Source organism: Bufo bufo, chromosome 4 (assembly GCF_905171765.1).
Source record: "Bufo bufo chromosome 4, aBufBuf1.1, whole genome shotgun sequence".
NCBI classification, from domain to species: Eukaryota; Metazoa; Chordata; class Amphibia; order Anura; family Bufonidae; genus Bufo; species Bufo bufo.
This window is the reverse complement of record NC_053392.1, coordinates 267,100,134-267,388,491: the sequence shown is the minus strand read 5'-3', so window position 1 is coordinate 267,388,491 and position 288,358 is coordinate 267,100,134. Positions and strand designations below refer to the sequence as shown.

Below are 288,358 nucleotides of genomic sequence, written 5' to 3'. Positions count from 1 at the left end.
ACATTTCCCTGTCTTAACTGTGTTCACTGCTCTAACGTGATCAAAGGCTCCAACATAGCACACCCTCAGACAGGACAACAAATCCCCATTCGGGGTCATTTCACATGTGACAGCAGTTTTGTGATCTATTTACTTAAATGTCCCTGTGGGTTGTGCTATGTTGGAGAGACGACGATGCGTATGAAGGACCGGGTAGCAAAACATAAGTCCACAATTAGGAAAGAAAACATCTTGTTACCTATTCCCCAACATTTTAAAGAAAAAAATCACCGCATCTCACAATTGCGTTTTCAAATTTTAGAAGAAGTGACCCTACCTCGACGTGGAGGAAATCGGATCCAGATGCTCCACCAGCGTGAAGCATATTGGATCCATCGACTTGAGACGCTTGATCCCAAAGGCCTCAATAAGGAATATTCACTGAGTAGTTTCCTCTGATTCAATGAGTGCAGTAAATAATTGTGGATTGTTATTGTGTATTTATGTATGCTGTTGTTTTGTAATGAAATATGGATACGTCAGTTCTCTGGAATATATTTGAACCTGACATGAATTTTCAATACGCAGCGCAATCTATCTTCTATGAGACTTGATATTTTTTGTAATACTTTTTGGATCTGAGACGTAGCAGTGCTATGTCATGTGACATGTCATGTGACGGGCATTGCTGCTTCCGTGACCATATGATTTTTTTTACATGAGGAGGAGACGGTCTAATCCTAACGTATTGCTACTCATGAATTGTGTAAACCAGATGTAAAAAGGATCAAAGATCGCTCTGATAGATAATAATATATGGGTCAGATACATGTCTTACCGTACTCCACTCATGGTTAGTCTGTTTGGATGGGTTGCTTAGCAGTATGACGCCCTGACCCCGTCACTGATCACATGGCTGTGGGCGGTTCAGTCCGCCCCTTGCCATGTGACCACTGACGTGGCTAGGAGGCGGGTTATTTGAATTGTATTTAATGGTGCCATTTGTATATTACTTTGAGCTGTTATCACCTGTACTTTGACAAAGACACAGACTAGTGTCAAAACGCGCGTCACATATGGGTGACGAATAAAGAAACCTTTCTTTCATCACTGGAATTACGGAGTGCTGGTCTTTCTATTACATGAACACGATCTAGTGAGATGAGAATGGAGAACCTCGCTATAACCATTGTACGTGTATATATAAAAATTATTATTATTATTTTTTTTTTCGTAAACATACTGTATATATATTTTGCAAACATATAAATGAGTATATATATATATTTTTTTTTTCTCAAACATAAAATTTGTATGTATACATTTTTATTTTTTTATTTTACAAGCACATGAAATGAGTATATATATATATATATTTTTTTTTTTCTTGTGCAATAGCAGGAGTGAAACACCAGGGGGCACCAGTATCCTAACCTGCAACAATGCTGGCTTGCGAACCCCGGGCCTGCATACCCAGCTATGGCCACCAAGGGCGCAAGAACCAAGACAGGATCGGGGAGCATGACTGCCAAAGACACCGCACGGGAGACCGGGAGCAAGCAAGCCAGCTGATACAGGAGAAGGGACAAAACGTGAGTAAAAGAAAAAACCCTGCCTCACTAATGGCACAGCGGCCCATGCTAAACATTAACCGAGTGACGAAACTCGGGATCACGCTGACCCCTGCATCCTACCTACACTGCCGCGTGGGAGTCGGGGCTGCCAGGCAAATCGCTCCGATGCAGCGTGACTCCCCCTTACCTGGGGAGCCGCCACCGCCGACCAGACTGAACCAACGGGGCCGCTGACTGAGGCAGCTACTTACCTGGTTTGTGGGGAGCAGTCCGGAGACACACGAGGGGCAGTGTGGGAATGTTGTAGCGCTGCAGTCTGCTGTAGCCACGTTCACCTGGTAACGTGTGCTGAAACCGACGTACAAAGTGGAGGGGGGAGAGTGACCCTAAAATAGTGGGGCAGAGCCCCTCCCACAAATACAGGCCAATAAATCGGCCTTATTACAAAGCAGCTAGATTGGCCCAAATGTTCCTAACTCACCTGGACCCACAAACACACCCTCTATGGATTGCATTAGAGCACTCCAATATTACCCCCTATACATGGAAAGCCCTGATTTGGAATACTGATCCTATTCCTCACACCATACGCACTAATTCCCTCCTGTCATACTACTCACTGATACTTTGGAGATCGGTCAGATTCAAATTTGCACTACAATCCAAACCCTCTCCTTTAGTATATCTTTTAGGAAACCTTGCATTCCCCCTGGGCCTTCAGCACTCCAATCTTACTTGGTGGCTAACTAACCATCTCTGTATATTACACAGATTCCTAATTAGAGGTAAATTGATCTCCTTTGCTGATTTTAAAGAAAAATACTCACTGTCACGGGTGAAGTTGCAGATAGCTGGAATTTATAAATAAATGACCGACTGGCTTGATCTAAAACTAAGGAGCATAAAGGTGAGCCCTTTAAAACCCTAAGAGCTCTCCCTGACTGCTATGCACATGCAAGGGTCTCAATGGTAGACGATTGCATGCCCACGTACCTAAGACTGTGTGACACCTGAAAACCCTATAATAGTGAGGGGACACGACCACCGGCTCCCTGCACTTAATACGGACGGAGTCAGGGTCACCTAGAATCAAGCCAGCAAGAAAAAACAATAAAGGAAAAGACTTATCTGAGCAAACAGCAGCAGCAGCCTCTAGCAGTGAACACTTCATCCAGAAAGTAGTATAAACCGCAAGGTGAGGCAGTATGGGAGGGAATATAAAGGAAGATGATTAGTCTAAATAAGCGACACCTGGCAGAAGGAAAGGAGATGACAAAGTGAAACCAAAACAAAGAACGTCATACAAAAGGTAGAGAAGAACGTCTGTCAGACCTTCTCACAGAACTGGCGGTGACACTCACCTCCTGTCAGGGAATACTTCAATATGAACCAAGTGTTTTCTTTCTTAAATGCCATACAAACACCTGATCGAATTGTAGAATTTACCCCATTTGAACGTTTTACTTACTCACTATATAGACAAGGATTGTTATCAAGGATATATGGGGCACTCAACACTATCCCTGAAGGAAATAAGTTGCCCTATATGAGAGATTTGGAGGAGGACTTACAACAGGAATACTCATCCTCCAGATGGTATCAACGTTCCCAGACCCTTACGAAGGGTTCGTGGCAAGTTACACTAGCGGAGACCTCAATTAAGATTCTCCACAGAACGTATATGCCCTGCCCGACTTCATCGTATATACCCAGAGGTATCTCCTAAGTGCTTCAGGGGTTGTAATGAAGAGGGGTCGATGCTACACATTTGGTGGTCTTGCCCTGTTGTTAAACGCTATTGGGCTCAAACAAAAAACTTGCTATCATCAGTACTAGACTGTAACTATCCACTGACATTACCTTTATGCCTTCTAAGTGATAAACCCCAGTGGTTGACCTATGCCAGATTCATGCTATCCCAATTCATACTACTGGCAGCTAGAATCCACATTGCTTTTAAGTGGCGCTCTAACTCGCTCAGCTTCCATGCAGTTTTTGATAGGATTAATAAAATTCTACTATGCGAAAAGATGTCAGCTATTCGCACTGACACATTCTCCACCTTTGGAAGGGTGTGTGAACCTTGGCTGTCTTCCTCCCATTCCTCAGATCTACGTTATAGTATTTCTTTATAAGTCCTGTATCAATATCATGATCTAATACAGCTCTGATGGATTAATGTATTTATTCCTCATGTTTGGAAGTAGACCACTGCTATTTTGGTATATGGAAAATAGTGATCAATTATATGTATACCTCCAAGAAATGTAATTGTTTCAGGTAACATTCTATGTTAATTATCACTGTAAGTTTTTGCTTACTTATACAAAAAATCCAATAAATGTTCTTTGAAACAAAAAAATGTGTTCTAATACTACATATTATAGGTTGTTTGCATTCTTTGATACATAAGAAATTCCATTATTCCTTGATTCTGTTATTGGGGTGAAACTGCGGTCTGATACTACAGCATTTGGTGCATTCACGGTGTTTTATATATAATTCAATCCGTTAATCCTTGATTGTCTAATTCGAGTGAAATTGTGGCTTGATACTACAGATTTTAGGGTGCTCGTGTTCTTTTATATATAATTGAATCCGTTAATCATTAATTGTCTAATTGGGGTGAAATTGTGGCTTGATACTACACATTTTAGGGTGCTCAAGTTCTATTATACATAAGTATATCCGTTAATTCCTAATTGAGTCATTGGGGTGAAATTGGGTGTGTTTAATTTTTTTCTTTTTTATATATATACAGTCCTGATCAAAAGTTTAAGACCACTTGAAAAATGGCAAAAAATCATATTTTACATTGTTGGATCTTAACAAGGTTCCAAGTAGAGCTTCAACATGCAACAAGAAGAAATGAGAGTGAGACAAAACATTTTTTGAGCATTCAATTAATTGAAAATAACGATTAATCTGAAACAGGCTGTTTTTCAGCTGATCCAAATTTTAGGACCACATGCCTTTAAAAGGCCAAATCTGTGCAAAGATGTGGATTCATTGTCATTTTCTGTCAGGTAGTCACACGTTGTGATGGCAAAGGCAAAAATACTCTCCCTTTTTGAACGTGGTTGGGTTGTTGAACTGCATAAGCAGGGTCTCTCACAGCACTCCATCGCTGCGGAGGTGGGACGCAGTAAGACAGTCATTTGGAATTTCTTAAATGATCCTGAGGGTTATGGAACAAAAAAGTCAAGTGGAAGACCCAAAAAAATTTCATCAGCACTGAGCCGGAGGATCCTCGACCCAAATTAAGGCCCTTACTGGTGCTGACTGCAGCCCCATAACCATCAGACGGCATCTGAGACTGAAGGGCTTCAAAAACAAAAAACGTCTTCAAAGACCTCGTCTCCTTGAACGCCACAGAACTGCTCGTTTGGACTTTGCAAGAGAGCACCAAACATGGGACATTCAAAGGTGGAAAAAAGTTTTATTCTCTGATGAGAAAAAATTTAACCTTGATAATCCTGAAGGTTTCCAACGTTACTGGCTTGACAAGAAGATCCCACCTGAGATGTTTTCTACGCGCCACAGTGGAGGGGGCGCCATAATGGTCTGGGGTGCTTTTTCCTTCAGTGGAACAATGGAGCTTCAGGAAGTGCAGGGGCGTCAAACGGCCGCTGGCTATGTCTAGATGTTGCAGAGAGCATGCCTCATGACTAAGGGCCCTCGTCTGTGTGGTAACGACTGGGTTTTTCAACAGGACAACGCTACAGTACACAATGCCCGTAGGACCAGGGACTTCTTCCAGGAGAATAACATCACTCTTTTGGCCCATCCTGTGTGTTCCCCTGATCTAAATCCAATTGAGAACCTTTGGGGATGGATGGCCAGGGAAGTTTACAAAAATGGACAAAAGTTCCAGACAGTAGATGGCCTTCGTGCGGCCGTCTTCACCACTTGGAGAAATGTTCCCACTCACCTCATGGAAACGCTTGCATCAAGCATGCCGAAACAAATTTTTAAAGTGATAAACAATAACGGCAGAGCTACTCATTACTGAGTTCATGTTTGGAAGTTGTATTTCTGTTTTGGGGGGGGTTCGTTTTTTTTTGGAGGTGTGGTCCTAAACTTTTGATCAGCTGAAAAACAGCCTGTTTCAGTTTATTTGTTGTTTTCATTAAATTGAATGCTCAAAAAATGTTTTGTCTCACTACCATTTCTTCTTGTTGCATGTTGAAGCTCTACTTGGAACCTTGTTATGATCCAGCCATGCTAAATATGATTTTTTTGTCATTTTTCAAGCGGTCTTAAACTTTTGATCAGGACTGTATAAGTACATTCACACTGATTCTGGGGTGAAATTGCAGCCTGATACTACATATTTTAGGGTGCTTGCATTCTCATATAAGTACATACATTCATTATTGTTTTGTGGGTGAAATTGCGGCCTGACACTACTGCTCTTTTACCCTTACAGTTACAGTACAGTATGTCCGACAGACAGGTAACAGGCCCTTCTAAGGGAACGGGCAGTGGCCAAAATGTTTCTGGAGGTGGCAGAAGTAGCAGTAGAAGGGGGGAAGGGGAGGTGGTAGCAGCAGTCGCAGCAATAGGCCAGAGCTGCCAGTGTTATCCAGCGGTCCTATTTTGGCCAGTAACCCAGCTGTCCTTGACTGGTTGACTCGGTCTTCTATCTCATCTCAAGTGACATCAGACATTCGCAGCCAGGAGTCATTGCTGTGCAGATGGCGCTGCGTGACCCCCACCCCCACCTCTTCCTCCGAACTGCACACGTCACTCTGATGACATTAATGCCATGTGAGGTCTAATACCTCATCACCCTCCATATCATCTTCCCCACGTTCCTCACCTGTGCCTTCCTTGCTGGTCTGAAAAGGGCAGGAAGCCGTAACAGTTGACACCTGTGTTTCATAAATATTAGGCCACGGGGGTCTTGGTTATGGTGTATCTTGAAATGTTTGGAGAGTGAATGGTTCATGTAGCCTGTTCTGATCTTATTGATGTGTTCTGAGATTCTCTTCTTTAGTGCTCTTTTAGTTCTTCCTATATATTGTTTCCCACATGGGCATTGTATCAGATATATAACGCCTGTACTGCTGCAGGTCAAGAAGTCTTTGATTTTATGAGAGTATGAATTGGTTGTGGATTGGATGTTTTCTTTTGGAAAGTGGTGGTTTTACAATTACCGCAGTGGTTGCATCTGTAGAAACCCCTCAGGTGCAGCCAATTGTGGATTGTTTTGGTTTGTTTTTTGTGTGGTTTTATGGTAGGGGCGATTTTTAACCCTAAATTTGGGGCCTTTGTGTATGTTATCTGTGGGTGCTCAGGAATAAATGAATTTAAGAGCTTATCATCACGGATCAAGTGTCAGTGTTTACGCAGTATTTGTGCAGTATTTGTTTGATTTTCTTGTGTTGTGTGTTGAATGGTAAGATAATTCTAATGTCTATTTTTGTATCTTCTTTAGAGTCAGTGTTTTCTGTGTTAAAAAAAGGAATTTCTTTTGAGGTGCCTGACTTTGGTGAGTGCATATCCATCTCTGTGTTGGGGTACTTTTTCTCTAGGAATTGTGTTTTCATTTCTTCTGCATCAAGTTCAGATTTTTCATTGTCGGTGCAATTTCTTTTCACTCGTCTGAATTGGTCGGCTGGTATATTGAGAAGCCAGTTTGGTAGGTGACAACTATGGACGCAGTGGCGTAGGGATCGCCATAGCAACCATAGCAGTGGCTATGGGGCCCTACGCCACTGGGGGCCCGTCCGACCGCATTCAGTTTTTAAAAAAAAATTTTATTAACACACACAGACACTACACACAGGCAGCCAGGAGGTGGCATAACTACCGGGGAAGCAGCTGCTTCTGGGCCCGACAGTTTATTTTCAAGTTAGTTAAATATCGATGTCTTAATGTTCAGGGCCCCCTTCACAGCAGCGGTCTTAATGTTCAGGCCCCCTCGCTAATGTGATCTAATCTTACTGTATTCTAAAGTCTCCTGATGGGTCTGGGATTCGAACCCACAACCTCCAATGTATCAGTGGCAAAGCATTTACCCTCACAACCATAAAGGAGGCATTGCAACTGATTGAACAAATTTGACACTTCTACTGTTATAGCTGGCTAAGTGTACATCTATACACATGACAGCTGCCCCAACACATCCAGCACTGCTATATCTCTATATGACAGCTATCCCAGCACACTCAGCTCTGCTATATCTCTATATATGAGCAGCTGTCATGTGTATAGATGTACACTTTGCCAGCTATAACAGTAGAAGTCTCTTATGGTCTTGTGTTTAGATGCTTTGCCTCTGATACAGAAGGTCGTGGGTTCGAATCCCAGCAGAAACCTTTTCTGAAATACAAGCACTGACTCCATATATGGACATACAGGGCGGGACACAGGAAGAGGCTGCATCGCATCGCTGACATGTAAGTAGAAGTGTTTATTTTTATTTTTTTAATACCCGACTGTTACTGCCATGGGGGGAGCGGGGGGCACTTGATACTGGCACATGGGGGGGGGGGGGGTTGGTACCTGACCTGATACTGGCACCTGGGGGGGGGGTTTGCACCTGATACTGGCACATGGGGGGGGAGAGGCACCTGATACTGTGGATGGCACTGTTTAGGGGAGGGGGATCTGTGTATGGCACTATTTAGGGGAGGGGGGATCTGTTGATGGCACAATTTAGGGGAGGGGGATCTGTTGATGGCACTATTTAGGGGAGGGGGATCTGTGGATGGCACTGTTTAGGGGAGGGGGGATCTGTTGATGGCACTATTTAGGGGAGGGGGATCTGTTGATGGCACTATTTAGGGGAGGGGGATCTGTGGATGGCACTATTTAGGGGAGGGGGATCTGTTGATGGCACTATTTAGGGGAGGGGGATCTGTGGATGGCACTATTTAGGGGAGGGGGATCTGTGGATGGCACTATTTAGGGAAGGGGGATCTGTGGATGGCACTATTTAGGGGAGGGGATCTGTGGATGGCACTATTTAGGGGAGGGGGATCTGTGGATGGCACTATTTATGGGAGGGGGATCTGTTGATGGCACTATTTAGGGGAGGGGGATCTGTGGATGGCACTATTTAGGGGAGGGGGATCTGTGGATGGCACAGGGGGGGCCCATAATTTTTTTTTGCTATGGGGCCCATGCATTTCTAGCTACGCCCCTGGTAGAAGAGGCAGGCCTGCATGCAATCCATGGCGGTAACACAAAATCCACATGGGTGCCATGGGTTGCATGCTTGACGTCCGTCAGAAGGTTCACCCAGTGGGCAGTAAAAGTTATGTTCCTTCCCTGCCCGTGTTTGCTAGACCACGTGTCTGTGGTCAGATGTATCTTGTCACCGACACTGTGTGCCTTAGATACATTTACTTGACGCTGAAAGTGGCCATATAGTTCAGGGATGCCCTTCTGGGAGAAATATATCCTTCCATTACGGTGTGCCAATGGCCACAAATTTTCTAAAGGCCTTCGAGTCCACCAGTTTATATGGCAGAAGTTGGCGGGCTAGCAGTTCCGACAAGCCAGCGGTCAGCCGTAGGGCAAGAGGGTTATTCGGTGTCATCAACTTTTTACTTTCGAACATTTGGGCCACAGAAGCCTGCCTTTTGCCAGATGAACCAAACGATGGCACGGTGGAAGGTGGAGTGGAGGACAAATGGGAGGAGAGAGGAAAAGGAGAAGAGGCAGGACGTGGAGCGCCGGGAGTGTGACTTTGTGGGTTCTGACGTTGTTGCTCCCACTGGGCTCAGTGATGGGAGGCCAGGTGCCTTCTTAAGGTCATCCCTAGGTGAGTGTTGGGCTTACCGCGACATATGTGTTGACAGCACAGGCTGCAGATTGCAACCCTATTGTCAGCAGCGGACATGTTAAAAAAAAAGCCCACACTGTGGAGCCATGTGCCGGCGTCCTGGAAGCGCCAGATGTGACCGTGCATGGTGGATGGCTCATTCCAGATACATTAGCAGTCAGATTTTTGCCTCCTGTGCACTGTAAGTTTTGCCTGCTTTTCCTCCTACTCCTCCCTATCCCCTACCAACCCTGCGGAATGGCCTGCCTCTTCCTCTGCCTGTCATTTTCAAAATGACCCTGTGACAAAAGTCCCTATAGAAGAGCAGTAATTGTGGAAGAAGGTATATCACATACCTGCCTCAATCACTTTTTTGTGGGGGCAACTGGTAAATCACACCAGTAGAAATTATTTGTTCCAATAGCGTTTGTCACTCTGTGTAGATGAGGTAACGCAGCAAAACCGCAAACAAGTTCTGCACTACCCAAATGCACTATATAGAAAGTATATTATTGGTATTGTGGGAGATTAGCTGGTGGGGATCACCTTTTCTGAAAACAGACAGTCCGTATGCAGGCAGTTTCTTTGAAAGTCTGGCTGGTTGCCAGGTTTATTTAGCCCAAAAGGTTTGCACAGCAGAAAACAAACAAAACAGAAAGTAAATCCTTGCCGTCCGGCGCTAAGCTATACAGTTATGTCCTGACTATACGGTGTGGGGCTGCTCCCCGACACCGCCAACACAAATGGTAAAGCAAACCATTAGTTTCTCTTGCATCCAAACATAGCTCTCCCTTCAGCCACACAGGTTACAATCCTGAGACTCCGCACATGAGAGACCTGTTGTGCTCTCTTCCTGTTTATTTAAAGTCCACCTGGAGGTGAACTCCAGTGGACCACAATCTCTGGACCGGAACCAAGCCTGCCTTAGAGGCTGGAAAAACCCGGGTCGGATTCCGGTTCAGTCCCTCACAACAGAGCGCATGCGAGGTGAAACATACCTATCATCCACCACCTCGCCTCGCATACCGTCACATATCCCCCCCCCTCTGCTCTACCCCCCGCGGCTGAGCAACTGTCCCCTGCATACAATGCATGCGGGAGAGGGCATCCGCATTGTTTTGGAGCTTGCCCGGCCTATGCTCTACTGAAAACTTAAAGGGCTGTAAGGCCAGAAACCACCTTGTCACGCAGCTATTTTTTTCCCTGTTGTCACACATCCACTTTAGGGGTGCATGGTCGGTGACGAGCTTAAACGACCTTCCCAGTAAGTAATATTTCAGCGAGTCTAGGGCCCATTTAATAGCGAGACATTCCTTCTCGACAATGGCATAGTTCTTTTCATGCTTGTTCAGCTTTCGGCTCAGGTATACCACTGGGTGCTCCTCACCGTCTCTGGTTTGGGATAGGACAGCCCCTAGGCCCACCTCAGAGGCGTCCGTCTGTACCACAAACTCCTTTGAGAAGTCCGGGGTTACCAACACCGGTAGTACACAAAGGGCCCGCTTTAACTTCTGGAAGGCCTCCTCGGCTTCAGGATTCCATTTAACCATGGCCGACCCACTGCCCTTTGTCAGGTCGGTCAGAGGGGCGGCAATGGTGGCAAAGTCGGGTATAAACCGCCGGTAATACCCCGTAATGCCAATAAAGGCCCGAACTTGTTTTTTGTTTATCAGTTGGGGCCATTTTTGAATGGCCTCAACTTTATTGGTCTGGGGCTTGACCAGTCCCCGGCCAATAACGTAGCCAAGGTATTTGGCTTCCTCCAGGCCTATGGCACACTTTTTTGGGTTGGCCGTGAGACCTGCTTCCTTAAGTGAATCTACCACTGCTTGTACCCGAAGCAGGTGCGATTCCCAATCTGGGCTGTGGATGACCACATCGTCCAAGTAAGCAGCTGCATACGGGCGATGTGGGCTCAAAGTTTTATCCATCATTCGCTGGAATGATGCAGGATCTCCATGCAGACCAAAAGGCATCCGCTTATACTGAAACGAGCCTTCAGGAGTGGAAAAGGCAGTTTTCTCCTTGGCCGATTCAGTTAGGGGTATCTGCCAGTAGCCTTTCGTCAGGTCTAGGGTCGTTATGTAGCGGGCTTGTCCCAACCTGTCCACGAGTTCGTCGACCCGAGGCATCGGGTAGGCATCGAACTTGGAGACACTGTTGAGTTTCCTAAAGTCGTTACAAAACCTAACAGTGCCATCAGGTTTTGGGACCAGCACTATGGGGCTCGACCAATCACTGTGGGACTCTTCTATCACGTCCAATTCTAGCATCATTTTTATTTCCTTTGCGACTGCCTCTCGCCTGGCCTCCGGTATTCTATATGCCTTTACATTTACGCGAACCCCAGGTTCTGTCACTATGTCATGCCGAATCACGTTGGTTCGTCCGGATAAGGGGGAGAAAAAGTCTCTATTTTTGTACAAAAACGCCCTAACGTCACTTTGTTGCACCAGGGATAGGGATTCCGTTATGGGGACGTCAGGGATCACCGGTCGCCGGACTGTTGCAGCCGGAGATGTGGCCAATAAAGTCTCTCTGTCCTTCCAGGGTTTTAAGAGATTTACATGATAAATCTGTTGTGGCTTCCGTTTCCCAGGTTGGTAGACTTTGTAGTTGACCTCTCCTACTTTTTCAACCACCTCAAAGGGACCCTGCCACTTAGCCAGGAACTTGCTTTCAACCGTGGGAACCAGTACCAACACTCGGTCCCCGGGGCTGAAAGTACGGACCTTGGCACCCCGATTATAGACCCTCCTCTGGGCCTCCTGGGCTCGCTCCATATGTTCACGAACCAGGGGCAAGACAGCTGCGATTCGATCCTGCATCAAGGAGACATGCTCTATGACGCTTCGATACGGGGTGGCCTCTCCTTCCCACGTTTCTTTGGCGACATCTAGCAGCCCCCTGGGATGTCTACCATACAAGAGCTCAAAGGGGGAATACCCTGTGGACCCCTGCGGAACCTCGCGTATGGCAAACATGAGATATGGTAGCAAAAAATCCCAATTTTTCCCATCTCTGTCAACCACCTTTTTCAGCATACTTTTCAGCGTTTTATTAAATCGCTCCACAAGTCCATCCGTTTGGGGGTGGTAGACCGAGGTGCGGAGATGGGAAATTTTATATACTTTACACAGTTCCTTGGTGACCCTGGACATAAATGGGGTGCCTTGATCGGTTAAGATCTCCTTTGGGATCCCCACTCGACTAAACACCTGGACCAACTCCTTGGCGATAGTCTTAGCGGAGGTGTTACGCAAGGGGATGGCCTCAGGGTAGCGTGTTGCGTAGTCCAGGATTACCAGAATATGCTGGTGACCCCGGGCAGACTTCACCACTGGCCCCACCAGGTCCATGCCAATCCGTTCAAAAGGGACCTCAATTATTGGTAGAGCGACCAGGGGACTGCGAAAGTGGGGCGCCGGTGCTGACAATTGGCACTCGGGGCACGACTCACAGTACTGCCTGACATCTGCATGCAACCCAGGCCAGAAAAATCTCTGGGCGATTCTCTTCCTGGTCTTTTAAACACCGAGATGTCCCCCCATCACGTGACTATGTGCCAGGTCTAGTACGACCCTGCGGAAGGGTTTGGGAACCAGTAGCTGTTCGACCTCGTCTTCTCCACGTTTTATCACCTGATACAGTAAATTGTTGTTGAGGGCCATGTAGGGGAAGGACACCCCCCAGTTAGGGACCACCGGTTCCCCATCCACCATCTTAACATTTTCCCTAGCTCTAATGAGGGTGACATCTCGCAGTTGTTCGGTACAGAAATCCTCTCTCCTGACTTCTAAATCTGGCATAACATTTGGACTACTCTCACTGTCAGGGTCAGAGACATTCTCCTGTTCATTACCCTCGAACTGAGGGCTAGCTTCCCGGTCCTCCGGCTACCCAGCCAAGACAGGGAAAGGAAGAGGATCTCCCGCTTCCTCAACAACGTCCCCTTCCCTTTGGAAAAAAGGATCTGGCGAGAGCTCCCGTGCCTCCCCAGCAGGGGGAGCTCTAACTACCAGTCTCCCCTTGCCTTCCCATAAGCTCCAAAAATGGGGAAAATCTCTCCCCACTAACGCTTCGTGAAGCAGTGACGGCACCACCCCGACTGAATGTGTCACACTGCCCCAAGGGGTATCAACCTCAACCACTGCTGTCTGGTAGTCCCGTGTGTCCCCATGAATACAAATGACCCCGATAGTACTGGGGTGTAGTTTGGAGGGGTTTACACAATCCTTCCTGATTAGTGTCACCACACTACCCGAGTCTAGCAGGGCTGTGAGTGGTTTTCCATCCACAGAGATAGCACACATTTGTCTCTCGTTGTGACTCGAACATGCTGCAGTACACGCGACCTGTGCAAAAAGAGAAATGTGTCTTTTCCTGTAAGCATAGTCACACTGCATAAGCTCATCGCTTAACGGACAGTTTGCAGCAATATGCCCAAATGCATGGCACCGATAACACTGTATGTGCTCTACCCCCAGTCCTTTTAAGGGTCCCAAAGACCTTCCTGGCTTCTTTGGCCAGTCTCCAGGTCTAGGACCCACAGTCTCATTAGCTGCAAAATCAGTCTTAACATTACCCCTGCTTTTGAACCCTGGAACAGTCTTACCAGATCCTGGGAGTGATCTTGCGTCCCAAGACGCTCCACGGTGGGGCATAGACGGATTCAGCAAGTCCTCAGAAGCAAGGTACCTCTCCACTAGGTCCACCAACTGGGTTGCAGTGTTGGGGTCCCCCTGTCCGACCCACTTCTTCAATGTCGCAGGGAGCGCACGCAGGTACCGGTCCATTACTACACGCTCCACGATCTGAGGGCCGGTCAAGGTCTCTGGCTGCAACCACTTCCGGGTGAGATGGATCAGGTCAAACATTTGAGAACGGGGTGGCTTGCCGCTGGAGTAAGTCCACTGATGCACACGCTGGGCTCGGACTGCCATGGTGACACCCAAGCGTGCAAGTATCTCCGTCTTCAGTGTCTCATAGTCCTGGGCCTTTTCCGGTTCGAGATCAAAGTACGCCTTTTGAGGTTCCCCGGTCAAAAACGGGGCCACTAGACCCGCCCACTGTTCTTTTGGCCACTCCTCGCGGACAGCAACTCTCTCAAAAGTCGCAAGGTAGGCCTCAACATCATCAGTAGGTGTCATCTTCTGTAGGTGATACGAGGCACGTACCAATTTTGGTTCCCCTGGCGCAGGAGGTGCGAACCCTTTTTTCAGCTCCACAAGAGCCTCTGCGAACTGCCGGTTCATCTCCTGTTGGGCCGCCTGTTGTGCTGCAGCGGCCTCTGCGACTTGGCGGTTGGATTCCCGCTGAGCTGCATTGGCCTGTAGCAGGGCCTTTAACATTTCCTCCATTTTCAGAAAATGCCCGCATTCTCCACCACGTGTGGGAGATTAGCTGGTGGGGATCACCTTTTCTGAAAACAGACAGTCCGTATGCAGGCAGTTTCTTTGAAAGTCTGGCTGGTTGCCAGGTTTATTTAGCCCAAAAGGTTTGCACAGCAGAAAACAAACAAAACAGAAAGTAAATCCTTGCGGTCCGGCGCTAAGCTATACAGTTATGTCCTGACTATACGGTGTGGGGCTGCTCCCCGACACCGCCAACACAAATGGTAAAGCAAACCTTTAGTTTCTCTTGCATCCAAACATAGCTCTCCCTTCAGCCACACAGGTTACAATCCTGAGACTCCGCACATGAGAGACCTGTTGTGCTCTCTTCCTGTTTATTTAAAGTCCACCTGGAGGTGAACTCCAGTGGACCACAATCTCTGGACCGGAACCAAGCCTGCCTTAGAGGCTGGAAAAACCCGGGTCGGATTCCGGTTCAGTCCCTCACAACAGAGCGCATGCGAGGTGAAACATACCTATCATCCACCACCTCGCCTCGCATACCGTTACAGTATATAACACCTCTGCTACAATCAGTTTTTTGGGGGGCAACTGGTAAATCACACAAGTAGAAATGATTTGCTCCAATAGCGTTTGTCACTCTGTATAACTCCAGTATCGCAGTAGAACCGCACACAACTGCTGCACAATACAAATGCACTATAATATACTTTCTATATTAGAAAGTATATTATAAGTATATTACACCCCTCAGTAAGTCACACCTATTGATAGCACACCTATACCAGTCCTTAAATGGACTTTTGTTGCCCTATTAGCTAGCGTTTGGTGTCCCTGATGTCCCTGCTCCACAGAGCAACCTCTCCCTACTCTGGCAAAAGACTTAATGTAAAATGGCGGCCAGATCGGGTTTATTTATAAGGTAGGGGGTGTGTCCATGTGCTGAAACGTCTCAATTGGCTGTCCTGTACCACCTGATGGATGTGTCATGGGTCAAAGTTCTTCACAATGTAAAAGAATATGGCGCCGGTGGACATTGCCAAATGTTCGCCCCGTTCGGCAAACCACGAACGAGCAAATTTCGCCGCAAAAACGACCGCCAGGTGAACCCCAAGGCCATCTCTATTGGCCATGTACCTCTTCATTCATCTAATAAATTATCGCCACACAGGAACATTATTCATGTGTTTGTGTGACAATAAAATAGGACATGATTAGGAAGTGTGCATTGCTTTTTAGATGATCGATCAACCTAAAATTTGTACATGAAATGCAGTGATTTTTCTTCAGAGAACTAGATAGATTAGAGGAAACGAGGAAATGTAATTATTTCATGACACAGAAAATTATCTTTATTTTGTTACAGGTCTTCCAACAGGGCAAGGTCAAGGGTTTAAATTGCAGCATAGATATAATTATCATAAATTCAGACATTCAGATATGGCATTACTAATCAAATTACTGCTCCACAGAATGTCTCGAGTATATAGTGATAATTCACTAATTAACAGACAGAACCATACTGGATATGTCTCCTTATTTAGTGAAGCTATGAGCAAATATTCATTTGTATAACAGCCAAATATTGCTTTAATAAATTCAGTTTCCAACAATGCAAAAACCCTAAAGGACAATAAGAACTTTATTGAGTTACATAGGTTATGGTCTGGATAGTCTAAGATAATAACAAGCAAAATGAATGTACTTTCCTGCTCTCTAATGATAAGTAAAATGTGGTGTTGTAAAAGAACTAAAATACTTAGATTTTAATGCTATTTCCATACTGCATTAAAATAAAATAGTGGCCCATAACAGAGTGGGTATGGGGGCCAAGAGTGGCAGTAACAGGGACAGTAGTGGCCCAATGACAGAGTGGGGAGGGGAGGCAACAGCAAAGACATACAGCACAGGATGGTGGCAGATAACAGTAGTAGCAGAACCCAACAACAGCAGTGTAATAGCAAGGCCCAGTGGCATGCATATAATTTAAAAAATGTAACATGTACATATCAGTAGGCCAAGAAGCCCCTTTGTAGGGATGGCCGTAGAGGCTGCAGGTGGGTGGCAGCATCAGAATGGTGGAAGCTGCACGTGGCCAGAAGTATCAGCACGATCTGCATAATATTCAGTTGTGGCAGCACACTACAGTATGATCAATAGTGGCAGAATAATCTATTCTGTTGCATCAGACACCGGTGTCTGGAAATCCTGGTTGATCCACGCCTGATTCATCTATATGAAGGTGATTGTCTCAAGATTTTGGGAGGAAAGACAAGCTCTCTTAGGGGTGACTATGCCCCCTGCCATAATGAACACCCACTACTGACCAGGCAGGAAAGCATGCCCATTACAAACTCGGCCAGTTACGGCCACAATACAAGTTTGCATGCCCAGCAGTCCAGGAGATCTTGGATCATGGGTGACAGGGTGCAGTTCAAGTATGCTACCACCTGCTGGTTGAGGTTCTGCTGGACGTCCTGCTGCTGTGGGGTGGTTTCTTCAGTAGGCAGCTGAAGAAAACTGCTCATCAGAGCCTCCAGACTGTAGTGGCTGCATATGGAACTGGTGCTGCTCCCCCTTCCCTAGTCATAAAAGTGGAGCATGAGCCTACACGGTCCCCCCCAGTCAGACCTGTGTGAGGACAGTGGATGGTGCTCATAGGCAGTGACCAACCAAATGCAAGTTTCTGTAGTAATCCAGAATTTTTCCATTCCTCTCAGAAAGTGCAAAAAATTCCCCTATTTTTGACCGGTAGCATCTCTCTGCCGACTCCTGACAATGCTGCTTTCACTACACAAACATGACAGCATGCATCTGGCCATTTGTGCAAAGGACTCGGAGGGCTTCCCTGCCTTCATCTCTACAGCATACTGCCACAGTCTGTCAGGGTCATCTGTGTTGTCTTAGTCTTTGCCACATGTTTTTTTTTTCTGGCTTTCTCTTTCCTATAGTGAAAGAAATGTAAATATGCCTAAACAAAAGCCAGAGCTACAATGTACTGCATCTGAAAAAAAGAATACAGAAAGACAAAAAAATAAAATAAAAGACCTCCACCTAATGAAAATGCTTATGATTTCTGTATTCAATTGTTCCCAAAGACCTTCAACTAATATCTGGAGCTGGTGTTTTTAATGCGGGGAAACTCTGCAAAAAACACAGTTGCAAAAAGCACCACTAAAAATACAAAAGTTTAAGAACACAACCACAAAAACTATATGCATTAATTAAAAAAAAGCATAATGTTGTAGCTGTAGCAGATGTTCAGTAGTGTTGAGCGCAAATATTCATATTACAATTTTTTTTCGCGAATATCGCCACTTCGAGAATTTGCAAATATTTAGAATCCAGTGCTTTACATTCGTAATGACGAATATTCGTTTTTTTTGTTTGGTTTTAACACAGTACACATCAGTTGATCATCCCTCCCTTCTTCTAGCTTGTGGACCAATGAGAAGGCTTTGTCACAGCTTAGCAACATCCCTGGCAACCAATAGATAAATTGCCTACCCCTTAACTATATAAATTATGACACTCCCCAGCAGCCATTTTGTGGAGTTTCATGTGAGAGAGAGAGGATCTTGAATACTGTGCTCTGCTTTTTCAAACTACATTCCAAATCTCATATAAATAATCCATATAGTTCATATTAGATAGTGTAGGTTAGTTAGTGTATAGTGTAGCAGATAGATTCCAGTGCAGGGTGTAGTGTAGGTTATAGAGATAGTCAGCTGAAATATATAATCCATATAGTTCATATTAGATAGTGTAGGATAGTTAGGGCATAGTGTAGCAGATAGATTCCAGTGTAGGGTGTAGTGTAGGTTATAGAGATAGTCATCTGAAATATATAATCCATATAGTAGGTGTTAGATAGTGTAGGTTAGTTAGGGCATAGTGTAGCAGATAGATTCCAGTGTAGGGTGTAGTGTAGGTTATAGAGATAGTCAGCTAAAATATATAATCCATATAGTAGGTGTTAGATAGTGTAGGTTAGTTAGGGCATAGTGTAGCAGATAGATTCCAGTGTAGGGTGTAGTGTAGGTTATAGAGATAGTCAGCTGAAATATATAATCCATATAGTAGGTGTTAGATAGTATAGATTAGTTAGGGCATAGTGTTGCAGATAGATTCCAGTGTAGGGTGTAGTGTAGGTTATAGAGATAGTCAGCTGAAATATATAATCCATATAGTAGGTGTTACATAGTGTAGGTTAGTTAGGGCATAGTGTAGCAGATAGATTCCAGTGGAGGGTGTAGTGTAGGTTATAGAGATAGTCAGCTGAAATATATAATCCATATAGTAGGTGTTAGATAGTGTAGGTTAGTTAGGGCATAGTGTAGCAGATAGATTCCAGTGTAGGGTGTAGTGTAGGTTATAGAGATAGTTAGCTGAAATATATAATCCATATAGTTAGTGTTAGATAGTATAGATTAGTTAGGGCATAGTGTTGCAGATAGATTCCAGTGTAGGGTGTAGTGTAGGTTATAGAGATAGTCAGCTGAAATATATAATCCATATAGTAGGTGTTACATAGTGTAGGTTAGTTAGGGCATAGTGTAGCAGATAGATTCCAGTGGAGGGTGTAGTGTAGGTTATAGAGATAGTCAGCTGAAATATATAATCCATATAGTAGGTGTTAGATAGTGTAGGTTAGTTAGGGCATAGTGTAGCAGATAGATTCCAGTGTAGGGTGTAGTGTAGGTTATAGATATAGTTAGCTGAAATATATAATCCATATAGTTCATGTTACATAGTGTAGGTTAGTTAGGGCATAGTGTAGCAGATAGATTCCAGTGCAGGGTGTAGTGTAGGTAATAGAGATAGTCAGCTGAAATATATAATCCATATAGTAGGTGTTAGATAGTATAGATTAGTTAGGGCAAAGTGTAGCATATAGATTCCAGTGCAGGGTGTAGTGTAGGTTATAGAGATAGTCAGCTGAAATATATAATCCAGATAGTAGGTGTTAGATAGTATAGGTTAGTTAGGGCATAGTGTAGCAGATAGATTCCAGTGGAGGGTGTAGTGTAGGTAATAGAGATAGTCAGCTGAAATATATAATCCATATAGTAGGTGTTAGATAGTATAGATTAGTTAGGGCATAGTGTTGCAGATAGATTCCAGTGTAGGGTGTAGTGTAGGTTATAGAGATAGTCAGCTGAAATATATAATCCATATAGTAGGTGTTAGATAGTGTAGGTTAGTTAGGGCATAGTGTAGCAGATAGATTCCAGTGTAGGGTGTAGTGTAGGTTATAGAGATAGTCAGCTGAAATATATAATCCATATAGTAGGTGTTAGATAGTATAGGTTAGTTAGGGCATAGTGTAGCAGATAGATTCCAGTGCAGGGTGTAGTGTAGGTTATAGAGATAGTCAGCTGAAATATATAATCCATATAGTAGGTGTTAGATAGTATAGGTTAGTTAGGGCATAGTGTAGCAGATAGATTCCAGTGGAGGGTGTAGTGTAGGTTATAGAGATAGTCAGCTGAAATATATAATCCATATAGTTCATGTTAGATAGTGTAGGTTAGTTAGGGCATAGTGTAGCAGATAGATTCCAGTGTAGGGTGTAGTGTAGGTTATAGATATAGTTAGCTGAAATATATAATCCATATAGTAGGTGTTAGATAGTGTAGGTTAGTTAGTGTATAGTGTAGCAGATAGATTCCAGTGCAGGGTGTAGTGTAGGTTATAGAGATAGTCAGCTGAAATATATAATCCATATAGTAGGTGTTAGATAGTATAGGTTAGTTAGGGCATAGTGTAGCAGATAGATTCCAGTGCAGGGTGTAGTGTAGGTTATAGAGATAGTTAGCTGAAATATATAATCTATATAGTTCATGTTAGATAGTGTAGGTTAGTTAGGGCATAGTGTAGCAGATAGATTCCAGTGTAGGGTGTAGTGTAGGTTATAGAGATAGTTAGCTGAAATATATAATCCATATAGTTAGTGTTAGATAGTATAGGTTAGTTAGGGCATAGTGTAGCAGATAGATTCCAGTGCAGGGTGTAGTGTAGGTTATAGAGATAGTCAGCTGAAATATATAATCCATATAGTAGGTGTTAGATAGTATAGATTAGTTAGGGCATAGTGTAGCAGATAGATTCCAGTGTAGGGTGTAGTGTAGGTTATAGATATAGTTAGCTGAAATATATAATCCATATAGTTCATGTTACATAGTGTAGGTTAGTTAGGGCATAGTGTAGCAGATAGATTCCAGTGCAGGGTGTAGTGTAGGTAATAGAGATAGTCAGCTGAAATATATAATCCATATAGTAGGTGTTAGATAGTATAGATTAGTTAGGGCATAGTGTAGCAGATAGATTCCAGTGCAGGGTGTAGTGTAGGTTATAGAGATAGTCAGCTGAAATATATAATCCAGATAGTAGGTGTTAGATAGTATAGGTTAGTTAGGGCATAGTGTTGCAGATAGATTCCAGTGTAGGGTGTAGTGTAGGTTATAGAGATAGTCAGCTGAAATATATAATCCATATAGTAGGTGTTAGATAGTGTAGGTTAGTTAGGGCATAGTGTAGCAGATAGATTCCAGTGCAGGGTGTAGTGTAGGTTATAGAGATAGTCAGCTGAAATATATAATCCATATAGTAGGTGTTAGATAGTATAGGTTAGTTAGGGCAAAGTGTAGCATATAGATTCCAGTGCAGGGTGTAGTGTAGGTTATAGAGATAGTCAGCTGAAATATATAATCCAGATAGTAGGTGTTAGATAGTATAGGTTAGTTAGGGCATAGTGTTGCAGATAGATTCCAGTGCAGGGTGTAGTGTAGGTAATAGAGATAGTCAGCTGAAATATATAATCCATATAGTAGGTGTTAGATAGTATAGATTAGTTAGGGCATAGTGTAGCAGATAGATTCCAGTGCAGGGTGTAGTGTAGGTTATAGAGATAGTCAGCTGAAATATATAATCCAGATAGTAGGTGTTAGATAGTATAGGTTAGTTAGGGCATAGTGTTGCAGATAGATTCCAGTGTAGGGTGTAGTGTAGGTTATAGAGATAGTCAGCTGAAATATATAATCCATATAGTAGGTGTTAGATAGTGTAGGTTAGTTAGGGCATAGTGTAGCAGATAGATTCCAGTGCAGGGTGTAGTGTAGGTTATAGAGATAGTCAGCTGAAATATATAATCCATATAGTAGGTGTTAGATAGTATAGGTTAGTTAGGGCATAGTGTAGCAGATAGATTCCAGTGGAGGGTGTAGTGTAGGTTATAGAGATAGTCAGCTGAAATATATAATCCATATAGTTCATGTTAGATAGTGTAGGTTAGTTAGGGCATAGTGTAGCAGATAGATTCCAGTGTAGGGTGTAGTGTAGGTTATAGAGATAGTTAGCTGAAATATATAATCCATATAGTAGGTGTTACATAGTGTAGGTTAGTTAGGGCATAGTGTAGCAGATAGATTCCAGTGGAGGGTGTAGTGTAGGTTATAGAGATAGTCAGCTGAAATATATAATCCATATAGTTCATGTTAGATAGTGTAGGTTAGTTAGGGCATAGTGTAGCAGATAGATTCCAGTGCAGGGTGTAGTGTAGGTTATAGAGATAGTCAGCTGAAATATATAATCCATATAGTAGGTGTTAGATAGTATAGATTAGTTAGGGCATAGTGTAGCAGATAGATTCCAGTGTAGGGTGTAGTGTAGGTTATAGATATAGTTAGCTGAAATATATAATCCATATAGTTCATGTTACATAGTGTAGGTTAGTTAGGGCATAGTGTAGCAGATAGATTCCAGTGCAGGGTGTAGTGTAGGTAATAGAGATAGTCAGCTGAAATATATAATCCATATAGTAGGTGTTAGATAGTATAGATTAGTTAGGGCAAAGTGTAGCATATAGATTCCAGTGCAGGGTGTAGTGTAGGTTATAGAGATAGTCAGCTGAAATATATAATCCAGATAGTAGGTGTTAGATAGTATAGGTTAGTTAGGGCATAGTGTAGCAGATAGATTCCAGTGGAGGGTGTAGTGTAGGTAATAGAGATAGTCAGCTGAAATATATAATCCATATAGTAGGTGTTAGATAGTATAGATTAGTTAGGGCATAGTGTTGCAGATAGATTCCAGTGTAGGGTGTAGTGTAGGTTATAGAGATAGTCAGCTGAAATATATAATCCATATAGTAGGTGTTAGATAGTGTAGGTTAGTTAGGGCATAGTGTAGCAGATAGATTCCAGTGTAGGGTGTAGTGTAGGTTATAGAGATAGTCAGCTGAAATATATAATCAATATAGTAGGTGTTAGATAGTGTAGGTTAGTTAGGGCATAGTGTAGCAGATAGATTCCAGTGTAGGGTGTAGTGTAGGTTATAGAGATAGTCAGCTAAAATATATAATCCATATAGTAGGTGTTAGATAGTGTAGGTTAGTTAGGGCATAGTGTAGCAGATAGATTCCAGTGTAGGGTGTAGTGTAGGTTATAGAGATAGTCAGCTGAAATATATAATCCATATAGTAGGTGTTAGATAGTATAGATTAGTTAGGGCATAGTGTTGCAGATAGATTCCAGTGTAGGGTGTAGTGTAGGTTATAGAGATAGTCAGCTGAAATATATAATCCATATAGTAGGTGTTACATAGTGTAGGTTAGTTAGGGCATAGTGTAGCAGATAGATTCCAGTGGAGGGTGTAGTGTAGGTTATAGAGATAGTCAGCTGAAATATATAATCCATATAGTACATGTTAGATAGTGTAGGTTAGTTAGGGCATAGTGTAGCAGATAGATTCCAGTGTAGGGTGTAGTGTAGGTTATAGAGATAGTTAGCTGAAATATATAATCCATATAGTTAGTGTTAGATAGTATAGGTTAGTTAGGGCATAGTGTAGCAGATAGATTCCAGTGGAGGGTGTAGTGTAGGTTATAGAGATAGTCAGCTGAAATATATAATCCATATAGTAGGTGTTAGATAGTATAGATTAGTTAGGGCATAGTGTAGCAGATAGATTCCAGTGTAGGGTGTAGTGTAGGTTATAGATATAGTTAGCTGAAATATATAATCCATATAGTTCATGTTACATAGTGTAGGTTAGTTAGGGCATAGTGTAGCAGATAGATTCCAGTGCAGGGTGTAGTGTAGGTAATAGAGATAGTCAGCTGAAATATATAATCCATATAGTAGGTGTTAGATAGTATAGATTAGTTAGGGCAAAGTGTAGCATATAGATTCCAGTGCAGGGTGTAGTGTAGGTTATAGAGATAGTCAGCTGAAATATATAATCCAGATAGTAGGTGTTAGATAGTATAGGTTAGTTAGGGCATAGTGTAGCAGATAGATTCCAGTGGAGGGTGTAGTGTAGGTAATAGAGATAGTCAGCTGAAATATATAATCCATATAGTAGGTGTTAGATAGTATAGATTAGTTAGGGCATAGTGTTGCAGATAGATTCCAGTGTAGGGTGTAGTGTAGGTTATAGAGATAGTCAGCTGAAATATATAATCCATATAGTAGGTGTTAGATAGTGTAGGTTAGTTAGGGCATAGTGTAGCAGATAGATTCCAGTGTAGGGTGTAGTGTAGGTTATAGAGATAGTCAGCTGAAATATATAATCCATATAGTAGGTGTTAGATAGTATAGGTTAGTTAGGGCATAGTGTAGCAGATAGATTCCAGTGCAGGGTGTAGTGTAGGTTATAGAGATAGTCAGCTGAAATATATATTCCATATAGTAGGTGTTAGATAGTATAGGTTAGTTAGGGCATAGTGTAGCAGATAGATTCCAGTGGAGGGTGTAGTGTAGGTTATAGAGATAGTCAGCTGAAATATATAATCCATATAGTTCATGTTAGATAGTGTAGGTTAGTTAGGGCATAGTGTAGCAGATAGATTCCAGTGTAGGGTGTAGTGTAGGTTATAGATATAGTTAGCTGAAATATATAATCCATATAGTTCATGTTACATAGTGTAGGTTAGTTAGGGCATAGTGTAGCAGATAGATTCCAGTGGAGGGTGTAGTGTAGGTTATAGAGATAGTCAGCTGAAATATATAATCCATATAGTAGGTGTTAGATAGTATAGATTAGTTAGGGCATAGTGTAGCAGATAGATTCCAGTGTAGGGTGTAGTGTAGGTTATAGATATAGTTAGCTGAAATATATAATCCATATAGTTCATGTTACATAGTGTAGGTTAGTTAGGGCATAGTGTAGCAGATAGATTCCAGTGCAGGGTGTAGTGTAGGTAATAGAGATAGTCAGCTGAAATATATAATCCATATAGTAGGTGTTAGATAGTATAGATTAGTTAGGGCAAAGTGTAGCATATAGATTCCAGTGCAGGGTGTAGTGTAGGTTATAGAGATAGTCAGCTGAAATATATAATCCAGATAGTAGGTGTTAGATAGTATAGGTTAGTTAGGGCATAGTGTAGCAGATAGATTCCAGTGGAGGGTGTAGTGTAGGTAATAGAGATAGTCAGCTGAAATATATAATCCATATAGTAGGTGTTAGATAGTATAGATTAGTTAGGGCATAGTGTTGCAGATAGATTCCAGTGTAGGGTGTAGTGTAGGTTATAGAGATAGTCAGCTGAAATATATAATCCATATAGTAGGTGTTAGATAGTGTAGGTTAGTTAGGGCATAGTGTAGCAGATAGATTCCAGTGTAGGGTGTAGTGTAGGTTATAGAGATAGTCAGCTGAAATATATAATCCATATAGTAGGTGTTAGATAGTATAGGTTAGTTAGGGCATAGTGTAGCAGATAGATTCCAGTGCAGGGTGTAGTGTAGGTTATAGAGATAGTCAGCTGAAATATATATTCCATATAGTAGGTGTTAGATAGTATAGGTTAGTTAGGGCATAGTGTAGCAGATAGATTCCAGTGGAGGGTGTAGTGTAGGTTATAGAGATAGTCAGCTGAAATATATAATCCATATAGTTCATGTTAGATAGTGTAGGTTAGTTAGGGCATAGTGTAGCAGATAGATTCCAGTGTAGGGTGTAGTGTAGGTTATAGATATAGTTAGCTGAAATATATAATCCATATAGTAGGTGTTAGATAGTGTAGGTTAGTTAGTGTATAGTGTAGCAGATAGATTCCAGTGCAGGGTGTAGTGTAGGTTATAGATATAGTTAGCTGAAATATATAATCCATATAGTAGGTGTTAGATAGTATAGGTTAGTTAGGGCATAGTGTAGCAGATAGATTCCAGTGCAGGGTGTAGTGTAGGTTATAGAGATAGTTAGCTGAAATATATAATCTATATAGTTCATGTTAGATAGTGTAGGTTAGTTAGGGCATAGTGTAGCAGATAGATTCCAGTGTAGGGTGTAGTGTAGGTTATAGAGATAGTCAGCTGAAATATATAATCCATATAGTAGGTGTTACATAGTGTAGGTTAGTTAGGGCATAGTGTAGCAGATAGATTCCAGTGGAGGGTGTAGTGTAGGTTATAGAGATAGTCAGCTGAAATATATAATCCATATAGTTCATGTTAGATAGTGTAGGTTAGTTAGGGCATAGTGTAGCAGATAGATTCCAGTGTAGGGTGTAGTGTAGGTTATAGAGATAGTTAGCTGAAATATATAATCCATATAGTTAGTGTTAGATAGTATAGGTTAGTTAGGGCATAGTGTAGCAGATAGATTCCAGTGCAGGGTGTAGTGTAGGTTATAGAGATAGTCAGCTGAAATATATAATCCATATAGTAGGTGTTAGATAGTATAGGTTAGTTAGGGCATAGTGTAGCAGATAGATTCCAGTGTAGGGTGTAGTGTAGGTTATAGATATAGTTAGCTGAAATATATAATCCATATAGTTCATGTTACATAGTGTAGGTTAGTTAGGGCATAGTGTAGCAGATAGATTCCAGTGCAGGGTGTAGTGTAGGTAATAGAGATAGTCAGCTGAAATATATAATCCATATAGTAGGTGTTAGATAGTATAGATTAGTTAGGGCAAAGTGTAGCATATAGATTCCAGTGCAGGGTGTAGTGTAGGTTATAGAGATAGTCAGCTGAAATATATAATCCATATAGTAGGTGTTAGATAGTATAGGTTAGTTAGGGCATAGTGTAGCAGATAGATTCCAGTGGAGGGTGTAGTGTAGGTAATAGAGATAGTCAGCTGAAATATATAATCCATATAGTAGGTGTTAGATAGTATAGATTAGTTAGGGCATAGTGTTGCAGATAGATTCCAGTGTAGGGTGTAGTGTAGGTTATAGAGATAGTCAGCTGAAATATATAATCCATATAGTAGGTGTTAGATAGTGTAGGTTAGTTAGGGCATAGTGTAGCAGATAGATTCCAGTGCAGGGTGTAGTGTAGGTTATAGAGATAGTCAGCTGAAATATATAATCCATATAGTAGGTGTTAGATAGTATAGGTTAGTTAGGGCATAGTGTAGCAGATAGATTCCAGTGGAGGGTGTAGTGTAGGTTATAGAGATAGTCAGCTGAAATATATAATCCATATAGTTCATGTTAGATAGTGTAGGTTAGTTAGGGCATAGTGTAGCAGATAGATTCCAGTGCAGGGTGTAGTGTAGGTTATAGATATAGTTAGCTGAAATACATAATCCATATAGTAGGTGTTAGATAGTGTAGGTTAGTTAGTGTATAGTGTAGCAGATAGATTCCAGTGCAGGGTGTAGTGTAGGTTATAGATATAGTTAGCTGAAATATATAATCCATATAGTAGGTGTTAGATAGTATAGGTTAGTTAGGGCATAGTGTAGCAGATAGATTCCAGTGCAGGGTGTAGTGTAGGTTATAGAGATAGTTAGCTGAAATATATAATCTATATAGTTCATGTTAGATAGTGTAGGTTAGTTAGGGCATAGTGTAGCAGATAGATTCCAGTGTAGGGTGTAGTGTAGGTTATAGAGATAGTTAGCTGAAATATATAATCCATATAGTTAGTGTTAGATAGTATAGGTTAGTTAGGGCATAGTGTAGCAGATAGATTCCAGTGCAGGGTGTAGTGTAGGTTATAGAGATAGTCAGCTGAAATATATAATCCATATAGTAGGTGTTAGATAGTATAGATTAGTTAGGGCATAGTGTAGCAGATAGATTCCAGTGTAGGGTGTAGTGTAGGTTATAGATATAGTTAGCTGAAATATATAATCCATATAGTTCATGTTACATAGTGTAGGTTAGTTAGGGCATAGTGTAGCAGATAGATTCCAGTGCAGGGTGTAGTGTAGGTAATAGAGATAGTCAGCTGAAATATATAATCCATATAGTAGGTGTTAGATAGTATAGATTAGTTAGGGCATAGTGTAGCAGATAGATTCCAGTGCAGGGTGTAGTGTAGGTTATAGAGATAGTCAGCTGAAATATATAATCCAGATAGTAGGTGTTAGATAGTATAGGTTAGTTAGGGCATAGTGTTGCAGATAGATTCCAGTGTAGGGTGTAGTGTAGGTTATAGAGATAGTCAGCTGAAATATATAATCCATATAGTAGGTGTTAGATAGTGTAGGTTAGTTAGGGCATAGTGTAGCAGATAGATTCCAGTGCAGGGTGTAGTGTAGGTTATAGAGATAGTCAGCTGAAATATATAATCCATATAGTAGGTGTTAGATAGTATAGGTTAGTTAGGGCATAGTGTAGCAGATAGATTCCAGTGGAGGGTGTAGTGTAGGTTATAGAGATAGTCAGCTGAAATATATAATCCATATAGTTCATGTTAGATAGTGTAGGTTAGTTAGGGCATAGTGTAGCAGATAGATTCCAGTGTAGGGTGTAGTGTAGGTTATAGAGATAGTTAGCTGAAATATATAATCCATATAGTAGGTGTTACATAGTGTAGGTTAGTTAGGGCATAGTGTAGCAGATAGATTCCAGTGGAGGGTGTAGTGTAGGTTATAGAGATAGTCAGCTGAAATATATAATCCATATAGTTCATGTTAGATAGTGTAGGTTAGTTAGGGCATAGTGTAGCAGATAGATTCCAGTGTAGGGTGTAGTGTAGGTTATAGAGATAGTTAGCTGAAATATATAATCCATATAGTTAGTGTTAGATAGTATAGGTTAGTTAGGGCATAGTGTAGCAGATAGATTCAAGTGCAGGGTGTAGTGTAGGTTATAGAGATAGTCAGCTGAAATATATAATCCATATAGTAGGTGTTAGATAGTATAGATTAGTTAGGGCATAGTGTAGCAGATAGATTCCAGTGTAGGGTGTAGTGTAGGTTATAGATATAGTTAGCTGAAATATATAATCCATATAGTTCATGTTACATAGTGTAGGTTAGTTAGGGCATAGTGTAGCAGATAGATTCCAGTGCAGGGTGTAGTGTAGGTAATAGAGATAGTCAGCTGAAATATATAATCCATATAGTAGGTGTTAGATAGTATAGATTAGTTAGGGCAAAGTGTAGCATATAGATTCCAGTGCAGGGTGTAGTGTAGGTTATAGAGATAGTCAGCTGAAATATATAATCCAGATAGTAGGTGTTAGATAGTATAGGTTAGTTAGGGCATAGTGTAGCAGATAGATTCCAGTGGAGGGTGTAGTGTAGGTAATAGAGATAGTCAGCTGAAATATATAATCCATATAGTAGGTGTTAGATAGTATAGATTAGTTAGGGCATAGTGTTGCAGATAGATTCCAGTGTAGGGTGTAGTGTAGGTTATAGAGATAGTCAGCTGAAATATATAATCCATATAGTAGGTGTTAGATAGTGTAGGTTAGTTAGGGCATAGTGTAGCAGATAGATTCCAGTGTAGGGTGTAGTGTAGGTTATAGAGATAGTCAGCTGAAATATATAATCCATATAGTAGGTGTTAGATAGTGTAGGTTAGTTAGGGCATAGTGTAGCAGATAGATTCCAGTGGAGGGTGTAGTGTAGGTTATAGAGATAGTCAGCTGAAATATATAATCCATATAGTAGGTGTTAGATAGTGTAGGTTAGTTAGGGCATAGTGTAGCAGATAGATTCCAGTGCAGGGTGTAGTGTAGGTTATAGATATAGTTAGCTGAAATACATAATCCATATAGTAGGTGTTAGATAGTGTAGGTTAGTTAGGGCATAGTGTAGCAGATAGATTCCAGTGGAGGGTGTAGTGTAGGTTATAGAGATAGTCAGCTGAAATATATAATCCATATAGTTCATGTTAGATAGTGTAGGTTAGTTAGGGCATAGTGTAGCAGATAGATTCCAGTGCAGGGTGTAGTGTAGGTTATAGATATAGTTAGCTGAAATACATAATCCATATAGTAGGTGTTAGATAGTGTAGGTTAGTTAGTGTATAGTGTAGCAGATAGATTCCAGTGCAGGGTGTAGTGTAGGTTATAGATATAGTTAGCTGAAATATATAATCCATATAGTAGGTGTTAGATAGTATAGGTTAGTTAGGGCATAGTGTAGCAGATAGATTCCAGTGCAGGGTGTAGTGTAGGTTATAGAGATAGTTAGCTGAAATATATAATCTATATAGTTCATGTTAGATAGTGTAGGTTAGTTAGGGCATAGTGTAGCAGATAGATTCCAGTGTAGGGTGTAGTGTAGGTTATAGAGATAGTTAGCTGAAATATATAATCCATATAGTTAGTGTTAGATAGTATAGGTTAGTTAGGGCATAGTGTAGCAGATAGATTCCAGTGCAGGGTGTAGTGTAGGTTATAGAGATAGTCAGCTGAAATATATAATCCATATAGTAGGTGTTAGATAGTATAGATTAGTTAGGGCATAGTGTAGCAGATAGATTCCAGTGTAGGGTGTAGTGTAGGTTATAGATATAGTTAGCTGAAATATATAATCCATATAGTTCATGTTACATAGTGTAGGTTAGTTAGGGCATAGTGTAGCAGATAGATTCCAGTGCAGGGTGTAGTGTAGGTAATAGAGATAGTCAGCTGAAATATATAATCCATATAGTAGGTGTTAGATAGTATAGATTAGTTAGGGCATAGTGTAGCAGATAGATTCCAGTGCAGGGTGTAGTGTAGGTTATAGAGATAGTCAGCTGAAATATATAATCCAGATAGTAGGTGTTAGATAGTATAGGTTAGTTAGGGCATAGTGTTGCAGATAGATTCCAGTGTAGGGTGTAGTGTAGGTTATAGAGATAGTCAGCTGAAATATATAATCCATATAGTAGGTGTTAGATAGTGTAGGTTAGTTAGGGCATAGTGTAGCAGATAGATTCCAGTGCAGGGTGTAGTGTAGGTTATAGAGATAGTCAGCTGAAATATATAATCCATATAGTAGGTGTTAGATAGTATAGGTTAGTTAGGGCATAGTGTAGCAGATAGATTCCAGTGGAGGGTGTAGTGTAGGTTATAGAGATAGTTAGCTGAAATATATAATCCATATAGTAGGTGTTACATAGTGTAGGTTAGTTAGGGCATAGTGTAGCAGATAGATTCCAGTGGAGGGTGTAGTGTAGGTTATAGAGATAGTCAGCTGAAATATATAATCCATATAGTTCATGTTAGATAGTGTAGGTTAGTTAGGGCATAGTGTAGCAGATAGATTCCAGTGTAGGGTGTAGTGTAGGTTATAGAGATAGTTAGCTGAAATATATAATCCATATAGTTAGTGTTAGATAGTATAGGTTAGTTAGGGCATAGTGTAGCAGATAGATTCCAGTGCAGGGTGTAGTGTAGGTTATAGAGATAGTCAGCTGAAATATATAATCCATATAGTAGGTGTTAGATAGTATAGATTAGTTAGGGCATAGTGTAGCAGATAGATTCCAGTGTAGGGTGTAGTGTAGGTTATAGATATAGTTAGCTGAAATATATAATCCATATAGTTCATGTTACATAGTGTAGGTTAGTTAGGGCATAGTGTAGCAGATAGATTCCAGTGCAGGGTGTAGTGTAGGTAATAGAGATAGTCAGCTGAAATATATAATCCATATAGTAGGTGTTAGATAGTATAGATTAGTTAGGGCAAAGTGTAGCATATAGATTCCAGTGCAGGGTGTAGTGTAGGTTATAGAGATAGTCAGCTGAAATATATAATCCATATAGTAGGTGTTAGATAGTGTAGGTTAGTTAGGGCATAGTGTAGCAGATAGATTCCAGTGGAGGGTGTAGTGTAGGTTATAGAGATAGTCAGCTGAAATATATAATCCATATAGTTCATGTTAGATAGTGTAGGTTAGTTAGGGCATAGTGTAGCAGATAGATTCCAGTGTAGGGTGTAGTGTAGGTTATAGAGATAGTTAGCTGAAATATATAATCCATATAGTTAGTGTTAGATAGTATAGGTTAGTTAGGGCATAGTGTAGCAGATAGATTCCAGTGGAGGGTGTAGTGTAGGTTATAGAGATAGTCAGCTGAAATATATAATCCATATAGTAGGTGTTAGATAGTATAGATTAGTTAGGGCATAGTGTAGCAGATAGATTCCAGTGTAGGGTGTAGTGTAGGTTATAGATATAGTTAGCTGAAATATATAATCCATATAGTTCATGTTACATAGTGTAGGTTAGTTAGGGCATAGTGTAGCAGATAGATTCCAGTGCAGGGTGTAGTGTAGGTAATAGAGATAGTCAGCTGAAATATATAATCCATATAGTAGGTGTTAGATAGTATAGATTAGTTAGGGCAAAGTGTAGCATATAGATTCCAGTGCAGGGTGTAGTGTAGGTTATAGAGATAGTCAGCTGAAATATATAATCCAGATAGTAGGTGTTAGATAGTATAGGTTAGTTAGGGCATAGTGTAGCAGATAGATTCCAGTGGAGGGTGTAGTGTAGGTAATAGAGATAGTCAGCTGAAATATATAATCCATATAGTAGGTGTTAGATAGTATAGATTAGTTAGGGCATAGTGTTGCAGATAGATTCCAGTGTAGGGTGTAGTGTAGGTTATAGAGATAGTCAGCTGAAATATATAATCCATATAGTAGGTGTTAGATAGTGTAGGTTAGTTAGGGCATAGTGTAGCAGATAGATTCCAGTGTAGGGTGTAGTGTAGGTTATAGAGATAGTCAGCTGAAATATATAATCCATATAGTAGGTGTTAGATAGTATAGGTTAGTTAGGGCATAGTGTAGCAGATAGATTCCAGTGCAGGGTGTAGTGTAGGTTATAGAGATAGTCAGCTGAAATATATATTCCATATAGTAGGTGTTAGATAGTATAGGTTAGTTAGGGCATAGTGTAGCAGATAGATTCCAGTGGAGGGTGTAGTGTAGGTTATAGAGATAGTCAGCTGAAATATATAATCCATATAGTTCATGTTAGATAGTGTAGGTTAGTTAGGGCATAGTGTAGCAGATAGATTCCAGTGTAGGGTGTAGTGTAGGTTATAGAGATAGTTAGCTGAAATATATAATCCATATAGTAGGTGTTACATAGTGTAGGTTAGTTAGGGCATAGTGTAGCAGATAGATTCCAGTGGAGGGTGTAGTGTAGGTTATAGAGATAGTCAGCTGAAATATATAATCCATATAGTTCATGTTAGATAGTGTAGGTTAGTTAGGGCATAGTGTAGCAGATAGATTCCAGTGTAGGGTGTAGTGTAGGTTATAGAGATAGTTAGCTGAAATATATAATCCATATAGTTAGTGTTAGATAGTATAGGTTAGTTAGGGCATAGTGTAGCAGATAGATTCCAGTGCAGGGTGTAGTGTAGGTTATAGAGATAGTCAGCTGAAATATATAATCCATATAGTAGGTGTTAGATAGTATAGATTAGTTAGGGCATAGTGTAGCAGATAGATTCCAGTGTAGGGTGTAGTGTAGGTTATAGATATAGTTAGCTGAAATATATAATCCATATAGTTCATGTTACATAGTGTAGGTTAGTTAGGGCATAGTGTAGCAGATAGATTCCAGTGCAGGGTGTAGTGTAGGTAATAGAGATAGTCAGCTGAAATATATAATCCATATAGTAGGTGTTAGATAGTGTAGGTTAGTTAGGGCAAAGTGTAGCATATAGATTCCAGTGCAGGGTGTAGTGTAGGTTATAGAGATAGTCAGCTGAAATATATAATCCAGATAGTAGGTGTTAGATAGTATAGGTTAGTTAGGGCATAGTGTAGCAGATAGATTCCAGTGGAGGGTGTAGTGTAGGTTATAGAGATAGTCAGCTGAAATATATAATCCATATAGTAGGTGTTAGATAGTATAGATTAGTTAGGGCATAGTGTTGCAGATAGATTCCAGTGTAGGGTGTAGTGTAGGTTATAGAGATAGTCAGCTGAAATATATAATCCATATAGTAGGTGTTAGATAGTGTAGGTTAGTTAGGGCATAGTGTAGCAGATAGATTCCAGTGTAGGGTGTAGTGTAGGTTATAGAGATAGTCAGCTGAAATATATAATCCATATAGTAGGTGTTAGATAGTGTAGGTTAGTTAGGGCATAGTGTAGCAGATAGATTCCAGTGGAGGGTGTAGTGTAGGTTATAGAGATAGTCAGCTGAAATATATAATCCATATAGTTCATGTTAGATAGTGTAGGTTAGTTAGGGCATAGTGTAGCAGATAGATTCCAGTGCAGGGTGTAGTGTAGGTTATAGATATAGTTAGCTGAAATACATAATCCATATAGTAGGTGTTAGATAGTGTAGGTTAGTTAGGGCATAGTGTAGCAGATAGATTCCAGTGGAGGGTGTAGTGTAGGTTATAGAGATAGTCAGCTGAAATATATAATCCATATAGTTCATGTTAGATAGTGTAGGTTAGTTAGGGCATAGTGTAGCAGATAGATTCCAGTGCAGGGTGTAGTGTAGGTTATAGATATAGTTAGCTGAAATACATAATCCATATAGTAGGTGTTAGATAGTGTAGGTTAGTTAGTGTATAGTGTAGCAGATAGATTCCAGTGCAGGGTGTAGTGTAGGTTATAGATATAGTTAGCTGAAATATATAATCCATATAGTAGGTGTTAGATAGTATAGGTTAGTTAGGGCATAGTGTAGCAGATAGATTCCAGTGCAGGGTGTAGTGTAGGTTATAGAGATAGTTAGCTGAAATATATAATCTATATAGTTCATGTTAGATAGTGTAGGTTAGTTAGGGCATAGTGTAGCAGATAGATTCCAGTGTAGGGTGTAGTGTAGGTTATAGAGATAGTTAGCTGAAATATATAATCCATATAGTTAGTGTTAGATAGTATAGGTTAGTTAGGGCATAGTGTAGCAGATAGATTCCAGTGCAGGGTGTAGTGTAGGTTATAGAGATAGTCAGCTGAAATATATAATCCATATAGTAGGTGTTAGATAGTGTAGGTTAGTTAGGGCATAGTGTAGCAGATAGATTCCAGTGTAGGGTGTAGTGTAGGTTATAGATATAGTTAGCTGAAATATATAATCCATATAGTTCATGTTACATAGTGTAGGTTAGTTAGGGCATAGTGTAGCAGATAGATTCCAGTGCAGGGTGTAGTGTAGGTAATAGAGATAGTCAGCTGAAATATATAATCCATATAGTAGGTGTTAGATAGTATAGATTAGTTAGGGCATAGTGTAGCAGATAGATTCCAGTGCAGGGTGTAGTGTAGGTTATAGAGATAGTCAGCTGAAATATATAATCCATATAGTAGGTGTTAGATAGTATAGGTTAGTTAGGGCATAGTGTTGCAGATAGATTCCAGTGTAGGGTGTAGTGTAGGTTATAGAGATAGTCAGCTGAAATATATAATCCATATAGTAGGTGTTAGATAGTGTAGGTTAGTTAGGGCATAGTGTAGCAGATAGATTCCAGTGCAGGGTGTAGTGTAGGTTATAGAGATAGTCAGCTGAAATATATAATCCATATAGTAGGTGTTAGATAGTATAGGTTAGTTAGGGCATAGTGTAGCAGATAGATTCCAGTGGAGGGTGTAGTGTAGGTTATAGAGATAGTCAGCTGAAATATATAATCCATATAGTTCATGTTAGATAGTGTAGGTTAGTTAGGGCATAGTGTAGCAGATAGATTCCAGTGTAGGGTGTAGTGTAGGTTATAGAGATAGTTAGCTGAAATATATAATCCATATAGTAGGTGTTACATAGTGTAGGTTAGTTAGGGCATAGTGTAGCAGATAGATTCCAGTGGAGGGTGTAGTGTAGGTTATAGAGATAGTCAGCTGAAATATATAATCCATATAGTTCATGTTAGATAGTGTAGGTTAGTTAGGGCATAGTGTAGCAGATAGATTCCAGTGTAGGGTGTAGTGTAGGTTATAGAGATAGTTAGCTGAAATATATAATCCATATAGTTAGTGTTAGATAGTATAGGTTAGTTAGGGCATAGTGTAGCAGATAGATTCCAGTGCAGGGTGTAGTGTAGGTTATAGAGATAGTCAGCTGAAATATATAATCCATATAGTAGGTGTTAGATAGTATAGATTAGTTAGGGCATAGTGTAGCAGATAGATTCCAGTGTAGGGTGTAGTGTAGGTTATAGATATAGTTAGCTGAAATATATAATCCATATAGTTCATGTTACATAGTGTAGGTTAGTTAGGGCATAGTGTAGCAGATAGATTCCAGTGCAGGGTGTAGTGTAGGTAATAGAGATAGTCAGCTGAAATATATAATCCATATAGTAGGTGTTAGATAGTATAGATTAGTTAGGGCAAAGTGTAGCATATAGATTCCAGTGCAGGGTGTAGTGTAGGTTATAGAGATAGTCAGCTGAAATATATAATCCATATAGTAGGTGTTAGATAGTGTAGGTTAGTTAGGGCATAGTGTAGCAGATAGATTCCAGTGTAGGGTGTAGTGTAGGTTATAGAGATAGTCAGCTGAAATATATAATCCATATAGTAGGTGTTAGATAGTATAGATTAGTTAGGGCATAGTGTTGCAGATAGATTCCAGTGTAGGGTGTAGTGTAGGTTATAGAGATAGTCAGCTGAAATATATAATCCATATAGTAGGTGTTACATAGTGTAGGTTAGTTAGGGCATAGTGTAGCAGATAGATTCCAGTGGAGGGTGTAGTGTAGGTTATAGAGATAGTCAGCTGAAATATATAATCCATATAGTTCATGTTAGATAGTGTAGGTTAGTTAGGGCATAGTGTAGCAGATAGATTCCAGTGTAGGGTGTAGTGTAGGTTATAGAGATAGTTAGCTGAAATATATAATCCATATAGTTAGTGTTAGATAGTATAGGTTAGTTAGGGCATAGTGTAGCAGATAGATTCCAGTGGAGGGTGTAGTGTAGGTTATAGAGATAGTCAGCTGAAATATATAATCCATATAGTAGGTGTTAGATAGTATAGATTAGTTAGGGCATAGTGTAGCAGATAGATTCCAGTGTAGGGTGTAGTGTAGGTTATAGATATAGTTAGCTGAAATATATAATCCATATAGTTCATGTTACATAGTGTAGGTTAGTTAGGGCATAGTGTAGCAGATAGATTCCAGTGCAGGGTGTAGTGTAGGTAATAGAGATAGTCAGCTGAAATATATAATCCATATAGTAGGTGTTAGATAGTATAGATTAGTTAGGGCAAAGTGTAGCATATAGATTCCAGTGCAGGGTGTAGTGTAGGTTATAGAGATAGTCAGCTGAAATATATAATCCAGATAGTAGGTGTTAGATAGTATAGGTTAGTTAGGGCATAGTGTAGCAGATAGATTCCAGTGGAGGGTGTAGTGTAGGTAATAGAGATAGTCAGCTGAAATATATAATCCATATAGTAGGTGTTAGATAGTATAGATTAGTTAGGGCATAGTGTTGCAGATAGATTCCAGTGTAGGGTGTAGTGTAGGTTATAGAGATAGTCAGCTGAAATATATAATCCATATAGTAGGTGTTAGATAGTGTAGGTTAGTTAGGGCATAGTGTAGCAGATAGATTCCAGTGTAGGGTGTAGTGTAGGTTATAGAGATAGTCAGCTGAAATATATAATCCATATAGTAGGTGTTAGATAGTATAGGTTAGTTAGGGCATAGTGTAGCAGATAGATTCCAGTGCAGGGTGTAGTGTAGGTTATAGAGATAGTCAGCTGAAATATATATTCCATATAGTAGGTGTTAGATAGTATAGGTTAGTTAGGGCATAGTGTAGCAGATAGATTCCAGTGGAGGGTGTAGTGTAGGTTATAGAGATAGTCAGCTGAAATATATAATCCATATAGTAGGTGTTAGATAGTGTAGGTTAGTTAGGGCATAGTGTAGCAGATAGATTCCAGTGTAGGGTGTAGTGTAGGTTATAGAGATAGTCAGCTGAAATATATAATCCATATAGTAGGTGTTAGATAGTGTAGGTTAGTTAGGGCATAGTGTAGCAGATAGATTCCAGTGCAGGGTGTAGTGTAGGTTATAGAGATAGTCAGCTGAAATATATAATCCATATAGTAGGTGTTAGATAGTATAGGTTAGTTAGGGCATAGTGTAGCAGATAGATTCCAGTGGAGGGTGTAGTGTAGGTTATAGAGATAGTCAGCTGAAATATATAATCCATATAGTTCATGTTAGATAGTGTAGGTTAGTTAGGGCATAGTGTAGCAGATAGATTCCAGTGTAGGGTGTAGTGTAGGTTATAGAGATAGTTAGCTGAAATATATAATCCATATAGTAGGTGTTAGATAGTGTAGGTTAGTTAGGGTATAGTGTAGCAGATAGATTCCAGTGCAGGGTGTAGTGTAGGTTATAGATATAGTTAGCTGAAATATATAATCCATATAGTAGGTGTTAGATAGTATAGGTTAGTTAGGGCATAGTGTAGCAGATAGATTCCAGTGCAGGGTGTAGTGTAGGTTATAGAGATAGTTAGCTGAAATATATAATCTATATAGTTAGTGTTAGATAGTGTAGGTTAGTTAGGGCATAGTGTAGCAGATAGATTCCAGTGTAGGGTGTAGTGTAGGTTATAGAGATAGTCAGCTGAAATATATAATCCATATAGTAGGTGTTACATAGTGTAGGTTAGTTAGGGCATAGTGTAGCAGATAGATTCCAGTGGAGGGTGTAGTGTAGGTTATAGAGATAGTCAGCTGAAATATATAATCCATATAGTTAGTGTTAGATAGTGTAGGTTAGTTAGGGCATAGTGTAGCAGATAGATTCCAGTGTAGGGTGTAGTGTAGGTTATAGAGATAGTTAGCTGAAATATATAATCCATATAGTAGGTGTTAGATAGTATAGGTTAGTTAGGGCATAGTGTAGCAGATAGATTCCAGTGTAGGGTGTAGTGTAGGTTATAGAGATAGTCAGCTGAAATATATAATCCATATAGTAGGTGTTAGATAGTGTAGGTTAGTTAGGGCATAGTGTAGCAGATAGATTCCAGTGTAGGGTGTAGTGTAGGTTATAGAGATAGTCAGCTGAAATATATAATCCATATAGTAGGTGTTAGATAGTATAGATTAGTTAGGGCATAGTGTTGCAGATAGATTCCAGTGTAGGGTGTAGTGTAGGTTATAGAGATAGTCAGCTGAAATATATAATCCATATAGTAGGTGTTACATAGTGTAGGTTAGTTAGGGCATAGTGTAGCAGATAGATTCCAGTGGAGGGTGTAGTGTAGGTTATAGAGATAGTCAGCTGAAATATATAATCCATATAGTTAGTGTTAGATAGTGTAGGTTAGTTAGGGCATAGTGTAGCAGATAGATTCCAGTGTAGGGTGTAGTGTAGGTTATAGAGATAGTTAGCTGAAATATATAATCCATATAGTTAGTGTTAGATAGTATAGGTTAGTTAGGGCATAGTGTAGCAGATAGATTCCAGTGCAGGGTGTAGTGTAGGTTATAGAGATAGTCAGCTGAAATATATAATCCATATAGTAGGTGTTAGATAGTATAGATTAGTTAGGGCATAGTGTAGCAGATAGATTCCAGTGTAGGGTGTAGTGTAGGTTATAGATATAGTTAGCTGAAATATATAATCCATATAGTTCATGTTACATAGTGTAGGTTAGTTAGGGCATAGTGTAGCAGATAGATTCCAGTGCAGGGTGTAGTGTAGGTAATAGAGATAGTCAGCTGAAATATATAATCCATATAGTAGGTGTTAGATAGTATAGATTAGTTAGGGCAAAGTGTAGCAGATAGATTCCAGTGTAGGGTGTAGTGTAGGTTATAGAGATAGTCAGCTGAAATATATAATCCAGATAGTAGGTGTTAGATAGTATAGGTTAGTTAGGGCATAGTGTAGCAGATAGATTCCAGTGGAGGGTGTAGTGTAGGTAATAGAGATAGTCAGCTGAAATATATAATCCATATAGTAGGTGTTAGATAGTATAGATTAGTTAGGGCATAGTGTTGCAGATAGATTCCAGTGTAGGGTGTAGTGTAGGTTATAGAGATAGTCAGCTGAAATATATAATCCATATAGTAGGTGTTAGATAGTGTAGGTTAGTTAGGGCATAGTGTAGCAGATAGATTCCAGTGTAGGGTGTAGTGTAGGTTATAGAGATAGTCAGCTGAAATATATAATCCATATAGTAGGTGTTAGATAGTATAGGTTAGTTAGGGCATAGTGTAGCAGATAGATTCCAGTGCAGGGTGTAGTGTAGGTTATAGAGATAGTCAGCTGAAATATATATTCCATATAGTAGGTGTTAGATAGTATAGGTTAGTTAGGGCATAGTGTAGCAGATAGATTCCAGTGGAGGGTGTAGTGTAGGTTATAGAGATAGTCAGCTGAAATATATAATCCATATAGTTCATGTTAGATAGTGTAGGTTAGTTAGGGCATAGTGTAGCAGATAGATTCCAGTGTAGGGTGTAGTGTAGGTTATAGATATAGTTAGCTGAAATATATAATCCATATAGTAGGTGTTAGATAGTGTAGGTTAGTTAGTGTATAGTGTAGCAGATAGATTCCAGTGCAGGGTGTAGTGTAGGTTATAGATATAGTTAGCTGAAATATATAATCCATATAGTAGGTGTTAGATAGTATAGGTTAGTTAGGGCATAGTGTAGCAGATAGATTCCAGTGCAGGGTGTAGTGTAGGTTATAGAGATAGTTAGCTGAAATATATAATCTATATAGTTCATGTTAGATAGTGTAGGTTAGTTAGGGCATAGTGTAGCAGATAGATTCCAGTGTAGGGTGTAGTGTAGGTTATAGAGATAGTCAGCTGAAATATATAATCCATATAGTAGGTGTTACATAGTGTAGGTTAGTTAGGGCATAGTGTAGCAGATAGATTCCAGTGGAGGGTGTAGTGTAGGTTATAGAGATAGTCAGCTGAAATATATAATCCATATAGTTCATGTTAGATAGTGTAGGTTAGTTAGGGCATAGTGTAGCAGATAGATTCCAGTGTAGGGTGTAGTGTAGGTTATAGAGATAGTTAGCTGAAATATATAATCCATATAGTTAGTGTTAGATAGTATAGGTTAGTTAGGGCATAGTGTAGCAGATAGATTCCAGTGTAGGGTGTAGTGTAGGTTATAGAGATAGTCAGCTGAAATATATAATCCATATAGTAGGTGTTAGATAGTATAGATTAGTTAGGGCATAGTGTAGCAGATAGATTCCAGTGTAGGGTGTAGTGTAGGTTATAGATATAGTTAGCTGAAATATATAATCCATATAGTTCATGTTACATAGTGTAGGTTAGTTAGGGCATAGTGTAGCAGATAGATTCCAGTGCAGGGTGTAGTGTAGGTAATAGAGATAGTCAGCTGAAATATATAATCCATATAGTAGGTGTTAGATAGTATAGATTAGTTAGGGCAAAGTGTAGCATATAGATTCCAGTGCAGGGTGTAGTGTAGGTTATAGAGATAGTCAGCTGAAATATATAATCCAGATAGTAGGTGTTAGATAGTATAGGTTAGTTAGGGCATAGTGTAGCAGATAGATTCCAGTGGAGGGTGTAGTGTAGGTAATAGAGATAGTCAGCTGAAATATATAATCCATATAGTAGGTGTTAGATAGTATAGATTAGTTAGGGCATAGTGTTGCAGATAGATTCCAGTGAAGGGTGTAGTGTAGGTTATAGAGATAGTCAGCTGAAATATATAATCCATATAGTAGGTGTTAGATAGTGTAGGTTAGTTAGGGCATAGTGTAGCAGATAGATTCCAGTGCAGGGTGTAGTGTAGGTTATAGAGATAGTCAGCTGAAATATATAATCCATATAGTAGGTGTTAGATAGTATAGGTTAGTTAGGGCATAGTGTAGCAGATAGATTCCAGTGGAGGGTGTAGTGTAGGTTATAGAGATAGTCAGCTGAAATATATAATCCATATAGTTCATGTTAGATAGTGTAGGTTAGTTAGGGCATAGTGTAGCAGATAGATTCCAGTGTAGGGTGTAGTGTAGGTTATAGATATAGTTAGCTGAAATATATAATCCATATAGTAGGTGTTAGATAGTGTAGGTTAGTTAGTGTATAGTGTAGCAGATAGATTCCAGTGCAGGGTGTAGTGTAGGTTATAGATATAGTTAGCTGAAATATATAATCCATATAGTAGGTGTTAGATAGTATAGGTTAGTTAGGGCATAGTGTAGCAGATAGATTCCAGTGCAGGGTGTAGTGTAGGTTATAGAGATAGTTAGCTGAAATATATAATCTATATAGTTCATGTTAGATAGTGTAGGTTAGTTAGGGCATAGTGTAGCAGATAGATTCCAGTGTAGGGTGTAGTGTAGGTTATAGAGATAGTTAGCTGAAATATATAATCCATATAGTTAGTGTTAGATAGTATAGGTTAGTTAGGGCATAGTGTAGCAGATAGATTCCAGTGCAGGGTGTAGTGTAGGTTATAGAGATAGTCAGCTGAAATATATAATCCATATAGTAGGTGTTAGATAGTATAGATTAGTTAGGGCATAGTGTAGCAGATAGATTCCAGTGTAGGGTGTAGTGTAGGTTATAGATATAGTTAGCTGAAATATATAATCCATATAGTTCATGTTACATAGTGTAGGTTAGTTAGGGCATAGTGTAGCAGATAGATTCCAGTGCAGGGTGTAGTGTAGGTAATAGAGATAGTCAGCTGAAATATATAATCCATATAGTAGGTGTTAGATAGTATAGATTAGTTAGGGCATAGTGTAGCAGATAGATTCCAGTGCAGGGTGTAGTGTAGGTTATAGAGATAGTCAGCTGAAATATATAATCCAGATAGTAGGTGTTAGATAGTATAGGTTAGTTAGGGCATAGTGTTGCAGATAGATTCCAGTGTAGGGTGTAGTGTAGGTTATAGAGATAGTCAGCTGAAATATATAATCCATATAGTAGGTGTTAGATAGTGTAGGTTAGTTAGGGCATAGTGTAGCAGATAGATTCCAGTGCAGGGTGTAGTGTAGGTTATAGAGATAGTCAGCTGAAATATATAATCCATATAGTAGGTGTTAGATAGTATAGGTTAGTTAGGGCATAGTGTAGCAGATAGATTCCAGTGGAGGGTGTAGTGTAGGTTATAGAGATAGTCAGCTGAAATATATAATCCATATAGTTCATGTTAGATAGTGTAGGTTAGTTAGGGCATAGTGTAGCAGATAGATTCCAGTGTAGGGTGTAGTGTAGGTTATAGAGATAGTTAGCTGAAATATATAATCCATATAGTAGGTGTTAGATAGTGTAGGTTAGTTAGGGCATAGTGTAGCAGATAGATTCCAGTGGAGGGTGTAGTGTAGGTTATAGAGATAGTCAGCTGAAATATATAATCCATATAGTTCATGTTAGATAGTGTAGGTTAGTTAGGGCATAGTGTAGCAGATAGATTCCAGTGTAGGGTGTAGTGTAGGTTATAGAGATAGTTAGCTGAAATATATAATCCATATAGTTAGTGTTAGATAGTATAGGTTAGTTAGGGCATAGTGTAGCAGATAGATTCCAGTGCAGGGTGTAGTGTAGGTTATAGAGATAGTCAGCTGAAATATATAATCCATATAGTAGGTGTTAGATAGTATAGATTAGTTAGGGCATAGTGTAGCAGATAGATTCCAGTGTAGGGTGTAGTGTAGGTTATAGATATAGTTAGCTGAAATATATAATCCATATAGTTCATGTTACATAGTGTAGGTTAGTTAGGGCATAGTGTAGCAGATAGATTCCAGTGCAGGGTGTAGTGTAGGTAATAGAGATAGTCAGCTGAAATATATAATCCATATAGTAGGTGTTAGATAGTATAGATTAGTTAGGGCAAAGTGTAGCATATAGATTCCAGTGCAGGGTGTAGTGTAGGTTATAGAGATAGTCAGCTGAAATATATAATCCAGATAGTAGGTGTTAGATAGTATAGGTTAGTTAGGGCATAGTGTAGCAGATAGATTCCAGTGGAGGGTGTAGTGTAGGTAATAGAGATAGTCAGCTGAAATATATAATCCATATAGTAGGTGTTAGATAGTATAGATTAGTTAGGGCATAGTGTTGCAGATAGATTCCAGTGTAGGGTGTAGTGTAGGTTATAGAGATAGTCAGCTGAAATATATAATCCATATAGTAGGTGTTAGATAGTGTAGGTTAGTTAGGGCATAGTGTAGCAGATAGATTCCAGTGTAGGGTGTAGTGTAGGTTATAGAGATAGTCAGCTGAAATATATAATCCATATAGTAGGTGTTAGATAGTGTAGGTTAGTTAGGGCATAGTGTAGCAGATAGATTCCAGTGGAGGGTGTAGTGTAGGTTATAGAGATAGTCAGCTGAAATATATAATCCATATAGTAGGTGTTAGATAGTGTAGGTTAGTTAGGGCATAGTGTAGCAGATAGATTCCAGTGGAGGGTGTAGTGTAGGTTATAGAGATAGTCAGCTGAAATATATAATCCATATAGTTCATGTTAGATAGTGTAGGTTAGTTAGGGCATAGTGTAGCAGATAGATTCCAGTGTAGGGTGTAGTGTAGGTTATAGAGATAGTTAGCTGAAATATATAATCCATATAGTAGGTGTTACATAGTGTAGGTTAGTTAGTGTATAGTGTAGCAGATAGATTCCAGTGCAGGGTGTAGTGTAGGTTATAGATATAGTTAGCTGAAATATATAATCCATATAGTAGGTGTTAGATAGTATAGGTTAGTTAGGGCATAGTGTAGCAGATAGATTCCAGTGCAGGGTGTAGTGTAGGTTATAGAGATAGTTAGCTGAAATATATAATCTATATAGTTCATGTTAGATAGTGTAGGTTAGTTAGGGCATAGTGTAGCAGATAGATTCCAGTGTAGGGTGTAGTGTAGGTTATAGAGATAGTTAGCTGAAATATATAATCCATATAGTTAGTGTTAGATAGTATAGGTTAGTTAGGGCATAGTGTAGCAGATAGATTCCAGTGCAGGGTGTAGTGTAGGTTATAGAGATAGTCAGCTGAAATATATAATCCATATAGTAGGTGTTAGATAGTATAGATTAGTTAGGGCATAGTGTAGCAGATAGATTCCAGTGTAGGGTGTAGTGTAGGTTATAGATATAGTTAGCTGAAATATATAATCCATATAGTTCATGTTACATAGTGTAGGTCAGTTAGGGCATAGTGTAGCAGATAGATTCCAGTGCAGGGTGTAGTGTAGGTAATAGAGATAGTCAGCTGAAATATATAATCCATATAGTAGGTGTTAGATAGTATAGATTAGTTAGGGCAAAGTGTAGCATATAGATTCCAGTGCAGGGTGTAGTGTAGGTTATAGAGATAGTCAGCTGAAATATATAATCCAGATAGTAGGTGTTAGATAGTATAGGTTAGTTAGGGCATAGTGTTGCAGATAGATTCCAGTGCAGGGTGTAGTGTAGGTAATAGAGATAGTCAGCTGAAATATATAATCCATATAGTAGGTGTTAGATAGTATAGATTAGTTAGGGCATAGTGTAGCAGATAGATTCCAGTGTAGGGTGTAGTGTAGGTTATAGAGATAGTCAGCTGAAATATATAATCCATATAGTAGGTGTTAGATAGTGTAGGTTAGTTAGGGCATAGTGTAGCAGATAGATTCCAGTGTAGGGTGTAGTGTAGGTTATAGAGATAGTCAGCTGAAATATATAATCCATATAGTAGGTGTTAGATAGTATAGGTTAGTTAGGGCATAGTGTAGCAGATAGATTCCAGTGCAGGGTGTAGTGTAGGTTATAGAGATAGTCAGCTGAAATATATAATCCATATAGTAGGTGTTAGATAGTATAGGTTAGTTAGGGCATAGTGTAGCAGATAGATTCCAGTGGAGGGTGTAGTGTAGGTTATAGAGATAGTCAGCTGAAATATATAATCCATATAGTAGGTGTTACATAGTGTAGGTTAGTTAGTGTATAGTGTAGCAGATAGATTCCAGTGGAGGGTGTAGTGTAGGTTATAGAGATAGTTAGCTGAAATATATAATCCATATAGTAGGTGTTAGATAGTGTAGGTTAGTTAGGGTATAGTGTAGCAGATAGATTCCAGTGTAGGGTGTAGTGTAGGTTATAGATATAGTTAGCTGAAATATATAATCCATATAGTTCATGTTAGATAGTGTAGGTTAGTTAGGGCATAGTGTAGCAGATAGATTCCAGTGGAGGGTGTAGTGTAGGTTATAGAGATAGTCAGCTGAAATATATAATCCATATAGTTCATGTTAGATAGTGTAGGTTAGTTAGGGCATAGTGTAGCAGATAGATTCCAGTGTAGGGTGTAGTGTAGGTTATAGAGATAGTCAGCTGAAATATATAATCCATATAGTAGGTGTTACATAGTGTAGGTTAGTTAGTGTATAGTGTAGCAGATAGATTCCAGTGCAGGGTGTAGTGTAGGTTATAGAGATAGTCAGCTGAAATATATAATCCATATAGTAGGTGTTACATAGTGTAGGTTAGTTAGGGTATAGTGTAGCAGATAGATTCCAGTGTAGGGTGTAGTGTAGGTTATAGAGATAGTCAGCTGAAATATATAATCCATATAGTAGGTGTTAGATAGTATAGATTAGTTAGGGCATAGTGTAGCAGATAGATTCCAGTGTAGGGTGTAGTGTAGGTTATAGATATAGTTAGCTGAAATATATAATCCATATAGTTCATGTTACATAGTGTAGGTTAGTTAGGGCATAGTGTAGCAGATAGATTCCAGTGCAGGGTGTAGTGTAGGTTATAGAGATAGTCAGCTGAAATATATAATCCATATAGTTAGTGTTAGATAGTATAGATTAGTTAGGGCATAGTGTAGCATATAGATTCCAGTGCAGGGTGTAGTGTAGGTTACAGAGATAGTCAGCTGAAATATATAATCCATATAGTTAGTGTTAGATAGTATAGGTTAGTTAGGGCATAGTGTAGCAGATAGATTCCAGTGCAGGGTGTAGTGTAGGTAATAGAGATAGTCAGCTGAAATATATAATCCATATAGTTAGTGTTAGATAGTATAGGTCAGGGATGGCCAACCTGCGGCTCTCCAGCTGTTGCAAAACTACAACTCCCATCATGCCCAGTATGCCTACAGCTATTAGGCTACCAGCAGGGATTGGTGGGAGTTGTAGTTTTACAACAGCTGGAGAGCCGCAGGTTGGCCAGCCCTGATATTGGTTATAGTGTGTGGCAGGAAAATAAATGTGCAATGTGCATGTGAGAGAGATTTCTCTGCTGTCCATACATACATGCTACAGAAATAGTGCTGTGATGTCACAACAATACTAAGTTAAACAATCAGTATTAGGTTGTCAGACCTGATTAAAGGTGAACTTGTATGTATTGCGCTAAAATATTCGAATCAATAGTGGCGATTTGCACGATCTCGAATACTTTGATAAATTCTATCTGCATATAGAGCTATTGTTATGACATGCATGGAATTTTAATCTAAAACAGTGCTGTAATGTGCAATTACTTACCGTGTTCAGGAGTTCTTCCTCACTATCTCGAAAGTTGCTGCCAACCATTTTCATCACTTATGCAGCTAATAGTGCGTACGTGCGCGTGCGCGCATAATTGAGCAATCAAAAAGAATATCACGAATATCACGAAATCATGAATATTTGGCGAATATTCACCTAAATATTTGTGTTATATCGCAAATTTTAATATTGCGCCTGCTTCTTATTACTAATGTTCAGACATTTTTACCTTTCTTTCATTATAGGGAAAAAAGCCAGAAAAATTCCTTCACATACTTTGTTACAAAATGCTTGGTGAAGAAGGTCAAACAGGGTCGAAATCTTGCTGTTTAATATAGTTGTTTCATTTTAGAAGTAGGTACTGATAGAAGCCTATGCAGTCAGTGTGCTGTATAATGACCACAACTAGTGTTGGTACTTACAGTATATGCTAATGGTTATGAAGAAACAGCAAGTACCATTTTATAAAATTAGTCATGTCTTCATTATAAAAATTAGTTGACATGTTTCTCATTACTTTGTGCCTTCTGTTAAAGGTCTAGTTAATAAATGTTATTGTGTATTCATCATTATCTTATTTGTGATCAGTTCGGCTATCAGATAGTGACACCTAACACTAGCATTGGAGGTGTGGCGGAACTGCTTACGTAAGGATAGCCTAAAGGGGGCCACCTTAGGATGGAGGAGATGAGAGCTGAGGGCTATGGGTGGGAGGGTGCGTCGCCCTCGATGACCGCGTCGCTAGGGAGAGCGCAGCCCCCACCTTATATACCCACAGCCGGAGCCTCCCCTCACACAAATGCGGCGTTTGCTGCGCCTATACTTGGGATCAGTTCGGCTATCAGATAGTGACACCTAACACTAGCAGAGGTGTGGCGGAACTGCTTATGTAAGGATAGCCTAAAGGGACCAAAAAGGAAACACTAGACACGGAGGGATCAAAGAACTCATGTTACCGAATTACAGCAATAGTTTCTGGAAAGCAGCGGACATTTCTGAGCAAGGGTTTGGAATGTACCTGGTATAACAGGAGGACTGCCATCGACCTAGTTTCTGGGATGATGTGCGTCGGAGTATAATTTTTCGATGCCGCTGATGCAGCGCCTATCCTGAATGAATGCCCAGTGATTGATCGTGGATTTACCTTAAGGTTGGACAGCAGGATCCGTACGTGTTTCAAGAAAACTTGAATGCTGAGGGGAACGGAACCATGTGCTAATAGGGAAGAGTGATCTGGGGCCTGTTTGATAGTGTCTGACCAACCCTGCAGGACCGCTACCGGGCACCAGGCATTCCCTGTGGGAAAATATCTCACTTTTACGGTTTCCCTCGGCTGCGCTGTTTTGGAATGATGTAAAGAGAGTGAGAACAGGGAACCAACCTGCACGAGATGTTCCTTCTGAAGGAAATCGGGGGAGGAACCTGCGCATGTGAATTCCCCTGGCCGTAGGAAACCGTAGAAGCTGAGATACATCGGCGTCTTGATGAGTAGACTGGTATGGTGCCCAAATGGCTCGTTGTCTAACATGTGAGACAGGGATTTGAATATCTCCCCTGTGACCGGTTCCCGTGATGTCTTAGGTCTCAGCGTTGTACATAGTATCCCCTTCAAGATGGCTTTAATGGGGTGTGCCAAAAATAACGATGGTCTATCGGGGTATAGAATGTACCAGAAATGCTGGATGCCGGTTAAATATAATTTAATCGTGCTATAGGATAGTTTCAGAGTCTTGTGGCAGTATGCTATGAATGCTAAGATGTATGAAACATGGTCTAAGTCGGATTGCGGAAATAAGCGTTGGAAAGTGATAAAGTGTCTCCAGGCAGTACTGTAATTCCTCCGTGTATTTTTAGAGAGTGACTGATTAATGAGGGACCTAGCCACTTCCAAGTGCTGCCTCAATCCATGTAGAGGAGGTTGTGAGCTGGTGTTGGAGTCGAGAATGGATCTGCGTCTGGAGAAACCTGGAAGAAAGACTGCATGTTAAGTCTGGACAAGGCATCTGCGGCCAAATTTGCCTTCCCGGCAATGTGCGCAACTTCATAGTGAAAGTGATGCTGTAACGCCAACCACACGAAGCGTCTTAAAAATGCCATGATCTCCCCGGATGCTGATCTCCCTTTGTTGACCAGATCCACCACGACCATGTTGTCTGAAATGAATAGTACCGTCTTGTTTGCCCAAAAACTACCCCATGCCTGTGCAGCTGCGACTATGGGGTAAATCTCAAAAAGCGGTGATGATCTGGAAAACCCTGGGATGCTGGATACTTCTGCCGGCCAAGCACCAGCCATCCAGTGTTCACCATATATCGCCGCGAACCCCACTGATGACGAGGCGTCTGTATGTATGACGGGGGAGTTACTGGAGACCGCTGGTATAAATAACGAGACTCCGTTCCAGTGCATCAAAAACTGGTCCCACATAATAAGATCCGCCATGGCCTGGTGATCAAGATAAATGAGAGAGTCTTGATCTGTCGCATCGGGCAACAATCGAAGGAGCCTAGAGATGAACGATCTACCCTGGGGGATGATTCTCATGGCAAAGTTGAGCATCCCTAAGAGGCTCTGTAGTTCAACTTTGGACGTGACCCCCCCCTGAACCAGGCTGTGTACCGAATCTCTGATTCTCAACAACTTATCCTCAGGTAGACTGGCCTGAAAAGTAGCTGTATCTAATTGGATGCCTAAAAAGGTTATCCTGGTACCGGGCCCCTCTGTTTTGTTGTCTGCAACAGGTACGTGGAGATCCCTAAAAACCTGCATCAATGTGTTAAGGTCACCTGGAGACTGGGAAGGGGGTTCAATTAACAAAAAGTCGTCCAGATAATGTATGACATGGTATGCGTTGAATCTGTACTCCAAGATCCAGTGCAGGCACTTGGCGAATTGATCAAATAGCCATGGACTAGATCTGGACCCAAACGTTAACTTGTTAGCGAAGTAATAACAATCCTCCCATTTGATCCCATGCCACTGCCATAACTGAGGTAAAATAGGGAGGAGTTTAAAGGCATCAGTGATGTCAGCTTTGGAGAGCCATGCCTGTTTACCTAAGGACAGAATGACCTGAATGGCTTTGTCTATGGAAGAATATTTCATTGTGAATTCCTCGGTTGGAATGAGTGAGTTGAGACTGGGTGTGGATGAAGAATGTGGAGCTGACAAATCATAAATCAGTCTTTTTTTATTTGAGAATTTCCCGGAGACCACCCCTATGGGGTTGATCCTAAAGGATTCAAACAGGGGTTTGACAAATGGTCCAATGAGGTAAGCCTTCCCTAATTCGGCTTGGATCAATTGAGATACTACTTCTGGGTTGCTTAAGGCAGATTGTAAATTCCTACATTCAAAGGGAGCCTGGGGTATGGCAACCTGTCCTGTGTGGAAACCTGATGAACATCCGGAAATTACAAAATCAACCCTTGCTGCGTCTGGATGACCCAACATGTAAACAGCAAGAGTATCGATATTCACCACGCTTAGTCATGAGGGATTGTGCCCTTTTTGTGGGCAAGCGACGCGGGGGTGTGCCCTGAAGCAATTTGAGCAAAGATGCAATAGGCGGCACTGATTGTAAAAGCAGCCCCCTGCGTTGAAATTATTACAGATTTGCGACTTCCCTAAGTATCTAATGGGCCGACCTAACTTATCCACCCCAGAGACTGTTTTAGACTGAAATGAATCCGGGGAGTTTTTAGGGATGGGAATGTCTACCCGCGCGCTGGCGTTTGAACACCATTCTGGCGAAAGGGATTAGGACCCGCAGTTGAAGCATGCAGGTGCTTTGAGCCCGGCGAAGTGTCGACAGAATAACTCAGTATCCATTACTGCCCAATCAACAGAATGCTGGAATTGGGCTAATAATGCTGCAGCTTTGGCGGAGAAAGAGCGGTGGTATTCGTAAAACGCCTAGGTCCACCACCTTGTAAAGGTAGAGGTCCAACTCTTCTCTGCGAGTCGGGGATACTGAGCAGATCACGTCTCTGTACAAGCTAAAAGCCAATACAAATTCTGTGATGCTGAGCTTTCTGTTTAAGAAAAGAGGTTCTGCGTCGGCGCGAAATCACTAGTGGAAAGCGGTCTTATAGATGTAATCTTCTTTTAATCAGAAACAACGCGTTTCGGGGATCAAAGACTCCCCTTCATCAGGTTTCACAAACATATAACAGGTATTGTTGCAAGATAACATTTATAGGTAAATTCTTTCAAAAAAACCGCCAAAGGATGCACCTGGGTGACGCCCCTTGTGGGAGGAGCCATCCCCAGGTGTCATCCACCATATGAAGGTCTTCCTAACATACATAGCATTAGATGGAAGTGATTAGCTGTGTACAGAATTGTGACTAGAATCGCTTCTTTATTTGGTTAAAATTTGCAGCCGATTGTGACATTAGTTAAAACATATAGTTCCCGGTCATGTGATCGCTAGTACAGGCGTCACATGACTCAGGAATCCGGAAGTGTTTGCTGCCTCAGCGCCGCTCTCATCTAGCCGGGCGGAAGCAGCAATGCTAGGATCACCCTGGCAACGCATGCTCACATAAACAGACTGAGCCGGCGGCTGGAGTCCATAGCAGGGGGTATCACATGATCGCAGTTGTGTGGTCATGTGACCTGTCATCCTCCAGCACAGCACTGTGGATCTGTATGTTTTGTTTTCCATCGACACAGGGTTAGTTTTATGACATATTTGGAATGATCCTTATTATCTATATATATGGAGCTCATATAGAAAAGAAAGGACAAGTATATATAGGGCAACCTCTTACATAGGTCATACCATGTTTTCTATAGTTATAGGGCTGGTTACCAGCCTATTTTAAGCGCTATGTATTTAATATATAGGGAAATACATAGCAAAGGGAAGAGTGCATGTAGCATCCAATGGATCATAAAATATCATAAAAATGACTCATATAAAATTATAATAGTAAAAAAGACCCATTCGGTAGACATATAGGGAAAGAAAAAAAATAAAAAAAAAAATAAATAAATAAAATAAATAAATAAATATAAAAAAATAATAATAATAACGCGTTGTTTCTGATTAAAAGAAGATTACATCTATAAGACCGCTTTCCACTAGTGATTTCGCGCCGACGCAGAACCTCTTTTCTTCACCACGAATTTCTTTTGGGGGACTGGACATCCCATCCAAGAGACTACAAAACCTGCGGCTGCAGTCCTGGTCTAAAAGGTCTTATTTCCATTAAAATTTACAGTAGAGTTGTGCCTGCCGGAGCACAACTCCATGAGGTGAGTTTAGATATTTCTCACTTTGATACCCTTATCCGGTTGAACATATTACACTATTGTGCGCTCTCTCTCTCTTTTTCTGTTTCCCTGTTCTCGAGGGGAAATTAGATACGTCCGTGACCTACATTTCCGAGCTTTCTGTTTAGTCTGATGTCCCTGGATTTTAGTATGACTGACACTTCGCCACATGCAATTGTTTTGTTGTCTGGCACCTCGTGAGGGGCTATCAATAATGAGGCTAGGTTAATGTCCTTACCCTGTAAGATATCTTTCCTCAGGTTAGCGGGAATGAAGTGAGACGGGGATATGTTGGGAAAATTGGGCGGGCCATTGATGCCCGTGCCGGCGGACGTGGATGGAACCACCGGACCCTGACTGTCACCAGTGGAAGTGGATGCCCTGCTTTCAATTACCTCAAGTCTGGCCTGGAAGTTGGACATGGAAGAAGACATGTTGTTGATTGCTGCATGCAGCTGAGAGATAGAAGTATGTATGGTATTCATAGAGACTGTCTCTTGACTGGGGCCCGAATCCGACTGAAGAAGACGATACAATTCGGCCTTCCTGGCAGATGCGGGGAAAGGGATACCTCTCCTCAGGAGTTCCGCTGCCAATTTGGGAATGGTCCAGGATCTCAAGGAATGGGTGTGATCCCTATCAGACAGTAGATAAAGACTTCTTGGGGAATCGACCGTAACCTGGCTCCCTTGATCCTGTGATGGTTCCATCTAAAATAGTATGAGACATGAAGGCCATATTTCCAGAATGTACCCCTGAATGCGCAAGCACTAGTGCACCCTGGACTTAATCACCCGTAACGTAGTACCTTAACCGTGCGCCCGTACCTGGTGATGACATGAAATACAATATGTGCGAATGTCCCCCAGAACAAAGTGAGTAGTGTGACCCTTGCTGTTAGAAGGAAATGTGTGCGACATGACAATAGTTGGAGCATGAACTGAGGGTTGGGATGTAAATTTAGTGAGCTGTACTTAAAAATGTTTTTTTTTTTTTTTTGGATTAAATGCCTGTAGTAGTGACAGGACTTAAATCGGGTTCAGCACTCACGAGGGATTTTCGTTCTGCCTGTAGTCGTGACAGGACTTAAATCGAGTCCTTAAATCGTGAAGGACCAGCGTTTGCCTGTAGACATGACAGGACTTAAATCGTGTCCTGAAATCTTGATGGACTAGCGTTTGCCTGAAGTCGTGACAGGGCTTAAAACATGTCCTGACAGCGTGACGGACCTACGGTTTGCCTGAAGTCGTGACAGGACTTAAATTGTATCCGAAGACGTGACGGACTTGCGTGCGTGCGTGAAACGTACATGCGCTCCCTGTGGGGTCCGAATGGATTACAGACTACTGGGTATGGTGATGGCGCTATTATAAAACAAAAAAGGGGAATACAAAAGATTATGCGTGGTGATCATGGGATTCGTGCTACCCCCCCTGTGCGGTATCATGGGCTGAAAATTCCTAGGAGCAGGAGTTCTCATCATGCAACAGAATGATTATCAAGATCGCAGGCATTTGCCCCAGCAGGCAGCTAACCAGTAAAAAGATATATATATATATATATATATATATAGAAGACAAAAAATCGGACTGCACTCCAAGCATTTCTTCAAAGAAGTTAGTTTTTATTCACCCATAAGGTGGCAAAGCGACGTTTCGGCTCAAGCATGAGCCTTTCTCAAGCATTGGTGAACAGTGAATAGCCAGTATATAAAGGTGTGCCAATACATATAATCAAACCACATAATTGGTACTTTAAAAATAATACATGTATACAATGTACAAATATGTGCAGAAACCGTATAATGGTCATAATTGTTAAAGTGACTAGTGCATTCCATACAGTAAATCTCCAAAATACAATAAATTACATATAAAAACACCATAGGACATATAATTAGTTACATCTGTAACTCATCAATACATCATTCATGCATCAACTGTAATAGTGCACATGTGCAGATAAGGAAGACTAATGAATTGCTACCTGGAGGAGTGATGGCGCCCACATATACAGTAGCGCTACTCAGCGCGTCCTCAGGAGACCAGCGCGCATGTCCCAATCGTTTGACGTCATCTAGGGAGACCGACCGGTGCATAGCAGTGCCGCCTACTGATGACATCAGCGGCGCACCAAATAGCATGTCACCGCCTTCTCCCATCAATGCCTCCACATAGCGGCGCATGCGCAATAGTTCCGGCAAGCTGTTTTCCTCCATATTGGGTAAGGGAATCAGAGCAAATAAATGACCATACAATCCGTCGCTTACCGTCCTATTCGTTCTGCATATACAGTTGTTGTGGTTGAATGCCACCATGCTGCAGGGTGGATGAGTGACCATCTTTTCCAAAATGGTACACTCAAATCCACTCGTCACCCCAATACCAGCGGCACGTCAGTGTCGTCAGTATTGTAGGATCATGTCCTGCTCCAATATACAACTGTGAGGGTACTCCTCATTATAACAGAACGATTAAAGACAAGCGACAGTATGCACTAGAAAAAAGATATAAGTTACTCAATATAAATTACAGCAAGGGAAAATATAAATCGCTCATTCCCAATTTTTTATAAACTCGTCATGGCGGGGACATACGCATGGAATCCAGAGAAAAAAATATATCTCAACACAATTGTTTTTTCGTGGGCTCATCATCCACCAATCAGGTTCATCAGTTTTCTGAGGTGCCGTCTGTGCAGGTGTATCTGGAAAGATAATGCAAAAGTATCAGTGTCATAAATTAGTGAGATTACCCATTACATTTATATTAAAATCAATTTATTACTCAAAGTTATGTGTTTACATTTTCTGTTTTTTCTTTTTCTTTTTTTTAAAAACCAATGAATCTGTCAACCACAGGAGGTATTGTGGAGCCCATACCAATGCAACACAGGGGCAAAACAACCTCCTCACAGACCTCCACCATATCTATAGTCTATATTTAAACCTTTGGGGTGCAGACTTTGTAGTGTCTGGATCCAATGCATTTCTCTTTTTTTGAGTAAAGATACTCGATCTCCACCCCTCCGTGGCATTGGAACCTGATCCAGGATCCAACATCTGAGATCTTTTTCTTTATGTCCCAGTAACCCAAAGTGTCTGGGCACTGGCAAATCTTTGCGTCCCTTTCTGATTGTATAACGGTGATTATTCAGCCTAGTCTTAAAATCTGTGGAAGTTTCGCCTACATACAGAAGGTGGCATGGACAGGATAAGACATAGACCACAAATGAGGAATCACACGTAAGGTGAAACTTAATGGGGTAAATTTGTCCCGTGTCAGGATGTGTGAATGTCCTAGATCTACAAATCAGGCTACAGTTGACACAATGCAGGCACGGGAAACAACCCGTGCCAGATGGTGCCAACGTTGTCTGCCTGACAATGGACCCAGGCCCCACATCCGCTCTCACCAGTTGATCTCTTATATTTTTACACCTACGGTAGGCACATAGGGGAGATGTTCTGAATTCTGGTACCGTTTTTAAGCAGCTACCAAGTATTGGCCAGTGTCTTTTCAGGATCTTATTGATAGCGCCGCTGTGTTCTGAATAGGTGGATACAAACGTAATTCTTTTTTGCGTCTTCCTATTATCCTTACCCTGCAATAGGGAATCCCTGTCCACAGCCAGCGCTTTTTGTCTCTGCTCCATGAGCAGTTTCTTCGGATATCCCCGTTGTTTAAACTTAACAACCATGTTGTCAACCGTTTTTTCTAGGGCTTCATTGTCAGCTACAATTCGCCTAGCTCTTAGAAATTGTGAATATGGCAGATGCTTTACCATGCTGCGTGGATGGCAGCTCTCAAACCTCAGCATCACATTCCTGTCAGTGGGTTTAGTGTATAATGATGTAGATAGCATTCCATTCGTAACCATGACATTAATATCAAGGAACTGAACTGAGGTATCCGAGTAAGTCACCGTGAACTGTAGCTCACTGTCCGCACCATTAAGGTAACCGTGAAACTCCAACAACCGTTGTTCAGTTCCTGTCCAGATTAGGAAGATGTCGTCTATGTATCGCCACCATCCCAAAATATATTGGGCATGGCGGGACACATAGACGACATCCTCCTCGAACCTGCGCATAAAAATATTGGCGTACGTTGGGGCCACATTGGACCCCATCGCCACGCCGCGTTTCTGGACATAGTATGTATCTTGGAAAAGGAAATAGTTGTATTCCAATACAATGGTAAGATGCGAGATAACAAAGGCGCTAGCCTCAGGTGTCATTGATGACATGTCCAACATACCTTGTACAGCAGCTATACCCTTTTTATGATCAATAGAGGTATATAAGGATATGACATCGAACGAAACCAATGTGATCTTGCCCACATCCTCAAAATTGACCTTACTTAATTTTGTCAAGAAATCTGACGTATCTTTGATGTAAGATAATCCCCCTGTAGAAAAATCCCGTAACACTTTGTCCAAAAAAATGGAAATGTGACAAAACACTGAGTCGGTGCCAGAGACAATGGGGCGCCCTGGTGGGTCCACCATTGTCTTGTGCACCTTTGGCAACACATAAATTACTGGGGTAATGGGGTGAGAAACAATCAGATATTCCTTAAGCCCCTCATCTATAATACCTGCTTGTACAGCCCTAGTCACACATTGTTCAATGATACGTATGATATTGAATTTGGGGTCATTTGATAACCGGTTATATACTTTCACGTCATCTAGTTGTCTTGTGATCTCTTTGATGTATTTTATGGTATCCATAACAACAACAGCACCGCCTTTATCGGCGGGCTTTATCGTTAGGTCATTATCCTTCTTTAGTTCAACTAATGCATACACCTCGGCCGCAGTGAGGTTGGGATACCTGAAGCCCTCCGAACAAGGGAGAGACCTCAGGGCACCAATCTCATTCTTGACCGCCGAGATGTATGCATCAATGGCTGGCTCATTTACCACTGGGTTAAAATAGCTCTTGTTAGACAGATTAAACATTTTGCATGTAAACTCGCTACTTCTTGTTACCTGCTCCCCACTCTTTCCCTGGAACCACGCCTTCAACCTAATAGAGCGGAAAAAAATACTCAGATCAGATTCAACATCCAGCCAATTTACCGGACTATCATTTTGCCCTAATGCTCAGGTAAATTGGCTGGATGTTGAATCTGATCTGAGTAATTTTTTCCGCTCTATTAGGTTGAAGGCGTGGTTCCAGGGAAAGAGTGGGGAGCAGGTAACAAGAAGTAGCGAGTTTACATGCAAAATGTTTAATCTGTCTAACAAGAGCTATTTTAACCCAGTGGTAAATGAGCCAGCCATTGATGCATACATCTCGGCGGTCAAGAATGAGATTGGTGCCCTGAGGTCTCTCCCTTGTTCGGAGGGCTTCAGGTATCCCAACCTCACTGCGGCCGAGGTGTATGCATTAGTTGAACTAAAGAAGGATAATGACCTAACGATAAAGCCCGCCGATAAAGGCGGTGCTGTTGTTGTTATGGATACCATAAAATACATCAAAGAGATCACAAGACAACTAGATGACGTGAAAGTATATAACCGGTTATCAAATGACCCCAAATTCAATATCATACGTATCATTGAACAATGTGTGACTAGGGCTGTACAAGCAGGTATTATAGATGAGGGGCTTAAGGAATATCTGATTGTTTCTCACCCCATTACCCCAGTAATTTATGTGTTGCCAAAGGTGCACAAGACAATGGTGGACCCACCAGGGCGCCCCATTGTCTCTGGCACCGACTCAGTGTTTTGTCACATTTCCATTTTTTTGGACAAAGTGTTACGGGATTTTTCTACAGGGGGATTATCTTACATCAAAGATACGTCAGATTTCTTGACAAAATTAAGTAAGGTCAATTTTGAGGATGTGGGCAAGATCACATTGGTTTCGTTCGATGTCATATCCTTATATACCTCTATTGATCATAAAAAGGGTATAGCTGCTGTACAAGGTATGTTGGACATGTCATCAATGACACCTGAGGCTAGCGCCTTTGTTATCTCGCATCTTACCATTGTATTGGAATACAACTATTTCCTTTTCCAAGATACATACTATGTCCAGAAACGCGGCGTGGCGATGGGGTCCAATGTGGCCCCAACGTACGCCAATATTTTTATGCGCAGGTTCGAGGAGGATGTCGTCTATGTGTCCCGCCATGCCCAATATATTTTGGGATGGTGGCGATACATAGACGACATCTTCCTCATCTGGACAGGAACTGAACAACGGTTGTTGGAGTTTCACGGTTACCTTAATGGTGCGGACAGTGAGCTACAGTTCACGGTGACTTACTCGGATACCTCAGTTCAGTTCCTTGATACTAATGTCATGGTTACGAATGGAATGCTATCTACATCATTATACACTAAACCCACTGACAGGAATGTGATGCTGAGGTTTGAGAGCTGCCATCCACGCAGCATGGTAAAGCATCTGCCATATTCACAATTTCTAAGAGCTAGGCGAATTGTAGCTGACAATGAAGCCCTAGAAAAAACGGTTGACAACATGGTTGTTAAGTTTAAACAACGGGGATATCCGAAGAAACTGCTCATGGAGCAGAGACAAAAAGCGCTGGCTGTGGACAGGGATTCCCTATTGCAGGGTAAGGATAATAGGAAGACGCAAAAAAGAATTACGTTTGTATCCACCTATTCAGAACACAGCGGCGCTATCAATAAGATCCTGAAAAGACACTGGCCAATACTTGGTAGCTGCTTAAAAACGGTACCAGAATTCAGAACATCTCCCCTATGTGCCTACCGTAGGTGTAAAAATATAAGAGATCAACTGGTGAGAGCGGATGTGGGGCCTGGGTCCATTGTCAGGCAGACAACGTTGGCACCATCTGGCACGGGTTGTTTCCCGTGCCTGCATTGTGTCAACTGTAGCCTGATTTGTAGATCTAGGACATTCACACATCCTGACACGGGACAAATTTACCCCATTAGGTTTCACCTTACGTGTGATTCCTCATTTGTGGTCTATGTCTTATCCTGTCCATGCCACCTTCTGTATGTAGGCGAAACTTCCACAGATTTTAAGACTAGGCTGAATAATCACAGTTATACAATCAGAAAGGGACGCAAAGATTTGCCAGTGCCCAGACACTTTGGGTTACTGGGACATAAAGAAAAAGATCTCAGATGTTGGATCCTGGATCAGGTTCCAATGCCACGGAGGGGTGGAGATCGAGTATCTTTACTCAAAAAAAGAGAAATGCATTGGATCCAGACACTACAAAGTCTGCACCCCAAAGGTTTAAATATAGACTATAGATATGGTGGAGGTCTGTGAGGAGGTTGTTTTGCCCCTGTGTTGCATTGGTATGGGCTCCACAATACCTCCTGTGGTTGACAGATTCATTGGTTTTTAAAAAAAAGAAAAAGAAAAAACAGAAAATGTAAACACATAACTTTGAGTAATAAATTGATTTTAATATAAATGTAATGGGTAATCTCACTAATTTATGACACTGATACTTTTGCATTATCTTTCCAGATACACCTGCACAGACGGCACCTCAGAAAACTGATGAACCTGATTGGTGGATGATGAGCCCACGAAAAAACAATTGTGTTGAGATATATTTTTTTCTCTGGATTCCATGCGTATGTCCCCGCCATGACGAGTTTATAAAAAATTGGGAATGAGCGATTTATACTTTCCCTTGCTGTAATTTATATTGAGTAACTTATATCTTTTTTCTAGTGCATACTGTCGCTTGTCTTTAATCGTTCTGTTATAATGAGGAGTACCCTCACAGTTGTATATTGGAGCAGGACATGATCCTACAATACTGACGACACTGACGTGCCGCTGGTATTGGGGTGACGAGTGGATTTGAGTGTACCATTTTGGAAAAGATGGTCACTCATCCACCCTGCAGCATGGTGGCATTCAACCACAACAACTGTATATGCAGAACGAATAGGACGGTAAGCGACGGATTGTATGGTCATTAATTTGCTCTGATTCCCTTACCCAATATGGCGGAAAACAGCTTGCCGGAACTATTGCGCATGCGCCGCTATGTGGAGGCATTGATGGGAGAAGGCGGTGACATGCTATTGGGTGCGCCGCTGATGTCATCAGTAGGCGGCACTGCTATGCACCGGTCGGTCTCCCTAGATGACGTCAAACGATTGGGACATGCGCGCTGGTCTCCTGAGGACGCGCTGAGTAGCGCTACTGTATATGTGGGCGCCATCACTCCTCCAGGTAGCAATTCATTAGTCTTCCTTATCTGCACATGTGCACTATTACAGTTGATGCATGAATGATGTATTGATGAGTTACAGATGTAACTAATTATATGTCCTATGGTGTTTTTATATGTAATTTATTGTATTTTGGAGATTTACTGTATGGAATGCACTAGTCACTTTAACAATTATGACCATTATACGGTTTCTGCACATATTTGTACATTGTATACATGTATTATTTTTAAAGTACCAATTATGTGGTTTGATTATATGTATTGGCACACCTTTATATACTGGCTATTCACTGTTCACCAATGCTTGAGAAAGGCTCATGCTTGAGCCGAAACGTCGCTTTGCCACCTTATGGGTGAATAAAAACTAACTTCTTTGAAGAAATGCTTGGAGTGCAGTCCGATTTTTTGTCTTCTAAAGTGGGTAAGCACCTTTTTACCGTACTTGGACATTGCACCCGTCTATTTTTCCATACTATCCAGGGTGGTGCTGCCAGTGGTTTTTTCTGCGCTATATATATATATATATATATATATTTTTTTTTTTTAATGTACCTTGCCGAGTTAGCAATTAAACCTGCCGCCCCGTAGAAAAAGTACAAACATAGAAATTAGTGCATCCCCGCCTGCATACTGGACCCATAAACCCTGCAGTCACCTGCCAATTCCTTTGTATGATAATGAAAAAGCCTATGTGATAGTAGAAGTTTGCTGGCAACGTGCCCCCACCTGAAAAGAAATACATGACAGGAAAACAAGATGAAAACATTGGGTCAGACCAGCAGACATGTGGAGGGCTGCTTGTGCCTGCCATGATACATGCCGCCCGGTAATGAGACAGGCCGCTGCTATGCACTGCCGGCGCCTGTGGCTGTTATTGCCCCCCGCTTACCCTACGTGTGCTGCGCTGCCGTGCCACCGATGTATCGTGTAATGCCCCCAGCCGAAGGCCTCTACTTACCTGACCAAACGCTCGCAGGAGGATGTTTGAAAACGCGCTCGACGCCAACGCATGCTCAGAAGAACAACCGGAAGCATCGCCCTCGATGACCTCGTCGCTAGCCCCCACCTTATATACCCGCAGCCAGAGCCTCCCCTCACACAAATGCGGCGTCTGCCGCGCCTATACAAGTATTACTCAAAGACGGGCCTCAAAAAATTATAGCAAACTAGCGGAGTTACCCTGGTGGACATTTATATAAATACTTTCTTTCCTAAAAATACCAAATTATAGAGGTAAAGAAAACACCCATTTTAAATAATGCATTTTTTTTATTTATGGGTCCCCATACATATCGGTGTATTTCTGGCTGAAATTGCTATTTTCGGTGGATTCAGCCAACAGTTTAATTTGTATGGAGAGCTCCCAACTTCGCTAACAGATGATGTTGGGGGAAAGAAGGATGGGATGAAATTAATATATATCACTCTTTTTTCCCCTGGAGATAAGCCATCGCCAGAAGTCTCTGTCAGCTGCTTTTTCGCCCATCTCACCACCTCCCCCACATTAAATACACCTACACGTTTAGCAAAGCCAATGTATATAGGGGGCTGGGAGGGAATTGTGAGAGATAGCTGATTGTTCAGCCAACAGCTATTGAATGTGTATGGCTGCCCTAATACTTTAGTTATGACTGCAACCTTTCCAAAACATACAACTTTCTTAGGTCCCCATTCAGAGAGGAAGCATATTTGCACCTGTTTTGGAAGTGCCACTTTGTGTATTATCTTTTGACGATGGCAAGTACAGTGTATATTCAACCACAAATATAGGTAGGTCACACTGAGCCAATTAACCGGCTGAATAACTGTTATATATTCCCTTTTGACCATGGCAAGAACAGTGTATATTGAACAACAAATATAGGTAGGTCACATTGACCCAATTAACCGGCTGAATAACTGTTATATATTCCCTTTTGACAATGGCAAGTACATTGTATATTCAACTACAAATTTAGGCAGGTCACACCGACTCAAATAACCAACTGAATAACTGTTATATATTCCCTTTTGACGATGGCAAGTACAGTGTATATTCAACCACAAATATAGGTAGGTCACACTGACCCAATTAACCGGCTGAATAACTGTTATATATTCCCTTTTGACGATGGCAAGAACAGTGTATATTCAACCACAAATATAGGTAGGTCACACTGACCCAATTAACCGTCTGAATAACTGTTATATATTCCCTTTGAAGTTGGCAAGTACTGTGTATTTTAAAACAAAAAATATATAGGAAGGCTCTCACGGACCAAATTAACCGGCTAAAAAACTGTTATATATTCCCTTTGAAGTTGGCAAGTACAGAGTACAGGGTGGGCCATTTATATGGATACATCTTAATAAAATGGGAATGGTTGGCGATATTAACTTCCTGTTTGTGGCACATTAGTATATGTGAGGGGGGAAACTTTTCAAGATGGGTGGTGACCATGGCGGTCATTTTGAAGTCGGCCATTTTGAATCCAACTTTTGTTTTTTTCAATAGGAAGAGGGTCATGTGACACATCAAACTTATTGGGAATTTCACACGAAAAACAATGGTGTGCTTGGTTTTAACGTAACTTTATTCTTTTATGAGTTATTTACAAGTTTCTCTTTGTTTACAGCATGTCGCCGAGGTTAACACGTGAGGAGCGAATAAAAATTGTGTTGATGTCTGGTGAACACAGTAACCGGGTCATTGCAGCAGATTTCAATGCAAGACACCCTACGAGACTACCCATCTCCCATGCTACAGTTAGAAAACTGCTTGCTAAGTTTCGTGAAACTGGTTCAGTGTTGGATTTGCCAAAATGTGGACGCATGAAATCTGTCTCTAATAAAGAAACATCAGTGGCTGTCCTAGCTTCATTCAGCAAGAGCCCACAGCGTAGCACTCGCCGCATGTCACTGGAGAGTGGCATTAGTCGAACATCCCTTCGGCGGATATTAGCTACTCACAAATGGCACCCTTACAAACTCCAGCTACTGCAGCATCTCAACGAGGATGACCCAGATCGGCGCACTGAATTTGCAGAATGGGCAAAGCAAAAATTGGAACAGGACCCTCAGTTTACGCAGAAGATTTTGTTCAGCGATGAGGCAAACTTTTATGTGAATGGTGAAGTTAACAAACAAAAACACCGCTATTGGTCTGACACTAACCCACATTGGATAGATCCCTCCAAGACTGTTGGAACAAAAAAAATTATGGTGTGGTGTGGTATATGGGGTACAAAGATAGTGGGGCCATTCTTCATCAATAAAAACCTCAAGGCCACTGGATATGCGAAATTGCTACATGATAATGTGTTTCCCTCTTTATGCACTGAAGCTGGCACGTTCCCTGAGTTTTTCTAGCAAGATGGTGCACCACCACATTATGGGTGTCAGGTCCAAGCATTCCTAGATGAACAGTTTCCTGGAAAGTGGATTGGTCATTGTGGGCCAGTTGAATGGCCCCCAAGGTCTCCCGATCTGACGACCTTTGACTTTTATCTTTGGGGTCATCTGAAGGCAATTGTCTATGCTGTGAAGATACGAGATGTGCAGCACCTGAAACTACGGATACTGGAAGCCTGTGCTAGCATTTCTCCTTCGGTGTTGCTATCAGTGTGTGAAGAGTGGGAGAAGAGGGTTGCATTGACAATCCAACATAATGGGCAGCACATTGAACACATTTTATAAGTGGTCAGAAACTTGTAAATAACTCATGAAAGAATAAAGTTACGTTAAAACCAAGCACACCATTGTTTTTCTTGTGAAATTCCCAATACGTTTGATGTGTCACATGACCCTCTTCCTATTGCTAAAACAAAAGTTGGATTCAAAATGGCCGACTTCAAAATGGCCGCCATGGTCACCACCCATCTTGAAAAGTTTTCCCCCTCACATATACTAATGTGCCACAAATAGGAAGTTAATATCACCAACCATTCCCATTTTATTAAGGTGTATCCATATAAATGGCCCACCCTGTATTTTAAACAAAAAAATTATATAGGTACATCACACCGACCCAATAAAACGGCTAAATAACTGTTATATATTCCCTTTGACGTTGGCAAGTACAGTGTATATTCAACCACAAATATTGGAAGGTCACACCGACCCAATTAACCGGCTGAATCAATGGTATATATTCCCTTTGACAATGGCAATTACAATGTATTTTCCACCAAAAATAAAGGTAAGTTACACCGACCCAATTAACCTGCTAAGTAGCTTTTATATATTCCTTTTTGACGATGGCAAGTACAGTGTATATTCAACCACAGATATAGGTAGGTCACACTGACCCAATTAACTGACTGAATAACTGTTATGTATTCCTTTTGAGGATGGCAAGTACAATGTATATTCAACCACAGATATAGATAGGTCACACTGACCCAATTAACCGACTGAATAACTGTTGTATATTCCCTTTGACAATGACAAGTACAGTGTATATTCAACCACATATATAGGTAGGTCACATTGACCCAATTAACCAACTGAATGACTTTTATATATTCCCTTTGACGATGGCAAGTACAGTGTATATTTATCATCAAATATAGTTAGGTCACACTGACCCAATTAACCGGCTAAATAACTGTTATATATTTCTTTTGACAGTGGCAAGTACAGTGTATTTAAAAAAAAAAATTATATATATATATATATATATATATATATATATATATATATGTCACAACGACCCAATTAACCGCTGACTAACTGGTATATATTGCCTTTGACAATGGCAAATAGTGTATTTTAAAAAAAAAAAAAAGGTAGGACATACCGACTCAATTGACAGGTTGAATAACTGTTATATATTACTTTTGACGGTGGCAAGAACATTGTATTTTAATACAAAAAAAATATGGTAGGACACCGACCCAATTAACAGGCTGAATAACTGTTATATATTCCCTTTGACGATGGCAAGTATAGTGTATTTTCAACCACAAATATAGGTAGGTCACACTGACCCAAATAACCGATTCAATAACTCTTATATATTTCCTTTGACGTTGGCAAGTAATTGTATTTCCAACCACAAATATAGGTAGGTCACACCGATCCAATTAATCGTCTAAATAACTGTTATATATTCCTTTTGACGTTGGCAAGTACAGTGTATATTAAAGAAAAAAAAAAATATGGGTAGGTCACAAAGACCCAATTAACCGGCTGAATAACTGTTATATATATTCCCTTTGAATTTGACAAGTACAGTGTATTTTAAAACAAAAAATATATATAGGTAATTCACACTAACCCAATTACCCAACTGAATAACTGTTATATATTTTCTTTGATGGTGGCAAGTACAGTGTATTTTAAAACAAAAAAATAATATATAGGTAGGTCACACCGACTTAATTAACTGGCTGAATAACTTTTATATATTCCCTATGACGATGGCAAGTACAGTGTATTTCTAACCACAAATATAGGTAGATCACACAGATCCAATTAACTGGCTAAATAACTGTTATATATTTCCTTTGAGTTTGGGAAGTACAGTGTATTTTAAGCAATATATATATATATATATATATATATATATAGGTAGGTCACAACACCTTAATTAACTGGCTGAATAACTGTTATATATTTCCTTTGACGATGGAAAGTACAGTGTATTTAAAAAAAAAAAAAAGGCAGGACACACCGACCCTATTAACTGGCTGAATAACTATTATATATCCTTTTTGACAGTGGCAAGAAAAGTTTTTTTCAACAAAAAAGTAGGTATGTCTCACCCACATATTTAACAGACTGATTAATTGTTATATCTCCCTTTCACTGGTGCAAAAGAGTAGGATTGCACCAAAAAAAAAATCCAAACACGTCACCCTGAGTATTGTATTTTTGTCTCACTGGTGCAAAGGAGCTGTATTGCACCGCTCAATAATGCCTACAGTCAGTAGCTATCAGGGAATCAGGGGAAGCGGCTGCTTCGAGGCCCGAGCTTAGAAGGGGCCCCGAAGCAGTACTAAATGGTTTTATTAGATATACAGACTCCCTTTACGTACTACTATGCTGTAATTTATAAAAGCAGGTACTAAATATAGCAGCAGCGCTGGAGCTCCTCCCACCGAAGGTCCTTGCTCAGTGAGGAGCAGACACACTACACTTCCTCCATGCTGTCTCCTCCTCCTATGGCTGTTCTCACTCTGGGATCCACAGTGCTGGCACAACACTTGCCAGTACTGCTTTTTGTTTTCTATTGGCTGGCAGCTTACTATGACATCTGCTGCCAGCCAACAGTAGAATGTCATGGAATTAGCCCCTCCCACCCCTAAGCATGAAGCTAATGTAGAGCAGGCTGGCTGCTCCTGCACGCAGAACTCTATGGATGCCTGACCCATCTCCATGTGTCCTGTTCTGTGAACCCCCCCCATTGCAGGTTACTGATTAACCCCTCCACTGCTGTCCCTGGATGGCACAGAGGGGTTCTTCTCCAGGCTGCTTGTGAGGACCAGACTTCAGCTATCTGCAGGAAAGGTAAGTGTCTGTGTGCAGAAATAGGTGTATAACTATGTTCATGTGTGTGTGTATATGAATATATATATATATATATATATATATATATATATAGTGAGCTCTTGTATAAGTGCATCCATGTGTGTGGTGACTGTGTATAAATGCGTCCACATTAGTGTTAATCGAGCACCAAAGTGCTTGTGTACTCGAGTAGAAGACTTTGCGATGCTCAATAGAAGTCAATGGGAGAACCTGAGCATTAAACCAGGCACCCCCTGCTTTGAACAGGGGAGGGTGTCGGGACTCTAGTTTGGCTTAGGAGTCCCTGCTCTGACTCCATATATAGCTATGCCCATATATGGAGTCAGTGCTTGGGGACACCTCATTGTATTTAAATCAAATTTAGCCTATATTTCAGAAAAGTTTCTGCCGGGATTCAAACTCACAACCTTCTGTATTAAGGCAAGGCACTTAACCACTCAGCTATAATAGCTGCAAAACCAGTTACTTTAAAAAAAATATATAATAATTCTACTGTACTGTACTTCTACTGAGACCTATACAGTTGAAGTCTCTTTTTTTATTTTTTATGACTGGCTATGCAGCTAAATAGTGTAGTGGGTAAAGTTCTGGGCTGTGATGCAGAAGCTGTGAGTCAAAATCCTGTCACAAACTTTTTCAGAAATAGAGGATAAACTTATATATGTTTAAATTAAGTTTAGCCTCTATTTCTGAAAAGTTTTTAGCCATAATATATTTACACATATAATATATTATATATTATAAATATATAATAATATGTAAATATTTTATAGCTAAAACATCAGTAGTAGTTTCCCACATAATATGCATTCATATATATCAGAAGTATGATTATACCGTATATATATATATATATATATATATATATATATATAAAATCATTTATTTTTTTCTAGTAATTACACATTTATTTTTTGCCATACAATTTTTACAATTACAAAAATATATATATATAAAATCTAAACGGAAAATGCAAATGTGATCGCACACTACATCCAGCACTCTGCCCTCCATGCTGGATGAGACATTGGTTTATATTTTGGCCAAAGCATAGTAAGCCACTCACCGCGTCAAGGCCGTCTCATGAGTGGTCCCTAACTCTTGTTCCTACCTGTTCATGGGCCATGACAGCCACACAAAATCCAGGGAATGCAGGTCAGCATGCAAGCCAAGTACACTTTGCTTGTAACCCCGTCCGGTGCCATTACAGCTTTCATCGGATCCAGGGATGCAAGTACCAACATGCATGCTGAACCCACCATATACTTCTCCTGGAGCCAAATGGCTAATGGTAGGTTCTATACAAGCAGACTCAGTTTTATACTGACTTTAAAACCAGCCTCAAGGACAGATTAACTGGTCAGGTGTGCAATGACTCCAAGGAGATCGCCACGCCTCCAATATATACTACAAAGAAAAAAATAAGGGGTTGGGTCAGCACAACCTGCCTGTAGGTGCAGATCGCTATGGCGAAATACATATACAAACGGAAAATGCAAATGTGATTGCACACTACATCCAGCACTCTGCCCTCCATGCTGGATGAGACATTGGTTTATATTTTGGCCAAAGCATAGTAAGCCACTCACCGCGTCAAGGCCGTCTCATGAGTGGTCCCTAACTCTTGTTCCTACCTGTTCATGGGCCATGACAGCCACACAAAATCCAGGGAATGCAGGTCAGCATGCAAGCCAAGTACACTTTGCTTGTAACCCCGTCCGGTGCCATTACAGCTTTCATCGGATCCAGGGATGCAAGTACCAACATGCATGCTGAACCCACCATATACTTCTCCTGGAGCCAAATGGCTAATGGTAGGTTCTATACAAGCAGACTCAGTTTTATACTGACTTTAAAACCAGCCTCAAGGACAGATTAACTGGTCAGGTGTGCAATGACTCCAAGGAGATCGCCACGCCTCCAATATATACTACAAAGAAAAAAATAAGGGGTTGGGTCAGCACAACCTGCCTGTAGGTGCAGATCGCTATGGCGAAATACATATACAAACGGAAAATGCAAATGTGATCGCACACTACATCCAGCACTCTGCCCTCCATGCTGGATGAGACATTGGTTTATATTTTGGCCAAAGCATAGTAAGCCACTCACCGCGTCAAGGCCGTCTCATGAGTGGTCCCTAACTCTTGTTCCTACCTGTTCATGGGCCATGACAGCCACACAAAATCCAGGGAATGCAGGTCAGCATGCAAGCCAAGTACTTTGCTTGTAACCCCGTCCGGTGCCATTACAGCTTTCATCGGATCCAGGGATGCAAGTACCAACATGCATGCTGAACCCACCATATACTTCTCCTGGAGCCAAATGGCTAATGGTAGGTTCTATACAAGCAGACTCAGTTTTATACTGACTTTAAAACCAGCCTCAAGGACAGATTAACTGGTCAGGTGTGCAATGACTCCAAGGAGATCGCCACGCCTCCAATATATACTACAAAGAAAAAAAGAAAAAAATAAGGGGTTGGGTCAGCACAACCTGCCTGTAGGTGCAGATCGCTATGGCGAAATACATATACAAACGGAAAATGCAAATGTGATCGCACACTACATCCAGCACTCTGCCCTCCATGCTGGATGAGACATTGGTTTATATTTTGGCCAAAGCATAGTAAGCCACTCACCGCGTCAAGGCCGTCTCATGAGTGGTCCCTAACTCTTGTTCCTACCTGTTCATGGGCCATGACAGCCACACAAAATCCAGGGAATGCAGGTCAGCATGCAAGCCAAGTACACTTTGCTTGTAACCCCGTCCGGATGTAGTGTGCGATAACATTTGCATTTTCCGTTTGTATATGTATTTCGCCATAGCGATCTGCACCTACAGGCAGGTTGTGCTGACCCAACCCCTTATTTTTTTCTTTGTAGTATATATTGGAGGCGTGGCGATCTCCTTGGAGTCATTGCACACCTGACCAGTTAATCTGTCCTTGAGGCTGGTTTTAAAGTCAGTATAAAACTGAGTCTGCTTGTATAGAACCTACCATTAGCCATTTGGCTCCAGGAGAAGTATATGGTGGGTTCAGCATGCATGTTGGTACTTGCATCCCTGGATCCGATGAAAGCTGTAATGGCACCGGACGGGGTTACAAGCAAAGTGTACTTGGCTTGCATGCTGACCTGCATTCCCTGGATTTTGTGTGGCTGTCATGGCCCATGAACAGGTAGGAACAAGAGTTAGGGACCACTCATGAGACGGCCTTGACGCGGTGAGTGGCTTACTATGCTTTGGCCAAAATATAAACCAATGTCTCATCCAGCATGGAGGGCAGAGTGCTGGATGTAGTGTGCGATCACATTTGCATTTTCCGTTTGTATATGTATTTCGCCATAGCGATCTGCACCTACAGGCAGGTTGTGCTGACCCAACCCCTTATTTTTTTCTTTGTAGTATATATTGGAGGCGTGGCGATCTCCTTGGAGTCATTGCACACCTGACCAGTTAATCTGTCCTTGAGGCTGGTTTTAAAGTCAGTATAAAACTGAGTCTGCTTGTATAGAACCTACCATTAGCCATTTGGCTCCAGGAGAAGTATATGGTGGGTTCAGCATGCATGTTGGTACTTGCATCCCTGGATCCGATGAAAGCTGTAATGGCACCGGACGGGGTTACAAGCAAAGTGTACTTGGCTTGCATGCTGACCTGCATTCCCTGGATTTTGTGTGGCTGTCATGGCCCATGAACAGGTAGGAACAAGAGTTAGGGACCACTCATGAGACGGCCTTGACGCGGTGAGTGGCTTACTATGCTTTGGCCAAAATATAAACCAATGTCTCATCCAGCATGGAGGGCAGAGTGCTGGATGTAGTGTGCGATCACATTTGCATTTTCCGTTTGTATATGTATTTCGCCATAGCGATCTGCACCTACAGGCAGGTTGTGCTGACCCAACCCCTTATATATAAAATCTAATTTAATCTCTATTTCAGATAAAGTTTGTGATGGGATTTGAACTCATAGCTTCTGCATCAAAGCCCAGAACTTTAACCACTACACTATACAGCTGCATAGCAAGTCACAAAAAAAAATTATAAGACTTCTACTGCATAGGTCTCAGTAGAAGTTCAGTACAGTACAAGTCTCATTTTATTTAATTTTTTTCAAGTAACTGGTTATGCAGCTATTATAGCTGAGTGGTTAGGTGCCTTGCCTATAATGCAGAAGGTCATGAGTTTGAATCCCAGCAGAAACTTTTCTGAAATACAGGCTAAATTAGATTTAAATACACTTGAGTGTCCCCAAGCACTGACTCCATATATGGACATAGCTATATATGGAGTCAGAGCAGGGACTCCTAAGCCGCGGACTCACACTGAGGGATTCCCTCACTGTACAGCGATCTTCTGCATAGAAATAGAGGCTAAATTAGATTTAAATACTCTGACTTGATTCGGGGCGTGGCCGGAAGCTGATGTGAGCAGACGCATGTAGAAGAGCTCCGGACCCAAATCCCTAACTTCTACCTTATCCTGACACATACCTGCCGCAAAAATTACCTCCAAAACCAGCAGGAGGTCGGGGAAGACCCGCAACATAAAAATGTCCAGAAACAAGACGCAGTCTGCTGTGGATCGTCTCCGAGAGTTTGCCCGCGAAAATGACCAAGATGGCGCGGACGCACGCACCCCGTCAGCAGCGGTAGTATCGGAAGACCCTGCGCAAGCTGCAATGGAGCAAGCGACCACCGAACCATCCCTAAAGCAAGTTACGGAACAACTATTGAGCGCATTAGCTACCTGCCGCACATCGATGGTGGGGAAACTAGAGGAGGTGAAGGTGGACATAGGGTTACTCTGCCATGACATGCAAGCTATCCGGGATCGGGTAAAAGAGGCTGAGACCAGAATATCTGATGTAGAGGATCGCCTACAACCGATACCCACGAAAATGCAAGAGCTGGAGCAGAAGGTCAACTTCTGGCAACAAAAGTGTGACGACTATGAGAATCGTACATGCCGTAATAACTTACGGATCATTGGAATGCCCGAAAAAGCGGAGGGTAACAATCCTTGTGAGTTTGTCACTACCTGGCTGCGCAGCTCATTTCCAGAGGCGACCTTCTCGGCAGCGTTCATTATAGAACGGGCACACCGCGTACCTGCTAAACCTCTTCCACCGGGGGCCCCACCGAGACCCCTGCTTGCAAGGCTTCTAAACTCAATGGACAGAGACCATGTGTTGCAGATGGCATGTACCAAGCGGGAACTCAAGTACGAAAACAGCAGTATCATGGTATTCCCGATCTTTTCATCCGAACTGCAGAAAAGAAGGGCGACGTTCAGCTCAGTGAAGAGGAGGCTAAGAGAGAAAAACCTGCCCTATTCTATGGTATACTCGGCCCGACTAAGAGTGGTAGATGGGGAGGTGAGCCGGTTTTTCAACAACCCTGAAGAGGCCACTGACTGGCTGGATGGAAGGGGAAGGCATGCAAGAGATCCCAGATGAAGCTATGGACACTTAAGATATGTTGTCGGCATGGCAAGAAGAGCCGGGGACTTAAACATACTGTCAGTGGTAAAGTTATAAGCTCATATATGTTCTCAGCTCAGGGAACGATAGTGTACTTTTATTTGATGTTATAATTTTCTAGTCTTTCCTTCCTTTATCTCTTATATTTCTTATATATCTGTTCATACTCAGATAGGGTCAGAGAGGGAGAAAGAAAATGTACAGAGAACAGGTTTATTATCCGCCATATATAGGAAAGTGATTAATCGAGTTGTGAGACCCTGACAGGAATATAGTTCCTCATTGAATAAGATAATCTTGTATGTACTGGCTCCCGTTAGAAGTTAGGGAACGAGCTCCGGATCTAGATACGGATCTCACTCATATCAGTTGTCAGATCTATAGTGCTACTGGGAAGTTACCAAATGCACATCCCGTTCACTTATAGAGCCACTTAATAAGCTTGATAAAGACCTGCTTGCTATATACCTGGAGTGCAGTGTGTGCCTCGAGGATATATCATGTGGGCACGCATAGTTCAGGTCAGGAGAAGACTGACAGTTTGCTTGTTATTTGTTATGTGCTGTGTTGACCATGAGGCTGTGGAGGAAGAGAAGTATGAGGTAAATGAGGTCCTTAGAATCAATTCATCATGTCAGAGTTGCAGGTAATGTCCTGGAACGTAAGAGGATTGGGGACAGCGAGAAAACGTACTATGGTATTCTCGGCTATCAGGAATTTTAATCCTCACATCCTATGTTTACAGGAGACTCACCTGACGGCCGAGAATACAGGGCGAATGCAGAAACCCTGGATACAATGGGCGCAACATTCGTGCCATACGACCTTGTCCAGGGGAGTGTCATTGATGGTGCATAAATCCCTTAGATGGGAACTGGAACAGTGTCAGATTGACCCAGCCGGGAGATATGTGTTTGCAGCTGCATATATTAATTGTACGCTATATGTAATCCTTGGTGTATATGTCCCTCCACCCTTCTCCTTGCAAGTGGTACAACAGGCTGTAAGTTTTGCAGCCTCTTACCCATCAGCACGCATAGTAGGCCTAGGAGACTTTAATATGATTCTGGATAGGGAACTTGATAGATACCAGCAGGCAGGAACTGCAGATACTCGACACCATAATAAGACATCCCTTGCTGCATTATTGGAGGAGGTGGGATGGTTGGATATGTGGCGCCTTAAATATCCAGGTGTAAGGCAATATTCTTGTCACTCATCCAGTCATAACACATTGTCACGTATAGATTATGCCCTAGGTAACTCACATACGTGCGTCCTAACATATAACATTGAATATGGATCAAGGGGTATATCCGACCATGCACCAATACTGCTGAAATTGATGCTGGGTGGGGGTGCGATCAGACACTCAACACGGATCAATCCTTTTTGGCTGACCTTGTTTGGACCGTCTGATCGCATTCCCGATCAATTGGCGGTGTTTTTGGAGGGACATGGAGAAGAAACAGATAATATGTTACTATGGGAAACCATGAAGGCATACCTCAGAGGATGCCTGCAGTCCACTATATCATATATTAAAAAAGCGACGGCTAGGCAGGAGGAAAGTTTAGCAAAAGATTGCACAAGATTAGAAACAACATACATAGCAGACCCAAGCGATGCGAATAGGGAAGTATGGCTGGCAATGGGGAGACAATACTTAACCCTAATCAAAGAAAAAGCTCAAAGGAAAATGTTTTTTACAAAACAAACATACTTTGAATTGGGTAACCAATCAAGTAAACTACTGGCACACATTGTTAAACAAAATCAGAACTCCCCTGCGGTATTACGAATCAAGGCACAAGATGGACAGATACTATCTAAGCCGGAAGCTATATCGAGTAGATTTCAGGAATATTACAGGGATTTATATGAATCTAAGGTACAATATGAGATAGAAGATGTCACACGATATCTTGAGGACCTGGAATTCCCTGCTCTGACACAAGAAGCAGTAGAGATCTTGGAAGCACCGATAAATGCCCTAAAAATACAAGAATCCATAAAACAGTTAGCAAGGGGGAAAGCTTCTGGCCCTGATGGACTTCCACTGGAAGTATATATTAAATATGCCTCCCATATCAATCCGGTATTGTTAAAAATGTATACAGACGCATTTAATAACAGATGTTTCCCACCGTCACTATATGACGCAACTATAGTTGTATTGTTGAAACCGGGGAAGGATGAGGATGAATGCGGATCTTATCGTCCGATATCTTTATTAAATATTGATTATAAGATCATTGCAAAGATTTTAGCTATACGACTCGGCAGGGTAGCCTGTACCTTAGTTCATCCTGTTCAGTCCGGGTTTTTACCAGGGAGATCCACCACTGATAACATTAGGAGAGTGCAAGTGGTGACGCAGATAGGGATCCAAAAGCAAGAAAAATGGGCCTTGGCGTCTTTGGATACAGCAAAGGCGTTCGATTCTGTTGAATGGCCTTATTTATTTCTGGTTCTCAAGATATTTGGTTTTGGCCCTAAATTTATACAATGGGTGGAAATGCTGTACAAACACCCTAGAGCGGACATACTGGTAAATGGAATGCTGTCTGAAAGTTTTAGGTTAGGACGAGGCACCAGGCAAGGTTGTCCCCTCTCGCCATTGCTGTTCGCCTTAGCTATAGAACCGTTAGCCATGCGGATTAGGGCAGACTCGCAGTTTCATGGCACCAGAATAGGGGAACAGGAAGATAGAGTGGGTTTGTACGCCGACGACATGGTACTATTCATGTCACAGACGGAAACCACACTTCCTAGGGCGATAGCTATAATTGAACAGTTCAGCCAATTCTCCGGATTGCGGATTAACTGGTCCAAATCTACTCTGTGCCCATTATATCAGATGGGGGAGGCTGTAGGCCGACAGGATCTACCTATTGTAGATAGTTATAAATATCTAGGGATATACATAACAAAGGATGTTGCATCCTATCACGCCTTAAATATACAACCACTTATAACATATTGCAAAGATAAATGTAGGGTGTGGCAGGGATTGCCTTTGTCAGTGTCAGGGAGAATAAACTTGATTAAACTAATAATATTGCCAAAATGTTTGTATATCCTACAACATGCTCCCTACTTAATTCCAAAAGTAGTTTTTCAGAGACTTACCTCTCTGATATCACCTTTCACCTGGGGTGCAAATAGACCCAAGTTGTCAGTGCTAAACTTGACTCGCTTTAAAAAAGAAGGGGGAATGTCTCTACCAGACATTCATATGTATTACCTTGCAGGGCAATTAAGGAATATCAAGTCATGGTTGAATCCGATAGGTTCTCTTCATAGACAGGAAAAACAACTTGCTGACTATCTGGGGCTCGTTAATCTATGGCCGGTTCTGGAAAGTCCAAAGTTATTCCCACGTAGACTTTTGCTAATCCACAGAGTGGCAGTTCAGGTATGGACAGCTTGTAAACGGCTGCATGGCGTGGAGACGGAACTGCTGGAAACCCCGATTTGGGATAACCCCATGTTCCCAGATCTGATGACATTGCCAGGAAGGACATTCTGGAAGGAACATGGGGTCGTCACAATGGGAAATATCTATGATAATAAGGTTTTCGGTGATTTCGAATCCATGAGTCGTAAATATGCACTTCCGAGGCAAGCATTTTATAGATTCTTACAATTGAGACACGCTATGCAAACGCACTATAGAGACACCCCGATTCTCTTGTCCTCATTTCCAATGATTGGTGTAATACGTTCCCAGGGACCTCGTGGTTTCATATCAGCACTATATACTCACCTATTAGATGCCAAGTTGAAAAGCTCCCGATGCTAGTATTAGATAAATGGAAAGCTCTGATTCCCGATTTGTCCAATGAAGATCTGGAGGGCGTGTTGGAATCCCCTACACTTGTGTCTCCAGCCATAAATAACAAATTTATACAAGTATGTATGATACATCAGAGTTACCTAACTCCATCTAGGCTATTTAAGATGGGTAGACGTAACCATTCCGAGTGCCACAGATGCACATCAGAGGGTGCTGATTTCTGGCACCTCATATGGCCATGTCCAGTTATAAAATCATTCTGGGAAGAAGTAACGAAATTGCTTTCCGATCTACTAGACAGCACAATATCACTACACCCGAAAATTTGTCTTTTCGGAATATTAGATGAAACTACATACTCGTACCATACTAGGATATTTTTGAGGGAGACTCTGTTCATGGCACGGAAGGCAATAGCCCTGAGATGGATGGGGGATAGGGCGCCTACCTTGACGCAATGGAAACAACTGGTTAATACTATCATACCATACGAAAACATAGTATACAAAAATAGAGGTTGCACCACCAAATTTCAGAAAGTGTGGGGGACATGGTGCGCATCTCCTAGGACAGCGTATTCTGTTCAAAGGTTGACAGGAGCTCTGAATGCAGAATAAATTAAATAGATATCCATTTTACAAGGTGTAATAGGGAAAATAGGTGAAAGAAATAGCTAAAGTAGATGAAACCATATCTGGATTGTTTTGCTCAAATTAGTCAACTACCTCATCTCTGGGCAGGAAGATGGCAAGTGGGAAGACACAGCACATGGTTTATTGTATTGTATGTTATACAAAGTCATGTAATCTTTATATAAATATTGGACTATAATGATGTACATCATGAAGTGAAATATGTATAATGATTGTCATTATTCTTGACTTTGTGTGTTCAATAAAGCGAATAAAAAAAAAAAATACTCTAACTTGAGCATCGCGCTCAAGCACACGCGGTGTTCGGTCGAGCATGCTTGCTCAACACTAGTCCATATATGTGGTGAGTGCATTTATGAGCGCATCTATGTGTGTGGATGAGTGTGTCCATATATGTGGTCAGAGTGTGTCCATGTATATGGTGAGCACATGTATGAGTGTGTCCATTAAGTTGGGGGGGGGCGTACAAAAATTTGCTTGGTGACCTATATGCTTGCTTGTGCACTTATAGGCATATCATTAACATCAAACAGTCTGATGATTACTGAATAGCCATGCTCTTTCACCCTCACTATCAAGGCAAAAATGGGGGAATGTTTCCCTCCCCTGCTTTGCATTTGCCCCAACTGCCACAGTCGCTGCTACCACTACCAATACCATGGCTACGGGTGCCAATATTACCACCTCCAACACAACTATGTATCGCTTTCCCCACGTCCTCCTGAAACTCCTCCTCAGGGCAGTCCAAATGCTAATTGCTCTCACACAAGACATAAACAGGGAGACTCTCTTGACTATCTGCTATAGAGAGTGGTAAGGTTTTGTTGCCTCTTAGGAAAAAGGAAGGTGCACCACTAGGAAGGGGCAGTGAATACAGAGAGGACTCCACTGAAAGGCTCTGGGGCTACAAGGAGGAGGGACAGTAGTAATGCTGCAACTACTGTCACCACGTTTTTGAAGTGAGGGAGAACTGCAGCCTACTACAGCTATTACTACTATTGGCGGGATAGCTTGTGCTTTTACTACCCACATTCCATCTCTGGGAGGACAAGGTCTGATTCTGGGTCTTCATTTGAAACCCTTCCATATTCCTAACAATTTTTTGGCCTAATGTATGCAGTCACTTAAAATATGGAATAGTTTGCCAGTCTGTTTTTTGGAACTTAAGGACAGAGAGGCGCAATAAAATGTCCTTCCCTTTATACAAGCACAATGAAGACACTGCTACTGACAAATAGTGATAGACGAACATCTGCTGGGATGGTTCGTGAACGTGATCGCGATCAAATGTACGCGAAACGCAAGTTTGCGGCGGGTCCCATTCATTTTAATGGCAGGCGAACCTAAAAAACCTTCAGCTCATATTTGCAGCCAAGAAATAATTACTAGAAGTGCACAAATAGTCGGACAACATGGACAGTGATGAAGTGAAGAAGAGTTGTCCAGCCTTTCTTTGAGAAGTTCCAATTGCACTTTATTCAATATCAAAATTTTAAAAAACATCCAGGTACAGGTTGCATCGGTGTACGCGTTTCAGGCAGCAAAACAATTTCAGCCCTTACTCATGACCATTAAACATACACTCAGTCCTCACCTTTATAGGAGGAGGAAACCACACCTGGACCAATCAAGGGGTCATGTGGCTACTCCCTCCTGCAAAGGTGCATGACAATAAAACAAACTTAAAATATCATCATGAATAACTTAAAGATACAGGGAATCCAATATTCAGTATTGTAGAATCAATTCTAATCTTTTATTTAACCCTTGGGGTTGGCGACTTTCCAATCTGAAAATCCAAAAGGATTCTCTGTTTAGAAGTTTCCTTTTACGGTCGCCTCCCCTTGCTGGTTTATTGACCCTTTCAATACCTTGCACAAGCATATCTGAGGTATCGCCACCATGAACTATCATGAAATGGAGACTGGCCGCTGAAACATTGCGGCTTTCATGGTGCGGCACATCAGAGATATGCTTTCTTATCTGGGTTTTTATAGCATTCGTTGTGCAGCCCACATACTGTAGCAAGCATTTAGTACATGTGATCAGATAAATAGCATATGTTGTATTGCAGTTTAAGAATGATTTTATCACAAAACTTTGGCCATTAACACAGGATTCAAAAGATCTGGAAATTTTCATATATCTGCAGCAAGTACACACAGAGTGCCCACATTTATAGTTGCCTTTGGTAGATAACCATGTACTTTGTGGTGGCATTATTCCTCTGTTTTTCTGAAAAAGACTCGGGCTAACTGTACTTGCAACCATGGGGGCATTTCGTGCCGCACATTTTATGCCATTAAATGCCACTTCACTCCAGTTTTTATCACAAGCTAGCACTGGAAAGTGTTTTTTAATAATGTTGCAGATCTGTATGTATTCACTGCTGAATTGTGTAACAAAAACATAATTTTTTGTGTAATTTGTGTCACAATTCATTTCCATTCTCTTTACATCCGTATTTTTCGGGTAAGCTGAAATCAGTCTATCCCTATTCATACCGAGAACTTCTTTGTTATATTTTATCATCATCTAGAGTATGCTCTGCATAATAATCTATTGATAATATATCTTGAGCCACCGTTTCATAGATTTCTTGTTGGCTACAGTTTCTTCTAGCTCTGATGAGTTCCCCTTTGGGTATATTTTGAACTGTATGAATGGGGTGACACGTTAGCGTGTAGTAATGTATTGCCTGACGTCAGCTTCCTGTATGTACTTGTGTATATGGAGGCTGCGGTGGAGTCCCCCCTCAAGCGGAGATCCAAAAACACTATATTGGTGGTATCATAGTGAACAGTAAACTGGATACTGTTCACACATGTGTTTAAATATTTAGAGAAAGGGGGTATGGCCGCCACATCGCCAGACAATATGAAGATCAGGTCATTGATGTAACGGCCATACCACCTAATGTTCTCTACAAAGGAGTTGGTGTCGATGAGGAGAAAATTTCTCTCCAACCATGCTTCGGTATGTATAGGGATAGACTGATTTCAGCTTACCCAAAAAATACAGATGTAAAGAGAATGGAAATGAATTGTGACACAAATTACACAAAAAAGTTTCATTTCCATTGCTCCCAGTCCGGGTGAGGGAGCGGTCCGTGTCCTTATAGTTGGAGTTTCCAGACAGGTGAGAGCTGCTCTAACTACCTTTGAATAAACATGGACAGTGACATACCTGATGTATTATTCGAATTTGCGATCTCCATTAGTGCGCAAATGCACTATACAGTACCCAAATGCACTATAAAGAAAGTATATTGGTATATAACACCCCGCTTCAATCAGTTTTTTTTTTTTGGGGGGGACTGGTATATCACACCAGTAGAAATTATTTGTTCAAATAACGCTTGTCCCTCTATATACCTGCAGTATCGCTGCAGAACCGCACACAACTGCCGCACAATACAAATGCACTATAATATACTTTCTAACATAGAAAGTATATTATAACATTGTACAAGGAAGGCAATCCATTAGAATATACATAAAGATAAAACGTAACCTTTAATAATGTTACTATGAGGGTCCATTCACACGTCCGTAAGTGTTTTGCTGATCCGCAAAACACGGACACCGGCAATGTGCATTCCGCAATTTGCGGACCGCACATCGCCGGCACTATAATAGAAAATGCCTAATCTTGTCTGCAATTGCGGACAAGAATAGGACATGTTCTATTTTTTTGCGGAAACGGAAGCACGGATGCAAATGCGGATGCGGACAGCACATTCCGGACCAATTGAAAATGAATAGGTCTGCACCCGTTTCCGCAAAATTGCGGAACGCATGCGGACCCATTTTGCGGACGTGTGAATGGAAAAGATATCCCTCAAAATGAAAATAAATTAAATTATTAAAGTTAAGCAAAAAGCATAGATGTGGTAGGCAATAACAAGTGCTCGGCGGCACTAAATCAGGTGCTCGGCGGCACCAAATGAGAAACCATATGTCCTACCACAATCCAGGGAGTTCCAGTGCACATCCATGAGGGAAAGCAAAAAACATCTATCCCTGGGCTAGATGATGATGTGGTATTGAAGGACAGGGTGGGCAAAGAACTGTCCCTGATATTGCCCTACAGGGGGTGCTATTCTGGCCCTGATAGCCTAACCACAGACCACCCGCCCTGATAAGAGCGACCCCGTCCGGAACCTTACCCTATATAAAAAATGGCCCTAGTAAGCCCCTAGCCCCTAGGCCCTGGACTTCCAGGTGATCACTATATAGATCTATGTGTTTTTGACTCATTATAAAAGTATATTATAAGTATATTGCACCCCTCTGTGTATCACACCTATCGATATCACACCTATACCAGTCCTTAAAAAGACTTTTGTGGCCCTATTAGCTAGAATTTGGTGTCCCTAACAGCCTGTCCCTGCTCCACACAGCAATCTCTCCCTACACTGGCAAAACACTGAATGTAAAATGGCGGCCAGATCAGGTTTATTTATAAGGTAGGGGGTATGTCCATGTGCTGAAACGTCTCAATTGGCTGTCCTGTACCACCTGATGGATGTGTCATGGGTCAAAGTTCTTCATAATGTAAAAGAATATGGCGGGAGTGAATATCTCCATATATTCGCATGTTTGGCAAATCACAAACACGCAAGGTTCGCCGCGAAACGACCACCGGGTGAACCGCAAGGCCATCTGTCAAAGATTTCAGCCTACTGTTTACAATGTTTTTACTCAGAGATTTAAAACCCTACCTTCTGGATTGTAAAACAGGCATTGCACACTTATATTGATATTTTTATTTAAAAAAATAAATAAAAATTTAGCTGTCTAGATATGCTTTGTAAAATAGTCACATATTTTGGCCTACTGTTTACTGTGTTTTCACTCGGAGATTTAAAATGCTGTCCTCTGTATCGTACTACATGTGATGCATACTTATATTGCTATTTTTGCAAAAAAACAATGGAAATGTGTTGAGATGTCAGACTACTATTTACAATGTTGTCACATAGATTTTAGAAAACCTACAGTCTAGATTAAAAAACATGCATTGTGCTCTTGTATTGCTATTTAAAAAATTTTTTTAATTGAATTGTATGGAGATGCTTTGTCCCAGATTTCAGACTATTGTTCCACGTGTTAAAAAGCTACCCTCTGTATTGTAAAACGTTGGACACTTTTATTGCTAGTTTCTGAAAACAAACAAAAAACAACCTTGAACTGTCTGGAGATGCCCTTTTGCAGATTTTGGACTATTTTTTCTAGTGTTTCCACTCATAGATTTAAAGTGCTACCCTGTCGATTGAATAACACATGTTGTACACATAAATTTCTATTTTTGCAACAACAACAAAAAAAAAACTTGAACTATGTGGACTTGCCCTATAAAATACTTTGGCCTACTATTTACGCTGTTTTCACTTAGAAATTAAAAATGCTATCCTCTATATTGTAAAACATGCACACTTGTATTACTATTTTTGCAAAAAAAATTATTAAAAAACCACTGGAAATGTGTGGAGATGCCCATTCACAGATTTCAGACAACTATTTATGGTGTTTTCACTGAGATTTGAAACACTACCCTCAGGAATATAAAACACATATTGCTCATGTATATTGGTATTTTATGCAAGAGAAAAAAACACTTGAATTCTCTGGAGATACCCTGTCCCAGAGTTCGGGTTACTATCTCACGGTTTTACAGAGATTTACACGTAAAACGCTATCTGATGGATTTTAAAACACAAATTGTGCACTGGCATTGCTATTCCCACCCTTGCCCCCCGGAAAAAAACAAAAAAAACACAAACCCTTTATCTGTCTGGAGATGCTCTGTCCCAAATTTCGGACTAATATTTCAGGTGTTTTTTTTTTACTGATATTTAAAACACTAGCCTCTGAATTGTAAAATAAGTGTTGTATAGTTGCATTGAGATTATTCCCCACATACTAACAAAGCTGTATTTCTGTTCAAATGGGAAAAAATAAATGTTCTAGCAGGTAGCTGCTTTTGAGATTCTGCAGCAGCTGCTATGCTAAAAGGCACTGCCTAGTACACCCAGCCCCAGCTCCTCACTCCTAACTCCCTCGCTGAAAGCTTTCTCTGCCTTTTACTATTCTACACAATTATTCTTCTTTCTAGCCTTTCCCTGGCTCTGGAATAGAAGCTTCAGCTCATTCTGCAAGGTGTCGGGAAGTAATAATTCAATTAAGAATTATTAATTATGGTCATAAAAATAATTAACCATAAAAAAATAAAATGTATAAAATTTGTCATAAATTCTTAAAATCATGACCTGGTGAATTGTAGACAACCTAATTGATACAATTCACATCTGAGTTCGACTATTTCCTCGGATAAATAAGTTCTTTTTGACGTGAGATGACGTTAATGATAAACATGTAGTTCTACATTATACAATAATACACAGGTATAATAAAAATATGCAGATTTATTGGTTACATGGTTATAAACAAATATAAGTAAATAAACACAATGATACATGCAAATGAATATATATAGCGTTAATATAAAGCATTACAAGCTTAGCAATACATGTGAGTGGAAATAACTTGTCACATTATAACCAAGCTATCATTAGGTTAGGACAGTGGTCGGCAAGCCGCGGCTCGCGAGCCACATGCGGCTCTTTACACACTTTAATGCGGCTCTTCTGCAGGGCTCCAGATGCCATTTGCGACTGGACCCGCCGCCGCAGCTCTGCTCAATACAGCGGCGGGCACAGGAGATGATCGTTCTCAGCAGCGCAGGAGGAGTCTCTCCCTCCCCCCTGTGCTGCTGCCCCCGCCGCTGCCAATAAGAAGAGACGGGAGGAGGAGGGGAGGGGCTGTGGCCACTGCGCCACCAATGAAGAAAACTGACCTGTTAATACAAATACAGGAGGCGGGTGCCGGAATCAAATAGCCGGCACCCAACCTCTGTGACAGGGAGCTGCGATCAGCTGCAGTTGAGTTAACCCTTCAGGTGCGGTACCTGAGGGGTTAACTGCCGCTGACCGCAGCTCCCTGTCACAAAGGTCGGGTGCCGGCTATTTGATTCCGGCACCCGCCTCCTGTATTTGTATAAGAAACGTTGGTGGCACAGTGCGCCCCCCCCCCAGTATAATAAACGTTGGTGGCACAGTGCGCCCCCCCCCCCAGTATAATAAGTGCGCCCCCCCCCAGTATAATAAACGTTGGTGGCACAGTGCGCCCCCCCCAGTATAATAAGTGCGCCCCCCCCCCAGTTTAATAAACGTTGGTGGCACAGTGCGCCCCCCCAGTATAATAAACGTTGGTGGCACAGTGCGGTTCCCCCCCCCCCAGTATAATAAACGTTGGTGGCACAGTGCGCCCCCCCCCCCCAGTATAATAAACGTTGGTGGCACAGTGCGCCCCCCCCCCAGTATAATAAGTGCGCCCCCCCCCCAGTATAATAAACGTTGGTGGCACAGTGCGCCCCCCCCCCAGTATAATAAACGTTGGTGGCACAGTGCGGTTCCCCCCCCCCAGTATAATAAACGTTGGTGGCACAGTGGGAAGTGCCAATGAGGGTTAAAAATAATAAAAGAAAATTAACTCACCTCCTCCAGTTGATCAGGTAGCTGCCGGTCTCCTGTTCTTACTTCTTTCTAGTTTCTTCAGGACCTGTGGTGACGTCACTGAGCTCATCACATGGCCCATTACCATGGTGATGGATCATGTGATGAGCACAGTGATGTCACCACAGGTCCTGCGTCCTGAAGAAACTAGAAAGAAGTAAGAACAGGAGACGATCAATTGGAGGAGGTGAGTTAATTATTTTTTTATTTTTTAACCCTCATTGGCACTGCCCACTGCGCCACCAATGTTTATTATATTGAGGGTGGGCCGCACTGCGCCACCAATGTTTATTATATTGGGGTGATGGGGGGGCGCACTGCGCCACCAATGTTTATTATATTGAGGGGGGGCACACTGCGCCACCAATGTTTATTATATTGGGGTGATGGGGGGGGCGCACTGCGCCACCAATGTTTATTATATTGGGGTGATGGGGGGGCGCACTGCGCCACCAATGTTTATTATATTGAGGGGGGGCACACTGCGCCACCAATGTTTATTATATTGGGGTGATGGGGGGGGCGCACTGCGCCACCAATGTTTATTATATTGGGGTGATGGGGGGGCGCACTGCGCCACCAATGTTTATTATATTGACCTTCTACTGTGCATTCTGTATTCAGAATGCTATTATTTTCCCTTATAACCATGTTATAAGGGAAAATAATACAGTGAATAGACTTTCATCCTAGGAACCATGCGTGAAAATCGCACTTGCTTGCGATTTTCACACAGCCCCATTAACTTCTATGGGGCCTGCGTTGCGCGAAAAACGCACAACAGAGCATGCTGCGATTTTCACGCAACGCACAAGTGATGTGTGAAAATCACCGCTCATGTGCACAGCCCCATAGAAGTGAATGGGTCCGGATTTAGTGCGGGTGCATTCCAGTATTTTGAATGCCGGATCCAGCACTAATACATTCCTATGGGGAAAAATGCCGGAGCCGGCATTCAGGCAAATCTTCATTTTTTTTCGCCGGAGATAAAACCGTAGCATGCTACGGTTTTATCTTTTGCCTGATCAGTCAAAATGACTGAACTGAAGACATCCTGATGCATCCTGAACGGATTACTCTCCATTCAGAATGCATGGGGATAAAACTGATCAGTTATTTTCCGGTATAGAGCCCCTGTGACGGAACTCAGTGCCGGAAATGAAAAACGCTAATGTGAAAGTACTTTAAAATATTAAGTTTAAATCCCCCCTTTCCCAATTTTACATATAAAATATATAAACAATAAATAAATAAACATATTACATAGCCTTTTTAGTCACCTTGTCACCCCAAAAAATAGGATAGGACTGTTCTATTATGGGCCGAATGTTTCATAAAATGCGAAATGCACGCAGCTTTTTTTGGTGTTTTTTTTTTTTTGCACGGTATTGAGTATCACAATACTTTTTTATGGTGACGAAAGCGAATCAAAATTTTGGTTTCAAAACAACCCTACGCCGATCTGATCGGCGTAGCGTTGTCACGATACCAAAATTTTGATTCAGTTTCGATTTGGCGACTAAAAATTTGATTTGGCTCCTAAATTTTTCAGTTCAGGAGCCAATGGCTACTAGGAATTTTTTTTAGTCTGGAGCACTGTTCTGTGTGCCGGGCGCCCGCTCCTCTCCCTCCTCTCAGGGGCGGCAGCCTGCGGCTGTCCTGCCTACATGTGTGCCGTGCGGCGCTCAGGCCAAAGGAGGCGTCACTGACTGTATTTTCGGTTTTAAAAATGTGGCTCTCAAAATAAATTTCAATCGTGGTTTTGGCGAGATTTGGCTCAGTTGAAAAAAAAGGTTGCCCACCACTGGGTTAGGATATCAAAATAGGAACATAAGTTTTATATATATATATATATATATATATATATTACTTCTGTTCAGAGGAAACCTCATGATATCAAGATGGGCATGTCTAATCCTAGACATCAATATGGAATGCTAAATACATTCCGCCACCTTCTAACCAACTGCACATCACATGACTTCAGGCATGGGCAAATCCATCCAAGGATGTAACTTAGAAAAAATAACTGTATATTTCTGCCCCATTCTGGACTATTTTCACACATATGACTTTGGTAAGGCTATTAAGACAAATAACAGGGATCTAGAATCTTTGCTAGACCATATCTTAAATGGGAAGGACTTGAAATAAGTATTTCCTGTAGGAACTCATCATTTAGCTTGGCGAAGAATGTTCTATCAATATATATATCTAAGCAATTATTTAATGCTTTGCTAGATTATGAGTCTTGCTTCTTCTGCAGGTAGAATAAAGCCTCACAATATCCTAAGACTACATCTCAATATGGAGATGATCAATTAATTAATTTATTTATTTATTCGCCAATCTAGATGGTATAAATTCACCCACACTATCAAATTAGTCTTAATAAAATGAAATATCATTCTCTGTGTCTCTTACCAAGTCCTAGTAGGAATCTCACTTCTGCTCCTAGGAAAGCTAGGTGGTCCATCATAGTGCATCTCACCATGGCTTTCATCTTGATAGACCCCTCCAGAGAGCTTCCCTCTTCCTCCTTCTTTTTTTTTCTTCTCTCTCTGTGTGTGTTTTATGATCCCAAACGTATCAGCTAGACACACCTTTCTAGTTTGGAGCCTTCCAATCATTGTCAGATGGGCATGACCATTGATAAAAAATATGACATCATAACCTAACCCAGAATGCACTTTTGCTACAATTGTAATGTCACCTACTCATACCTAGGTGGTACTGCTGTGTAAGCTATTTTCATCATAGTATAAAGGGTTAACTTATGTACAGTACAGACCAAAAGTTTGGACACACCTTCTCATTCAAAGAGTTTTCTTTATTTTCATGACTATGAAGGCATCAAAACTATGAATTAACACATGTGGAATTATATACATAACAAACAAGTGTGAAACAACTGAAAATATGTCATATTCTAGGTTCTTCAAAGTAGCCACCTTTTGCTTTGATTACTGCTTTGCACACTCTTGGCATTCTCTTAATGAGCTTCAAGAGGTAGTCCCCTGAAATGGTCTTCACTTCACAGGTGTGCCCTGTCAGGTTTAATAAGTGGGATTTCTTGCCTTATAAATGGGGTTGGGACCATCAGTTGCATTGAGGAGAAGTCAGGTGGATACACAGCTGATAGTCCTACTGAATAGACTGTTAGAATTTGTATTATGGCAAGAAAAAAGCAGCTAAGTAAAGAAAAACAAGTGGCCATCATTACTTTAAGAAATGAAGGTCAGTCAGTCAGCCGAAAAATTGGGAAAACTTTGAAAGTAAGGGCTATTTGACCATGAAGGAGAGTGATGGGGTGCTGCGCCAGATGACCTGGCCTCCACAGTCACCGGACCTGAACCCAATCGAGATGGTTTGGGGTGAGCTGGACCGCAGAGTGAAGGCAAAAGGGCCAACAAGTGCTAAGCATCTCTGGGAACTCCTTCAAGACTGTTGGAAGACCATTTCAGGGGACTACCTCTTGAAGCTCATCAAGAGAATGCCAAGAGTGTGCAAAGCAGTAATCAAAGCAAAAGGTGGCTACTTTGAAGAACCTAGAATATGATATATTTTCAGTTGTTTCACACTTGTTTGTTATGTATATAATTCCACATGTGTTAATTCATAGTTTTGATGCCTTCATAGTCATGAAAATAATGAAAACTCTTTGAATTGAGAAGGTGTGTCCAAACTTTTGGTCTGTACTGTAAGTCTGAATAAAATATATTCTATACATTTGACCTTAAAAGCTTTAATTCAAAGCTATAGGGATTAATTCTGACACTTGAAGCAATTAGAGACAGACTTCTAGACGTCTCTCTGAATGTTTCTCACACTGTTGATTTATGGACCTTAATGATATGAATGGCCCTGTTTTCTCACAGAAATATCAGTAACTGCTGTCATACCAAAGATGTGATTAATTGTTACAAAATACACATCTTTACAGACACTTTTTTAGAGACAAATATTCTCCTAATGAGAAATATATATAATATACTGGATACATGTTGTCTTCATAACATATAACAATATAATATAAAGTTGCAAGAAAAAGTATGTGAACCTTTTTGAATGATATGGATTACTACACAAATTGATCTAATCTACATCTAAGTCACAACAATAGACAATCACAGTCTGCCTAAACTGATAACACACAAAGAATTAAATGTTACCATGTTTTTATTGAACACACCATGTAAACATTCATAGTGTAGGTGGAAAAAGTATGTGACCCCCTAGACTAATGACATCTCCAAGAGTTAATTGGAGTGAGGTGTCAGCCTACTGGAGTCCAATCAATGAGATGAGATTCGAGGTGTTGGTTACAGCTGCCCTGCCTATAAAAAACACACACCAGTTCTGGGTTTGCTTTTCACAAGAAGCATTGCCTGATGTGAATGATGCCTCGCACAATTGAGCTCTCGGAAGACCTACGATTAAGAATTGTTGACTTGCATAAAGCTGGAAAGGGTTATAAAAGTATCTCCAAAAGCCTTGCTGTTCATCAGTCCACAGTAAGAAAAACTGTCTATAAATGGAGAAAGTTCAGCACTGCTGCTACTCTCCCTAGGAGTGGCCATCCTGTAAAGATGACTGCAAGAGCACAGCACAGACTGCTTAATGAGGCAAAGAAGAATCCTAGAGTGTCAGCTAAAGACTTACAAAAGTCTCTGGCAAATGCTAACATCCCTGTTAGCGAATCTACGATACGTAAAACACTAAACAAGAATGGATTTCATGGGAGGATGCCACAGAGGAAGCCACTGCTGTCCAAAAAAAACATTATTCTGAGGACAGATGAAACCAAAGTTGAGTTGTTTGGAAGAAACACACAACACTATGTTGGAGAAAAAGAGGCACAGCCCCCCAACATCAAAACCTCATCCCAACTGTGAAGTATGGTGGTGGGGGCATCATGGTTTAGGGCTGCTTTGCTGCGTCAGGGCCTGGACGGATTGCTATCATCGAAGGAAAAATGAATTCCCAAGTTTATCAAGACATTTTGCAGGAGAACTTAAGGCCATCTGTCCACCAGCTGAAGCTCAACAGAAGATGGGTGTTGCAACATGACAACGATCCAAAGCATAGAAGTAAATCAACAACAGAATGGCTAAAAACAGAAGAAAATACGCCTTTTGGAGTGGCCCAGTCAGAGTCCTGACCTCAACCAGATTGAGATGTTGTGGCATGACCTCAAGAAAGTGATTCACACCAGACATCCTAAGAATATTGCTGAACTGAAACAGTTTTGTAAAGAGGAATGGTCAAGAATTACTCCTGACCGTTGTGCACGTCTGATTTGCAACTACAGGAAACGTTTGGTTGAAGTTATTGCTGCCAAAGGAGGTTCAACCAGTTATTAAATCCAAGGGTTCACATACTTTTTCCACTTGCACTGTGAATGTTTACATGGTGTGTTCAATAAAAACTTGGTAACATTTAATTCTTTGTGTGATATTAGTTTAAGCAGACTGTGATTGTCTATTGTTGTGACTTAGATGAAGATCAGATCACATTTTATGACCAATTTGTGCAGTAATCCATATCATTCCAAAGGGTTCACATACTTTTTCTTGCAACTGTATGTCCTACTGATTGTCTTATGCTAAGGACTAAGGCTCATTAAATGAATACGTGAATATTATATATTTTGCTTCATTAATAAATATCTAATTGTATAGGTAATTATCACCAGCTGCGTAGAGCTTATCTTTATCTCCCGTCATAAATTTATAAGTAGACAAGGAGGTCTCTTCTCAGACTGGTACATTAATGAGAAGAATAACACTGAAGAGTAGAAACCTTTTTACACAGAAACCTTTGTGCGACCTTACTTCGGCCTACTAAAGACATACAAAATTGTAAATATAGTCGAGCATGGCTCTTAAAGGCAATGAACATCCAGACTAGAATAAATTGGATATCAATGCATTTACCTATGAAAAGGCACAACAAAGGGCACCGCCCTGCCTGCTGCAGTACTGATTGTCTTATCCAGGCCTTTGAACTAGTGTCAGCCTTAGAACTAATCAGGACAAACTTACCCCCCCACACATACACACACTTTCTCTCAGAGTCATGTGTGCATCCTTCTTCTTCACCCCTCATGCTTTTTCCAGCTGACATGTGCAGTAAAATAGTGCTGTGCGCTGTTTTACTGGTTTCATCCAAAGTGAACCCGAAAAGCTTAAATTTAATCTGTCTGATGAATGTTAGGGAAATTCACAACAAACCCAGTTCCTTATGAACTACACAAGATATACATAGGTTTCAGTTTATTGAACTGTATCATTTATTTCAAAATGCATTGGTTATTCCAGCATGAATGAGAAATACCTAATCAAGAATGTCCTGAATTTTTAGCTTTAGTTAACATAAATTACCCAGATAGATTTAATTGACTCAGCTAATGCCTCTTGTGGAATATGACCTTCTATAGTTGGCTGACACTCAATTAAAACCCATACAAGATGTAAACATTGAATGATATACCATGAATGAAAAGGACTCATGGGATGCCAGCTTTAATAGACTACCTGGAAAATGCCTTTCAGATTTTCCAATTATACCAGTTCCAATTTACTTGTTTGATCTTACTTTAACAGACAGACCATCAACATCAATAGCATGTAATTAACCATAATAGCATGCTTACATCATTTTTGTAAGATGGCATATAAAATAACTTGCAGCATCTACCAAACTGGTGAGGTACTAATTTTACTCACTGTTCAGTTGTACCGGGTTTCAAACGATATGTGTAGTGCCACCTTAAAGTTTGAATCAGGAACTAGATTTGCCCCTAAAGCTAACTCTACCGCTAACCCTGCCTAAAAGCAGAGCATCCTCCCTGAAAGGGGTGGATATCCTTGTCATTCTGGTTGGTGTTAATTAGTGATGAGCGAGCATGCTCAGCCAAATACTTGTTCGGCTCGAGCATCGATATGCTCGGCACATGGCGGGACTCAGCCGAGTACTCCTCGAGTCTCCTCCCCGCACGTTTTGCGGCTTCTAAGCAGCCAATAAACGTGCAGGTAAGTACTGCCATCACTGTAATGCCAGTAGCCATGTTGGCTACTGGGATTACAGTGACTGGCTAGCCAGAAAGCGCCATCGGGTGCTATATAGCACCCGATGACACGTGCTCGGATCAGTCATTGTAGGGAGCGAAATTAACAGTTATTATTCGAAGAAAGCTTTTCAAAGACCCAAAAGTCCTCTTCACCACTTAAAGACCACAGGTTTATACCCCCTAGTGACCAGGCCTATTTTTTACAAATCGGCAGTTCACAAATTTAACGGTTTATTGCTCGGTCATGCAACTTGGCACCCAAATGAATTTTACCTCCTTTTCTTCTCACAAATACAGATTTCTTTTGGTGGTATGTGATTGCTGCTGAGATTTTTCGTTTTTCTGATATTAATCAAAATAGACCGCAATTTTCTCAAAAAAGTGTATTTTTAACTTTGGTTAAATTGTTCAAATATACACTGCTCAAAAAAATAAAGGGAACACAAAAATAACACATCCTAGATCTGAATTAATTAAATATTCTTCTGAAATACTTTGTTCTTTACATAGTTGAATGTGCTGACAACAAAATCACACAAAAATTTAAAAATGGAAATCAAATTTTTCAACCCATGGAGGTCTGGATTTGGAGTCACCCTCAAAATCAAAGTGGAAAAACACACTACAGGCTGATCCAACTTTGATGTAATGTCCTTAAAACAAGTCAAAATGAGGCTCAGTAGTGTGTGTGGCCTCCACGTGTCTGTATGACCTCCCTACAACGCCTGTGCATGCTCCTGATGAGGTGGAGGACGGTCTCCTGAGGGATCTCCTCCCAGACCTGGACTCAAGCATCTGCCAACTCCTGGACAGTCTGTGGTGCAACGTGACGTTGGTAGATAGAGCGAGACATGATGTCCCAGATGTGCTCAATTGGATTCAGGTCTGGGGAACGGGCGGGCCAGTCCATAGCATCAATGCCTTCGTCTTGCAGGAACTGCTGACACACTCCAGCCACATGAGGTCTAGCATTGTCTTGCATTAGGAGGAACCCAGGGCCAACCGCAACAGCATATGGTCTCACAAGGGGTCTAAGGATCTCATCTCGGTACCTAATGGCAGTCAGGCTACCTCTGGCGAGCACATGGAGGGCTGTGCGGCCCTCCAAAGAAATGCCACCCCACACCATTACTGACCCAATGCCAAACCGGTCATGCTGGAGGATGTTGCAGGCAGCAGAACGTTCTCCACGGCGTCTCAAGACTCTGTCACGTCTGTCACATGTGCTCAGTGTGAACCTGCTTTCATCTGTGAAGAGCACAGGGCGCCAGTGGCGATTTTGCCAATATTGGTGTTCTCTGGAAAATGCCAAACGTCCTGCACGGTGTTGGGCTGTAAGCACAACCCCCACCTGTGGACGTCGGGCCCTCATATCACCCTCATGGAGTCTGTTTCTGACCGTTTGAGCAGACACATGCACATTTGTGGCCTGCTGGAGGTCATTTTGCAGGGCTCGGGCAGTGCTCCTCCTGTTCCTCCTTGCACAAAGGCGGAGGTAGCGGTCCTGCTGCTGGGTTGTTGCCCTCCTACGGCCTCCTCCACGTCTCCTGATGTACTGGCCTGTCTCCTGGTAGCGCCTCCATGCTCTGGACACTACGCTGACAGACACAGCAAACCTTCTTGCCACAGCTCGCATTGATGTGCCATCCTGGATAAGCTGCACTACCTGAGCCACTTGTGTCGGTTGTAGACTCCGTCTCATGCTACCACTAGAGTGAAAGCACCGCCAGCATTCAAAAGTGACCAAAACATCAGCCAGGAAGCATAGGAACTGAGAAGTGGTCTGTGGTGACCACCTGCAGAACCACTCCTTTATTGGGGGTGTCTTTCTAATTGCCTATAATTTCCACCTGTTGTCTATCCCATTTGCACAACAGCATGTGAAATTGATTGTCACTCAGTGTTGCTTCCTAAGTGGACAGTTTGATTTCACAGAAGTGTGCTTGACTTGGAGTTACATTGTGTTGTTTAAGTGTTCCCTTTATTTTTTTGAGCAGTGTAATTACATTTCTATACAAGTTTGTGTCAGAATTTATTGTGCTACATGTCTTTGATAAAAAATATCCAATAAGTGTATATTTATTTGTTTGCGCAAAAGTTATAGCGTTTACAAACTATGGTACAAATATTAGAATTTCCGCATTTTGAAGCAGCTCTGACTTTCTGAGCACCTGTCATGTTTCTTGAGGTGCTAGAATGCCAGGATAGTATAAATCCCCCCAAATTACCCCATTTTAGAAAGAAGGCACCCCAAAGTATTCGCGGAGGGGCATGGTAAGTTTATGTATGATTAAAAAAAAATTCACAAGTTAGCGGAAAATGACACTTTCTGAGGAAAAAAATATATATAAAGTTTCAATTTCTGCTAACTTCTGGCAAAAAAAATAAAAATCTCCCACAGACTCACTATGCCCCTCAGTGAATACCTTGGGGTGTCTACTTTCCGAAATGGGGTCATTTGTGGGGTGTGTTTACTGTTCTGGCATTTTGGGCGGAGCTAAATTGTGAGCAACCCTGTAAAGCCTAAGGCTGGGTTCACACTTGAGCGCATTTTATATGCGCGTTTAACGCGCGTTTTTTGCGCGTTTTTTGCAATAGTAAACGCGCGTTTGACGCGCGTTCGTGTGATTGACTGCAGTGTCCTATGGCCACAAACACGCGTCAAAACGCCCCAAAGAAGCTCAAGAACTTGTTTGAGCATAGGGCGTTTTTCAGCGCGTTCAAACGCGCTGTAAAACGCTCAAGTGAGAACCAGGGCCATAGGGAAGCATTGGTTTTCATGTGTTGAGTGGCATAGTGGCATTTAATACACATCCGTGACATATACAGTACTCCATCTGAAAACTGTTTCTTTAGGGCAAATTCCAATAATTTGGGCCTAATCTAGTGTCCATAGTGTGTGGCTTTCTGTGACATATACAGTACGCCATCCGAAAAAACTGTTTTTTTTAGCGTAAATTAAAATAATCAGGGGCCAGTCCTCATCTACTGTCTCTGTAGTGTGTGCGTGTAATACACATCCGTGATATATACAGTACTCCATCCGAAAACTGTTTTTTTAGGGCAAATTTAACTAATCTGGGCCTAATATAGTGTCCATATTCTGTGGGTTTCTGTGACATATACTGTCCTGCATCCTAAAGCTGAGTTTGTATTCCAAATTCCAATAATCTGGGCCTAATCTAGTGTCCATAGTGTGTTGTTTTCTGTTACATATACAGTATGCCATCTGAAAACAGTTTCTTTAGGGCAAATTTAACTAATCTGAGCCTAATATAGTGTCCATATTCTGTGGGTTTCTGTGACATATACTGTCCTGCACCCGAAAACTGTGTCTATTTTTTGGACTGTAAAACAATCTGCGCCATATCTAGTGACAAAACCATTAATGTAAAGACGGCGAACACTAAGGGACAGGGAAGTGGGCATGATGCTGATGGTGCACGCAGAGGCCATGGCCCTGGGCGCAACGAAACTGTGCCTGCTGCCAGTGCACCAGAAAAAAATAAACATCCACCGTACCCAACTTCATGTCCAACTTAGCTAGTTGGCGCAGGACAACACTGTCCAAGTCGGACCAGTGCGAACAGTTGGTTGGTTGAATTGCTGAAGATAATGCTTCCAGTCAGTTAAGCACCACCCTCTTTTCCACCAAGTCCAGTCTCTGTAGCCAAAACTGTCCTGTATTTGAAGATTTTAACCACATGAATAAAGTTTTCCTGCTATGACGTGGAGCTGGATTTTTCTTCCATTATTTGTCTTAATGGCATCCAGGTGCTGTATCCTTGCTCGTCTAGCAGAGGAATAGGTGAGAGCTGCCTTTACTATTACTGTGATTCTAAATGGCAATCATTCATTCACGAGGTGGATGATGATAAGACACAGTTGTAAATCACTGAGGTTGTGGTTAGGTCAAGTTAGGATGATGAGCAGAGTGAGGAAGTGGAAGAAGACGCGGTTGACGATGAGCTCACTGACCCAACATGGGAAGGTGAAAAGCCGAGCGAGGACAGCAGTACAGAGGGGGAGGGATTCACAGCACCACAACAGGCTGTAAGAGGCAGTGGGGTTGCAAAAGGAAGAATTCGGCCCACACCAAACAGGCCCGCAACCGTTACACCGAGCACCCCTATGCGCAAATCTACCTTGCCAAGGGGTAGATGTTTCGCAGTATGGCGCTTTTTGGAGGAAAGTGCAGAGGACAAAAGAATGGTAATTTGCAACCTGTGCCGTTCCAAAATGGGCGTGAACACTAGCAACCTCACCACCACCAGCATGATTTGCCACATGGCATCCAAGTACCCTAATAAGTGGGCCGAACGCCTGGGTCCACAATCTGGGTCTGCGGGTCACACCACTGCCTCCTCTTCTCCTGTGTTACGCCCTGCTGGCCATTCCCCTGTTGTAGGCACAGGCCCGGATGTCCCTCGCCCTGCACCTAGACCTTCGCATGAACCATCAGCAACAACATCCACTTCCCTGTCCCAGTGCAGCGTTCAAATGTCCATAACACAGTCATTTGAACGCAAGCACAAATACCCACCCACCCACAGGCCATAGCACTAAATGCGCAACTTTCAAAATTACTGGCCCTTGAAATGTTGCCATTTAGGCTTGTGGACACTGAGGCCTTCCACAGCCTGATGTCGGCAGCCGTCCCTCGGTATGCAGTCCCCAGCCGCCACTATTTTTCACGGTGTGCCATGCCCGCCTTCCACCAGCATGTGTCCCAGAACATCACCCGTGCCCTGGCCAACGCACTTACTGGGAAGCTTCACTTAACCACGAACACATGGACAAGTGCTAGTGGCCAGGGACACTACATTTACCTGACGGCTCACTGGGTGAATGTTGTAGAGTCCGGGAGTGAGTCGTAACCTGGGATGGCACAGGTGCTACCCATGCCCAGGATTGTGGGCCCTACGTCCATCAGGGTCTCCGCCAGCAGCTATGTTACTGGCTCCCACCCCCGCTTCTCCTCCTCCGCCACCTCCTCCTCCACTTCCACCTCTAGCAGCAGTCAGCCATCAGTCGCTAGCTGGAAGCAGTGTAGCACTGCTGTGGGTAAGCGTCAACAGGCTGTGCTGAAGTTGATCTGCTTAGGGGACAAACAGCACACCGCCGCAGAGCTGTGGCAGAGTATAAGGGACCAGACCAAGGTGTGGCTCTCGCCACTCAACCTACAACCATGCATGGTTGTGTCTGACAATGGCCGTAACTTGGTGGCGGCTTTGGAGCTCGGCAACCTGACACACATCCCATGCCTAGCCCACGTCTTAAACTTAGTGGTTCAGCGGTTTATCAAAACCCACCCCAATTTGCCAGAGCTACTAGTGAAGGCGCGCCGCGTGTGTGCCAATTTCTGCAAGTCATCAACAGCTTCAGCTGGTCTGTCAACGCTGCAGCAGCGCTTGCGCTTCCAGCTCACCGACTGTTGTGCGACGTGAGCACGCGCTGGAACTCTACGTTCCACATGTTGGCCAGGCTTTGTGAGCAGCAGAGGGCAGTTGTGGAATATCAGCTACAACATGGTCGTCGCCTTTCGAGTCAACTGCACTATTCACAATCGAGGAGTGGGCATTGATGTCAGACCTCTGTGAGGTTTTATAAAACTTTAATGAATCCACACAGATGGTTAGTGGCGATAACGGTATTATTAGCGTAACCATCCCACTGCTGTGCCTACTCAAATGATCGCTGCTCACAATTAAGGACGACGCTCTGAATGTGGCAGAAGAGGAAATGGGGGAGGACATTACACAGGGTGATAACCAGACCACCCACAGTTCGTCTTCTCAGCGCAAATTGGACCATGAATAGGAGGAGTAGCTGGAGACAGTTGACTCTGCTACAGAGGGTAGTACACATGAACCTTTAATTCCATCTGTTCAGTGTGGATGGGCAGAAGAGGAGGAGGAGGATGAGGAGATGGAGAGTCATCCTGATGTCGACATCGACGTCTTGCCTGTTGGTACTCTGGCACACATGGCTGACTTCATGTTAGGCTGCCTTTCCCGCGACCCTTATGTTATACGCATTTTAGATAACACGGATTACTGGGTGTTCACCCTTCTCGACCCCCGCTACAAAGAGAACTTCTCATCTCTCATTCCTGTCGTGGAGAGGACGAGTAAAACGGTGCAATACACAAAAGTACTTGTTGAGAGATTGCTCCAAAATTTTCCATCTGGCAACGAGGTCGTCAGAGTCCGCACTTCCTTAGGCAACCGAGGAATGGAGACAAGGGGAACACATAGCAGTTCCAACGAAGGCAGGGCAACACTCTCCAAGGCATGGGACACTTTGTTGACACCCCGCAAGCAACCTCACCCTGAAGCGCGGTCTACTGGTACAAGGAGGGAAAAGTTTTGGAAGATGGTGAAGAAATACATTGCAGACCGTGTCAGCATCCTAATTGATCCCTCAGTGCCTTACAACTACTGGGTGTCCAAGCTGGACACGTGGCAAGAACTTGGGCGTTATGCCTTGAAGGTGCTGGCCTGCCCTACCGCCAGCGTTTTGTCTGAGCGTGTATTTAGTGCTGCTGGTGGCATTATAACAGATAAGCGTATCCGCTTGTCCACTGGCAATGCTGACAGGTTGACTCAGATAAAAATAAACAAGGCCTGGATTCGCCCTGACTTCTCAACTCCACCAGAGGACAGCTGAGCTGATGATGAACATAAAGGCAATTTCAATCTATCATTTATAATGTACTCAATCTACTGTAGTGTATTCCCATGTACCTTTTCCACCACAAAAAAAGAGTATATGGTTGAATCTTGTTTTCTCATCCTCCTCCTCCTCATCCAGATTGTATATATTCCCTCCACTCAAATTTTTTAAATAAGGTCAGCTCAACTGCAGGCCCTCAACTCAAATTTTTTTTATATGGTCAGCTCAACTGCAGGCCCTCAAGTCAAATTTTTATAGGGTCAGCTGAACAGCATGCACTCGCATATAATGTTTTATATCATCAGCTGTACAGCATGCACTTGCATATAATGTTTTATATCATCAGCTGTACAGCATGCACTTGCATATAATGTTTTAGAGCATCATTTGAACAGCATGCATTCGCATATAATGTTTTAGAGCGTCAGCTCATCAGCAGGCACTCGCATATAATGTTTTAGAGCGTCAGCTTAACAGCATGCACTCACATATAATGTTTTAGAGCATCATTTGAACAGCATGCACTTGCATATAATGTTTTAAAGCATCAGCTCACCTGAAGGCACTCGCAAATAATGTTTTAGAGCGTCAGCTGAACAACATGCACTCGCATATAATGTTTTAGGGCATCATTTGAACAGCATGCACACACATACAATGTTTTAGAGTGTCAGTTCACCTGCAGGCATTCGCATATAATGTTTTAGTGCATCAGCTGAACAGTATGCACTTGCATATAATGTTTTAGAGCATTAGCTCACCTGCAGGCACTTGCATAAAATGTTTTAGAGCATTAGCTCACCTGCAGGCACTAGCATATAATGTTTTCGAGCGTCAGCTCACCAGCAGGCACTCACATATAATGTTTTAGAGCGTCAGCTCATTAGCAGGCCCTTGCCCATAATGTTTTAGAGGGTCAGCTCAGCAGCAGGCCCTCGCCCCTCATGTTTTGGATGGTCAGATCAGCAAGCCCAATGTTTTTGAGGGTCACCAGCAGGCCACCATTCATAATTTTTCAAGGGTGTGTATGATGCCCTCCTTTATGTGTAATAAAGGGTGTATTCTAGTGCCGGTTCCTTGTAATTTTTGGCAGCCCTTTCACTTAGTGCATAGGCTTTATGAGTGTAGGAGTCCCACTACCTGAACAATTGTATCACAATGTGAATGAGGCCCTCCTTTATGTGATATACAGGCTGTTTTGGAGTGCCTCTAACTTGAAATTTTTGCAGCACTTGCACTTTATATACAATTGAATATACAATTTTTCCTGTAAAATAGATTTTTTTTTTGGGGGGGGGGGGTATTGTGCGTATTTTTGTCAGTCTGTAAAAGTGCCATACAGCTCGGACAACATGGTTCCCAGCAGCGACCTGGGAGTCAAATATGCATTCAGACATCATCCCCATGCTGTTCCCGATCCATTTTGGTGGTGTTTCTGTCACTTTCTGACCTTTTCCAATGGACCAGGCACCCTCCCCTCTTCAGAGCAGGTGCCTGGTTGTCTCCCATTGACTTCCATTATACTCGGGTGCTCAGGCGAGCACACGAATATAGCAATGTCTTCGAAGCGTACACCCAAACACCCAAATACTTTGGTGCCCGATCATCACTAATAAACATCGAAAATAAACACCTGCCTGTCTGGGCTCTAACTAATACACGTGTTGTCTCTACCTCACCTATAGAGCGTTGTTCACACAAGGGATTAGATCTGGCTTCCTCAGCCATATACGGTCCAGCAGCCTCCAGGCTGTGGCTTGGGGGGAGATGGTCCAGAAGTCCTTCCTACTCTGATCCTGCAACCCTCTTTCCATAGGCGTCGCTGGGCCCCTCAAACTTCAGGCTTTACAAAACCTCATGGCCCCTCAGCCCTCCTGGCTGAGACCACACAGAGCCTCTCAGGCTTCCTCAGCCTTTCTCCCTCTAGTCATACACAGAGGGTTGTTTTATCCTCCTTGATTACAGCAGCAGGCCTCACCTGCGATCACCTCCGGCAAAAGACTATACATGTAGTGGAAGGTTGTGGACTAGCAGATCCGACTACAAAACCTATCCCCCAGGCCACATGAAATCCAGCCCAGAACAACATCTAGACAAAACTGTCTCAGCAAACTACACTTTGCTGAAACCACTGCAGTTATCTCACCCAGCTGAGGTATCTGGGTAGGGTATACATGCCTCCATGCACTTATACTGTACACATTACCACAATATATATATATATATATTATGCAATAAAGAACAGCACTCTAACGCAGGATAAAATAAAATCCAAGAAAATTTATTCACCCATTGTGTAGCGATGTTTTGGCTCTACAATTAAGCCTTTCTCAAGCAATAAAAGGGACTCAGTAAACAGAATATATACACCCACATCATTAACAAAGTGTCATGTGATCATTACAATACATAAAACTTTTAACCATTTAGTGTATCATGATTACAAGAAAATAAAGTGTCTATGTGCCATAAATCAATTGTTACAACTTATTCATAATATACATATATACACAATTCATCAAATACTATGTGACAATCCAATTATCATAAAAATTCATATAAAAGTGCAAATGCTTATGTGCATTGGTATATAATAGGTTAAAAACCCAAAAAGTGCAAGGTGCTGTTGATTGTTATTCGCTGGGGCTAAGTAACCAGCCAACTGTGTACAGACTCACTAACATGGAAGCGCGATCCTGTTAGGCAGCAATGGCGTGCTTGGGGTGTTGGAGTTCTTGTTGCGCATGCTCTGGATTGCATACATGTCATCCACGTCATGATGACGATCCTGAACTTCAGAGACTGCGCAAATTAGTTCTTACATTCGTCGGACATTTTGATTGAGGTCAGTGCCCATACTTATTAAAGCCCAAATATTCGGGCAACAATGTATCACAGCAGAAACCCATAGGCCAATTTCATTCATACCGTGCACATCTATCGACCGTTCTGTATGCGGATCACTGTCGGGACCAGCCGATCACTGTCAAGTGCATGCTGTTTCCGACATATGGAAGAGAAAAGTCGACCGACCTCGACAACTGAATGCCATATCCATCCACATTATCCTCCGGATCTAAAATTACAGTCAAGGAGGGATCTCCTCCATTACATACAGTACAGACCAAAAGTTTGGACACACCTTCTCATTCAAAGAGTTTTCTTTATTTTCATGACTATGAAGGCATCAAAACTATGAATGAACACATGTGGAATTATATTCATAACAAACAAGTGTGAAACAACTGAAAATATGTCATATTCTAGGTTCTTCAAAGTAGCACCTTTTGCTTTGATTACTGCTTTGCACACTCTTGGCATTCTCTTGATGAGCTTCAAGAGGTAGTCCCCTGAAATGGTCTTCCAACAGTCTTGAAGGAGTTCCCAGAGATGCTTAGCACTTGTTGGCCCTTTTGCCTTCACTCTGCGTTCCAGCTCACCCCAAACCATCTCGATTGGGTTCAGGTCCGGTGACTGTGGAGGCCAGGTCATCTGGCGCAGCACCCCATCACTCTCCTTCATGGTCAAATAGCCATTACTTTCAAAGTTTTCCCAATTTTTTCGGCTGACTGACTGACCTCCATTTCTTAAAGTAATGATGGCCACTCGTTTTTCTTTACTTAGCTGCTTTTTTCTTGCCATAATACAAATTCTAACGGTCTATTCAGTAGGACTATCAGCTGTGTATCCACCTGACTTCTCCTCAACGCAACTGATGGTCCCAACCCCATTTATAAGGCAAGAAATCCCACTTATTAAACCTGACAGGGCACACCTGTGAAGTGAAAACCATTTCAGGGGACTACCTCTTGAAGCTCATCAAGAGAATGCCAAGAGTGTGCAAAGCAGTAATCAAAGCAAAAGGTGCCTACTTTGAAGAACCTAGAATATGACATATTTTCAGTTGTTTCACACTTGTTTGTTATGTATATAATTCCACATGTGTTCATTCATAGTTTTGATGCCTTCAGTGTGAATCTACAATTTTCATAGTCATGAAAATAAAGAAAACTCTTTGAATGAGAAGGTGTGTCCAAACTTTTGGTCTGTACTGTACATACTACTACACATCATATAAACAGAACCATCTATGCCTCCATATTGCAATCCAGATACATACAGCTATTTAAAAATAAAAATAAAATTATTAATAATAGCCAGGTCCGCGCCAACACCAGGTGAGTATATACCAGATACAGCTTCATGTCACTCAATCCCAGTGAAACTTGTGTATAGGTATCTATAAAGAAAGTATACATAATTATACAATGAAAAATAAAAATATGATAAATTGTTAATTTGTCCCAAACAGTTACTATCTAACACACATGGCCTCAGGATTCCAAAAAACAGGTAAATAAAGGGCAAGCCACCCACCCTAAATGTTCACAATCCTATAGTCCACATTGAGACCATTTGGTCTCAATGTGTTGAGTATGAAGATCCACTGTAACTCTTTCTTTTCAAGTATATTTATTCTATTGCCCCCTCTCCTGGGCATAGGTACCGTACTTGATCTATGACACAACATTTTAAGTCTCTTTCTTGATGTTTCTGTTAAAAAAAAAAAATTGGAGACCGTCAGGTCAAGATGTTTTTTCCTAATCGTGTTACAGTGCTTATTCAATCTAGTTTTAAAGTCTGTAGAGGTTTCTCCAACATATAACATGTTGCATGGACATGATAGAACATATATTACATATTCTGAACTGCATGTGGATGGAAGCAAATTGGATATACTTCCCCAGTGCCAGGATGCACAAAGGATCTCCCCTTGCACATATAGCAGCAATTAACGCAGTCTAGGCAAGGAAAACAACCCAGCCCAGGCTGCGTCAATGTGCCCTGTCTGACAGTCTTTTTTGTGCCAATGTCTGCCCTGACCAACTGGTCACGCAGACTCTTGGAAAAGCGGAGGAGATTCAAATTCTGGTACATCCCCTATACATCCTTTCAGGATATGCCAATGTCGCATAATAATGTTACAAATGTCATTGCTAGCCTCTGTGTATGTGGAAATAAACGGGAGTCTAGTCGCCTCAGTTTTAGATCTATGCCCAGTCAATGTCATGTTTCTATCTAGTTTTCTTACTGTTTCCTTATGTGCAGCCAGCAGCCTCTTTGGATATCCTCGTTGAGAGAATTTGCTAATCATTCTGTCCAATGCACCATCAATCCTGTCTGGTTTTGATTCTATGCGTCTAACCCTTAACATCTGTGAAAATGGTAGCTGTCTAATCATTTTTCTGGGGTGATGGTGGATTACACACTGAACTGTACACAAAACCATCGTAAAAAACCCTATACTTTCATACAGTAGCAGTCACCCCAGAAAAATGATTAGACATCTACCATTTTCACAGATGTTAAGGGTTAGACGCATAGAATCAAAACCAGACAGGATTGATGGTGCATTGGACAGAATGATTAGGAAATTCTCTCAACGAGGATATCCAAAGAGGCTGCTGGCTGCACATAAGGAAACAGTAAGAAAACTAGATAGAAACATGACATTGACTGGGCATAGATCTAAAACTGAGGCGACTAGACTCCCGTTTATTTCCACATACACAGAGGCTAGCAATGACATTTGTAACATTATTATGCGACATTGGCATATCCTGAAAGGATATATAGGGGATGTACCAGAATTTGCATCTCCTCCGCTTTTCTCCTATCGCAGGTCCAAGAGTCTGCGCGACCAGTTGGTCAGGGCAGACGTTGGCACAAAAAAGACTGGCACAAAAAGGCTGGGTTGTTTTCCTTGCCTAGACTGCTTCGATTGCCGCTATATGTGCAAGGGGAGATCCTTTGTGCATCCTGGCACTGGGGAAGTATATCCAATTCGCTTCCATCCACATGCAGTTCAGAATATGTAATATATGTTCTATCATGTCCATGCAACATGTTATATGTTGGAGAAACCTCTACAGACTTTAAAACTAGATTGAATAATCACCGTAACACGATTAGGAAAAAATATATAGTTATAGAATCGATCTTAAAGATGAGCAAATCGATTCTGAACTAACTAAATTCATTACGAAAAATTTGTCAAAAAAATCCAATGCTTTTCTGATTCGTTTAGCATGATTTGCATAAAAATGCAGCTCAAATTTACTGTCCGTGATAGCGGACATAACTTTGAGGGAGGAAGAAGGGTGATCACACGACACTTGAAATGAAGGGATGGGCTCGTCTTGATTGGCTCAGAGGTTAAAATACAACCTATATCAAGCAATCGGGGGGGGGGGGGGGGGAGCAGACAACTGAGCTGTGGTTCTTCCTTTGCAGACTGATATACTGAACTAAGAACAGTATAAGAAGATTATAGGGAGAAAACACAAATTATATTTGGGAATTTTGGATATGTTAGCCCCTTCACGGATATGGTCATAACTGTACATCTAGATTGCAGGAAATTTACGTGCAGTTACGTTCAAACTGTTAACCAGGGCTGTGACACTATTAAGTTTCATAGCCGCATAGTCTCTGCTCTCACCGAGAGCTGCAGCAAAGTGTGTACATAATGTTTCTTGGTATTCACATAATTTAGTCTTCCTTTTGGAGGGAAGAAAACACTCCTCTGTTTAGTTTTGATAATGAGGGTCTAAAAGCATGGCTATCCTCTAATCATCTGACTGCTTGATGTCAATGTATCTGTCAGTGCGTAAGTAGGTGAGCATACACATCCCCATTCTGCCCAGGATGTCCGGCGAGCCAGTTCTCTTTGGCTCTGCCCCCTACTGACACAAGTGTTGTGTTCTGTGCCATCATAATCCTCCTCCTGCTCCTCCCATTCCTCCTACTCCAGTGGCAACTCCTCATCCTCTTCCTCAATGGGAGTTTGTCCTTGTGGGTCCCTAACAGTTACAAGGTAGATAGCAAGATATGTTATCTGTTCTTCTTCCGCCATTGCTCCCTACTGCATAAGTGTCATTGTCTATTCTAAGATAAATATGAGGGGGGTGAGATCGTTCATGCCACAGTTGTTCCTACTGACACATTTTGTGGCCTCTTTGAAGAGTTTAAGCACGCCACAGGTGTCTCAGATGAGCTGTCACTGCCTGACCTCAAAACAATATATGCTCTCTGCTGTATTGTTAAACCGCTGTATGGTCTTGGCCAGCGAGCTGCAGCTCAGTTCAAGGGTGTTGGCAATCTTCTTATAGCCTAGGCCATCTTTATGTAGAGCAACAATTCTTTTTTTCAGATCCTCAGAGTTTTCTGCCATGAGGTGCCATGTCGAACTTCCAGTGACCAGTATGAGAGAATGTGAGAGCGATAACACTAAACTTAATTAACTAATGCCAAACAAGGCAAAAAGACCTATCTTGACCCAGGTATTGCTTTAAAACTTCACTTTTAATCCTGAATGCACTAAAACTTGAATGTCAATGGGTGAATGAATGAAATGCTTATCTTTATTATTTTACTACAAATCAAAAACCTAAAGGTTAAAAATACAGTCTCCACTTCAACAGGAATGGACTTGATAATTACAATGAGAAGGGACGGGAGAGTGCACTAACTCCCACCTTCTCACTGAAAAGCCACAGTGTCGCCGTTTGCAGGGCTGATACTGACTCTACACTGCTGTCCGTTAGGCAGTGTAAAGCAGAGGGGACATGTGCAAAGTCAAGCCTCTATCAGGGGAGAACAAAATTGCTCCCATACATACAGCAGGTCAGCTAAAAACTGAACGGCTGAAGGCACCAAGGTTAGGCAGACACTAGTGCAGGCATGGCCAACCTGAGGCTCTCAAGCTGTTGTAAAACTACAACTCCCACCATGCCCTGCTGTAGGCTGATAGCTGTAGGTAGCCTGGGCATGCTGGGAGTTGTAGTTTTGCAACAGCTGGAGAGCCTCAGGTTGGCCATCCCTGCACTAGTGGGTATGTAACAGAACTAATAATTGATAACTGTGCTAGTTGCTAGTCCTTGCGGACAACCACAGTTTAATCACTGTGAAGAAGGAGACCGCACATTAAAACAACAAACTGCCATTTTCACTTGAGAGTTTGTAACACTAGCAAGTCACATGGCACCGGGGAGGGAAAATGGCTAATTGGGCTCACTTTTGTTGGCAGCAGTTTAGACATTAATGGCTGTTTGTTGAGTTATTTTGAGGGAACACCAAATTTACACTGTTATACAAGCTGTACACTGACTACTTTACATTGTATCAAAGTGTAATATATTCAGTGTTGTCCTATGAAAAGATATAATAAAATATTTACAAAAATCACTTTTGTGAAATACTGTATGTCTTAAAAAATGCAGCCTAGTAGATGACAATATCTGTGAGTAATAACAGGACATATTAAGCCAAAATCTGTGTCTCTGCATCTCCAGACAGTTCCAATTTATTTATTTTTTTGAAGTTTGGAAAAACAGCATATATGTGTCTTACAATACGCAGGGTAGTGGACGATAATATCTGTGAGTGATCATGTTACATAGTAGTCAGAAATCTGGGTTGGTCCATCTGCACAAGGTTCAAATGTAATTATTTTTGCTTGAATTTTGAGAAAACAGAATATACGTGTCTAACAATACGCATGGTAGCGTTTAAATCTCTAAATGAAGTGTGTAAAACTAGGCCAAATCCATATTGGTGCTTCTCCAGCCACAGTGTTGTTGAGGTGGGCGGGTGGAAGTTAATAATTGCTTAATAGGTTGACAACTTGTGTTTTGCACAACGTATGTGTTTTTTCTTTTTTCTGAATCTGCATATTTTCACAGCCAAAAGACATTAGGCATTATGCCCAAATGTGTTAGTGGTGCCGACTGTGCATTATTTGAAAAGTTAGCTGTCAGTAGCAATGTCTTCAGTGTGTTTGTGGAAAGGATAACAGGCTGAACTAGCTGGACAGATTTCCTTTTTCAGCCTTATAAACTATGTTACTATATTACTATTGTAAAGGTATGGGTCAGTGTGTCACCCGTGGGTGACACTGGACATCAGCGCAGGCAATACACTCTAAACGGCTACTGATACTAAGTGGGGGGGCTAAGTGGACTGGGAACACAACAAAGAAGAGGGGGAAGGAGAGACACCGTGCAGGCAAGGTGTAGTGTATGTCGGCTGTCTCAGTGAAACGGTATACTGGGTGATCGCTAAGGTTGGAAGCATATGAATGGTAGCAATATGATTCCTATCTGAAAAGTGGTTCCCTCTGGTGTGCGTGCTTCCAGTAGTTATGGAGGCCTTCTTTCCTCTCCTATTTCTGCGGAATCTCCTTAGTATACTTGGTTATACGTTGGCGCGTGCTCTTCATTCACCTTGTAGCACGAGCGCTGCCCCGGCCGGAAGCAAGCGCTCTGCAAGGTGGCTTGGTTACTTTGGTTGTCCTGGATACCGAATCGGTGACGTCACCTACGGCAATACTGTAGCCTCCGTGGGACAAATAACCTTCCTACGCGTTTCGGGGCCGTGCGGGCTCCTTCGTCAGGGATAGTTTGTTCTCAATGTCCGTGGAGTTTAAATAGCCGACTCGGTCTCCATGGTAACCGTGTCAACAAGCAACCCTCGGAGCAGGCGTACAAATTTCCAAACCAATATGCACTATTAGTTTATAGTAGTACACTTAGATTCATAGTTATTTTATGTGCAAAGGACACCATGTATGTATGTATTAGGATAATGATTAATATTCCCCCAATCGATCCATTTGACCCAATATGTGTATGTTTATTGGAAGGCAAAAAGTTCTATTTCCTGGTTTAACCCATTTGGTACCAGGCTGTTGTATCTAAAGATCCACTTGCTTTCCACTCTAGACATGAGTTTGATGTAATCCCCTCCCCTGCTCTCCTGTTTCACTCTCTCTATGCCCCCAAATTTGGATCCCAGGAACTTCCCTTGGTGGAATTCCGCATAGTGACGGGATAGGGGGTGATGATCAATTTTTTTGTGGATGTTATTAATATGCTCCCTGATCCTGGTTTTTAATTCTCTTTTTGTACGTCCAACATAGATTTTATAACAGGGGCACTGGATGTAATAAATAACCCCTTTGGTGTTGCAGGAGATGTAATCCTTGATGGTGAATTTACCTTGTGGGGTGTGAAGTTCAAATAGGGGTTTTATTAGATGTTTAACAGTTTTACAATTCTTACACAGTCGGCAAGGGAAGAAGCCTTTTTTGAGACATATTTGATGGTTCAATATATGTCTTTTCTCAGATGGAGCTATAAGATTAGCTAAATTGGAGGCTTTCCTGAAAATAAATATAGGTTTTGCAGGAATCTTTTCCCCTATGATTTTGTCGTACTTGAGAATGTCCCAATGTTTATGGATAATTCTTTTAAAGGTTCCCACCCCTGCACTGAATGTGGTAATAATAGGGACCTTTATTTGGTTTGCATCCTCACTGGCTATAATGTCCTTGTCTGTTGTTTTTTCTGTTAGTAGTACCTTCCTATCCATAATACTGACAGTATTAGTGATTGGAATCAGTTTTTTTGGGTCATACCCTTTTTCCAGGAATTTGTTATTTAGGACTGCTACCTCTTGTTGGTAGTCGGTGTCCGTAGTGCAATTTCTGCGAGCCCTAATGTACTGACCATAGGGGATATTGTTCAACCATGTGGACAAATGACAGCTTCCCAAAGGGATAAAGCTATTAGTGTCAGTGTTAATTCCTTTTTTATCGTAGGAGGGTGTAAAATGAAAATTAAAATAATTTTTATTCAAATTGGCTAAAAAGTTGTCGAGGGAATGCTCATCCCCCTTCCAGATAAAAATGACGTCGTCGATGAACCTTTTCCAGAGGACCAGACCCGCACCGAGTTCCCCACCGGGAAATATGGTGGGCTCCTCCCATCTACCCATGTAAAGGTTGGCGAAACTCGGTGCGAATCTGGTCCCCATCGCGGTCCCCCACGTCTGAAGATAAAAGTCTGAACCATATTTAAAATAATTATGCTCTAATATAAACGTTATACAGTCACACGTAAAATTGATTTGTTCCTGAGATATAGTTTGGTCCTTTTTTTAAAAATATTCCACAGCATCACGGCCCTTTTTTTTTGTCGATTACTGTCTATAGGGCAGTCACGTCCAAAGTGCCCAAAAGGAAATCCGTCTGCCATTCAATCCCTTCTAAAATTTGAAGGATATGTTTCGTATCTTTGAGATACGCTGGTAATTTTAAAACCTTTTCTTGTAATAAAATGTCCACATACTTGGATAGATTCGAGGTGAGGCTATCTATCCCTGAAATTATGGGTCTGCCCGGTGGGCTGGTTCTATTCTTATGAATTTTAGGGAGATAGTAAAAAATGGGTATCTTAGGACTTTGATTATTAATGAAGAGGATTTCGTCCTTAGAAAGGGCTCCCAAATTCTTACCCTTTTGAATTAATAGGTTCAGTTTGCTTTTATATGTTGTTGTGGGGTCAAGACTGAGTTTCTTATATGTCTTAAGATCCGAAAGCAGTCTCAGGGCCTCCTGGTGGTAATCCTTCTGGTCAAGTATAACCAGACCGCCCCCCTTATCTTCTGGTCTAATGATGATCTGGTTGTTGGTTTGCAGGGATTTTATAGCTCTAATCTCGCCCTTGGATAGATTATAGGGACTTATTTTCTTATTGGGGTTAATCTGAAGTAGGTCCCTAATGACCAACGATTGGAAGGTGATTAGGGAATCAGAGTATTCAGAGATAGGATTAAATTTCGATGTGGGTTTTAAATTAGTGTGGATGAATTTATCATCAGTGTCCACATGGTTGTGAATGTCCAACCTTCCTGTCTTAGAGTTTAGTTCTTGTGTTACTGGAGTCTGATTGGGGCGCACATTCATAGCTCCAGTGTTTGTGCCTCCTCTTATTTGTGTTCTTATTGGTATTTTGGTTATTGTAAATGCTGTTTTGTTTGAATGAATAATGGTTGATTTATTCATAAAAACTTGTTTTCCCTTTTTAATGAAAAATTTCTTTAGGGCCAGATTACGCAAGAATTTTTTCACCCCAATGAATGCATCAAATGTGTTAAGTTTAGAAGAGGGGGCAAATTTTAAACCTTTATTGAGGAGGATGAGTTCTTCATTGCTTAAAGTGTAGCTACTAAGTGAAGTTCCTGGGATCCAAATTTGGGGGCATAGAGAGAGTGAAACAGGAGAGCAGGGGAGGGGATTACATCAAACTCATGTCTAGAGTGGAAAGCAAGTGGATCTTTAGATACAACAGCCTGGTACCAAATGGGTTAAACCAGGAAATAGAACTTTTTGCCTTCCAATAAACATACACATATTGGGTCAAATGGATCGATTGGGGGAATATTAATCATTATCCTAATACATACATACATGGTGTCCTTTGCACATAAAATAACTATGAATCTAAGTGTACTACTATAAACTAATAGTGCATATTGGTTTGGAAATTTGTACGCCTGCTCCGAGGGTTGCTTGTTGACACGGTTACCATGGAGACCGAGTCGGCTATTTAAACTCCACGGACATTGAGAACAAACTATCCCTGACGAAGGAGCCCGCACGGCCCCGAAACGCGTAGGAAGGTTTTTTGTCCCACGGAGGCTACAGTATTGCCGTAGGTGACGTCACCGATTCGGTATCCAGGACAACCAAAGTAACCAAGCCACCTTGCAGAGCGCTTGCTTCCGGCCGGGGCAGCGCTCGTGCTACAAGGTGAATGAAGAGCACGCGCCAACATATAACCAAGTATACTAAGGAGATTCCGCAGAAATAGGAGAGGAAAGAAGGCCTCCATAACTACTGGAAGCACGCACACCAGAGGGAACCACTTTTCAGGTAGGAATCATATTGCTACCATTCATATGCTTCCAACCTTAACGATCACCCAGTATACCGTTTCACTGAGACAGCCGACATACACTACACCTTGCCTGCACGGTGTCTCTCCTTCCCCCTCTTCTTTGTTGTGTTCCCAGTCCACTTAGCCCCCCCACTTAGTATCAGTAGCCGTTTAGAGTGTATTGCCTGCGCTGATGTCCAGTGTCACCCACGGGTGACACACTGACCCATACCTTTACTATACCTAAAGGAGAACAACAGCTCCTTCCTAGGACATTTCAGCCGCGGTGTCATCCCATCTGGGCTGATTTCCATACATCTAAACTAAGGGAGCGCAGGGAGGTCCACTTCTCTTTCTCTTTCTCTTTATATTACTATTGTATTACCACCTGTCTTTAAATTCCAAAAATCTAACTTTCAAACCGTTCCATACTTTGTTTGACTGTGTACCTTTAGGCCCAAAAATATCAGGGATACAGAATGGTTCCAAGCAAAAGAACCAGGTCCAGAAAGTAGCAGGATCAGCTATCAGGTCAGCCGTAGTAGTAGGCTGCAGTTATCCCTACTGGCTTAGGAGAGGCGCAACATTATCATTGAGGAGAAAGAGGATTAAATAGTGGATTGGATTGCTCACTCCTCTCAGTCACATCAGGATGATTTGGTGGTGACTTCGGAGTCTGACACCATGAAGTGGAGTCAGGGGTCACAGCATTCTTCCTGCTCCTCCTCCTTGCAGTCCCAGACAAGGCTTTCAATAGTCCTCTCAGTCTTCACTGCCCCTTCCTAGTGGGGCGCCTTCCTTTTTCATAAGAAGTGGCAAGAAGGCCCCACCACACCCTCTGGCAGATAGTGAAGAGTGTCTCTCTGTTGACCTCTTGTGTGAGAGGAGTCAACGTTTGTACTGCCCTTAGGAAGACTTTCAGGAGAAGGCTATGGACCCCAAGCATAGCTGAGTTGGTGGCAGTAGTAGTGCCACCCATAGCCACAGTATTGGGGTCAGCAACAGTGGCAGTCAGGGCAAATGTAGAGCAGGGAAGGGTAGTTAAGGAGCACACCATGATATCTCTCAATCTGATAAAAGCAGCAGGGATGGTGAAGACTTCAATGACGATTGTGAATTGGACAGCATCTGGGAGCCAAATGGGAGTGCTGAGGAGGAGGCAACATCAGAAAAGAGTGGTGGTGACGACAGCAATAAAGAGCAGAGGTTACTTACCTCCAAAAGAACAGTCAGGGCCACATCCGTTTTGGGATCTAGTGATGCCGCTGATACTGTGGGTGCATTAGGCCCAATATGTGCCAGAGCTAAGCCAATCTTGGTTGCCTTTAGCTCTGCACGAGTATCTCATTTCTGGGAGTTTTTCTCCACATTGCTGGAAGACAAACACATTGTCCTGTGCAAAAAAATATAAGAGCTGAGCAGGCAAACACAAACATAGGACTAGGTACCACATTTCTACTGAACCACACAAAATGGCATCAACCCATACCGTGAGCAAGCCAAGATGACAGCCAGCTACCATAACAGGAGTTCCATTCTTCCCCTGGTCTTCCTTGTGGCAGCCAGGTCGAATCCACGGGCAGTACGGTGTCTTTCACATTGTCATCATCCCTTTCTGCTTTGCCCAGTCAGATTCCTCCTCCTCATTTTCTCCATCATCAGCCATTGATAATGGAATGTGTGTCCAGGAAACAACTGTACACAACCAGCAATCAGCTGGTGCGGAAGCTTAATTCCCATTCGGCCAAGTTGCTGGTGGTGCAGCCGCTGCCTAGAGTCTGCAGCCTTTAGGGACCTGATGGCACACACTCGCTGGAAGATGCCTAGTTGCCATTATTTCTCCCAAAAAGCCATCTCTGCCTTGTACTCTAATGTATCAAAGAATGTGGGCAGCTCCCTGCGATTCTCGATGTGTGGCAAGGTTCGTCCCACGGTCCCACAGAGCAGGGCCCACTGGGTCAAATTTTGCAGAAGCAACAAGGAAGCAACCCGGCAAAAAAGCCAGATCCTTTAAACCCCCCATGATTGTGTAGGCCTGGCTCCCACACTAAGTACGTATCCGCCTACTTTACCTCCTCCTTCATGTTCATAGTCCCGTCCAGGGCACACCATTGAACCCACTCCCCCTTCTTCCTATCATGTTCCAAGTGTTGCCACTTTGTGTTGTAGCTAATTGGCCTAGGCAAGAGTAGCCACAGAGGGGAAGAGTTGCTAAAGTACATCAAGCAGCAAACATCCTGCTGTCACTCTGTCGACTCTCTGGTCAGGGACATTGGGAACAACGTTGCTGCCTTGAACCTGGGGAAAATAACACATTTTAGGACTTTTTGGATCTCAGAGTGGCACATTCACATGGTATGAAAATTTTATTTAAATCACGATCACAGTTTTACTGTATGTAATGTATGTATGTAATTTTTGGCAAACCAAAACAATCTTGGCCAACAATCTAGTTTGCAAAGCTATTACCTGATATCATATTTGATTTAATTCCTAGGTGTTATGTATACGGTACCTAGATATTCACTTCTTTCTGACAATAACAGGAAGCTCAAACAGTGGATTTCTGCTGTGGGGAAAGATGATACATTGGAGTTCTCAATGTACGGTAGAAAAAGTTTCATCCAGTGGCTTGTTGTCTTGTCTGCAAAACACTATATGGAACTGAGAAGTGGAGACACCTGAGCAGTTGCCCCTTTTGCTCTATAATCTAACCATAGTGAAAGGGCTTTGACACCAACATCAAATGTAGAATTAATTTTGGAGCTTTTAAAATGTCCCCCGAGAGAAGACATATAGAAGTGTCACATATTTGCTTGTCCTACAAATATATCCCAGAAAATTTCTAGGAATAGCTACACTTTAAATGACCTACAATGCATTTGGAAAGTCTTCAATCCCTTTAACTTTTTTCACATTTTGTTATGTTGCAGCTAGTGATAAGCGAAGGGAGCTTTGGATGTTACATCCAAAGTTGTTTAGTTCAAAACTTCGGATTAATACTGTACTTAAAACAGTATTGCAATGTATGGCCACGATGAGCCGAAGTCAGTTATTTGTGAAGTCGCGTGAGACTTTGTTGAATAACTTTGGTAGTTGATTTTTAAAGTGGAAAACCACTTTAAAAGTGGAAACCGAACTCTGCTTCAGTTCTGAGGTACCAGTAGGACACCAATCAAGGTGCAGAAACATCTTAAAAATGATCTAAAGAAATGGAAAGCCCCCAGAGCTAAATTTCATGTGTTATAGCTAGAGACGAGTTTGATTCAATCTGAATTTATTTGCAGCAAAAACAGCTATTTCCTGGCTGCATAGAGCCTGTATAGTGGGGTAGAACACTATGCCTTGCAGTAACACGCATAGGGAGTCTGCTGTGGTAGTGAAACAGTACTGTGAATCAGTATGACACACACATGACAGGTGTCGTTCTTAGAATCACTGCACACTTCACTTATTTGGGCAGTTACGGGGCCAAAACTAACTCAAGTGTGAACTCAGCCTTACAGGTCAATGTTAGCGTCAGTTATAAAGAACTGTGCATAGGCCCAAGATCCAACTGTAGCGTGAAAGAGCACACTCCTTTTACACTGTCGTCAGCTGATTCCACATAGATGTCTACAGAACCTGTTCTATTAAACGCTTATACAAGTAGATAAACGCTTATACAAGCAGAGCCCCCCTGACAGAGTCGAGAGGGTGTCAGCAGTAAGTTTATGTTGACGTCACTGATTATTTTGCCCTTTCTCTGATCCGTCAGAACAATAACCCCCCAAAAAACGGATCCTGTCTGTTGAGTATCCCCCTTCACTCGGACAGTATTTGGTCAGTAATGCATCAGTATTGCTGAAGCCAAAAAAACTGAAGTGGATCCAAAACAGAGATGACACGTGAATGGAATATTTGCATGTCTTCTGTGTTTTGTACCCACTCCTGCTTTTGGCTACCAAATCATAAGCCAATTCTGATGGTACCATACAGGCCTTACAGCTGCTACACAGACAAGATTCATTGTGCGTCTCATTTTCCTTCCTTCTGACAGATCAGAAGAAGGATTAAATAAATAATGATGTCAACCAGGTCAAAAAGGCAAAATAGTGGAGTGGGGAAAGTGGGAGAACAGCTTGAGAAGTCCACAGATTGGCCCAATGACATAGTGTTGAGGTAGCAGCAGCATTAGGAGACCACAGAGTGGCCCATTTACATAGTGTTGAGTGGCAGCAGCATGAGGATGCCACACAGTGGCCCAGTGACATAGTGTTGAGTTAGCAGCAACATGAGGAGGCCACAGACTGGCAAGGTGACATAGTGTGGAGGTGGCTGCAGCAGCATGAGGAGGCCACAGAGTGGCCCAGTGACATAGTGTTGAGTTAGCAGCAGCATGAGGAGGCCACAAAGTGGCAAGGTGACATAGTGTGGAGGTGGCAGCAGCAGCAGCATGAGGAAGCCACAGAGTGGCACAATGACAGAGTTTGGAGGTGGTAGCAGCAGCATGAAGAGACCTGAGTGGTGAGGTGGCAGCAGAATGAGGAGACCACAGAGTGAATCGGTGACAGAGTGGGGAGGTGGGTGGCAATAACAGTACCCGCTGACGATGGTGCGTGTAAGAAGGAGCACTTGACATCAGATGGATGGCATCAGGCGGGTGGCAGCTTTAGAATAGTAGCTGAGGCAGGTAGCCAGAAGAAACCGGTGTCTTTTGTCAAGGTTTGGGTGAGGCAGCATAGATTATCTAATCTGATGCATCAGGCATTGGTGGGTGGAAATCCTGGCTGATCCACGACTGATTCATCTTGACAAAAGTCAGTCTCTCCACATTTTGGACAGGCGAGTTCTCCTTGGGGTAATTATGGCCCCCACCGCACTAAAAACACGCTCTGATGCCACACTACTGGCAGTGCAGGACAGCTTTTCCAGGGCAAACTCTGCCAGTTGCGGCCACAAATCCAGTTTGGCTGCCCAGTAGTCCAGCGGATCTTCAATGTGGGGTGGAAGGGTGCTGTACAAGTATGCCACCACTTGTTGGTTCAGGTTCTGTTCCCTATCTAGCTGCTGCTGCTGGTGAGTAGTTTCTTCACTAGGTGGGTGAAGAAAGCTGCTCACCAGCGACTCTAGACTTAATTTGCTGCTGATGGAGTTGGTACTGCTCCTGCCACCCCACTCCGCCACAGCAGCCATGGCAGACCTGCGAAAGGATGGACAATGGCACAGATAGGCAGCGGCCAACTGACTACATAGGAGGTCTCGATAGTAGTTCAGTTTGTCCTCCCTCTCAGCGGGTGTAAAAAAGGTCCCCATTTTGGAACGGTAGCGAGGGTCTAACATGGTGGCGAGACAGAAGTCATCCCTTTGCCGAATGGTGACAATTCGGCTGTAACTACGCAAGTAACTGAGCATGCAGCGGGCCATTTGCACAAGTCACTCGGGGGACTCCCTGCGTCCATCTCCACTGCATATTGCCACGGTGTGTCTGGGTCCTCTGCCTCCTATTCCTCATCTCCCTCTTGCTCCTCCAGCTGCTCCTGCTCCTCCTCTCCTTTTACCTGTGTAGAAAAACCACCCATTTCGCTACACATTGCTTGTGCTTCAATTTTCTTCTCCTCCAGTTCAGCCCCCACAGGGCTCATGTGGCTGTGAGATTTAGGTGCCACGTCTCCAGTACCCTGACCAGCCAGATTTATCAGCATCTTTTCCAGGACATTAATCAGTGGAATGACCTTGTTCAACCCGTAGTCTTGGCGACTGACAAATAAAGTAGCCTCCTCAAAGGGCACCAGCAAATGACAGGTGTCACATATGAGATGCCACTGGCTAACATCAAAGTTACACAGGGGACTACCTCTGTCCACCTGTATCATCAAGAAATCGTTTATGGTCTTTCTCTGTTCACATAGTCGGTTCAACATATGGAGGGTGGAATTCCAACAGGTAGAAACGTTGCATATCAGCCTATGTTGGGGGATGCCGTTCTGCCGATGCAGCTCAAGGAGGGTCTACGAGTGGCGGAAGTGCATGCAAAGTTTCCTGGCCATTTTCAGGATCTCTTGCAGATGGGCAGAAGACTTCAGGAAACACTTGACAACCAGATGGAACACATGCTCCATGCAGGGTGCATGGCTCTTCCCTCCTTGACGCAGAGCCGACACCATGTTCTTCACCATTGTCGGTCACCAGACAAATTAGGTGCAGAACAGGGTGACACAGTCATGCCCTGTACATGTGGTATGCTGGTGGGGCACTGTGAATTGTCCCTGCAGTGGAGACTGAGGACACGGTGGAGGATGAGAAGGCAGAGGCGGACATTGTCGCAGGACCAACGGTGTGAAAAAGTGGAGGCAGAAGCGGTGTCACCTAACCAAGTTGCTGGTTTGGTTGGGCAGGAACCACATTTACCCAATGGGTTGTAAAGGACATATATTGTCCTTGGCTGTAGTTACAGATCCACAGGTCAGCGCTGTCGTGCACTTTGGCAGACACCGACAGGCTCAAGGACTGGCGCACCTTCTGTTCTACATATTTGTGCAGGGCTGGTACTGCCTTTTTGGCAAAAAAATTATGGCTTGGGACTCTCCACCTTTGCTCGGCACAAGCAATCAGTTCTCTGAAAGGTGCAGAATCCACCACTTGGAAATGGAGGCACTGCAGCACCAGCAACTTGGCCAGAAGCACGTTTGGCTTCTGTGCCGTTGGATGAGTGCACGCATACTGTTGTCACATTTTGGTGATCGATTGCTGAGGGAATGACTGACTAGGAGTAGGAGGGCAAAGAGCAGGAGCATCAGGATCAGTAGATAATGGGAAGGACAAACAGCTCCCTTCGGCTGAGGTGGTGGAGATTAACTGCATGAAATCAGGTGCGTGCCACTGGGTGATGCATCAGTTGCTGTAGCAGGCTAGACCACCACATTGGAGCCACGGTTCTCCCAGGCCACTTTATGGTGAAGCTGCATAGGTTGACGCAGGCCAGTGGTGCCAACATTGGCATCCTGGCCATGCTTCAGCTACTGCCCACAGATTCGGCAAATGGCCATGTTTACCTCCTCCGGCGGCTTAACAAAAAATTGCCACTCCGCCGAGTAGGTGATTTTACCCCCAACGCTCCTCACTGACTAACTGCTATGGCCACAGCCTCTGGGAACCCCTGCAACAGAACTTTCCAGGGAGGTAGGCTCCTGCAAAGCGGGTGGTCTACCCTGGGCACGTTTGGCTCCCGACCTCTCACTGCTGCCACCCTGCTGACTCCCGGCCACGCTACTGACTTGCTGGTTCCGCTGCTGCCTCACGCGCAAGCTGCCACCCTCTTCTCCCGATGATGATGAAGCCCCTTCCTCACCCGGCTCCCAATTGCGATCAGCTACATCATCATCGAGTACTGCCTGCATGTCACTGATGTCCTCCTCAACAGTCTCTGAGCGAGGAGCCTGAGCGCTCGCAATACCAGCTCCCTCGCCATTCTCCTTATCACTACTTGTTCATCTACTGGAGGAAGCGGCAGATGTCTCCTCCAGATCTTGGCTGGGCAGTAGCTGCTGACTCTCCTCTAGTAGCTCGTCCTCGCTGTATAGTGGAGCTGAGCCCACAGCATATAATACTTCTCTGGCTGAGGGAACAGAAAATGACAGAGGCAGGTTGAGGACAGGTGACGGCACAGAGCTTGCTTCCGGGCCATGCCACCTAAGGTTTGTGTCTGATGAACCCACTGACTCTTGGCTGGGGGTGTCTGATGTCACTTGGGTTAAAGTGGATGATCGAGTCAACCATTCAAGAACCTCTGGGTTGCTGGTCAAGACACGACCGCTAGATGACACCGGGTCTCAAAGTGACCCCTGCTACCTTGCCTTCTTACTCTGCTGTGACCTGTGCCTGCGCCAAAAACATTCAGGCCTCTGCCCCTCCACTGTGCAGGGCCTGTCACTTCTCTGTCTGACATACTGCTATTAGATCAAATAAATAAATAAAAAGGAAATGAATACACCCTAAAAAAAGGCTGTAATTTTTTCACTTCACCACACAACGGCTAATAAGCCCCTTTTTTCCACTAATGCACCCCAAAAACGGCTTTAACATAGTACATAAGGCCGAAAAAAGACATTTGTCCATCCAGTTTGGCCTGTCATCCTGCAAGTTGATCCAGAGGAAGGCAAAAAAAAAACCCTGTGAGGTAGAAGCCATTTTTCCTCACTTTAGGGGAATGAAAAATTCCTTCCCAACTCCAATCAGGCAATCAGAATAACTCCCTGGATCAACGACCCCTCTCTAGTAGCTATATCCTGTAATATTATTACACTCCAGAAATACATCCAGGCCCCTCTTGAACTCTATTATTGTACTCATCATCACAACCTCCTCAGGCAGAGAGTTCCATAGTCTCACTGCTCTTACCGTAAAGAATCCTTTTCTATGTTTGTGTACAAACCTTCTTTCCTACAGACGCAGAGGATGTCCCCTCGTCACAGTCACAGTCCTGGGGATAAATAGATGATGGGATAGATCTCTGTACTGACCCCTGATATATTTATACATAGTAATTAGATCTCCCCTCAGTCGTCTTTTTTCTAACGTGAATAACCCTAATTTTGATAATCTTTCAGGGTACTGTAGTTGCCCCATTCCAGTTATTACTTTAGTTGCCCTACTCTGGACCCTCTCCAGCTCTGCTATGTCTGCCTTGTTCACTGGAGCCCAGAACTGTACACAGTACTCCATGTGTGGTCTGACTAGTGATTTGTAAAGTAGTAGGAATATGTTCTCATCGCGGGCATCTATGCCCCTTTTGATGCAACCCATTATCCTATTGGCCTTGGCAGCAGCTGCCTGACACTGTTTTTTGCAGCTTAGTTTGCTGTTTATTAAAATTCCTAGATCCTTTTCCATGTCAGTGTTACCGAGTATTTTACCATTTAGTATGTACGGGTGACTTGCATTATTCCTTCCCATGTGCATAACTTTACATTTATCAGTGTTAAACCTCATCTGCCACTTATCTGCCCAAGCCTGCAATCTATCTAGATCCCTCTGTAGTAGTATACTGTCCTATTCAGTGTTAATTACTTTACACAGTTTAGTGTCATCTGCGAAAATTGATATTTTACTATGCAAGCCTTCTACAAGATCATTAATAAATATATTGAAGAGAATAGGGCCCAATACTGACCCCTGAGGTACTCCACTAGTGACAGTGACCCAATCTGAGTGTGTACCGTTAATAACCACCCTCTGTTTTCTATCACTCAGCCAGTTACTTACCCACATACAGACGTTTTCTCCCAGTCCGAGCATTCTCATTTTATATACTAACCTTTTATGTGGTACAGTGTCAAATGCTTTGGAGAAGTCCAGATACACGACATCCATTGATTCGCCGCTGTCAAGTCTAGAACTTACCTCCTCATAGAAACTGATTAAATTAGTTTGACATGACCGATCCCTCACAAAGCCATGCTGATATGGCGTTATTTGCTTATTTCCGTTAAGATGCTCTAACATAGCATCTCTCAGAAAACCTTCAAACAGTTTACCCACAACAGATGTTAAACTTATTATCACCTACACAGCTCAGAGAGCAACCACACAGAGAGTAATTTTAATTAATTATTCTTTATTAGATATCCAACATGATAGATGGTATATCAGTTAAAAAACATATACAAAAGACAGTACATACTGGGAACAGATCGGTGTTACAATAAATGTATAAAAACAGAGTAAGCTCCAAACCAATAAGGGACTAGTATCCCCCCGTACACAGTAGCGCAGTATCAGCTAGGTGGGGCGCATATAGCAATAGAGGCATCCAGAGCATACATACACCAACACTCCAAACATTTAAGGGAGTGTAAGCCTGGATGCCGCCCACAACAAGCGGAGACTGCAGGAGATAAGGGGGGAAAAAACACTGTTTAAAGTGCAAATGCAATAAATACCTACTGACCCTGGTCTGAAACAGCCGCCCGACGATCGTTTCGCAAAGTGCTTCCTCTTGGGGCCTACTGAACTACTCCATACTGATCTCCTATATACTCCAGCCATCTACATTCATCCAATCAACACACACCTACTCAGCTTTCCATGATTGATCAAATCAGTTACTCCAGGCCGTGGGGAACATGCCCAACCAATAGTCAGTCGTGTTCAGACTGAGAGGATAGGTACAATAGTATTCAAAGCGCAGGATTGAACGGTGCCGCAATATGATCTGGAGAGAGAGGTGGGCGGTGCCGATACCATTTGATCAGGTGACTGATGACGAGACTGAACACGACTGACTATTGGTTGGGCATGTTCCCCACGGCCTGGAGTAACTGATTTGATCAATCATGGAAAGCTGAGTAGGTGTGTGTTGATTGGATGAATGTAGATGGCTGGAGTATATAGGAGATCAGTATGGAGTAGTTCAGTAGGCCCCAAGAGGAAGCACTTTGCGAAACGATCGTCGGGCGGCTGTTTCAGACCAGGGTCAGTAGGTATTTATTGCATTTGCACTTTAAACAGTGTTTTTTCCCCCCTTATCTCCTGCAGTCTCCGCTTGTTGTGGGCGGCATCCAGGCTTACACTCCCTTAAATGTTTGGAGTGTTGGTGTATGTATGCTCTGGATGCCTCTATTGCTATATGCGCCCCACCTAGCTGATACTGCGCTACTGTGTACGGGGGGATACTAGTCCCTTATTGGTTTGGAGCTTACTCTGTTTTTATACATTTATTGTAACACCGATCTGTTCCCAGTATGTACTGTCTTTTGTATATGTTTTTTAACTGATATACCATCTATCATGTTGGATATCTAATAAAGAATAATTAATTAAAATTACTCTCTGTGTGGTTGCTCTCTGAGCTGTGTAGGTGATAATACGAATAACTCCATGCGAGATATTTATGATATATTTGTTTTTTGGTGCTTCAAGATGTTAAACTTACCGGCCTATAGTTTCCAGGCTCTGTTTTTGGACCCTTTTTGAATATTGGCACCACATTTGCCATGCGCCAATCCTGTGGGACATTCCCTGTCAGTATAGAATCTGCAAATATCAGAAATAAGGGTCTGGCTATGACATTACTTAATTCCCTTAGGATACGGGGGTGTATGCCATCCGTTCCTGGCGATTTGTCTATTTTAATCTTTTTAAGTCGCTGTTGTACTTCTTCCTGGGTGGGTCAGACAGGACACTTTTAATGGAGAATTTATTTCAACATTCAGCATTTCATCTGACAGTTTATTTTCCTCAGTGAATACATTGGAGAAAAAAATATTTAACAGCTTTGCTTTCTCCTCGTCGCTCTCTGCGACTCCCCCCTCATTACTCTTTAAAGTGCCGACACCTTCAGATTTATACTTTTTAACATTTATATAATTTAAGAACATTTTAGGGTTAGTTTTACTCTCTTTGGCAATTAATCTCTCGGTCTCTAGTTTGGCCGCTTTTATTTGTTTTTTACATAAAACGGCACTGCTAAACGGCTAAAAGCTCTTTTTTTCCCACTAATACATACCAAAAAAGGCTTTAGAACATATAACTGCACTGCTGAACGGCAAATAATACTTTTTGTTTTCCACTAATACATGTAATTTTCTCACTTCACCCCACAACAGCTAATAAGCCCTTTTTTTTGCACTAATATACCCCAAAAATGCTTTAGAACATATAACTGCACTGCGCAAGGGCTAATAAGACATATAAATATTTCCTAGTAATACACCCTGTTAATGGCTGTATCACGCAGCACTTGCACCCCAACAACAAGCAAGGTTTGTTCAAATTACAGAGGTAACATCTTTTGCAAACCTGAAGGCAGCAGTATAATAGCAATTTGGATCCCCAGTCAGTGCAGCAAGGTGAAATAGGATTGCTCCTATTAACCCGGCTGTACACTTTGCTATTGGACTCTGTTCTGCTTTTATAGTGTGGAATAATTCCTCCCTATCCTTTCCCTACACTTCTAATGACCTTTCCCTGGAATTCTATTCAGCAAAATAAAAGTTTTCAAGTTTTTCCTACCACTTTCCCTAGCGCCTGCTAACGTCTCTCCCTGCACTAAGCACACTGGAAAATGGCTGAATCCAAGATGGCTGATGCTATTTATAGGACTGTGACATCACAGGGCCATGAATGTCAGTATGGGTGATCCTGCCTTCTCAGAGTTCTTTGCTCCATGTCCTAACATGTGGAGCAGCCATTTTCGGAAAAAAAATGTGATTCGCTACTACAAAGCATCAGGAAATTCGGATTTGGTGCGAATCAAATTTTTCCTGAAATTCGGATCATATTCCACTTTGTCAATTTCAATTCGCTCATCTCTAGTCATAGCAAAGATTCTGAATTCTCTTGCCCATATGAAATTTTTTTTTTTTTTTTAGTAAACTTGAAAATATTTCTAAGTTTTCACTTTTTCAGTAATAGGGATTGAGTGCAGACTGAAGGGGAAAACTCATTTTTTTTTATATTTTATTTTGGCACAAGACTGCAACATAACAGAATGTTAAAAAAGTGAAAGGGTCTGAAGACTTTACAAATTGAATTGTTTATAGTCCAACTGTAAGACACAAATGGTGAAGCCCTATGACTAATAGGTTTGTTAAACTAATAATTGAGCAACAGTGAGCTTCACAAATGGAAGCTTGCATTAAAATATTATATCATATTAAAATGATGTCTGAGACATAACAGGCAAACTGTATGATGATGCTGTTGCACCTCTGTGAGTGTATGCTCCTGATTCTTTTCTCGTTCACTTTACAGAACAGCTCTAAGGCAACTGTGCATGCACGCTCCAGCCACCTGCCTCAGAAAAGAAGAGGTTGACACTATGAATGCATAAATCTATAGCCACCCCAACAACAAGTAGTAAACACAAAGGTTGAAGAGGCAGCCAAAACAAATGAAGGAGACACATCTGAAGAAAATGAATATATTTGATAAGTGCCTTCTTTTATTTTATTTTTTTTGGAGGGGAAGCAGTTACTGAACTAGGAATACCCCTTTAATATCAGAAGTTGTTGCAAATAGAAAACATGTCAGGTACATCTACAGGTATAATAATAACAAGCAATAAAGCTTACAGTACATTTTTATTAAAAAAAAAAAACATATTTTACAAAATGGATAGACAACCAATCCTCTTGCACCGATGAGCTAGTAAACAGTACCCAATTTACAATTATAATTTTGAAAAGTCCTTGTTATTACTGTTTCTTGTGAATGAAGCTTCCAAATTTTTGCATGAATCTGCCAAATTTATTTTCATTTGGTTGGACCGTGTTATAAACACTTGAGTTGTAACTTAATGTTTGTGGTGGTCTTGAATAACTTGGCATAACTCCCTTACTTCTATAGTCTAAAGTGTTGATAGGTTGTGTATTAGAAGAGGGTACATTGTTTTCTGGCTTGCAAAATTGCTCAAAACGACTATAAACCCTTCTGTCATTTGGTCGAGAGATGCTGGAGTCCTCCTGAGGTTTTGAAAAGTCTGGCATTGGTTGTCCTATATTCATATCCCTACGTGGTAGTTCTTTGTGCTGTATATCTCTGTGCGAGTGTCTTAAATGCATCTCTCTCTGCATGTTATGGGGAATGGTACTATGGTGTAGCTCTCTCTGAGATGATGCTCGGTGAATGCCATCCTTTGGATGTCTTAATACTTCTCTCTGCATTGCAGGATTTATAACTCTTCCATAAGGATTATTATGGACTTGGGCCCTTGTATCTAGAAATTGGATTTGCTCTGTATTAAATCGAGGAGCAGATGCATCACCTATGTTTTCAAGAAATTTATTTTCAACACTACTAATAGTTGGTGACCGATTAGATTTGTCATCCTCTGAAAGGATTATATTCGATCTACTAGATCCTAGAGTAACATTTTCTTTACTTTTATTTAGACTTATTTGTGACATTGAGAGTGTTTTCTCCTTCCGAGGAGAAGAATCATTTTTGGAATCAGATTTTTTCGGACATAGTTCAGCATCATCTTCAGAGATCAATGTATCAGAACTGCTGCACATTCTATAGAATGCAGGTGTTTTGTTTTTAGATAGATTTTCTTTTTTTTCTGGCGCTAGGTTGAGCAGTGATTTGAGTTTCTTTGATCCTTTTTTAAGAAAATTTGGAGAACCTTTATTTTCTTTCTTGCCCGGGGACTCTTTGCTGTCTTCATCCAATGTTTCAGTGGACAAGTATTCCTTAACAGGTTGCACAGTATCACTGCCAACGAGTTGATTTTCATTGCTCGTGATTTTTCCTAGCTTTTCAGTATTGTGGACATCTGTCAGAAATGCTGAGTTTTTTTGTTGCCTTTTTACAAGTGATGTATAAATATAGTTTGGTGGAATCACATTGTTACTAGAGTCTAAGTTTACCTTACGACTTTCAAAGAGCGGCAAGCTGCGTCTTTTAAAAATTGTGTCATTTTGTTTCCTAATACCATCTGGCTGTTTGCTGGTGGAAAGTGCTGTGTACAGGTAACCTGGTGTTGGATTAGTATTGTAACTAAAACTGTGGTTCATGAGTTGTGCATTGTGTGGAACCTGCAGACTATGCCTTTTCACTGCATCGTGATGATGATAAGTCTGTGGTGTATCATAACTTGGAAAATGATTAACTTCTTTCGGCTCTGAAACCCTAACATTTAATGGTGAAGATTTTGGAGTTTGGCTCCCTTGAGAATCAATAATAGTTGAATTTGAATGAGAAGAGTTTGTTGTACTGCTAGTGGTTTCTTTTTGTTCTGGCAAAGTTGACTTGTACAGAATTGATGTCCGTAGTCTTGACTGACTGTACAATGAATTATCTATTGAACTGTCAGCTATCTCATTACCATCGCCTCTGTTTAACTCTATTTCACTTGATTCTGGTGGTATATCAGAGTGATCATTTAAGTATGATTCAATCCTCCAGTTTCGAAGAAATGACTTGGTAGTGTGCTCCAAAGTGGGCATTCTCTGCTGTACTGACCGCACATGATTGTCTGTTCCATGAAAAGATCTTCGTACGCTTGAATTTCTTTCAGAAACATTTGGTGTTAATATTTGGGACAAACGATTAGCATAGCTTTGAGTTGTAGATCCATTATAATTACTTGAGTAACCACCCCTGGATAATGACCCTATGCTACCAACATCAAGATGTCTATTCCAGTGAACAGGTTGATGATTAATTCTACTGTTTGCAGCTCTATTTAGCATTAAATAAGGAGATACATCTGTCTTTTCTCCTGCTGCATAACTATGTCGTTTCCAGTTGTCATTCCGCTCAAACTGCTGAAACTGATTCACTTTATTTTGAACATTGAATCCTCTATATGACAAATTTCTCATATTGTATTTTTCTTCCTCATTGTTAACAAATCTACTTCTTGATTTTAAATATGAAGAATCTAATATGCTTATTTGCTCTTTTCTTCCAAAGAGGCTTCTTTGACTTGAAGCGGAGAGTAAAGAAGATATTGAATTCTGGTATGATCCATTTTCCCATGGAATTTTTTGGTGTTTTCCAGTCACAGATACCTCTGGTCCAAATGCTGCAGGGATAGAGGAACGAGCATAGAGTGTTCGAAATTCCTCATCAAAGCACTCCACTAGTTTTCCAGTGATTACTTGAATCATACTCAAGTGAACTTTTTCATATGACCACATGAAGCTTCAATAAAAGAAATAAATAAAAAATGATTAGCAAAATAATAAGATATAACTTACACATTGAAATTTACTTATATTTAGTGTCTCCTAAAACTTTTAAAGGGCATTTGTCAGCAGATTTGTACCTATGAAAATGTGTTGAACAGCCAAGCAAGTGTGAATGCAGTGAGTTGTAGTTTCACAGCAGCTTTAGTGTCAAAGTTTTCTGACCCCTGAACTAGGATATGTCTAGTGCGGGAACCATGCAGGCAGTGCAATAGCTTTTAATCACTCAAAAACATTAAAGTCATGCACCAACCCATTAAAGGGAACCTGTCATCAACTTTATACTGACCTCACTGAGGGTAGCATAAATTAGTGACAGAAATGCTGATTTCAGCGGTGTGTCACTCATGAGCTAAAAGTAAGTGGTTGCCGAGAACCAGCATCATAATCATTGCAGCCCAGGCCTGGAGAAGAGTCAAATCTACCTGAGAAGAGTCATGGTTATTCATAATCTCCTGCTCTCCAGCCCATCTGCTGATGATTGGCAGTTCTCTCCTAGATAGAAAGGGAGAAAGCTAAGGTAGAAGACTGTCAATCATCAGCAGGTGGGCAGTGAGAGCAGGAATTCATGAATAACCAGGACTCTTCTCAGATGCCCGTGACTCTTTTCCAGGCCCAGTCTGCAATGATTGTGATGTTGGTTCTCGGCAACCACTTACTTTTAACTTATAAATGACATACCTCTGAAATCCACTCTCTTGTCTCTACTTTATGCTGCTGCTAGTATGGGCAGCATAAAGTTGATGACAAGTTCCCTTTAATATGAATATAGCGATACCAAACATGTATGGGTTTTATTTTGTCTTTCTTTAAAAAGTACTTTTATAAAAATAAAAACCTTTGAAAAAAAGAAAAATGTTCTTTGCATCACTGTTTTCTGACAGCCATAACTTTTTATATTTCAGTCTAGAGAGTTGTATGAGGGCTTGTTTTTTTTTTTTTTACAGAAAGAACTGTAGTTTTTATTGGTACCATTTTTGTGGTAAATACAACATTTTGATCACTGTTATTAAATTTTAATCTTGAAGGGGGAAAGGTGCCTAAAAATAGCAAATCAGTTTTCATTTTTTCCACATGGAATTTTTTTTACATTATTTTAATAGTTCAGACACTTTTTGACATTGCAATACCTGGTATGTTTCTTTTTTTATTAATATATTTTGCTAAATATATGTAAAATTGGGAAAGGGGGGTGATTCAAACTATTTAATAATAACTTTTAAACCTCATAGGGGGCTAGAACCTGGGATCTTTTGATCCCTTGTCCAATGCACCTCATAGAGATCTATTAGGGTAAACAGGATTTTCAGATTCTCTCTGCTGAGCTATGCAGAGAGCTTACCATTGCAGCAAGGTAACCTTCAGAAGCGTCCAGGCTGCCTTGGTAACTGATTAGAGCCCCATGAATTCACCACGTGGACTCCGATCGGAAGGCAGAGGGAGACATATCTCTCTGCCTTGGCCCACAGATGCCATGATAGGTGTTGATTGCGGCATCTGGGGGGTTAAATGACGGGATTCGGCACGATCACCATTTCCCATCATTGCAGCTGGTTGCTTGCTGTATGTTACAGCCGTCACCCACCGCCAGTCCCTCAGCCACCGTTACATACAGGTATGTCACAGAGGTTGAAGGGGTTACATAAGTTTTCTGGTCCATTTTACTGATGTCCTTACCTCAGAACAGACCATCAATATTTGCTGCAACACTACGCACCTCTGCTGATCAGCTGTTCTGCAGTAGCTCTGGTCACAAAAGTTGTCTTTTTTTTTCAATAGTTATGTCTATGGAGAAGTATGAGGGCTCATATGATCTGTTGTTTTTGTTAATATTATTTTAGGGTGTGGATGACTTTTTGATCACTTTTTGTTCACTTTTTTGGGAGGTAATGTGCTAAAACAATGCCTATGAAGCACACTTCTGGATTTCCAGCCTCTCACATTTGACCACAGCATATGAGGGGTTAAATATCCATGATCGGCATTACTGACTTTAGCCATGGGTGTCTGCAGTATGAAACAGCAGGCAGCCGGTAGCTATGGCACTCTCTCTGCTTCAAAGTGGGCGCTATCTTTAAAGACATATGCCGTACATGTATAACGAATGTCATGTAGGAGTTAAATATCGCTCTGTCTGTAACGACCGGATCTATAAAATTTCACGTGATCTACCCCCTCAGAGAAATGCTATAAAAATTGTGCCTAAACAGATTTATTTTTGGTCACCTTCCCTCACAAAAAGTGTAATATCAAGTGTTCAAGAAGTACTATGTATCCCAAAATGGTACTAATAAAAATGTCACCTCATCCCACAAAAAATGAGTCCCCAAACAGGACCATTGGAAAAAAATGGCTCTCAGAATATGGCATTGCAAAAATATGATTTTGTTATAAAAATTTTGCTTTTATTGTGTAAAACTGAAAAAAATTAAATAAAATTGCTGCTCTATACAATATCACATATTCTTCCTCCTCAGGTGAATGTTGTAAAAATATAAATTCAAAAAACTGTCAAAACTGCCAAAAAAGTGTTATATTAAGTTATCAAAAAGTACTATATACCAAAAAGCAGTATCAATGAACACATCACCACATCCTACAAAAAATGAGCCCCCACAAAATATGTCTCTGAGAAAATGGTGCTGCAAAAACATGATTTTGTTTGGAAAAATGCTTTGTGTAAAAGTGGTAAAACATAAAAAAAAACTTGTTAAAATTGATTTCTGCCTAGCAGTGTTCCCTGTGATGTCACCAGCACTAATTGGTTGTCTTTATCGCTGCTCTGGGCAGTTTTACAAGCTAGGGCAGCGCTAAAGACCGCCATTAGTGCTGGTGATGTGACAGGGCATACTGCTCCGAAGAAACCGCTGTCTAGCATACTATGCAGCGCAGGGCAAGTGAGAATATCCGAGCACTCAGAGGGGCTAGAGAGGTAAATAAGGAGTTATGTCTGGGTTCATCTCTAAACCCGGACAACCTCTTTAAGGCCTCTTTCACACTTGCGTTGTCCGGATCCGTCGTGTACTCCATTTGCTAGAGGTGCCCGCCGGATCCGGAAAAACGCAAGTTAACTGAAAGCATTTGAAGACGGATCCGTCTTCAAAATGCGTTGAGTGTTACTATGGCACCCAGGACGCTATTAAAGTCCTGGTTGCCATAGTAGTAGTGGGGAGCGGGGGAGCAGTATAGTTACCGTCCGTGCGGCTCCCGGGGCGCTCCAGAATGACGTCAGGGCGCCCCATGCGCATGGATGACGTGATCCATGCGATCACGTCATCCATGCGCGTGGGGCGCCCTGACGTCACTCTGAAGCGCCCCGGGAGCCGCACGGACGGTAAGTATACTGCTCCCCCGTTCCCCACTACACTTTACCATGGCAAACAGGACTTTAGTGTCCTGGCAGCCATGGTAACCATTCAGAAAAAGCTAAACGTCGGATCCGGTAATGCGCCAAAACGACGTTTAGCTTAAGGCCGGATCCGGATTAATGCCTTTCAATGGGCATTAATTCCGGATCCGGCCTTGCGGCAAGTGTTCAGGATTTTTGACCGGAGCAAAAAGCGCAGCATGCTGCAGTATTTTCTGTGGCCAAAAAACGTTCCGTTCCGGAACTGAAGACATCCTGATGCATCCTGAACGGATTTCTCTCCATTCAGAATGCATGGGGATAATCCTGATCAGGATTCTTCCGGTATAGAGCCCCGACGACGGAACTCTATGCCGGAACAGAACAACGCAAGTGTGAAAGAGCCCTACGGAGAAAAGTGGCTCGGTACTGAAGGGAATGATGGCCTATCCTCAAGATACTCCATCAAAATAAAAGGACTGGAAATCCACTTTAACATATACAGCATTCTTTGATTTTTTTTTTTCAAGCCTGGAAAACCTATTTAATAATTCTAATGCAAAAGAGAAAAAAAGTGTTAATCAAGTTCATCACTGTTCATCACTATTTTTCACAATTATATAGTTTAGGACAAAATAATCAGTTCATACATAAACATACATTTTTAATTCCTAAAATGTATTTGGGAATAGGACTAAGTCACTTGTGAATTTTTAGAGTAAAGATCATTTGACTAGAAAGCAAGCTCCTTAGTGCATGGTCTCTGAACAGCGTACAGTAAAGCAACAATATTTCAGTCATTGCTTTAATGCTATGCTGACCAAACATATTAATGCTTAGAACTCCTAGCCTTATCATTAGAAAACTGCAGTGTTCTCAACACCCTTGTCTTGAGAAAATGAGCTATTTGTCTTTGATCATGTTTTGAATTATAATTAGACATTAGGCAAAAATTTTAGTTCCGGTGAAGTAGAGGTCTAAATATTTTATAAATGTGTCAAACAGAAATATGTAAAGAATGCCCCATGATTATATATTTAATTTCTCTGTTAGATGACACAAAATATGACAATTTTCCGACTAGAATCATTTAAAAAAAATGCTCCTGTCCTGGATACTGATATTACCTACTTGCTATTATTCTGAGCCAATGAGAAGTGGTTATTAACATGCCGATTCTTATTGGCTACCCCAGTCTGTATTTTATAGAATCTCTGCAGTGTAACTGAGTTCATGGGCATTAGGTGGACATCCTGGGATGGATTCAAACAAGCAACAGGAGGTAACATACCAAACAGAAATATCTGGCCACAGGAAAAAATAAATAAAATTGTTACTGTTGAGCCAAATATCCCTTTTAAGTTGTTTTGTTTTGTGATCTGAGGAATTAAAATCTAACATACCATAACTCCAATAATAATAATAATAATAATAATAATAATAATAATAAGAAGAAGAAGAAGAAGAAGAAGAAGAAGAAGAAGAAGAAGAATAGTAATAAGAAAAATCCCCACCATCATCATTGATGCGATCATTAAAAATACATTAACATGCATTTTACCTGTAAGTTCCATACATGACCCTCTCACAGTCAACTAGTAGAAACTTCTGTTCCATTTTTCCACAGAATTTTGCTCCTGACTTAGAAAAATATTCTTGTCCTTTGACTGTTCGTACTCTCATGTTCTGTAACAAAAAAATAATAGTAAGTATTAAATATAACACACAGTGTCAAGGAATCACTATGAAGTATATTTCTAGATCAGGTATCTCAGTGTGCTTACATCTGATGTGTAAAGGTGGGTTCACATCACGTTTTTGTCATACATTTCGTGTGCACAGAAAATGTATACATTAATGGTTGGACACACAAATCAGGGTTCCACGCCGGAAAGGGAGCGTGAGAAAGGGAGACCACATCCAAGGAAGGTTAATGTATGAAATTAAATGTGATTGAGCAGAAATGTGGGACAAATTATTGAAGCCGATCCTTCGAAGGAAGGGAGGGGGCGCGCGGCAATTACCCACTCCCGACTCGGGGAGGTAGTGATGATAAATAACAATACAGGACTCTTAAGATGCCCTGTTATTGGAATGATTATCAAAAAATTATAGGGAATGTCACTGAAGTATATTTGATTTGGAAACATTAAACAGGAGAGGCCCTGCTGCTGCTTTGTTGACTCTAGATAACTTCTGCCTGATCGCACGTCTCCGTGACGACCACCATCCATTTGGATATCTTCTCTATCAACTTCCGATGTTCTTTTCTGTGCCTACCATGTTGATCACGGTTAACGCCGAATCAGGGTTCCATGCCGGAGAGGGAGCGTGAGAAAGAGATACCACATCCAAGGGAGGTCAATGGCACCAATGTGATCAAGCGGAAATGTGGGACAAGTTGTTAAAGTTGAAGCATCGAAGGAAAGGAGGGGGCACGTGTCACACCTGCGTTCGGGTGTCCGCTCGTGAGCTCCGTTTGAAGGGGCTCACAAGCGTCCCTGAACGCATCCGTCCAGCCCTAATGCATTCTGAGTGGACGCGGATCCGCTCAGAATGCATCAGTCTGGCGGCGTTCAGCCTCCGCTCAGCAAGCGGACACCTGAACGCTGCTTGCAGCGTTCGGGTGTCCGCTTGGCCGTGCGGAGGCAAGCGTATCCGTCCAGACTTACAATGGAAGTCAATGGGGACGGATCCACTTGAAGATGACACCATATGGCTCAATCTTCAAACGGATCCGTCCCCTATTGACTTTCAATGTAAAGTCTGGACGGATCCGTTCAGGCTACTTTCAGACTTAGTTTTTTTTCAAACTATAATGCAGACGGATCCGTTCTGAACGGATACAAACGTCTGCATTATAGGAGCGGATCCGTCTGAGCAGACATCAGACGGACTCGCTCTGAACGCTAGTGTGAAAGTAGCCTTAAAGGCAAATTTTTGAAATTTTATTCCCTGTCACCTATGCAGAGCAGGGATTTTTCATCGCCAGAAATGGGTTAATGTCACCCACCAATGGAACAGACGATTTTTAAAAATTTCGGTCCCTATGACCTATGCACAGCAGGGGTTTATTTATGGCAAAAGTGGTAAAATGTCATCTGACAATGGAACAGAAAAATTTGTGAAATTTATTAACCTGTCCACTAGGTAGAGCAGGGGTATATCACAGCCAAAAATGTATGAATGTCACCCATCTATGTAACAGAAAAGTTAGTGAAATTTATTAACCTGTCCACTAGGTAGAACAGGGGTATATCACAGCCAAAAATTGGTGAATGTCACCCAAAAATGTAACAGACAAATGAGTGAAATGTATTAACCTGTCCACTAGGTAGAGCAGGGGTATATCACAGCCAAAAATTGGTGAATGTCACCCAAAAATGTAACAGACAAATTAGTGAAATGTATTAACCTGTCCACTAGGTAGAGCAGGGGTATATCACAGCCAAGAATTGCTGAATGTCACCCAACTATGTAACAGAAAAATTAGTGAAATTTTTTAACCTGTCCACTAGATAGAGCAGGGGTATATCACAGCCAAAAATTTGTGAATGTCACCCGACAATGTAACAGAACAATTAGTGAAATTTATTAACCTGTCCACTAGGTAGAGCAGGGGTATATCACAGCCAAAAATTGATGAATGTCACCCGACAATGTAACAGAAAAATTTGTGAAATTTATTAACCTATCTACTAGGTAGAGCAGGGGTATATCACAGCCAAAAATTGGTGAATGTCACCGGACAATGTAACAGAAAAATTTGTGAAATTTATTAACCTGTCTACTAGGTAGAGCAGGGGTATATCACAGCCAAAAATTGGTGAATATCACCCGACAATGTAACAGAAAAATTTGTGAAATTTATTAACCTGTCTACTAGGTAGAGCAGGGGTATATCACAGCCAAAAATTTGTGAATGTCACCCAAAAATGTAACAGACAAATTTGTGAAATTTATTAACCTGTCCACTAGATAGAGTAGGGGTTTATCAGCCAAAAGCTGGTAAATGTCACCCGACAATGTAACAGAAAAATTTGTGAAATTTATTAACCTGTCCACTAGGTAGAGCATGGGTATATCACAGCCAAAAATTTATGAATGTCACCTATACCTGTCAGCGGTACTACCGCATGTTTACTCCCGACTGCGTCCACACCTTTGTGACTCCCTCCACCAGCGGCACTAGTCTGATGAAGGCACGGAGGTGCCGAAACGTCACTCCGCCGCAGCAACCACCATTGATATGCAAATAAAACAAATTGCACTAAATACGACTTGGCTGGAGTCTTTGTATCTACTATAGAAGGGGTGGGAACCCTACTCCAGCTCCAAACATCCACTGAGTGCTTCAAGGGCTCTGTTTGTCACTCAACTATGTAACAGAAAAATTTGTGAAATTTATTAACCTGTCCAATAGGTAGGGCAGGGGTATATCACAGCCAAAAATTGGTGAATGTCACCCAAATATGTAACAGAAAAATTAGTGAAATTTATTAACCTGTCCACTAGGTAGAACAGGGGTATATCACAGCCAAAAATTGCTGAATGTCACCCGACAATGTAACAGAAAAATTAGTGAAATTTATTAACCTATCTACTAGGTAGAGCAGGGGTATATCACAGTCAAAAATTGGTGAATGTCACCCGACAGTGTAACAAAAATAATAGTGAAATTTATTAACTTGTCTACTAGGTAGAGCAGGGGTATATCACAGCCAAAAATTGGTGAATTTCACCCGACAATGTAACAGACAAATTTGTGAAATTTATTAACCTGTCCACTAGGTAGAGCAGGGGTATATCACAGCCATAAATTGGTGAATGTCGCCCAACTATGTAACAGAAAAATGAGTGAAATTAATTATCCTGTCCACTAGGTAGAGCAGGGGTATATCACAGCCAAAAATTGGTGAATGTCACCCAACAATGTAACAGAAAAATTAGTGAAATTTGTTTACCTGTCTACTAGGTAGAGCAGGGGTATATCCGAGCCAAAAATTGGTGAATTTCACCCGAAAATGTAACAGACAAATTATTGAAATGACATAAAATAAAATACGTACAAATTAAAAAATAATTTTGATGAATGAGATGGAGGTCCATATGGAGTAGGAGGTTGAGGCGGCGGTGGTTGTAGCGGTGTAGGTAAAACGGCGGTGGAGGAGGAAGGGTTAGCCAACACTGGTTTTTGGTTTTTATTTTATTTTTATTTTTTTAATTAGGGTACACCCCAAAAGAATGGGTAATATCAAAAATACAACAAACTAGCAATTGCGCTGTAGTATAACAATGGCTGGGTAAGGCCGGTATACATGTCTATTCTGCACAAGGCACGGACAAATCCTGTGGGATCCATGCCTGGTTCATTTTAATGAACGTGAGCTTGTCCACATTGGCTGTGGACAGGCGGCTGCGCTTGTCTGTGATAACGCCCCCTGCCATGCTAAACACAAGTTTAGACAATACATTGGCTGCAGGACAGGCCAGCACCTCCAAGGCGTAAAGGGCAAGCTCAGGTCATGTGCCCAATTTGGAGACCCAGAAGTTGAAGGGGGCAGACACATCATTCAGTACATATAGGTGTGAGCACACATACTGCTCCACCATGTTGCTGAAATGCTGCCTCCTGCTAACACGTTCCATATCAGCTGGTGGTGCTGTTTGTTGTGGCATGCTGACAAAGCTTTTACACATTTTGACCCTGCCTTCTGAGGTGCTGGTGGTGACCCAGCTGCGTTGGCGACCTCTTCCTCCTCCTCTGCCTTTGCCCTGTGCTACCACTGTGCCCCCGCTGTCAGGTGGGAATGCCACCAGCGTGCACTTGTACTCGCGCATCTTACAATCACGCTCCAGTGATGGAATTAAGGACGGTACGTTGTCCTTGTAACGGGGATCCAGCAGCGTGGCCACCCAGTAATCACCACAAGTTAGAATGTGGGCAACTCGGCGGTCGTTGCTGAGACACTGCAGCATGTAAGTGCTCATGTTTGCCAGGCTGCCCAGAGGCAACGACAAGCTGTCCTCTGTGGGAGGTATATCATCTGTGTCCTCTGTGTCCCCCCAGCCATGCACCAGTGATGGCCATGAGCTGGTTTGGGTGCTACCCTGCTGTGAACACGGTTCCTTCTCCTTCATCTCCTCCTCCTCATCCTTTACCTCGTCATCCTCCAGAACTGTGCCCTGGCTGGACAATTGTGTACCTGGCGTTTGTGGGTGCAGGAACCCACCCTCGGAGCCACTTGTGGATGACTGGCCGGAAACCCTATGAAATGATCTTTCTTCCTCCTCCTCCTGTGCCACATCCTCTTCCATCATCGCCAGCAGCGTTTTTTCAAGGAGGCATAGAAGTGGGATAGTAACGCTGAGAACGGCGTTATCGGCACTGGCCATGTTGGTGGAGTACTCAAAACAGCGCAACAAGGAACACAAGTCTCGCATGGAAGCCCAGTCATTGGTGGTGAAGTGGTGCTTTTCCGCAGAGTGACTCACCCGTGCGTGCTGCAGCTGAAACTCCACTATCGCCTGCTGCTGCTCGCACAGTCTGGCCAACATGTGCAAGATGGAGTTCCACCTTGTGGGCAAGTCGCATATGAGTTGGTGAGTGGGAAGGCCGAAGTTATGCTGCAGCGCTGACAGAGGAGCAGCAGCAGGGTGAGAACACCGAAAGCGCGCACAGACGGCCCACACTTTTTGCAGCAGCTCTGACATATCGGGGTCATTTTTAAGAAACCTCTGCACCACCAAGTTCAGCACATGCGACAGGCAAGGAATGTGCGTCAAACCGCCTAGTCTCAGAGCTGCTACGAGATTTCGCACACCACCAGGCCGGGCTTGAGGTTTACTGGCACCAGCCACTCATCGGTCTGTTGTTCCATGCCCGTCCACAGCTCCTGCACGGTGTGGGGTTTGTACCCCAAACAGATACGTTTTAAAACTGCCTGCTGTCGTTTACCCATGGCTGTGCTGAAGTTGGTGGTGAAGGTGTTACGCTGACCGGATGAGGAGGTAGTAGAGGATGAGGAAGCGGAGTAGGAGGAGGAAGCAACGGGAGCCAAACTGAAGTGCCCTGCAATACTGCAGCAGAAGAGGAAACAGGAGGAAGCAGGAGGAGCCAGAGACCTTTCTTTGTTTTTGAGGTGTCTACTTCACTGCAGCTCGTGCTTTGCACTTAGTTGACTGGTCATGCAGGTTGTGCTCAGGTTGAGAACGTTTATGTCTCGCTTCAGGCTCTGATTGCACAGCGTGCAAACCACTTGTGTCTTGTCATCAGCACATTGTCTGAAGAACTGCCACGCCAGGGAACTCTTTTGAGCTGGCTTTGGTGTGCTCGGTCCCTTGCAGTAGCAGGCGTACTGTTTAGGGGACGGCCGCTCCACTTTGGCACCCTGCTCCCTCTTCTGCTGTGCTGGTGGCTCTGTGCGACCACCACCTCTTCCTCTGAACTACACAGGTCACTCGCATGACCTTGATTCCATGTGGGGTCGAGGACCTCATCGTCCTCCACATCATCTTCCACCCAGTCTTCACCCCTTCCCTCCTTGTCGGTCTGCGCACTGCAGAAAGCCACAGCAGTTGGCACCTGTGTTTCGTCATCATCCGAGACGTGCTGCAGTGGTCCTCCCATGTATTCATCCTGAAACATAAGTGGTTGGGCATCGGTGCACTCAATCTCTTCCACTTCTGGGGCAGGGCTATGTGAATGGCCCTGGGAAACCCTGCTAGCAGAGTCATCAAAAAGCAGAAGAGATTGTTCCATGACTTGGGGCTCAGACTGCTTTGCTGATTTGCAAGGGGGTGAGGTGAAAAACTGATGGACATCGGCTTCAGGTGCCAACTCTGATCTTTTAGCAGGAGACTGGGTGGGAGACAATGTGAAGGAACTGCAGGCACTGTCAGCAACCCAATCTACTATCGCCTGTACTTGTTCTGGCCTCACCATTCATAGAGCCGCATTAGGCCCGGCCAAATAACGCTGAAGGTTCTGTCGCCTACTGGCACCTGAAGAAAGAGTTTCACTTGTGCATGTATCTGGCACAGATCGACCACGTCCTCTCCCTGCAACAGGACCTCCACCAGCAGCACCACGACCGGGGCCACGTCCCTTATTTGACGCTCTCCTCATTCTCCGCAATTTTAGGATCTTGCCCAAAATGGGTGTTTTTTTTATTACAGAATATAACAGCACTATCTAACGTATGTATTTTACACTGACAGATGCAGAAAAGGCCGCAAATTTAGTATTTTGCCAAAAATTTGTGTTTTTTAAACCCAGAATTTGCAGTATTTCAAGCTTGTATTTCACATTAAGAAATACAACATAGGCCCCAGATGTTGTGTATTGCCAAATATGGGTGCTTTTTTAAACCAAGAAAATTATTGCAGTATTTCAAGCTTGTATTTCACACTGACAAATGCTGCAAAGGCACCAGATGTAGGATATTGCCTAAAATGGGTGTTGTTTTTAACCACTTCCCATCCGGGCCATTTTCCCCCTTCCTGACCAGGCCAAATTTAGCAAAACTGACATATCTCACTTTATGTGGTAATAACTTTGGAACGCCTTTATTTATCCAAGTTATTCAGAGATTGTTTTCTCGTGACACATTGTACTTCATGATAATCATAAATTTGAGTCAAAATATTTCACCTTTATTTATGAAAAAATCCCAAATTTACCCAAAAATTTGAAAAATTCGCAATTTTCTAAATTTCAATTTCTCTGCTTTTAAAACAGAAAGTGATACCTCATAAAATATTTATTATTTAACATTACCCATATGTCTACTTTATGTTGGCATCATTTTGGAAATGTCATTTTATTTTTTTAGGACGTTAGAAGGCTTAGAAGTTTAGAAGCAATTCTTCAAATTTATAAGAAAATTGCCAAAACCCATTTTATAAGGACCAGTTCAGGTCTGAAGTCACTTTGTGGGGCTTACATAGTGGATACCCCCATAAATGACCCCATTGTAGAAACTACACCCTTCAAGGTATTCAAAACCGATTTTACAAACTTTGTTAACCCTTTAGGCGTTCCACAAGAATTAAAGGAAAATGGAGATCAAATTTTTAAATTTCACTTTTTTGGCAGATTTTCCATTTTAATCAATTTTTTTCTTTAACACATCGATGGTTAACAGCCAAACAAAACTCAATATTTATTACCCAGATTCTGCGGTTTACAGAAACACCCCACATGTGGTCATAAACTGCTGTATGGGCACACGGCAGGGCGCAGAAGAAAAGGAACTCCACATGGTTTTTAGATGCCATGTCCCATTTGAAGCCCCCTGATGCACCCTTACAGTAGAAACCCCCAAGAAGTGACCCCATTTTGGAAACTAGGGGATAAGGTGCCAGTTTTATTAGTACTATTTTTGGGTACATATGATTTTTTGATGATTCATTATAACACTTTATGGGGCAAGGTGACCAAAAAATTGGTTGTTTTAGCACAGTTTCTATTTATTTATTTTTACAGCGTTCACCTGAGGGGTTCAGTCAAGTGACATTTATTTAGAGCAGATCGTTACGGACGTGGCGATACCTAATATGTATACTTTTTCTCATTTATTAAAGTTTTACACAATAATAGCATTTTTGAAACAAAAAAATTATGTTTTAATGTGTCCATGTTCAGAGAGCTATAGTTTTTTTATTTTTTGAGAGATTTTCTTATGTAGGGGCTCATTTTTTGCAGGATGAGGTGACGGTTTTATTGGTACCATTTTGTGGGACATACGCGTTTTTGATCACTTGGTGTTGCACCTTTTGTGATGCAAGGTGACAAAAATTGCTTGTTTTGACACAGTTTTTTTTTTTTTTTTTACGGTGTTCACCCGAGGGTTAGGTCATGTGATATTTTTATAGAGCTGGTTTTTACGGACGCGGCAATACCTAATATGTATACTTTTTTTTATTTGTTTCACTTTAACACAATAATAGCATTTTTGAAACCAAAAAAATGATGTTTTAGTGTCTCCATGTTCTAAGAGCTATAGTTTTTTTATTTTTTGAGAGATTTTCTTATGTAGGGGCTCATTTTTTGCGGGATGAGGTGACGGTTTTATTGGTACTATTTTGTGGGACATATGCGTTTTTGATCACTTGGTGTTGCACTTTTTGTGATGCAAGGTGACAAAAATTGCTTGTTTTGCCATTTTTTTTTTTTTTTTTTTTACGGTGTTCATCCGAGGGGTTAGGTCATGTGATATTTTTATAGAGCTGGTTTTTACGGACGCGGCAATACCTAATATGTATACTTTTTTTATTTTTTCTATTTTTTTTTTTTTTTTTTCGTTCCTTACTTGGGGACTTTTTTTTTTTTACATGTGAAACTTTTTTTTTTTCAACCTTTTATTTTTATTTTTTTTATTTTACACTTTTCGTCCCCCATAAGGTCATACAAGACCTCTGGGGGACATTTACTTCACTTTTTTTTTTTTTTTTTCACAGTTGATTTCTCCTGTAACTGGGGCTGACATAGTAGCCCCAGTTACAGGACAAATGCACCCCTATAGAGGCTGTACAGCAGCAATCCTGCGCTGTACAGCCTCACAGCAGGGCTGATCGAGGTCTCTGAGAGACCTCACACAGCTCCTGCACACTCCGGTCACGGCGGTCATATGACCGCCGGGCCGGAACAGGAAGCGCACAGCGCTGCCTTCTCTGCAGACACAGCGCTCGGTGAGCGCTGTGTCTGCAGCGATCTAGAAGGCAGGGACACCTGGGCACTGTCCCTGCCTTGTCTTAGGGTTGCCCTGCTGTCACTGACAGCGGGCAACCCGATCAGCAGCTGCACGATTAGCGTGCAGCTGCACTTTCTGAAAAGACGTTCTGGAACGTCCGTTCAGAAATAGACGTCCACCCATAGGACGTTTATATCCTATGGGCGGACGTGAAGCGGTTAAACCCAGAATATAATTGCAGTATTTTAAGCTTTTATTTGACTGTCACAAATGCACATATGCTGTGCTGATGCACTGAACTTGCATAAAATGGCTGCCGACGCCCACCTAACTAAAAGACGGATAAAAGTTATTTTTCTGTGTCACTGGGCTCAGGGCAGGGTAAAAAGATTGTGCACTGCACCCACAAAACAAAATCTATGTAGATCGCTGAGTTAAGCACTTCTGATTAAAGATTCTTTCGTATTCTTTCCCTCACAGCAGCAGCATCCTATCCCTACACTAATCAGTGCAGAGTGACGTGCAGCGATACGTGACTCCAGCTTATATAGAGGCTGGGTCACATGCTGCACTGGCCAATCACAGCCATGCCATTAGTAGGCATGGCTGTGATGGCTTCTAAGGGCACACAAGTTAAAGGCTTGTTGATTGGCTGCTTTGCAGCCTTTCAAAAAGCACCATTAACTCGCCGAACACCGAACCCGACTCCGATCTATTACTGAAAAGTTTGGGTTCGGGTCCGGGGTCCAAAAATCCTAAAGTTCGGTACAATCCCAAAATTTACAGTTCGGCTTCGCTCAACCCTATCTAAAATGTCTTTAACTTTAGATAATTTTGTGTTATATTGATATATATTTTTGGACATTACTTACATCAAATGTTTTTATCATCAGAGATATTGATACATGTATAACTACAGACTGTTAATTTGTACTAGATACATATCTTCCAACATTTATATACAGATGCAGCTGTGCTAAAATTGACTTTGATATCCAAGTCCTGGTGTTATCTCGTGCCATATTTTTACAAAAGCCACTGAAATACATTGAAAGAGTTAGTTACCCTTTTGTGCTATTTTTTTACTTAACGCGTTACCGTCAAGTTTATCTTGTCTGTATTTGTATTTTTTAGGGGGCATGGTGTTTGGTTCATATCAGAGCACTATACCAGGTTCATTCATGCACTTGTATGCTTTTAATTGTGATTATTAGGTCACTGAGTACTATTTTCATAATGTGCCAGGTTAGGCCCCCTGAAATAATAGTCTGAAATCTGGGACAGTGCATCTCCAGACATTTGAAAGTTTTTTCCCCAATTCCCCCCCCCCCCCAAAAAAAAGATGGGTATACAATTATGCAATGCACGTTTTACAATCCAGAGGATAGCATTTTAAATCTCTGAGAAAACAAAGAAAACAAAAAAGAATAGTCAGGGACAGGGCATCTCTAGACAGTTCAAGTGTTGGTTGTGAAAATAGCAATATAAGTGTACAATGCGTGTTTTTCAATCCAGAGGGTGGCGTTTTAAATCTCAGAGGAAACAACTAAAATAGTAGGCCAAAATCTGGGACAAGGCCTCTCTAGACAATTCAAGTATTTTTCTTTTTTTTTTAAATAGCAATACAAGTGACCAATGCATATTTTACAATCCACAGGGTAGTGTTTTAAATAGCATTGAAATCACCTGAAATAATAGTCCAAAATCTGGGACAGGACATCTCCAGACTATTAAAGTATATTATTTTGTTTGTTTTGCAAAAAAAAGCAATACAAGTATACAAAATGTGTTTTACAATCCAGATGGTAGCATTTTAAATATAAGTGAAAACATCTGAAATACAGTAGTAGTGCAGAATCTAGGATAGGGAACATCTGAACAGTACAAGTGCTTTTTGTGTGGAAAAACCAATAGAAGTGTACAGCATATGTTTTACAATCCAGAGGGTCACATTTTAAATCTTAGTGAAAACACCTGAAAATGTAGATCAAAATCTGGGACAGGGCATCTCCATATACTGTAGTTCAATTGTTTATTGTGGATTGCAAAAATAGCAATACAAGTGTACAATGAACAACAGAAGGATGTTTAATTGTGCCTCTCTGTCTTTAAGCTCCAGTAAACAGACTTGCAAACTTTTCCATATTTTGTGTTACCATGTACAAATGTCTGGAATACAGAAGGGTTCCAAATGAACAATTCAAGACCTGGCCTTGTCCTCCCAGAGCCAGAATGTGAGTAGCAGCAGCACCAGCTTTCCAGCCAGAAGTAAAAGTAGTAGTAGTAGGCCACAGTTCTCCTTGGCTTTGGAAAGTTGCAACTTTATCATTGAGGAGAAAGAATTTGAGATTGTTGATTGGATAGCTTACTCCTCCTCTCAATCACAGCAGGATAACGTGAAGGTGACTTCTGAATCTGACACTGTACTTTGGAGCCAGGGGTCACAGCATTCCTCCTGCTCCTCCTCCTTGCAGCTCCAGAGAAGCCTTTCAGTGTCAACCTCTGTCTTCAATGCCACTTACTAGTAGGGTGCTTTCCTTTTGCCTAAGAAGTGGCAACAAAACCCCACCATGTGCTATGGTAGATAGTCATGAGAGTCTCCCTGTTGATGACTTGTGTAACAGTAGTCAGCATTTGTGCTGCCCTGAGGAAGTTAAGGAGGCTGGGGACCTCATATGTAGCTGTGTTGGCCATGGTAATAGTGGCATCTGCAGCCACGGCATTGGCAGTGGGGTAGTGTAACGGACCGTTTCAGCAGACAAGGGGTTAAAATCCGTTCAGGCGATGTGCCCCTTTCTGAGAGACAGGCACAGCTACTGCAGAACACCAATGTCCCGAACTGGATACAAAGTAGCACTCCAAACTGGAACCTCACGAATAGCTGCTAGCAGACGAACAGGAATCAGCTTACACTCCTGGCAATCAGTCTATAACAGCATACAGCGGATCCCCCCAATAACGAGACAAGGCTCCGTGTTGAGGGTCAAGCAGTGGTCTGAGGTGCTGGCACACCCAGCCTGGTTTTTATTACAGTTTTTGAAATTACAGGTCCGCCCACAGGGGTTTGAAATACAGCCAATCAATATGTTACAACACATACAATGTAAGTACACGCCCCTAGGGGACCAGAATGAAGACTTGTGACATAGGACAGATATGCAGCACTGTAGGATACACAGAGACAATACATCCCCACAATGCATCATGGTTTCTTCCTCTCTGCCCTGGAGACACCCGAGGTGTAATCCAATTATCTCTCAAGACAAAGAGAAGTCACCAATACACATGCGGATATAACAGGACAGACATCACCATTTAAACACACAATGGGACAATGGCACAATAGAAACACACCCAGCATTTTCCTCCCAAGCTGACAAGTTACACTTATTATAAATTGTTACAACTTTGTGAGTTTACATTGGCCATACATATAACTTACATCAATTTAAACAGTATAACTTGGGGACAAACCTATCCAAAATTCACTTGAATAGGTTCAGGGGTTTAAAAGTTAGTATATGGCCCATAATCCTGGGGCAAGAGGCCAGCAGCCAGGCCTCTCCAAAACCCAGTGGCGAGGTTGGTTTCGACACACATCTCCCCCCCAGGGAAAACTAACCAGATACCTGACCTCACGCCGGTCGGTACCTGAGTTAGTCTGGCAGCCAACCCACAACCCAATACTGGACCTGTTGCATTTGGTAGCCTGTCTCTGTCCAGTGAGTCCACCAAGGCTATGTTGGAGGCTGGTACTCCCGGTCTCTGTGTTGCTCCCTGGCTTAGAGTCTGGTTGTTGGAGGGGGAGACCGACTGTCTCTACCCCCTGTGCTGTAGGTGCAGAGACCACGGTCCCATCTGCACTGTTGTGGGGCTTACTGTCTCCCCCTGGTGCGTTAAGCTGCCGCTGGGGAGAGGGGGTAACGAGCTCCTCTCCCATACATACTTCCAGCCGCTGGGGAGGGCGACCGACCGTCTCCACTCCCAATACAGTGTCCTGCTGCTGGGGAAAGGAGACTGGGCTCTCTATTCCCTGCTGGACACTCTGCCACTGGGGGACAGGACCGACTGTCACTGCCCCCTGTAACTCCGCCTGCTGCTGGGGAGGGAGGACGCTGCTCTCCTCTCCCTGCACTTCACACTGCCGCTGGGGAATGGAGACTGGGCTCCCAATTCCCTGCAGGACCGGTGGAGAGACCTCGGTCCCATCTCTACCGGCCACCTGGGGTCCTTCCCAGTAACACTCTACAATATCTGCCCAGCTGAATGGGTCTGGATCTGGGTCTGTCACCTTACCGTCCTGCTGAGCCTTCCCAATGGAGTGGAAGAGATCTCGGTAGTCCTGCTCCAGTTCCCTCTCCAGGGTTGCTAGGTGAGCCAGGTCTTGCTCTACCTCATGAAGGTCATCCCAATCCTGCCTAGCCTCCCTCTCGTAGAAAATGTCCTGAAGTCTGGACTGTGCAGGGCTCCCGAAGTCAGGCTCTGCAAAGGACTCCCATAACAAGCCAGGACCATCAAACGCCTCTCCCTCTGGCTTGTCATGTTCGGCTGTCCAGGGAATATACTGTGCCATATACCACCAAAGCGCCTGGTAGGCATCCTCCAGCCATAGCTCCTGCCATACCCAGTGCTCTAGTTCCTTCACCCATTCCTCCAGGGGCTGCTCTCCCAGGAAGGGCATCCACAGGGCCACTTGCTTCTGCAACCGCTGCTCTTCACTGGGGAGACTCTCACCCGCTGGTATTGTACATTATCCAGGGCCTGGTACCAGATGCCTTTCCTTAATGCATCCCGGCCATCCAGGTCCTCCTCCTCGTATAACACTGCTGGTTCCATCCTGTTGCTTTTAGGGTCGCTGTACTGGGACATGCGTTGCCTTTAAATTGTAGAATCCACAGAAATGGTGTCTCCTGTAGCTGTCCTTCTGGCTGTAGGAACGATCCCACTGCTGCCACCAATGTAACGGACCGTTTCAGCAGACAAGGGGTTAAAATCCGTTCAGGCGATGTGCCCCTTTCTGAGAGACAGGCACAGCTACTGCAGAACACCAATGTCCCGAACTGGATACAAAGTAGCACTCCAAACTGGAACCTCACGAATAGCTGCTAGCAGACGAACAGGAATCAGCTTACACTCCTGGCAATCAGTCTATAACAGCATACAGCGGATCCCCCCAATAATGAGACAAGGCTCCGTGTTGAGGGTCAAGCAATGGTCTGAGGTGCTGGCACACCCAGCCTGGTTTTTATTACAGTTGTTGCAATTACAGGTCCGCCCACAGGGGTTTGAAATACAGCCAATCAATATGTTACAACACATACAATGTAAGTACACGCCCCTAGGGGACCAGAATGAAGACTTGTGACATAGGACAGATATGCAGCACTGTAGGATACACAAAGACAATACATCCCCACAATGCATCATGGTTTCCTCCTCTCTGCCCTGGAGACACCCGAGGCATAATCCAATTATCTCTCAAGACAAAGAGAAGTCACCAATACACATGCGGATATAACAGGACAGACATCACCATTTAAACACACAATGGGACAATGGCACAATAGAAACACACCCAGCATTTTCCTCCCAAGCTGACAAGTTACACTTATTATAAATTGTTACAACTTTGTGAGTTTACATTGGCCATACATATAACTTACATCAATTTAAACAGTATAGCTTGGGGACAAACCTATCCAAAATTCACTTGAATAGGTTCAGGTGTTTAAAAGTTAGTATATGGCCCATAATCCTGGGGCAACAGGCCAGCAGCCAGGCCTCTCCAAAACCCAGTGGCGAGGTTGGTTTCGCCACAGGTAGCAACGGTGGCAGTCAGGGAATATGCAGAGCAGGGGAGGGGTGTCAAGGAGCACACCACGATATCTCACAATCTGATAAAAGTGGCAGGGAGAATGAGTACTTTAATGACTATTGGGTTTTGGACGGGACCTGGGAGCCGGATGCAGGTATCAAAGAGGAGGAGAAATCTGAGGAGAAGAGCAGTGGCAATAAAGAGAGGAGCTCAGCTTACACTACCTCTGTGTGAGCAACTCCTGTATGTTGTTTTTTTTCTCCACAAGGCCAGCACAGAAAACCACAGCCATGTACAATATCTACAGGATTAAAATAAGCCATGGCCATTCAAATACAAAACGGTATAGTAGGTGTAGCAGCACATGAGGGTATACTGGCCTTATATGTGGTGGTGCATGCGGTGTTAGATGCCAGTCCGTAGCGCCCCTCCAAGTAGGCAACCATAAAACAGTAGAACCGCAGCACTGTCTTGTCTCTATAAATCCTTTACTCCATCAAATTCATGCGACGTTTCGACCTAAGCGGTCTTTTTCAAGCATGAAAAAGACCGCTTAGGTCGAAACGTCGCATGAATTTGATGGAATAAAGGATTTATAGAGACAACAGAGTGCTGCGGTTTTCAAGCTTGAAAAAGACTGCTCAGGTCGAAACGTTGCATGAATTTGATGGAATAAAGGATTTATAGAGACAAGAGAGTGCTGCGGTTCTACTGTTTTATGGTTGCCCATTCAAATACAAAGGTAGCAGAGCTAAATTTCAGCACATGAGGCAGCATTACCTGATCCTTTGGGAAAATACAACTGACCAGCATTCACAATCAGAGCAAGTCTGTCTTTCTTCACGTGGTCTACTTTGTGACAGCCACCCTACATCTCCAAGCAATACAATATCCTTGTCATCATCATCAGCTTCTTCTTCTCCTGCTCCTCCTTGTCATCAACCCTATCATGAGACATCCATAATGGAATGTGTGACACTTAGAAATCTATTATCTAACTACAATTTGCTGAGTTGCTGGCAGTGCAGTCAATGCCGTACCAGTTAGTAGAGTCTGATGCCTTTAGGGTGCTGAGGGCGTGTGCTCAGCCTCGCTTGAAGATACCTAGCTGGCATTATTTTTCCCAGAAATCCATCCATGCCATATAATCTCATGTGGCAGAGAACACGGTTCGCTCCTTCCGATTCTTGGTGTGTGGAAACCTGGAGCAGCTGTTTCGAGCAAGGACAGTAAATTCCTTTCACTGCCCACTGGGTCAATATTTTTTGTGGAAGTGGTGAGGCAGCACCCCAACAACAAGACCAGATCCTTTTGATGCCTCCTAGATTGTGTCAGCCTGGCTCCCACACCAGGCACTTATCTAACTCCTGCACCTCCTCCATTGACGTCCACCCATCCCCAACAGCAGCAGAGCACAGTGTTTCTCCCGCTCTCCCTCCTTCCTATCACATGTATCAAGTGAAGTTTTGTCATGCAGTGTTGGAGCTGATCAGCCTGGGTGAGATTAGTGACACAGGAAGCAGTTCCTAAAATACATCAAGCAGCAAAGATCCCACTGGCTGTAACCCAGCCAACCCCAACTGGGCAAGGTGGTCAGCGACAATGGCCGTAACATAGTGGCCACGATGAATTTGGGGTAAATAACAGATGCTCCCTGCATAGCGCACATGAGTAACCTAGTTATGCAACACTTTTCAAAAAAGTACACTAATTTGCGCAAGGTGCTGGAAATGTCCAGGAGTCTGCCCTCGCATTTCAACCATTCTTACATGGCTAAGAATGCTCTCCTGTACTCCAGAGACAGAACGTCTGTTGGGTGCGGAAACCCTTTGTAGTGGACATAAAGTTTGTCAGTAGGGAGAAACTGTGACATGAACAATGTAATCTCCTTCATACAGTCAATATTGGGATATCGACACAATTCTAACATTTTCGGCTCTACACACCACCACAATGGATTTGAAATGAAACAAACAAGATGTACTTTAACTGCAGACTTTCAGCTATAATTTGAGGGCATTTACATCCAAATCAGGTGAACGATGTGGGAATTACAACAGTTTGCATATGTGCCTCCCACTTGTTAGGGGACCAAAAGTAATGGGACAATTGGCTTCTCAGCTGTTCCATGGCCAGGTGTGTGTTATTCCCTCATTATCTCAATTACAATGAGCAGATAAAAGGTCCAGAATTAATTTCAAGTGTGCTATTTGCATTTGGAATCTGTTGCTGTCAACTTTCAAGATGAGATCCAAAGAGCTGGCACTATCAGTGAAGCAAGCCATCATTAGGCTAAAAAAACAAAACAAACCCATCAGAGAGATAGCAAAAACATTAGGTGTGGCCAAAACAACAGTTTGGAACATTCTTAAAAAGAAGGAACGCACCGGTGAGCTCAGCAACACCAAAAGACCCGGAAAATCACGGAAAACAACTGTGGTGGATGACCAAAGAATTCTTTCCCTGGTGAAGAAAACACCCTTCACAACAGTTGGCCGGATCAAGAACACTCTCCAGGAGGTAGGTGTATGTGTGTCACAGTGAACAATCAAGAGAAGACTTCACCAGAGTGAATACAGAGGGTTCACCACAAAATGTAAACCATTGGTGAGCCTCAAAAACAGGAAGGCAGATTAGAGTTTGCCAAACGACATCTAAAAAATTCTTCACAGTTCTGGAACAACATCCTATGGACAGATAAGACCAAGATCAACTTGTACCAGAGTGATGGGAAGAGAAGAGTATGGAGAAGGAAAGAAACTGCTCATGATCCTAAGCATACCACCTCATCAGTGAAGCATGGTGGTGGTAGTGTCATGGCGTGGGCATGTATGGCTACCAATGGAACTGGTTCTCTTGTATTTATTGATGATGTGATTGCTGACAAAAACAGCAGGATGAATTCTGAAGTATTTTGGGCAATATTATCTGCTCATATTCAGCCAAATGCTTTAGAACTCATTGGACGGCGCTTCACAGTGCAGATGGACAATGACCCAAAGCATACTGCAAAAGCAACCAAAGAGTTTTTTAAGGGAAAGAAGTGGAATGTTATGCAATGGCCAAGTCAATCACCTGAGCTGAATCCGATTGAGCATGCATTTCACTTGCTGAAGACAAAACTGAAGGGAAAATGCCCCAAGAACAAGCAGGAACTGAAGACAGTTGCAGTAGAGGCCTGGCAGAGCATCACCATGGATGAAACCCAGCGTCTGGTGATGTCTATGCGTTCCAGACTCCAGGCTGTAATTGACTGCAAAGGATTTGCAACCAAGTATTAAAAAGTGAAAGTTTGATTTATGATTATTATTCTGTCCCATTACTTTTGGTCCCTTAACAAGTGGGAGGCACATATGCAAACTGTTGTAATTCCTACACCGTTCACCTGATTTGGATGTAAATACCCTCAAATTAAGCTGACAGTCTGCAGTTAAAGCACATCTTGTTTGTTTCATTTCAAATCCATTGTGGTGGTGTATAGAGCCAAAAATGTTCGAATTGTGTCAATGTCCCAATATTTATGGACCTGACTGTATTTATCAGTCTTACATTTAGAACTGGCACAGTATGCACCGCAGTTCTGTAGAGGCTGGCGTCTCTTCATACCTTTGGCGGAACCACTGACAGCTGAGGGGTTTATTTAGATCGGAGTCTAAAATGTCGGTCAAATTAAATGTGCCCCATACTGTATGTTTCTTGATTTTGGAAAACACAGTATGTGATACACAGATCTAGCATAGACACAATTAATTTAGAGTCTATTTTTTACTTCATTTAAGCTTTGTATATTCTACAGTATGTACAGTAAGAGAACAGTATGTTTTAAATGGTTTACCATTCAATTTGCATTGCTACAGTGTTTCAATTTCTGCATGATGTAAAAGTTATATAACATAAGCAACGTTAGTCACACTAGAAATAGCTTTACATTGATTTGTTAAAAATATAAATTAAGCAACATAAATTATGGATTTCATTACTATTTAGTGCATTTAGTTCTATTTAATATATCTGGACCTGAAAATATATATATATATTTTTAACATTATTTTATGCATGAATTTTCCGATATGTTTGGATGAGTTGAATAAAAAAAACAGTAAAATAGAAGAGCATGCAGAAAAAAAATAATAGACAGTTTGTGTGCAGCTCAAATCTAATAGCTATGATTCAATACTGTGTTTTCAATTGAATTATTATGTTCAATATTGTATTTGCAAATGAGGACAAATATAAAGAGGTAAAAATAAGATGAAAGCTTGATGATATTAAAATATAAAATCAATAGAAACACAAATGTGTGCCCAGTCTAAATCTGAGAGTGAGCATTCAAAGTGTATTATGGGGTGTTTATTTAAAGGGTTTTTTCCAGATTTTGATACTGATGACGTTTCATCAGGATAGGTCATCAGTATCTGATCAGTGGAGGTCCGACACCTGAGACCCCCACCAATCAGCTGTTTGAGAAGGCATCAGTGCTCCTATGAGTGACCTGGCATTCTCCATGCTTATCAAGCACTGCGTGGTACATTGTATAGAGGCTCTGCTTGATATCGCAAACAGCTCCATCGAAGTGAATGGGGCTGAGTGCAATATTAAGCACAGCCGCTTTACAATGTACGGCTCTGCGCTTGGTAAGTATCGAGGAGACCACGGCACTCACAGGAGCCCCAATACCATCTCAAACAGCTGATTGGCGGGGGTCCCGGGTGTCAAACCCCCACCATAATGATGACCTATCCTGAGGAAAGGTCATCATTATAAAAATCTTGCAAAACCCCTTTAATGTCCTATGCTAAGGATATTGTAAGAACAGGCCATTAACACATGATTAATGGTGGTTTGACCTTGGGAACCCAATCATTAGAACAATGACGTTGTAACAGTGATTCCTACATAAAAATATGTAATGTACCTGAAATTTTATTTATTTTTTGCTTTTAGACCGATGATAGATAGTGTTGATCACGAATATTCGAATTTCGAATTTTTACCGCGAATATAGGTACTTCGAAAATTCGCGGAAATTTCGAATATAGTTATATATATTCGAAATTTCGAATATTCAAATTTTTTCCTTTTTTTTTTTTTTTTTATCAGTACACATGATCCCTCACTGCTTCTAGCTTGTGGGCCAATAATAAGGCTGCAATATACTTGACTTTAGGAGTAGTAGTGTTTGCGAATTTTGCTCTATATTAGTTTTTTTTTAATATTCGCTATATTGCTATATATTCTTGTTTTCGAATATTACGAATATTTGAAAAAATGAAGTTATAGCAATATAGAGAATATTCGAAAAAAAATCGAATAGAGCAATTTAGCTAATATAGTGATATAATCTTCTTTGTCTAATAGTTGTAAGTTGAAAAATTCGCAATAAAAAATTCGAATCCGAAAATTCGAATTCCGAAAATTCGCATATTACACAATCATTACCTTTCCGAATTTTGGAGTAAAAAAATTTTGAATTTTCGAATTTGCCAATTTTCGCCGAATATTCTACAAAATATTCGCGAAATATCGCGAATTCGAATATGACCCCTGCCGCTCATCACTATGATAGATAGACAAATGCTTTTAAATATTATAGTATGCCGCTTACCCTTAGTCTTTGAACCTGTAACCCCTGTTTCTCTGCCATCTTCAAAAAATGGGGAAAATTTGCATCATCAAGAAGTAGATAGACAGGAACTCCTCTAGTTGAGGCTTCCACAAGTTCTTTGAAGATATCAATATCAGTAAACATATCCATGACAATGGCTATCACCTGTAAAATAACATAAGATCATGTAAATCTCCTATAGGTTAATCAGGTTAATTGATTGCTATATACACTAAAAAAGAGTACAACAAACTCAGTGCATGCAATTCTTTTGCTAAAATGTATTGACAAAGAGAGCCACTACCTTTTCATTAAAGAGAAAATAGGTAACTCTATGTTCACAATAGGAAATGTTTATGCCCCCAATAAGGACCAAATCCCTTGGCTTATCAGGATCTTGAAGAAATTCTCTCGCTTTTCAGAAGGGACCCTCGTCTTGGGCGGTGACCTTAATGTGGGCTTAAACCCACTTATTGACACGTCTACTGGGAAATCGGCCCATCGCTTCAAAACTTTAGCGAAACTAAAGCAATTGCTTTACTCTCTACAATTAGCTGATTCATGGCGTGTCCTGCACCCCTCAGTTAAGGATTTCACACATTAATCGGCCCCACACAATTCCTACAACGGATAGATTATATATGTATCCCCATTAACCATATTCAACATTGCCACTCTTCTGATATTAAAACAGAAGTTTTTTCAGATCACTCACCGGTGGAACTAATTTACACATTACCCGCGTCCCCACCTCCTTCTAGATGCTGGAGGCTAAATGACCTTCTCCTCAAATCCGCACAAAATGTCCAAAAAATAAAACAACAGCTAAAGGAATTCTTTGAAATAAATGACAATGTAGAGATCTCATTGCAAACACTCCGGGAGGCGCACAAATCACATATCAGAGGGGAATTGATTAGTGTTGATCGAGCACCCGAGCAGAATGGAAGTCAATGGGAGAACCCCAGGCACCCCCTGCTCTGAAGAAGGGAGGGTGTCGGGACTCTAGTTCGGCTTAGGAGTCCCTGCTCTGACTCCATATATAGATATATCTATATATGGAGTCAGTGCTTGGGGACACCCCAGTGTATTTAACCCGGTCAGGTTGGATTTGTGTCTGGCAGGGAGGGAAAAGACAACATTTACAGGGTATTGTAACTTATTACATAAGCTAAAACTTCGGATAAACAGTTAATACTGCTAAGTTCAGATGCCAAAAAGGCCTTCGACCGAGTAGACTGGTTTTATCTGCGGTCCTCCTTAGTGGCCTTTGGTATTCCACTCACCTTCATTAAAGCTATTTTTACCATGTATAAGGATCCTGCCACTAGAGTAATGGTGAATGATCTGCTGTCGTCTGTGTTCCCTATTTCTAACGGTACTCGACAGGGTTGCCCGTTATCCCCTCTGCTCTTTGTTCTTACTATGGAGAAATTGTTGCTGAAAATAAGACAGGATACCCGCATATTGGGGATCAGCTGTGGAGGTAGGGAGCACAAAGCTGCAGCATATGCTGAGCAATCCTTCCACCTCACTTCCAATAATAGAGCTCTTATTCAATGATTTTGCTACAGTATCTAATTTCAAAGTAAACATGAGCAAGTCTCAAGTTTTAAATATATCCCTCCTTAAACGCCAGTCCTTCTTACTGGCTAGTACATCTCCATTTGACTGGTCTCAAACCATCAAATTCCTGGGGATAAAAATTTCTTCTGAAAATGCCCAACTATATAAGAATCATTTTTTACCTCTACTACAGGAGATATCCAAAATCTTAACGTCCTGGACAACCCCGTACATTTCCTGGTTCGGCCGAAAAAATATTGCTAAATGCCTCATATAGCCAAAGATTACCTACCTACTTCAAGCTTTACCCACACACATCCCCAACACCTTTTACATCAAGCTGTCTAGGATCTTCTCTAATTACTACAGAACTTCAAGAAGCCGAGAATTTAATATTCCACGCTTCAACTTCCTAGAAAATTTGGGGGAATTGATCTACCTGCCCCACAAACATATGTACGAGCTGTCCACTTGAACAGGATAGTGGATTGGGTTAGGAGGCCCTTACAAAAGCTTTGGGTCCCTATCAAAGAAGATATTCTACGATACCCACTGAGGCACATTGTATTTTCAGAAAAAATTGCCCCGGTACCGTGTGCAACACAGAATCCTTTTATATCTGAAACCAGAAGAATATGGGCTATGAAAGATGTTCGAGCATTGTGCTCCCCTTTCCCTTCCCCCAATACTGCAAGTAAGAGATATAATATGTAGCTCAGATACTGATTATAGCAACACTATACCTAAAGAGATTAAACTAAATCGCTCCACCATTGACGATTTAATCACTGCAGGCACAATCCCCACCCTGGCATCACTCTCTGAACAATTGTGCTGCCCATCTTTGTCACCGTAACTTTACAACAAATTCACCTCATCTTTCAAACAACTAATACAGGCAGGTAACCTACGGAGGAGATCAGTGACAAAATTGGAAACTCTCCTCGCCCAACTTAAAACTCCTAAAAAAGTAGTATTGACCTTTATCGGGCTGCTATCCTCTACTCCTACCAGCATAGCACATTCTTTCATTAAAGCCTGGGAAAAGGATTTTAATAAATCATTCTCAGAAGATGATTTACTTAAGCTTTTTCTTGCACCCAAACAGTTCTCAAAATGTATTAGAATGCAAGAGAGCAGTTGTAAAACACTGACTAGATGGCATCTAACCCCAGCACTACTAAACAAGTATGACTCTAGTTATAACCCCTGCTGCTGGAGGTGTAGAAAACAGTCAGGCACGTACTTCCACTTATAGTCAACATGCTCACTCATAGTTCCATATTGGACGTCGGTTATATCCAAGATCAAACTTCTCCTTATTGCCAGAGATCTGATTACTACACCTATTCCCAGATAAGATCTCAAACCATTCACTAAGGTTAGCAAGGCACACTTTAGCTGCCACTAGAATACTGATCCCAACACACTGGAGATCATATTCTCCGCCAACACTCAGCCAATGGATAGAGAAAGTAGACTCATTGTACCGTTTAGAAGAACTAGCTATCTGGGAGACTAGATCACATGCTATGTTCCAGACTACCTGGTCCCCCTGGACGAAATACAGGCACTTCTCCACCTGACAGCTGCTATGGGAAACACCATGACTTTCGGGGTGCTTGCTTGCACATATCTCTCCTCTTCTCCTCTACGCATCCTTAGCCTCTCACACATATAACATATAGCTTACATACAGCCAGGTCCATAAATATTGGGACATCAGTACATTTCTAAAATTTTTAGCTCTATACACCACCACAATGGATTTGAAATAAAATCGAACAAGATGTGCTTTAACTGCAGACTGTCAGATTTAATTTGAGGGTATTTACATCCAAATGAGATGAACAGTGTAGGAATTACAACAGTTTGTATATGTGCCTCCCACTTGTTAAGGGACCAAAAGTAATGGGCCAATTGGCTTCTCAGCTGTTCCATGGCCAGGTGTGTGTTATTCCCTCATTATCCCAATAGAAATGAGCAGATAAAAGGTCCAGAGTTCATTTCAAGTGTGCTATTTGCATTTGGAATCTGTTGCTGTCAACTCTCAAGATGAGATCCAAAGAGCTGTCACTATCAGTGAAGCAAGGCATCATTAGGCTGAAAAAACAAAACAAACCCATCAGAGAGATAGCAAAAACATTAGGCGTGGCCAAAACAACTGTTTGGAACATTTAAAAGAATAGGAATGCAGCAGTGAGCTCAGCAACACCAAAATACACTGAAGACCACGGAAAACAACTGTGGTGTATGACTGAAGAATTATTTCCCTGGTAAAGAAAACACCCTTCACAACAGTTGGCCAGATCAAGAACACTCTCCAGGAGGTAGGTGTATGTGTGTCAGCAATCAAGAGAAGACTTCACCAGAGTGAATACAGAGGGTTCACCACAAGATGTAAACCTTTGGTGAGCCTCAAAAACATGAAGGCCAGATTAGAGTTTGCCAAACGACATCTAAGAAAGCCTTCACAGTTCTGGAACAACATCCTATGGACAGATGAGACCAAGATCAACTTGTACCAGAGTGATGGGAAGAGAAGAGTAAGGAGAAGGAAAGGAACTGCTCATGATCCTAAACATACCACCTCATCAGTGAAGCATGGTGATGGTAGTGTCATGGCATGTATGGCTGCCAAAGGAACTGGTTCTCTTGTATTTATTGATGATGTGACTGCTGACAAAAGCAGCAGGATGAATTCGGAAGTGTTTTGGGCAATATTATCTGCTCATATTCAGCCAAATGCTTCAGAACTCATTGGACGGCGCTTCACAGTGCAGATGGACAATGACCCAAAGCATACTGCAAAAGCAACCAGAGTTTTTTAAGGGAAAGAAGTGGAATGTTAAGCAATGGCCAAGTCAATCACCTGACCTTAATCCGATTGAGCATGCATTTCATTTGCTGAAGACAAAACTGAAGGGAAAATGCCGCAAGAACAAGCAGGAACTGAAGACAGTTGCAGTAGAGGCCTGTCTGAGCACCACCAGGGATGAAACCCAGCGTCTGGTGATGTCTATGCGTTCCAGACTCCAGGCTGTAATTGACTGCAAATTATTTGCAACCAAGTATTAAAAAGTGAAAGTTTGATTTATGATTATTATTCTGTCCCATTACTTTTGGCCCCTTAACAAGTGGGAGGCACATATGCAAACTTGTAAGTCCTACACCGTTCACCTGATTTGGATGTAAATACCCTCAAATTAAAGCTGACAGTCTGCAGTTAAAGCACATCTTGTTTGTTTCATTTCAAATCCATTGTGGTGGTGTATAGAGCCAAAAATGTTTGAATTGTGTCGATGTCCCAATATTTATGGATCTTACTGTATATCTCTCCTCTGCACCACACAGAGGGACAATAGAATAATATACCATTGCAAAGAAAAGACAATAACTAAAAGGGCTCTTCTTTACTTCCCCTCCCTCCCTCTTCCCCTCCCTCCCTCTTGCTAATTAATTTTTTGCATTGACAATTTAAGGATGATCTTACTGTCCTATTTTGTGAGACAATTTTACTGTTCATCCCTGAACTGCTGCAGAAGGACATGCTATTATTCCAGAGTATGTGATCTGATGACTTCTAAGACTTTGCGATAAGGCATTGTCCGATCTCTCTTAATACCCCTGTACCTATTGAACTGCAGTCATATGCTTCGTAAGAATGTCTGTATTGTTTATGTTCTTTTAATACAATAATAATAAAAAGAATATTGAAAAGATTAGAAAAAAAAAGAATTGACTCCCATGCTGAATACAAATGCTGCACACCACATTTCAAGACTTTTATAAATTAAAACTTTTAAAAACCATGTATCATTTTCTTTTCACTTCACACATACAGTACTTGCTACTTTGTGTTGGTGTATCACATAAAATCCTAATAAAATACATTTAGGTTTGTTGGTGTAAGGCTAGGTTCCCACCTGAGCGTTTTACAGCGCGTACGAACGCGCTGTAAAACGCCCTACGCCCCAAGAAGCACAGGAGCTTCTTTGGGGCGTATTGTCGCGCGTATTGTGGCAGTTTTTCATTGGATGCCTCTGTGGTTAATCACACAAACGCGCTTACTACGCGCGTTTCCAAAATACAAAAACGCCCAAAATACGCCTCAAAAACGCCTGATAAAAACGCCTGTAAAAAGCGCTTATCGAATACGCTCAGGTGTGAACCCAGCCTGAAAAAGTGTGGAGAAGTTCGAAGGGTATGAATACTTTTTCAAGGCACTGTATATGACCTTCCAGAACAGTGCAGATTTTATTTCTTACAATCTGATGTTATAGATCCATATAGCCAATTATACTTTGTTATTTGTCGGTCTTATTTATCTATTAATAAGTCACATTTCTTCATACTTTCTGTGCTTTTAAAATGAAAAGATAACCAATCTATGCTTAAACAGCAACACAATATTGACTCTAGGAGCATTTTCAAAATGTAACAATATTAATTAAAATGCTAATAAACTTCACAGCTGCAGATTCAACTTGATTTAGGAAATCACATTGTATTTTCATGTTTTGTAAATGTTTGTTTTGTGAAAATTAATACCATCACAGCTATTCTAGCAATGAATGCATCTTGCTACATCATAAATATTTGTAATTAGATTTCGAAATTAAATTTAATAGCCTGTTGGAAGACATCATATCCGGCATAGCTGGAAAAGGCTGGAGTACCAGCTACAATGGGACTATATGGGACTCGACGGGGATCTGGTAAGTTTCCGGCATAAGTGTCAGGATTCGACCAGACAAACACCTCTGCAAGCAAAGGCATCCCACCATCTAGTTGTCTGCCTATGAACCCCCTTCAGCAATCCTTTACCCTTTATGTAATGTAGGCCCCAACGTGAATCAGGGAATTACAGTATAAAGAATGTGAAAGTGAACCACTACTGACATGGAAGTAGATTTCAACATATACATTATAAACACTATAATCGTCATCGATCATAGCTTTAAGCTTAAAGGGATTGTCCCATGAAAACTATTCAACAGTTTTCAAACCAGCACCTGGATCTGAATAAGTTTGTAATTGCATGTAATTAAAAATTAGGACAGCCACTAAGTTATTCAGTAATATGTATATGTATAGTTCCACCTGCTTTTTCTTTTTAATTTTTTTTATTTCTTTGTCCGGGTCACTCAGATGGCCGCACATGCTGAGTTTCATCTTCCAACTGCCTCCTGAGCTGTGATAGGGAGAGCATTGACACGCCCCCTGACCTGCAGCAGAAAAGACACTCCCCTTCAGCTTTCAGCTTGATATAAATGAATTGGACGATCTCTGGATCCACGTGAGGTACAGGGCTGATTCTTCGTAAGAAAGAGATTGACATGTACTGATTTAGTCATGGGATAACAGCAGAGCTAAAAAGCGGCCATATTGTCGTTTTGGTTCATGCCTTAGAATTCCCTTGAATTATAGTGTAAAAAAAAAATGCATACAGCACTTGGCTAGAATTGTCCTCTATTAAATGAACTGTCTATATCCGCATGACCAAAGAAAAAAAGACAATGCAACAGCACTCTGCAAACACAAATAAAGTACAATAATGCCATAATTATAAAAAAACATTCTGGTGCTAATGCTACACTTATTTAGCAAATTTGAGATTCTTGGCAAATGCATTTTGTACAAAATTATTTGGGACGTCTCCCAAACTTCAAGGCGATATAAATATATATATATATCCACATGACCAGCACAGTCAATCCCTAGCCTCATTGCTGTTATGCACATCATTGTTGCAGTGCTGAGGTGGTCAGGGATTTTTTTCGAATTATTATTAATTTGTGAGTCTTTTGCAATTTTCCCTCAGATAAATTCACGGACAATCCTTTTACATTTTCTAATTGTATGCTATGTCTCAATAATGCATTACATAATAATAATAATAATAATAATAATAATAATAATAATAATAATAAATATTCCACCATAGCACATTTTAAAACCATACTTTATCTTCTTAACTTAACATTGGAGATATTTCTTTTAAATCAGCATGTTATTAGTAATTTCGATCAGGCTATTTTATATGTTTTAATCTTCTGATTCAGTGGCCGATTCAGATAGATTAGTGCAATTTTGCATCTGGGGAAATAAACTGTTTTCCAAACAGCAGGGATGAAATGTGAGCTTGTTTGTAGTGTAGTATGTGATTTATCAGACTGGCATTTATGTATTAACATGCAGAACTTTTATATTTTCATGTCTATAATTATACTATGAGGCATTATAAAAAAAACGTCTCCACCGTTTCATTACATTTAGTTTGCCACATATTATTATGACATTGAATAATGCTGTGTAGTGGTGTAGGGCACATGACAACATTGTCTCTCACTTTAGCTTTCTCCTTTTATTTCCTAACTATTGATATTTATGGCTTCCTACATTTTCTTAGAATATGAAACAAGCTGAAAGTAGAAACATTCTGAATGCTAGGATAGATGCAAATTTTACTCTGACCTCCAAGAGAGAACATAACACAGTTATGGCAAAAGCTTGAAAGGCTGCAATGCACATCACAGCCACTGGGTGGCCACTCAAAGACCCATATAGCAAAGACATCTTAATACAAGGTTTTCTCCCTCTAGCTTTCTCCTTTTATTTCTTAACTATTTATATTCATTTTATAGTTTCCTACATTTTCCTAGAATATGAAACCAGCTGAAAGTTGGAAGATTCTGAATGTTAGGATAGGTGAAAATGTTACTCTCACCTCCAAGAAAGAACGTAACACATTTATAGCAAAACCTTTGACAGGTTGCACTTCACATCACAGCCACTGGGTGGCCACTCATAGACACATATAGCAAAGACATCTTGTGATAAGGTATTGCAAAATCATGTTTTTTCTCAAAGCTGGTAATCTTGTACCACGCATCTAGAGTCACGTTGAGCCAAAAACAAAGTTACGAAAAGACACATCTGTACCTCACATCCTGAAAGGGCCCTTAGCCTTACCAATGTCATATAGCCCTCTGTGAAGTACTGTATCTTGCTTCATTCCAAGGAAAGCCTAATGCTATTGTTGAGCGAATTGAGCTTTGGATAATAGATCCAAAGATGTTTTGTTCAAAACTTCATTTCAATGCTATAAGGAGATTACAATAAAAAATTCAGATCATCCTGCAAAAAATGAGCCCCTACATAGCTCCGTACCCATAAATGATGCAATGATGACATGAATTAAAACACAAGAAAAATTATAAAATGTGGTCTAGTTATAATGGTACTGACATGAAAAATGAAGGGCACAGGTCAGTTTTACTGTATAGGGAATGCCGTAGAGACAAAACCAGAAAAACTGTGGCAGAATTGCATTTTTTTGGAATTTTTTCCCCACTTCCCACTACATTGTTATGCCATTTTAAATTGTGGCTTTAGAAAGTACAACTTGGCATGCAAATAAATACAACTGCTTATTGAAATCGAGTGCCGCGGTCATATATCCTATATATTGATTGCCATTACCGCTGAGCACCGGAACCCAACTACGGAGTGCCGTCCAAACAAACTTGAAATTCTATAGAACACGGGAAGATAAGTTGATGATCTGTAAATCATCCTTCTTGGCGGTGGCTGGGATAATAGGTGTCATTCGGATGATTGGGAGGATGTCACTGTTTGTTCCATAGCAGGTATTGGGATACCGGAGGGGTATTGTCTAAAAAAAAAAACTGCTACTATAACCTCTACCACCTCGTCCCCTTCTGCCCTGACCCCTGTTTCTGCCCTCCATATGGTCTTCTATTAGACTGAGGACCTGCTCTCTTCACACCAGCAGTCTCCGGCTCAGGTTCACCCTCCGAAGATGAAATCTCTGTATCTAGCTCAAGGGCATCTGAATGTTTTGTGCTATAATCAAAGATTTTACCCTCCTTGAAGTCTCTGATGTCCCTGTTAAACAAAGAGTGTTTCTTTTCTTTGAGCTGAGCTGTATATCTTTCTATGGAGGTTTGAAGGAGCGATTCTTTTTTGTTAAAATCAGTATGACTGCTGAATTTTTTAGTTGATTCAATCGCTTCCTTCAATTCAATCTCCACAGACGCCAGAACACTCCTTTCCTCCTCTAACAGGAGTTTCATTAGTCTCAGAGATGAATCCACTGATTCTTTCTCCCACTTCTTGAGAAAATCTGTGGATCTGAGCCGAGCTGCTGGTGTGATGGGATTCCGTAGACCCCGAGGGACAATTTTATTCGCCATGTAGGTGTCCAAGGACTGTACCTCCCACCAGGATCTCACAAAGTTTTTGTAAATCCTGGTGACCTGCTTAAAGGCAGAGGAAATGAGGATGGTCTGAGAAGAAAAATCTCTGAACGAGAAATATCTTTTTCCTCTCAGACCATCCTCATTTCCTCTGCCTTTAAGCAGGTCACCAGGATTTACAAAAACTTTGTGAGATCCTGGTGGGAGGTACAGTCCTTGGACACCTACATGGCGAATAAAATTGTCCCTCGGGGTCTACGGAATCCCATCACACCAGCAGCTCGGCTCAGATACACTGATTTTCTCAAGAAGTGGGAGAAAGAATCACTAGGATCTCCCATCCACTGAGTGGTATTGATGCTGCCGGACAAAAAGCCTGCCATTCCCTGTAGTGCAACTAAACTCAATCATGTACGCAAGTTTTTTGTCACCCATGACCGCAGAAAGTGTGAAGAACTGGGAATTGAGACTTTGGATCTGCCGGATGTCCAAATCTTGGCTGACATGTTTGCCGAGGGACAACGGGTTCCAGGGGATGGTCCCTTCACTAATCTTAGACTCCCATCTACCAAAATGCCCCCCATCAGTGATTGTACTCCTATTGACACATTTGTGTCTGTGGTCTCTAGCAAGTTAAGTAAGATTGATCTCCATGCATATAGCATGGATAATCTGAATGAACAGGAGAGAGAGGCTCTCTGGACGCTCCAACAGGACAAGGAGCTGGTGATTAAACCTTCAGACAAGGGTGGGAATATTGTGATCCTTGAGCACGAGCAATACCATAACATGTGCATGAGAGTGCTCAAGGATAAGCTCACATATGAACAACTCCCGTCTGATCCTACATCAGCTTATAGGATGGAACTGTCCTGTATTTTAAACAGAGCTCTAGAGCAGAAACTTATTGATAGAACTGAATTAGCTTTTCTTCTACCTGCGCACCCAGTCATAGCCGCCTTTTACTGTCTTCCCAAAGTTCCCAAGGGGTATGAGCCTATAAAAGGCAGGCCTATAGTGTCTGGGACCAATTGGCTCACACTTGGGCTCCCTAGTATACAGCTGTGTGTCAGCACTCTTTCTTAGGTTCCTCGATTTTGGTCTTATTACACTGTCTACAGATGGTAATGTTGAGGATTTGATGTTGCGATGGCATGCTCATACTGAGCCGCCGTGAAATTCTCTGTCTTGAATGCGGCGCATTGCGCTTTCCCCGGGACTGATGTAGCTCCTCCCGCTGTTCAGACATTGGTTGTTCCTGTACAGAGCCTCCTGGCCAGATTGGCTGTCACGCATGTCTAGCGGGCGGGGTTTCACCCTTTAAATCGCAGAGTTCTGTGAGCCGCTTCATGGCCATTACAGCGCCGATTTGTTTGCACACCAGCACGCTGCCACTCAACCTAGAGGTGGTCAGCTTAGGCAGGATCGTAGATCATAGTGACAATACCATACCTCACACTAGAGGAACTCGGTGTCAGGCAGGTCACCCTACCTCTGCCTTGTGTTCATAGCCTCGGTCAAACATCTATGTCAGAGGTTTTGGGCTTCATTATTTGTGGTGCATGTTGCTCCTGATGTAATGCATGTTTAATGCATGGAAATGCGTAGAGCATTTACCACTGAGGACAGTGTCAGGGTAATCGGTGCTCCAAGTACATTAAAACGGAGCCAAGGGTTTTGCCCTGCCACAGTCCTGCACCTGTACTATGTTAGTGCAGTGAATGTCTGCGCGCTGACATTCACTGTTAGGAGTGATACCTGGTGTCTACTTGGTACCAGATATCCACCTAGATAGTACCTCACCCAGGTCACACACCTAAGACCCTGTGGTGTTTTGGCCCCCCTAAGTGTTGGTGGGTTTTAGTTTGTGGGATCCACCCTTCATTTATCCCGATATGGCCCCACCGCCATCTATGTGGTTATTATGAGGGTGGTCCCATAAATCAGTGACAATTTAAGTTGCTGCTTTGTGCAGTTTGGGTAGATACCCCTATATTTTATTGAGACAATTAAATAAAGTATTTGTTATTTTGTTTTAGCGCCCTATCCCCACATATATTTATTTAACTGTGTGTAAGGACGCATATCCATTACACCATTTTTCAGTTTTGTGCACTTGTGGAAGAAATTAACTTTTAGCCTTTTCTGTCTGAGATCCATTATTTTAGATAGGAGGAAAAGGTCCTCCACAAAGGACTTTTTTCCCTGTCAGAAATCATGGATCTCAGACAGAAGTGGCTAAAAAGGATGCAAAATAAGCACAATGGATGATAAAAGAAAATCTGTTTTTCTTCTGTTCTTCTAACAGATCAGACGAACGGAAAACTAAATGGTGATGTGAACCTAGCCTTACATGTGTGTCAGCAGCCTCAGGTAGAACCTGCATTTTATGCTAATTGTCAAGCTGCGCCTGAACTTTCTGCTGGTTCAATTTGGAAGTCAAAGTTCAGCCCAACAAGTGGCAGTAAACTTTTGGCGCTACTCATGGCCGCTAACAGACTTATAATAGTACCCTTTAACAAACTATTATACACAAAAATATGTTAATATAAAATATAGCAATGCAAGATTTATCTAGGGTTAGCAACTAAACATGGTCAAAAACAGTTACTTGCCCCAGAAGGACTAATTTTCATATAAAGAGATGTTTTCATGGATAGGTTGACTTTTTAAGGAGGTACTCCTGCAAAACATTTTATTTGACTATAGACCATTATTGAAGAATAATGCAGAGGCCGTTTATTGGTTGTCTGCCATCTTCATTCCTTTGTCCCCTCTGAATTGGTTGCCCTATTACATCCTACATTTCCTGCTATGTCTCTGGCTTTGTATAGAGAGAGGGGATATAGTCTCCTCGCGCTGCACTTGCTCTGTTCTGAGTCCTGTATAATGAAAATAAGTGATAGATCAGTAACATAGAACTCCAGTGTATTTCTATGTGATGCAGCTCCCCCCAGCTCTCTTCTGCCTCCTGCTTGTGTTAGGGGTTTATCTGTCAGTCCTTACAAGTAGAAGGTAGAGGGGAGCACTTTATATCTGCATTTCACATCACAGAACTACCCTGCATAGAGCACACAAAGAGCTATTATGGACAGGCAGTTGAATTTTATAACTGTGAAGCTTAATTATTGAAGGGACTATCTCTACTCCTTGTTATTTAGATAAGGCAGAAATTATATCTTCAGTAGCACCCTATGTACAGAGGAACATAGAGCTCAGATATCTAACAAAAATGGATTTATTTGGTGTAAATGTAATCTTGTAGTTCACAGATAGTCAACCACACAGAGGAGACTGATAGTCTGCTGAACTAGGAGTATAAAATCTGGAGAACTGTTGGTCAAATTGGGAATCACATGACCTTAGAGCCTCCCAAAAAAGGTTCAACATGTATGAGTATGGATTCAACAGCGCTGGGATTAAATAAATTGCTCTGCTAAAATATTGGTTGAGTGCTCCTTTAAGGTCACACATGCAGTTAATACAATCTTTTCCAGGGTCCTATACAATAAGAATAGTGTTCAGTAAAAATAAAATAGAGTTCCCTATTACTGGTATTTATTGAACCATTCATTCTGGCTGGAGAAGAGAACAGTGCAGTAATTGGCAGTACAGGCAGATAGCAGAGCTCAGTATTTAGCATCAGTGTCCTGCAGTGTTGGCGTCCTAGGTTTGAATCCAACCAAGGACAACACCTCCAAAGAATTTGTATGTTCTTGCCATGTTGGTGTAGGTTTCCTCCCAAGCTCCGGAGACATGTTGGTAAGGAACTTAGGGGGTCATTTATAACCAGATATACACCACTTTTGTAGCCCATCTCGTTCATAATTTTCTATGCCTGGTTTAGGTGTAGAAAGCGGTCTAAATATAAGACAACAAGGAAGCTTTTCATAAATTTCGCATATCCACCGGCAGTGCATGGGATTAGTGATAAGTGGCATAGACAACATTCAAATTTGCAACATTTTGTGAATTTTTGGTCACAAATTCATGATTGCAAAAATCAGTAATGTAATATGCACATATTGCATGTGCAATTTCATTGCCTATAACATATAATAAACAGACCATTACACACAGGCTGTATGCCAAAAGGCAGGTATGTGCTAACCAATAACATATCCATAAGACAGATACAGTCAGCATACCTTACAATGGCAGCCTTGTGCACTATGAGACATTCAAAACCAGCTCTCATCTGACTGAGATCCAGTAAGCCTCAAAGTTGCTTGATTTAAGTTGGATGGCTTGGGGGGACCTGCGCACCTAGATCATTATCATTAGAGTGACAGAAAATGTATATATATTTTTTTTTATGCCAGCTAACTCTTCTCTCACTGCTTCCCATATTCAGGTTTATGCAAATGAGTTTACATGACAAAACAGCATAGAAAAGTTATTGAATATAATATTAGGACAATTAGAAAACTGAAAATTTTTATGCAGCCCTCCTAAGCAGTGAGAGAAGAGTTAGCTGGCATTCCAAAAAAAAATATTTAAATTTTTGTCACTCTAACGATAATGATCTAGGTGCGCAGGCCCCCCCAAGCCATCTAACTTAAATTAAGCAACTTTGAGGCTTACTGGCTTAGAGCTGGTCCTGGCAATATCATAGCCCATGAGGTTTATCTGAGGTGTGATTATTGCTAGTTGTCTCATAGTGCACAAAGTTGCCATTGTAAGATGAATGAATGAATAACTTGTATAGATCTACAATTGTGAACTGAATCGCCTCAATTGTCTGCCTGTGCCTTCAGAAGAGGTAGGTCTTGAGCTTCTTCCTGAAGGCCAGATGGTTTTCTTCTAAACGGATCTTTGCGGGTAGAGTGTTCCATAGCCGGGGTCCTTGGACTGCGAACCTTCGTTCGCCTTTTGATTTGTAACGGGTCTTAGGGATAAGGAGGAGGTTCTGGTTAGCTGACCGGAGGGAGCGACCTGGGGTGCTTTACTGTACCTGACTATACCTGACTGTACCTGTCTCATGGAAAGGTTGTTGGCTTGCACATACCTGGCTTTTGGCATACAGTGTGATTGTCTGTGGATTGTATATTATATGTAATGATTTAATAATATAATATTAATAAAAAGGAATTGTTAATGATAGGTTAAAAAACACTTCTAATAAAAATGTATTAATGATAAGTAAAATAATCACTTTAAAAAAATATGGAAAATAGCATAATAAGGATAAAAAAATATAGAATATTCGCAGTTACAAAGATATAGCATTATATTTTAGATCTTCGCGAATTCTCGAAGTGCTGATAATCGCGATCACAATTCGCTATTAGAATATTTGCGATCAACACTACATGGGATTATTAAGACCGGCATCTAATAAGACCTTCTTAATAAATGTGCCTCTTAGATTATGAGGTCCACTGGCAACAGTGAGAAATGGTAATGTCTGTAAAGTGCTGTGGAACATGTCAGTGCTATATTGGTGAAATAAATAATACTTTACAATTCCCCAGGAAAGGACATTTTAAGGTAAAAATTATAATATGCAGGAGTCAGGATCGCTGAACTTGGAACATTACTGCAAGATAATTTTTGCCATCAACATAATACAGTCACATTCATTCATCCATGATCATTCATGGAGGTGATAAAAAGTAATTATGGTGAAAAACTGCACCTGTCCCTGTGCTCCAGAAAACTGCAAGAATACAATCAGCAAGAATACTTTTCATATTATTGATATTAATAATATGCCAGATGTCATTGAATAGATAAAAGGCTACTGACGTCATAGGACCTTTTATTTATTTAGGGTAAAGACTGACATTTATTTATTTAGGATAGGGCTTGCCCCTCTCCATAACTCCGGCGGATCCTCCGCCAGCTATGGGGCTTTATTAAGATCGGCGTCTAAAATGCTGGTCTTTATAAATGTTCCCCATTATGTGCTAAATATCAATCTGAAACCTATTTTCAGTTGCAGGAATTTCTGCAACAAAATTTGCCATCTGTGAAGGCACCTTTAAAAGGTTTTTGCAAGATAAGATATTTATAAGGTGGCATGTGAGTGAAGCTGCATTACCAGACATTGACCATGGATACACCCATCCGCAGTTCTTAAAACTAAAAAGAAAACATTTATTTTGCTTAAATTTGTTATACATTAATGTAAAATGTAAAAAGAACACCTGGAAAATGTAATGCAATTGGTGCTTGGTCAAGGATCACACTGGCTCGGGCATGGGTATGATCATCCATTCCACTGCAGTCAACCACATGCTTCAGCTTTCATGTGTATCTTGTTAAAACGTCACCGCTGAAGCTAGGCTGCAGTGGAGGAAGTAAGCAGGCTGGGGAAGATGGAGTCAGCATGCAAGACCGGTGCAGCAGGAAACAGGTAGGCATGAATATTTCAATAGCGGTGGCAGACTGTGGGCATTAGGTATTTCCAGAAAACCCCTTATTAGACAGTATTACACTGGCTGATTGCCGGCCAGATCATCACTACCAAGAGGTTGTAGGAACGCTTGTTAACGGTGATCTGGCAGTGTAATAATGCCGCCTGGCAAACGCTCATTCATTGGGAAAACCATATTTTTAAGCATGCTTAAAAATCATTGTTTACCAGTGGCAGATCGCACTGTGTAATCAGGATCTGCTGCAAACAACTAGTCAGTATGGGGATGAGTGATTGCATTAACGGGCGCTTCTCCCCATACTATGGAGGAGATCGCTGCATGTAATAGCAGCAGTCTCCTCCACTGACGAGCAGGCGATTGCCGGGAAGGAACCCTTCCCTCCCGACAATCACCTGGATGATCGCTTGATGTAATACTGACCTTAGTGTTTATTAATTAAAATAATAAACCACTTCGGTACAAGACAGTTTTAGCCTTGAGAACTTCCCTTTTCTTTTTTTTTCCTTCCCCTATTCTGTCACCTTTATGATTTTTACTCCACCATAGATGTTTTTTTTTTTTTTACCAAATATGTCTATTTTATTTGATATCTTTTAATTAATATTAAATGTATCATATTTTATTTACTTTATATTTATTGGGAAAAAAAATCATATCTTAGCAACATTTTTTCCTCTAGAGTATTTTTAATTTAATTTATTTTTATGCTAGTACATTAACATGAATACTAAAAGGCTGTCTTGAGGACCTCACAAACAGTCATACTCCAATTTGTTTTAGTTCCTCATTGCCATGGATAACATTAACTGTTGAATAGAACAAATTAAATGCTGGAGGTCACATTTTTCTCTTTTTTCCAACACTGTAGCATGATTCTGAGTGGCAGTTGCACTCCAGTTCCTGATCATCTATCTTCTGTGCCCATGCAATGACAGCACTGGGAAATATGGCATAGTCCATGAACTGACTCCCACCAGCTGTCACATTACAATATTTCATGCCAATATATTAATCCATTAATATTGTGGTTCCAACATTTATGTTTAATTACAAACGAGGAAGTCTGAAAACCTCCAAAGACAATTTTATTGACCAGATTTCTCTATGTTCATCTTTATTTTGACTTAATCCCTAATTGAACTTTTCTGGTGACTGCTCATTACAAAGAGGCAACATGTACTGTATACACACATCAAATAGACATATTCTTTATGAGCTTGCTTTTATCCTCACCCACTTAATAGACCGTAAAGATGAGTAACTGAAAATACAGAACTGCTGTAAAATAGTGCTACACTGACAAATGTAAAGTTATGCACATGGGAAGGAATAATGCAAGTCACCCGTACATACTAAATGGTAAAACACTTGGTAACACTGACATGGAAAAGGATCTAGGAATTTTAATAAACAGCAAACTAAGCTGCAAAAAACAGTGTCAGGCAGCTGCTGCCAAGGCCAATAAGATAATGGGTTGCATCAAAAGGGGCATAGATGCCCGTGATGAGAACATATTAATACTACTTTACAAATCATTAGTCAGACCACACATGGAGTACTGTGTACAGTTCTGGGCTCCAGTGAACAAGGCAGACATAGCAGAGCTGGAGAGGGTCCAGAGGAGGGCAACTAAAGTAATAACTGGAATGGGTGGACTACAGTACCCTGAAAGATTATCAAAATTAGGGTTATTCACGTTAGAAAAAAGACGACTGAGGGGAGATCTAATTACTATGTATAAATATATCAGGGGTCAGTACAGAGATCTATCCCATCATCTATTTATCCCCAGAACTGTGACGAGGGGACATCCTCTGTGCCTGTAGGAAAGAAGGTTTGTACACAATCATAGAAGAGGATTCTTTACGGTAAGAGCAGTGAGACTATGGAACTCTCTGCCTGAGGAGGTGGTGATGGTGAGTACAATAAATTCAAGAGGGGCCTGGATGTATTTCTGGAGCCTAATAATATTACAGGCTATAGCTACTAGAGAGGGGTCGTTGATCCAGGGAGTTATTCTGATTGCCTGATTGGAGTCGGGAAGGAATTTTTTATTCCCCTAAAGTGAGGAAAATTGGCTTCTACCTCACAGTTTTTTTTTGCCTTCCTCTGGATCAACTTGCAGGATGACAGGTTGAACTGGATGGACAAATGTCTTTTTTCGGCCTTATGTACTATGTTACTATGTTACTATGTTAGTTGAACTATAATGCGTGCCTAAAATGTAATGAAAGCGAAATGTAGGACAAAAATGATACAGGCAGGTTGCAGGAATGGAATGCCAGCAGTATATGGTGGATCTCCACATCAGTTTTATCAGGTAAGTGTACCTTTTCGGGTAAGGTCTTCACCGCCATATCTTTTGTCTGGAATTTTGATTTTACTACATAATAATGACTAGTATTACAGTTTATTTTCTAACTTTCTGACCTTTACTGTAACAATCATGGTCAAATCACTAAAGTCACTGCTATAATAAAGCCATACAGCAGATAAAACTCATCTTCAATAACTACAGGCCATCCCTAGTGACCGAGTTGTATCTTTAAAGGGGTTTTCCAGGCTTTTACTATTTATGACCTATCCTCAGGATACGTCATCAATATCAGATTGGCGGGGGTCCGATACCCCAGTTGATCAGCTGTATGAGGAGACGGCGTGTGCATGGCGCACCTGCCATCTCCCTTCTCTCTTCAAGACCATAGACCAAAGTATCGGACAGGAATGGAGTCGGCAGGTGCGCCATGCACACGCCATCTCCTCATACAGCTGATCGACGGGGGTATCGGACCCCCGCCAATCTGATATTGATGACGTATCCTGAGGATAGGTCATAAATAGTAAAAGCCTGGACAACCCCTTTAACTTCAGATGTATAATTTATGTTGTAGGATTACAGACAATAGTCCTCATTTACTAAACAGTTTATTCCAGGTAATCTCCAAAGAGAAATGATATTCTCTTTGGAGATTTCCTGCGGATCGCCAATGCACTGGCACTGGCCGTGTACCCGCCCTTTGCGGATGCAGACCCATTCACTTGAATGGTCCCACGATCTGCAAGATTCAGTCCGCCCTGCAAAAAATAGAACATGTTCTATTTTTTCCTGTGCAGAGGCACGGACCGAAATCCCATGGAAGTGCTCCGTAGCGTTTCCGTGGGTTTTGCTTGTTTAAATTTTAGGTTTCATGACTGAAAATGCCCACCATAACTGCATTCATTATACTAGAATAAAAGTTACAGTATTTAAGGGGTATGGCCAAATCCATAGCACTTTATAGATCCAGTCATGTAGATTTTTCAGTGTAAATTTACCAGTGGTGAGCCTTTTAAATCTGCAGCTTCTCAATTTATTCAGTGGGGTTACACTGTGAATTTCACCTTTTGCCATGCAGAGGGTAAAATCCAATGCAAATAAGCCGCAAAATCTGCAAAAAAAATTGCAACAGAATTTCCTCTGTAGCATTGAAAATCTTTACTGAAACTGTACGCATGTATTAGAGCTGTGCAGAGCGGTTTATTTGCACAATATAGTACAGTCATTAGGCTCCTCAATGAAGTACACATTAAAAGATTGGCCTAAACCACAATTTTTTTGTGCAATCCTCATGCTGGATTGTAGGTCCTTGCAGATAGGGTCCTCTCCCCCGCTGTACAAGTCTGTTGATAAGTTCATGCTCACTCTACTTTGTTTTATAATATGTGGGTATATCCCCTGTATAGATGTACAGCACCTTGGAATATTTCAAATAAATAATAATCACACTGCAAATGGAGATGTCCCAACTTTTCCCTAACATTTGATAGGGGAAAGTTGGGACACCCGATGTGCAGGATCCTTTGATTCTACAGGAGATGTCGCTATGAATTGTCTCCGGCATTGGCTTATCTCCCTTCCCCATTAAAATGATATGCCCAGTCAAGAGAACAAATGTATGGAAAGGTTCAGAGGAATAGCTGTCGGATTGCAGCTATGGAAGGTGTATGAGCAGCAGTCCAATTAAAAAAAACCTCATACTAGAGTGTTAGAACAGCACATAGATCCAAACAACAAGCCCATTTATACTGGATTTATTGCATTTAGCTCGACTTCATCTGTTCATATAATTTTGCACTATTCAGCCATAGGCAAAATGCTTGCAATTCTCTTATATATGAAAAAGGGCAGGGTCCTCAATAATGTTTGACTCAGCATTTATTAAACAGGGTGGATGGCTTTTTCATTTTCGACTTGCCTTGTAGATTTTACTTTCTACAGAGTGCATACGTGAAAATAAATGCTTAACCCCTACATGCCTGCACATTTTATTGACGCCAATTGAACTAAAAAAAAGTTGCCTAATTTACATTTTAGTTTTCTTTTTCAAGGTCTAATTTTTCCAAGCTTTGTGTTCTGAATACAAGTACAGATGGAAATGTACAGTAGATTACTAAAAAGGGGTTGTCAAGTAGAACACATGAAAAGAGGATCCATGTACAATACATTGGTCCTCCTCTAATGCCATTCCTATTGTTATTTGGTTTATATTGGTCTCCACCTAATGGCCCTAGTTGACACACAAGAAATGACAGGAGATGTTAGCTCAGTCTGATGACACTGACTGAGTTGCATCCCACTGCGTTCACCCGCATATGAACAAACTACACATCCATGTTATGGAGCTTTTGTGTGTAGATCAAAATTCACCAGCAAATTTAAGAACAACTGGCTGACCGCTTATTGTTGAATCTATTCTGTATAACTGATGGCGTGATTAAATACAAAAACTCCACATGTTACTCCATGGGATACTATTAAATTTGTCAAGTCCGCCTTTAAAATGGACACTAAGCTTAGTTAAGGATTAATGCCATTGGTTTTTCCATTGCCATTTGTCTCTAAAAAAAAAAAAAAAAACAATGATACCCTACTATACAATACTCTAGATGATTCTATCAGGGTTAAAAAAACACAATAGAAAATTCCTGCAATGTAGCTCCCTCTCTTCTCGACTCTGTACAACCATTGATTTTCAATAGGCTCCATGTAATACTACATTTTTGATGGCCACAAATAGAGATGAGCGAATCGAGTGGAATTCGATCCTAATTTCAGGAACAATTTGATTCGCACTGAATCCAAATTTCTTCACGCTTCGTGTGTAATGACCGGCGTCACGCAAAGGGAGGGAAATGGGAAGGCCCTGTCCAAGGGAGAGGGAAAGGTGGTGACCCCTGACTCACCTTAAGGCTGGCACCTGACTGCCCTGACGTCCCTAGACGGGTTCCTCACCCGTACGCCGATCACGTGCCTAAACCCTGGCTTTCCCTAAGATGAGTCCTATGTAGTGAACGGGGCGGTGGGATCACTAGTCCGCACCACTGACACTAAAAGGAAAACAACAGGGAGAGGACAGACAACACAGACAAAACATATAATCCCAGGTGGGCGACCACAGCAGACAACAAAAGCCCAACAGGGATCCGGAGGGTAACGTTCTGGAACAACAACCAGGGAACACAGCTACACAGCTCCAGTGGGTCAGTATAGAAGTCCAGGCAGGAAGCTCTATATCTGGCAACCAGAGAAGTGAGAGATGGGAATATAAGGAGGTTGGGATTGCTGGACAAGAAACAGCTGAGGAGGAGAAGCTACGGATCCCTGAGTGAGCCAAAAAGGATTGCAAGGCAAACCCAGAAAGCTACCATTAAGAAACAGCACTGCCTTTAGACATAGAGCGCGCAGCCACCCGCTGCGACTTCCTGACCCCGGGTATAACGGAGTCAGACGTGGCTCTTGACACCCTCGTGACATCGTGGTAACGAATCGCATTTTTTCCTAAAATGGCTGCTGCACGTGTGAGGACATGGAGCAAGGAACTCTGGGAAGGTGGGTTCACCCATAATGCCATGCATGCAGCCAATCAGCAGCCAGCCAGCCCCTGTGATGTCACAGCCCTATAAATAGCCTCAGCCATCTTGGATTCTGCCATTTTCCAGTGTACTTAGTGCAGGGAGAGATGTCAGCAGGCATTAAGGACAGTGCTAGAAAAAAATTCATTGTACTAAAAAAATTATTTCGAAGTGCAGGGAAAGATTATTCAAGGTGTAGGTAAAGGATAGGGAGAAATCATTCCGCAACATTTATGTTAAACAGGGTTCAGTAGGGGAGGTTACAGCCTGGGTAATAGGAACAATCCTATTACATCTTTCTGCACTGACTGCGGATCCAAATTGCTATTATACAGCTCTGTAATTCCAAGAAACTGTTCTTGTTATTGGGGTGCAAGTGCTGTTTGATACAGCCATTAGCAGGGTTTATTACGAGGAAATATTTCTACATCTTATTTGCCCTTGTGCGGTGCAGTTATATGTTCTAAAGCATTTTTGGGTTTGTTTTAGTGGGAAAAAAGGACTTATTGGGCGTTGTGTGGTGAAGCGCAAAAATTACAGCCCTTTTTGTGGCGTGTATTAGTGGCAAAAGTAAAATATATTTGCCGTTCAGCGGTGCAGTTATATGTTCTAAAGCCCTTTTTATCGTGTATTAGTGGCAAAAGAAAAATATATTTGCCGTTCAGCGGTGCAGTAGTATGTTCTAATTCTAAAGCCCTTTTTATCGTGTATTAGTGGCAAAAGAAAAATATATTTGCCGTTCACCGGTGCAGTTATATGTTTTAAAGCCCTTTTTGTCATGTATTAGTGGCAAAAGTAAAATATATTTACTGTTCAGCGGTGCAGTTATATGTTCTAAAGCCTTTTGTGATGTGTATTAGTGGCAATACAAAAAAAGTATTTGCCGTTCAGCAGTGCAGTTATATGTTCTAAAGCCTTTTGTGGCGTGTATAAGTGGAAAAAAATAAGGGCCTATTTGCCGTTCAGCGGTGCAGTTATACGTTCTAAAGCATTTTTGACGTGTATTAGTGGCAAAAGAAAATGTTTGAAAAATGTGCTCATCTCTAGCCACAAAGTTAGGGCCCATGCACACGAGCATATTTTTTTTTCCGTTTCTGTTCCTGTTTTTTTACAGGTCCATATGCAGAACCATTCACTTCAAAGGGGCTTGAAAAATACGGAAGTGCGCATTCCGTGTCCGTATGACCATTCCGCAAAAAAAATAGTCCTATTCTTGTCCATTTTGCAGATGAGAACAGGCATTGTTACAATGGATCTGCAAAAAAACAGATGCAACACGGACCTCACACAGATGTCATCCTTTTTTTGTGGATTTCTTATTTTGCGGACCACAAAATACATACAGTCATGTGCATGAGCCCTTATAGTGATATTGGATATTTGTCACTACCACAATGCGCATCTAATCACCAGGGGGGCCCGATCCCCTGCTGCAGCCCTTCTTATGCTGCAAATTTTTCTCTCTTTAATTTTTTTATTTATTCTAGGCTTGAAGAGGTAGGTTTCAGTATGCTCTCTAATGCAAGATTTGGGTGTAACTCTAAGGCTAGGTTTCATCGTGCTTTTACATTTTAGCAGTTAATGGAAACAGGATGCAACATGAGCCTGTACTTCCTGTTACTTCATGTTTTAAAGGTACCTTTCTAATTTTAAAAAGAAAAAAGGAGTGAGGAAAAATGTGAAGTGAGAGATAGAGGGGATCCAGTGTTTGGGGGTCCCCTCAACCAGTTAGAACTGATAGATTTTTTTTAAAAGTGACACCCTGGAAAACCAGACCTATCCATACATTATATGGTTGGTCATTCGCAGTACCGCATTTGACCTGTAGCTGACACTGCAGGAGAAATGTATAGCCAAATGTGGATTGTGAGAGGTTAAAGAAGTCAGACTAGCCTACACTGGATTTTATTTATCTTGGATAAATGTTCACATATGCATCTAACGCTCCGTTAGGGACATCCATTGCAGATTCCATTAAAAACCAGACAAAATAGCTCTAAATGCTGCGATATTTCATCTTGTAAAATGGCAGATTCCCTGACAGGTCCCATTATAATCAATGAGGTCCATCAGATGCTTTTCATTTTTGTCTATTAAAGAAAAACTAGGCTTCATTATTTTTTATTGTTCTTTCCTCCTATAACAGAGCAGAACAATGGAAATAAAAATTGAGGATTTGATCATAGCCTTCTCGAGACAACCCCTTTAACATGCTGACACTTCAGAACAAATTATACCACTGAGTGGCATAATTCCTCATTTCAATGCTAACATTGGTAAGGGTCCAGGTTCTGAGACCCTGTAATCATTAAAACAAAGTTTGGTACCATTGTCTTCTTGGCCTCTCTTGGCTCCACTCAGAACCTCACCCATAGTGGAAATTACGCTTAAATGTACCTATTCAATGAAATTCAATAAATTTACTGTAAAAAAGACTGGCCCATTTGCACATCATCTATAATTTTTCCTTTCTATAGTTAGACTGTCGTATTTGTGTAAATTGTTCTATGTGCATGTATGATAAATATGTACTTTCCCCATTCCTGTTCCTTCCTGATGTAGAATGTGAATCAACTTGATCATAACTATGAAAAGTGCAAGCTATTTGCATATTTCTGTATTTAGATATTTATGTAGCAGGAAAGAAAAAGGATTGTAAAAAATCTGGTTTTAAAATATACATTTATTATAAGTTTATTTATATGTTTCCACCTCTGGTTCTACGGTATCATCCTAGACTGTGTGATCATTTAACCTCTTAAAGGCCAGGCCTATTTTCATTTTTGCCTTTTAATTTTTCCTCCCCACGTTCAATAACCATAACTTTTATTTTATTTTTCTGTTCGCTAGCCATATGAAGGCTTATTTACTGTGGGACAAGATGCATTTTTTTAATGCCACTATTTAATTTATCATGTCTTGTATTGGAAAACGGGAAAAACTCTTTGTGGAATAAAATTTAAAAAAACGAAAAAACAAAACACAATTTTACCAAAGTTTGGGGAGGTTTTGACATCACAGCATTCACTGTGCATTGAAAATGACATCCTTATTCTGCAGCTCAGTATTTCTTCTCATACCTACCCTAGTTGATCACTGCCATTTTTTTACTCAGAATACTCAATCTTATCTGGCATCTCTCTCCATATACCCTTCTCTTTCCTTGAATCAGTCTATTGTAGCCTCTAGTTTCCATATGACATCCATTATTCCCCTTGTTTCTTATTATACTGTATATGACTTTTACTTCTTATGACCTCCATACAATGTTTTTACATTATTTTTAGTCTCTTTTCGTATTTACTTATTATATTCTTTATACAAATGCAACTTGACAAAGGTTGCTCTGACCAAAACGTTGTCACTACGTATCCTGGATGTAACCATGTCTAATTAGCTGAAGTGAAAGAAGAGGAGAAATTGGTGTGATTGATTGTTCAATGAGCTCGCAAAAATAAAGACTTATTTACTTTAATGTAAAAGATTGTGTCGGACTGCCTTTTCAAAAGTCATCAGCTGGTCAGCGCTGAGGCCTTCTCATTGTATAGCGGCTGTGCTTGGTACCGCCCTCACTTAAATGGAGCTAAGCTGTGCCTAGGCCACATGACCGATGAACGTGTCGTCACTGGCCTAGGTAATCAGTGGAGGTCCCAGGTGTCAGACCCCCACCAATCAGATACTGACAAGTGGGTACACTGTGTTCTTATATCATGTCTATATGCAAGAAACTGCTGAGCTGTACAAGAGAATATACTAATTACAGTGGTGGTGGTGTGTAGGGGTAGCCACAAACTAATGAGAGGCCTACCTCAGGGCCTAGAGCCTTAGTAAATTAAAGTTGGCTGTTCATGCAATGATTTACCATGGTAAAAGATCATGTGACGTACCATGTGATGACCGGAGTGACGTCATCAAAGGTCCTTGACCTATAATTAATGCTCACCACAGGTCCTGTTCAGTAAAGAAGACAGAAGGAGATGCCGGGCCGCGATCAAGTGGACTAAGGTGAGTTAATTTATTTATTTATTTTAACCCCTCCACCGCTGTTTTACTATGCATTCTGTATTCAGAATGCTATTATTTTCCCTTATAACCATGTTATAAGGGAAAATAATACAATCTACAGAACACCGATTCCAAGCCCGAACTTCTGTGAAGAAGATCGGGTTTGGGTACCAAACACGCGCGATTTTTTTCACGCGAGTGCAAAACGCATTACAATGTTTTGCACTCGCGCGGAAAAATCGCGGGTGTTCCCGCAACGCACCAGCACATTTTCCCGCAACGCCCGTGTGAAAGAGGCCTAAGACCTGCATCTCATGCAAAGACAAAGAAAGCTTGCAATCACTCTGTATGGGAGAAGGTAAACCTTATTAATGACTTCTGGCAGTATTAAAACAACAATTCACATATTCACAAGTATCGATTGAAAAAATAACTAAATATTCCCTAAACATAGAGGCAACCCTTAATATTATATTTCTCTTATATAGAGCAGGGTAGGAGACCTGACAATGTACCACTCAACTGTTTGGCTGCTAAAAATTTCTGGAGATATATAGCTTAGCAAAGCAGAAATAATAGTTCAAAATGAAAAGCTTTTAGGCTGGGTCTGCAGCGTTTCTGCTTCTAATCTGCAATAAAAACGGCTGCAGATTACGTCGTTTCATTCTTTGCATGCATTCGAAGAGGTAAATTCCACAATGAAAGCCACAGTATAAAATGACATGATACAGATTTAAAATCTGCACCACAGAACACTTTCTGCTGGGGATTTTTTATTCCATGTGATACTGAGAATTGCAGAAGGTTCATTCACTTTGCTGGTTCTGTAAAATACTGCAGGTCTGTCCCATGAAAATCCAAGACAGCAAATCTGTAGCTAAGCAGTCACTTACAAAAGGCCTGCCTGCAATCCTGAAATGCCGGTGTCAGCGTGTAAATACACTATTTGTAAAATAATAATTCTGGAGCATCTCTTCTCATAACTCTAAATTGTGCAGCCATTCTGTTATACCTCTTAGAAAGGTCATTCTATCTTCATTCAGCAGGACCTGCAGTGACATCACCACGTTCACCACGTGACATCACCGCAGTCCTTTTGCAGGTCCTGAAGAAAAGAAGATACAGCTGTGCGATCAAGTAGATGAGGTGAGTTTTTTTTGTTTTTAACCCCTCAATAGACATTTTATTTAGCATTCTGTTTTAAGAAGACTATTATTTTCCGTTATAACCATGTTATAACGGAAAATAATAAAATCACCCGAACTTCAGTGAAAAAGTCCGGGTTCGGGTCCGGGTACCCGAACTCGCAAAGTTCGGTACGAACCCAAACTTTGCAGTTTGGGTTCGCTCAACTCTACTTGACATTACTTTTCTCTTGTAAATAAGGGTTGTCCCTGCACATCAATACTGATGGGAAAGTGTCAGAGTTTGTACGGTATTGACAAGGGAATGGTAAGACCTAGCTATTTGTTCATACATTTCCAGGAGGAACAGAGCAATGCAAGAAAAGGTACAGATGATTGTCTATAACACTGCAAAAGCTAGAATGCAATAGAAATAGGGGAGATAATTGGTGTAAAGTAGAACTGGCTTAGTTGCCCATAGCAACCAATCAGATTTCACTTTTCTTTTTCCAAAGTAGCTGTGAAAAAAATGAAAGCTGGAATCAGATTGGTTGCTATGGGCAACTAAGCCAGTTCTACTTTACACCAGTTTGATAAATTTCCCCCTGTGTTGTATTAACCCCTCCCCATGTAGCGGGGAGCAGGGCCCGGCTCTCACATGAGAGCCGTGGCCCTGCTCCAACAGCCCGGAGCAGCAGGAGTGCCGATCCAGGCTGTTTAACACTTTACATGCCGCGGGCAATGGCGCCAGCCGCATGTAAAGACTCCCTCTGTCTCCCATCTGCACCCCACAAATGCGATCGCCGGTGCCGATGTGTATGAAGGCTGACAGGGGTCTTGTGTAGGCCCCAGATCAGCCTTTAGTAATGTCCAACAGGCTGCACCTCTCTGGCGCAGTCTGCTGGTCAATGTAAGAATAGCACTGATATTAAAATGCAATGCACAGTAGGGATAATGCATTTCATTTAAAAAACAATCAGAATGTTGTCTGTTATAGTCCCCTTGTGGAACTACTAAGGGGTAAAAACAAAGTAAAAAAAAAAAAAAACATTTATTCAATAATAAAATTATGCGTTTTTTCCCATTGAAAATACGCTTTTCAATGAATAAAATTGCAAAAAAAATCTCCCCCATATGTTTGGTATTGCCGTGTCCGTAACGAGCCAGACTACATAAATATCATGTAAATTATCCCCTATGGTGAACGCTGTAAAAAATAAAATAATTTAATTTAATAAAAAGCAATCAAAGAGCGCCATTTCCTCCAAAATGATACTAATGAAAAATATAAGTTGTCCTGCAAAAATCAAGCCCTCATAGAACTCCATAGAAAAAAAATGAAAAAAGTTATGGGTCTTGGGAAGCGGCAATGCAAAAACATTTTTTTTCTTTAAAAAAAAAAGGGGTTTTATAGCAAAAAAAGTAGTAAAACGGAAAAAGAACTATATGTATTTGGTTGTTTTGCTGGCATTGAACTAGTTCCCATTCCAATCCCCCTGCAGGAGGAGATAGGCATAGATTATTACTACAGAGAGAAGCCAGGTGCATTCTGCGTGTGAATGCCCTAGGTCAGTGGTCGGCAAGCCGCGGTTCGCGAGCCACATGCGGCTCTTTACACACTTTAATGCGGCTCTTCTGCAGGGCTCCAGATGCCATTTGCGACTGGACCCGCCGCCGCAGCTCTGCTCAATACAGCGGCGGGCACAGGAGATGATCGTTCTCAGCAGCGCAGGAGGAGTCTCTCCCTCCCCCCTGTGCTGCTGCCCCCGCCGCTGCCAATAAGAAGAGACGGGAGGAGGAGGAGGAGGAGGAGGGGCTGTGGCCACTGCGCCACCAATGAAGAAAACTGACCTGTTAATACAAATACAGGAGGCGGGTGCCGGAATCAAATAGCCTGCACCCGACCTCTATGACAGGGAGCTGCGATCCGCTGCAGTTGAGTTAACCCTTCAGGTGCGGTACCTGAGGGGTTAACTGCCGCTGATCGCAGCTCCCTGTCACAAAGGTCGGGTGCCGGCTATTTGATTCCGGCACCCGCCTCCTGTATTTGTATAAGAAACGTTGGTGGCACGGTGCCCCCCCCCCCCAGTATAATAAACGTTGGTGGCACAGTGCGCCCCCCCCCCCCAGTATAATAAACGTTGGTGGCACAGTGCGCCCCCCCCCCCCCCCACCAGTATAATAAACGTTGGTGGCACAGTGGGAAGTGCCAATGAGGGTTAAAAATAATAAAAGAAAATTAACTCACCTCTTCCAGTTGATCAGGTAGCTGCCGGTCTCCTGTTCTTACTTCTTTCTAGTTTCTTCAGGACCTGTGGTGACGTCACTGAGCTCATCACATGGCCCATTACCATGGTGATGGATCATGTGATGAGCACAGTGATGTTACCACAGGTCCTGCGTCCTGAAGAAACTAGAAAGAAGTAAGAACAGGAGACGATCAATTGGACGAGGTGAGTTAATTATTTTTTTATTTTTTAACCCTCATTGGCACTGCCCACTGCGCCACCAATGTTTATTATATTGAGGGGGGGCGCACTGCGCCACCAATGTTTATTATATTGGGGTGATGGGGGGGGCGCACTGCGCCACCAATGTTTATTATACTGGGGTGTTGGGGGGGCGCACTGCGCCACCAATGTTTATTATATTGGGGTGATGGGGGGGCGCACTGCGCCACCAATGTTTATTATATTGGGGTGATGGGGGGGCGCACTGCGCCACCAATGTTTATTATATTGAGGGGGGCGCACTGCGCCACCAATGTTTATTATATTGGGGTGATGGGGGGGTGCACTGCGCCACCAATGTTTATTATATTGAGGGGGGGCGCACTGCGCCACCAATGTTTATTATATTGGGGTGATGGGGGGGCGCACTGCGCCACCAATGTTTATTATATTGAGGGGGGGCTCACTGCGCCACCAATGTTTATTATATTGGGGTGATGGGGGGGCCGCACTGCGCCACCAATGTTTATTATATTGAGGGGGGGCGCACTGCGCCACCAATGTTTATTATATTGGGGTGATGGGGGGGCGCACTGCGCCACCAATGTTTATTATATTGAGGGGGGGCGCACTGCGCCACCAATGTTTATTATATTGGGGTGATGGGGGGGGCGCACTGCGCCACCAATGTTTATTATATTGAGGGGGGGCGCACTGCGCCACCAATGTTTATTATATTGGGGTGATGGGGGGGCGCACTGCGCCACCAATGTTTATTATATTGAGGGGGGGCGCACTGCGCCACCAATGTTTATTATATTGGGGTGATGGGGGGGGGGTGCACTGCGCCACCAATGTTTATTATATTGAGGGGGGGCGCACTGCACCACCAATGTTTATTATATTGGGGTGATGGGGGGGCGCACTGCGCCACCAATGTTTATTATATTGACCTTGTACTAAGCATTCTGTATTCAGAATGCTATTATTTTCCCTTATAACCATGTTATAAGGGAAAATAATACAGTGAATAGACTTTCATCCTAGGAACCATGCGTGAAAATCGCACTTGCTTGCGATTTTCACACAGCCCCATTAACTTCTATGGGGCCTGCGTTGCACGAAAAACGCACAACAGAGCATGCTGCGATTTTCACGCAACGCACAAGTGATGTGTGAAAATCACCGCTCATGTGCACAGCCCCATAGAAGTGAATGGGTCCGGATTTAGTGCGGGTGCATTCCAGTATTTTGAATGCCGGATCCAGCACTAATACATTCCTATGGGGAAAAATGCCGGAGCCGGCATTCAGGCAAATCTTCATTTTTTTTCGCCGGAGATAAAACCGTAGCATGCTACGGTTTTATCTTTTTCCTGATTAGTCAAAATGACTGAACTGAAGACATCCTGATGCATCCTGAACGGATTACTCTCCATTCAGAATGCATGGGGATAAAACTGATCAGTTATTTTCCGGTATAGAGCCCCTGTGACGGAACTCAGTGCCGGAAAAGAAAAACGCTAGTATGAAAGTACTCTAAAATATTAAGTTTAAATCCCCCCTTTCCCAATTTTACATATAAAATATATAAACAATAAATAAATAAACATATTACATAGCCTTTTTAGTCACCTTGTCACCCCAAAAAATAGCATAGGACTGTTCTATTATGGGCCGAATGTTTCATAAAATGCGAAATGCACGCAGCTTTTTTTGGTGTTTTTTTTTTTGCACGGTATTGAGTATCGCAATACTTTTTTATGGTGACGAAAGCGAATCAAAATTTTGGTTTCAAAACAACCCTACGCCGATCTGATCGGCGTAGCGTTGTCACGATACCAAAATTTTGATTCAGTTTCGATTTGGCGACTAAAAATTTGATTTGGCTCCTAAATTTTTCAGTTCAGGAGCCAATGGCTACTAGGAATTTTTTTTAGTCTGGAGCACTGTTCTGTGTGCCGGGCGCCCGCTCCCCTCCCTCCTCTCGGGGGCGGCAGCCTGCGGCTGTCCTGCCTACATGTGTGCCATGCGGCGCTCAGGCCAAAGGAGGCGTCACTGACTGTCGCGGCGGAGGGAGGCGAGGAGGCGGAGCTGCTCTGTCTGCTATGGCCTGTAAAAGCTGCCCCTCCAGGCTGGCAGCAGAAGAACACAGTCACAGAGTAACACTGAGGCACGACTTGTTGGAACTTGGCCGACCCTGCTGGACTCTAGTCTGGACTCTGGAGAAGACACCTTAAGGCAGAGCCAGCTGAGATTGGAGCCAGGACCAGACCGACCCCACTCCAGCCAGACCCCAGTGATATATCAGGTACCGACTCCAACATTGTCCCTCATCATGTCACCCCCCCGATGGTGCAGACTCCAACATTGTCCCCCATTAGGGAGCATAATGGATGGGGGCTGACGGCTGTCATGGGGGGCATGATGGCTGACATGGGAGTAATGATGGATGGGTGCTGACGGCTGACATGGGCATGATGGATGGGGTGCTGACGGCTGACATGGGCATGATGGATGGGGTGCTGACATGGGGGGCTGACGGCTGACATAAGGTCATGATGGCTGACATGGGGGGCATGATGGATGGGGGCTGACGGCTGACATGGGCATGATGGATGGAGTGCTGACATGGGGGGCTGATGGCTGACGGCTGACATGGGGTGCTGACGGCTGACATAGGGGCATGACGGCTGACATGGGGGGCATGATGGATGGGGGCTGACATGGGCATGATGGATGGGGTGCTGACGGCTGACATGGGGGGCATGATGGCTGACATGGGGGGCTGATGGCTGACATGGGGGGTAATGATGGATGGGGGCTGACATGGGCATGATGGGGTGCTGACGGCTGACATGGGCATGATGGATGGGGTGCTGACGGCTGACATGGGCATGATGGATGGGGTGCTGACGGCTGACATGGGCATGATGGATGGGGTGCTGACATGGGGGGCTGACGGCTGACATAAGGTCATGATGGCTGACATGGGGGGCATGATGGATGGGGGCTGACGGCTGACATGGACATGATGGATGGAGTGCTGACATGGGGGGCTGACGGCTGACATGGGGTGCTGACGGCTGACATAGGGGCATGACGGCTGACATGGGGGGCATGATGGATGGGGGCTGACAGCTGACATGGGCATGATGGATGGGGTGCTGACGGCTGACATGGGGGGCATGATGGCTGACATGGGGGGCTGATGGCTGACATGGGGGGTAATGATGGATGGGGGCTGACATGGGCATGATGGGGTGCTGATGGCTGACATGGGCATGATAGATGGGGTGCTGACGGCTGACATGGGCATGATGGATGGGGTGCTGACATGGGTGGCTGACGGCTGACATAAGGTCATGATGGCTGACATGGGGGGCATGATGGATGGGGGCTGACGGCTGACATGGACATGATGGATGGAGTGCTGACATGGGGGGCTGATGGCTGACGGCTGACATGGGGTGCTGACGGCTGACATAGGGGCATGACGGCTGACATGGGGGGCATGATGGAGGGGGGCTGACAGCTGACATGGGCATGATGGATGGGGTGCTGACGGCTGACATGGGGGGCATGATGGCTGACATGGGGGGCTGATGGCTGACATGGGGGGTAATGATGGACCGAGATGTAGCTTCGCTTGTGTTGCCAAAAAATCCTTGCACAGGCTCTGGTCACGTCCACGTGACAGGGCCGGTGCAAAGAGTCCCACAGTACCCGACCTATGTTATGTGGATACTTGCATGCACAATATTCTCAATAAAAACCTATTGAAACTAAAAACAGTGTACCATCCTATGTATTTTCGGTTTTAAAAATGTGGCTCTCAAAATAAATTTCAATCGTGGTTTTGGCGAGATTTGGCTCAGTTGAAAAAAAAGGTTGCCCACCACTGCCCTAGGTGAACTCTGATTGAATGAACGTAATGATCTCAGTGTATTTCTGTGATGTTCCTATTTGTTTTGCTATTAATGATAGACGATTTGTCTTTTTATTGTATTGTCTACCAGAAGGGGGATAGGGCATCATGCGTTGTCATTACAACCTTCCTCTGGGTTGCTAAAAGGCAGCGTGTTCGCATGCGCTTACGTCAGCGGCCATCGGCCTGTGCATGTAAGAATTGCTGTCCGCCCCTGTGTACTCTGCTAGAAATGTGTTAGGCTGAGTTCACAAGGGCGAGATTTCCACGCGGGTGCAATGCGGGAGGTGAATGCATTGCATCCGCACTGAATCTGGACCCATTCATTTCTATGGGGCTGTGCACATGAGCTGTGATTTTCACGCATTACTTGTGCGTTGCGTGAAAATTGCAGCATGCTCTATATTGTGTGTTTTTCACGCAACGCAGGCCCCATAGAAGTGAATGGGGCTGAGTGAAAATCGCAAGCATCCGCAAGCAAGTGCGGATGCGGTGTGATTTTCACGCATGGTTGCTAAGATGACAGTCTAGTCACTGTATTATTTTCCCTTATAACATGGTTATAAGGGAAAATAATAGCATTCTTTAATACAGAATGCTTAGTAGGTGGTCAATTGAGGGTTAAAAAAAAAAAAAAATTAACCCACCTTCTCCTCTTGATCGCGTAGCTGCCGGTCTCTTCTTACTTCTTTAATCATGAGCTGCCGGCTAAAGGACCTGTTGTGACGTCACATCACATGGTCCAATCACACACGGTGATGGACCATGTGATTGGACCATGTAATCTTACATCACCACAGGTCCTTTAGCCGGCAGCTCATGATTAAAGAAGTAAGAAGAGACCGGCAGCTACGCGATCAAGAGGAGAAGGTGAGTTAATTATTTTTTATTTTTTAACCCTCAATTGACCACCTACTAAGCATTCTGTATTAAAGAATGCTATTATTTTCCCTTATAACCATGTTATAAGGGAAAATAATAACATCTACACAACACCTAACCCAAGCCCGAACTTCTGTGAAGAAGTTCGGGTCTGGGTACCACAGTCAGTTTTTTATCACACGCGTGAAAAACGCATTGCACCCGCGCGATAAAAACTGAACAACGGAACGCAATCGCAGTCAAAACTGACTGCAATTGGGTACCTACTCGCGTGGGTTTGCCGCAACGCATCCGGACGTTATCCGGACACGCTCGTGTGAACTCAGCCTTACTCGCATCCCAGATGAAATAAAGGATTTTCATATAAACCACTGCTGGATGAGTGCCGCCTTATTATCTTCTCCTATTTCTAGACTATATGTATTTGGTATCACCATAAAATTTATAACTTAAAAACGCAGTGGCAGTATTGCTGTTTTTTCCATCTCCCTCCCAGAAAGAATTAATAAAAGTTAATCAGAAAGTTATGTGTACCCCAAAATGGTGCCATTAAAAACTACAACTTGTCCCGCAAAATACAGCCCTCATAGAGCTATATGGACAGAAAAATAAAAAAATTATAGCTCTTGGAACGTGACGATGAAAAAAGGAAGAAAAACACTTGGTCAGTAAGGCAACAAAACAGGCTGGTCACTAAGGGGTTAAGAGATAAATCAAATCACTAGCAGTTTCTACCATCTTTATTTATCTAAAAGGCCTTAAAGAGCACCTTTCATGTTTTTTTTTTAGTTTAGATAAATACTGTACCTTTACTTGCGGGGTACCCCCTGCTGATGCTGCCACCCTGCCTGTTTTTTCAAATATCGCTCCTACGCTGTGCCCCCCTGCAGTTTTTTTGGCTCAGTATATTAATACTGAGCATCGGTACAGGGAGGAGGAGACGCCAGGGTTTCTCAATGGGGGTCTCCTTCTCCCTGGCTGTGCTGCGATCCAATCACAGCGGAGAGTGTCACAACCAAGGAAAAGGAGAGCTTTTTTTTCTCCCTGGCTGTGACGCTCTCCGCTGTGATTGGATCGCGGCACAGTCAGTGAGAAGGATACGCCCATTGAGAAACCCTGGCGTCTCCTCCTCCCTGTACCGATGCTCAGTATATATATATATTAATACTGCGTGGGAAAACTGCAGGGGGGCACAGTGGGGCGTAGAAGCGATATTTTAAAAAACATTCAGGGTGGCAGCATCAGCGGGAAGTACCCCGCAAGTAAAGGTATTAATCTAAACTAAAAAAAATAATATGAAAAGTCCTCTTTAAATCACTAGAAAGCCCAGAAAAAATATAAGGATCAGCAGAAAAGAAAAAGAGCCATGTACTGTTTGAATACTAGTGCAAAGAGTCTGTCAGTGGTTGTAGATATGAATTGGTGAATCTCTTCTTCTCTTCTATTTCTGGCAGATATTAGATACATGCATGAAATATATTAGATTTGCATTCATCATCTGGGTTCAGAAACATTATTGCAATGCAACATGTAAAAAATTAAATAATTTAACTACCCTGTGAATGAAGAGACATAGGAAATAGTGATGAGCGGGAAGTGCTATATTAGATTTCGCGATATTTCGCAAATATTCGATTGAATATTTGTCTTAGGCTGAATGCACACGGCCATGGAACACGGGGCGTGCCGCCGCTGCACTACAGTAATACACTCGTATAGATCATACAGCGGCGGCATGAAGCGCACGGCGTCATAGCAACCAATGACGCCATGTGCTCCTGCTGTCAGCAGGATGCCAGGCTGGGATACCACGGACCGCTCACGTCCGTGTTCCACGGCCGTGTGCATTCGGCCTTATATTCGTTGAAATCGAATATTCGTCATTATTCTATTTATCGCAAATAATATGCGATTTAATTATTCACGTATTGCGATTCTCTTTTAACTGTATAAGGCAGCGAAGTTGCGATATTCGCGATTAATATTCGCTATTCGAATATTGGCGCTCAACACTAATAGGAAACTGCCACGTGCATTTTCCAGATATATTTTTACGTTGTCTAAAATGATGTCAGTTCTATACCAGGCTTCCAAGAAAATACTGACACAACATTCCTGAGGCTCATCTAATGGTTAATTGAAATGTTGGAATACATAATTATTGGTTTATCTTTTAATTTGCTTTTGTAGTTAATGATTCATCCATGAGTTTGCAGCGTGCAAGGATATAACACTCATTATAAGTTTTCTCATACCCTCAGTGTTTAGTCACAGACCGGTTCAGCACAGCCTGGGAACAGAATAATATATAGATTGCCATATGCATATACTCATATCCTTCATGAATAAATTATATATTCTAGCAAAAAAAAAAAAATGAAATCACATTACGTGCTTAAGCACAAGTGTCCATGAAATATAAATTACAATAGAAAAGTTCTGTATGACATTCAGTGCTTCTCTTGTTTATGGGCTGTGACTGGTATTACAACTTTGTTCCATTAGAGGGGTTCTCTGGGAATTAAGAAAATGAAAATACTTAAATATTACTTTATTATAAATATATTCCCAAATACCTCACATTAGTTATAATGGCTAATTTTTTATAGGGAAAAATCATTAGGAGAAATAAAATGGCCGCAATCCTTTTAGTACACACAAAACCTGTCCTAATCACACAGGAGGACAAGTTACTTTACAACACTGAGGTAAAGAGCTGCCTCATCCTCCTCTCTGCTTGTCAGGGTTTGTGATCCTGAATACAGATGATAACTTCAGCTGAATCTCTGTATGAATGGAGTTCAAGAGGAGACATGAAGGTTTCATTTAAATATCTTCCATAAGAAAAAGAGGACATCTATAGTTTTACTATATACAGTGGTGCTTGAAAGTTTGTGAATCCTTCAGAATGTTTTATTTTTTTGCATCAATTTAACCTAATACTACATCAGATGTTCACACATGTTCTAAAAGTAGATAAAGATAACCAAATCAAGCAAATTAGTCAATAATATTAGACTTAGGGCTCATGCACATGGCTGTTGCTATTTTTGCGTTCCGCAAATCACAGATCCACAAAACACAGATACTGGTCGAGAGCCTGCCTGCATTTTTTATTTATTTTTTGCACTCCTTCACAAATGTCCTTTCCTTGTCTGCAAAATAGACAAGAATAAGACATGATCTATTTTTTTGTGGGGCGGTGGAATGAACATACAGATGCGGTCCTCATAAAGGTCTTCTGTCCGTACCTTTTGCAGCCCTATTGAAGTGAATGCGTCCACATCCAATCCACAAAAAATGTGGATCAGATGCGAACAAAAAACACAATAGTGTGCATGAGCCCTTAGTCATTTGTTTATTGAGGAAAATCATCCAATACGGGATAAGGAAACTCCTTTCTGAAGCAAAGGGACAGAGCAGAGCAGTTATCTCAGCTGTCATCTGCACATAACATACAGCTTCACAGTGCTGAGACCGGCAGACTTTACATAGGGCTCTGTGCTCTGCTTTCTCAAACAGGCCGTCCTACATTGTCACGAAAAGGACAAATTTTATGATCATTTTATCTCCTTTATTAATTGTCCCCTAGACTAAAGGAGCCATTATAAATAATCAAAGCATTTAAGAGTTTATTTATAATATTTATTTATAATATTCTCATTATTATCTTTCCCGGAGAACCCCTTTAACTTCGATTCACTCAACACTAATCGTGACATGAACCAAGAAGTTTTTTGAGGGCCTCAGAAGGAGAGTTGCTGATCCTCATTAGGCGGGAAAAGTTACAAGTTTCTTTTTATAAAGGCACATTACAGTTTAAAGAGGACCTTTCACTAGAATAAAAAATCTAAACTAAGCATACAGACATGGAGAGCGGCGCCCAGGGATTTCACTGCACTTACTATTATCCCTGGGCGCCGCTCCGTTCTCCCGGTATAGGCTCCGGTATCTTCATATGTTCGGCTCCACCCAGTTGAGCCTGCCGGCGTGTCCTTCTCCCATGCTGTAGCGCTGGCCAATCGCAGCGCTCAGCTCATAGCCTGAGAGAAAAAAAAAACTCTCAGGCAATGAGCTGAGCGCTGCGATTGGCCAGCGCTACAGCCTGGGAGAAGGAGATGCCGGCAGGCTCAACTGGGTGGAGCCAAACATATGAAGATACCGGAGCCTATAACGGGAGAACGGAGCGGCGCCCAGGTATAACAGTAAGTGCAGGGGGATCCCTGGGCGCCCCTCTACACGTCTGTATAGTTAGTTTAGATTTTTTTATTCTAGTGAAAGGTCCTCTTTAAGTACCAGTTAAGATAAAGCCATGATGTACCTTGACCGATCAAAAGGGCTGTGGCACTGTGATTTGATCTGTAAAAAAAGCCTTGCCAAATTCCATTATGTCAAACGAAAAGAGTACAAATGGATCAATTTAAATAACTAATACAAAATGTCAACTTTTTACGTTTTGTACATAAAGCACAAACCTCATTTTTTTGCATTTGACTTGTGACAGAAATAACAAAATAGAACAAGTAATCATCATATACTGTTTCTTTCCTAAGGGTTCATGCAAACTAGCATTTTGTAGCTCCATACAACCAGGGCTGGTGCAAGGATTTTTGCCACCCTAGGCAAAAGCTAATTTTGCCGCCCCCTTGACTCCGCCCATTGACCACACACCCTTTCCCGCCCCTTTTTCAGCCACCTATTGCATGCAACATTTAACTATGGTCGTGTACCCTGTGCCAGTCTATGGTCATGTACCCTGTGCCAGTTTATGGTCATGTACCCTGTGCCAGTCTATGGTCATGTACCCTGTGCCAGTCTGACTATGGTCGCGTACCCTGTGCCAGTCTGACTATGGTCATGTATATATAATATCCAGCCATTGTCTGCCACCTAGTACCATCCCAGTGATGCCAATCACTCTGCGCTGTTCAGCAGGTTGGCACACCAAACACGAGCAGTGCCACCTATTCACTGCCAGGCCCCATTCAGCCACTGTCTGAAATTCTGTGCCACCAGGGCAACATAAAACAGTATGCTGCCTTGTGCCCTCTGCCAGTCTGGCACTGTCCTGCTCCCTGTACCATTCATAGCCCTTTAGACAGTCTGTGCCACCTATTAGGCTCCATGTGCCACTGCTGGGCACCCTGTGCCAGTCAGAATCTATGGCCCCTAGTCAAGCAGCAGGTGTGCCCTGACCCCTGTACACAAGTGTGTGCCACCCTGCTGCCAGTCACTGTCCTGCAGCCTCTGACACCCTAGTGCAGGTTGTCAGAGTGCGGTTGCCAGGGGTGCTCACCAGGTTCTGCTCCTCGCTGTGCTCCAGGTCCACATTGCCTTGGCTCTTGCCAAGATCATGTGTCATTGGAGCGTGATCCCACGCGTGGTCTTGCCGGATTGCGCGCCCGAAGTCAGGGCCGGTGCAAGGATTTTTGTCAACAGAAGCAAATCTACATTTTGCCCCCCTCCATCATTTCACATTTCTGCCCCTCATGATTCATGTCCATTTCTTGCCCCCCCATCATTTCACATTTCTGCCCCTCATGATTCATGTCCATTTCTTGCCCCCCCCCCATCATTTCACATTTCTGCCCCTCATGATTCATGTCCATTTCTTGCCCCCCCCCTATGTGCTAATATCATAGTGCCATCCTCTCCCCCTGCCCCCTAATGTGCCAGTATCAAGTGCCTCTCTCCTCCCCCCTCCATGTGCCAGTATCATGGAGCCAATAGCCCCCCTCCCCCGTGGCAGTAAAGTAACAGTCCGGTATTTAAAAAAAAAAAAAAAAAAAAAAACACTTTCAGAAAAGTTTCCCCTAGGACTCGAACTCACAACCTTTCACATCAGAGGCAAGGCATTTACCCTCACAGCTATGAGAGCTGTATAGACAGTTACTTAAAAAAAAAACTATATAAGACTTCTACTGTAGATAACTTTGATACTTAGTGTACATCCATACACATTCCAGCTGCCCCAGTACACTGTGTATGGATGTAGCAGAGCTGGGTGTGTTGGGGCAGCTGACATGTATGGATGTACACTAGGTATCAAAGTTACCTACGGTAGAAGTCTTATATTTTTTAATTTATTTTTTTACGCAACTGACAATATAGCTTTTATAGCTGAGAGGGTAAATGCCTTGCCTCTGATGTGAAAGGTTGTGAGTTCAAATCCCAGGAGGAACTTTTCTGAAAGATAGCCTAAATGAGATTTAAATACACCAGGGTCTCGTAGCTGTGTGTCAGCTGCGTGCTGCTCTCTCTGCCCGAAGTGAACAAACTCATGCTTGCACTCATCGCAGCGCATCCAGCCGGCAAGTACAGGAACAGAAGGAGATGATGTCAGATGGATGACAAGTAGGGGGCGGGGCGCAGGCGGCGGCCGGCGCCCCGAGGCAGAGTGCGCTCTACGCGGTGGCCTACTCTGCTTATGGGTGGCGCCGGCCCTGCATACAACCATTGAGTTGTATGTAGCTATAATATGACATCCATAGACTTTATGAGGCCTTATAGTATCTTTGCGTAACTCCAGTTTTATTCTCAATTATAACCTTCTATATACAGTAGGTTGAACCTCTTTTATATGTCATGGAATCCATCTATTATATAAAATGTAGTGAAATTATAATCGGACATAATTGATATTGTATAGTGTTTCAGCATTATATCATTGTTGGTTTCACTTTTACTGAAATAGGACTCATGCATATGGCAGTGTATAGAGCCTATACAAATTCTGCATATTGCTATATAGTTCATCAATCACATGCTGTAAATGCATTGCAGAAGTGGATCCAGCAGAAAGGAGTAGTAGAATTAATTTCTTTATATTTCTGACTACCTTACAACCCAGTTCTGGCTTTGGCTCAAAAAACTGCATCAAAAACTGCCACAAAAAACACCTTTAGGGCAGAATACCTACAAGCAAACAGCAACTGATGCAACATTCCATAGAGCAGAAAATATCTGGTCAACCGTTAAGGTATGGCTACATGGAAGGGCTGTGGTTGGGAGGCAGCCTAGTACTGCACAGCCATGATGTATAGTTACGTGATGTAACTATACATCATGAATAGGCTTGCTTTCCATTACAGTTATGTCATAATGGTCTTACGGACACAGGAGCTGGGCCTTCATGTTCACAGCAGGAGCCTTACACTAATTGACATCTGGGCTCCTGCAGTAGTCTGGATTGGAGATAACTGGCCCTTCAACCTCTTGGATGCTGCAGTCATTTGCGTCCGAGAGATGTAGGCCATTAGACAGAGGAAAGAGGCTCCCTCTGTCCCTATCGGTACCTAGCAAATGTACTTGAGCATTGCTATGGCAGCTATGGGTCTAACAATGGTCTTTAGGCCTGCCAAGACAACATGCCTATTAGGCTGTGCCACAGTGATAGACTGTAATGCATTGGTAAACACGGTATACCAATGCATTGTGATATCCACAACTAAAATATTATTAATTATTGGTTAATAAAAATTTATAAAAAATGAAATGAAATAAAAAAAGTTTTCCTAAAAAATTGATTTTAGTTTATAAAAGTTGGAGAAAAAAACACATGCACATATAAATGCTATTGACTAGAACATGGATCAGGGGACCCCCGTTCTCGGGATTAGTGGGGTCTCAGTGGTCAGGCTCCCATCCCCAGCTATCAGTTAATTATCCCCTATCACCTAGTCATTTGTAGGTTTGGTGTTCTTTTAAACTAGAATGTCTCAAAATTTGTAAAGATTTCCCAATATTACCACTGCTTGTTATTATAGTGGTTTAAGAATTTTTTATGTGTAAGAGGGATACAGTATTTCACTATGTCACCATGTTTTATTTTCAAAGGTACAGTAAAGTATTTATTGAACAAAGAATATACTGTATATACTGTGAATAAGGGCTCATGCACACGAACATATTTTCTTTCCGTGTCCATTTTGTTTTTCATTTCAATGGGTCCGCAAAAAAATAGAAGTTACTCCTTGTGCATTCCGTTTCTGTATGTCCGTATTTCCGTTCCACAAAATAATAGAACATGTCCTATTATTGTCCGCATTACAGACAAGGATAGTACTGTTCTATTAGGGGCCAGCTTTACGCAAAATATGGAATGCACACGGACATCATCCGAATTTTTTGCAGACCGGAAATACATACGGTCGTGTGCATGAGCCTTAAGTGACTCAAGTAGAATGTGAAGTATCCAGTAAAGATATACATAGTTTCAGAAGCAGGCAATTATGGCTGTTCGAAATAATGATCACACAAGATGTTACACACATCTCTGTATATTATCCCAAACATGGAGAAAAACTATATATAAAATAAAGTATCCAGCAAATCAGCTTTACAGTCAGAACCCCCCCCCCCCCCCCCCCATAGATATTACCTTGAAGTATAGTATTGGAAGTAAGGAAAGTGGCTAATGGTGAACCAGGATGACCATTTGTCTTAACCCCTTCTGACATTCACAGTGTGTGTTCAGCAGATGTCAAGTCTTTAAAGATGGCACCAGCTGAGAAGCTGAGCTGGAGCAATAGACACCTGGTTCCTGCTGGTTTACACAGCAGACATCTAAAGGCAGGGCCAATCATAGACTTTTAACCCCTCAGATGCCCTGGTCAATTGCTCTTGGGGCCCAGATGGCTCCATTGTGCTGAGATTGAGGGAGCCATTCATTTGCTATGACAGCCTCTGGCCCTCTGAAGTCTCATAGGGCCTGTTATCGTGATAAGGCTCGATAAGAACATAGTGAAGCTCTCACAGGATTCAATGTTAAATTAATGCAGTTTATGGGAGAAGTGATCAGATGATCACATGTTAAAGACCCCTAAGGGGGCTAATAATAAATGTAAAAAAGTAAAAAATAAAATAAAAAAAGTTATAATTTTTTTTATCACCCCCTTTCCCCATAATAAAAATAAGTAAAAACATCATTAGCCTAGCTAAAACACCCGTACTATTAAAATATAAAAATATATGGTCAACTATGTAATGGGGGAAAAAATTGTCAACTATAATATGAGGTATCGCTGTAATCTCATTGACCCAGAGAATGAAGTTAACATGTCAGAGTTACTGCATAGGAAATGCTGTAAAAACTGAAACCATAAAGTTGGAATTTTTTTATCCAGCTTCCCACTACATCATATGCAATATTAAATGGTGCCATTAGAAATTGCAACTTATTCCACAAAAGAACAAGCACTCAGACATCTACATGAATGGAAAAATACAAAAGTTATAGATTCGGGAAGACAGAGAGTAGAAAACTGAAAAACAGAAAATTGTTTGGAGAGGAAGGCGTTAGAGGAAATGTGTCACCAAAAATTGTATCTGCCAGTTAAAACCAGACAGGAACACAGTCTTTTTTTCCAATCAGTTTTTATTTTCTGATTACAGATTTTTTATTTTTTTTATTCTGTTTCCTGAACATAATTATGGGGGCTTCCATCTTGCCTCAGCTGTTTTTAACAGAATTGAGAGAACATTAAGAAAATTGCCACCAGCAGCCACCATTGGCCATAGGCACAATAGATAGGAGGGGACCTCATTGACTTCTCTGGGAGAGTTTTCTAGGCATGCTCTGTGCCCTTTTCTGAGGTCATTGTACAAGGAGAGAATAGATAAGCTCTTATATCACCTATTGTGAATTGTAGATCCTGGCTTTTCTGTCATTCTAATCCTGCCTGTAATTATGTCACCTATGTGTATAGATAAGCAGATAACTGTAGTAAGGTGATTTGAACGGAACAAAAAATGGTGCCTATTATTAGGCTTAATGGCTAGTGCCAAAACTGCAGCATTTTACTGTTTTTGGTTAAATATAGATATTGCCATGAAAAAGGAAAAATAACATCATCAAAAATTATTTCTAAATATGATTTAAATAAGAGGTAATTTTCTGATGACACATTTCCTTTAAAATCTGTTTCTGGTGTCAATGTTAATGAGCTTCATAAATCTACTTATTGTTTCCTATTCTATATCATTCGTTGTCTATTTTTCTTAATCGCGAAAAATCGGCAATGTAATATTTGCGTAATGTGTGCGAAATACAGGCGTGGGTTACATTTTCCAAGCTGCTAGAAGTTTCCTGAGACTGGAGAAAATGGTTGGCATGGCAGAACATTAAAAATGGTTTTATATGCAGTTAGAGTGCTCCAATATATTTGCAATTGCACAAATCGGCACTAACGATGCAAATATTTTGGCTCAATACGTGAAATTTCACATTTTATCAGGTCTGCATGTATGTATGGACAGCAGAACCTAACACACTGCACTGCAACAGCTACACTATATCAGGATATAGGCTACACTAACTATCTGTATTATATATATATCTAAGCTATCTAACTATGTATCTACTGTAATGTGGAAAGCACAGAGCACAGCAATGACACTGCTCTCTCTCTCAGAACTTAAAAAATCTGTAGAAAATGACTGCTGGGGAGGTTCTTATATAGTAAGGGGTAGGCAACATTCCTATTGGTTTCTAAGGATGTTGCTAAGCTCAGACAAAGACATTGCAGTCTTCTCATTGGGCCACAAGCAAGAAGGGAGGTTACTGATAAAAAAAAATCTAGAATATTCGAAATTCCGAATATATATCACTATATTCTAAATATTTGCGAATTCTCAAAGTGCCGATATTCGCGATTAATATTTGCGATTCGAATATTCGTGATCTGATCAATACTAGTAATCACTAGGTTATTATTTCTTTCTTGGAACAATACAGAAATGGCTGGTTTCAGAGCTGATTTGGAACACTGAACAACAGCTTCATAATAACATGCTGGTGGTTTAGTGGCTCCAAATCTAGTGATAGGCTGCCTTTAAGTGATCCCAAAATTAGCTCATTTTAACTGATCACTGAATAATGTTTTTAATACAGTAAGTCTATTTCAGATGGCATTTTTGGAGGTCTATATAAAGTCTGCTATACCCAGACCCTAAGGAAACTTCAGTAAAGCAGCACAGGAACAGGGTGTCAGGTACAATCCACACCCTGAATAGTGTCTTTATAATGGTCATCTGAACTGGGCCTTTTTTGAAAATAGTCCATTAGATTATTATTATTTTATTTTATTTTTTCAAAAAGGTATATGGTTTTCTGGATATATATATTTTTTATTCTATGCATGCCACTTCCTATCTTGACACTTTAACTTCCTCCTTTGTTAGAATATTTATTATGGCAAACAATCTCACTTGACTTTCTCAGTAAGACCATTCTCTGTGGCCAGAAAGGGAAGGGGGGTGAGTGACAGAGCATTACACATTACACTGATAAGTGCAAAGCTCTTCGAACAATAGAACTGTGATACTGTCATCCAAATTCTACAATGAACTATTATACTAGCAGATGCCATGTTCCATTCATAGCCAATGTAAACTAAATTATGGATTATCTACCTGTATAAGAGTTTTATATCTTTGGGCTGATGGCTACAGAAGGCCAATATTTTGTATTTAATTTTCAGTGGTATAGTATTGAAATGACAGGAAAACAGCCAAAAAAGACAGCCAGAATTTCTAAAGAAAATTTTTCAATGACTTTTAAGTTTAAAAAATACAGTATTCCCCTTTCTCATGGAAGTGTAATGCTCATATAATGAATATAAAAGAAAACATTTATGATAATTGAGGAAAACATATGTAACTAGAAATAACTAGCACATTTATGGCTACATCAGATTTGGTTTTAAGGGACATACTATTGACATTAACATGAAATAGCAAAATTGATCTACAACTGCTGTAGAACTACATAAAGTAAAGCTATCTTTATGTTTTATAATATTTACTTACTGTATGTAGATCTTTATTAGTTGTGCATTCATTTCTCATTACTTGTTTTTTATACTAAAGGTCAAGCCTATTAATGACACAATATGAACAAATATATACCATACACTGAACAAGCTAGATCATTATAAGGGTCTTTCCGAACTAAGAGAATATTGCTCAGGGGAGATAAAATTATTGCAAAAGGGAAAAATAAAAATGTAGAAAACAATATAGCTGCAAAACAAATCTATTCAGAACAATATCAAAAGGTCAAGGATTTGTTCATATAGCCATCTTAATGCATATGTAAGGCATTTAATAAGATACCGTAAGCAGCTTATTGTGCCAGAGAGTCACAATATTATTTGTGTAGATCCATTAGACAAGTTTATTCATTAGGAAGTGTATGGCAATGGAAAACAGGTCAAATCAAATATTTCATTAGGTTATAGAGGATTGTAAAAAGGGCAGCGTAGATAAACAACATGTGAAATCAATGTTCCAGAAAGTATAGGTGTAAATCATACTTTTATTTACAGGTTCGAGGAATATACACCCTACTTATAACTTCTCAAAACGCCACAAAAATATTAACATTTGCATATTACAATTTTAGCATTCAATAGTGTTGAGCAAATTGAAGTATCCAAAGTGGATTGAATTTCAGGGAAAATTCAATTTGCCGCAAAGCTGAATTTCCTCGTACTTTATGGAAACGAATCAATTTTCCATGAATGCAATCGCCATTAACCATCATTGTGCCTGAAACCTTTCTGCAATGTACACCAGATTCATGGGAGTAACGACGAAGATAGCAATTAGAGATGCGCAGATCAAAGTCCACAAAGGAACAATTAGATTTGCTGTGAAGCCAAATTTTCTTGTGACTAGCCAGCTTCCGCCATCTTGTTTAAAGATCTCATCCGAAATCCCATGCACGGTGATGTATGGCATCACCACACTGACTAGCGTGATGACGTCATCTTGGGCTGCGCAAAGCAAGATGGCAGTGGCCGGCCTGTCGAGAGCTGACATGGGTGTGCTTTTCGCTTCAGATTTGTTGTGAATTTCACACTACCATATGTAGTGCCAAGGGTGATATCCATGGAAATCCACAGCATAACTTGACATACCATGAGGCTTTAAAATCCATACTGCAATTTACACTGCAGATTTCACAGAGTGTGGATCTTAAAATCTCATCCACACAAATCTGCAGCGCTTCAGTCCAATGTGGCCATACAGTAATTGTCCAATAGTCATAGATAATAAGTATATAGCACTAGCCTGTACAATATGCTCTATCATTGACAATCAGATTTTTTTTATTGTTTAATATTCTCTGTGCTATGTTTACTTCCACTTCCCAATCCCAAACCTATAGTTCTTAGACACCTGGACTGTAACGTTGGTGGTTAACTCTTGTCAAATCTGTGTTTCCAGTTATCAGATAATTTAAAGCTTTAAATTAGTCATTCATTAAATGTAGTATTTTCATATAGTCAAAAAAAAACATTCACCGTTTACCTATAGGAATTCATTTTTCTCTCAGACTTCTTTTTTGGGCTGCCAGCATCAGCATACTTTTGAATCCAGGAAATAGATTCATGGCAGCTGTCCACAAACCTATTGCAGGAATAACTAGCCTAAAGGACCTGGGTAGACAATCATTCACAACACCAACACCCAAAGCAGTGGAAAATAAGGGACAGGTCATACAAGATATGTTGTATGCATTTAGAGGATCATTTATTAAAATACTAACGCCTATTTGTGGTGGTAGATCCGCCGAAGTTACAAACAGGCATCTACATCTACATAACTTTACGTTTAGAACATGTTATACTACTAAAACAGGCATAGAAAATGATGAATGAAACGGGCCTGCCGTCCCATCCCCTTCCCCGCCCATATTGTGCCCTTTTTTTAGACTTGGCGTGAGCGGAGAGAAGACGCAGATTGCGGCGTAACTAACCTTTGCACTGCCATCTGCACCTGAAATAAGCCTAATATAGGCATATTTTAATATAATAAATGACCCCCTTAGTTACAATGTAAAGAATCAATAGGAACATGATCTAGAAAAGGTTGCTGTCAGGAGTCAATATGGCACAAAATCCTTAGCAAGGATCAGATACTAACGGCCATACCAGTACAGTATATGAGCACAGCCAGCTAAGTTTTTTCATTTACTGGTTGTCCCTTTTAAAACATACATATAAAGCCTCATGCAGACGTCCGTGGAACACGGTCCGTGAGATACCGGACTGGCATCCTCCTAAGTGCAGGAGTGCACGGCTTCATTTATTTATTTATTTTTAAATCCTTTATTATTTTCTGGAACAAATATACAAATTCTCATATCAACCAGTTAAAATTTACAAATATACTTTATACAAGTTAATACACTTGTTCCTTTTAACTCACCCCATCCCTTTTGCTTCCCTGCTGCGGGGTCCATCCGCATTTTAATATCTACCTTAACTTCTGTTTCCAGAAATTCCCAATATAAGGGATCCTGGGGGCCTGAAGCGAGTAAGGGAGCCTGCCCCCCGCAGGAAGTCATCACTCCAATTTCCTTGCCATTCTTCTATAGGCCTCAATAGTGTCTAGCCGTGCCCTCCATTCATTAAAGCTAGGACTATTCTTCGTACCCCAATATTTAATTATCAAGGCCTTTGCGACCATAAAACTTTCCATGCTAACTCGTAATTGGTAGGGGGTCAGTTCAGAGCAGGGGAAAAGACCCAATATTGCCTGCGTAAAACTTCGCTTCAATTTGATCTTATATCTTTTATATAGTTCCTCATAAATGCTAGTCCAATACCCCCACACTTCCGGACAATCCCATAGTAGGTGACTTAACTCCGCATTTTCTGATGAACATTTCCAACACAGGTCCTTCCTTTCCTTGTATATCTTGGCGAGGAAGGAGGGGGAGTAATATAGGCGGTGAACAATCTTGAACTGTATCAATCTGTATTTCTGAGAGATCGATACTTTTTTTTATGTTTTGATATACGATATCCCATTCCAAGCTGTTCCCTTCGCCCAATTCAGCTTCCCAGCCTCCCTCACTTTTAAATGTGGTTATTTCCCCCAAACAGTCCCGGAGTTTATGATATATTTGAGAGAGTGTAAGTTGAGTATCCTTAAATCTAAAACAATAATCCAAAAAGGGGCTTGTCCTAATGGCCAATAAACTTTTATCCTGAGTGCTCAAATATGCGTGACTAATTTGTGCATACCTATATCTATCTACAAAGGACGGTATACCTTTTATTAGTGCATCTAAAGGGATAATATTACCATGTGATATTATATGAGTTAAGCGGTTAATTCCGCGTGAATTCCAATATTTATAGTCTACAATTGACTTAAATTCTTTTAAATTATAATTGTGCCAAAGTGGAGTAAAGTGAGTAGGGAATGTCTCACCCAGTAATTTTTTTATCTTATTCCAAACCTTGTTTAGTGTATCACTAATCAAACATTGTTTTTTCCTCATGTCCAAATGACCAGTCTCCAAGACAGAAAAAATGTCCCCATATGGCCCCTGGAAATCCCTTGAGAGGATACCCAACAGCAAAGCGGCCTGACTTTCTGCCCTCCCCCCTCCCAAACACCACTTAATCCTAACCCTTCCCCTCCCCCAGATTAAGTCGTTCATCAATTTGTCTACTAACCCAAAAGTGGAGTCATCAATCCATATCGGGCATGCTGTCAGAGGGTATAATACAATAGGGAGGACCACCATCTTAATCAATGCAATCCTTTCCTCCTGTGACAAAGGCAGCTTCTGCCAGGAGCGGATCTTCTCCCTGATCTTATTAATCATAGGAGTTATATTTAAGGAGTTATATCGGGACAGGTCCGCGCTTATGCTGATACCCAGGTATCGGATGGAGTCATTTAATCCAAGAACCTTAATGCCTAAGGACCTATCAGGGGGCACTCGAACCAGAGGGAGAAGTTCAGATTTATCCCAGTTTACTTTATACCCCAATATCGCCCCATATTCTTTCAGGATATTCATTACAGGTGTAACGGCCTTCCATCCCTGCCTCAGAAATACGAGAATCTCGTCCGCGTATAGACTAATTCTATCTTCCTCTCCTCTCCCTCCAAATCCTACAATCTGACTAGACTGCCGGATTTTACAGGCGAGAGGTTCCAGAGCTAGGGCAAATATCAGAGGTGAAAGGGGACAACCCTGTCGAGTACCTCGCTGTAGGGGGAGCTGTTCAGAGTCAATCCCATTTATCTTAACCCTGGCCCTAGAATCTGAATAAAGTAACTGTATCCATTTAATGAAATGTTTGCCCAAGTTCATTTTATCCAAAGTCGCCCACAGGAAGGGCCACTCCACCCTGTCAAAGGCCTTCTCGGCATCCAAAGACAGGATGGAGCGATCCTCCCCCTCCCCAACATATACATTTAGAAAGGCCCTGCGGATATTAGATTATATGTCTCGTTTTGGGATAAAACCCGTCTGATCCGGATGGATCAGACGGTGAACAACCCCCCTTAGTCTATTTGCAAGCACTTTCGCTAGTATCTTGTAATCGGTGTTAAGTAGCGAAATAGGGCGATACGCCCCCACCTCTGTTTTATCTTTATCTTTCTTCAGGATTAAGGAAATGGAGGCTTCCCTCAAGGAGGGGGGAGTGAACCACTCCTCCAAGATTCATTAAACATTTGCAAAAGAAGAGGCAATACGGTTTTACGATATGCTCTGTAAAATTCAAAGGGTATGCCATCCCTTCCCAGAGCCGTATTGCCCTTTATGCTGTCAACAGCTTTCTCCACCTCTTCAAGAGAGAGTGGCAAATTTAGTTTGGCACTATCTTGCCCGGAGAGGCAAAGGAGTGCCATACCTTCAAAGAAAAGAGCCTGGGCCCCGTCATCCACCCCGAGGTCCGACCGATATACTTTAGTGAAGTGTTCTACGATTACAGTTTTGATTTTAAAGCTGTCATTAGTTAGTACACCCGTTGGTTGCTATGACGCCGTGCGCTTCATGCCACCGCTGCTGTACAGTAATACACTCATATGATCTATACAAGTGTATTACTGTACAGCAGCGGCGGCACGAAGCGCACGGCGTCATAGCATCCAATGACGCAGTGCGCTCTTGCACTCAGCAGGATGCCAGTCCGGTATTTAAGGGACCGTGTTCCATGGACGTCTGCATGAGGCTTAATTCTTAGTTAGAATACAGCTACTAGGTCAGGTCTTCTGATGCAGTTTTGGAGGCCAATCAGGGGTGGATCATAAAAAGAAAGTTTAAAAGGTCAGATGCGACTTCTCATTTTTTGATTCACTCCTGGTTTTGGCTTCCATCAAAAAACCTGACCTTGTTATAGTAACCTAAAGGTATAGATCAAAAGGGTATCTAATAATGTTGGGTGCAAATATTCGAATCACAAATTTTAATCGTGAATATTGCCTCTTCGAGAATTTGTGAAGATTTAGAATATAGTGCTATATATTCGTATTCGCTAATATTCTAGATTTTTTTCTCATCAGTAACCTCCCTTCTTGCTTGTGGGCCAATGAGAAGGCTGCAATGTTTTTGTTTGAGCTTAGCAACATCCTTAGCAACCAATAGGAAAGTTGTCTACCCCTTATTATATAAGAACCTCACCAGCAGCCATTTTCTGTAGTTTTATGGAGTTCTGAGAGAGAGAGCAGTGTTATTGTTGTGCTCTGTGCTTTACTGTTTAATTACATTAGATAGTTAGTTAGTTAGTTAGCTTATATATATAATACAGATAGTTAGTGGGAGATAGTCAGTGTAGGTTAGATAGTGATAGCTGGTTCCAGTGCAGGGTGTTAGGTAGTGTGACAATACTTAGTGCACCAATCAGAGATATGTAGTCAGACCTGCTAAAATGTGAAGTTGCACATATTGCTCAAAAATATGCGCATCATTAATTGCTGATTTGAGCAATTGCAAATATATGGGACCACTCTATCGGCATATAAAGCTATAATATCAACAGCGACCGACACCTGTATTGCACGGGCAATACGCGCATATTACATTGCCGATTTTCACAATCAAGAAAATAATCGCAAATTCTCAAAATGGCAAATATATGACGAATATTCACCCAAATATTCGCATAATATCGCAAATTTGAATATTTCCCCTGCCGCTCATCACTACTCAGGAATGGGAATAAACCAATTAACACATTAAGTACACAGTTAAACCAAACTCTTAACTTGACCGTTTCAATGGATTTTTTGCTGTTGTGTTAAAGGGGTAATCTGGTTCTTTTAAGTTATCCCCTATCCACGGGACTCTGACAGCACTGATTGGATAGACTGTGAAGTGAAACACCTCCACATATAGTATATGAGGAATATTCACCCAAATATTCGCAAAATATCACAAATTCGAATATTGCTCCTGCCGCTGATAACTAGTATCTAACTGAGATGTATACACCCAAATATTTTTAGTGGAGTGAAAGGTACCTATATCCAGACCTGTATTCATAACAAGGGTGCATCCTCTAAGCCAGGGGTGGGGAACCTGCGGCCCGCGGGCCGCTTGCGGCCCGCGAAGTCATTCAATCCGGCCCCCCATGCGATTGTAAAACACCGCCGCCGATTGTCACTATGGAGCGGAGTAAATGTATTGCTAAACACACTGACAATGAATGGATGATCATGGCGATCATTCACTCATTGTCCGTGTGTTTAGCAATACATTTACTCTGCTCCTGCGGCCCGCCCCTGTTAGCCGGCGCCAGCCAATAGCATTTACTCTGCTCCTGCGGCACTCCCCTGTTAGCCGGCGCCAGCCTCCAGCTATTGCACTGCAGCTAAGATGCTTCCCTAGGTTTACAGCCCCGCCCGCCGTGAGTGACGTCACGCCGCCGGGCGGGGATCACCATTCATGCTGGCTGGGATGACACTGATGGGAGGAGCATAGAGAGGACGAGCCAGCGCCACCGACGAGGAACCATTTCCAGCAGCAAGTAAGGCAGCCAGACAGCATCATGAAATACAGCAAATTTTTTTAATATGCAGCATAGCGGCGGGGGGAGGGGGGTAAATGTCCTGCACAGTGCACAGGACATTAATACATAAGTTACCATGACCAGTGCAGGACATTTACCCCCTCCCCCCATGCTGCATATTAAAAAAAAATCACAATGTCATTAGGGGAAAGTTCTTATCTTTATTCAGCAGTTCTGAGTCCCGACAATCTAATCTCCCCACGTCCTCTTCTATACAGATACCCTGGCTGAGTAATGTAATTACTGAGAACCTCTGCACAAGGATTACTCCGCCTGAGCCCGAAAACCATCAAATAGTCCCTGCAGAGTAATCCTTGTGCTGCTGATCCCGGCAATTACATTACTCAGTGTATTTGTATAGAAGAGGACGTGGGGAGATTAGATTGTCCGAACTGCTGTATAAGGATAAGAACTTTCCCCTACCAACTTTAACTACTAGTGTTCCTCCACCAGCTAAGCCACAGTACAGTTTGAATCATGTGTCCGGGTTGAAGGCGGAAGGAGACCCGGACACATGATTCAAACCCTGTACAGTCCGGGTCAATCCCGTACAGGTGGCAACCCTAGGTAAATGTCCTGCTCCGGTCAATGGTCATGGTAACTCATGTATTAATGTCCTGCACAGTGCAGGGTGCTGTGTAATGTAAAGGGGTCCAGTGATGCAGGGAGCTGTGTATTGTAAAGGGTCCAGTGATGCAGGGCGCTGTGTAATGTAAAGGGGTCCAGAGGTACAGGGTGCTGTGTAATGTAAAGGGGTCCAGTGATGCAGGGTGCTGTGTATTGTAAAGGGTCCAGTGATGCAGGGCGCTGTGTAATGTAAAGGGGTCCAGAGGTACAGGGTGCTGTGTAATGTAAAGGGGTCCAGTGATGCAGGGTGCTGTCTATTGTAAAGGGTCCAGTGATGCAGGGCGCTGTGTAATGTAAAGGGGTCCAGTGATGCAGGGTGCTGTGTAATGTAAAGGGGTCCAGTGATGCAGGGCGCTGTGTAATGTAAAGGGGTCCAGTGATGCAGGGTGCTGTGTAATGTAAAGGGGTCCAGTGATGCAGGGTGCTGTTCTTTATTTGTAAAAATTGAGTATATAAATAAAGATTATACAAAAAAAATGTTTGACCAAATAATAACAGGCTAATTTTTAAGTTGATCATTTTGTATGGCCCCCGAATGATGTTACAAAAATCCAAATGGCCCTTGGCAGAAAAAAGGTTCCCCACCCCTGCTCTAAGCTAATGAGTTGTGTGCCCCTCTTGTTTTCATGTCCTGGGATGTCTTCATGGTTAAAGGGGTTATCCCATCTTAGACAATGGGTGCATATTGCTAGGATATGCCCCCATTGTCTGATAGGTGCGGGTTCCACTTCTGGGACCCACACGTACAAGGAGAACGGAGCGAAAAAAGGTAAGGAGGGCGCACTGCGCATGCACAGCCACCCTCCATTCATTTCTATGGAGCCGCCAAAAATAGCCGAGCACTGGCTCGGCTATTTCCTTTGGCCCCGCAGAAATGAATGGGAGCGGTGGCCGCACATGCGTTGTGCACTCCCATTCACTTCAATGGGAGAGGCGGGGAGCTGCGCCTGGTGGTGGACAAAACCCGGGAAACCCGGGGTCCTCCAGCCACAACTCTCCCCGGCTCTGTTCTCCTTGTAGGTGCAGGTCCCAGAGGTGGGACCAACACCTATCAGACAATGGGGGCATATCCAAGCTCAAAGTATTACAGTTCAATTGACATCAGGGGAACATATTTAAAGGTGATATATATATATATATACAGTGGCGGAAATAATTATTTGACCCCTCACTGATTTTGTAAGTTTGTCCAATGACAAAGAAATGAAAAGTCTCAGAACAATATCATTTCAATGGTAGGTTTATTGTAACAGTGGCAGATAGCACATCAAAAGGAAAATCGAAAAAATAACTTTAAATAAAAGATAGCAACTGATTTGCATTTCATTGAGTGAAATAAGTATTTGAACCCTCTAACAAAAAAAGACTTAATACTTGGTGGAAAAACCCTTGTTTGCAAGCACAGAGGTCAAACGTTTCTTGTAATTGATGACCAAGTTTGCGCACATTTTAGGAGGAATGTTGGTCCACTCCTCTTTGCAGATCATCTCTAAATCCCTAAGGTTTCGAGGCTGTCTCTGTGCAACTCTGAGCTTGAGCTCCCTCCATAGGTTTTCGATTGGATTAAGGTCCGGAAACTGACTAGGCCACTCCATGACCTTAATGTGCTTCTTCTTGAGCCACTCCTTTGTTGCCTTTGCTGTATGTTTTGGGTCATTGTCGTGCTGGAACACCCATCCACGACCCATTTTCAGTTTCCTGGCAGAGGGAAGGAGGTTGTCGCTCAGGATTTCACGATACATGGCCCGTCCATTTTCCCGTTTATGCGAATAAGTTGTCCTGTGCCCTTAGCAGAAAAACACCCCCAAAGCAAAATGTTTCCACCCCCATGCTTGACGGTGGGGACGGTGTTTTGGGGGTCCTAGGCAGCATTTTTCTTCCTCCAAACACAGCGAGTTGAGTTAATGCCAAAGAGCTCTATTTTGGTCTCATCAGACCACAGCACCTTCTCCCAGTCACTCTCTGAATCATTCAGGTGTTCATTGGCAAACTTCAGACGGGCCTGCACATGTGCCTTCCTGAGCAGGGGGACCTTGCGAGCCCTGCAGGATTTTAATCCATTGCGGTGTAATGTGTTTCCAATGGTTTTCTTGGTGACTGTGGTCCCTGCTAATTTGAGGTCATTAACTAACTCCTCCCGTGTAGTTCTAGGATGCTTTTTCACCTTTCTCAGAACCATTGACACCCCATGAGGTGAGATCTTGCGTGGAGCCCCAGAGCGAGGTCGATCGATGGTCATTTTGTGCTCCTTCCATTTTCGAACAATCGCACCAACAGTTGTCACCTTCTCTCCCAGCTTCTTGCTAATGGTTTTGTAGCCCATTCCAGCCTTGTGCAGGTCTACAATTTTGTCTCTGACATCCTTGGACAGCTCTTTGGTCTTTCCCATGTTGGAGAGTTTGGAGTCTGCTTGATTGATTGATTCTGTGGACAGGTGTCTTTTATACAGGTGACTAGTTAAGACAGGTGTCCTTAATGAGGGTGACTAATTGAGTAGAAGTGTCTAACCACTCTGTGGGAGCCAGAACTCTTAATGGTTGGTAGGGGTTCAAATACTTATTTCACTCAATGAATGCAAATCAGTTGCTATCTTTTATTTAAAGTTATTTTTTCGATTTTCCTTTTGATGTGCTATCTGCCACTGTTACAATAAACCTACCATTGAAATGATACTGTTCTGAGACTTTTCATTTCTTTGTCATTGGACAAACTTACAAAATCAGTGAGGGGTCAAATAATTATTTCCGCCACTGTATATATATATATATTACATAGAAGGCATAGCATTATGTGTCAAAGTATAAACTATGTTTATTTTATTCTGACCTTATATACAGTGCTTTACTTCAGGATTTTATAGAATGTCTAGTTAAGCCGTAGCATTTATAAAATAACTGAGTTAGGGTTAGAATTAAAGCTAAAACATGTTTGACTACAAACAGGCAATTCTATATAAAACCCAGGAATTCTTTACAACACCTTTATTTCATATACAATAGATGCCATTTAAAAGACATTCATTATTGGTTAACATTTTATATAAATGGTCAACATTTGAGAGTTGCCTGTTCATTACAATAGATATGATAAATGTAATCATTATGAATTTGGTCAGAGACCATATTATCCAGACTTTTCAACTTGATAGCCTATCTTTACGACCAGTGGTTTGAGGGGGTTGTGCTGCGACCAGTGGTTTGAGGGGGTTGCGCTGCTGGGGCTCATTCAGCCTTGTCATTATGTACATAGATTGTGACACTGGTTTGTCCTGCATATGTTTGCAAATGGCAGTGCAAGTATTGAAACTTTTTCACATTCAAATATATTTAACAGCTGATTGACAGATTTGCCAAAAGTCTAAGGCCTCATGCACACGACCATTCCGTTTTTTTGCGGTCCGCAAATTGCGGATCCGCAAAACACGGAAGTCACCCGTGTGCCTTCCGCAATTTGCGTAACGGAACAGGTGGCCCATTGTAGAAAGGCCTTATCTTGTCCGCAAAACAGACAAGAATAGGACATGTTATATTTTTTTTGTGGGGCCAAGGAACGGAGCAATGGATGCGGACAGCACACAGAGTGCTGTCGGCATCTTTTGCGGCCCCATTGAAGTGAACAGGTCCACACCCGAGCCGCAAAAACTGCGGCTCGAATGCGGACTAGAACAACGGTCGTGTGCATGAGGCCTAAAATTGATGGCCTATCCTAGAAATAGACCATCAATTTTAAAAGCCTTGATAACTCATTTAACCATGTGATACACCAGATATATTCTCCTTTTCCTCCAGTAAACTTTTGCTAATTATTTTTTTTAGTTCCTTGGTCTTTTGCAAGAATTTGACATACTCAACAGTATTTTATGCATTGCCTTCAAGTTTTAGGAATCCTATAGAATACCCAGGCATTTCATACAATAGCTTCATTTCACACATTGCCTGCAACATATATGCCCTATAAAAGACATTCACTGCTGGCTACCATTATATAAGATTGGTCAAAGCCAAGCATGAACTGGTATACATACACCTTCAGCTCAATTCCTTAAACTTTCAGCAGAAAGGAAATCCAATAACCTGTCAAGATTATTAATTTTAAGCTGATTTAGGCTACTTTCACACTAGCGTTTTGGCATTCCTTTTGTGAGATCCGTCATGGGCTCTCAAAAGCCGTCCAAAATGAATCAGCCTTGCCCTAATGCATTCTGAATGGAAAAAGATCAGAATGCATCAGTTTGCCTCCGTTCCGTCACCATTCCGCTCTGGAGGTGGACACCAAAACGCTGCCTGCCGGGGATTACTAGGGCCATTTTTATATAGGGTAAGGTTCCGGATGGGGTCGCTCTTATCAGGATGGGTGGTCTGTGGTTAGGCTATCAGGGCCAGAATAGCACCCCCCTGTAGGGCGATATCAGGGTCAGTCCTTTGCCCACCCTGTCCTTCAATACCACATCATCATCTAGCCCAGGGATAGAAGTTTTTTGCTTTCCCTCCGGGATTCATCAATGTGCACTGGAACCCCCTGGATTGTGGTAGGACATATGGTTTCTGATTTGGCGCCGCCGAGCACCTGATTTAGTGCCCCCGAGCATTTGTCATTGCCTACCACATCTATGCTTTTTGCTTAACTTTAATAATTAGATTTATTTTCATCTTGAGGAATATCTTTTAATAGTAACATTATCAAAGGTTACGTTTTATCTTTATGCATATTCTAATGGATTGCCTTCCTTGCACAATGTTATAATATACTTTCTAACATAGAAAGTAAATTATAATGCATTTGTATTGTGCGGTTCTGCTGCGATACTGCAGGTATATAGAGGGACAAGCGTTATTGGAACAAATAATTTCTACTGGTGTGATATACCAGCTTCCCTCCCCCCCCCCCAAAAAAAAAGTGATTGAAGCGAGGTGTTATATACCAATAATATACTTTCTATATAGTGCATTTAGGTAGTGCAAATGGGCATATTTAAGAGAATTTCACTTTAAGATGCATAAAAATGTCCCCTGATTAAGACACATATTTTTCGTTGGAATTTTTGTCATTGATCCCCCTCTAGTATGTCACTGTCCATGTTGTGGAACTATTTGAGTACTTCTACTAAGTATTTGGTGGCTGCAAATATAGGCTAAAGGTTTTTCAGGTTCGCCTGCCATTAAAGTGAATGGGGCCCGCCGCAAACTTGTGGTTCGCGAACATTTGATCGCGTTCACGCGATCGTGTTCGTGAACCATCCCGGCTGATGTTTGTCCATCACTATAGAAGACATAATACAACGGATCGTTCATGACAGATGCATGTGGTTGTATTATTGTAACGGAAGCGTTTTTGCAGATCCATGACGGATCCGCAAAAAACACTAGTGTGAAAGTAACACTCTTTAACGAGTTATCCATCAAAAATTTGGGTTGTATAGATATATAGAGTTTCTTATGAACCTAGAGCCCTTTGTAAATAAGATTAAGGTGGGATTGTTGTAGAAGTATAACTGAATGCTTTCCATTTTGTAGTCAGATACCAAATGGAGGTATAACATAATGCTCCATGCCACTAATTTTGGCAAATGATTTTGTTATATGAGATACAATTGAAGTATCAGAGACATGATTATCTTACCTTTCTAGCTTCTTTAATACTCTTTCTGATCATTTCTTTAATTGTGAGAGGATGTCCTCTTGGTGGATTAAAATAAAGGCCTATGTCTGTAGCTCCAATTTGTCCGGGTGCCACATATGGCCAGCCGAGGTCAAGATTTGGTGCTTCTACATCAGACTCCATAGGCCAATAAGTTCCAGAAGATGAATTATCATCTGTTGAATATCCTTGTGAACTGTCCACATTCTCCACTGGTTTCTGTATGTGATTTGTGATGTAATTGAGTTCATCCTCTGCAAGGAATTCTGTAGCTCTTTCCTTATTAAGAAATTCTTGATATGAAGCAATGCCTCCATCAATTAAAGCATCAATGGCCACCCGGTACCATTCCTTGTAGTGAGGCTCTATAAAGCTTTCATTTCTGCCGTCATCATGTAAGGATGAAAGCAATGATAATGTGTCCACCATTGCCGACATTTTGAAAAATTTGACCAGACACCTGAGAAACACATAAAAATAAAATTATATTGTACAGATTTCAGTATTCTGTTGATGTACGTAACAGTGAATATAATGTCTAATTTTTCCCGCCAGTGGGAAATTCATTGCAGCTGCTTCGATAAAACAAATGAGTTCAACCAACATGATTGCTTCCTATTCAAAAAGGCATGCAGGGCTAAATGCAAAAGATGGTCTATTTATAAATCATAATTGTGTTAATATTAATGGTAATTATACAGTACATTAGTAGAATGCATTTCAAATATGGGGTAGCATTCTGTCAGCACAATAGTTTTATCCTAAAATTTGCTTAATTGGTCGAGATATACAACATATAATACTTGTTTTCATGTTCACTAATGTATAGACATTCCTTCTGTTGATCACACCCAGGGTTTTATGATATTTTATCATTATAATCAATGCTAACAGCTGCAGTATGCTCTGTCCACATCAAAGTCTCAAGAATTATGGCTCCAGATGGTATATGTACTAACAGTTGCTATGGTTTTATAACAGTTGGATATCAACAATAACTGAAGTCCCATTAGTCATAAAGCAAAACTATTGTTTTATTATGTACCACAAGGAAGTAGGGTCCAATATAATACTCTTATTAAGTGAGGCCAACTTTCCAATGTTGGCTGAGAACCTCTGAGACTTGCCCATATAGGTCAGAGACAGAATTAAAGGGGTATGATGAGTATAGTCAGAGACAGAATTAAAGGGGCTATCTAGGCTTTTAAAATTGATTGCCTATCCGTACGATCTGTTATTTGAAGGGGCTGTGGTGCTCAGACAAGTTGAGACTTGTCATTACGCACATAGATCCATACATTGGTTCATACTGAAAATCATACTTTTACAAATGGCAATATATTTAAATAGTTGATTGACAGGTTTGCCAATAGTCAGACTTCCTCCGTCTAAAATTGATGACCTGTCCTAGAGATAGCCTATCAAGTTTAAAAGCCTTGTTAAACCTTTTAAGGATCTAATAATTATCTACACACCAGATATGTTGATCACTTTAATTCAGTAAATTTAACTTTCCTTCTACTGAGTTCTGTCTTCTGTTGCAAACCTTTGACATGGAATACTCAACAGATGACCTCAGCAGTCAGTCAATAACTGGTGATGTCACTATGGTGATGGTGGGTGATGTCACTACGGACACCATCTTTATTGTCAGTGATTGCCTGCTGTGTCATGTGTCTAGCACAACATCTTATTACCGCAGAAAAGGATGACAAGACTGTTCAAAATTGAAACTGTGGTAGTTTGATAAGTGTATCTATTATAGTTCTTAAAGGGAACCTTTTAAGGTGTCCCAACTAAGGAAAACATAAGCTAGTGACAGATCTCCTAAGCTAAATACTGGGTCACTTTCTTTAATTTACCCAGCTATTTTTCCAAAATCTTGTATTAAATAACTCCAGCACTTGCCAAAGAGTCCCCATATTCATGAGCTCACTGTTCTCCCCGTCCACTTGTCTCTAAGTGACAGTTTTTTCCCATATGAATCAGCAGCGGGTAGGCGAGGAGAGCCATGAGCTCATGAATATTGGGCCTCTTTGGCATGTGCAGGATCTGTTAGGATGTTAGGCTGTTAAAAGTGAGGGCAGCTTAAAACAGGTGACAGATTTCCATTAATTTTTACAAGCTTCTACATGATGCAATATATAGTATCATTTTGTAAAACATTAAGGGGAACATTTACTAACCTTTTTACACCACTTTTGTGGCATAAATAGATTTGCACATTTTGCTGCACGCCATTTGTGGGGCAAAATGTGCAACATTTTGTGCCGTGGGTGGAGAGTGAGAGACGCCACAGGCTTGCCACATTTTGTCTATCTTCATAATAGTTTTCCAGTATGATGAAAGAGTTAAATCTACAGCAACTAGGAGGCTGCCGTAGATTTAAGTGTGTCAAAAGGCACAGCTGCAATATGTGCCAAATATATGACCTTCGCTTCTGCATAAATTTAGCCCATTCTCCAGCAGCAATGGGGAAATCAAGATTGGAGTACAATATGCTGTTCTTGATAAAACTAGCTTACATCACTTATTGTTTACTACTTACTTTTGTGCATGTGATTTCATTTCTAGGGTTGAGCGAAACCATGGAAGTTTGGGTTCGCCAGGTTCGGGCGAACTTCAGGTCAAAGTTCGGGTTTGGGACCCGAACTTGACCCGTACTTTACCCAAAACGCCATTTGAGTCAATGGGGACCCAAACTTCACTTTATTATTTTCCGTTATAACATGGTTATAACGGAAAATAATAACATTCTTAAAACAGAATGCTAAATAAAATGTTTTTTGAGGGGTTAAAAAAAAACCTCACCTCATCCACTTGATCATGCAGCCGGTATCTTCTTTTCTACAGGACCTGCAAAAGGACCTGCGGTGACATCACCACGCTCACCATGTGTTGAGAGCGGTGACGTCACCACAGGTCCTGCTGAATGAAGATAGAAGGACCTTTTATCTTCATTCAGCAGGACCTGCAGTGACGTCACCGCAGGTCCTTTTGCAGGTCCTGAAGAAAGGAAGATACCGGCTGCATGATCAAGTGGATGAGGTGAGTTTTTTTTTTTAACCCCTCAATAGACATTTTATTTAGCATTCTATTTTAAGAATGCTATTATTTTCCGTTATAACCATATTATAACGGAAAATAATAAAATCACCAGAACGCCGAACCAGAACCAGAACTTCAGTGAAAAAGTCTGGGTTTTGGTCCGGCTCGCTCAACTCTATTCATTTATATTTAATATCTAGCTCATATATCTTTGTATCTATATGTAGGTATACTCATATAAGATATAGTTTTTTTATTCTAGCAAGATGCAACAATACAATATTGAAAAGATTATCGAAGATTCTAGGTCATAACACATTGCACGCTTCCATAATACAACATAAGAAGCCTTCAGAAACTGCATGATCATCAAAGCATAATTTTAATAAACCATTACACTTTATTTAGACTTAATGATCAAAGCAGCTTTGAAATGCATGTGTAAATATTTCATGAACAACCTGCAGTGTTCCAAGGATGTAAAAGATAATGTGGCAGCAAAATTGTGTGTTGGAATGCTAGTTAATGTTATGTGACATCATGGGTAAGCCCATATCGCTCTTTAGCAAAAGGTTTGACATTCAGGTTATTTCAACCTGAAAGTCTGACGAAAACAAAAGAGATGTCAAAGCGCACACCTCTTTACCATCTGCAATTATGTCTCTCAGAAGAGTGAAAGGCAATAGTTAAGGATGAACTCGAGCAACTCCAATAAATATGCATACTTGGCATGATTATATTAATGGGGAGAGGGGAATAAGTTGCTGTCACATACTTTTGTCAGTGGCTTAGATCCTGTTAGAACTAGAGATTGAAATCCAACACACCCAATCCTTCTTTGTCCAGAAATACACAGTTACAAAAAAAAAAGTATGTGAACCCTTTGGAATGATATGGATTCCTGCACAAATTGGTCATAAAATGTGATCTGATCTTCATCTAAGTCACAGCAATAGACAATCACAGTCTGCTTAAACTAATAACATACAAATAATTAAATGTTACCATGTTTTTATTGAACACACCATGTAAAAACATTCACAGTGTAGGTGGAACAAGTATGTGAACCCTTGGATTTAATAACTGGTTGAACCTCCTTTGGCAGCAATAACTTCAACCAAACATTTCCTGTAGTTGCAGATCAGACGTGCACAACGGTCAGGAGTAATTCTCTACCTTTGTTTCAGTTCAGCAATATTCTTGGGATGTCTGGTGTGAATCGCTTTCTTGAGGTCATGCCACAGCATCTCAATCAGGTTGAGGTCAGGACTCTGACTGGGCCACTCCAGAAGGTGTATTTTCTTCTGTTTAAGCCATTCTGTTGTTGATTTACTTCTATGCTTTGGGTCGTTGTCCTGTCGCAACACCCATCTTCTTTTGAGCTTCAGCTGGTGGACAGATGGCCTTAAGTTCTCCTGCAAAATGTCTTGATAAACTTGGGAATTCATTTTTCCTTCGATGATAGCAATCCGCCCAGGCCCTGATGCAGCAAAGCAGCCCCAAACCATGATGCCCCCACCACCATACTTCACAGTTGGGATGAGGTTTTGATGTTGGTGTGCTGTGCCTCTTTTTCTCCACACATAGTGTTGTGTGTTTCTTCCAAACAACTCAACTTTGGTTTCATCTGTCCACAGAATATTTTGCCAGTACTGCTATGGAACATCCAGGTGCTCTTGTGCAAACTGTAAATGTGCAGCAATGTTTTTTTTTGGACAGCAGTGTCTTCCTCTGTGGTATCCTCCCATGAAATCCATTCTTGCTTAGTGTTTTACGTATCGTAGATTTGCTAACAGGGATGTTAGCACATGCCAGAGACTTTTGTAAGTCTTTAGCTGACACTCTTGGATTCTTCTTCACCTCATTGTGCAGTCTGCGCTGTGCACTTGCAATCATCTTTGCAGGACGGCCAATCCTAGGGAGAGTAGCAGCAGTGCTGAACTTTCTCCATTTATAGACAATTTGTCTACCGTGACTGATGAACAGCAAGGCTTTTGGAGATACTTTTATAACCCTTTCCAGCTTTATGCAAGTCGACAATTCTTAATCGTAGGTCTTCTGAGAGGTCTTTTGTGCGAGGCATCATTCACATCAGGCAATGCTTCTTGTGAAAAGCAAACCCAGAACTGGTGTGTGTTTTTTATAGGGCAGGGCAGCTGTAACCAAGACCTCCAATCTCATCTCATTGATTGGACTCCAGTTGGCTGACACCTCACTCCAATTAGCTCTTGGAGATGTTATTAGTCTAGGGGTTCACATACTTTTTCCACTTGCACTGTGAATGTTTACATGGTGTGTTCAATAAAAACATGGTAACATTTAATTCTGTGTGTGTTATTAGTTTAAGCAGACTGTGATTGTCTATTGTTGTGACTTAGATGAAGATCAGATCACATTTTATGACCAATTTGTGCAGAAATCCATATCATTCCAAAGGGTTTACATACTTTTTCTTGCAACTGTATGTTGTCTTGGTAAAGATTTGAGAGACAACTAGACACATTAGGACTGTTGGCCACGTCCCACCAAGTTTGTTGGGTTTGACCAAGTTATCTCTAATATGTTTGGGTAGTGGTACTTTTACCTCACACACATTTCACAAAGAATACCACATACTTCTAAGCACTCAGACTGAAGGTTAAGGATTTTGAATGGAACAATCTATCCCTTATCCACTAAATGGGGATAACATCTGGATCCCCAACAATAACAAGCACAGGGGAGTTCTGATAAAGCATGCACTCCTCTGCTCCATTCATCTCTATGGGACTGCCTAGGGGACTGTCACTTTGTTTTTTGATTGACTATTTTTGACAAAATAATTTTTTAAGAACTGTATTTCAAAATAACAAAAAATATGACTTCATTTCCAGAAACTCTTAAACTTAGTCAGTCTGATTTATGTACAATAGTTCATGTTGTGTGGATATCCTCCTGAAAAAGGAAAACCTAGTCAAAATGATCTTCAGTATTTGATATGTACATATCAGAGGATCACAATGGTGGTCTGTAATGTCCACCAATACTGATTACCAAATGAAAAGCTACTATCAGTGCTTAACTTTTTGTCAATGCAGAGAGATTTCTCTTTAATAGAAATCTGATAAAAGTGTAGACAAAGGGTCATTCAAGTCCAGGTCACGTTGCTATTTGTTTTTGTCAGATTAAGGCTCATGAATATGACTGTATTTTGCACCGTGTCCAATTAGCTTTTTTGGCAGATTGCACATGGACCCTTTCATTTCTATGGTTACACATTCGTCAGTCTATTCTGTAAATTATAGAACATTTTATATTCCTGTCCATATTGTGGACAAGAGTAGTCATTTCTAGGGATGGAAAGTGAGAAAAATGCAGATTGCACACCAAAGTTGTCTATATTTTGCGGACTTGTGGTTTGTGGACCGCAATACGGACATGGTTGTGTGCAGTGGCGTATATAGAGAAGAGCCCCATAGCAAGCATCAAATCAGGCCCCCCACACAGGAAAGCAGTGTTTCTGCCTAAACCCTTTTCAATGACGCTTGGGTAATTTTTTACACTGCCTCATTTGCTAAAAGTTGTTCATTTAGAGGATAGAGTTCTGACCAAATTTTCACCTCCAGTAGAAGAGGAGATAATCCTAACTAAGTCTGGGCCCCCTCTTACCATGGGCCCCATAGCAGTCGCATAGTCTGCCACTATGGTAGTTACTCCCCTGGTTGTGTGCATGAGGCCTTACAGTATTATTAATGCTTGGACAATGCCAAAGGGATATACGTAGTGTACACAGGTCAGGCCTTTTGGGTGTTAAATCCTGTGCAGTTGCAGAAGGTGTATAGTATGACCCTTTCATTCATAAGGGGGCCTTCATGATATGCTCTTTTGGCCCTCAGTCACAGGCTGCTGGACTGGTTGCACTAGATTGACTGATGATTTATACAAAAGCTTTCTACGGTATATAGCAAATCTGATGGGATTTCTAACGCAACATCCTATTCTATGAGCTACTGACTCCTTGCTACCACCTTTTTTGTAGCTGCTGAGTAATGCAGTTGCACCTATCCCCAGATCTTGCTCTTCCCAAGCAGGTGCCCATAATCTGATATCCATGCATGAGGTTTATTAATAACTGTCCCTGTTTATATTCCCCATGGGGCACCACAAGTTAGCCCTCTAGTGATTGATTTCCCTTTACTAACCTCGACACTGTATAGTGTAAGTTATCACCGTAATTTGAAAGTAGCGTCATGTAGCCATGGCAGCGCTCGGTGGTATCTGCGCTGCCTAGGAGAGGCATATCCGGCTGACGTACCTCAATTCCGGCGGTTGGAACGCAGCATGCGTTCCATCAGACATCGGCGCTTCCTGGATGCGCTTTGATGGCACTTTTGATGAGGTAGTTCCACCCGAATATGCATGTAGTTTGATACATAAGGACATTGATCCTCTGTAGTCTGAAGTGTACTTGACTTGAAGAGGCGAACTTTGATTATATTATAGTTCGCTGTAAATTTTCAGTACGATCACATGACTGGAAGTGACATCAGACGCGCAGCCTTTAAAAAGGGAATATTCTCATTCACCAGTGCGGTCCTTTCTATCTTGGTGCCCTTATCATATGTGTCTGATCTGCAGCTAGTTTGTATCACACAAAACACTGTCCCTGATGAACCATTTGGATATCTCCACTTGGGGAAACGTGTCGGGAAGAAGATCATCTTTTCAGCAGGGACATTTAGGGTGTCTGAGGGTTTAGCCACCGAGAAGTGGGGTCGCCCCTTTCGGGGCGTGTGCTCTGCTTTTAGGCAGGGAGAGCCAGCAGGGACTACTTAGGGATTTTTGATCTTTCCCACCCCATGGTCCTGGCTGCTGACCCACAGACAACCCGATGATGTGTTTACCTGGATTCTCTCTTAATCATGAGATTACCTGTATGCAAGTAAACGTGAGTCTTTATCAGATAGATCGCTGGTTACTATGCAACTAACCGTGAGTCTTTATTAGATAACTTCACTAATGTGTGTGGATTTATAGAGTCCACCAAAATACGGATGTGAGACTGGTTACCGCTCTTTCCTTGCTGTTATTGTGTGTTTTTTTACTGTGCTGATACCTTATTTTTCAGCACGGACATCGGATATAGGTCATCATACCTGTGTTTATTTAGATATAAGTTGGGGTTTATCCATTTATTTTTATTTCGTATATCATTAAAAGTTATATTTTAGGGGTTTATTTTGCTCAGTGATATTTCTATTGTCTCCCCTACGCAAATACATTTGCATGTCAGTGATATTATTTCATGAGGTACATAAGGTGAATGGTGGTAGAATATAAAAAAAAAAGCATGTAAAGCATATAACACCTGGAGGCAGCCAGCTGGTACACAGCTTGGCATAGGCAAGGCGCATGCAGAAGCTTGCTAATTCACATGATAAAACTGTAAGTCTGAGTCACAGCAGCCAAAAAAGTAGAGATAATTTTTATTTCTTCCCCTACGTCATATGCCCCCATGCACTGTTACCGACATGCATGCTCCACAGTATCCTTCATTTTTTATCTCCCCTTTAATAGCCTGTAAAATTTATATGGTTCATGACTTTTTAAGAACAGCATATATCTTCCATTTATCAAACATGACATTGGCAACCCTGATCATCCCAGTAAATGCTTCGTAAAATCGTAAATAGGCCCAACAGATCTATCTTACCTGACAAAAGAAAGTAATAGTGATAGGGTATTGTGCTAGTTTACAGGGATTTTTCTATTAACAACGACCTTATTAAAGGAATTAAAACTGCTTTATATATCAAAGCTGATCCTGTTGTTCAGAAGATCATAGCAGTTGGGCTTCATATCCCCATGTGTGTTCTTGGGGATACTCTGGCTACCAGTGCAGGGGAGTTGCAGTATTACAATATAATACACAAAGATACAGTTGGGCATGGAAGCATACAGCATGGAAGCATACAGGATTTGCCCACAGATGTTGCAGTTGGGCCTGTATATCCTGAACACCTATAGGTTGCCAATGCTGGCGTTCCAGCTGGTTCTCATAATGCTTGATTAGCAACAAATCTGGTGACCAGGTAGGATAAGGAAGTGTTGAAATCTCATTGAGATATTCCTGGGAAACCCTGGGCAAGCATTATCCTGATGAAAAAGGCCAGTTGGAAATCTTGCCATGATTGCCATACTGTTGTAAGGGATGACCAGATCATCACGCCAGTGTATCATTCCACAGCAAAGGAAGGTTTGAAGGACTCACCACGAGGCCTAAATCCTCAAAGCTGACCATTGTGGGATCTCAAACAGAACCTGATGTTGTTGCTAAAGATGATACAGTTGCAGTCCATACCAATCCAGGTTTCTTGTTCACGACACCACTGCAGACAAAGGCAATGGTGACTGGCTGTCAATGGCAGGAAACGTAATAGGAGCTGTGACACCAAATTTCCTTCTTCTAAGTGCCTAAAAATGGTCCAGACAGAGACAGGGGTGTGTAATGAAGTTGCCACCTGTGTCTGGATAGTGAACAAGAAAAGTATGGGAGCTGCTTTTGCTTATTGACAGATCAAATGATGCTCTCTGCTTGTGGTCTGTCTGGGATGTCCAGAGCCCGTTTGCTATGTGTGCATGCCATTACATAACTACTGCTCCCAATAATTCATAACAACTAGATCAGAATAGCCAAGATAGCAGGGGTCTTCATCAAAACAACCATCCTGCTTCTCTCAAAGATGCGCCTCCTCTCAAAATCTATCAACTGCATAGAATATCTTTCAGTTCGTTGTAGATGCATGTCTAGCAGCCAATGATCTGTCACCAAGAGGTATACTACTCAAAAGTAGCCTCTGAGAGCCTATTTTTACAGGACAGCAGCAGAATAACTTTTAGGGGCTTTTGTTTTTTTGGTGCTGATTTTTGGTGTGTTTTCCACATGGAAAACAACTCCAAACAGCCAAACAGCCTATCATTTATTTGAATGGGAAGCAACACTGGAATTTTATTTATTTTTTGTGTGGAAAAAAAAGAAGCGTGTCCTATTTTGGCAATGAGTCTCCCTTTAAAATAAATGTGGGAACGTCAAAATCATTCAGAATACTCCGTATATGTCCATGTGTTTTATGCGTCTATTTACCCGATTAGCATCAAAAACAGCAAGCAAGAATGCATATTTGCATCGAAGTATACACCCCCAAAAGTGTGTCAAAACCGCTCAAAAAAACACTGAAAAAAATGCAACAAAAAACCCCTGCTTTTAAAATCCATTGCATCTTCTTGTGACATGACCCAGTGTTTATTCTGACCACACCTGTAGTCACTTACATATCTACATAACTATCCGACATCGGAGTGTGTGTTTTTTTTTTGTCAAGGAGTGTATGTGGATGGGCAAAGTTCACTAGATTGAGAACCTCTGCTCATATTGGCTCTGGGTCAGGGGTCAGGAACCTCTGGCTGTTAGGAAACCACAGATCCCAGCATGATCCATTCATTTCTATTAGAGTTCTGAGTAGAGCAGCGCAAGTATGCATGCTGGGAATTGTAGTTTTTCTTTTTACAACAGCTGGAGTGCCAGAGTTGACTACCCTGTTGTAGGTTTTGGCTAGTTTGGGGGAGGGCAATATCGATAACATGCAAATGCTCTAATAAAAAAATGTATATGGATTGTAACAGAGCACCTTACAGATGGCAAAAGTGAAATATAAATATCCCTTGATCGATCATTCAGTGATCTTAATAAATTTCTATACAGTCAGTAAGGTGCCTCACAACCTACTTTCAATTTGTCAGTAAATTAGTTGCTTATATTTCTAATATACATATTATTTTGAGGCACAAATAAGAAAATAAGAAATATACAGAGGTCTGCAGTAAAGTCCCCATAGATTTCTACAGGGAAAATTTTCACCATAATCCTGTACAATTGTCCTATCTTTGAGGTACAGAAAAGTAAAGCTTGTCAACACAGTAAAATATGCCTACATTATGGTGCATGTTTTTGTGGATAGTTACATAGGTTAAAAAGACATACCTAGACATATCCAACTACTGTGCATGACATATAGATACCATACATACATTTTTAAATGCTGGTTGTATATGCCTGGTTAGAAGAAAATATATGTTCACACTTCCACTACAATTTAAATTTGTATAGAGCATAATATCAGAAAAGGAGCACCAAAGAAAATTCTCCACAGGTTGCCATCTAACCTACGGCTACCCCTAACAGTACAGAGTCGTAAATTTGTAGAAATCAGCGGTAGTCCAATCGCAGAGTTCACTATTGTATCGCATACAATATATCCATCACATTAAAAATACATAATACCAGAGGCTTAAAGGGAACCTGTCATGTGGATATTTGATTATAATCTAACTAATTATATACAATCATTAACTACTAAAAAGTACCTTAGATGTATTCACTTACTGGTGTGACAAATGGTTATCTCATAATATACACACAAAGATGCCGCATGCTAATGAGCTGATTCGAGTCCAGCGTGATGTCATTGAGTCCAGCGTTTATTTAATTAACAGCTATAGCCACTCCCCTGCCCACCTGCTGCTGATTCATATGGAAAATAACTGTCAATCAGGAGCAGGTAGGCGGGAAGAGTCAGGAGCTCATGAATATTCAGGACTCATCATTATCAGCTGGAGCTTTTCAATACAAGATGTTGGCAGATTGACTGGGTCAATTAAAGAAAGTTACCCAGCATTGTGCTAAGAGAATCAATCACTTATTTATGTTGCCCTTAGTTAGGACACCATAAAACTGCTGACAGGTTCCCTTTAACTAAGAGATCATGGACTCTAGTTCAAACTCTGTAGCAGAGTCCTTTAACTATCATGCATCATTTACATTACTGGTCCCAACAATTCTCGGAGATACATTGGTCTCCTCATACTCAGAGGTCGTTGCGTCCCTTCATAACACATCCATTTTTTTAGGTATTCTGACAGGATAGTCTAACTTCTATAAAAGAAAATAGTTTGTACATTAATTTTATTTACACCGCTATATTTTGCTAAATGAATGTCTTTACATTGCAAGTGTCTGAAAAAATGACCTAACAGAGGCAGCAATATTAGGACACAAAAAGAAAACACTTCTATGAGAGTTATGAAAACTTCATAATAGCTCAGCTCAGTTTATGTAACGCCGTCCACCATGATGCTGCATAATAAAAAGTATTCTCAACTCACTCAGGAATAGTGTTGGGCATGAATATTTTCTGTAGTTTTATGGAGTTCTGAGAGAAAGAGCAGTGACATTGCTGTGCTCTGTGCTTTACTGTTTAATTACAATAGAGAGTTAGTTAGTTAGCATATATATATATATATATATATATATATATATATATAACAGAAGAAATATATATATATAATACAGATAGTTAGATAGTTAGCTTATATAACTAATACAAATAGTTAGTGGGAGATAGTCAGTGTAGGTTAGATAGTGATATAGTGTAGCTGATAGGTTCCAGTGCAGGGTGTTAGGTAGTGTGATAGGAATTACTGTTTCTCTGCTGTCCATACATACATTCTACAGACATAGTGCTGTGGTGTCACAACAATACTTAGTGCACCAATCAGTAATATGTAGTCAGACCTGATAAAATGTGAAGTTGCACATATTGCACAAAAATATGAGCATTATTAATTGCTGATTTGCGCAATCGTGAAAATATTGGAGCACTCTATCTGCATATAAAGCTATTGTGATGTTCTTCCATGCCAACCATGTTCTCCAGTCTCAGAAAACTTCTAGAAGCTTGAAAAATGTAGCAACAGTGACCCACGCCTGTATTGAGCGCGCAATACGCGCATATATACATTGCCGATTTTCGCAATCAAGAAAATAATCACAAATTCTCAAATTTGCGAAAATATGACGAAAATTCACCCAAATATCACCCAAATATTCACAAAATATAGCAAATTCGAATATTGCCCCTGTGGCTCATCACTACTCAGGAATGGGAATAAACCTTGAACACATTAAGTACACAGTTAAAGCAAACTCCTAAATTGACCTTTTCAATTGATTTTTTGTTGTTGTGTTAAAGGGGTAATCTGGTTCTTTTAAGTTATCCCCTATCCACAGGAGTGAAAAACCTCCGCATCCAGTATTTAATAAATCACATTTAGTAGTTCATGTCCCGCAATGTCATTACAGATTGAAAGGTTATTATAGGCAGCACTAATAGTTTTCTCTTGATGCACAGATTTATGCAAACATATTGTATAGAAATCATGAATTAATATAGGTGCAAAAAATTCCTACTATATGTAATGTCTTTATAATCAATGATATGACAATGAGAAACTTAAAATTTTGGCGGGTCATTTATCAAAGACCAGCATTTTACGCTGGTCCATGATATCCTATGTTGTAGGAAGATGCGCTTAATTTATGACGAGGCCACATCATAAGTTAGGTACATCCTCTGGCATTCCTTGAGTCAGATCGAAGAGTCTAGATTGAAATCTTCTCCAGCCACTGACTGGAGTAGGTTCCAGTTGTCATTTATGCCTGGAAATAGGCCTAAATTTTGGTGAAATTGCTGGGACTGAGGGGCTGTGCTCCTTGCTACACCTCAATTCCGCCCCCGCCCCACACCCAGTGGTGAGGACCACGTAAAAACATACCGTGTGTCTTAATTTAGGTGCACAGTCATTTAAAAAGTCTCCTGTGACTTTTTTGACCCCCAGTATGTTTATGCTTTATTATTATACCTTTGCTGTCCTCTTAAAGACTTCCTGAATTTAAATTGCCTTTACTCAAGAATGCTGACCTTTGAAACAATAGGACCACCATTCTTCCAGTAAGAAATTTCTGCAGGGCGCATGTTTTAAGGAGGGAAGGAGATAAAATAAAAATAAACATCAAAGAAAGAATGTGTGTCATGTCCAGATGGAAATGTAGTATTTAAAAATATATTTAAATAGAAAAATAAGAAAATTATTTCAAAGTAAATAAATAGGAAAAAGTATTTTTATTAACTAATTAAATATATATATAGGACTAAGAGCTCATTCACACGACTGTATGGTCGCTGTGCCCGTATTGTGGACTGCAAATAGAAGTCTGGATAACACGGCCACCTGGTCACGCGATCCACAAGATGTCCTATCTTTTGCAGTGCTGATGCATGGACTTCTGAAGTCCTATCTTTTGCAATATCTTGCAGATCTCTGACCTATTCAAGTCAAGGGGTCCGCATCCGCAGCATGGAGTTCACACGACCGGTGCCTATGTATTGTGCACCCGCTGTTTGCGGTCCACAACACAGAAACAACTACCATACAGCCCTAAAATGGTTTTCTGGCCATTGATGACCTGTTCTTGTGTCAATAGTGAAGGTCCCAGATGTGTGTTGTGGGGATTTGCTCTGGTAGGCAGGTTAGCGGACACAGTATAGAGGCAACGGACCAGGTTTAAAATCAATCTTCAGTGTTTATTGACACTCATAATATAACACAGTCCCTTTTCAGGCTTGGTGCTTGTTCACACACAGAAAAATCAAAATAACGTTCACCTGGTATCCTGGATGTCAGTTCACACCCGGCTGAATGCTCAGCCTCAAAGTCCACTTGCAGGCTGTAAGGCGGCCTGCTCGCCTGACACATGGTCTTCACACCTCAGCGCAGAGATCTCCACTGTCAGAGGGAGGTAATCCACACCACCTGACAGTGCTGACTGTTTTTAAACCTGCCAATACCCAGCCTGGAACATGGGGAGCAGCCACCCACACAGCACTTTGGCTACTTCCAGTAAAAGCCGTCCCGGATCAGCTTTACAGCCATACTGAACAGCTGAAGTGTCAGACTGCAATCTGCAATACTGACACTTCAGGGGAAAAAAAACGGCTCTTACCTCACCGAGGCCAGGAACCTCGGTGACACGTACTGACCATCAATGATGGCCCTTTTGTTCCTTCCTACATTGTTTAAAAAAAATAAACATTAATGTTAAGTATCAATCTAATAAGAATTTAATGTGGTTATTGTAATTTTATATGTATGTAATTGTACAGTTTATTATACGCTAGTTTAATATGCAGCCTAGCAATCAGGCAAGGCTGTTGGAGTTCTCCGGATCCAACCCCATAGATCAATTCAGAAAATACTCGCAAGCTATTGTGCATACATGGTGTGCGCCATAGTATGCCACATATTTACCCACAACAGTGGCGTAAACAGGTTGATAAATGTCAGTCAATATTTTTTTAGAAATTTTGACAGTCTTTCTTTTTTGATTTTGGTAGTACTATATCATTGAAAATAAAATACAAGATATGAGGAAGATTTATCAAACTGGTGTAAAGTAGAACTGGCTTAGTTGTCCATAGCATCCAATCAGATTTTGCCTTCATTTTTCACAGCTCCTTTGGAAAATTAAAGGTAGAATCTGATTGATTGGTTGCTATGGTCAACTAAGCCAGTTCTACTTTACACCAGTTTGATAAAATCTGCACCCATTGTCTGTCTGTGATAGCCAAATAAAATAATTAAACCTCCTTTATATAATAACAGCTGTATTACACAGTCCAATATTCAGGCAGTGGCAATGGCTGAAAACACATCAATCTGACTATACAGGCTGATGCAAATTGAAATTGAATGTAGGAGGAATGATTGCACATTTAGTTATGTTGATTACACAGGGAGATGTGCTCCTGATAATCGGACATCTTTCATCCTAATGAAAAATTGCCATCAGCCAACAAACAAGTGTCTGCTTGTTCATCAGGCTGATCAGCTGCTCAGTTATATGGACCGATTATCAGACACGTGTTCCTATAAACACTTGTTCCAGATAGTTGGACCAAAAATCATACAAGCTAATAAGGCCCTAAATAGGTAATTAATTGTCGGTTTACTGCTGCTGGGAGAGGAAGATGTTAGCTGAATGGTAATCCCCATTAAAATAGCATAGAACTAGAAAAACAGTATGACTGAGCTATTGTTCACATTATAGATATTGTTCACATTCTAGATAAAGATTCCTACAGAAGAGCATTGTACTTATCAGTATAATCTGTGATGCTTTAATTGAGTTACTCATCTCCCTCTTTAGACAAAGTGAATTCTAATGAGAGTCTGTTTGTCATGCTAAAAGTCCCAAAAAAAAAAGGAAGTTAAAAGCCAGGAAGTAGAATACATGGAGGGACTTCAAAAATGTATATCCAGAAAACTATCCTACCAATTTTTTATAAAATAAATGAAAGAATCATATAATTCATGTATAAGTTGTTAATATGTACCAACTAGAGATGATCAAATAGATTACAGCAGTCTTGAATTTGCCCTGAAATTTTCCAAAACATTTTGATTCTAATAAACTTATATACAAAATTACCTTTCCAGCAGAAGTAAGATATGCTAATTTGCATATATTTTTTCAAGAAGCCAAGAGCAGCGTTGTCTACCCTACAATACTCATCATACATACTAGGTACTCTCCATAATGAGAGAGAGCCCAGCAGACTTCCGTTATAAGTACGCAAACCTATATCCAACTAAGTTACCCTATAACTTATTGTACACATTATGGCAGGCTTCTTGTCAGGAGATCTTGATCCTGAAAAGTGGCTGGGCAATCCAAAGGAAGTTTTCTCAGATAAAGATCTACCAGCACAGACCAAAACACCCAGCATTTCATCAGCATTTAGGAATCTCACCAGGGTCTACAAAAATCAGGTACAATCTTGGTGGGAGGTGCAAACCCTAGAGACGTATTTGAAAAATAAAATAGTCCCTGGAACCCTGTTGTACCCAACATACGCCTGAGATCAGAATCATTCATTAAAAAGTGTGAAAAAGAGTCAGTTGAGTTGTGTCTAATGAAATTGCTCCTAGAAGAGGATTGAAATAGCTAAAAAAAATCTGCAGCAACTGACTTTGAGAAAAGAGAGTTATTGCTGCAGCAGTCAATAGAAAGATTCACAGGCTTCCTCAGGGAACATAAGCACTTTCAGTTTGTTAGGGACACTAGGGACTTCAAGGAGAGGGAAAAATATTTGACTTCATAAAAACTGGCCTGAAAAACAACTGTGGACAGTGATAGAGAATAATCATCCTCGGAATACGACACTGAGTCAGAAAGTCAGAACACTTCTACAGTACCCAATAGAGGCAGGGGGGAGGGGCCGTTACCGCGGCCGCGGCCAAGGCATAAGTGACAGAAGTGATGGGGGGGTTTAGGGACAGTACCCCTCACTCAGACTACCAACTAAAAAGAAGGAAAGACAGTTAGGGATAGATAATACAACTGATGAACTACAAATCATCAATATCTCTAAATGTCCCCTCAGCAAAGTGGAAATGGAAGTACTACACAAAGGCCTCTCTTTTGTCCCAGACTGCAGCTTTAACCACTTCTACTGGGTCAAGGATATTAACCTGTTCATTAGAAAGCTCAAATGGAAGAAATTCTTCCTACAAAATGACAGTGAACAGTGTCACAGACTAGGTATTGAACCTGAAGAGCTACAGGATGTCAGAGTATTAGCCGGTCTGTTGGAAGAAGGGGACAAACATCTAGGCCAGGGCCCATTTACTAAGTTGAGGCTACCATCATGAAAAAGCCCCCCCACAAGCGACTATTCCCCACTAGATGCGTTTCTTACAGTCATCACGGAGAATTTGAAATCTCTCCGCTTACATACATCCCACACATCCAATCTTACAGCGGAGGAACTTGTGGCTCTTGAAACACTACAACAAGTTTCCACTATAGTGATCAAACCCTCTGATAAGGGGGGTAACGTGGTGATTTCGGATGTGGATAAATATGAAGACATGTGCACACACATTCTAAACGACAATTCATGTTACAGGTGCCTCGACAATAATCCTATGGATGCGTTTAAACTTAAGCACATCCTAAAAAATGTAGAGCAATGTCACCTTATTGATAAGACAGAATTATCTTTCCTGCTACCTGAATGTCCGGTGATAGCTGTTTTCTACAGTGTGCCAAAAATTCATAAAGGGCTTAGTCCCCTAAAAGGCAGGCCCATAGTGTTAGGCGTAGGGAGTCTCACTGAGAAAATCAGTATGTACGTGGATGAGATTTTAAGACCTTTTGTACTGAATCTCCCGTCATACGTAAGAGACTCCATGGACGTCCTCAGACACTTGAATGACGTCTATTGTGACACAAACTCACCTAGCCAGCCTTGACGTAGAGGCACTCTACAGCTCTAAACCACACAACAAGGGGTGTGAAGCAGTCAGAACATTTCTTCAGTAGAGGGGATCACATTTGGTGGCCCATGGCGAACTCGTGATGGAATTAATAGAGTTCGTCCTGGACAACAATGTGTTCCTCTTCAACCGGAAATTTTACCACCAGCTCAGGGGAGTGGTCAAGGGTAGCCCTTGTGCCCCGACCTTTGCCAATCTCTACCTGGGCTGGGAATATGTCTTCAGTGGACCAGTGGACATAGTCTGTAGTTCTATGGCTGAGATTCATAGACAATGTTTTCATTCTATGGCATGGCACGCATGTGGCCTTTAACGATATTGTGTAACAGCTAAATAATAATGATCTTGGTCTGTTTTTCACCAGTGACATTGATGACACCCATTTGACATTTCTGGATTTGTCAATCACTATTGACAAATCAAGAATGATTGTTACCAAAATGTACCGCAAACCTACGGCCACTAAAAACCTACTCAGATGGGAAAGCGCACATCCAAACAGGCTCAAATTTGGCACACCTAAGGGCAAATATTGGCGTAACTGCTCTGAGTGGGTAGATTTTAAAAGGGCCGCAAATGATTTGCCAAAAAAGATTCTCTCAAAGAGGATATCCAAGGTCATGTCTCACTGAGGCATATATATACACGCCTCAGTGAGTAACAGATGACCTTCTGCTTCTTCAAAACCGGGATTCTAACGACGGTACAATCCGGATCATAGGGACCTATGATGTGGCACACAGGGAAATTCGTGACCTACTGAATGAACATTGGGGACTGTTGAAATCAGACCCAATAGTCCATCCCCTGGTAACATATAGAAGAGGAAGCAATCTGACAGATAAGCTGGTACATAGCCTATATAATCCTCCTATTGAAGTGACATGGCTGAGCACCAAACCTGTGGGCACCTTTAAGTGCGGGCAATTGTATAGCTTGTAAAGCGATTAAGAAAGGCAATGCTGTCAGATGCACTGTTACAGGACGCACGTATAACATCAGGTCTTCATAAATTGCAGGACAGTTGGTGTCGTATATGTAGTCACATGTACTGCCAGAGGGGGGTGATGTGGATAATCTATTTTTGCGCAAAGAAGCGCAATGGACCTCACATTACAGACACTCAAACCAAGCGGCTTAAATGACTTTATTTAATATACAAGCCTTCATCTAACATAGACATAATGCTGCGGCACACAGCGGCAGCTAGGTATAACATACAAGTCATGCCGCACCTATGCCAGTAGAACATCATGATACAATATATGCTCTATACCCCCAGTCTGATGTCATCAATAATATTCATGTGCTGTTCAAACAAGTATATTACATATAATATAATTACTAAACATTCCCCTTTGGGGAGAATGGATACACTCTTTTTCAGTACTACTATCACTGAGATCTCTTTTCTTTACCTAGCCTGCAATCCACAGACAGGACCTATACTTCTGGGTCTCAAGTAGCTATTGTAGCCATTTAACTGTCACCCACGTTAGCGCTATGTGCAATACTAAGGGCGGCATGAGGGGAGGCCTTACTCTGCCTCGTCCAATCCCCGCCGCCTGTAGCTCCGCCTAGTGGGAGTGGCCCCATCTATGTAAAGAGCGCTCTCGGCAGCCGTGACTCCGGCCGACATAGACCCTGAGGCTGTGCGACTACCAGACTGCGCGTGTGGCTCCTCCAGCGTGCAGGACTATTCCCTGTTTCTCCCATATGCAGTAGCTCCAAGGCACACAGGCGAGATACAAATGGGATTGCAATCACTCTGCTCCTGATGACAGGCTGCCCTTTCTGGTCAGCACAGAAATGCGTTTAGTGGACGCTACATTAGGCATGGATAAAGCATAATAGAGCACAATATTAGGTCTGAGAGCCTGACAGCTATATAGGGGTATGATTGGTGGCCACAAATGCATATCTAATCAATCACCCTCTCGCTCAGAGAGTGCTGCCAGAAGCTCTAATTGACCTAAGAGTTAATAGATACACACTAAATACATACAGTGTATCTAAACTGTGATCGGTTAACATTGTGGAGGCTACAATATATCTCCAATACTGCACACAGATTCATTCTATTATTGGTACGAGTGGTGTTAGTGGCTGGATAATTATACCAACAGTCCACTATCCCACTGCACCTAGCCTGATTTGTATTGTTGGCGGGTAGCCACTACATTTTAATAATATCAGAATAAATTATACTATTTTAAGTGTTCTTGTCAGTCAGTAAAACAATTTTTCCGTTATAAGTACGCAAAGCTATATCCAACTAAGTTACCTTATAACTGGTTGCTATGGTCAACTTAGCCAGTTCTACTTTACACCAGTTTGATAAATCTGCACCATTGTCTGTCTGTGATAGCCAAATAAAATAATTAAACTTCCTTCATAAAATAACAGCTGTATTACACAGTCCAATATTCAGGCAGTGGCAATGGCTGAAAACACATCAATCTGACTATACAGGCTGATGCAAATTGAATGTAGGAGGAATGATTGCACATTCAGTTATGTTGATTACACAGGGAGATGTGCTCCTGATAATCGGACATCTTTCATCCTAATGAAAAATTGCCATCAGCCAACAAACAAGTGTCTGCTTGTTCATCAGGCTGATCAGCTGCTCAGTTATATGGACCGATTATCAGACACGTGTTCCTATTAACACTTGTTCCCGATAGTTGGACCAAAAATCATACAAGCTAATAAGGCCCTAAATAGGTAATTACCGTAATTGTCGGTTTACTGCTGCTGGGAGAGGAAGATGTTATCTGAATGGTAATCCCCATTAAAATAGCATAGAACTAGAATAACAGTATGACTGTGCTATTGTTCACATTCTAGATAAAGATTCCTACAGAAGAGCATTGCACTTATCAGTATAATCTGTGATGCTTTAATTGAGTTACTCATCTCCCTCTTTAGACAAAGTGAATTCTAATGTGAGTCTGTTTGTCATGCTAAAAGGCCAAACAAAAAAGGAAGTTACAACTCAGGACAAGAAGTAGTAGTAGAATACGAGTGACTTCAAAAATTTATATACAGAAAACTATCCTACCAATTTTTATAAAATAAATAAAAGATTCATATAATTCATGTATAAGTTGTTAATATGTATTAATTAGAGATGATCAAATAGATTACAGCAGTCTGGAATTTGCCCTGAAATTTTCCAAAACATTTTGATTCTAATGAACTTATATACATTACCTTTCCAGCAAGTAAGATATGCTAATTTGCATATATGTTTTCAAGAAGCCAAGAGCAGCGTTGTCTACCCTACAATACTCATCATACATACTAGGTACTCTCCATAATGAGAAAGAGTACCCAGCAGACAATGCATATATATTTCCCTGAAACCCAGAGAATCATATTAGTTGGTCTCTCTCTCATGTCCAAGACACATATTTATTCTCTGAGTATTTAAAAAAACAAATAAAAAATAAATAAATATATATATATATATATATATATATATAAGCCATAGGAGGCCCGAGAGTGTTATATTTCAATTGTCAAGACATTTGCTCATCTCTAGTGCCAACATTGTTTATTTTTATTTTTATAGAAATGTATGTATTATAATAAAAGAAGTAACCAATCCCCCAACACTCCTGTCCTGATGCTTCTTTGGTCCCCTGCTGGTTTGTGTGCATTGGCCTCCAGTGCTGACATGTCACCACTGCACCCATCACTGGTCTGTGTCAATATGTCTTTGCTGGAGGCCAATTTAAAGAAAATGGCAGGGGACCTGAAATGTGTCGGAATTGGAGTTTAGGGGATTGAAAAAGGTGTGCATTACTTCTACTTGAGACTTTTTCAATGAGTCAGTTTTGAAACATGAGGATCGTGAGATGTTACCCTTTCACTTATTGTAGATGCACCCAAGCTCTGGTGTATAAGTAATGAGTTCTGTCTACAAGGGAATCTTTACAATATGAAATGAACGTGCTATGCCCTTCTCATTAGCAAATGTAATTAATGATGATTATTTGATGCACAAGTAAAGTGTTGGATAGAAAGTGACATCAATTTCCATGTTGCACACAGACATTTCTAGTCTGTCAGGTCAGATAGTATTGCTAAATCAGACAGGGAGTTGTCCACAGAAGACTACTAATCTTGAAAATTATCGGCAAGTAGCAGCAAAGAACAGAACCACTTCCCTCACTCATCATCCTAGAAATTACTCTATTGTCTCCTCTCAGCACAGTTTTTTATTCCTAAGAACAAACAGAAAAGTACAAAGGTCCGTTTAATAGAGCCTAAGTCAACTTCCAACCACATCTCTAGCAATTAATGTTTGACATGCCTGGGTAGAGCTGTTGTCAACAAACACAGTACTTCCAGAAAACTAATTTTATCATTAGCCCCTTTTTCTTATTTTGTGCACATTCAGGAGAACTCAGACGTTTCTGCCTCAAGGTAGTCTTGTAATGTCTATGTAATTAAAAAGAATTCCCTACACCTTGACTATTAGCAGGGATTCGTTAAAGTTTGCAACCGCCTATGTGATGACAATCATAAGTACTTTCCTCCTTTCAGCCTAAGACACAGATGTAGCTTTCTTCACATCTTTCTATGACTCATGTGACACACAATGGAATTTTTAAAGGGGATCTGTCTGTCACACTTCACAGTCCCATAAAATAAACACTGGGGAGGAGAAAGCTCTAAAGGAGTATGGGCGTAACTGCTAGAGCAGTAATCGGAGATAAGTAATGTAGTAGAATGTATAATAGCACCAAAAGTCCAAGGATGGGATGAAAAGACTCACAGTGGAGGAGTGACCATGATAATTCTAGTTTTCTGAAGGGTATTTCTGGGAGTTTGGATAGGTCATCATTATCTGATTGGTAGGAGCCCAACTCAAAGTATGATGAGCTCTGGGTGCGGTCACCTCTTCCTAGGCCAGAGACTTCATATTCATAGATCACATGGCCTATTTGCATTTCAGTCCAAAGTGAATGGGCCTGGGCTGCATTACTAAGCCTGCTGCTATATAATGTACAGCACTGTGCTTTATAAGCTTTGAGGAGTCAGACCCCCACCGATCAGGTACTAATGACCTATCCTCATGATACTTCATCAATAATAAACTTATTGAAAACTCCTTTAATATTCTGAACTCAAGCACTGCTGTTGATTGTCACTACAAAGTGGAGAACAAGTTTTGCTACGAGACCAATTTTTTCAACTCGGTTTAAGAAGATCTACCTTGTTTTATTTAATACCTTTTCTGTGAGACATCAGTTTTTCTGCCAAGTCCTCGCTCTGTTTGTTATTTGGTGGACATGAGCCAATATTATAACAAGCAGAGCATTCTGTTATAGTAGCAACAATAAAAATGACCTAAGGGTATATATACTGCCGTCTCTACTCCCACTCATTCTTAGAAAAGAAAGGAGAGGTCTAGGGATGAGCAGACCTGTGGATGTTAGGGTGTGCCGGGTTCGTCCGAACTTCGGGTCAAAGTTTAGGTTCGGGACCTGAACTCGAACCACATTGAAGTCAATGGGGACCTGAACTTTGGTGCACTAAAATGCCTGTAAAATAGTCATAGTAATGGCTAGAGGGCTGCAAAAGAAAGCAAAATGGGGGTAAGAGCAGGACAATTGCCCTGCAAACAAATGTGGATAGGGAAATGACTTAAAATAACATAGAATAGAAAACAAATTTTAAAAAATAAACTTGAACTTGGAGGCGGAGGTTAAAGTCGGGTAGGAGGCTGAGGAGGCAGTAGATGTGGTGGTGTAGGTGGAAGCGGTGGTGGAGGAGGTAGCCAAGACAGTTTTTTTTTTTCTAATCTATTTTTTATAAATTTGGGTAGGGCCCAAAACATTGGGAAATGGAAAAGAGAATGCAAAGAGAAAGTGATCTGGAGTATAACAATGGCTGGGTGCGGCCATTATACTTGTCTATTCTGCACAAGGTACGGACAAGTCCTGTGGGATCCATGCCTGGTTCATTTTAATGAACATGAGCTTGTCCACATTGGCTGTGGACAGACGGCTGCGCTTGTCTGTGATCACCCCCCTGCCGTGCTAAACAAAAGTTCGGACAATACACTGGCCGAAGGGCAGGCCAGCACCTCCAAGGTGTAAAGGGCAAGTTGAATTGGGCAGACCCATCAGTCAGTATGTGTAGGCGCGTGCACAATTACTGTTCCACCATGTTGCTGAAATGCTGAAATTACGTTCTGTATCAGCTGGTGGTGCAAAGCTTTTTAACATTTCAGCCATGCTAACCCTCGCTTCTGAGGTTCTGGCGGTGCACCAGCTGCGTTGGTGACTTCTTCCTCCTCCTCCTCCTCCTCCTCCTCCTCCTCCTCCTCCTTCTCCTCCTCCTCCTCCTCCTCCTCCTCCTCCTTCTCCTCCTCCTTCTCCTCCTCCTTCTCCTCCTCCTTCTCCTCCTCCTTCTCCTCCTCCTCCTCCTCCTCCTCTGCCTTCGCCTTGTGCTTCCACTGAGCCCCCGCTGTCAGGTATGAATGCCACCAGCAGCACGTCTACCAGCGTGCGCTTGTACTAGTGCATCTTCCGATCATGCTCCAGGAAAGAAGCTGTCCTCTGTGGAAAGTGTATCGTCTGTGTCCTCTGTATTCCCCAGCCACATTCCAGTGATGCCCATGAGCTGCTTTGGGTGTCACCCTGCTGTAAACACAGTTCCTCATCATCCTCATCCTCCAGAACTGTTTCATGGCTGGACAGCTGTGTACCTGGCCTCTGTTGGTGCAGGAACCCACCCTCCGAGCCACCTGTGAATGACTGGCCTGATAACCATGGAAATAATACCTCTTCCTCCTCCTCCTCTTGTGCCACATCCTCTTCCATCATCGCCCAAAGTGTTTATTCAAGGAGACATAGAAGTGGGATAGTAACGCTGAGGACTGCGTCATCAGCACTGTCATGTTGGTGGAGTACTCGAAACAGCGCAACGTGGCACACACATCCTGCATGGAGGCCCACTCATTGGTGGTGAGGTGGTGCTGCTATGCAGAGCGACTCACCCGTGCGTGCTGCAGCTGAAACTTCACTATCGCCTGCTGCTGCTCACACAGTCTCTCCAGCATGTGCAAGGTTGAGTTCCACCTTGTGGGCATGTCGCATATGAGGCTGTGAGTGGGAAGGCCAAAGTTATGCTGCAGCGCAGACAGGCGAGCAGCAGCATGGTGAGAACGCCAAAAGCGCGCACAGACAGGCCGCATAATTTTTCAGGAAACTGCACCACCAAATTCAGCACATGCGCCAGGCAAGGGATGTGCATCAAACCGACTAGCCACAGAGCTGCTACGAGATTTTGCCCGTTATCACACACCACCAGGCTGGGCTTGAGAGTCGGCGGCACCAACCACTCATCGGTCTGTTGTTCCATGCTCGTCCACAGCTCTTGCATGATGTGGGGTTTTTCCCCCCAAAGAGATGAGTTTCAAAACAGCCTGCTGTCGTTTTCCCCTGGCTGTACTGAAGTTGGTTGTGAAGGTGTTACGCTGACCAGATAAGGAGGCAGTAGAGGAGGAAGCGGAGTAGGAGGAGGAGGCAACAAGAAATATCCTGCAATCCTCGTGGTGCTAGGACATGTGCCAAACTGCTATCTGCCTCAGGCCAAGCCACCAATGCATTTTCCCAGTGTGCAGTTAGGGAGATATAAAGTCTCTTCACCCCTGCCCTCCTTGCCGGCCTGCACATGGCAGAATGCCACAGCAGTTGGTACCTGTGTTTTGTCGTCATCATCAGAGACTTGCTGCGGTGGTCCTTCCATGCCCACATCCTGAAACATAAGTGGTTGGGCATCAGTGCACTCAATCTCTTCCACTTCTGGGGCAGGGCTAGGTGGATGGGCCACGGAAACCCCGCCAGCAGAGTCATCACCATTACTGGTCACATGGCTATGAGGTAATCAAAGGTCCTTTCTTTCTACCAGGAGTGTTGCTGCAGGAGAAGTTTGCCTTAACTGTGGAGCTTTTTTGTGAAGATTACATCAGGAAAAGGTGACAGGAGCTGTTATGCTAATATACTGTAAGCTACTTGATACTGTGGGGTGCTGTATACTGTGGGGGGCTATACTGCTCTGCTGTATACTGTGGGGTGCTGTATTCTGTGGGTGTGCTATACTGCTCTACTGTATACTGTGGGGTGCTGTATACTGTGGGGTGCTATACTGCTCTACTGTATACTGTGGGGTGTTGTATACTGTGTGGTACTGTATACTGTGGGTTTCTGTATACTGTGGGGTACTATACTGCTCTACTGTATACTGTGGGGTGCTGTATACCGTGGGGTGCTATACTGCTCTACTGTATACTGTGGGGTGCTGTATAATGTATACTGTGAGGTGCTGTATTCTGTATGGTTTGGGGTGCTGTATACTGTGAGGTGCTGTATACCGTGAGGTGCTGTATACTGTGAGGGGCTGTATATTGTGGAGTGCTATACTGCTCTACTGTATACTGTGGGGTGCTGTTTAGTGTGGGGGTCTGTATACTGTGGGGTTCTGTATAGTGTGGCGTGCTATACTGCTCTACTGTATACTGTGGGGTGCTGTATACTGTATGGTACTGTATAGTTTGGGGTGCTGTATACTGTGAGGTGCTATATATTGTGTGGTGCTGTATATTGTGGGGTGCTATACTGCTCTACTCTATACTGTGGGGTGTTGTATACTGTGGGGTGCTATACTATATACTGCATGCTGTGGGTTGCTGTATACTATAAGATGCTATACTGTGGGGTGCTGTAAACTATAGGGTGCTATACTGCATACTGTGGGGTGCTGTATACTATAGGGTGCTATACTGCTTGAATACTGTGGGGTGCTGTATACTATAGGGTGCTATACTGCTTGCATACTGTGGGGTGCTGTATACTATAGGGTGCTATACTGCATACTGTGGGGTGCTGTATACTATAGGGTGCTATACTGCTTGAATACTGTGGGGTGCTGTATACTATAGGGTGCTATACTGCTTGCATACTGTGGGGTGCTGTATACTATAGGGTGCTATACTGCATACTGTGGGGTGCTGTATACTATAGGGTGCTATACTGCATACTGTGGGGTGCTGTATACTACAGGGTTCTATACTGCATACTGAGGGGTGCTGGGGTGCACTGTAACGCTAGGGTGAGCCAAGCCCTGGTCTCCTTCCTGCAGAGCGGTGCCCACTTCCAGCCTGAGCCCAGCTGCCCAAAGCACTGATCCTGAGCCGCTGGAGTCTTCAGAACTGGAAGTATTTACAGTCATTCACCTCTACCAGGTGTGTGGATTTTTTTTGTGTGTGTTGTGGTGGAGGACGTGATTGCATGCTAGGTTGTGGGAAGGCGGGATCCAGGGGGCCCAAGTAAATTTTTGCCCAGGGTCCAATCAAAAGTAAAGACGGCCCTGTGCAGCACACACTCTGTGGAACAGCATCACTTCATCACAACGAGTGGGCCTCCATGCGGGACGTGTGTGCCGTGTTGAGCTGTTTCGAGTACTCCACCAACATGGCCAGTGCCGATGACGACGTCCTAAGCGTTACTATCCCACTTCTATGTCTCCTTGAAAAAACACTTTGGTCGATGATGGAAGGGGATGTGGCACAGGAGAAAGAGGAGACTTTTCAATGGCTTTTGTTTCAAGATAACACGATGATTTAAGAAATTTGAGTTAAGAGTTTGAATGCTAACCCTGCTACATCTGTATATATTTAGTTAGTAAATAAGAAAAATACTATTTATATTTTAGTTACATATTACTCAATCTACATAAGACACGGTAAATCAGTAAAATTTGTTTGAGTGGCACCCTTAAGGTGGATTAAGAAGGGTAGAGGAGAAGCTGATTTTTGAGAATGAAGAGTTCCATCCCAGTCAGTCTCCGCTTAAGTGGAGGTGAAGCTCTGTATTTACATGCAGCGATCACCTCCACAGTATGAGAACAAGCAATCTTTTTTTTACATTGATGTCAATGGGAACTGTTGATGGTGTTCTGAATATCGATTACGCAGCACAAAACATCTATTTTCCTCTGCTGAATTAGTGGCAGATTTTGCCCATTCGAACATAGCCTTAGAGGGCATTCAGCAAAACCCTCTGACAACTATCTCCCACACATCTCCCAATCCCCCACACATACTCAGCTCAGCCAAGTGTGGATATGATCTGAACATGGAGAGGGGAATAAAGCCTGCATTAGATAGGCAGATCAGCAAGCGATTGTTGGGAGGGAAGCTATTACATGCAGCGATTTCCTCCGAAGCACGGGGAGAAGCGATCGTTATGCCATCGCTCGTCTCCATACTGTCTAGTGGTTTGCCAGTGGCAGATTGCTATTAGACAGCACGATATGCTGCCGGCAAACGCTGATTTTTAAGCATGCTTAAAAATCAGAATTGCCGATGAACGAGCGTCTGCTCATTAGCAGTATTACACTGCAAGATGATTGCTAACAAGCGTTCATGCGAACACTCTTTAGCGATTATTGCCCGATAAGCCACTGTCTGATACCAGGCAACAGCTTAACTCCCCAAGAACTAAAAGATCAGGAACATTAAAATCTGCTGGCCTCCATACACATTAGATGATTAGCTGACCCCAGATACATTTGTGGGTTCAGATAACATTATTCTAATGCGCATGGCCCCCCTCTACCGCATCAAGAATGGCTTTATAGGTGTCAGCATAGAAGGGAACATCTTTAAAAATATAAACTCTCTACAAGGTCATAACGATAATTCATAAGGCCCCATAACAAAAAAATAAATAAAAAAGAAGATGCCATCCCCCTTGTTTAAGAAAATTAAAACAGCAGCTAAAGTAGCAATAATTAAAAGTATGTATACTAGCAAAACATGTCAGAAAACCCACACTATAGCAAAAGCCGCCATATTGTTAATCTGCACAAAAAAGGTACAATATTCATGCGCCTGATTTGGGATCCTCTAAACCCCTGGGCCCCATAGCAAGTGCTGTGAATGCAATAGCTATAGTTCCCCCATACTGCTATCATATCTGATGCTCTGACTCTGCAGACAGCTAGCCCACGCACTGAGGGTCCTCCAGCTTTGAGAGTACATTTTTTGCATTCTTGTAAGTGAAAACATCTTATTGTGCACTAACTGCCCTTTGGAAGGAATAACCATACCATATGAAGTAATATAAAGACTCTTTCGAGCTGAATCTTTGTTACGTGCTGTGCATGACCTACATTAAGTAAAGCCTGTATATGCTGCACATATGCTTTGTAGCAATACAATGCCTGCCAGCATTGGGAGTGTCACTGCTGTGCTCAGCAGAATGAGACCTGTAATCGGCACATAGTGACTTGAAAAAGTATTCATACCTTTTGAACTTTTCCAAATTTTTTCACCCACAAACTTAAATTATTTTATTGGGATTTTATGGGATAGACAAACACAAAGTAGTAAATACGGGAGAAGTGAAAAGAAAATGATAAAAAAAATTTTTAACCTGGTGGTGTGCATTTATATTAGTCAATTCTTTAAAGCAGGGAGGCTCAACCTGCGGCTCTCCAGCTGCTGCAAAACTACAAGTTTAGCATGCCATTATAGCTATAGGCTGTCCAGGCATGCTGGGAATTGAAGTTTTGCAACAGCTGGAGGGCCACAAGTTGGGCGTCCCTGCTTTAAGGCATCACCTTTCGCTGCAAATCTTTGAATACATGACACACAGGTGGACTCTATTAACTAATGAGGTGACTTCTTAAGGCAATTGGTCACAAGGAATTTTATTTAGGGGTATCAGAGTACAGCGGAATACAAAAACTCGCAGCACTGTTCACATTTTTTATTCATTAAAATTTTTGAAAAAAAAGTATAGTTTTCTTTTTACTTCACACATATTTGCTACTTTGTGAACTTTGTCTATCACATAACATCCCAATAAAATGCATTTATGTTTGCGGGTGTAACATGAAAAAATGTGGCAAAGTTCAAGAGGTATGAATACTTTTTCAAGGCACTGTAGGAGGCATTTTGCAATGATCTGGAAAAGAATTCATGCTATATACAGCATGAATATACATTTTACTTCAGAAGGACATTTTTTATGAAACGTGCAGAAGTGTAGAAGTATGCTCACAGTAGAATGTACTTGGTGTGCATATATAGCCTAGTGATAGCAATGGGAGATCTGCTGTAACTGGAAGTTGTAGTCGTGCATAATGGCATAAATGGAGCAAACACTGGGTCTGAATTTTTAAAACAAGTGATCACTGATGGTTTAATTAATAACAGAAGGAGGATGCCCCCCCCCCTCCCCCCCTCCCCCCCTCCAGCGAAGTCCACAGGGCTGTTCTGTTACCTTTTAGGACATACTGTAGGTGCCGATTTCTGGGCATATACAATATGCCAGTATATAATAGTATTTTTTTTAAGAAATTATTTTTATTAAATAAAATGCAACATAATAACCTAATACAAAAATAATATGTACATCAATGTACATCAAAAGGGAGCCTAAAAAGTTTTCAACTTGTCCCATAAAAAAACAAGGCGTCATCCTTAGAGTGGTTGTACGAGATAATTACAAATCTTGGACAACTCCTACAATTGCTTAAAATAGAATAATTAATTTAAAAAAGGCACACTCACCGATTTCTCCATAGACGGTTTCTGCGGTGCTGGTCAAGTACTCCTGTCGCAGGTTTTTGCCATTGGAAGCAGTGCCTTGCCTGGACACTGCCCAGGGACTACTGCAGCCAATCCCTGTCAGCAGTCTACAGATAAGGACAGTGATTTTGTCATCAACAGTGTGTCATGCACAGTGACGTGCCTGGATTCGGCACATTCAGCTGTAGACGTCTGAGGACAGTCATTAGCTGCAGGACAGTGATCACGTGTCAAATCCAGGCTCTTCACCTCTACTGTTTTAAGAAGAAAAAAAACTGCAGCAGGAGAACTAGACCAGTGCTGCAGAGAACGTTGCTGGAAACACCGGTGAGTATATCCTTTTTTTTTTTTTTTCTAAGCTTAAAGGGAACCTGTCACCAGTTTTATGGTCTCCTAACTAAGGGCAACATAAATAAGTGACTGATTCTCTTAGCAAAATGCTGGGTCACTTTCTTTAATTGACCCAGTCAATCTGCCAACATCTTGTATTGAAAAGCTCCAGCTGATAATGATGAGTCATGAATATTCATGAGCTCCTGACTCTCCCCGCCTACCTGCTGCTGATTGACAGTTATTTTCCATATGAATCAGCAGCAGGTGGGCAGGGGAGTTATAGCTGTTAATTAAATAAACACTGGACTCAATGACATCATGCTGGACTCAAATCAGCTCATTAGCATGCGGCATGTGGCATCTTTGTGTGTATATTATGAGGTAACCATCTGTCACACCAGTAAGTGAATACATCTAAGGTAATTTTTAGTAGTTAATGATTGTATATAATTAGTTAGATTATAATCAAATATCCACATGACAGGTTCCCTTTAAAGGGTTTTTTAAGCTGTTATACCTGATTACCTATCCTCAGGATAGGTCATCAACATCTAATCGGTGGAGGTCTGACACCTGGCCACCCTGCCGATCAGCTGTTTTAGAAGGTACTAGCGCTCCTGTGAGCACCGCGTCTTTCTCCGTGCTTACCAAGCACAGCGACGTTCATTGTATAGCGGCTGTGCTAAGCTGCTCCTAGGCCACGTGACCAATTAACGTGTCATCACTGGCCTAGGAAAACCGATACCGATCAGAAAAACAGGACCGATCAGATACTGATGACAAATCCTGAGGACAACTCATCTTGGACAAGTCATTTAAGTAATTGCATGGGGCTTCAAGATTTTTTATTATTTCAGACAACCCCTTTAACCGCTTAGTGACCAGCCTGATTTGGGCCTTACTTTTCTTCCTTTTTTCCTCATTGCCTTCCAAAAGTTATAACTTTTTTAATTTTCTGGTTGCCTTTGGGGGTAATTTTCTGTCTATGTAGCTGTACGAGGGTTTCTTTTTGTGGGACAAGTTGTAGTTTTCGATGGTGCCATTTTGGGGTACAAATCACTTTCTGATTAACTCTTTCTGGGAGAGAGATGTGAAAAAACAGCAATACTGCCACTGAGATTTTACATTATAAATTATGTGGCATAATTTCTTGGCATAAATAACATAATATCTTTAATCTCTGGGTCAGTATGATTACAATGACCCCAAATAAAACCCTTTTTTTTTTTTTAAAAAAAAGAAGAAAATCTTTTTGCATCACCACATCTCAAGACCCACAACCTTTTTATTTTTCTTTCTATGGAGTTGTGTGAGGTAGTTTTCATTGGTATCATTCTGGGGTAAATAACACTTTTTGATTGCTTGATATTAAGTTTATTCGATGGCAAATAAGAATAAATTAGCAATTCTGGCTTTTTTTTTTCAATTTTTAACCACTATAGAGAATAGTAAGCCTCTGCCAGACATCTGGCTCTAGATTATTTCACTTGATAACATTGAGCCAGACTCTGGGGAATTTAACATGCCCAACACATCAGGACACTACATTCGATGGCAGACTGTGTGTATAGCCATCTTTATTCAATTTATAAAAAGATCAACCAGCAATTTACTTTACGCGGCTGAAGACCTCTAAGGTTTCGTTCACACTTCGGATTCTGCCTGTGTAAAATCCATCTTGTTCTGAATGCCAAAAACAGCAGCAGTTTCTCCCGTGCTTTTTCAATCTGAATGCTGCAGAGTCCCATTCACAGTTCAGCCCCACTGAATAAAGCCAAACCAAGAACACCTGCTGTGACTTCCAGCTGCGTTTGTCCATACACAGAAACACGTCCCTGCTCTTTGCAATTGCAGCTTTAACCCTAAGTTCACACCTGAGCGTTTTACAGCGCGTTCCTACGCGCTGTAAAACGCACAACAAGGAGAAACCAATGCTTCCCTATGGGAATGGTTCTCACCTGGGCGTTTTACCGCGCGTACGATCGCGCTGTAAAACGCCCGACGCTCAAACAAGTACTTGAGCTTCTTTGGGGCGTTTTGTCGTGCGTTCCCGTACATAGACTTTCGGGAACGCGCGACAATGGGCGTTCGCTTGTCTCTGTATGCACGCTTGTAAACGCTCGTATAATCACGCATACAGAGCGCTCCTTTCAGAACGCTCAGGTGTGAACCCCTTGTAAACAGATGTTCATGCCAAAATTCCAGTGGCATAAACCATTGTGTGAATGAGCCCCAGATTCAAATGTTTTCATTTAAATTAATATTTCACTCTCAATAGCACATAGCACCACATACTGTCTGTATTCTGGTGATCATGTGACTGACAACGTGATGTGCAGACCAGGAGCTGGCCTAACAAGATGGTATGATGACATGTCATGGTTATAATATCACTGCTCTGAACATCATAATAGGTCACTAATATTAGCTGCCGAAGATTGCTTCTGATCTTTTGTGTCACATACATTAAGGCCTCATGCACTTGGCCGTTGCCCAGCCGTACAGTGAGCTTGAGACTGTAATTTGCAGTCCCCAAACCACGGGTACCATCCGTGCGGCTGCCGCGGATGGATGCAGACCCATTCAGCTTGAATGGGTCCATGATCCATCCAAACCTCAAAAAAATAGAACATGTGCAGAGGCATGGAAGCAATATGGACAATCACAATACATTAGTAAGTGCCTTTGTATTAACTTTCTCTACATGATAAATGCCATTTGCTGAAGCGAGACAATTCCTTTAAGGATGAGGATCCTTCTGTTTCCCTGTCAGCATCCCCACAACATGATTGCTAGGTATCAAAGGTTACCATGGCATCCAAGGGCCCATTAAAGGCCCCCCAAACCTGCCATGGTTATATGCCTACTGTTGATTTAAACCAAAAAGCAATAATGAGTATACCAAAGCATTATTGATGCAATAAAAAAAATAACATTGCGAGTCCCCTATTTGGCTTTAAAAATAACAAAGTACATTGTAATAATTTGAATAAAGTTTTCTTTAAAAAAAAGAAAAAGCCTTTACAGGGAAAAAAAAAATGTATTGCATAAAAAGAGGTGTCATTTTACAAAATGTCTTAAAGGTATATTACCATCTAGGACATTGATGGCATATCGCTAGGACATGCCATCAATGTCAGATATGGCAAGTCCTACCTCTGGTTCTATGTCCAGAACAGAGTCCCCGAAGTGAAGGGACAGCAGCTTCACATGAGTGAATGGAGAGCAGGCCGGGCATGTACAGTGTGCTCTACTTCATTTCAGGGGCCCTGTTCTAGAGATATGAGTGGGTCCCAGAAGTGAGATCTGCATCTATGTGACATTGATGTTATGTACTAGCCATAAGTCACACATTAGTTCTGTTGATGTACAGTGAAATGTAAAATCCGCCAAAAAATAAAGAACAATGGAAGAGAATGGCACTTCTCGCAGTTTTTTTCAATTTTCCCTAGAAACCTCTAATGAAACTTAATCAATCAATAAAAAAAAATCTGCAAAAAAAAAGTATACAGTGGATTAAAAAAATGAGACAAAGATAAATCATTTCAGAACTTTTTCCACCTTTAATGTTACCTATAAACTGTACCACTCAATTGAAAAACAAACTGAAATATTTTAGGTGGAGGGAAGAAAAAAATTATAATAATAATAATGTGGTTGCATAAGTCTGCACACCCTCTTATAACTGGGGATGTAGCTGTGTTCAGAATTAAGCAATCACATTCAAAATCATGGCAGGAGTCAGCATACACCTGCCATTACTTAAAGTGCCTCTGATTAATCCCAAATAAAGTTCAGCTGCTCTAGTTGGTCTTTCCTGAAATTTTCTTAGTCGCATCCCACAGCAAAAGCCATGGTCCACAGAGAGCTTCCAATGCATCAGAGGGATCTCATTGTTAAAAGGTATCATTTAGGAGAAGGGCACAAAAGAATTTCCAAGGCATTAGATATACAATGGAACACAGTGAAGACAGTCATCATCAAGTGGAGAAAATATGGCACAACAGTGACATTACCAAGAACTGGACGTCCCTCCAAAATTGATGAATAGACGAGAAGAAAACTGGTCTTGGAGGCTACCAAGAGGCCTACAGCAACATTAAAGGAGCTGCAGGAATATCTGGCAAGTACTGGCTGTGTGGTACATGTGACAACAATCTCCCGTATTCTTCATATGTCTGGGCTATGGGGTAGAGTGGCAAGACGAAAGCCTTTTCTTACGAAGAAAAATATCCAAGCCAGACTACATTTTGCAAAAACACATCTGAAGTTTCCCAAAAGCATGTGGGAAAAGGTGTTATGGTCTGATGAAACCAAGGTTTAACTTTTTGGCCATAATTCCAAAAGATTTGTTTGGCGCAAAAACAACACTGCACATCACCAAAAGAACACCATACCCACAGTGAAGCATGGTGGTGGCATCATGCTTTGGGGCTGTTTTGCTTCAGCTGGAAGTGGGGCTTAGTTAAGGTAGAGGGAATTATGAACAGTTCCAAATACCAGTCAATATTGGCACAAAACCTTCAGGCTTCTGCTAGAAAGCTGAACATGAAGAGGAACTTCATCTTTCAGCATGACAACGACCCAAAGCATACATCCAAATCAACAAAGGAATGGCTTCACCAGAAGAAGATTACGTTTTGGAATGGCCCAGCCAGAGCCCAGACCTGAATCCGATTGAAAATCTGTGGGGTGTTCTGAAGAGGGCTGTGCACAGGAGATGCCCTCGCAATCTGACAGATTTGAAGTGTTTTTGCAAAGAAGAGTGGGCAAATCTTGCCAAGTCAAAATGTACCATGCTGATAGACTCATACCCAAAAAGACTGAGTGCTGTAATAAAATCAAAAGGTGCACACTTATGTAACCATATTATTTTATTTTAATATTTTTTTCTTCCCTCTACCTAAAAGATTTCAGTTTGTTTTTCAATTGAGTTGTACCGTTTAGGCTACTTTCACACTAGCGTTCAGGGCTCCGCTTGTGAGTTCCGTTTGAAGGGGCTCACAAGCGGCCCCGAACGGATCCGTCCAGCCCTAATGCATTCTGAATGGATGCGGATCCGCTCAGAATGCATCAGGATGGCTCCGTTTGTCCTCCGTTCCGCTCAGCAGGCGGACACCCGAACGCAGCTTGCAGCGTTCAGGTGTCCGCCTGGCCGTGCGGAGGCAAACGGATCCGTCCAGACTTACAATGTAAGTCAATGGGGACGGATCCGTTTGAAGTTGACACAGTATGGCTCAATTTTCAAATGGATCCGTCTTCCATTGACTTTCAATGTAAAGTCAAAACGGATCCGTTTGCATTATCATGAACAAAAAAAAAAAATTTTTTTTTTTTTTTTTTTTTTTTGTTCATGGTAATGCAAACGGATCCGTTCTGAACGGATCTAAGCGTTTGCATTATAGGTGCGGATCCGTCTGGGCACATACCAGACGGATCCGACCTAAACGCAGGTGTGAAAGTAGCCTTATAGGTCACATTAAAGTTCTGAAATTATTTATCTTTGTCTCATTTTTTTACATCACATAAACCTGACATTTTAACAGGGGTGTGTAGACTTTTTATATCCACTGTATATTGTTATAATGTCACTTTTAAAAAGTTGCAATATATGGTACACACTGACTTTTTGAGTTTTTTGCCACAGTGAGGAGAAAAAGGGATAGCTATACTTTATTGATATAATTTAATATAAATGAGATACATTTCACTACAAGGTCAATCAGACATTACCGATGCTGTATATTGCACCTTCTTTTGCTACTTATCTATTTATATACAGTAGAAACATGTATATTCACTGTTATGAATGTTTGTGTTGTCTGTGAACTGTATATAAATATAGTTCTTTCGTGACTGGGCTATTTGGGCCTTCAAAATGGTTTTCAACCACCTTTAAATGATAAGCTATCCCCTGGTGGAGGTGGGGGTCTTACACCTGGGACCCTGCTGATCAGCTGTTTGAGAAGGCACAGGCGCTCCTGCTCTTCCTTACCAAGCCCAGCGCAGTACAGCTGTGTTTGGTATCGCATCTCATTCCCATTTACTTGAATAGGAGTGAGCTGCACCTTGGCCATATGACCGATGAATATGACATCACTGACCCGCAGTAAGCTTTGAGAAGGCTGTGGCATTCACGGGAATGCCAGTGATGTCTTTAAAAGCAGATTTGCGGGGGCCTCAGGTGTCATTCCCCCACTGATCAGATACTGCTGACCTGTGCAGAGGATAGGTCATCAGTTAAAAGCAGCAGAAAACCCCCTTAAGGCCCAAATAGCTCAGTCATGAATGGGCTACCTTTATATGCATAGACAACACAAATACATGTATGTACAAACCTACTGTATAAGTAGCAAAAGAAGGTGCAATGTAAGTAATATTATCTAGCTGCTCTTATAGTGGGCATGGCTTCATTATCAGCACTTTGAAATGTATATTAAATTATCTCAATGAAAATATAGCTATAATGACTGATCATATACGGTATTTCTTTTTGTGCCGTATGATCTTATTGTGTACCACTGTTAAAGCACTCTTTCTCCTGGATTTAAACCACAATGAAACTTCACCAAGAGACCACCTCTTTAGGAAGACCACCCTTTGTAGATTAGATTTTGTAGCTTATAGCTCTCAAAGGCAGAGTAGCAATCTGTTAATAAGCTTATGCTGATTGTACTTGTGTTGTTTTATATTATGCATGTATACCCTCTTTTAGATGTAATGCTCCTTGAAATTAATGGCACTTTAAAATAAAAAAAAATTCCTAGGACAGATTTTTAAATTCCCTATTTTCTGTGGATATTTGGTCTCTTCGTTGAGAACACTGCTCTTCTAAAAGACAATTTTTCACACAACTTTAACACAACGTACAACATATGAAATTTCTGCAGTGACAACAAAGAACCTGCCGGGAGTGAAATGTAGAGAAGACCTATATTCATACAGTATCTTTCTGAAAGTTCATAGACAGAAGTCATTTCGTTGCCTCGGGTTTATTATGTCTGAGCCTCTCAGATTGGAGCAACTGATCAATACACAATGTACACCCTAGTTGTCTTCCACATGAATATGCCCCTTGCACTGTAATATAAACTTATCGGATGTGAAACTAACATAACAAATAAAGTTTTCTTACTTACCATGAAATGGAAGCGGTGGAAGGGCTGGCGGGTAGAAGTCTGTGCAATTTCGAGCAGTCAAATGTGTCGCTGCTGTGGTGGAGATTTGAAAATAATGTGTTTGGGTTTGCCTAGTCCTCATGAATAGAGCCCTTGGGAGACAGGTGTGTTACCTGTTGTAACATGCAAATGACTTGTCATATGAAACCGCCTTGAATCCAAGAGCATTGCAAAACCAGTTTAAACTCAAGGCCCATCCCTTCCCCAGCATAATGCTTGAGAATTTCACCAAGCACGGCAAGCTGACTGATGTGATAATGGGGGAGGGAGTTGTTACGAAGTAATGACAGTACAAGTCTGGACGTCTTAGTGACTTTATCACACTTTATGACTAGCATGATAGTCATGTGCTAGCTTCTTCTATACTTTCTTATGTTTTATTGGTTTCGTAAGCAAAATTGTGTCATGTCAAAAAGTCTACCTTCATGCTGATATCAGACTTCCTGTGTAACTGATAATGGTGTGCAAATTCTTCCTTCACATGAAGTTGGGATATTTAACACATGACAGCTCAGTACTTAGTCCTTTAAATAATCTGAGCGAAGTCAGAAGGGTTTATTTAAGAAAACTATAAGGATTGAATGGTAAACTGCAGAAAAATATAAAACTAAAGGTCACATCACAGAGACATTTTCATGTAAAGAATTTGTAATGAAGAATTGAATACATAGCTCTGTAAAAAATTAAGAGACTGCTGCAAAACTATCAGTTTCTCCAGTTTTACAATTTATGGGTATGTGTTTCTAGTGTTGGGCGAATAATAGCATCCAAAGTGGAATTTGATCCGAAGTTTAGAAAAAATTCAATTCGCAACAAAGCTGAATATCCTTGTGCTTCCGGGCAACGTATTGTTTTTTTTTTTCCTAAAATGGCAGCTACATGTGTTACAAAGTAAAAGTAAGAAGCCCAGGAACGCAATATGACCCATAATGCTATGCAGTCTCCTAAACAGCATATGGCCATCCCCTGTGACTGTGCAGTCTCCTCCATTCCACTGTCATCTGAGCAAAGTGAGAGACATGACTAGTGCTAGGAACAGTGTTCAAGAAGCCTTTAATTGTAGAATATTGGATAGGGAGACTGCAGGGGCAGTGCATAAGTTTCATAGATAATCAATTCCATTAGGCCTTGATTCTCAAATTGGGGTCAATAAACTGTCTATTTTTACTGTTATTTGGGTGTCCACCTTGTTTAATAGATAAGCAATTCTATTATGTCTTGATTCTCAAATTGGCGTTTAAAATATATATTTACTATTATTGGGGTGTCCACCTTGTTAAATAGATAAGCAATTTCATTAGGCCTTGCTTATCAATTTAGGGTGAATAAACTGTGTAATTTAACTGTTATTGGGGTGCCCATCTTCTTTCATAGATAAGCAATTCTATTACTCCTTGATTCTCAAATTGGGGTGAATACGCTATGTAAGTTAACTGTTATTGGGGAGCCCACCTTTTTTAATAGATAAGCAATTTTATTGCACATTGATTTTCAAATTGGAGTGAATAAGCTGTCTAATTTTAGTGCTATTGGGGTTCCCACCTTGTTTAATAGATAAGCAATTCCATTAGGCCTTGATTCTAAAATTGAAGTGAATAATCTATTATTACTGCTATTGGGGTGCCCACCTTGTTTCAAAGATGAGCAATTCCATTAGGCCTTGATTCTTTGGGCCAAAATGGGGGCTTGTTTCTTTTTCTTACACCTGCTGAGGGGGATGATAAACTCAGGTACTATCAATATATCCTATGTAGTTGGTCTCTGCCTATGTGCGCTATTGCCAATCCTCACAAGGGTCTGAATGGCGGGACCCACTGAGTTCATGCTCCACTGCCATGACTGCTTAAGGGGGTGTGGGGGAGAAGGAGCAGCAACAGCTTCGTCAGCAGTTACTTGAGTTTTGAGTCTCTGATGAGCATGTTTCTTCATTCGCCAACTGAAGAAACCAGCCTGCAGCAGCAGGACATGGAGCAGAACCTGAACCAGCAGGTGGTGGCATACTTGGAGTGCACCCTGTTACCCCAGATCTAAGATCCCCTGTACTACTGGGCAGCTAAACTTGAATTGGTGCCGCAATGGGCTGAGTTAGCCCTGGACAAGCTTTCTTGCCTGGCCAGTAGTGTGGCCTTTCAACACAAAATGTAGAGAGATTAACCTTTATAAAGATGAATCAGGCATGGATCAGCCAGGATTTCCACACACCGGTGCCTGATGCATCAGACTAGATCATTCTGATATAAATGTTCTGACTGCAGTGTGATGCCACACCAGAACATTGTGAAAAATGGCCTGTTAGTTCTGACCACGTGCTTCCGCTACACTTATGATGTTGCCAACTGCCTGATGCCACTCCCCTGCTGCCTCTGTTGCCATCTTCTACTACTGCCACCATCCTGTGCTGTTACTGCCACTGCTGTTAGCACCCACCTCCCCACTCTGTGACTGGACCACTGTGTTGACTCTTCTCCCTTTTTCCACCCTCCCCACTCTGACTTGATGGACCACTAGTGTACCTGTTTGGCCTTGTTGACATCACCATTTATTTGACCTTTCTTCTGATCTGTCAGCAGAACTGAAAAATGAAAAACACTACAGATCCTGTCTTTATAGCATCCATAAGGCCTCTATCACACGGTTAGTATTTTGCATTGGGATTTGATCATGATTTTGAAGCCAAAAGGTCCAAACTACAGAAGACATGCTAAAATATTCTTCAGCCCTGTTTGCCGTGTATTAGTGGCTAAATAAAAATATATTCGCAGTTAAGCATTGTAATTATCTGTTGAAAAGCTTTTTGTGTAGTGTAAAAGTAGAAAAAAATTAGGGCCTAATTGTCGTGCAGTGATATATTCTACAGCCAGGGGCGGACTGACAACTCATGGGGCCCCCGGGCAATAGGAGATTATGGGGCCCCTGTGTCCCCGCCCACCCTCAAGCCACACCCACACACAGCCCCACCCACATATCGCGCCGCGCCAGCTCCAGGCTCAAGTGGGCCCTTAGGCGATAAAGTCTCAGTGGGCCCCCCTATACAATGATAACTCTCTGAGTACAGATAATATAGTAGATGTCCCCTGCAGTCCTATGTAACAAAACAGATAACACAGTGATGGGTATCTAAGTACAGAAAATGTAGTACTGTTACCTGCAGTCCTATGTAAATCCACAGATTACACTAGTGCTGATAATGTGGTAGTGTTACTTGCAGTCCTATGTAAAAACACAGGTAACACTAGTCCTGATAATGTGGCAGTGTCATTTATGCCCTTAGTGTGACTCCCTGTGTCTCTCCCACGGACTCTATGCTGCTGGCGATCCTCATCCATCTTCTCCTTCTTGCCCCACACAGAACATCCTGATGCAGCTGCATCAAGACATAGGAACGCTGTGGGCATGGTGATGGTGACACACACAGGGAGAGACACACACAGGGACAGACACACACACACAGGGACAGACACAGACACACACACAGGGACAGACACACACACAGACAGGGACACACACAGGGAGACACACACACACACAGGGACAGACACACACACACACACACACACACACACACAGGGACAGACACACACAGGGACAGACACACACACACAGGGACAGACACACACACACAGGGACAGACACACACACATAGGGACAGACACACACACAGGGACAGGGACACACACACAGGGACAGACACACACACAGGGACAGACACACACAGGGACAGACATACATAGAAACATAGAAACATAGAATGTGTCGGCAGATAAGAACCATTTGTCCCATCTAGTCTGCCCAATATACTGAATACTATGGATAGCCCCGGCCCTATCTTATATGAAGGATGGCCTTATGCCTATCCCATGCATTCTTAAACTCCTCCACTGTATTTGCAGCTACCACTTCTGCAGGAAGGCTATTCCATGCATCCACTGCTCTCTCAGTAAAGTAATACTTCCTTATATTACTTTTAAACCTTTGCCCCTCTAATTTAAAACTGTGTCCTCTTGTGGTAGTTTTTCTTCTTTTAAATATGCTCTCTTCCTTTACCGAGTTGATTCCCTTTATGTATTTAAAAGTACACACAGGGACAGACACACACACAGGGACAGACACACACAGGGACAGACACACACACAAGGACAGACTAGTGGGGTGACAGGAGGAGGGGGAGCAGGGTCACTAGTGGGGGGGACCAGGGTTACTAGTGGGGTCAAGGACTGCATCTGCAGCCCTATTTCAAAGATAGAAAGCTGGCACTGCTCTACAAAATGTCTAGGTGTAGCGGCAGCCCCAGTCATTAACTATAGAACATGTCACCCTATATAAGACATAATCTGTGCATTGAAGAAGCAGTTATGTAATGTTATGTTAATACTAGGGTTAATACATATCCAATCCATTATCCACCTGTGCCATCTCCTGTCCGGGGGCATGGTCAGGACTCCTGTATTGTCACACACACCGCCTGGTGAAGCAGGTTTTTGACCCGTTTTGAATGATTTAATAATGAATTAGACATTGACATTAAATATACTCTACTCACTCTCAGTACTAGCGTTGTGCGTAGTGTCACTCACTGCGTCACGCGCCTGCTCCTCCTACTTTATTATTGAAGCAGGCGGAGCAGGCGCGTGTGACGAAGTGAGTGACGTTACCGCTTACGCTGCCGTCTGGCCAGGCCTGCCTGCTAGTGTTGCGCTACTTTGATAGTATTAGTTAGTGATGGATGAACATCTGCCAAGACGGTTCGCGAACACGATCAAATGTTTGCGAACCGCAAGTTCGCGGCAGGTCCCATTCATTTGAATGGCAGGCGAACCTGAAAAACCTTCAGCTCATATTTGCAGCCAAGAAATAATTAATTAACTAATCTGTATTAGTCAGTGTGCAATTTAAGGTAGAAATACACCCATCATTTTCTGGGGTTTGAAAAACACACTTTTTTTTTTTCAAAAAACTGTATTTTCCAGATCTGCAAGTGTTAAATTCAAGTTTAATATACACAGCTTTCATATTCTGTTAGCAAAAAAAGACTTTTTTGGCAATCTACAACATCTGTATTAGTCAGTGTGCAATTTAAGGTAGAAATACACCCATCATTTTCTGGGGTTTGAAAAACACACTCTTTTGACAAAAAACACTAGTTTCAGGCCTTGCAGCATCAGCACGTGTGAAATTACAGGCTTATATACTGCTGTCAAATTCAGTTTTTAAACAAACACTCATTTGGGCACAAAAAAATTTGTTGGCAGCCTTTGATGCAGATGTCATTGTGAGATATACCCTTAATACATTTGGGTTACATTCAGAGATTTTAAATACCGCCATTTGGTGCACCAATATTGAATTTAGGCCTACACTGGTTCAGGCCCTGTGAGATACCACCTCTACATACAGGGGTTTGAATTAGGCATTTGAAATACAGCCATTTGAATTACAGCCATTTGAAATACAGCCATTTTGTGCAAAGATATATTTACTTCAGGCCTACACTGGTTCAGGGCGTGTGTGATCATCCCTATACATACATGGGTTTGAATCAGGCATTTGAAATACAGCCATTTGAAATACAGCCTTTTTGTGCTAAGATATATTTACTTCAGGCCTACAGAGGTTCAGGCCCTGTGAGATACCCCCTCTACATACAGGGGTTTGAATTAGGCATTTGAAATACAGCCATTTGAAATACAGCCATTTGAAATACAGCCATTTTGTGCAAAGATATATTTACTTCAGGCCTACACTGGTTCAGGGCGTGTGTGATCATCCCTATACATACATGGGTTTGAATCAGGCATTTGAAATACAGCCATTTGAAATACAGCCTTTTTGTGCTAAGATATATTTACTGCAGGCCTACACTGATTCATTGCGTGTGTGATCCCCCCTATACATACAGGGGTTTGAATTAGGCATTTGAAATACAGCCATTTGAAATACAGCCATTTTGTGCAAAGATATATTTACTGCAGGCCTACAGAGGTACAGGCCCTCTGAGATACTACCTCTACATATAGGGGTTTGAATTAGGTATTTGAAATACAGCCATTTTGTGCAAAGATATATTTACTTCAGGCCTACAGAGGTTTAGGCCCTTTGAGATACCACCTCTACATACAGGGGTTTTAATTAGGCATTTGAAATACAGCCATTTGAAATACAGCCATTTGAAATACAGCCATTTTGTGCAAAGATATATTTACTTCAGGCCTACACTGATTCAGGGCGTGTGTGATCCCTCCTATACATACAGGGGTTTGATTCAGCCATTTGAAATACAGCCATTTTGTGCAAAGAAATGTTTACTTCAGGCCTACACTGATTCAGGGCGTGTGTGATCTCCCCTATGCATACAGGGGTTTGAATTAGGCATTTGAAATACAGCCATTTTGTGCAAAAATATATTTACTGCAGGCATACAGAGGTTCAGGCCCTCTGAGATACTACCTCTACATACAGGGGTTTGAATTAGGCATTTGAAATACAGCCATTTTGAGGGAAAAAATCTTTTATTGAGGCCTAGTCTGGTTCAGGCCGTGTGAGATACACCCTTTACATACTGTCGTTATTTTCTACTATTAATTAAACACCCATTTAGGGCAAGATCCTAAATTTAAAAAATATAAGGAGAGCGTCAAATAAGGGACATGGCCCAGGTTGTGGTGCTGCTGGTGGAGCTCCTGTTGCAGGGAAAGGATGTGGTCGATCTGTGCCAGCTACACGCACAAGTGAAACCCCTTCCTCAGGTAGGCGACAAAACCTGCAGCGGTATTTGGTCGGGCCAAATGCTGCTCTACGAATGGTGAGGCCTGAACAAGTACAGGCGATAGTAGATTGGGTTGCTGACAGTGGATCCAGTTCCTTCACATTGTATCCCACCCAGTCTCATGCTGAAAGACCACAGTTGGCACCTGCAACCGATGTCCATCAGTCTTTCACCTCACCCCCCTGCAAATCAGCCAAGCAGTCTGAGTCCCAAGTCATGCAGCAGTCTCTTCTGCTTTTTGATGACTCTGTTAGCAGGGTTTCCCAGGGACATCCACCTAGCCCTGCCCCAGAAGTGTTAGAGATTGAGTGCACCGATGCCCAACCACTTATTTTTCAAGATAAGTACAAGGGAGGACCATCGCAGCACGTCTCGGATGATGACGAAACACAGGTGCCAACTGCTGGGGCTTTCGAAAGTGTGCAGACCGACAAGGAAGTCAGGGGTGATGACTGGGTGGAAGATGATGTGGAGGACGATGAGGTCCTCGATCCCACATGGAATCAAGGTCATGCGAGTGACCGATGTAGTTCGGAGGAAGAGGCGGTGGTGGCACAGAGCCACCAGCACTGCAGAAGAGGGAGCAGGGTGCAAAAGCGGAGCAGCCGTCCAGACAGTACACCTCCTACTGCCCACCGCAGCAAGGGACCGAGCACACCAAAGCCAGCTCCAAGGAGTTCCCTGACGTGGCAGTTCTTCAGACAATGTGCTGACGACAAGACACGAGTGGTTTGCACGCTGTGCAATCAGAGCCTGAAGCGAGGCATAAACGTTCTCAACCTGAGCACAACCTGCATGACCAGGCATTTAAGTGCAAAGCACTAGCTGCAGTGGAGTAGACACCTCAAAAACCAAGAAAGGTCTCTGGCTCCTCCTGCTTCCTCTTCTGCTGCAGTCGCGGCCTCTTCATCCACCTCTGGAGTGACAGTGCCACCTGGCAGCCCACAAACAGAGGATCTGCAAGCAACACCAACACCTGGGTCACCAAGCATCTCCACAATGTCCCACGGAAGCGTTCAGCTCTCCATATCCCAAACTCTGGAGAGGAAGAGGAAGTACCCCCCTACCCACCCGCGATCCCTAGCCCTGAATGCCAGCATTTCTAAATTACTTGCCTTTGAAATGCTGTCATTCCGTCTGGTGGAGACGGATAGTTTTAAAGGCCTTATGGCGATGGCTGTCCCACAGTATGTCGTGCCCAGCCGCCACTACTTTTCAAGGCGAGCCATCCCTTCCCTTCACAACCAAGTAGGGGACAAAATCAGGTGTGCACTGCGCAATGCCATCTGTGGCAAGGTGCACCTGACTACGGATACGTGGACCAGTAAGCACGGTCAGGGCCGTTATATCTCCATAACAGCACACTGGGTAAATGCAGTGGTGGTTGGGCCCGATGCGGAGAGTAGTTTGGCCCATGTCCTTCCACCACCGAGGATTGCAGAGCACTTCAGTTTGCCTCCTGTTGCTTCCTCCTCCTCGTACTCTGCTTCCTCATCCTCTACCAGCTCCTCATCTGGTCAGCGTAACACCTTCACCACCAACTTCAGCACAGCCAGGGGTAAACGACAGCAGGCAGTTTTAAAACTTATCTGTTTGGGGGACAAACCCCACACCGCGCAGGAGCTGTAGACAGGCATGAAACAACAGATCGATGAGTGGTTTGTGCCAGTCAGCCTCAATCCCCGGCTGGTGGTGTGCGATAATGGGCGAAATCTCGTAGCAGCTCTGGGACTAGCCGATTTGACGCACATCCCTTGCCTGGCGCATGTGCTGAATTGGTGGTGCAGAGATTCCTTAAAAATTACCCCGACATGTCAGAGCTGCTGCATAAAGTGTGGGCTATCTGTGCACGCTTTCGGCGTTCTCACCCTGCTGCTGCTCGACTGTCAGTGCTGCAGCGTAACTTCAGCCTTCCCGCTCACCGCCTCATATGCGACATGCCCACAAGGTGGAACTCCACCTTGCACATGCTGGCCAGACTGTGCGAGCAGCAGCAGGCGATAGTGGAGTTTCAGCTGCAGCACGCAGGGTGAGTCACTCGGCGGAACAACACCACTTCACCACCAATGAGTGGGCCTCCATGCGAGATCTGTGTTCCTTGTTGCGCTGTTTCGAGTACTCCACCAACATGGCCAGTGCCGATAACGCCGTTCTCAGCGTTACTATCCCACTTCTATGCCTCCTTGAAAAACGCTCAAGGCGATGATGGAAGAGGATGTGGCACAGGAGGAGGAGGAGGAAGAGGGATCATTTTGTAGGGTTTCCGGCCAGTCATTCCCAAGTGGCTCCGAGGGTGGGTTCCTGCACCCACAAACCCAAGGTACACAATTGTCCAGCCAGGGCACAGTTCTGGAGGGTGAGGAGGTGGAGGATGAGGAGGAGGAGATGCAGGAGGAGGAACCATGTTCACAGCAGGCTGGCACCCAGACCAGCTCATGGCCATCACTGGTGCATGGATGGGAGGATACAGAGGACACAGACGATACACCTCCCACAGAGGACAGCTTTTCGTTGCCTCTGGGCAGCCTGGCACACGAGAGATTACATGCTGCAATGTCTCCGCAACAACCGCCGAGTTGCCCACATTCTAACTTGTGCTGATTACTGGGTGGCCACGCTGCTGGTCCCCGTTAGAAGGAAAACGTACCGTCCTTAATTCCGTCACTGGAGCGTGATCGTAAGATGCGCGAGTACAAGCACACGCTGGTAGACGCGCTGCTGGTGGCATTCCCACCTGACAGCGGGGGCACAGTGGAAGCACAAGGCGAAGGCAGAGGACGAGGAAGAGGTCGCCAATAGAGATGTCGCGAACATAAAATTTTCTGTTCGCGAACGGCGAACGCGAATTTCTGCAAATGTTCGTGAACAGGCGAACCGGGCGAACCGCCATAGACTTCAATAGGCAGGCAAATTTTAAAACCCACAGGGACTCTTTCCAGCCACAGTAGTGATGGAAAAGTTGTTTCAAGGGGACTAACACCTGGACTGTGGCATGCCGGATGGGGATCCATGGCAAAACTCCCATGGAAAATTACATAGTTGACGCAGAGTTGGTTTTTAATCCATAAAGGGCATAAATCACCTAACAATCCTAATTTTTTTTGAACAACGTGGTTTAAAACATCCAGTGTGTGTATACGATCAGGTATAATGTTGTATCGATCAGGTAGTGTAAGGGTTACGCCCGCTTCACAGACATTGACAGACCAAACTCCCCTTTTAATGCACAGCAAACAACCGCAAACAGTCCATTTGCCCAACCACAAACTCCCCATTTGCACAAGGTTGGATACCAAGCTAGCCATGTCCCGTTGATGTCATTGAAGGTTTCTTCCTCCACCCAGCCACGTACAACACCAAGGGTCCCCAAAAGGTGAATTGAATTGATTTTTTGAACGGGGAGATGGTTAAAAAAACGCTGGCTCCCTTCCCTTTGTTTGAATCCACGGTCACTGCGTCTGCGCCGTGCAATTTACTCTCACACCCGATATGAGTGGTATTTTCTGTAGTTCTCTCTTCTTATCAGTTTAATCCCTGTTACGTCCCCAATCTGGGGTCCATTTATTAAATTGATTTTTCGAACGGGGAGATGGTTAAAAAAAACGCTGGCTCCCTCCCCTTTGTTTGAATCCACGCCACGATCACTGCGTCTGTGCCGTGCAATTTACTCTCACACCCGATATGAGTGGAATTTTCTGTAGTTCTTTCTTCTCATCAGTTTAATCCCTGTTACGTCCCCAATCTGGGGTCCATTTATTAAATTGGATATATAATGGTGGTGGTGGCTACTCTCCTATATAGCCTATGGTATGGTGCTGCAAGCCCAAGGAGAGGACACCCTACCTCTCTGGATTGGACTGGAAATGAAGAAATGTGTATGGGCGAGCACTCTACCATAAAGCACACATTTATTGCAGGTGAGTTAATATAAAACAGGTACTTTGATATAAAACAAATAAGTGACAATATAAAACAAGTAAAAATCACAGATAGATATAACCACAATGGGGCTGGTGAATATAGATCAATGTCCAGAAAATTATTGTTCGATCCTCTGGCGTGATTGTATCTGGAATTCTTTATAGGGCCTTGTGATATGGCCTTAGTCCCCAGTAAAAGTCCAGTATACCCCCAATAATAGGTAATCGATGTTGTGAATACCTATATAGCGCTATAGAGGCTTCAAGCAATCAACATCAATCCTGAAATAATCTGGACAGGAGAGAAAGATGTGTTTCGGCTGTTCTGCCGCTTACCTCCCCTTTTGTAAGGATAGTCCACTTGATTCCGCGGTTATTTCTGAAGGAGTGAGTAACCACTGAGGAAGGGAGAGTCATAATTCCCGAAAAGCGTCTGGGTAAACGCCATACACCTGTCGAAATCTCTTTAGTCGCATGGCCATGCAGACAGGACTTTAATATTCGAAAAATCGAATTTTCAAATCTTGGAATCGAATATAAGGAAGACGTCACTACCGGACCACACAGGAAGTTACGTAAGTGTAATCCCGCGAGCACTGAACGCGGTCATCGAATAGAGCAACGCGAGACGCCAGTCCTATACATCACCCGGTGCTTCTCACTCACTCCTTCAGAAAGAACCGCGGAATCAAGTGGACTATCCTTACAAAAGGGGAGGTAAGCGGCAGAACAGCCGAGAACATCTTTCTCTCCTGTCCAGATTATTTCAGGATTGACGTTGATTGCTTGAAGCCTCTATAGCGCTATATAGGTATTCACAACATCGATTACCTATTATTGGGGGTATACTGGACTTTTACTGGGGACTAAGGCCATATCATAAGGCCCTATAAAGAATTCCAGATACAATCACGCCAGAGGATCGAAGAATAATTTTCTGGACATTGATCCATATTCACCAGCCCCATTGTGGTTATATCTATCTGTGATTTTTACTTGTTTTATATTGTCACTTATTTGTTTTATATCAAAGTACTTGTTTTATATTAACTCACATGCAATAAATGTGTGCTTTATGGTAGAGTGCTCGCCCATACACATTTCTTCATTTATTAAATAGATTTTTCGAACGGGGAGATGGTTAAAAAAACGCTGGCTCCCTCCCCTTTGTTTGAATCCACGCCACGGTCACTGCGTCTGCGCCGTGCAATTTACTCTCACACCCAATATGAGTGGTATTTTCTGTAGTTCTCTCTTCTCATCAGTTTAATCCCTGTTACGTCCCCAATCTGGGGACCATTTATTAAATTGATTCTTCGAACGTTTAGCGTTGCACTTATCTGTTAAAAACCTTTTTGTGTTTTGTAAAAGTGGAAATAAATTAGGGCCTAATTGCCGTTCAGCGGTGCAGTGATATTTTCTACATCACTGTATGGCGTGTATTAGTGGCGAAATAAAAGTATATTGTCACAGCCAGACAGCTGAGAAGCGCTCACAGGAGCTTCTCAGATCCTCCTCCTTGAATTTCTTTGTTTTGTTTTAGTTTCTCATCTCGTTATTCTATCTCAGCTGTCATGCAGTCAGACTGATCGCTACCCTTTAAGTTCCTCCCCATAATGCAGTAGTGTGCGGCTGATACAACTTCCTGGAGTGTGTGTGCATGCTGTTCCCAGTTCCCAGTTCCCAGTCCTCAGTCGTCAGTCGTCTGCAGATAAGTGCTGTTTATGTATTTATGTTTTTGTCTTTTCTGGATCCAGGTGACCCTGACTCCCTCCGTGTCAGTGTAGGGAGCCGGTGGTCGTGTCCCTTCACTATTGTAGGGTCTTCAGGTAATAGATAGCCGATTAACGTGGATATGCGGCCATCCACCTATGGGGTGTTCGCATAGGCTGAGCAGTGAGGGAGAGCGGCAGCTCTATTGCAGGGGTCTCCCTTTGTTCCTTAGTTGTGGATCCAGAGAGACATTGTTTATATGGTATTGTCTTGTTTCCTGTACACCATCCGTGACATTATCAGCCGCCAAAACCGTCTCAAGCATGGATCCGGTTTCACTTTTGGCTGAACGCCTCCAGGGTCTTTCATTGGAGGTAGCTGATCTCCGTAGGATTTTTTCTCAGTTTCAAGTGACCGGTTCAGCTTGCGTTCATGGAGTTTGTGCTGAGCCCAAGATCTCGCTCCCGGATACGTTCTCTGGGGGTAGTGAGAATTTTGTGCGTTTTAAAGAGGCTTGCAAACTCCATTTTCGCCTTCTTCCCCATTCTTCTGGTGATGAAGAACGGAGGGTGGGGATCATTGTATCGCTGCTCAGGGGTAACGCTCAGTCTTGGGCCTTTTCGCTACCGGAGGGGGCACGGCCCCTCCGCTCAGTGGATGAATTCTTTTTAGCCCTGGGTCAGATATATGATGATCCGGATCGTATTGCTCTGGCTGAGTCTAGACTACGTCTGTTATGCCAGGGTAAACAATCCGCAGAGATATACTGCTCCGAATTTCGGAGATGGGCAGCTGATACTGGTTGGAATGATGCTGCACTCCGAAGTCAATTTTGCCATGGTCTTTCAGAGGGATTGAAAGATGCATTTTCCTTTCATGAGAGGCCTATCTCCTTGGACTCTGCTATGTCTCAGGCCGTTCGTATTGACAGGCGTCTTAGAGAGAGACGAGAGATCTCTCCTTCCTGTCCTACTCAGTCTCGGAACAGTGCAGCGGTCTCATTCTGTGCGCAGGAGTCTCAGTCGCTGTCAGCCCCTTCTGAGCAGGAGCCCATGCAGCTGGGGTTGATTGCCTCTGACAATAGAAGATTCAGCCCGCATGGGAGGGTTTGTTTTTGTTGTGGAGGTATAAATCATTTGGCAAATGTTTGTCCCTCAAGGAGATTCAGGCAGTTTTCTGGGAGTAATAAAGAGACAAAAAGGAAAAAATCTTTTAAAAATGTTCCGTCTGTTACTATTGGCAGGGTTGAGGCGGAAATTGAAGGTTTTCCGTTTGCTTGTAGTTCCCGTTTTGTCCTGCCTGCTAGGGTGGCGCTAGAGAGCAAGAGCATTTTTTGTGAGATTTTTGTGGATAGTGGAGCAGCTGTCAACCTCATTGATAATCAATTTGCAATAACTCATGGTTTCCAGGTATGCACTTTGGGAAGGGATATTCATGTTTTTGCTATTGATTCAGCTCCACTTTCTCAGAAAACATTAAAGGGCATAGTTCACAATATCCGTTTAATTGTGAGTGATGCTCATGTTGAGGATGTGTCATGTTTCGTCCTTAGCGGTTTGCCTACTCCTCTAGTGTTGGGGCTACCCTGGCTCACTAAACATAACCCCACCATTGATTGGCAAGCGAGGCAAATAAATGGTTGGAGTAACTTTTGCAGAGAGAATTGCCTCATAACATCTGTTTCTGAGGTTTCTACTAAGACTGTACCACCTTTCCTCTCTGAATTTTTGGATGTCTTCTCTGAGAGTGGAGTTCAGGGTTTGCCTCCGCACAGGGAGTATGATTGCCCTATTAATCTCATCCCAGGCGCCAAGCTGCCTAAATCTCGTTTATACAATCTCTCCCAACCTGAGAGGGTCGCTATGCGGGCTTATATCTCTGAGAGTTTGAGAAAAGGACACATACGACCCTCAAAGTCACCTGTTGCCACTGGTTTTTTCTTTGTTAAGAAAAAAGATGGTTCTTTAAGACCTTGTCTGGATTTCAGGGAGCTGAACAGTATCACTATTCGTGATCCTTATCCGCTTCCTCTGATCCCGGACCTGTTTAACCAGGTTGTTGGGGCTAAAGTCTTTTTTCAAATTAGACCTAAGAGGGGCATACAACCTGGTTAGGGTCAGAGAAGGAGACGAATGGAAGACGGCTTTCAATACCCCTGAGGGCCATTTTGAGAATTTGGTTATGCCTTTTGGTTTGATGAATGCCCCAGCCGTTTTTCAGCATTTCGTCAACAGCATTTTTTATCATTTAATGGGGAAATTTGTATTAGTGTATTTGGATGACATTTTGATTTTTTCTCCTGATTTCAAGACTCATAAGGAACACTTACGTCAGGTCTTGCTCATTCTGCGGGAGAATAAATTATATGCGAAACTGGAAAAATGTGTGTTTGCGGTTCCAGAAATCCAATTTCTGGGGTTTCTTGTCTCCGCTTCTGGTTTTCGCATGGACCCCGAGAAGGTCCGCGCTGTGCTTGAGTGGGAGCTTCCTGAGAACCAGAAGGCGCTGATGCGTTTTTTGGGCTTTGCCAATTATTACAGGAAATTTATTTTGAATTATTCCTCTGTTGTTAAACCACTCACTGATATGACCAGAAAGGGGGTAGATTTTTCTTCCTGGTCGCTAGAGGCGCGTAAGGCCTTTTCTAATATCAAGGAGAGTTTTGCTTCCGCTCCCATCCTAGTACAACCTGATATTTCGTTACCCTTCATAGTTGAGGTTGATGCTTCTGAGGTAGGGGTGGGTGCGGTCTTGTCTCAGGGTTCCTCTCCTGCCAAATGGCAACCGTGTGCCTTTTTCTCAAAGAAACTCTCCTCCGCAGAGAGAAATTATGATGTGGGAGATAGGGAATTGTTGGCCATCAAGTTGGCTTTTGAGGAATGGCGCCATTGGCTAGAGGGAGCCAGACACCCTATTACCGTGTTTACTGACCATAAAAATCTGGCCTATTTGGAGTCAGCCAAGCGTCTGAACCCGAGACAGGCCAGATAGTCTTTGTTCTTTTCAAGGTTTAATTTTGTTGTTACGTTCCGCCCTGGGGTTAAGAATGTGAAGGCAGATGCCCTGTCACGTTGTTTTCCAGGAGGTGGGAATTTTGAAGACCCGGGTCCCATTTTGGCTGAAGGTGTGGTGGTCTCTGCTCTTTTACCTGAATTGGAGGCAGAGGTGCAGGCAGCCCAGTCAGAAGCTCCTGATCTTTGTCCTCCTGGGAGGTTGTTTGTGCCTCTCGCTTTGAGACACAAGATTTTTAAAGAACACCACGACACGGTCCTTGCTGGGCACCCGGGGGCAAGAGCCACACTGGATCTCATTGCTCGGAGATTCTGGTGGCCTGCTCTTCGTAAGTCGGTTGAGGGTTTTGTGGCAGCTTGCGAGACTTGCGCTCGTGCCAAGGTCCCTCATTCACGGCCATCAGGTCCTCTCCTTCCTTTGCCCATTCCTTCCCGTCCTTGGACACATCTGTCCATGGACTTCATAACGGACTTGCCTCGTTCCTCGGGGAAGTCTGTGATTCTGGTGGTGGTGGACCGTTTTAGCAAAATGGTGCATTTTATCCCTTTCCCTGGTTTGCCCAATGCTAAGACGTTGGCGCAGGCATTTATTGACCACATTGTCAAATTGTATGGGATTCCTTCAGACATAGTCTCTGATAGGGGCACGCAGTTTGTTTCCAGATTCTGGAAGGCTTTCTGTTCTCGCTTGGGGGTTTGGTTGTCATTCTCTTCTGCTTTCCATCCGCAGTCGAATGGCCAGACAGAGTGCATCAATCAGAATCTGGAGACATATCTGCGCTGTTTTGTGGTGGAGAATCAGGAGGATTGGTGTTCTTTTTTGTCCCTTGCTGAGTTTGCTTTAAATAACCGTCGTCAGGAGTCCTCTGATAAGTCACCATTTTCTGGTGCATATGGGTTCCATCCGCAGTTTGGGACTTTCTCGGGAGAGGGCTCTTCTGGTTTGCCTGATGAGGACAGATTCTCCTCGTCTTTGTCATCTATTTGGCAAAAGATTCAGGATAATCTAAAGAGCATGAGTGAGAGATATAAGCGTGTGGCGGATAAGAGACGTGTGCCTGGTCCGGACCTGAATGTTGGTGATCTGGTGTGGTTGTCTACCAAGAATATCAAATTGAAGGTTCCCTCCTGGAAGTTGGGTCCTAGGTTTATTGGGCCTTACAAGATCCTGTCTGTCATCAATCCTGTTGCCTACCGTCTTGATCTTCCTCAGACTTGGAAGATCCATAATGTTTTTCATAAGTCCTTATTGAAACCTTATGTTCAACCTATTGTACCCTCGCCTTTGCCTCCTCCTCCGATTATGGTTGATGGAAATCTTGAATTTCAGGTCTCTAGGATTGTGGATTCTCGTCTTGTCCGCGGTTCCCTCCAGTACCTCGTTCATTGGGAGGGTTATGGTCCTGAGGAGAGGATGTGGGTCCCAGTGACGGACATTAAGGCCTCTTGTCTCATCAGGGCTTTCCATAGGTCCCATCCTGAGAAGGTGGGCCCTGAGTGTCCGGAGTCCACTCCTAGAGGGAGGGGTACTGTCACAGCCAGACAGCTGAGAAGCGCTCACAGGAGCTTCTCAGATCCTCCTCCTTGAATTTCTTTGTTTTGGTTTAGTTTCTCATCTCGTTAGTCTATCTCAGCTGTCATGCAGTCAGACTGATCGCTACCCTTTAAGTTCCTCCCCATAATGCAGTAGTGTGCGGCTGATACAACTTCCTGGAGTGTGTGTGCATGCTGTTCCCAGTTCCCAGTTCCCAGTCCTCAGTCGTCTGCAGATAAGTGCTGTTTATGTATTTATGTTTTTGTCTTTTCTGGATCCAGGTGACCCTGACTCCCTCCGTGTCAGTGTAGGGAGCCGGTGGTCGTGTCCCTTCACTATTGTAGGGTCTTCAGGTAATAGATAGCCGAGGAACGTGGATATGCGGCCATCCACCTTTGGGGTGTTCGCATAGGCTGAGCAGTGAGGGAGAGCGGCAGCTCTATTGCAGGGGTCTCCCTTTGTTCCTTAGTTGTGGATCCAGAGAGACATTGTTTATATGGTATTGTCTTGTTTCCTGTACACCATCCGTGACATATATTCGCCGTTTATTGTTGCACTTATCTGTTGAAAAGCCTTTTTGTGTAGTGTAATAGTAGAAAATAAATTGGGCCTAATTGCTGGTCAGCGTTGCAGTGATATATTCTATAGCCGTTTGCCATGTATTAGTGGCGAAATAAAAATGTATTCGCCGTTCAGCGTTGCAATTATTTGTTGAAAAGCCTTTTGCGTTGTGTAAAAGTCTAAAAAAAATTAGGGCCTAATTGCCATTCAGCGGTGCAGTGATATACTCTAAAGCCCTGTTTGCCGTAAATTAGTGGCAAAATAAAAATATTTGATCTAACATTTGGTTATTTGATCTAACAGTATGTTAGACAAAGAAGTGCCAGGCCCTGCACAGGGGAGTGGCAGAGGCCAAAATATTTCTGGCACAGGCATAGGTCGCAGCAGAGTAAGGGGGCATGGCAGCAGAGGTAACAGCAAGAGTCCTGAGCTCCTGGTGTCATCTAGCAATCGTGTGTTGACCAGCAACCCAGCGATTCTTAAATGGTTGATTTGGTCGTCCACTTCGTCCCAAGTGACATCAGACATACCCAGCCATTAGTCAGTGGGTTCCTCTGACATGACGCTTAGTTGGAATGGCCCAGGAGCAGGCCCTGTGCCCCCACCTGTCCTAAACATTCATCTGTCATTTTCAGTTCCCTCACCGCGAGAAGTATTACATGCCGTTGGCTCGGCTCCACTTTTTTCAACGAGGAAGAGCCACTAGAGGACAGTCAGCAGCTACTGCCCAGCTAATATCTGTAGGAGACATCCGCTGCTTCCTCCACTAGGCGGGCAAGTATTGATGAGGAGAGTGGCATTGAATCTGGTGTTGCGAGCGGTCAGGCTCCTGACCCAGAGATGGTTGAGGAGGACATCAGTGATGTGCAGACAGTGCTCGATGATGATAATGATGTAGCTGATTGCACTTGGGAGCCAGCTGACGAAGGGGCTTCATCATCATCAGGAGAAGAGGGTGGCAGCTTGCGCGTGAGGCAGCGGCGGAGCCAGCAAGTTAGTTGCACGGCCGGGAGTCAGCAGGGTGGCAGCAGTGGTAGGTCGGGTGCCAAACATGCCTGGGTTAGACCATCTGCTTCGCAGGAGCCTACCTGCCCAGAAAGTAGTTGTGCAGGTGTTCACGGAGGCAGCGGCGGTAGCAGTCAGTCAGCGCTTAGTGTTGGGGGTAAAATCACGTACTGGGCAGTGTGGCAGTTTTTTGTTAAGCCATTGGAGGTGAACATGGCCATTTGTCGAATCTGTGGGCAGAAGGTGAAGTGTGGCCAGGGTGCCAATGTTGGCACCACGGCCCTCCGTCAACATATGCAGCATTGCCATGCATTGGCTTGGGAGAACCGTGGCAGCCGCTGCATCACCCAGTGGCACCCACCCGATTTCAGGCAGTCAAGGCTCCACCACCTCAGCCGAAGGGAGCTTTCTGTCCTTCCCATCATTTACCGGTCCTGATGCTCCTGCTCCTTGCTCTCCTACTCCTCGTCAGTCATTCCATCAGCAAACGATCACTGAAGCGATTGCCAAGAGACAACAGTATGCTTCTGGCCAAGTTGCTGGTGCTGCAGTCTCTCCCTTTCCAAGTGGTGGACTCTGCACCTTTCAGAGAATTGATGGCTTTTGCCCAGCCAAGGTGGAGACTCCCAAGCCGTCATTTCTTTGCTAAAAAGGCAGTACCAGTGCAACATACTGGGCAACAGGGTATGGAGTGAGTGCACAGTGAGAGTGGTGATAATGTGCTGAGTGGGTGCAGTAGTTATACTCACTTTTCTGTAGCTCCCTGAGCTGGCGTGCAGTGGATGGGAAGCCAGCACTAAATCCCCCGCGTCACTCTCTATTGCAGGGAACACCAGCCAGATGTTGGTTGAGGTACCTTTGATGGTAATTGGGTAACGCTTAGGGTGCTTTGGCGGCTGGGCCGCTGTGTTTGTGACGCCAGCACCGCAAGGTGCAATAAGGAGATGAAATGGAATGATGAGAGAGGCAGTAGTTGAACCAAACAGGAATTTTACTTGTCAGTTATAATCTTGTGGTAAATAGCATTTGATAGCAGTACTTTGCGTTATGTGAAGTTGACAAAGATGATTAAGCTGCAAATCCCAATTGGCAGGCTCTGTGAGATATAGTATGTAGGTTCCAGCTGATCTTATGCAGGAGTGGTAATGATACTCTACTTGGTTCCTGATCTTGCTCACGCTTTTTAGTCTTGCAATAATATGAATCCTCTGGTACTAATAGTATACAACCCAAGGGCGGTCTCCCTCATGGCAGGCATACTCTCTGCTCCATTCTTTAAAAAGGTTGTCTGAACTATAGTCCATAAAGAAATGATAACTCACAACTTTGTACTTAGTTATCAGGCTGTGTCCAGGTGCTTTTAGGCTTCTCCCGGTCACTTGGTGCTGTGGAGTCCATAAGCTGGGACTGCTCTAATCTCCACAAGATCAAGTAGATTAACTCCTGGGGAAAGGCCCAGGAGAACAGTGACAGAGTCTGTCTCCTAGACTCCTCACTTCTCTCCTCCCTCAACTCCTCTACTATCTAACTTCCTGTGGCTGACCTATATATATGATGTTATATAGTGACCTCTAGAGTTGGTAGTGTGTAATGCATTTTAACAGACTGTAATAGGAATTTAGCAGCATTTACAAAGGAAATTACAGTGATTTATGCAAGATGACATGCAAGGGAATATAGCATTTTGGAGTGGCCCTTACACACATAAGTGGGACACTGCACCAACCCTGCACAAATATGTAGAACAGAATGTGGGCCAGTCCTAGAGCCTGTCAGTGTCTGCCAAAGTGCATGGCAGCTCCGACATGTGGAGCTGTAACTACGGTCAAGGACAATATATTTCCTTTACAGCCCACTGGGTAAATGTGGTTTCTGCCCAGCCAAACCAGAAACTTGGCCAGGTGAGGCAGATTCCTCCTCCAGGTTCTCACGCCGTTGGTCCTGTGACAATGTTCGCCTCTGCCTCCTCATCCTCCGCCGTGTCCTCAGCCTCCACTGCAGGGACAATTCACAGTGCCCCACCAGAATACCATATGTGCAGGGCACGGCGGTATCATGCTGTTCTGCACCTAGTTTGCCTGGGTGAACAGAGTCATACAGGGGAGGAACTGCTCTGCGATCTTCATCAAGAAATCTAATCCTGGCTTTCTCCACGACAACTCAAAATTGGAACCATGGTGACCGAAAAACGGGAAGAACATCTTGCCGTCGCTGCATCAAGGAAGGATGGCGCACATGTTCAATCTGGTTGTAAAGCGTTTCCTGAAGTCTTCCGCTTATCTGCAAGACAACCTAAAAATGGGAAGAAAACTTTGCATGCGCTTCAGCCACTTGTAAATCACAAAGTATACCCTCCTTGAGCTGCAGGGGCAGAATGGCATCCCCAACATAGGCTAATATGTGACATTTCCACCCGTTGGAATTCCACCCTGTATATGTTGGATCAACTATACGAACAGAGAAAGGCTATAAACAATTTTTTTATGATATAGGCGTACAGAGGTACTCCCCTGTGTAACTTTGATGTTAGCCAGCGGCAGCTCATGAGTGACACCTGCCGTTTGCTTGTGCCCTTTGAGCAGGCCACTTTATTTGTCAGTCGCCAGGACTACGGGATGTACAACGTCATTCCACTGATTCATGTCCTGGAAAAGATGCTGGTAAATTTGGCAGGTCAGGGGACTGTAGACATGGCGTCTACATCTCACAGCCACATGAGCCCTGTGGGGCTGAACAGGAGGAGGACATTGAAGCACAAGCAATGTGTAGCGAAATGGGTGGTTTATCTACACAGGTGACAGAGGAGGAGCAGCCGGAGGAGCAAGAGGGATATAAGGAAGAGGAGACAGAGTACCCAGACACACCATGGCAGTATGCAGTGGAGTTGGAGGCAGGGAATCCCTCCGAGTGATTTGCCCAAATGGCCCGATGCATGCTCAGTTGCTTGCGTGGTGATAGCCGAATTGTCACCATTCAGCAGAGGGATGAATACTGGCTCTCCACCATGTTAGATCCTCGCTACTGGTCCAAAATGGGGGCCTTTTTTACACCCACTGAGAGGGAGGACAAACTGAACTACTATCGAGACATCCTATGTAGTCAGTTGGCCGCAGCCTAAGTGCGCCATCGTCCATACTCTCGCACGTCTGACCTGGGGGGCCCCTCTGCATTCATGTTTCACTGCCATGGCTGCTGTGGCGGGGTGGGGGGGTAGGAGCAGTACCAGCTTCATCAGCAGCAGCCTGATTCTAGAGTGGCTGATGAGCAGCTTTCTTCACTCACCTAGTGAAGAAACTACTCACCAGCAGCAGCAGCTAGATATGGAGCAGAACCTGAACCAGCAGGTAGTGGCATACTTAGACAGCACCCTGCCACCCCACATTGAATATCCGCTGGACTACTGGGCAGCCAAAATGGATTTGTGGCCGCAACTGGCCGAGTTTGCCCTAGAAAAGCTGTCCTGCCCGGCCAGTAGTGTGGCATTAGAGCGGGTGTTTAGTGTGGCATTGGCCATAGTTACCTCAAGAAGAACTCGCCTTTCCACCCAAAATGTGGAGAGACTGACCTTTGTCAAGAAGAATCAGGCGTGGATCAGCCAGGATTTCCACCCACCAATGCCTGATGCATCAGATTAGATCATCCATGCTGCCTTACCCAAACCTTAACAAAAGAGACTGGTTTCTTCTGGCTACCTGCCTCAGCTACTATTCTGATGCTGCCACCCACCTGATGCCACACATCTGATGTCTAGTGCTCCTTTATACACCCACCATCGTCAGTGGGTACTGCTCCTTTTTACACACATCTCCTCACTCTGTCACCGGGTCACTCTGTGGTCTCCTGATGTTGCTGCCACTTCACCACTCTGGTCTCCACATGCTGCTGCCACCTCCACACTCTGTTACTGTGCCACTCTGTGGCCTCCTCATGCTGCTGCTGATGCCACCTCCACACTATGTTACCTTGCCAGTTTGTGGCCTCCACAGGCTGCTGCCTCCTCCACTATGTCACCTTGTCATTCTGTGGCCTCCTCAGGCTGCTGCTGCCTCCTCCTTACTATGTCACCTTGCCAGTCTGTGGCCTCCTCATGCTGCTGCTGCCACTTTCACACTATGTCGCTGGGCCACTTTGTGGTCTCCTCATACTGATGCTACCTCAACACTATGTCATTAGGCCACTCTGTGGACTTATCAAGCTGTTCTCCCACCCTCCCCACTAGAGACGGCCTTGCGGTTCGCCCGGCGGTCGTTTCACGGCGAACTTTGCTCGTTCACTGTTTGACGAACAGGCAAACATATGGCATCCGCCGGCGCCATATTCTTTGCATTGTGCAGAACTTTGACCCATGACACATCCATCAGGTGGGACAGGACAGCCAATTGAGATGTTTCAGCACATGGACACACCCCCTACCCTATAAATAAACCCGATCTGGCCGCCATTTTACATTCTGTTTTTTGCCAGTGTAGGGAGAGGCTGCTGTGGGGAGCAGGGGCAGACTGTTAGAGACACAAAACGCTAGCTAATAGGGCCACAAAAGTCCTTTAAAGGGCTGGTATATGTGTGCTATCGATAGGTGTGACATACTGAGGGGTGTAATATACTTATAATATACTTTCTAACTTAGAAAATATATTATAGTGCATTTGTAATGTGCAACAGTTGTGTGCGGTTCTGCTACGATACTGCAGCTATACAGAGGGACAAACGCTATTGAAACAACTAATTGCAACTGGTGTGCTATACTAGTTGCGCCCCAAAAAATATGATTGAGGCAGGGTTGTGATATACAGTACCTATAATATAATTTCTATATAGTGTATTTGTATTGTGCAGCATTTGTGTGCGGTTCTGCTGAGATACCGCAGCTATACAGAGGGACAAACAATATTGGAACAACTAATTGAAACTGGTGTGATATACCAGTTGCCCCCCAAAAAATCTGATTGAGGCAGGGGTGTGATATACCTATAATATAATTTCTATATAGTGCATTTGCATTATGCATGCGGTTCTGCTGAGATACCGCAGCTATATAGAGGGACAAACGCCATTGGAAGAACTAATTGCAACTGGTGTGACATACCAGTTGCCCCCCAAAAAAACAGATTAATGGGTTCTATATACCTGCTTCCACAAATACTGCTCTTCTATAGGGACTTTGTCACAGGGTCATTTTGAAAATGACAGGCAGAGGAAGAGGCAGGCCATTCCGCAGGTTTGTACGGGTTGGGTAGGTGCACCAGGACGGAGCCTAAGTGGGAAGTTGGAGAAGGTGCGTGCGATTATGTCAAAGGACGCACCAAAGATGGTTTAGTGGCTCACTCAGTCTTCTGCTTCTGCTCTCTCCTCATCCTCTGTATATGCACCCTCCTCACTCTCTGCTGTGTGAACCCCCAAAGACACCACCACCATAGCCCCTCCAGTCGAGTCAGAGGAATTATTTTCCCATCAATTCCCAGACCTTACCGATGTGCATCCATTCTTGGCATAGGATGAGGAAGAGGAGGTAGCAACAGCCACCACCCAGCAGTCTAACGACAGTACCCAGATCAGCCTAAGGAGGGTGGTTTCCGCTGTTGCAGCCTACTCCGAGATCTCTAATGTCAGTGGTGGTAAAGGTGACAAGGATGACGTGTCAATGGACGACACGCGGGTGCCCACAAGAGAGGAAGAGGAGGGGAGTTCAGAGGGAGAGACGGAGTAGCAGATAGGGAGGAGAAGGAGGAGAAGCAGGCAGAACATGCAGTACACAGGAGGCAAAAAGAAGACTGCAAATGTATCTGAAGCGATCCATCCACCATGCACAGTCACATCTTGTGCTCCCAGGATGCCAGCACATGGCTCCACAGTGTGTTTTTTTTTTTTTACGTGTCAGCTACTGATAATAGTGTTGTCGCAGAAATCTCAACACTCACCTAGGGACGACCTAAATAAGGCACCTGGCTTCCCTTCACCGAGCCCAGAGAGCAACGCCGTCAGAACAAACAAAGCCACACTCCTGGTGCACCACGTCCTGCCTCTTCTTCTCCTCTCTCCTCCAATATGTTCTCCACTCCACCTCCCACCGTGCCGTCGTCGCGTTCATCTTGCACAAGGCAGGCTTTTGTGGCCCAAATGTTTGAGCTTAAAAAAATGATGACGCCAGATAATCCTCCTGCCCAACGGCTGACCGCTTTAAAAAATTTGTGACCATTGGCACGCCGCAATGGAAGGTCCCCAGAAGGAATTATTTCTCCCAGAAGGGCATCCCTGAACTATATGGCTACATTCAGCGGCAAGTCAATATATCTCTGGCACACAGTGTCGGTGCCAAGATACATCTGACCACAGACACGCGGTCTAGCCAACATGGGCAGGGAAGGTACATAACTTTTACTGCCCACTGGGTGAACCTTCTGATGGCCATCAAGCATGTAATCTGTGGCACCCGTGTGGATTTGATGTTACCGCAACGGATTTCATCTACTTCTCCTCCTCTTCCGTATCCTCCTCGGCTGACTCCTCCTTTTCCACTGCTACCACCTCTTCCGCTGCACCCCCCAAGCTCCCCAGAACCTATTTGACTTGCCAGGTGAGACGTTGCCATGCTGTGCTGCGGCTGTTGTGCCTAGAAGCCAAGAGCCACACCGGTACTGCACTGCTTTTAGCTCTGCGGTCAGAGGCCAATCAGTGGCTAACCCTGCTCAATTTGACAGTTGGTAAAGTGGTGTGCGACAACGAAACCAATATGCTGAGCGCGCTGAAACAGGGCAAAATGACACACGTGCCGTGCATGGCACACTTCCTGAACTTAGTCGTTGCCAAATACGCTGGGGTCCAGGACGTCTTGCGGCAGGCCAGGAAAATGTCTGGCCATTTTAGAAGATCTTACACGGCCATGGCTCGCCTTGCTGACGTTCAGCGGCGACACCACCTGCCCATCAGACGTCTTATGAATACGTTCTTGTGAATGCCCAATGCACTGGAACTCCACCTTGTATATGCTTGATAGGCTTCTCCAGCAGAAACGTGCCATTAACGACTACCTGTACGAACTCTACGGCAGGACAGGCTCTGGGAGTGTGGTTTGTTTTCACGCGCCAGTGGCTGCTCATGCGCGACGCATTCAGACTTCTGCGGCCATTTGATGAGATCACCAAACTGGTCAGTCGCAGCCAGTGCACCATCAGTGACATCGTACCTTACGCCTTCTTTCTGGAGCTTGCATTGCGTTGTGTCATTGAGGAGCAGGAAGATGAGGAAGTCGCAATGCTGAATGAATTCCCAGGGTGGGCTACTCCATCTGAGACAAGTCAGCAGGTGTCTGAAGAGGAGTCAGAGGAGGATGGTGCCTGGGGGAGGAGGAAGAGCAAGAAGAGCAGGCTTTAAACTTGTCTGGGATCCCTGGTGTTGTCCGTGGATTAAGGGAGGAGACCGAGGACGACATTCTCCTGGGCGATGAGCAGGAGCCAGGCCGCTTCACCACTTCCAATTTAGTGCAAAGGGGGCCTTCATGCTCCAGTGTTTGAAGAGGGGCCCCGTATAAAAAGCATAAAGGGCAAAGACCTGTACTTGGTGGCAACATACTTAGACCCCCGGTACAAACACAAAATGGTGGACAGGTTACCAACATCACAGAGGGCTGTCAGAATGCAGCATTTTCACACCTTGCTGCAAAAGATGCTGCATTCTGCTGTTGCGGGCGCTGGCAGAGGAATTTTCACTCACAGAGAAACAGTTGCGAGTACCAATCCTACAGTGCATGCAAGAAGATGTGTTGGTCACTTTGGATATTAGATCATTTTTGCAGCCAACCCATCGACAGCCACCCTCCGGATCCAGCCTCAGGGAATGCCTAGACCAACAGGTGTCTGACTACATTAGGTTAACGGCCGATGTAAACGAGTAACCCCTTGACTGCTGGGTGTGCAGGCTTGACCTGTGGCCAGAGCTGGCACAATTTGCTATGGAACTCTTGGCTTGCCCCTCGTCCAGTGTCCTGTCCGAAAGGACGTTCATCGTAGCAGGGGGGATGGTGACCGATAAGCACACTCGCCTAGCTCACGACAGTGTGGACTACCTCACATTTCTAAAAATGAATGAGACATGGATCTCAGAGGACATCAACACCTGTGACAAACACTTTTAATTGAATTTCCTGATGACAGCCCACAAATATCCGCCACCACCCAGAACAAATAATGGTCCCTGTCTTAGGTAAATTCAGCGGCATAAGAGACCTTTTCTGTTTGGGACCTCGGAGGAATTCAACACCTGTGACGACCACGTGTTATTGAATTTCAACTATTATCATTTAGGGTTTTTTCAAGAGGGGGGATTTTGTTAGCCATGTTTTTAATCTAATTTTATATTTTTTGTTCTTTTAAACATATGTATTTGACATCTATTTGTACTGGCCTGCAGTGAAATTGATATCCGATTACCGTCTAATATACAGTACAGACCAAAAGTTTGGACACTCCTTCTCATTCAAAGAGTTTTCTTTATTTTCATGACTATGAAAATTGTAGATTCACACTGAAGGCATCAAAACTATGAATGAACACATATGGAATTATATACATAACAAACAAGTGTGAAACATCAGAAAATATGTCATATTCTAGGTTCTTCAAAGTAGCCACCTTTTGCTTTGATTACTGCTTTGCACACTCTTGGCATTCTCTTGATGAGCTTCAAGAGATCGTCCCCTGAAATGGTTTTCACTTCACAGGTATGCCCTGTCAGGTTTAATAAGTGGGATTTCTTGCCTTATAAATAGGGTTGGGACCATCAGTTGCGTTGAGGAGAAGTCAGGTGGATACACAGCTGATAGTCCTACTGAATAGACTGTTAGAATTTGTATTATGGCAAGAAAAAAGCAGCTAAGTAAAGAAAAACGAGTGGCCATCATTACTTTAAGAAATGAAGGTCAGTCAGTCAGCCGAAAAATTGGGAAAACTTTGAAAGTAAGGGCTATTTGACCATGAAGGAGAGTGATTGGGTGCTGCGCCAGATGACCTGACCTCCACAGTCACCGGACCTGAACCCAATCGAGATGGTTTGGGGTGAGCTGGACCGCAGAGTGAAGGGAAAAGGGCCAACAAGTGCTAAGCATCTCTGGGAACTCCTTCAAGACTGTTGGAAGACCATTTCAGGGGACTACCTCTTGAAGCTCATCAAGAGAATGCCAAGAATGTGCAAAGCAGTAATCAAAGCAAAAGGTGGCTAATTTGAAGAACCTAGAATATGACATATTTTCTGTTGTTTTACACTTGTTTGTTATGTATATAATTCCACATGTGTTAATTCATAGTTTTGATGCCTTCATAGTCATGAAAATAAAGAAAACTCTTTGAATGAGAAGGTGTGTCCAAACTTTTGGTCTGTACTGTACCTCCAGCCACATAATTACTTGTTCTTTTCTGTCCGGTGAATGCCTAATGTTTGGGGCCTGTACTCCAGTGTCCTACATTAAAATTTTTATTTATTGACAGCATAATGTACCTCGAGCCACATAATCACAAATTTATTTTATGTCAGATGAATGCCTAATTTTTAAGGACTCCCGTGGCTTATAATAACATTTCTGTAGGCTCCAGCAGGGCACATTTCTGAGAATTTCTCTTTAAGACGAATAAAAATGGCCCCTGATTAAAATACATATTTTTTTGAGGAATTTTTGCCATTGATCCCCTTTGGTATGTCACTGTCCATGTTGTGGGATAATTTGTGCACTTCTTGTAAGTATTTGGTGGCTGCAAATATGACCTGAAGGTTTTTCATGTTCGCCTGTCATTAAAGTGAATGGGGCCTGCTGTGAATGAGCTTGCGGTTCGCAAACATTTGATCACGTTCGCGTGTTTGCGAATCGTCCCGGCAGATGTTCGTCCATCACTACTTCCTACTCCATGACTGGGACACTATTTTTCCTTTTTGGCCTGGTTGACATCATCATTTATTTGACCATTCCTCTGATCTGTCAGAAAGAAGGAAAAACGAGATGCACAACGGATCCTGTCTGTGTAGCAGCTGTAAGGCCTGTATGGTCCCATCAGAATTGGCTTATGATTTGGTAGCCAAAAGCAGGAGTCCGTACAAAACACAGAAGACATGCAAATATTCCATTCACATGTCATTTCTGTTTTGGACGTCAACACAAACTTACTGCTAACACCCTCGCCACTCTGTCAGGGGGGCTCTACTTGCATAAGCGTTTAATATAACAGGTTGTGTAGACATGTAGACACAATGTAAAAGGAGTGCACTCTTTCACGCTACAGTAGAATCTTGGGACTCTGCGAGGTTCTTTATACCTGGCGCTAACATCGACCTGTAAGGCTGAGTTCATACTTGAGTTATTTGGTCATTTTTGGCCCCATAACTGCCCAAATAAGTGAAGTGTGCAGTGATTCCTGTCATGTGCGTGTCACACTGACTCATAGTTTTGATTCACTATCACAGCAGACTCCCTATGCGTGTTACTACAAGGCACAGTGTTCTACATCATTATACAGGCTTTCTGCAGCCAGGAAATAGCTGTTTAACGTGATTCGCCGCAAATAAATTCAGATTAAATCAAATCTTTTTGGAAAATTCGCCAAATCAAATTTTTTATAAATTCTTTAACCATAACTCTAGGGGTGATCTGCTAAGGTTTGTTGGCATTATTCAACTTCTAGTGTCGCAATGGGGAGGAAATTGTAAAACTACTAGCACAAAAGGGAGACGAAGAAGTGGATTTACAATCTTAACACCGTGATACCTGCTAGCCAAAAATTAATATCTGACGTTTGCGTCTTACCTATAAATTTTGGTTTTAATAATCAATTTTTGCTGTTCCTCTTTCTTTCTATTTCTTCCGCCTTTCAATGTCTTTTTTCTTAGTGTTGCCTTTTTCCGGTCCTTCTTTTGCCTTGTGGATGCACTTTTGTTCTCATTCAATACTCCGCTTATGTTCCTTTTTGGGCTCGTGCCCCTTGGTTTTATGTCTCTTTTTTTAAACTTTTTTTTACAATTATGTTGTTTTAAATAGTGTTATTATGTCTTATTTGCTACCGAATTACCCAGCTTTAGGCACCAACTTCGGATATATCAATATCAAAGAGCTGACATATTGATTTCCTGATCTACAGCTATGTTCCTTTTAGTTTTCCATCGTGTCTGATTGGATCGATCATCTTCAATCTCCATTGGAGGATGCTGCCCTGGGGGCTGCATGGTAGCTTGATTGAACTGTCCTATGTTTTGGCATACTCCATATTTATGTGTTTTAAGCTTTACAGACCTGGTTGGTGCTTTGTTCCTGGCCTTGATGTCGCCATTTTTTTTTTTATCCTTTTCACCAAAATTTTGTATATCATAAATTCATGTTTAATACACATTGTGTATTTTTTTTTTTACATTGTCCCCCTATGAAATAATACATACTTGTGTATTCTTCAATTTTTATATATTTATTCACATTTTTTTACTGAGTCTTTTTGCAGTTACTCACATGTCCATTTCTTTTTCATAGGCATGGTACTCACCTCAATTTCACCATTTTGGCACTGTGTTTTTTACACTACACCCTCACTTCTTTAACTCTGGCTGCACGATATGCACTTTTTTTCATCATCTTACCATCTTTGGCATCACTATATTTCCATTTACTCTACACATTGCACTTTGCACTTTTTGTGATGTTCTGGTACTTGGTTGTTACAATTTGGGATATTTTGCCCTCATTTAAGATGGCTGACTTTGCCTTATGTACGGACATGCGCTTGCAGCACACCCCCACCTGATCAGCTGATTGGTGCAGATGTGTCACATGCCATTACTCCCTCCACTGGCCGATTGAGACTATCTAGTTTTGTAGGTATGAGTATGTAGTCGTATTACTGACTGAATAGGAACTAGCGTGGGGTCTTCTAGCCGGTAATTATCTACTTGCTTGCATATGTCTGAGGTCCGATCATGTGACGTTCCGGTCACATGATACATCTGCTGACCGCGCAGTATGTGACGCGGAGATGTGAGGGTACGCCCAGTGGTTTAACTAATTGTGATGTGCTGAGGTGAGAGGCATATTGTATTAATCAATTTGATATTTATCAGATGGGACCAATTGACTTATGCTGGGTATTTATAGGGACTCTATGCTCTGTGATTTCACTTCCCCTGAGGAATCTGATGCGAAACACGTCTCAGGGTTTGCTTGGAGGTGCTACCAACCGGGTCTGTATTTTTACATGTTAATAATTGTAGTTGTCATGTTTGGAAGGGTGAACCATATGGTTTGATCATGTATTTACATGAAACCCTATTTATATTATATTTTATACTAGTGTTCTTTGCTGTCATGAATATTTGACCCCCTCGGGTTAGTTTGGTTGCCTTTTTGTGTTTGAGTCTGACATGCCAATTTATTTTTGTGTCTATATATTTGATCAACTTTAATAAAGATATATATTTTATATGATTTGGGTAGTCCATTATATACAGAGTGCTTGGGATATCATCCCATTTAGGTATGTGTTCATTGGCACCTGTTTTTTTTAATTTGGTTTATATTCTGGGACCCCACGTGTGCTCTTGTTTTCTTTTCATTGGCATTTTACCAATACTGATCAAATACTGATGCAAAAAAACTGACCGTGTGATAGAGGGCTTTTTTTCCATCTGAATGAAACTCATTTCAATTAATTACTGACCAAATACTGACCGTGGGAAGGTGGATGCTCAAAATACAGGATTTGTTTTTTTGGGGGGGGATCAGAAGAACGGAAAAATAAACAGTGACATCAACACAAACTTACTGATAATTGCAGGGAAAGAATTATTTTTCCCCTAAAATAAGAAAACATTTTCTTCTTCCTCAAAGCAAATAGTATACTCCTTTAGTAAACTAAACATCACTTTGTGATGGACAAACATCGGTCGGAACAGTTCGCGAACAAGATCAAATGTTCGCGAACCGCAAGTTTGCGGCGTGCCCCATTCACTTTAATGGCAGGCGAACCTGAAAAACCTTCAGCTCATATTTGCTGCCACTAAATAATTAGTAGAAGTGCACAAATAGTCCCACAACATGGACAGTGACATACGAGAGGGGGATCAATGACAAAAATTCCAACAACAAAAAATGTATTTTAATCAGGGGACATTTTTATGCGTCTTAAAGGGAAATTCTCTGAAATGTGCCCTGTCGGAACCTAGAAATTTTTTATTATAGGCCACGGGTGTACGGGCCTTAAAAATTAGGCATTCACCTGACACAAAAGAAATTCTGATTATGTGGCTCGAGGTACTAATACGGTCAATGGATAAAAATTTTACTGTAGGCCATTGGACTACAGGCCACAAGCATTAGACATTCACCGGACAGAAAAGATCAAGTGATTATGTGGCCGGAGGTATATTACACGGTCAATGGATATCAATTTTTCTGCAGGCCAGTAAAATACAGGTCAAATACATATGTTTAAAAGAACAAAAAATATAATATTGTATTAAAAACATGGCTAACGAAATCCCCCCTCTTGAAAAAAACCCTAATGATAATAGTTGAAATTCGATAACACGTGGTGGTCACAGGTGTTGAATTCCTCCGAGGCCCCAACAATTATTCATTTACCGTACAGAAAAGAACAAGTAAGCATGTGGCTGGAGGTAGCTTACACAGTCATTGGTCATCAATTTTATAGCAGGCCAGTGTACTACAGGCCCCAAAAATGATGCATTCAGCGTACAGAAAAGAAGTAAGTATGTGGCTGTCGGTAGCTTACACAGTCATTGGTCATCAATTTTACAGCAGGCCAGTGGACTACAGGCCCCAAAATATATGCAGGCTGGATCCGGAGGGTGGCTATTGATGGGTTGGCTGCAAGAATGATCTCATATCCGAAGTGACCAATGCATCTTATAGCCGCCCTCTTTTTGCATACACTGTTGGATTGGTACCCGTAACTGTTTCTCTGTGAGTGGAAATTCTTCTGCCAGCGACCTCAAAAGCAGAATGCAGCATTTCTCGAAGCAAGGCCTGGAAGTGCTGCATTCTGACAGCCCTCTGTGATGCTGGTAACATTTCCGCCATTTTGTGTTTGTACCGGGGGTCTAAGCATGTTGCCACCCAGTAGTGGTCCTTGCCCTTTATGCTTTTTATACAGTGGTCCATCTTCAAACACTGGAGCATGAAGGCCCCCATTTGCACTAAACTGGAAGTGGTGAAGTGTCCTGGCTCCTGCTCATCTTCCAGGATAATGTCATCCTCGGTCTCCTCCCCACAGCCACGGACAACCCTAGGGATCCAAGAAAAGTTTAAAGCATGCTTTTCTTGCTCCTCCTCCGCCCCGGCCCCATCCTTTTCTGACTTCTCTTCAGACTCCTGTTGACTCTTGTCTTAGATGGAGTAGCCTCCCCTGGGAATTCATCCAGCATTGGGACTTCCTCATCTTCCTGCTCCTGCTTCTCGACGTCTTGATTAATGACACGACGCAATGCACAATCCAGAAAGAAGGCGTAAGTTACGATGTCACTGATAGTGCCCTGGCTACGACTGACCAGTTTGGTCATCTCATCAAATGTCCGCAGAAGTCTGCATGTGTCGCGCATGAGCAACCACTAGCGCGTGAAAAAAAAACAAGCTCCCCAGAACCTGTCCTGCCGCAGAGTTTGTACAGGTAGTCATTAACTGCAAGTTTCTGCTGGAGCAGCCTATCAAGCATATACAAGGTGGAGTCCCAGCGCATCGGGCAGTCACAAATCAGATGTCTGACGGGCAGGTGGTGTAGCCTCTGAACTTCAGCAAGGCAAGCCATGGCCGTGTAAGATCTTCTAAAATGGCCAGAGATTTTCCTGGCCTGCTGCAAGACGTCCTGGACCCCGGGTATTTGGCAACAAATCGCTGCATGACTAAGTTCAGGACGTGTGAAATTTTGTCCTGTTTCAGCGTGCTCAGCAGATTGGCACCATTGTCGCACACCACTTTACCAACTGTCAAATTGAGCGGGGCTAGCCACTGATCTGCCTATGGCCGCAAAGCTGAAAGGAGTGCAGGACCGGTGTGGCTCTTGGCTTCCAGGCACAACAGCCGCAGCACAGCATGGCAACATCTCATCTGGCACGTCAAATAGGTTCTGGGGAGCTTGGGGTGTGCAGCGGAAGAGGCGGTAGCAGTGGAAAAGGAGGAGTCAGCCAAGGAGGAGACAGAGGATGGAGTAGGAGGAGGAGAAGAAGAGGAAGGCCTGCATGCAATCCATGGCGGTAACACCAAATCCACACGGGTGCCACGGGTTGCATGCTTGACGTCCGTCAGAAGGTTCACCCAGTGGGCAGTAAAAGTTATGTACTTTCCCTGCCCGAGTTTGCTAGACAGCGTGTCTGTGGTCAGATGTATCTTGGCACCGACACTGTGTGCCAGAGATACATTTACTTGCTGCTAAAAGTGGCCATATAGCTGCGGGATGCCCTTCTGGTAGAAGTATTTCCTTCCGGGAACTTCCATGTAGGTGTGCCAATGGCCACAAATTTTCTAAAGGCCTTCGAGTCCACCAGTTTATATGGCAGTAGTTAGCAGGCTAGCAGTTCCGACAAGCCAGCGGTCAGCCGTTGGGCCAAGAGGGTTATCCAGTGTCATCATCTTTTTACGCTCGAACATTGGGACCACAGAAGCCTGCCTTTTGCCAGATGAACGTGACAACGGCAAGCTGGAATGCGGAGTGGAGGACAAATGGGCGGAAAGAGGAGAAGAGGCAGGACGTGGAGCGCCGTGAGTGTGGCATTGTGGGTTCTGACGGTGTTGCTCCCACTGGGCTCGGTAATGGGAGGCCAGGTGCCTTCTTAAGGCGGTCGTCCCAAGGTGAGTGTTGGGCTTACCGCGGCTTATGCATTGACAGCACAGGCTGCAGATGGCAACACTATTGTCAGCAGTGGACACGTTAAAAAAGCCCACACTGTGGAGCCATGTGCCGGCGTCCTGGGAGCGCAAAATGTGACATGGTGGATGGCTCGTTCCAGATACATTAGCAGTCTGCTTTTTGCTTCCTGTGCAACGTAAGTTCTGCCGCCTGATTCTCCTCTTTCTCCTTCCTATCTGCTGCTTCGTCTCTCCCTCTGAACTCCCCTCCTCTTCCTCTCTTGTAGGCACACATGTGACGTCCATCAACAAGTCATCATCGTCACCTTCACCACCACTGACATTAAAGATCTCAGAGTAGGCAGAAACAGCAGGGACTACCCTCCTTGGGCTGATCTGGGTACTGTCATCAGACTGCTGGGTGCGACCCTTGATACCTTCTCTTCCTAATCTGATGCCAAGTAACGCTGCGCATCGGTAAGGTCTTTGAATGGATGGGAAAATAATTCCTCTGACTCGAGCGGAGGGGATATGGTGGTGATGGTGGTGTCTTTGTGGGTGCACACAGCATAAAGTGAAGAGGGTGCAGATAGAGAGGATGAGGAGGGTGCAGAAGCGGAAGGCTGAGTGAGCGGCTCAACTAACTCTGGTGTGTCCTTTGATGTAATCACACACACCTTCTGCAACTTTCCACTTAGGCTCCGGCCTGGTGCACCTGCCTGACCCCTACCACCCCTGCGGAATGGCCTGCCTCTTCCTCTGCCTGTCATTTTCAAAATGACCCTGTAACAAAACTCCCTATAGAAGAGCAGTATTTGTAGAACATGGTTTATCACCCCCTTGCCTCAATCAGTTTTTTGGGGGGCAACTGGTATATCACACCAGTACAAATTATTTGTTCCAATAGCGTTTATCACTCTGTGTAGCTGCAGTAACGCAGCAAAACTGCAAACAAATGCTGCACTAACCAAATGCACTATATAGAAAGTATATTATTGGTATATCACACCCCTGCCTCAATCACTTTTTTGGGGGGGCAACTGGTATATCACATCAGTAGAAATTATTTGTTCCAATAGCGTTTATCACTCTGTGTAGCTGCAGTAATGCAGCAAAACCGCAAACAAATGCTGCACTACCCAAATACACTACATAGAAAGTATATTATTGGTATATAACACCCCTGCCTTAATCACTTTTTTTGGGGGGGCAACTGGTATTTCACACCAGTTGAAATTATTTGTTCCAAGAGCATTTGCCCTTCTGTATAACTGCAGTATCGCAGCAGAAATGCACACAACTGCCTCATAATACAAATGCACTAATAATATACTTTCTAACATAGAAAGTATATTATAAGTATATCACACCCCTCAGTAAGTCACACCTATCGATAGAACACCTATACCAGTCCTTAAAAGGACTTTTGTGGCCCTATTAGCTAGCTTTTGGAGTCTGTCCCTAACAGTCTGTCCCTGCTCCACACAGCAACCTCTCCCTACACTGGCAAAATACTGAATATAAAATGGCGGCCATATTGGGTTTATTTATAAGGTAGGGGGTATGTCCATGTGCTGAAATGTCTCAATTGGCTGTCCTTTACCACCTGATGGATTTGTCATGGGTCAAAGTTCTTCACAATGTAAAAGGGCGAACCGCAAGGCCATCTCTACCATCACTACCTCCTCTGACATAAAGTTCCATAGTCTCACTGCTCTTAGAGGAAAGAATCCTCTTCTATATTTGTGTACAAATTTTCTTTCCTCCAGATGCAGAGGATGTCTCCTCGTCACAGTCCTGGGGATAAATAGATGGTGGGAGAGATCTCTGTACTGACCCCTGATACATTTATACATGGTTATTAAACCTCCCCTCAGTCGTTTTTTTTCTAAACTGAATAACCCTAATTTTGATAATCTTTCTGGGTACTGTAGTCCACTCATTTCAGTTATTGCATTAGTTGCCCTCCTCTGAACCCTCTCCAGCTCTACCATGTCTGTCTTGTTCATAGGAGCCCAGAACTGTACACAGTACTCCATGTGTGGTCTGACTAGTGATTTATAAAGTGGCAGTACTGTTTTCTCATAACGTGCATCTGTGCCCCTTTTGATGCAACCTTTTATCTTATTGGCCTTGGCAGGAGCTACCTGACACTGGTTTCTGCAGTTCAGTTTGCTGTCCACTAATATTCCAAAGTCCTTTTCTATGTCAGTGTTACCCAGTGTTTTACCATTTAGTATGGATGGGTAAGGCCGGTGTCACGGAAGGTGAGGGAAGGGAAGCAAACAAAACACAACAAAATTGCACAAAACACCAGGCTAGGGGAAAGGTCACCACACGATAGTCCCTGAGCCTTTCCTTCGCTGCTACCAACATGAACAAATCTTGATGGTAGAAGTGTTCATGCACTCAAACCTAAGCCCTTCTGCAACTGATACAAACCCTCAGCTAGGGAGAGGGAGAAAAGACAACCAGTTCCTTGCACCAGAAGAAGGAACCCGTGTCTACCTAAGGCCTAGCCCGTACAAACAACAGAAGGGAAGGAAGGAGAACTTATCTGAAGATGAACTGGGAGCAGGAGATCCACAAAACAGCAGCAGCGAACTCCAGGAGAAACTATAAACCGCAAGGGCTATAGTGAGAGGCAGGTATAAATAGCATCACTAACAAACTAATGAGCAGAACCTGTGAGGGGGTGGGATCCTGCCCAAAGCCACAACAAAGCAATCTGTCAGATAGAATCACGTGCAGCAAGTCTGACAGATCTTCTCAGATCACTCAGCCGGGTTTGCATTTGCATTATGGAATTCTGTTATAGATTTTGTAAGTTATAACAGAGTTATAACTGAATTATGTTTGGTTCTGTCATGTGTAATGTAACCAAATGGCACCGTTATTTGTTACTATAGAAATGTATTAGGATGGAGCAAAATGAAACGCCTCTTAACCCCTTAAGGACACATGATGTACCGGTACGGCATGTTTCCCGAGTCCTTAAGGACACATGACGTACCGGTACGTCATGTGTTGTTCCGATCACTGCCGCCCGGCGGGAAGTGATCGGAACAAGGTGCCTGCTCAAATCGGCTAAATGCGCATGTCGGCGATCACAGCAAACCGCAGGTCAATTCAGACCTGCGGTTTGCTGCGCTTTCTGCAGTTTCTGATCCCCGCGGTCCCTGACCGCGGGGATCAGAAACTTTAACATGCCCAGAATATAGATTTTCACCCCCCCACTCACCCCTGAGTGATTTTATGGCGGCGGGTGGTGCTGGGGGGGTTTGCGGGCGGTGCGGGTTTGAATAATCATTGGTGGCTAGTGGGTATACCAGAGTGTCAGCACATTGCTGACACTCTGGTCTAAACGGCTGACATCTGTGCTGTGATGTCAGCCGTTTAACCCTTTCCATACCGCAGTCCGTACGGACCGCGGTATGGAAGAGCAGAGGTTAACAGTCGGGAGCTCCCTCCCTCTCCCATCGGGGGGCTGCTGTGCCTTTGCAGCCCCCAGACAGGATGGGGTCACAGAGGGAGGGAGCCCCCCTCCTTACCCTTCCCCGTCTGCTCAGTTGTGGCCACAACTGAGCAGACGGGGAAGGTTCCCATGGCAACAGGACGCCTTCTCAGGCAT

General features: G+C 42.3%; 1 protein-coding gene across 1 annotated transcript; it reads right to left on the bottom strand.

Moving 5' to 3' along the window:
- Nucleotides 1–124,047: 124,047 nt before the first annotated feature.
- Nucleotides 124,048–250,464, bottom strand: FAM83B (family with sequence similarity 83 member B). Its single transcript, XM_040428575.1, has 5 exons — nt 250,359–250,464; nt 211,992–212,469; nt 152,477–152,641; nt 131,924–132,048; nt 124,048–126,972 (listed from the first exon to the last, which is right to left on the bottom strand). Exons 2-5 carry the CDS (start codon nt 212,445–212,447, stop codon nt 124,521–124,523), a joined length of 3,198 nt encoding a protein of 1,065 aa, XP_040284509.1. The 5' UTR covers nt 212,448–212,469; nt 250,359–250,464; the 3' UTR covers nt 124,048–124,520.
- Nucleotides 250,465–288,358: the final 37,894 nt, after the last annotated feature.

Excerpts from the sequence above, each read along its gene's own strand:
- FAM83B (XM_040428575.1), bottom strand. The coding sequence starts at position 212,447 with ATGTCGGCAATGGTGGACACATTATCATTGCTTTCATCCTTACATGAT. Across the intron at positions 152,642-211,991 it reads GTATTAAAGAAGCTAGAAAG|GTGATAGCCATTGTCATGGA; the intron begins GTAAGATAATCA and ends GTTATTTTACAG. Across the intron at positions 126,973-131,923 it reads GTCATGTATGGAACTTACAG|CTTCATGTGGTCATATGAAA; the intron begins GTAAAATGCATG and ends CTTTTATTGAAG.